This window comes from Siphateles boraxobius, unplaced genomic scaffold (genome assembly GCF_051911475.1).
Source record: "Siphateles boraxobius isolate OS27281-9 unplaced genomic scaffold, OSU_SipBor_1 60, whole genome shotgun sequence".
Lineage (NCBI taxonomy): Eukaryota > Metazoa > Chordata > Actinopteri > Cypriniformes > Leuciscidae > Siphateles > Siphateles boraxobius.
In genome coordinates, this window is record NW_027509187.1 from 254,863 (window position 1) to 517,205 (window position 262,343).

The window sequence follows — 262,343 nt, forward strand, 5'->3', positions numbered from 1 at the left end:
TCTCCTCCTCCGTTTCTGCTGCTTTCAGTCACGTGACGCTTGCTCTGAGTCTGAACGAAAACGCGTTGTGGAAAAGCGTTTGGTTGGTACTTTTTGACCCTCTCTGCTATTATAGTTTTTCAAGATGGCGGAACGACATGGAAGCCTCCGTGAACCTACCCGTCCCATGTACATAAAGATAATAAATTCTTCATTTACGAGGATAAGTCAGATAATTTGCAGAGGTATTTGTACACCATTGAGGACATATTTATGAATAAAAATATTGATTTCAGATAATAAAATACGTAAAAACCTACACAGTGTCCCTTTAATGCACCGTAAAAACAAATTTGTTCAGTTTACTTTATTCAATTGTGCAAACTCGTTGCCTTAATTTAATTAGGCATAACTTGATTGCATCAAGATCTTCTAAATCCATTTAAGTTTTGTGATTTTCTATCTGTGATCTGAGGAAGTGTACTCCCAGAGTGCATTGCGGAATGAATAAATTAATTGCTTTGTTTTTACTATTTTGGGCTTTATTTTACCATGAAAATTTGATTTGCTATCGTTATTGGGGTTATACTGACAAGAGATAGCAAATAAAATTGTAATGGTCTAATTAATTTAATTAATTTAAAAAAAAAAACTTGTTACCATTGTTGGGGTTTGCATGCTGAATGTTGAAGTCTGAGTGTGACTCAAGCAACACTGTAAGATATTGTCACACATATAGAGAGTTTATATCAACCCAATTAAAAGTTTATGCCATAAGTGTTAGCAATAAAATGTTAAAAGAGCATTATTTTACATGAAATATATTTGTTATATATCAATAATACATTCATTCAAAACATGGAAATAATATGTTTAAATATATATATATATAATATTTATTACTTCACTTCCTTTGAAATCAAATAACAGTGATTTCATGTTGCATCACTTGGAAGAGAATTAAGATCCAAGTGTCCAACCAAAGAAAACCTTAATCATAATAATGGTGATACATTTTAAGAATTCAACATGCTTTTATGAAGTCAACTTATGTGACGTTCTCCCAAAATATTTATTTGTATTGACAATAACATTCAAGATGACTGGTGTATAAAAGGCTCTGACATTTCTGGGTGCCTGCTGCCTTAAGACTCTTCTTCTGTTGCTAAGGTAGAGGAAGTGTGTAGCTAGTGTGTTGGCTATAGAGAGCCTAAGTCCCTCCCCTTCCGGTGGACCACCATGGGACCTTATTTCGGAAAAATATTGTATGGTAGTCAATGGCGAGAGACAACAAATATTTGGATCCCGTTTGAATTGTGCCCTGAATTACACATATGATGTTTGTCAATTTAAAAGATACATTTTAAAGTCAAGAAAGTCGCAGTTTGATGTAAAACTGTTGAGGTATAAGACTGTGAAAATACGTAATTACAAAGACTACAAACCCAAAAGGCGCGCATGTGACGTCTTACTTTTCTCTCAATGAATGAAGCTAACTTTACTGAAGCTAACGTCTGTCATTTTTTCTATAGTCTTACGTTATAATCGTAACGTTACGCCGTCATGCCTGTGTGTTTTGTACCAGACTGCACACACACGAGCTTGGTGGCGTACATAGTGCGAGACGAGAGATGTAGTTCATTGAGTGATTTTCACATAAAACTAAATGTTACTCTTCTGTTTTATGACGAACTGTGACTTTCTTGACTTTCATAATTATCTTTTAAATTGACAAACATCATATGTGTAATTCAGGGCAGAGTTCAGACGGGATAAAAAGATAAGTTGTCTCTCGCCATTGACTACCATAAATATTTTTTCCGAAATAAGGTCCCATGAGCTGGAAGCAGAGGGGAGGGACTTAGGCTCTCTATTGTGGGAACGGAAACGTGTTTAAGTTCAGCAGTATAGTCAGAGAATGTCTAATAAGGGGAGAATTGGCACTGTCTGGTTACTTCAGGTTTCTGGACTGGCTGCAGTAACACGTATTTGTCCATGTGGGGGCGCTCGCAGGCGAGTGCAGAATGAATGGGAGTCTATGGGGTTTGGTCTATTATCTATATTGAACTTACGGAATCAACAATAAAATCTACGTTGATTCAACGACAAGCAGGAGAAAGGGATTACATTTAGCCGTCTAGCTCCATAGACTCCCATTCATTCTGCACTCGCCCGCGATCACCTCCAGTGGAATTCGAATGGAACTGCAACCAAGATGATATACAACGGGGCTAATAGGAAGTGCCAAGATTCTCCATATACGGACTCTGGTATAGTTTATCCCACGAACCTGTGTTGAGTAGCCTCTTTAGTTCCTCCTGAATGATCCAGCTTCCAATGTTCCATGTGTTGAGTTAATGACGAAAAGTAAGTGACTGTCACCTTGTTGTGTTTATGTTTCTATATTGTAGAGTTACCATGCATTAACATGTCCCCAGCGTGATGAGTGAGATTTCTAGTGTTAGAACAATGTTCATGCTGTAAAACACTGCAGGAAATAAGTTAACTGGTGTGAGTCTTCTGATGTCTAAGTTACGTAACGTTTATAACATTGAGTTAAGAAGAGTTAATATCGTGCTCAGGAGACCATGTGCGGACACTGTTAGGCTGTAGTAGCCTTGTCTGGCCGGAGGGTGTCGCCATTGCTCTTTCTGTAAACCCCTTTTAATGCAGTCTCATGTAAACTGGTCAGTGAGATAGGTGAAGCTCCTTATATCTTTCCAAAGAGTAATATCCTTATTTATGTAATTGTAGATTATGTTTTAAGGGGCATAGCAATGTTTATTGAGATATTTATGTTTGATGATCCTGATTTGTATTCTGTTTGGATTTATTATTCACGTTGCATAGTAATTTAAGTACTGTAACTGTTTAAATGACAGTACCTAATGGTGATTTATTTGTTTTTATCAGACTATACAGGTCCTTCTCAAAAAATGAGCATATTGTGATAAAGTTCATTATTTTCCATAATGTAATGATAAAAATTAAACTTCATATATTTTAGATTCATTGCACACCAACTGAAATATTTCAGGTATTTTATTGTTTTAATACTGATGATTTTGGCATACAGCTCATGAAAACCCAAAATTCCTATCTATAAAAAATAGCATATCATGAAAAGGGTCTCTAAACGAGCTATTAACATAATCATCTGAATCAACTAATTAACTCTAAACACCTGCAAAAGATTCCTGAGGCTTTTAAAAACTCCCAGCCTGTTTCATTACTCAAAACCGCAATCATGGGTAAGACTGCCGACCTGACTGCTGTCCAGAAGGCCATCATTGACACTCTCAAGCAAGAGGGTAAGACACAGAAAGAAATTTCTGAACAAATAGGCTGTTCCCAGAGTGCTGTATCAAGGCACCTCAGTGGGAAGTCTGTGGGAAGGAAAAAGTGTGGCAAAATACGCTGCACAACGAGAAGAGGTGACCGGACCCTGAGGAAGATTGTGGAGATGGACCGATTCCAGACCTTGGGGGACCTGCGGAAGCAGTGGACTGAGTCTTGAGTAGAAACATCCAGAGCCACCGTGCACAGGCGTGTGCAGGAAATGGGCTACAGGTGCCGCATTCCCCAGGTCAAGCCACCTTTGAACCAGAAACAGCGGCAGAAGCGCCTGACCTGGGCTACAGAGAAGCAGCAGCAAATTTTGCATGTCATTCGGAAATCAAGGTGCCAGAGTCTGGAGGAAGACCTGGGAGAAGGAAATGCCTGAAGTCCAGTGTCAAGTACCCACAGTCAGTGATGGTCTGGGGTGCCATGTCAGCTGCTGGTGTTGGTCCACTGTGTTTTATCAAGGGCAGGGTCAATGCAGCTAGCTATCAGGAGATTTTGGAGCACTTCATGCTTCCATCTGCTGAAAAGCTTTATGGAGATGAAGATTTCATTTTTCAGCACGACCTGGCACCTGCTCACAGTGCCAAAACCACTGGTAAATGGTTTACTGACCATGGTATTACTGTGCTCAATTGGCCTGCCAACTCTCCTGACCTGAACCCCATAGAGAATCTGTGGGATATTGTGAAGAGAAAGTTGAGAGACGCAAGACCCAACACTCTGGATGAGCTTAAGGCCGCTATCGAAGCATCCTGGGCCTCCATAACACCTCAGCAGTGCCACAGGCTGATTGCCTCCATGCCACGCCGCATTGAAGCAGTCGTTTCTGCAAAAGGATTCCCGACCAAGTATTGAGTGCATAACTAAACATAATTATTTGAAGGTTGACTTTTTTTGTAGTAAAAACACTTATTTTATTGGTCAGATGAAATATGCTAATTTTTTGAGATAGGAATTTTGTTTTTTCATGAGCTGTATGCCAAAATCATCCGTATTAAAACAATAAAAGACCTGAAATATTTCAGTTGGTGTGCAATGAATCTAAAATATATGAAAGTTTAATTTTTATCATTACATTATGGAAAATAATGAACTTTATCACAATATGCTAATTTTGACCTGTACAAGACCTGTAATGACAATGCTGGATATTGGAATGTTCTGATGAGTACTGCTGGAGCTCAATACAGTTAAAAGAAGAGAAAAAAAAGAAATTACATCTCCTCGTCTTTATTCCTGTGTCCTGACCGTTACACCATCCTGTTTACTGTCTGAAAACCTTGATGAACTAGGCATACTTGATTACCTCAGTAACAACTGGAAAATGAGCGAATGTAACTTAGAAGAATGATGACTGCAGAAGTGGGAGAAATTAGTGAAAAGTCTAAGAATTGCCGCACCTCAAAAACTATTTACCCCGCCTGTTTTTTTGTTTTTGCTTTTGCTTTCAGTCAAGTAAAGTTTACTTGGGTTTTCTGAGTAACGAAGGCATAGCATGCAAATACAGATTACTAAATTGTTTTAGTAAGTTCAACAAATTATTGGAAATTAAGTAAAGTTAACTAAAAATTCTTTGTAAGAACAACTGTTAGATTTTTCAGTGTGGTAATAGAAAAAAATTTCTGTGGTAATGTAAAGTTACGCTGTTTTAGCATTTTTTAGTAATTGAAACATTGATTTAATTATTTTAAATAATATATCATGACATGTTAAATGTCATGACATGGATTTTGGTAAGTTGTTTGAATTTGTAAGCTGAGACTTTGTTTCATATCAAAAGTAACAAAAGCACAAGTCCTATTTTTCTTCGATTTGTGTTTATTAACTGTTCTAACTTAAAGGGATAGTTCACCCAAAAATGAAAATTCTGTCAGTAATTACTCACCCTCATGTTGTTCAACCCCGTAAGGCCTTCGTTCATCTTCGGAACACAAATTAAGATATTTTTGATTAAATCTGAGAGCTGGATCACTCCTCCATAGGCTTCTAAGGGATTGAAACTTATCGGCCCAGAAAAGTTATTAAAGACATCGTTAAAATAGTCCAAGTGACTACAGTGGCTCAATCTTAAGTTTATCAAGCGACAAGAATACTTTTTGTGCACAAAAATAATGACTATTTCAACTAATCATTTCCTTCTCTGTGGGCCTCGAGTGAGTTCACTAGTGTAACAGCGCAGCACTTCTGTGTTGTACGTCACACGCATCACACACATGACCAGCGTCAGCCAATAGTGAGCCTACGTGTGACGTACAAGAAGCGCTGATCCAGCTCTCAGATTTCATCAAAAATATCTTAATTCGTGTTCCGAAGATGAACGAAGGTCTTACGGGGTTGGAACAACATGAGGGAGAGTAATTACTGACAGAATTTTCATTTTTGGGTGAACTATCCCTTTAATTTTAAGTATGCAAGCAATATATATTTCCCTATAATTTAAACAAAACACACAGAGATATGATAATGTTAATACATTTTTAAAAATATTAGACCTTTAAATCCATATCCTTAGAAGCAGTCGAAGGTCAGGACACCCTACAAAAAATAAGATGGCCTAATATTATCATACAATTACACAGGGACCGCGCAGTTTGACATAATCATAGTTTGGATGAGGATTTCAAAAAAATATATTTTAATTTAGGAAGGAAGCATTTTTTCCCCTTCATAATACACAGTTATTAGCTGAAAGCATTTGTCACAATAAATATATAGAGTATTTAAAATACATTAAGTGAAAATAAAGAAAGAAGCAATCAAATGAATTCTTATTTTACCATAATAGACAGAGAAAGTTATCATCATAAACTTAAGGGTCCTCAATATTATTAGGCGCAAATACAAGTCAAAGCAGAACAATTTGTTCAATGTTCAATGCCAATTGTTCCTAATCCAATGTACAGTGTACAAATCAGATATGACAAACAACATTTTTTGAAATGTATAATCAAAGAATTCAAAGGTAATTGTATGTCTAAACATACAACAAAGTGTAGGCACTAAGGAGTGAAACCATCAAAATGATCAAGGAACCACACAGGCCTGGTGCCCTGGACCCTTGCACTTTTTCTGGGAACAGTATGTCTGTGAAGGGGGACAAGACATGGTTCAGTGCATGGTAAAGTTGCAAAACAAATTAATATGGATTCAATCATACAAAACTTTGACATAATAAACTCAATGCTTAATTTTCTTTTTTTTTTTACTTAGGTTTAATGTTTACTTGAGCTCCCTTCAGACAACACCAGAGGACCCATGGATATGGAAGCACTGTCATGGAAGTCGAGAGACCTGCCCTCTCTCCGCCGTCGTCCAGAGTCACAGTTCTAAAGATTGAAAATGGATGACCATAATGTGATGAGATTTTTACAGTCTACAACAGTATCTTACTGCATAAACACAGACTACTTCACTCTAGATGGAGATATAATGCCAACAGATTTTGGCATTAAGAAGTGCCAGTGTCTTCTGAAGGAAAAGAACAATCTGACACACAATTAGTGAACACTAAACTCACCGTTGAGCAGCGATTGCTTGACAGAAGGCAAAGGTGAACAGCACAGTGCAGGTAAAGCTTAGTGGAGTTTGCATTGAAGATAAACATCCTGAAGGAGAAACGGCTGGATGTCGAGACGCCGTTCTGCAGCAGCTTCACTGTGTCGTCATTTGGATTGGGACACCTGACAATATCAATAATCACAAATTACTTTATTTGAATCATTCAATACAAAAGGGATCTCCTGTAAATCATCACACATTTGCATTCCATGCTGAAAAACTGAAAGACATGTTAGGTAATCCTATAGTGATATGATTATTTATTCAGTAGAAATATTACAATGAGTAAAGGCTAAACGTAAAAGATTTAAAAAAAACAATGCTGTACTCTGAGAGGATGAGATCCCAGCGGAGGCTGTAATCAGGATCATTCACAGGTGTAGCCCAACACGTGTCCATCACCAGGGCAAACTGGCGGCTGTCGACCCCCTCAACACGAACTTCCACATGCATCTCCTGGTCGAGCTCTGCATCCACTCCACCAGTGAAGGGCCGGGTAAACTCACTATCCACATATGTAATCATCCGGACCCGATATCTGCCTTCACCAGCGGGAAGAGTCTTGGGCACAATACTGTCGAAATAATGGATAGATCTGTGTTAAAACTACTTTGTTTATGGGTAAAATTCGGTTTAAAATGTATAGATAATAGTTTGGAGAATATAACCATATATTTACTTTTTAAATATTTTTATTTTTCTGCTTAAATGTGTAGTTTTTTAGGTATTTTATTGATCTAAAATCAATATTTTTATTCATAAACATGTCCTCAATGGTGTACAAATACCTCTGCCAATTATCTGACTTATCTACGTAAACAAAGAATTTATTATCTTTATATACATGTGACCGGTAGGTCCACGGAGGCTTCCACGTAGTTCCGCCATCTTGAAAAACTATAATAGCAGAGAGGGTCAAAAAGTACTAGGCCAACGTGTTTCCACAACGAGTTTTTGTTCAGAGCCAGTGTCGCGTAACTGAAAGGAGCAGAAACGGAGGAGCAGAGCAGTGAGAGGCGCTTGTCACGGCCCCGGCAAGTTTAAAAGGCTGCATTGCACTGTTATTTTTAATGGCATACATATGCCGAAATCCTCGTCGCCAAAAAAGTCCAAAATTGAACGTAAAAGGAAACGTGACCAGAGATTACAAAAAAACAAGAGTCAATGTCGGGATAGCTTTTTCCAGGTGGAAAGAACTAATGCAGGAGAAAGATTTCAAAAGAGACGCTGAAGTTGCCTGCCTTTTTTCATTGCTTGATTGTGTACTTTATTATATAGATAGACAGTAGAACATTTATAGTTAAAAGTTAAACAGGCTCTTTGATGAATAGCAGCTATTGAATAAAGTTGAGAAGGCGCTAAAAACAAGGTTTGTAAGTTTACTTTTTGTTACCTAGAAATTTGATAAGAATATATTTTAATGGAGCATATGATTTTTCTTGCATTGTTTGTCATAGCTTTTTGGTACATAACAGCTACCGTAGATGCAACACACATTTGAAAAAGCGAGGCGCTGGAGAGCACAATTCGTTTGAATGCAAAATACAATTTCACCGCTAAATGGGAGAAATTCCTACACAATGTCCATTTAAAGCAGGGATCACCAACCCTGCTCCTGGAGAGCTACTGTCCTGCAGACTTCAGTTCCAACCCTGTTCCAACACACATGCATGTAATTATCAAGTAACCCTGAACAGCTTGATTAGCTGGTCCAGGTGTGTTTGATTAGGGTTGGAGCTAAAATCTGCAGGACAGTAGCTCTCCAGGAGCAGGGTTGGTGACCCCTGATTTAAAGGATTAGTTCACCTAAAAAGTTTTGGAATATAGTTCAGGAGTCATATGGACCTTTTTTTGTACTTGAGCTTGAAATTCCCCATGACGATTAACAGCATTGAAAGGTATGAGCAGAAAAATGTTGTTCCTTGGAACAAATAACAACAAACAAAATTTCTGTTTTTGGTGAACTACCCCTTTAAAAAAAAAGTGCTGCTTTACTCCTACCTCTCCAGTGGGTTGATTTCCTCATTCATGGAAAGTGTTTGTGATTGAGGATAAACACAGCTGAAAGAAAGCTTCAGGATTTTCTTTCTGCTGATGATTAGACCTTCTGAACTCGGTGTCCCCAGAATAAAGTTATCATAGATGAAGTGGGTGCCGTTAGCCTGTGGACAACAAATAAAACATTTGTATTTTAGCCTAAACTGAATTCAATATTCAATAATATATACATATATATACAGCAACACTCAATAACCCAAAAGGTTTCATCAGTCAAGTAAAATTATGATGGGTTACATTTTAATGGTGGGTAGTAACGAAGTACATTTACTTGATTTTTATATATTTATTTTTTTTGGGAGAAATTGTACTTTTAAGAGTAGATTTAAATGTGGGTAATTTTACTTAAACTCGAGTACATTTCTAATGCCAAAAATTTACTTTTACTTTGTTACGTTGGGTGACGTTCCTCTCGTTACTTTATTTTAATGCAGTGTTGTTAAATGCGTAGTTTATTCCAAGCACTCTGTATAATTTTTATGGACATGAGCGATGCTCAATTCACAAATGAATTGCTCTTATGAGTCGATTCTGTTCAAAGACTTCATCAAACAAGTTGGCAGATCTGTCTAAATCGGTTCGTGAATCAGTCTGAATGATCTGTTCAGTTTCCTGCACGCACGGAATTCGATTGAAGCGCTTTCAATTCACACTCGACTCGGAGTCGTAACAAGGTTTAAAGCCCTGTTCACACTAAAAGTGACAAAGCGACACAATACCATTCATTTCAAATGGGGAGCGGGCGATTTCCGGCGAAACGCGCGACAGCGACCGGATGGGGCGTGTCTGGCGACGCGACAAAGTTGAGATCTGTTTAACTTTATGCAAATGAAGAGCGACTTTCAGGAGCGACAACCAATAGGAGTGGAGCGGCAAGAAAACTGATTCGCTGTCATTGGATGTCATTCTTAAAGGCAACCAGTAGTGGGAACGCCCACTAGCGACCTCATCGCCAGCCACTGGCGACATGAAGCGACAAAGTCGCTTGTAGTGTGAACTAGGGGTTGAACGACTTCAGATTTTTTGAAGTCGACTGTTATGACATCAAAGTCGAGTCGACGTCAACGTCATTCATAAAAACACAAGAGATGGGACTGCTTTGCAACATGCCCCAATTTGCAATTTATTAACAGAAAATTATACAGATGCTGACAGACAGCTCATAATGGCACCGTTTACACCTGCCGTCACTTCATGCGTTTTTACTGATCTGATTTATCAAAACGATTCCATTTACACCCGGGGCCTATACCATGAAGCCGGTTTAGGTGGCTAGCCAGCTATATTTCAGTTTATTTTGCGTCAACCCTGGGTTTTAGGGACTATGAAAGTGGTTTGGCTTTTAGCTGTGTTCATCGCCATAGTAACTTACGCTCAACGGCTAACCTGGTCCGGGGCAGGTTATGTTCCAGGTAAGAGGTTGCAAACTGAACTTGGACCAATCGGCTGTGAGCAAAGTGACACATGTCTGATACGATAAAGTCAATCCACCTGTTTCTACTCCAAATTAAAGGTCATTACATAGCAAATGATTTTTAAAGACACAATCGTCTGGTTTTTAGTGAGGCTTATTTAGAATAATAAATTTGTATGATTTAGATATTATTTATGTAATTATTATACCCTTTATCAATCACACATGTACAATTTTAGTTCATCAATTATTATTACGCAGTTTAAATGAATAAATATACAAAGGTAATATAAATAGGCTTTAGCATCAATAGATGAAGCTATAAAATGACTACATGTGAGCTTAAATGTTCAATTCTCTCTATACCTTTATCAGCTGTATAAAATAACTTCACAACTTTTACTTGCACTGATATACAGTAGTGAGACTTTTTCTTTTAGTTGTCCTCTTTCATAGTCAGCTGTTTTCTTCTTGCTGTGTAAATTTGTTTAAATTCTTACTATTTTAATACTTTTATTTAATAAGCGAATTACGCTGCTTCTCTCACGAGAAATTAATCTCAGTTTCACTCTTTCTCAGCATGTGATTGGCTGTTCGCTACTGATGTCACACTTAAACTCCTAAACTCAGGATCAAATTCTCTGATCTTTTTTGACAGAGAAAGTTGATGATCAGCATCATGGTACCAACAAAGCCTGGTTGAATTGGTTTGGTTTTGTCAACTCTAAACTAATCCTGTAACACTGAGTTTGTTCAACTACCATCATGGTACAGGCACCTGGTCACATTAATATGTTTTGGCAAAACAGATTTAAATCCAATCTTCAAACAACACGCTATATGCAGATTTAACGGAGTTCACATCACCGAAAGCAACAGTAATGAGCTGCATTTTATTGACCATCAGCTAATTTCAAAATCAAGGACCGCAATAAGAGAAAGTGGCAACAGCCCTGGTAAGATCGTTTAGTTTCTTTACTTTTAACGAAGATGATTGTTGGTTAAGCGTCTGCGACTTTCACTCTGATTTACGATAGTTTGCACGTTGGCTTGATGATGCTCAGCTGCCGTGATGCGTGTTGCATAGCTTCGTCATATAATGAATATAACATGACATATACCCTATAACACGCTCTCACAAGTTTTATTTTTAGCATTGTTGGGAGGAGTCCAATTTACATATGTGGTTCCAACAACCAGATGCATACACGTGTCCAGTTTCGTCTGGAATGCGGGCGGCCCAGACCTCCTCTTGAAGTGGTTTGAGTGATCGGATTTAAATCCGTCTTGAATGCGTTTCGGATGGCAGAAAAAAAAGCTATAAATTCACATGTGCGCGTTAGTGATGCGCAGATCCAAGTAATACAGAATAATATTCCAATTGATTGCGAGTGAATTAGGGATACATCATTAATATGTTTAAGTAAATATATGAAAAAAATAATGTTTTAATGATTTTAATAAAGAGACTGAACTCTCATTTCCCGGTAAAACAGTGAGCGTGTGTCATGCTTTTACTTTCATTTTCAACAATATATAGTGTTAAATTAGTCAAGTATTTCCACACACTTGATGTACCAATGCTGCTTTCTTGATGCAATGGCCCTCTGGGCTCTTCATCTGACCATGTTGTTAGTATAAAAATTAGCACAATCATAGTGTCACATGATCAACGCGACTAGTCGACGCCAAGCTTAAAGCGTCACGGCATTGTATTAAGGTAGACTTATCGGTTCAACCCCTAGTGTGAACGGGGCTTTTGAACATCAAGAGCATTGGATGAAGTGGCCATGGACCTTCAGTACAGTCAAGTGAAAGAAAATCCGCTTGTTTGGTCCGCTTTTAGTGTGCACCCAAATGCGATTGCTGCTTTCACAACGGCCCAAACGAACCGCACCAAGGTGGAAAACGAACTCTAGTGCGATTCAACCAAACTAAAGGAGGCAGGTGTGAGAGCATCCTTACTCAAGTAACTATTAATATTATTACTTTTCCTTTGAGTAAATATTTCTATAAGTACTTGTACTTTTACTTGAGGACAGTTTTTGGATACTCTACCCACCTCTGCTTTTGTGGCATGGTGTTGTGCACCTTTCCCTACTGAATCTCTTCCAGTCCACTTTTAGACACGTACTTGTGAACTTCCCTAAACATTTCCCCTTGGGGAAAGCCATTTTAAAGTGCGTTCCACTTCATGAAGTGGACGAGGGAAGTTTATATGGACAGACCCTCGTTGCCTCGATTTTGACAGAGGGAGCGAGTCTACTTCATATGTACACTTCAGGCAGTTCCATATACCACAATGCAACAAGATTTTGACGTCACCGCAGATCTCGTCTAATCACCACCACCACAAACCTTTAGGGAGGTTTGTTTGGGACCTTCCATTGGTTGTTACAGATTGATTATTCATTACCTATACAGACCTACCTACATAGCCTACTTCTCAAAATCGCATATGAATTATCAAACTCTGCTGGTTCTATCAGGCAATACAAATAATTGGATGGATTATATGTAGTTACATTAACATTTATTCATTTAGCAGACGCTTTTATTCAAAGCGACTTACAAATGAGAATAATTGAAGCAGTTGCGGAAGCAGCATAATAGTCAACAATATGCAAGTGATATGACCCCTCTCAGTTTAATCTAAACACAGGTTTTTTTTTTAAACCTACCTTTTAGATAAACCTACCAGAAGATTTGTACCACAGATGTGTTTATCACCATCAAAATGGAATTCCACTCTGCCATTCCGGACCGTTCCTTTGCAGCTGGGATCATTGAGGTGTAAGACATCAGCTGGAAAACCAGCCTCAAAGAGCTGACAGCGAGACACAGATATGGAGCCAGAGCTGCTTTCACAGGTTTCTGAGACATCTGAGTAAAAAAAGAAGAGCGAGACAAAAGATTGTCAGAATTATTAAAAAAGATAAAGGCAAGAAATGACCAAAAAAAAATGTTGAATGATACTAACCAAAAGAATCAGAATGTGGTCTGTGATGGTCTTCGTTACATAAACAGCCATAAACACCATTTTTCTTCCCACACCATTCATCCTCAGAGCAGTTGAGTTCAGAACAGCGATCTCTCAAATCTAAGAGGAAAAACACAGATAGATGAAATACAGCACAAAGACACTGAGTCATGTTAACAGAACCAGAGCTTAACACTCTGGCCATCTGAATGATTATTGCTCTGTATTCCTCAAGGTATTTTTCTCTTGTGACTAAATGGGTCATTTGGCCACCTGGCCATAAGAATTAAATTGCTGGGGGGTTGTCACTTTACCTTTAAGATTTCCATATAAATATCCTCTAAGTTTTCCGCATGTGGAATGTGTAGCAATGAATACTTTTTACGCAATAAGTCCAATATAGACACTGCTGCCTAATTGCCTTGTCGTGGAAAAATTATAATAGACAAAGTCAATCATGTCACTAAACATAAAGTTCTGATTTTATATTATAATCAGTAAAGTTAATCATATTACTAACGTTCTGATTTCGTATTTCTATCAGATATCATGATTTCAATATTTCTCTCATGTGACACATCTATCATGCTTCCTACTTCTCTGTCTGAAGACGACTAAAACTTTCCATTTCTTATTCTAACAATAAAACATAATGAGACTTACTTCCTTTATTTCAGGATGTAGCCATCAGGCGTTCTTTCCACATGATCTAACCATCTAACAAATATTTGACCCAAATATAACCTTGGTCAGGTTGAAGTTTGACAATGAACTAAACGTTCTGTTCCTTGAACATATGCTGATGTCACTAACAAAGGAGGGGGGCTTGCTTTAACAAATGTGACAAAATCATGTGGGTAGAGCGGGACAATGATTTTTTGCTTAGTGATGATGATTCTATTTTTGATGTGTCTGGCATTTCCACTATAAAGCCTGTTGTATTCTTTGATTAATTTTGAGACTTCTCTGAGTACTGCTCGAGAGGACTCCCAGCTGAAATAAAGAGCATCTAAAGGACAATTACTGAAGTCTGTCTGTCATTTAAGCTGCGCAGCATAAGGAGTTGTCAGGTAAAGGAAAAACTCGAAGCTAAGACGTCGATTGGGGACGTAAGAGAGCTTGAGTAGAGTAGTTTAGCAAACTCGAAGCTAAGATGTCGACTGTAGACGCAAGAAAGCTTGAGTAGGGTAGGATTAGAAGAAAAACTCAGCGGTTGTCGATTGTAGACGCAGGGAGCTGGAGTATTACAGAGTGAGCATTTTAGGGAAAGCAGATAGTCAGATTATAGGTTAGCATTAGAAAAGAAAAATTCCACTACAGTTTGGCGAGCCAGCCAGGAGCCCAAGGATTGGTCCCTCCATCGGCGAAGGACGTTCCGGAAAAACGGACGACAAGATATAGGTTCTGAAAAAAAAGGGAACTTGCATCTCTTATTATTTTGATTTCAAAAATCCTGCCAACTTGCAGCAGATTCAACACCGAAGGAGGGACCACATCTTAGACGGGCGAGAAAAGGAAAAGAACCTAAGGTAGGACACACAGACTTCAGTTTTCTGTTTCTTTTTTTTTTGATGCGTAAATTAAAACATTTTTGTGCGTATGAAAATTTTTTTTAAATAAGAATTTGGAACGTGGTGTTTGTTCTGTTCTGATGATTGTAATTGAAAATTTCCAAATTTGAAAGATCTGAAAGAGGGATTTTGGAAGAGTTAAATTGAATTGGGAAATTATTAACCATTAAAAAAAAAAAAAAAAAAAAAAAAAAAAAAAAAAAAAAAAAACTGGCTGCACTGGAGGCACCTAGATTTAAACGCAGTATCCCGTTATCTTATGGGGAGGATGAAAGACAATTAAATTTGCCACAACGATATAATTTCTATTTGACAAGATATACGTATCTACGACGACGTATAGGATTGAGATTAAGTGGCCAGATAGAACAAATATTTAAGGAAGATCCTGCCGTGTTGGGGATTGGATGCACCAGGGCGTGGCAGCAACCCCAACCAGGACTAGAATTATTAATAGGGCAAACATCTCTTTATTTAATCACCAGGCCTAATTTAAGACCTTACATAGACAGAGCAACAGGTGAATTAGGACTAATTCCTATTGCAAAAAAACTAGGGTATCCACAAATCTGGGCTTGGAGATACACATCTAACATATACCCAGTAAACTGAATTTATAAGATTGTTTCCTTGTGTTTGTAAATTGTTTTCTCTTTTTCTATTTCATTTTGTTTTTGCTTTCTGCAATTGAAGAACTGCTTCTAACAAAAAGATGGGGAATTGTTGTGATAAGGGAAAAACTGAAAAAACTGAAATTCAGGGTGCGTTTAAAGAGTTGATCAGGAAGTGGAAATTGGGAGATGAGCAAATCGCTCAAATCAAACTGTGGTCAAAATTAACAAAGGGGCAGTTTGCTGATTGTGGGACTTTGAGTGTGTCAGTTTTAGGAGAGACACGACGTCTCCTTGAAAATTTGCCCCCAAGGAAACGGAAGAGGATTGACTGGACACTTTTCCGAAGATGGGAACGAGAGGCTGAGGCACGCTTTGAAAGCCAAAAAGAAGGTGAGCGAGCTGCAGATTCTCTGATTGCTTTGCAGACAAAAAAGAGGAAGCAGGAATTGGATGAGATTCGGCCGCCGCCCGTGTCAAGGCCCCCTCCCTACAGAGCAGATGCTGCAAAAGCTGAAGAAGGGGAAGTTCGCCACACGTTAAGAGATGGCGACTCTGCAGAACCACTCCGGAAAGAAGAGGAAGTTGAAACGGAGGATGAAAGTTCGGATGAGGATAAGGGTGAAGCAGGGGGCATCTACAGAGAGGTGAGGAAACTTTTAAATGAAGCAATGACACCAGAACTGAAAACACCACTCAAACGAGTGTTTAAAAGTGTCAAAAGAAAGGCAGCTGGGAAACCACCTCTCCCACACCCAATGAAAACCCGGGCAATTTCTGCAACTGGGGAAGGATCCCAAGAAGCTTATAATCTGCCTATGCTCCAGTTTCCAGGTGCAGACGGTCCGGTGTGGCTGGAAAGGCCATGGGATCTGGAGGAACTACGAAATGTGACAGCTGCCCTTCCGAATCCAGAAAAGGGAGTGGAACGTTTTATTGTCGCAGTAACGAATGTTGATGTGACTTATAAACCCACAGGTCGAGATTGGGCTGCCATTTTCAGTGGAAAAATGGGCCTGAAATGGACTGAAATCCGAGGAGTTCCTCCTGCCCCTGCATTCAACCCCGCCCTTCCGCGCTTGGAGGAAGGAGGAACTGAAACTCAAGAATGGAGAGAGCAGTGGACAGCATTGATCGAACGCCTGAGGCTGGCCTTTCCCATTAAACCTGATTGGGCAGCTATCACCAACACAAAGCAATTGAAAGGTGAGACGGTCTCTGCTTATCTTGCACGACTAAAGACTGTTGTTGATGAATGTGCGGGGCTTCCAGAAGGAACGGATAATTCCAGTGTCCTGAAACATCACTTTGTCAACGGCCTCCTTCCAAGCATTCAGGGAGCTGTGCGACTGACCTGCATTGCGTGGGAGGCACAGGGTCTTGAAGTGGTGACGCAACACGCGAAGCATGCTGAACAGAATGACGATAAGAAGAACACAGAGAAAGAAAATAAGTTGCAGACTGCTCAGTACATGTTTTACCAAGCTCAATCCAACAACCAGCCGCCAAGAAATGGCATGATGGGATCGAGGTGCAGGAACTGTGGACAGAGAGGACACTGGGCTAAAGATTGTCCCAACAATCTTTCCCAACGACAACAACGTCACCCCCAACAACGCTATCCTCAGCAACAGCAGCAAAGCTACCAGCAGAGAAAGCAGAACTACAGAGAGCAGAGAGCTTCCTCATACCAGCCCCCCCCCACCAGCGCCTTATAGGACTGCATAGCATGAGGAGAAAGAGACTCAGACAGCCACTCAACTGAGAAAAGAGACAAACTCGAACCAAACACAACTGCTACAACTGACAAAGGACCCAAACTCAAACCCAATGATGACAATTACTATAAAAGGACTTCCAGTTTCTTTTCTTGTCGATACCGGTGCGATTTTTTCAACTATCACGACTAAGACTGCATCCAGGTTTGACAAATTGCAAATTTCTGATCAAACTCGTACTATTTATGGTATTTCAGGCTTACCACAAATTGATAAACTCTCAGAACCATTGACAGTGATAGATGGAAACAGAACATGTACACACTCATTTTTGATTTCTGAATCATGCCCTTTGAATTTGTTAGGTAGAGATTTGATGGCTAAATTAGAAATGACAATTGATGTTTCATGTGAAGGAATAACAGTAACACCAAAGAATGGAAATTTTGCTCAAATGTCGCCAAATTGGTATTATAACTGGGCTATAACTCCTGCATTTGACCCATATTCAGAGTATGAGTTTTTACCAGCAGACTATGAGAAGCCGCCTCATTTCCATTGTACCTCGCGGTTCGTGGGCCCCGAGAGGGACAGTGAGTATGAGGAAAAATGGTTAAATGAGCAGATGGGTGAGGAATTAGCTCTTGAATACCTTCTAATATCACAACAGTTCTCTGCATTTACTGTAAAATTAACAAACTCTCAATCTGCTTTCTTTCAACAGTTGCAAGTCCAACCTCATGTCTCAGTGGGGAAAAAGGGAAGCTCTTGGGCGGAAGTAGGAGAGTGGCTCACAGAGCAGGTGGAGTCAGGAGGTTGGACTTGGAATGGTGAGGGGTACTATCAAAACGACATAGGGGTAAGAGCATATCCAGCAATGCAAACGGTAATAGTTCACAGGTTGTGCAGTGAGGAGAGAAAATTTATTCCTGATAAGATTGATAATGATTTTGATTTATTATCAGGAATTCCAGAAACCCTTTGGGCTAAAGATAAATTTGACATTAGAAAAATGAAAGATGTAATGCCTCTTCTTATCACACCAAAGACACAATATAGGCCATTTAGGCCTCAATACCCTCTCAGCAAAGAAGCTATAGAAGGAATTTCGAAAGTACACGCTGCGTTGGTTGAAAAGGGTGCTATTGTGCCCTGTCAAAATTCACCCATAAATTCACCTATACTTCCTGTGCGGAAGGCATCAGGTGAATGGCGTTTCGTGCAGGATTTAAGACAGGTAAATGAGGCCATTCAACCGCGCTCGCCGATTGTGCCTAATCCATCGACAATTCTATCGGAAATACCAAACAACGCTACCCATTTTACTGTGATAGATTTGGCAAATGCATTTCTCTCAATTCCAGTACATCCAGATAGTCAATATTGGTTGGCGTTTACGTTCAAAAATAAACGCTGGACCTGGACTGTAATGCCGCAGGGCTATACAGAGTCTCCAAGTGTGTTTACAGAAGAACTTTCTAGAAATTTGGAAAGTTTCGTCCCACCAAAGGGGAGTACATTAATTCAATATGTCGATGATTTATTAATCTGTTCTCCAGACAAAGCCTCCTGTGAATGTGATACACGTGCATTGTTGAATTTTTTGTCACAGAATGGACACAAAGTGTCTAAAAATGAGCTGCAGTTAGTCAAAGAGGAAGTGAGATATCTGGGCCACCTAATCTCAGCAAATGGCAGAGCATTAGGCCTAGATCGAATTGAGGCGATCCGAAAAATTCCGAAACCAATTACAAAATCACAAACGATGTCATTTCTAGGAATAACGGGATACTGTAGACCATGGATCCAAGATTATGCTGAAATTTCAAATCCTCTCCTCATTGCAGCACATGAGGTTCAGAAAATGACTGATCCAGTAACCTGGACAGAGGAACGTAAAATAGCATTTGAAAAACTAAAATTGTCACTTGCTACTGCACCTAGCCTAGGGTTAGCTGATTATACAAAAATGTTTGAATTATTTGTATCTGAAAAAAAAGGGTTTATGTCTGCTGTTCTAACACAACCTCATGGCGATCGTCGGCGTCCAGTAGCGTACTATTCGAAACGATTGGACACTGTCGCACAAGGAATGCCACAGTGCCTACGATCCGTAGCCTCTGCAGTCGAAGCAGTATTGGCATGTTCAGATTTGGTGGCTTTCCATCAACTAATAGTGCATGTTCCTCACGCAGTACACGCTCTGTTAGTGCAGTCAAGGACAGCTCACCTCAGTGCTGCCCGATCACTGCACTGGCAGAACGTCCTACTCACAATGTCAAATGTCACATTGAAAAGATGCACTGTGTTAAACCCATCTACATTGCTACCGACTGACGAAGACGGGGAACCCCATGATTGTACTCAGGTGGTAGAAATAATGACAAAACCGCGACTTGATTTACTAGACACACCATTGCCAAATCCTGAATTGGTTTATTATGTGGACGGATCGTGTCTCCGAAATCCACATACAGGATTGCTTTCAACTGCATATGCAGTTTGCACAAAATCTGAGATCATTGAGACCGAGTGTTTACCACAAAATCATTCAGCTCAAGCAGCAGAACTTGTAGCACTCGCACGTGCATGCGAATTGGCTAAGGGTCATTCGGTAACTATATATACTGATTCACGTTATGCATTTGGTGTGTGTCATGACCATGGAGCAGTTTGGAAAAATCGGGGTTTCCTCACTGCTAATGGAAAACCGGTGGCACATTCAAAATTGATTGATAAATTACTCGAGAATTTATTAATGCCAAAAGAAATTGCTATTTGCAAATGCGCAGCACATATGAGGACCAACGATGAAGTATCAAAAGGTAACAATTTCGCTGACTCTGTAGCAAAAAACACAGCGCTGACAGGATGTAAACTGACTGACTTTATAGGTTTTGCATCCCTTTCTACCGACAGTACCCCAGTGCCACCATCATTAACTGAAATTCAAAGGCTGGGTACTAATCAGGAATTAAAGTACTGGTCAGTAAAGGGTGTAAAAAATGACGAAGGTGTCTGGATAGATACCAAAACCGACAAACCATTTTTACCCAAACAATTGTATCCTAATTTTGCAAATTGGGCCCACGGATTAGACCATGCCTCAAAAATGGCTATGAATGATCTGATAAGTACATCCTGGGTGGCTCCAGGATTTACATCAGTGGCAGAAAAATTTTGCCGAAATTGCCATATTTGCGCAGCAAATAATGTGGGAAGACAGAGTAAAAAAGCTATTTACTCTGCCCACCCCACACCTGACCTTCCTTTTCAGCATCTACAGATGGATTTCATTGAGTTGACACCATGTCAAGGGTATAAATACTGTCTTGTGATTGTTGATATGTTTTCAAAGTGGGTTGAGTGTTTCCCAAGCAGGAAAGCTGATGCTACGGCTGTAGCGAAAGCTTTGATAAGAGAGGTAATTCCTAGATGGGGAGTACCTGAGAAATTGTCTAGTGACAATGGAACTCATTTTGTAAATAAAGTCATAACTGAATTGGCAAAAGGGCTTCAAATAAATTTGAGAAAACATTGCTCCTATAGGCCGCAATCGGCAGGAGCAGTTGAGAGGTCAAACCAGACAATAAAGAACAAATTATGTAAAGTTATGGCTGAGACTGAAATGACTTGGGTTCAGGCTCTGCCCATTGTCTTAATGGCCACGAGAGCCCGAAAAGGGACGAGGACAACCCTCAGCCCACATGAAATTCTTACAGGTCGTCCCATGCGAGTAGGAATCGAACCTCCTCCCCAGGAGGGTTTGGCGGGGGTAGACGAGCAAATGAGGAAATATATATTGTCACTAACCAAAACTATCAAAACAATTCATTCCCAGGTCAAAGCTGCTTTGCCGGTTCCAGGTACAGAGACACAGCACTCTTACGAGCCAGGACAGTGGGTCTGGATCAAGGATCACAGACGCAAGGCGTGGTACAACCCGAGGTGGCTGGGTCCGTATGAGATCATTCTAACAACGAATACAGCAATCAAAGTTTCCGAGCGTGACGCTTGGGTTCACGTGTCACACTGCAAGCCCCACCAACCGCCATCCAGAGGAAAGTAGGGGAAGAAAAACAAAAGGACGTGCTGGTAACGTACCTCCTCTACCTACGAGGGAAAGACCTTGCTATTGCTCGCAAAGAGCAATCAAGGTGAACATGGAACGTTTCAGACGTCTGTGGGGCCAACGCGACGACCAGCACACCTGGGAACGAATGTGGTCTGAAAAAGTGTTTAAATGCAGCATATGTGTTATTATATCTGCCAGTGTGGTGATGTTGATTATATTGCTGTTCCTGTTTGAATTTCCTCCAGGATGCGACCAGGGTAGAAAGAAAAGGGAAGTTATGCCTGTTCATCATGACTATTCATCCGACACAGAAAGAAATCACTATGAGTTAAATTTGTTCTGGAAATATGCTAATTATGCAGCTAAAAAACTAGCACCCAACAAAGATTGTTATGTCTGTGCACACTCCTCCTTCTCTGCCGCTTATCCATATCCTCTGTTACCAGAGCCAGTAGAGGGTCATCAATTGAAGTGTATTCTGTCTCAGGTCGCTGGGCCAGGGTCATCATGTGCCCGGAAAATTTTCCGTAGGAAATTCCCTCCTGAGTGTTATAACGTAACTGTCCCACCACCGATTCTCTCACTCTCTATCGAGGGGAAGAAAAGGATCTGGCCTTTGCCAGATCAGAAATTTAAAGAGTGTTACAGGTCAAAAAGGGGAACTCAATTTATGGGGATACTTAAGGGATGTGAGACAATCCATAATGTTAGCTGTGATGATCCCACAGGTATGAGTGATCACCTGGCAGGAGGGGCTTACCTCATCCTGGACCACTACTGGTTGTGCGGTCATACTGCATATCCCAGCTTGCCTGTATCATGGCGTGGTCTCTGTACTTTAGTGCAGCTCAGAGCAAGAATTAGAGTTGGTTATGTAGGGAAGAAAAGAAGGGAAACAAGGGCTTTGAGAAAAACTAGTGATGACACTTGGTGGCGACATGACATTTCTGACATCCCTGAGGAGAGCCGTGTAATTGCCAGAACATCTCAGTTTTGGAAGGCTTTCCTCATCCATAATGCTGTAACTGACTCAATGAACTGGATTAATCGAATCCATTATGAATTATTTCGATTTGCAAACGACACCCAATTGGCTTTAGAACTCTTAAAAAATGAAGTGGGGGCTCTTAGACAAATGACTCTGGAAAACAGAATGGTATTGGACGGAATTCTCGCGGAGGAAGGGGGAGTGTGTGTAAAACTTGGAAAAGAATGTTGTACTTTCATTCCAGCTTATGATGAGGATGGGAGTTCCATCCCAAAAGTGCTGGACGATATGACAAGGGTGCGGGATGATCTGTGGCAGGATGAGCAGGCAAAGAACAAACCAATGGGGTGGGACTTAGATTGGATAGCTGATGCCTTCCGCAATGCTTTTGGTAATATCTTCGGACCCATACTTAAGCTCTTGTTACCAGTAATTGCTGCCTTGCTCATGGCAGTAATTATTATTGGGTGTTTGATCAAATGTATCCGAGCTTGTCTAGGAAGGTTCATCAGAAGCATTGTCTGGGGAGGTATTGGAAGTAGGAGAGATGAGGAAGAAGAAGAAGAAGACTCTCACTATGAGCGGTTGCATCCGGCTGTCCGTGGGCCATTGCCCCCGATCGGCCGGATGCGGTTGAGCCCGATTGAGCAATCAGAAATCCAATACCGTAATTTTGCTATTGCACGGGGTCTGCCAGATGTAGTTGTGGCCAATCAGTCTGATAGAGAATCAGTAAATTGATAATTTTTCAAAATCAATAATGTGATGTACTAACCAGATCAGATTTTTGGTCATAGAAATTTATGACCAGAGGGTGGAAATGTCGTGGAAAAATTATAATAGACAAAGTCAATCATGTCACTAAACATAAAGTTCTGATTTTATATTATAATCAGTAAAGTTAATCATATTACTAACGTTCTGATTTCGTATTTCTATCAGATATCATGATTTCAATATTTCTCTCATGTGACACATCTATCATGCTTCCTACTTCTCTGTCTGAAGACGACTAAAACTTTCCATTTCTTATTCTAACAATAAAACATAATGAGACTTACTTCCTTTATTTCAGGATGTAGCCATCAGGCGTTCTTTCCACATGATCTAACCATCTAACAAATATTTGACCCAAATATAACCTTGGTCAGGTTGAAGTTTGACAATGAACTAAACGTTCTGTTCCTTGAACATATGCTGATGTCACTAACAAAGGAGGGGGGCTTGCTTTAACAAATGTGACAAAATCATGTGGGTAGAGCGGGACAATGATTTTTTGCTTAGTGATGATGATTCTATTTTTGATGTGTCTGGCTTTTCCACTATAAAGCCTGTTGTATTCTTTGATTAATTTTGAGACTTCTCTGAGTACTGCTCGAGAGGACTCCCAGCTGAAATAAAGAGCATCTAAAGGACAATTACTGAAGTCTGTCTGTCATTTAAGCTGCGCAGCATAAGGAGTTGTCAGGTAAAGGAAAAACTCGAAGCTAAGACGTCGATTGGGGACGTAAGAGAGCTTGAGTAGAGTAGTTTAGCAAACTCGAAGCTAAGATGTCGACTGTAGACGCAAGAGAGCTTGAGTAGGGTAGGATTAGAAGAAAAACTCAGCGGTTGTCGATTGTAGACGCAGGGAGCTGGAGTATTACAGAGTGAGCATTTTAGGGAAAGCAGATAGTCAGATTATAGGTTAGCATTAGAAAAGAAAAATTCCACTACAGCCTCTTTCTTTAAAGGTTAGCTCCCAGGTTAGTTCAGCTCCATTTATATTTAGTAAAACTGGTGACAAGATTTAAAAATAATCTGTCTGAAATAGCCAGGAGTCCACAAATCTCACCAAAAGCCATGGTAAGTGAAATTGAGCCAAATTATGAACAACAATACACTATACAATAGTGTGAATCTATAAAAGGCTAACAAACTACACTCTTATTATTTTATTTATTCATTCATTTATATCTGTGTGTGTACTGCATATGCTGTTTAAAGGGATCTTGTAGTTTCACCTGTGGTTGTTTCTGGCGTGACAGTAGTAGTAGTGTTTATGTTGCTTGAATCTGAAATGAATAATAAATATATTACACAAACAACAATTATCTCTTAGATTCACAAAGTGCACATGTAAAAATATTTACCTGCACAGTATGCCAAATAGCAGAAAGATGGTTTCATAAACTCATAGAGATAATAATCTCCTGGACAGGCTTTGACTTTAATGGGATTGGATTGGAAATAGCAGCAGTTATTTTCATAGTGACCGCAGACATCTCGGGTGACCACTCCATCCTCAACTGTTGGATGTGCTCCGTTCAGCCACAGAGGAGCATGAGTGCCACAACTGTACCCATCAACACATGTGTCTGGCATCTGAACGCTCTGACCCTGAATGAAGAGACGGTACCAGCCGTTCCAGCTGAGCTCACAGTCACACATTTCGGAGGGAAATTGATTGTGGGTGGCTCTCCATGAATCATCCAGGATATTGTAGTTGTTGCAGGGGTCAGCAGGGAGAGCTGTTGTCATGGAAATATCACAAATATACATTTTGCTGAATGAATAAATGAATGCTTTGATCATGTTTTTTGTAGTAGTTGTGCTATGAAAACATTGTCTCCAGAATGCTCTTTACTTAAGCACCTGGTTTCATTTGTGTTTTTCAAAGCTGAAGACAATTTGTCTTGAGCTTTCAGAACATCTCCTCTCATTTAGCTGACAAAGCAAGTGTTAAAAACAGGCAAACTTGAGTCACTTTGCAAATGAGCACAAATGGTGCTTTTCCACTACATGGTACGGCTCACTTTTGGGGGGTTTTCCACTGTGCACAGTATCTTTAGTACTTTAATTTAGGACCACCTCATTTGAGGTTCCAAGCAAGCCGTAGATACTAAAATGTGATGTGTAAACACTGCAGATCACTTTGGTCAGAGAGAATCACCACTACCAGCATCATTGGATTTGAGTCATTTGGATTTGGTGCAACTATAACGATCAGTCTATGATCTCACCCACTTTGAAGTGTACTAAACTGCAGTGGAAAAGAAAACCGAGCCAAAATAAAGCGAGCCGAGCCGTACCATGCAGCGGAGAAGCGCCAAAAGATTACAAGCAAATTGACTTCAAGAAGTCAATGCTTCCAAAACACACTTTGCCACTCATTTGCAAAAAAAGTATATTAATTGCTAATTAGGTCATCTTTACATGGTTTTCCGTGTATTTCATGTATTTCGGGGTCTGTCTAAAATAGCCAGGGGGGTTAAAAACAACAATACACTATACAATTTTATGAATGTATAGAAGGCTATCAAATTACACTCTGATTCTTAGATTAACTTTATATCGGTGTGTGTGCATGCTGTTAAAGGGATAGTTAACCCAAAAATTAAGATTCTGTCATCATTTACTCAAGTTGTTCCCAGCCTGTATGAGTATCTTTCTTCTGCTGAACACAAAATAATATATTTTGAAGAATGTTTGTAAACAAACAGTTGTGGGTCACCATTAATTTCCATAGTATGGAAAAAAAAATCAATGGTAATCAAGATATATTTGTAATCCCACAACTGTTTGGTTACAAATATATATGCTATTGTGTTCAGCAGAAAAAAAGAAATTCATACAGGTTTGGAACAACTTGAAATGTGTTTGAGAAACTCTGGTGGTTTAGTTTTCACTATTAACAAAAGTTCAGGTCTTCACTTTGCCTAAAAATGCATTCTTGGTAAGACACAATTTCACTTTTCTAACTTTAGCTTGTGTGAAATGTTGCTGTTTGAGCATAAACAACATCTTCAAAGTTGCAACACTCAAAGTTCAAAGCAAAGGGAGATATTTGCTTTTAAAGAAATCAATTTCTAAGGACTATAGCAAACGCCCGGTAGGGACTAAACGACATTCCTCCAGGGTTGCTGACATCACTAACCCCAATATTTACATAAACTCCTCCTCCGATAATACTAAATAAGGGGGCCGAGGCCATTTTATATTGCTTTGGAGAAGAGTTGTTGTGGTATAGTAGGCTGGAGTGTTGTTATCGCAATGCCGTCGAAACGCTGCTGTTATTTTCATCCGGATTGCAGGTTCACTTTGTTCAGCCTTCCTAGGGTCGGGGGAGTTAGGGATCAATGGTTAAAATTTATTTTTAACTCGGTCCCTTATTGTTACACAAATCTCGCTCTCTGTGCTGCACATGGAGGAAAGCTTCTAAAATCTTTGCGAGTTCAATGCAGGATTTGCACAACGGCTTGGTGGAGCAGTTCCAACTTTAAGAACAGAAGCTGTTGTTTACGCGCCACAACCTGCAAGTATGATTTATTTTCCGTCAATGTGTTTTCCTGTAATAGTTTGTATTGTTAATTGTACGTTGTAGCAAGGAAGTAAACAAATGACAACGCTGTTTGGCTCTGCTGGTTTGTTAAATGCTCATTCATACTTAACGTTATCCGACAAACTTTTTTTAATCTCAACAGCGAACTTGGAATTAGTGTATATTATTCTTTGATTAGAGCTTTTATGTATTGCTTATCTACATGCTTGTTTATCTATAGGCATGCTAACTTTTATCTATAGGCATGCTAACTATCACTTGGAGAACTAGACTTCTCCAACGAGGGGGGGATGCTGGCTGCACACGCAAGGTCTCTCGCTCGATTACCTCTCTGCCGTGCGCGCAGTTTGGAGCACAATATCTGACTCGCATGCACGCTCGCTCTAGATTACGGGATATTTTTACTAATTTTCAGTATAACTAGTCGATCACGAGTGGCTCAACAGGTAGATATATAGATAAACTCATCTTGCAGGCATTTGACCGACCGGGCTGACACTTCAGCGTGAGAAATCGGGGGTGTGGCATGAGAATGTGAGAATTGGGTCAATTGCGTGAGTCTCACGCTGAATGCGTGAGAGTTGGCAGCGTACTGTAGTAAAGACAATGTTTAGTGTTCGTTTTGGGTTAATAGTTCTGGTGACAGATATTTGGCTACAATCGTTCTAAAAATACAAAAGTAACGGTGCCATACAGTCATTAAAAATCACTATAGATCAGCAGTCGTTACTCAAAAAAATCCCTTTGAGGACTGTAGTATAATTTGTTAGAACGATTATATGAAATTCTTGTTTATGAAGCTTATTTTTTGTAATACTATAATAATTAGTACAATTAAATAAGAGCGTATTTCTGAAACGTTCTTGAACAGGTTCTTCTTGATGATCTTCACTAACATTCTCTGGGTCCGATTGGTTTTATTGATGCCATTGTTTACAATCTGAGCCCATTGTGTATTTTTGAGGGACTGGCTTCATTGAACCCGGAAACCATCAGACCGTTTTTACAAGGAGGGACAGAGCAATGTAGAATTTTTTGTCATTTTTGGTCATTCAGACTTAAGAAATATATTTTTTTATGTGTCCACTTACAATCGAAATAAAACATTGTGCTTTTGTAAAATAAAGAAAATAAATAGGGTGTGCTTTCTGTCTCTCCATCTCCGTTAACCTTTTTTCTGGAGCACGTCTCTAAACTTAAACAAAACTCAGTGAATACTATTCACCCAGGCATGAGCAATATATCTTTATAATCATTAAAGTTTGTACTTAGAGAATATTTATTTCAGTTTTGAATTAGATATTTTAAGTTTATGTAATCTATAAAAAAGAGAGAGGTGTCAGCCGATCTCATTATCGTTCTCTCAGCTCATTATTCTGCTAATGTGACACGCCCACAGAGAGCGCGCAGTATTCAAACGCAAATCTAAGGCAAGCCATTCAAACATGCCAACGCCCACCAGCTGGTTTATAAAACACATCATGTTTAATAAAAACTTGTACTTTACCTCGTCTTGCTACCTGTGAGGAACAATACTATCTAATAACCCTGGAAAATGTACCAGAAGTGCTGGTAGTTTCATTTCGAGGAGAAAACGGATCCAGCTGATGTAGTAAGTCATTTATTCTTAGGTGCTTTGTTCTAATCGCGATTTTGAATAGTGTCTGTACACCGCAAAAAGACTGTTTAAATATGAATTGCGTGTCTGTGTGTAGGCTAAATGATGAATGAACAGCACAGATGCGCGCGCGTTGTTTACTAGTTATACAGCGCGTGTCTGTGCCGTTCATTCACTCTCGCACCTACATTAGTAAACGTTATTTTTACATGAACACATCCAAACTATATTGCTATAGCCTACTAAGATGAGTAAAAATAGACTGAAATATGTTGAAATAAAATGTCTGTATAAGCAACAACCTGCAAATTAACATTTATATGCTAATATATCATACACAAAATGTTACAGACTAAATATGAATGTTTAGACAAGATTTTGACTGTCAAAAAAGACTACTGTCACATTAAATAGTTAAGCTTTTGTTCACCAATTTCTGCTCATGTTAAATATACTATAGTATGATGTTTTGTCAAAAATAAAGTAGGTATATTGAAGTATCAACTAAGATGTTATTATAGTGTTTGTTCCAATATTCAAACTAATGAATCCTTACCTTTTTTAATACGTATGATAAACTGTATACTTTTTACAAAGAAAGAATACACTTGAAATATTGTTAAAATTGTAATTGTTGTTGTAATTGTACCTATTTGTAATTGGTTACAATTTCTAATTGTTATATATATATATATATATATATATATATATATATATATATATATATATATATATATATTTAATATATATATTAATATATTAATTATATATATAATTTCTTTTGTCCTCGCATTCTTTGGTACCCAGTGACACACCTGTGTGAAAGGCTAATTAATATGCAGCTCATTATGTATGTGGCACATTATCCGGCTTTTGTCTTCTCAGGTGTGAACACGCCTCCACGCATATTGCCTTTCCAGATAAAAGGTGTCTTATAAAATTTAAATCAATATATTGTTTTGTGTAAATGATTAGGCAGGATGATTTTCAGATCATTTTGAAAGAAAAACTCTAGGCAACAACGCCCATTAGTCAAAAGTCTTGTTGACACATATTTAGTATGTGTTTTGTGGCCTTATTTCAAACACTTTAAGTTTTAGTTTTTTTCAATAACCATGCATAAACAATATTCTCTCAAAAATGCAAACATGTACATACATTTTGCTCACACATTATTGTAGCCATGTTTGTGCTAAATAGAGTGTAATTACACCTTTGCTATTAATATGTTTATAAGCAACTGAAAAAAGCACAAATGTCAGGGCATGTCAAAACATCTCAAGGACCCCAAAAACACCTTGGACCCCAGAGGGATATATTTAAAGGTAAAATATATGACAAATAATGCTATTTTTTTAAAAACGAAGAATGAACACGTTACAGTGCACCCCACAAACACAATCAAGCCTTCGAAAAATTGTGTTTTACCACCCCTTTTAAATTCAGTTTTAATGATCAATAATATCCAGTATAAAAGTATAAGTAGCCTAAAAGGTATAAGAAGCTATACAATGAGAAATAAAGCAAACAATTCAGTCAAACATGAGTCAGCTCTCTAATAGGCTACAAAGTTAAAGTTAAATAGCCTAAATATATAAAGTTATTAAACTTCACTTTGCCCTCAGCCAAAACGATTTGCAATGGAACGACCAAAGATCAACTTATACACAAGACAAATTATATCTCATGTTTAATCACTTGACTAGAGACATCAGAGCCAGCGGCAAACATCAGAAGGACTAGCTGAGGAAAAGCTGTTCCAGTCGGGGTTAATGAGCGTTGAACGCCCGGTGATCGCCTCAATCTCACAACTCCGAAAACAACAGATACATTTTTCAAGTATGCGCTATCTTTATAAATAAGCCACAGATTTGAGCTTTTAACTACTACATTCTCGCCTGAAACACTCTTAAAATTACATTTCTTGACACAATAACAGTAGTATATTGATATTACGCGGGTTTTCTCCATAGACAGTAAAATAAGCAAAAGAAAAAGTAAAAGAAAATTAAAAGAAGCACAACACAGAAGCGTTGCGCTGTTACACTACGTGAACTCACCCGAGGCCCACAGAGAAGGAAATGAATAGTTGAAATAAAGTCGTTATTAGGGCCCAGGCCTTGAAAAGGCGAAGGCCCTATTGTTTCCCTGAGGATTATTATTATTCTTATTATTTTACTACCTTTTGGGCATTTTTGGGGCCCTTAACGTGCTCGAAAACTCTTGAAACTTTGCACACGGGTCGGAACCCGCGGCCATCAGGGCCGGGCTGAAGCTGGTACCCAGGCGTGGCAGGGGGGCTCGACAGCGCCCCCTGGAACGAGGTTTGAACACTTGTCCATTGAGGATGAAAAATTGCCAGGGGATTTTTGATCTCGAACGGTTTGGCCGTGGCGAGGAAACAAATTTATGGCGAATAATGGAAACAGGAAGTGTGTTATAACTTCAGCATACATTAACTGATCTTGATGAAACTTCAGCAGTGTGTTAGTTGTAAGAGGCCGATCACATGGATGTAAGTATTGTGAGTCAAAGTTATAGCGCCACCAACTGGCAGCAGGAAGTGTGTCACTTTCAAAATGCTTTGAAATCACCCTCTTATTTTTACACGATTTGCTTCAAACTTCATCTGTATAATGTAAACACACGCCAGATGTAGACCAGTGAAAGGATTATTTAATATCTAAGATAATGTTGCCATGGCAACGCATCAAACTTTAATATTCTTTGTTGATGCTTTTGAGGCTCTTAGCATGTTTGAAATTGCATGAAACTCGACAGACACATCTCATTTTTTAGCTAGTAGACATGTACAAAGTCTCAGAAACGGGCGTGGTGATGGGCTCAGCAGCGCCACCTTTAGTCAAAAATGGAGTATTAGTTTTACCTACAGTAACAAAACTCGGTATGTATATTGTTCTCCTCAAGCTGGACAACTTTCTAATTTACAGTCATTAGCTCCGACCAACAGGAAGTCAGATATTTTGGTTTGAATGTGATTTTCAGGAGAATTTTCTCCCTCCCTCTCCCTCTGTCTCTGTGTGTGTGTGGAGTTTGGGGAATTTGTCTATTGCTTTTAAAGGTTTTCAAGGTTTCAGGGGCTTTTGGGGCCCTTAACGTGCTCAAACTCTTGAAACTTTGCACACAGGTCAGAGCCTACGGCCATCAGGGCCGGGCTGAAGCTGGTACCCGGGCGTGGCAGGGGGGCTCAACAGTGCCTCCTTGAACGGGGTCTGATAACTTGGTCCATATATCAAAAAGGCTTGCATGAATTAATATGAAACTCAGTACACACATAGATCTCATCGGTCCGAACAACTTTCCCTCGGTCAAGTTTTACGCCAGCCCAACAGGAAGTCGGCTATTATGGGTTGTTTGGGTGATCGTTTAAACAAAATCATGAATAGGGCTATGCTGCACTCTTGTGTCCAAAACTATATTTATATATAAATATATTACATATGTGACTGAGGCTGTTGTTTTATTGGGAGTGTACACATACATATATAAATATATTACATATGTGACTGAGGCTGTTGTTTTACTGGGAGTGTACACATATATATAAGTAAACAGTTTGCAGTCTGAATGATGTCCTGTATGAGAAAAAATGACGGAGTATGTTTCCACTGTCCACACACACACACACAGAGTTCGATCGCGCCCGCGCCTCTCTCTCTCACACACGCACACACACACACACACACAGTTCGATCGCGCCCGCGCCTCTCTCTCAAGCTGGAGTGTGTGTGTGTGACAGTTTATAGAAACACTTGCTGTAATGTAATGGGCAAAAAGGGTTTTAGTCGATTAATAGGATGTGAGGATCTTAAAGTATCTAAGATTAAAAAGACAATGCATCCAGTAGCCTACTAGTAATAGGGATTGAAACAATTCATATAATTTCAATTCATATAATTGTGTTAAAAAGTTCAAATCTGACATGTGTACAAAGGGTAAAAAATTAATAGAGGAATATGTAAACGTTAGATTGATTAATTAATTTTGCAGTGCCTAATTTATGGGTAAAAAGTGTTAATCTGTGATCGCCAAAGTGATCTTAATCTATGCGGCGTGATCTATTGCTTTGTCTTCCACCCAAGTTTCCGGGGAAATCGCAGTCTTTTCCTCATAACACTAAAGTTTTCAGTGAGGAAACCTGACTCTATCACTCTCGTGATTATTTCTCCCCTTTTTCAGGTGCGTTGTTGATTATAAAACTGAGTTGAGTAAATGTAATGATGATTTAACATGTTAAGAGTGTTGAAGGTGTGTTTTAGTAACATTTTGAGTAAGTGAGAGAGTTAAGTTTGCCGAGTTTAAAATGTGCATGTGTGAGCGGAGCCCTCCCTCGGTTACAGATAAAAATAGCTTCGTAATGAGAGCAGCCGCCATTTTATGGCAATTGTGAATTAACAGATACCTATATAATATCAATTTTGCTGTTTTATTTGTATAATGTGTTTCAAGCACGTTATCGATATTTTTGGTAAATGTAGTAATGTTTATTGAGCTAAAACTACTTTGTGCTTGATTGACAGCTGTTATATTGGAAAATGAGTTTGTTCCAGTGAATTACAGAGTATGCTGTTGTGACTTGAATAAAGCTACTATTTTCTGTAGATCTGTAAATCTATTATTGTTGAAATATAACACTAAAGTTTTCAGTGAGGAAACCTGACTATCACTCTCGTGATAATTTCTCCCCTTTTTCAGGTAACATGTGCGCGTGAGAGACAGGCGCGCTGGCGCGATCGAGCTGTGTGTGTGTGTGAGTACCATAGACTGTAAAAAAATATGGACGTAGTGTCCGTGACGTCACCCGTAGGTTTCTGAAGAGTGCTTTTGAAGCCTAAAGTAGGCGGGGCCAACCGTCGCCATCTTGGCATCGCGTCAGCTCTCGTCAGCTCTCGTCACTCCTGGATAAAAGAAAATGGGCAAAGAGGCGGAGCGTGGGTGGAGCTGAGGTACTAATGCTATGCTACTGGCCTCATGCTAAAGTGACAGCTGAATGTAGAAGTAAAGCCAATAGTTAAAGTTCATGTTTTTGCCCTTCAAAATACTATAATAATTAAAAGACGTAACTAAAAGTGAGACTATGTGTATCGGGAAGCATTATTATTCTGCTAGTTAAAAATGTATTATCATGCAGTAACTTACAATATTGCTCTGAGCTTGTGCGTGTGACAGTGATTCATGCGCATACATGTCAGTCAGTGCGGCATCGCACGTCAAGTTCATCAAGAGCTTTATTCAGTTCAGTTGATTTTAAAATCTGATTTTGGCCGCTTCTCAATTTCTCAAATGGGTTAAACCAAAAATATTACCTCAGAAGTTCAAGTAAATTCACTAGAAATCCGCGCTCATTCAAGGGTGTGTATCTATTGCATGGACGGAGAGAAAGCACTGACACCTGCAGGAAGCCTGCATTGTAGCCTGTACAGTATACTCCAAAAAGCAACGAAATTGTCAGACATCCATTAGTGCATGCGAGGAAAACAACTGGAAATACAACGCTGGTTGTTCTCTCCATACTCGACACCGACGGAATCCAACGGCGTGGGCAAAGGTATAATGCGTGTATTAAATTGTATGAAATAATCCCGAAAAAAGCACAAACACTGCAGAGATGGCAAGTACAGCAGCTGAGGGTGACGTTAACAGAGACAAACGTCGGCTAGCAGTTATAGCAGCCTCAATCCACCAGTCACGCAAGTGGCCACGCCCTTAATTATGCAGAACTTTAAGGCTTAATATAATTTAAACGGATGAGGTGTAAAAAAATTCACCCCCCTCACAGTTGTCATGAAGGGCAAAATTAGCTATATAGACCAAAACCACTTTTTGCTCCAGGCTGTAAACATATTTTTTTCTGCTGTAAAGTTGGGGATTTTAACATGGGGATTTTAAAGTTGGGGATTTTAACATGATTCAACTACAGATACAGATTTGACTCACTTTTGCAGCCTGCCTCAAGCGGTCAGTCGATGAATTGCAGTTTAATTCACTTCCGTGTTGGTTTCAAGAGAGAGACGGGGAGGTTGCCGCTTGGTGAGTATGAGAGAGAGAGAGAGAGAGAGAGAGAGAGAGAGAGAGAGAGAGAGAGGGGGGGGGGGGGGGGATGGGGGGTCGATGCGCGGGCGCGATCGAACTGTGTGTTTGTGAGAGAGTGAGTGAGTGAGTGAGTGAGAGAGAGGCGCGGGCGCGATCGAACTGTGTTTGTGAGAGAGAGGCACGGAAATCATTTTATACGGAAATCAATTATTTATAAGTAATAAGTTAGTGTTAATTAAAATTAAGGAACATTTCGTTTTTCTGTTCTGAATATCATTAAAACAGAAAAGGCAGAGACAACATAATGATGAATAATCTTAAGATATTATATCGAATGCTATGTGTTGTGAATACACCCATGTTAAACATTAAAATTTACTTCCATTGCATATCATAGAACGTGTACGCGTAAAATATAATTACATTAATAAATCTGTACAAAGACCTCCAGATAAATACTGGGCTTCTATATTTACACATTTAAGTGCTGAAAAACATATTGAGCTATGACATCCTACGACATTAAAAATTATTCTATATTTAAATGATCTCATATATCTGGCTTTTGTGGTTCACGATCATAGGCCCTGTCCCAAAAGGCACACTACATATGAATACTCGATCTTGTGTACTTATTTCATGTGTTCGATAAATCCATGAGACCGATGGATGAGGTGTCTCATTATTCATTTTAGGTTTCAGAAGGTTGCTCACGCATACTTTGTGGTTGATATGTGCCCTCGATGCACACTTGATGCACCCAAACTGATGCAAGCTCTACAGCACAATTCTTTTCGACAGTCAAAGCAGGGTTACGTTTTTGCATATAAATATATACGTTATGTATAAATATAGCTGCGAGCAGCGATGAAGGGCCAAAGCCGGCGGCACCGCCACCCCGGTGCCTTTAGGTAACTAAAGGAACCGGGGTTGCGGTGCCACCGGCTGGGGCCAGTAATCGCTGCTCGCAGCTATATTTTTTGTTTATTTTTGCGCACAAAAAGTATTCTCGTCGCTTGATAAACTTAAGATTGAGCCACTGTAGTCACTTGGACTATTTTAATGTCTTCGATGTCTTTAATAACTTTTCGAGGCTGACAAGTTTCAATCCCTTAGAAGCCTTTGGGGGAGTGATTCAACTCTCAGATTTAATCAAAAATATCGTAATTCGTGTTCTGAAGATGAATCGAAGGTCTTACGGGGTTGGAACAACATCAGGGTGAAGTAAGATTACTTTTTTAAAAAAAGCCAACCTTACACCCATGAGGCCTTATGCTGCACACATTTAAACTTCAACACACTTGTTTGTCTTTTTTGCCTCAAAGTATAGCAGAGAATACATGTCAAAATATACATGGTAAGAGAAGTAAAAATGTCTTATTAAATGTCTCATACATTCTTTTCAGTATGCCTCATTTGCCTTTTTCTTGCCCATCTTTCTTCATCAGACCTGTAATGAAAAGTAGTACAGGAAAGGTATTTGAAATGCACAGGGTTTGTACACATTTCTTCCAATACATTTAAATCACTTTTCCATGACTTTTAGGCAAATTTACATGTTCAAATGTCAAAAATCACAGTGTATCTTAAAGGAGAACTCCGGACAATTTTTAAGTTAATCTTGATCGTTATACCTTTGTGAGTACTGTCAATATAAAAACAACAACAACAAAAAACGAACCGGATTGGTGCTTGCAATACGGAGCTGCTACATCTAATGCCCAGAGCTCCCACTCAGCTAAAACAGCAGTTATGGGGCATATACATAATGTCTTTGTGCCTCTTAACAGACACAAAAGGCAGTTAAAATGTCTGTCCAACATGAACAGGGCCATTACATGTGAACAAGACGCGTTTAGCAACTTAGCCATTGTTTAAAGGGGTGGTAAAATGGCATTTTCACAAGATGTAAAATAAATCTCTGATGTCCCCAGAGTGTGTGTGTGTGTGAAGTTAGCACAGCCCTTTAAATGCAAATGAGCTGCTGCAGAGGGCAGGGTTTCAAGAACTCTCGTGTGTTAGCAGAGCGATTACCTCACGCAGACACACTAAAGCCTGGTTCACACGGCAGGATAATTAGGACGATTTTAGTCCCGATTTACCCCTTCCGACAATCTTAAGGATGCTCCGATTATCGTAAAATAATCTGATAAAATATTCCTGCCATGTGTGGTGTGTTAAGAGTGCTCTCGTCTGCTCGGAAGGACTTCGGGACCGTTCCGATCTCAAATCGGGGATATCCAACATGTTGGATTATTTTGGCCCGATTTCTCCTCGTGTGTGGTTTCCCCCGGGTACAAATGAGCACGCAGTCTGTGGACTGTGGCGTGTAGACAATCAGAAAACGAGTAGACGAGGCACAGAGGACGCACCGAGAAACAAAATCAAAACAGCCAGCGGCATGGCGCACCAGAAAGCCCGGTGGACGTCTGAGATGGATTTGGTTAAAAACAAACTACAAATTATCGCCACTGCATCCTCTTCGTCCGCCATGATTGTTTACTCTGAAGTCACGTTTGATCTTGAGGGATTTTGCGAGATTTTTCTTCTGACCTGGGAATGCTCGGGAGTCAAATCGGTTCGTGTGTGATGTGTTGATTTTGCCATGTGGCTGCGCACCACACACGGTACGACCAAAACTGTTAGACCCGTGATTTTTTAATCGCCGTGCGTGGGGTCTCTCAGGTTTGGAAAATCGGCCGACAATTTTAAAATCGTCCCGTGTGAACCAGGCTTAAAATGACAGAAACTGTTCTGGCTTTAATGTTAAAAAGGAGTCAGACAAAGATGGAGAGACTCAAGAAGAAGTGACAACATGTAGAATGCAACATGACATCTCTGAATGGTTATTTGATGAATTTATGTTGCTGATGTGGAGTTAACTATCTTCAATTAGGATATTCTGTCATGTTGTGAGATGCACACAGAGTGACTTTCTATTGCATGTGAAAAGGATGCTCAAGTTTGAGCTGACTCACAAATACACTCTTATAAAACCACATTTCTTCTAATCATGGACTTTGTGTTCCCGGGGGCGGGGTTTATGTACATTTTAGGGTTGCTGATGTCACTAAACCCGGGAGGAATGTCGTGTAGTCCCTACCAGCCATTTGTTGTAGTCCTTTTCTTTAAAAGCAAATATGTCCCTTTGCTTTGAACTTTGAGCGTTGTAACTTTGCAGATGTTGTTTATGCTCAAACAGCAACATTTCACACTAGCTAAAATTAGAAAAGTGAAACCATACTTTACCACCCCTTTAAATTCACCTAAATAGTGTTTTACACGGCTAGCTGTAGCCTCGCGCTGAAGTCCCGTGGGAACTCAGTTGTAGCCGGAAAAAGGTAAAATAGAAAGGTAGAAGAAATGGTTTGCGTTTGTGCCGTTCCAAATTGTTGCAACAGAATGCGAAAATACAAGAACTTAAATTTTCATCGTCATCCTTTCCATGACCTCGAGATTCTGCAGTTCTGGCTAGTCGTAGGTCAACCTGATGTGCAAACTCCCATACAAGTACTACGCGCTAAAGCTAACCGCATTTACAGTGAACACTTTGAGAAGGATGACTAAGTTACACAGACACAACACATCGGGGCCAGTTGAAGAAAAAAGCCATTCCGTGGATGAAGACGGGAGCAACCACTGTGCAGGTAATGTAAATTGTATTTATCCTTCCATTTGGGCAAAAACGTCTTGAGGAGAGATATTTACCTTTTTCCGGCTACAACTGAGTTCCCACGGGACTTCAGTGCGAGACTACAGCTAGCCGTCTAAAACACTATTTAGGTGAATTTAAACAACGGCTTTACCGCAGCCCCACCCACAATGTTTCTCATTGGTTAGTGGCAAAGTGATGATGTCGATCGAGGCGGGGCTGCACCCCCACCCCGATCTGCAGGCTGCAGCCAGGTGTACTTGGAGAAGCCCGAGGATGCATCGAGAGGTGACTTGTGCGGGCTTGAGACAGCCAGGTATCCCAGAATGCATCTCGTACCAACCAGCAAGCGTCAATAGCAGAGGAGAAAACCCGCGTAATATCAATATACTACTGTTATTGGGTCAAGAAATGTAATTTTAAGAGTATTTCAGACGAGAATGTAGTTGTTTAAAGCTCAAATCTGTGATTCATTTATAAAGATAGCGCCTATTTGAAAATTGTATTTGACGTTTTCGGAGTTGTGAGATCGATGTGCACCCCCGCCTCGATCTGCAGGTTGCAGCCAGGTGCTTCTCATAAAAGGGGCGGATCAAGCACACATACGGGGATTTGAACTGGACTTGGCTAGATGTGAACTTTGAATTGGAGCAGTTCTTGGGCAGCAACTGATGACGTTTCACAAGTCCCACAAGAACAGATAAGAACGCATATTGAGAAACGGCCCCATAGAAATAAATTGTAAATGCTACGCTCCGTGTATACACATGTCAATATATGTGTATGGACACACATATGCGTGTCCCTGCCAGTGGACACGCACAGTAAGCCACTACAAATAATCCTTATCTGTCAATTTGACTGAATGAGCTGTAAAATTTTCTTCATGTTCTATTTTCAAACATCAGCAGAATAACTTAACACTTGGCATTGTAATGTGATGTGGTAGCCTACAAGAATATTTATGGCAAAAACTCTTTTCAATCACTGCTTTCTTTTTCTCCTGATTATTTTTTACTTTGTATTCTGGTGTAACAGTATGACAATACAATATATCATGCGCATTTGTGGTCTGCTCTCTCCATTTAATTTACGATTTATCCCATGAATAATTCACTGGAATGCACTAAGAATCTCTCGTTTTCCACAAATCCTCACGTCTTTTTTCCATGTTTGTTTTCACATGATGCTTTAAAATGTAATTGTCTCCCTTTTTCACTTCTAATCCCTATTAGCTGTGTTTACTGGAATGTTTCTAAAGCAGGTTAATACATACACGCAGCTTAAGGCGTGTTTGTCGGAGAACTGAGCGCTTATGGAAAGCAACTCAGCTAGTCCACCGCCTGTATCTTAAAGAGCTCTTAATGGACTTAAACTAAATGATTAAGGATGCTAGAGCCTCTTATTTTACTAATCTGATATCTGCATGTAAAAACAATCCTAAAGCTCTCTTTGAAACTATTAACAACATTGTTTCTCCTGCTGCATGTATTGTCCCTGTGTTTTCAAATGTTTACTGCAACCACCTTTTGTTTCATTTTGTGGACAAGGTTAGAGCTGTCAGGGCAGGCATTGTTCCATCAGCAAACCCCCATATAGTTAAACATCACAGACCTTCAAAACTGGACTCCTTCTGCCCCATTACCCTGAATGACATCATTAAATTAGTGGGCACGATGATATCTTCTCAAAGCCCTGTTGATATTTGACCTACATTTTTTGCTTTTAAAATCCATACATCATCTTGGCCCATGTTTGGTTTAAATTTTAAACTTATTTCTTCAGCTGGGCCAGGTCCGTAGCTGTTTTTAAGCATACTGTTGTTCAGCCTGTCTTGAAAAAGAACAATCTTGATGCACCTATATTTGGAAACTATAGGCCGATTTCTAAATTGCCTTTTCTTTCAAAAATTCTAGAAAAGGTTGTTGCGAACCAGCTAGATAATGTTTTGGATTCTCATAACAAGTTTCAGTCTGGTTTTCGTAAAAAAAACGTTAAACAGACTACCCACCTTAGGGTCTCAAATGATATTTTGATGGCTGCTGATGGGGGTAAATATTCTGTGCTGGTTCTATTAGATCTCTGTGCAGCGTTTGATACTGTGGATCACTGCACTCTGATTGATAGACTGAAAACAACTGTGTGCATTACTGCATCAGCTCTGGATTGGTTTTCCTCCTATCTCTCAGACAGGAGTTTCTCTGTGTCCATAGGAACATATACTGTATGTCAAACTCTGTTTCTCGGTCCCCATGGTTCTGTGCTCGGCCCCCTGCGGTTCAGTCTGTATATGCTTCCTCTCAGGGAGATTATTGGTAGTTTTGGAGGGCTGCTAGCCATTTTGGTGCCCTAAGCATAATTCCTCTTCCCTTCTTCACCACTATTGGTCCAAAATAGTCAACACCTGTGTTGGTAAATGGCGGCTGGTCTGGCAGAATCCTCTCCTTGGGCAGATCGGCCATCTTCTGCCCCATCATCTGGCCATTATATCCTTTACAGAAACAACATTCAGTTATGATCTTTCTCACAGCTGAGGTGGCACCTGTGATCCAATACCTCCTGCTTAATGTAGAAAACATGTGGTTATACCCACATTATGGCCAAGCTGTTGATGTAAATCCTTCAGTATGAGGGTAGCCACATGCTGATCTTTAGTGAGGAGTAGTAGATATTTTGTCTTCTGGCAAAGAGCCTCGAGTCAGCCGGCCTCCGACTCTCAAAAGCCCATAATCCAACCATGGGTCCAGCTTATAGATGGTACTCTGTTTGCTTACTATATCCTTCCCAAAAGACAAAGCAGCGATCTCCTCAGGGAATCTTTGCGGTTGGCAGTAGCAGATTATAACCAGCTCAGCTTCCATAAGATCTTCTGCTGACAAGTTTTGTCCTCCTGTTGCACCTTTAAACATCCAACTCTCTTGCACCAAGGCACTCTGCTTGTTGGAATTAGCAATATCTGACTCCATCCTCTTGAGAGTTCTTCTCAACAATAATATCCTCTTCAACCTAAGCAACTGCTACTCAAAGTGTCCTTTAATCTGAAAAGTAAGCCATCAGCCAATCTGTACACTTCAATGAACCTTGAGTATTTACCACATTTAAAATGGCTTCTTTCTTGACTTCGAGTTCGTCAACCCCTACTGCAGTCTGCACAAGATCTTTGGGCCAATCCTTTTCTGGTTTGCAAAGAAACTTGGGGCCTTCTATCAATCTATTTTTCTTCATAAAATCTACAGCCCTCCTTCCTCTCGATGCATCATCAGTTGGATTCTCCTTTGAGCCAACATATCGCCACTGTGATGTCTTTGTGCCTTCCCTGATAATGGAGACTATGTTTGCAACAAAAGTATGAAAACGCTTGTCCTCATTCATTACATACTTGAGCACAGATGTGCTGTCTGTCCAAAAGACAGATTCTTGCAACTGGAGCCTCAGCTCTTTCTTTAACATCATGTCAACATGAACAGCAAGCACAGCTGCAGTTAACTCCAAACGGGGAACAGTGATGACCTTTAAAGGTGTTACTCTGGCCTTGCCCAGGAGGAAGGCAATATGAATGTCATCATTGCTATTCTGGATTCTAAGGTAAGTGACTGTGCCATACCCTTGTTCGCTTGCGTCTGAAAAATTATGAAGCTGAGCATGCATGTAAGACCCACAAGCTTATGGGCTTAACGCATCTCTCAACTTTGAATTCAGACAGTGCATTCAGCTCCTTCAACCACGTTGTCCAGTCACGCAAAATGTCATAGGACACCGTCTCATCCCATCCGTAATTCCTCCGACATAACTCCTGTAGTATGATCTTAGCAAGTAGCACAACTGGTGCCAAAAACCCAAGTGGATCGTATACTGAGCTGGAAACCGACAACATCCTACGTCTTGCGCAGGACTTCTCCTGGACCTCCATTTTGAACTTAAATGAGTCAATTTCTGCCACCACAGCAATCCAAGTGCTCTCTCAACTGGCAGGCTGTCCCTGTCCAGATCCAGCTCTTTCCACTCTTTAGCTCAGTGCTCCTCTGGAATGGTTTGCAGGACAATGCACTTGTTGCTACTCCATTTTGTCAGAGTGAAACCTCCTCACTGACAAAGAAAGGAAAGATTTTTAAATAAACAAACTGCTTCATCTTCAGATGACACACAACAGGCAATCATCTACATAGAAGTTTTCTTTGAGAGTTTGAACAACCTCTTCTCAGAACTCAGATTGATTATCATCTGCTGTTCTTCTCAAGGCAAAGGCAGCACAACTCAGAGAAGAGACAGCTCCAAAGAGATGGACATTTATGTGAAACACTGCCACTTATTTTGTAAAATCCGTTCTGCCACCACAAAAAACAGATGAAGTCCTGGTCCTCTTCTGCCACCTGAATCTGATGAAACATAGATTGTAAGTCACCCATGACTGCTACAAACTCCTGACTAAACCTCAAGAGGACTCCAATCAATGTGCTTGTGAAATTGGGACCTTGTAAAAGGACTTGATTCAAAGACGTTCTATTGAATGCCGCACCACAATCAAAAACCACCCGCAAGTTCCTCTTCTTAGGATGACGTACACCAGGGTGAGGAATGTACCACACCTTGCTGGTCTCACCTTTAAGCTGATGAGTGGGCACTTGCTCTGCATATCCTTTTTTGACCATTTTAGTTACAAATGATACATACTCCTGATAAAACTGATCATCTCTCTTGAATATCCTCTTCAATTCAAGTACCTGCTGTTTTGCCACAGAGAAATTGTTAGGAAGATACACATTTTCTTTTTTAAATGGCAGCTTCAAGGTATAATGATTGTCCTGAAGCTTGGCAGAACTCTTTGCAATCTTTAAATTAGTAGCTTTAGTTAATACAGATTTTCTATCACTCTGCAACCTTTTCTACAAACACTTTAGGATTTAATTTCACAACACGTTTTTTTGTGTCCATTTGACCATCAACACCAGTAAAAACACCATTGTTCAACTGAGGCGCTTCCATAGACCTGTACTCAGTTTAAGCCGGCTCCATAATCCACCGAATATTTAAAGCACGATCGAAGCAACAATGAATCTAGTTCGCAAAATTAGTTATGCTCTTTGACAACCAATGCATTGGATTTATGTCCCCATGTTGTATGCAGACAACGTTAAATGGCCATTCAACAATAAGTAGCGCTACTGAACATACCTCTTCACGTTGGGCAGCATATGAACAAAGCTCCTCTGCTGACGTTTGTAGAGCAGCTCCAGCGTCTTTCCTCACGCTGGTAGATGGTCCCTGACCCAAAAGCAAAGATGCACACATGTAATCCACAGATATGCGTTGTCCTCCTGTCGTGGCTGCAGCTGATCTCAGCTACAAACGAAATCGATGCAAAGTTCCTCCAACAATCCACTCAATCTTGTTCAACAGATGAAGAAACTCCAATGCAAAAAATAGGTTAACTCAGTTCACTTAAAGCAGCTGAGGGATGCTGGACAGTGCTTGTTAATGGACACGCACGCTTGGGTTGTTATTCACTGCAATGTCCACCGACAAGTTAATATGCTTACATTGTAGATTTATTTTACCGTGACTGGTCTTCATTTATAGTAAGCAAGAGTCCAACAAACAGTCAATAAATCCACAGTTCCAAGTTCTTCACCAGTACAGATTTCCTACTGCACAGCGTGGCATAGCATCAATCTTATCTTAGCGGTTAAAAAAAAACTGTGTGCACCTTCCCTCCAGCAACACCTGTCACTTGAAGGAAGGTTCCTATCTATATTCAGAAACCAATTACCCAAAGAGAGACCCCTAATGGACACACACTTACATAACAAGGTTTAAATAAAGACAAAATGGCTCTTACAAATAATTTGTCAAAAACTTTTTTTTTTCTGAAAAAGATGACACCTTGCACATGAAGATAGCACATTGTTTTAGAATTTTACAGTCAATAAAGATCTAAATATGTGAAAAACACCTATTTTAGCTTCAGGTTCTAAAAGGTTAACAATTTAGATTATGGAATAGAACAGCTCCTGAAGCATGTGGATTATAGCAACAAGTACATAGCTACATCACAGAATTTAAAAGATTAATATTACACTTTTACTTAAAGCTCACTTTAAAACAGCATCGAGTATTTATATCATAGTCCGGTCGCGGTTTAAATGGTTTTAAGTAAAAAATAAAATAAAAAGATGTTGAAATATGTTAAATTTAGCATTTTATATGCTTCTAAGGGCTACACCGCTGTACAGCTGTCAATCATCTCGCGTGATTCAACATGACCATTCTGTATGAAACGGTTCTGTGTATACATCCTCATTCTGTCCTCCGTGATAACAAAGCTAAACACATCTCTTCACCTGAAACAATAAGCTAATAAATGCACGATTTTGAGTATATGTGGTTTGTGTGTGATTTTTGTGCGATTTAGGGGTATTTTCATATGCATAAAGAATGTTTACAGTATACATGCTAGGTATACACATATCTGAGGAATACCTGTTATTTTGCTTAACTGTTTCTAGATGTTTGACTCAATCATGGGATCCCTCTTACGTCATACTGTGGGGTTCCCCGGCTAACTAGAGAACATGTACACTCTTCAAAAATGGCGCTTTCATTCTCTTGACAAACTAAAGGAAGTTGAATGAAATTCGTATTTACATATAATGAAAGATACAGATTGTACTGCATGTTAGCTCGCTTATTTTGTTCAGTACTGTTCTCTTTCTAAATGCCATACTAGTAAGAAACTATGCTTCTAACCACGTCTCAAGAGCTTTAATTCCAACCATACAACTTTGCGGTGCTGTTTGCGAATGCTCGTTGGAACTGTGGTTTCAGGAAACACTGAATCGCTGAATTGTGTTGGCAACAGCTGAACTTGCCATCATAGTTTGCTAATGGTGCTTTTAGGAAACGCAGCCCAGATTGTTTCTTACGTTGTAGATTAGCATTAAGCAAAAAATTAAGCAAAAAAAGTCTAATATTTGGATACCAACATTGAAAAATAGAGAGAGAGAGAGAGAGAGAGAGAGAGAGAGAGAGAGAGAGAGAGAGAGAAACTGCAACAAATGCTAGTCATGGAACTTGATTTACAAAGACCGCAAAGAATACATAAAATTAGGCTAACAGACAAATGCTGGTCCTTCCCTAAAGTGAGAACATGTTGCATATGTCATATATATGTAGGTCTATATGTTTTATATATTGTTTGCCTTGACAACACCGTTCATAAGACATGCAACTCTGAAGAGTTTAAGGAAGTGAACATTATATTCATTATTTTTCTGTAGGAGCAACAATTACACTCTTCTCAATTATTCCAGATTCCTCTCCTGCACAATCCACAAGAAGCTCATTATCATTTGAAAAAGCCCATGTGACGCACTTGAATGTGTCCTGACAGTGTGTCCCCTCTGTTAGCGTATATATGTGTATTTGTGTGTACATAAATAAGCAGTGATATTTAAACTAGATGTCTCACTATGCAATTTTTATTATTTTTTTCCCCAGGAATGGCTTCCCCTCGGCTGCAAAACTACTGTACAGAATTGTTGGGACATTTTGTAAAATGCAATAAAATTCACAATCTTCGATTTGTTAATTCTCCTGAACCTTTATTTAACTGTCAAATATACAAAAGATAATATTTCCAAAGCTTCCCCTCTCCAACTTAATTTTATTTTGTAAATATAAACAAGTTTTGATTTTGATGGCTGCAACACACTCCACTAATGTTAGGACACAGGCATATTTACCACTGTGTCACATCACCTTTCCTTTCAATTACACTTTTAATTTGGGAATTGAGGATACTAATTGTTGAAGTGTTGCAAGTGGAATATTTGCCTAATCTTGATTGATATAAGACATCTACTCAACAGTTTGTGGTCGTCACTGTCCGATTCTCCTTTTCTTGATGGGTCACACATTTTCAATAAGAGACAGATCAGGCACATCTCTTCTCTGGTGCAGAGTGTCTAGAAACCACTCAGTTTTAGCAGAATGAGGCCTGGCGTTGTCTTGCTTCCCAGGAAAGATGTCATCTTGATGGCAGTTTATGTCTCTGTATAATCTAAATATACGCCTCCATGTCAGTGGTACCTTCACACAAATACAAGTTACCCAGCATGCCGTTTAGACTGATGCCTCCCAATACAGATGTTTGCTTTTGCACCCGTCACTGATGAAAGTCTGGTTGGTCCCTTTCATCTATGAGACTGAAAACTCAATGTCTGTTTTCCAAAAACAAGCTGAAACATGGACTCATCTGACCGCAGCACACATTTCCACTGTCTTCTAAACCATCTGAGATGAGCTCGGGCTCAGACAACTTGCCAGAATCTCTGCTTAGAACTGATGTAAAGCTTTCTCCTTGTGTAACAGAGATTCAAGTGGCATTTCTTGATGAAGTGTCAGACTGTGTTAAGTGAAAATGGTTTTCTAAAGTACTCTTGAGCACATGTGTCTGTATTTAACAGAGTAGCATGATGGTTTCTCATCTGAGGGCTCGAAGGTCACGCACATTCAACAGAGGTCTCCTGCCTTGTCCAACACAGACTGAGGTTTCTCTGGATTCCCTGAATCTTGTGACAATATTATGTATTGAAGATGGTGAAAACATAAATTCTTTCTAATCTTGCATTGAGAAATGTGATTTTTGAATTGTTTGACAATTCTCTCATGATATTTGGCACAAAGTGGTGAGCCATGACCCATCTTTGCTTGCAAAGACTGAGAAGCTCCTTTTTCACATGATACATGATACCCTCCCTTATTACCAATTCACCTGCTCATTGTGGACTGTTTCAAAAGAGTTGGATAATGTAACCTTTATAATCTTTGCACTTTCATTTTGCCTCTGTCCCAATTTTTAGTTGTGTATTGCAGCCATCAATATCAAAATGTGTTTATATTTACAAAATACAATTATGTTGGTCAGGGAAAACATTGGAAAACTTTTCTTTTTAATCAAATTGTAGTATTGGAATATGTTACAAATGCTAAATAAAATGCAACTGTAACACATGGCATTTTATATTTAATTTCCTGTATACCATAGGTTTTATATGACATACTAAGCCTCCTAAATAAATACATAATCTCCCAGAATAATATATCACATTTTTTTACCAGTCGTAATGTCCTTGGTTGTAGTTTCCGTGGTTTGGATTATGGTTGCCTCTAGTTCAACAGTAATACTCATAACTGGAAAAAAAAGAATAGACTATTACATAAAAAAGAAAACTCTTACACATACAGAGGACACATGTAAATATATTTACCTGCACAGTAGGTGAGATAAAACATATGAAACAAAGTCACAATTGTGAGATATAAAAAGTGTCAGACATTTATTAATTTATTTATTTAATGAATTTGGATGGAAATGACATGAGTGTGTCGCGAGGGCTTTGTTTCGCTATAATGACTGAACGCAAAACAAGCAAGTGTTTGAGATTTTGCAGTTCATAAATGTCACATTTCAAACACATTGTGCCGGGCTTGGGGGTTTTGCCTCAAAACTTTTATGTGTTACAATAGAACTGCAGTGTATATTAAATTAATAAATATATAAATAAAGTTAAAAAATATTTTTTATTTTTAAATAAAAAATTATATATATAAAATAATGATTGTATCTGTTGAAATACTCAATATAAGCATAATTGTTTATTATTGTGAAAATAACTCAGTAATTTTATGACAGATTATAAAACACTCACCATTAATCAGCAGCAGCAGAGACACACACAGTGAGATCAGAAACCTCATTGTGACGAACAGCATCTGAACACACATATACAACACACACATATGAAATAAGTTTCTTATATGATGTTGTATTTTATTCTTTATTTGTTGTACCTATTTGTAAAATAACTATAACATTCACTTCAATACTTAAATAAGAAACAGCCAAACTCATTAGAGCCTAATGGGCTAAAACAGAAGAAACTTTACCTGAGGTCAGATACTGCTCAAACTCAGGGAGATTCTCTCTTCAGTCGTTCAATACAGTGATACTCAACTACAGCGCTCACAATCTTATCAGTCCCTTTAATAACTGTGGGTGGACCTTTACATGGAACTTGATGTAATTTAATTAAAAAATACCTTAAACCAGTTTTTGATCTTTCATTTGACATCAAAAGATTTATTGCTTTAACTAATTGTTTCCTTGTGCACACCTGCATTCAGAAAGACATTCTTTCACTTTTTGTTCGTATAGATGTGAATCCACATGGAATAATGATTCAGTTTGATTAGTTCAGTACTTTAGTAAATGTACAAAAAACCAGTGAGTGATCAAAGTGTCACAGGATTTTTTTTAGCGTTAATTAATTTAATAATGCTAATCAATTATTAGTTTAAATAATTAATGGTCTCATTAAAAGCTTTTAGAGTTCATCCCTAAGACATCTTGGATGAAGGCAGTGCAAAAAACAATGAGAAACAGCCACAAATTCTAATCATGGAACTTGATTTACAAAGACCACATGAAGATACATAAAATAAGGCCAAACAGACAAATGTTGGTCCTTCCCTAAACGAGGACATGTCAATACGTAGGCCTACATGTTTTATATATTGTTCACATTGACACACCCTTCATAAAACCTGCCACTCTGGCCTTTGTACAAAGAATTTAAGCAATAATAATCATCAGAGTTTAAGCAATCAGTAGAGAAGCAATAATTACATTCTTTAGAAATGTTCTGAATTACTCACCTGCACATTGCATAAAGACTTCATCATCCTTCAAATAAGTCTATGTGACCAGTGGTGTAGTCTACATGATACACAGGTATACGCCGCATAAAATGTCAAGGATTTCCGTATGCCCAATAGGAAATGTCAAAGATCTCCGTATACCCACTTTAAAAAGCGTGAGGATTCGTAACAACATCGTTTTGTGAAAGAAATTTAATTCATAAATTCATCCCGCCGTGACGTCTGTGTTTGCGCAGAGACACGAATCGAATCGCGGAATCCAGCAACAAATGTAACTAATGTAGCCTACTGTAAAGCGGAACGTCACGCAATTGGGCCATTTTGAATGAATACATCAAAAGTAATGATACAATGAATCAAATCTCGACAGTGTTCGAACTATACCGTGCCCTTCGGGGGAGACCTATTTTTTTCCAACGGGGATTTGGGTTGATCGTGCACTTGCGCATGCCGAGGATTGAAGCGCCTTTCAGACAGGACGCGAAATGCGCGGCGCTGCGCTTTGAAACCCATTAATTTCAAGGACTTCCAAAGATGCATAACAGCTACAAGTGTATGCACTATGCAAGCACTATACAGGATTCACCCTATTATACTTTATCGACACAAATTGAAGTCAAACAGAAAACAGCCATCCCCAAATAGTCTATAGCTACATGGGGTGTCTTTGACTTGAACCAGGTTAAATTACTCGTCAGGCTACAGAAGAATACCATAATTTATCCGTTCAATTAGGCCTAATGGTGTGTTCACATCGAACGCGAATTTAATTATTTGAGCGAGTAGATTACATACAAAGTCAATGCAAAGACGCGAATAGATTGGGCGACGCGTTTGTCGCGAACGTCTTCCGCGCAATTTGAAAAATTTGAACTCGAGCGAATGTTCAAGCGTCTACCTAGACCCGATAGACGCGTATTTGACGCTCTGTTCGCGTTCGGTGTGAACACACCAAGACATCGAGAGTCACGCAGACCTATAACAACCCAGCCACAACATATAATTGGGAATATTTGCCTTACCTTAACACAGAATGGCTTTCAAGGACTTTGCGCGCAGATCAATGGCATCCACCGTTCATATTCGAATCTTTGAGTTAAAATGTAGCCAACGTAAACATGATTGGAATCTGCACCGCAGCGCCACCACACCTTGATGCTCATGACAAGAATAGCATGTATAGTTATCTTTATTCAAGTGAATTAGGTTTAAATCGCCGTCAAGCATGCATGAATGATATTTTTGCTATTTTAGACATAATACTCCACAATGATCACATTACACAAAACTGAAATTGCACGTCAAAATAAAACATTGTCTAGATTTTTTGAGACCCCCCAAAATTTCACGAATCCCGTTTTCAGGGGAGCCCATGTCTTATTAAAGGGAGCCGAGCTCCCCCTAGCTCCCTCGTAGTTCGCACCCTGAATATCGATATGTACTAAGTGTATATGAATATTAAAGCTCAAAAAGACATTACCACACTCACTCACTTTTTTGTCATTAACACACTCACAGTATGACAAACTAGACGATGAGGCCATGAGGGATGTTCCATTGTGGCGGTTTGTATTTTGGTGAAGAAATTACTTTTTTTTTTAATCTGACGGATATATTCTTCATCTTCCGAGAATTCAACACCGGTAAATACACTATTATCTCAGACTATGGCTCTGTTCGTTCAAGATAGCTTGTGAAATGAAATATTAAAGATGTTAACCAAACCTAAAGTGATGGGAAAATATGAGATGCCAAGAAAGATTAGGCTAACGTTATAATAGTTTTAGTGTTTACTTGCATAACTTTTGTGTTGATATAGGCTATATATTTCCTCCCAGCTCTTTATTTCATTCTCCAAAGTTTCTCTGGGGAAATTTTTCGTAGACATTTTATGACCAAATAAAAATGTCTCGGGCAATCAAAAGTTTTGCAGGTGAACGCTGAATATAGATATAATTTTTTAGGATCATATAGACCAACGCTACATATTTTGCCGTACACTGTAAACCTTTTTACAACTTTCAAAGTCCTAGCACTTTCAAGACACAAGCAGAAACCAGCCAAGTCAACTTTAGTCCTAGCCTGCCACTATTTCAACAGTAAAATCAGTTAACAGCCAAGGTAGCGTGCCTAGTTCAAGTTAAATATGATCCAAGTGACATGGCCTCATCGTCTAGTTTGTCATACTGTGATTGTGTTAATGACAACAAAAAAAAAAAGGCTACTTGGTGATTCCACCCACGAGATATCAAGAAACGTTGCAGATCTAGAGCGAGTTCTGGGGCCCGTTCTTCGTACGTTGCTTGAAACATCCGAGATCAAATGAGACCAAGATAATATCAAGATAATAGATAATATCATCGTGCTAATCATGATTCGGCTAATTGGGTTCTTCTAACACACCTGTTGTTTGATTAGTATCGCTGGATTGAGTTATCTGAGATAATTGCGCGTTCATGCGTTGGTTTAAAAAGGGAATATGTATCGATAGTAGAAACGTTGATCAGCAATGCTGCTATTGGCTGCTTACCGTGGCCAAAGAGCGCGCTCAGTTTTTCTCCGCAGCAGAGCAAGAGTTATTGCTTGAAGGATATGCAGAATTTGAAATCATAATTAAAACGCCAGGGAACACTACAAACTTAATTTGTCTGCTACTTTTTGCCAGCCCTCTCTCCTGGCTTTTGCACACTTTGAGGTGGCCATGTTAGATGTTTTTTTATCACTTATTACAGTATATATTTTTATATTTTAATATTTTCTAAATAATAATAACTTTGTTCATTGTAATGTCAGAGTCACCACCCACTACTAGAACATGGGAACAAGTAAAAGTGAAGTACTAGAATATTCTACATAATGGTAATTTGTACTACTTATACTGATCTCGTTTAAAAAGGCACTGTTAATAAATGTTTGCCTGTTTATAAAAGCAACCAAGAAAAAGGCTGAGAGAAAAAAAGAAAAGAAAAACAAACAGGAGGTGGTCCTCCACATTATACCCAGGCAGAAGACCTGGCCCTTGGGTTGAATGTGAACCGACCCATTATGGAGGGCATCCCTGGGTTCAGCTCTTCCTCAGACCCACAGCCAGAGGCCAGGAGCAGCAACACCTTCACTGCTGGGAAATCAGCTTTAAATGATTCTAGTACACTGTACAATAATTTGTTGCTGCATTAAATTAAGTAGGCCTATAATCCAAATGGCTGTCCAGTCATATCAGCTGTTAAACCTTGAGTAGTAATGAATTGCTTTGACTTGTGAAAGTCTGCATGTGTGAAACTACATGTAGTTAATGTAAAAAAATATGTTGCCATGAGTAATTGATCACATTTCCCCCCAGTGTACTTCATTGTAATGTGTTTTCCTCTTTTGTGCAGTTTTAAACAGTACACCAACACTTTTACCTGTTCCGAAGCAAGTGGTGGCTGAAGCATGTGCAGGAAGACTTTTTCTAACGTTACATCAAAATGAATATTATACAAAAAACTAGACTTCACCACTGTATGTGACACACTTTAATGTGACCTGACAGTATGTCCCCTCTGTATATGTACATATGTACAAACATATGTATTTGTATACACACTGCATATACATTTACACATAGTTAAATAAGCAGTAATATTTAAACTAGGTGTCTCACTATGATTTGGCTCTCTATTCTTACTAGTTATCAATTGTGCAATGCTTTGTATGTCAAGAGTTTTTGGTAAAGAATTGAACAGTAAGGTTTGATTAATTAGTCATTACATTATTATGTAATTTACATACTCCCTTGTCAAATTCAGGATCATGAAAAGCTTGAGAGCATGATCATGTTTAACAAGCTGAATAAATGAAGATTAATTCATGTATTATGAGTTTAAATTCACACAGTAAATCTGGCACTAATATAAAGAACATTTCATCCTCTGAACTACAGTAAAGTATGAGCATCTCATGAGAAGTACTTCCTAAACTGATATTCACGTTTACTCTCATTTTTACACATTCAGAGTTTTTAGGCTCTGGCCAACAGAATGGATTCCAGTCATGAATGATTCTTATCAAGTCAACAAAGTGGATTTTTCCATTAATTGTTCCAAACGCAGTGATCGAAAATCCCACAAACTACTTACTGTACATGACTGTCACCACTGCATTAACATCAACGTCTGTTTTATTTTATTTTGCATTATTACACAATGGCAAATATGATGATTGCAGTTTTCTGCATATTATTACAAATGAGCAAAATAATCATGTTAAAATATGTCATAAGAATGCAGTTGATCATGTGATAAAAAGTAAAAGGGTTAACAATTATGACGAGATAATCTAACTATTGATAAAGACAAACAGAATGAAATATATGAATGTACAGCATGAAACCTGAACATTTTTAGGAGCTGATCGTGTATACTGGCTTTCAGTAAAGCTCAAACCTCATGTATAAAGGTGTTATAGAGACACACTGAAGAGGAACACACAAATTCTCTAATTATTCCTTAAACAAACTCTGATTAGCATCTCATTTAATTAAAATGGAGGCTAATTTGACCCAAATGTTCATCATAAGCTTTAGTGTGTCTAAGGTAAATGGATGTGCAATGAAAAATAAGCTGATGTATATCTGACATATTTAAAAACCTGTAATACTGAATATACCGGCTAAACTACTGTAAGTCGCTCTGTAGTAAAAATCAAACGGTTCCATGTAACTGAAATCTTGAGGCAAACTGTACACATAATTACAAGGTTTTCAATACACACAGCCCCACCTATAAACATTACCATGCAGCTAAAGGTGTAGAAATATGACATTATGCTATTTATTGTTATTATGAACACTATTAGCTTTACATTATAAAATTGACTTGTTTTCCCTAATATTTAGAGGTTGTTTTATAGTGTTCAAGATATGTTTCATTTCAAATACCATAGTTTATTATTAGTATTGTTGTTGTTGCTATAGAAACCATAAAACCATAGTAATGAGGAGCTTGTTTTTTTAGCTGTGTCTTGAACTTACATTTAAACTCAATAACTATGACAACTTTTCATTAGGGAAATTAAAGGAGAATTTAAGAGCTTTATAGCCTGGATGAATTAAGGACAAATCTATGACGTTTTCTTCTGTGTAGATATGTTCAGTTCTAATTAACTTTTATATTATTATATTATTGAACATATATTTACATATTTAACAATTAAGAGCCTTGCATTATAATGTGATATTAATATTGTTAAACACATTTGCCGTACACTCAAAAATATATTATTTGTTTCTGTCTTTTATTTATCCGTTAATCTATTCATTTATTCCAATTTAAAGGACTTAACCCAGCAAAACATTAATGAGGAAACGTATGGAGCCAGAAAGAAGACACGTATGGAGCCAGAAAGAAGACAATCTAATGTTAAACCTATTTAAAGTAAACTAAGTCATATGCACAAAAGTTATTGCTGTTTCTGGAAACCGGTTTGATTTGACCTTATATTTGGTGTTAATGCATTTATGCTTTTAATATGTTGTAGCCTGGAATATTTTCATATTTTATATACTGTAGAGATACAATACATTGTATCTCTGTGTTAAAGATATGGATTTTCTTAATGTTCTTAATGTGGGCCTGACAACAACATGACATACCAGGCCAGAGAGTCTTTCACATGTTCAGCATGTTCACCTCCAACTGGAATAATCAATACCTTTTATAGGTTAAAACAACATATAAAAGCAGTTCATATTTTATCTTAATTCATAAACAATTATTCTTTATCCTACTACATAAACAGTTATTAATATTACGCTCTCAATCGAGGACAGTGTCAGAGGACTGCCTGAACGTGAACTTGCTCTTTAACTTCACTTTCTCTTCACCTTCCTTAACTAAAACACTAGTACAATACAAGAACATTTTTTGGTAATCTGACCACTGACTGAACTTCACCCCATCTTGCTTTCTGGAAAGAACAATTTAACTGTAAAATTCTTCACAGCCTTTAGAATTAAAAGTAAAATGGGAAGACTCTTCTCATGCATATTATTATAACATCACAATAGAAATAAGTAAAAATATAGCTGCAAGCAGCAATTGCGGGGCCAAGCCGCTGAAAGGCCTGTAGCACAATGCGGAGCCAGAAGAGCAAAAACAGCAGAAATTGAATGTACATGTAAATGTACATCAAGCACATCAAGTACAGCAAGTACTGTAAGCACAGAAGCGCAGCAAGCATTTAAGCACCAATAGCAGTGCAGAGCCGCAAGAACAAAATCAGCACAAATTGAATATACATGTAAATGAAGCACAGAGAGCATTTAAGCACCAACAGCAGTGCAGAGCCGGAAGGAATTGAAATGACAACTTCATAGACAATTTTAAAGTCGTCCCACATGGGACTCAAACCCACGACCAGAATGGTTCGAGATGCATGGTTTAGCCGATTGCGCCACTCAGAGGACGTGAATTTCAAAGCAGCAGAGGAGAGGGTTCAGTGTGAGAATGAGTTCACAAAAAAGTTCCATGACATGTTAACCAGATTAGCATGCTAAGCTAATTAATGCTAATTTAGCTTATGACTTGGTACATCCAATCCTGGTAAAATAGATATCCTCGGATTCGACATGGCGCAAGGAATCGATAGACACCAATTTTATGATTTTGTGACAAACTGTTTACAAGTTACAGCCTCTGAACCAATTTTGGGTCGACCTTATTAAGTTTGCGACATCATAACTTTTTTTTTTTCAGAATAACAAAAAAATCGGGAACAGTACTTCTGTGCGGCTCAGTCCAGATCATTTGAGCACATGTTTGGAGAAAATTGGACAAATTTTGAAGGAGGAGTAGCGAAAAAACTGTTTTACATCCGATCCAATATGGCGGCCAGTCACATTGTTGAAAAATAACATATGAGATATCGTTGAAATCGGCATAAGCCAAGGAATATATTGACATAAAGAAATCAAATTTCAAGCAATGTTAGCAAAAGTTATAAGCGTTTTTTCAAAAAACAATGATATCTCTGGAACACTAGGTGGCGCTGGGATCAAACTTCTCAGGTACCTCCGGGCCATGCTAATGGTGATCCATACCAAATTTGGTGAAGAAATTTCAAATAGTTTAAAAGATATTGCAAATTATGACAAAATTCAAAATGGCGGACACGGGGTACATCCCATCATGGCAAAATTGATATCCACTGATTCAGCATGACGAAAGGAATCCATAGATACCACAATTATGATTTTCTGACAAAGCGTTCAAAAGTTATTGGCCAAAATAGCAATTTTACATATCTCATCACCCGTAGGTGGCGCTGTTCCCAACTTTGGCATGGAACCTCAACACATGCTTCCGATGAAGTGTACCAATTTTCGTTTCGTTTGATCACAATTTGGCCGAGATACAGCCTCTTAGCCAATTTTGGGTGGACCTCGTTAAGTTTGCAACACCATAACTTTTGAACAAAGATGAATAAAAAAAATCGGGAACAGTTCTTTTATGCGGCTCAGTCCGAAGATCATTTGAGCACATGTTTGGAGAAAATTGGACAAAATTTGAAGGAGGAGTAGCGAAAAAACTGAATACTGTACATTTCAAAATGGCCACTACTGTAATGGGCGGGGTCTTAATGTAAGGGATTGGTTGTGATCAGCATGATGAGTGGAATCAGGTGGACTAAGTTTCATGTCTCTAGATCAAAGGGTTCAAAAGTTATAACCATTTCAATATTGAATTTTTGAACTGGTGGTGGCGCTATAGAGTTGGTCCTAGAGGGTCAAAAATAGGTCCAATTACTATTCATTAGCATCACTACAAGTGTGCCAAATTTCATCATTTTCCTACTTACGGTTCATAGGGCTGCCATAGACTCCCATTTGCGGAATAATAATAATAATAATAATAAGAAAACTAACAGATACAATAGGTGCCTTGCCCTTCGGGCTTGGCCCCTAATGATTGCAAAGATAGCAGTAAAAATATAGTACTATGATCATTAAACATTCTGATTTTTTTTTTTTTTTCACTTTTACTGAAAGAAAAAATATTACAAAAGGAAAAGACCAACCATAAATTTTTCTTTTCTTTTTTTCTTTCTCATTTACCTTTTGGATCATTAAGTCAATTTTCATACATGCCTTGTAATAATTGCTTGAATAAAATATTAAATAACTTTAAAGAAAATAAATGAGAATTACTCTCTAAAATCAAGAACCACAATGGAAATAATTAAATGCAACTTATTGTGTCATCTTTGACAAAGAATTTGTAACAGTTGTATTGCTACTTTTTATGTCAAATAAACTCAAACGAAGAATATTTTGTCGTATGAATGTCTGAACATGCAATATAATCAAAGGAAAGAACATACCGTCTGCTTTAAAAAGAAGAAGAAGAAGAAAAAACTTTGCATTTTAAACAAAAAGCTGAGAAAATCACGTTTCAAAGACAAAATCTGGATCGGAATCAAAACGTAGATGGAGTAGATCGAGTCCATCAACATACCCAAAGCTTCACAGTCCTATAGCTCGTCCTGTGTCGACATTTCATTCAGTAACATTAGGCAGTTTTGATCTATGTATGAATGTATTAACAATTAATGCAAATTATTAAACAATAAATCTCTTATGCTACATACAATAACAAACCCAAAACCAGTGTGTCCAGCTAAAATGTCATTGAACAATATGCATGTCAAATGTTGTGGTACTAAACTAAAAGTGTGTCAGGACACTCATCAGAGGAACAAGTATCAGCATCAGAGAACCACACAGACAAGAAGCCTCAGATACCTTCACTTGTTCTGGGACCCACTTATCTGTGAACAGGGAATATAATCCAATGCAGTGAAATGTAATGTGGCATTGAATGACAGAAATCATCAGAAACCTTTATTACAAATGATTAAAATGAATGAAATGTTCACCTGTGTTCCCTTCAGACAACACCAGAGGACCCATGGATATGGAAGCACTGTCATGGAAGTCCAGAGACCTGCCCTCTCTCCGCCGGTGTCCAGAGTCACAGTCCTAATAGAGAAAAGAGCAGAATCCGGCTGTGTGAATCCCTGTTCAATATCACTGAACAACAAGATAAAGGAGTGCACAACGTCTCCAGAAGAGGGCAGCCTTGAATATTAAGGGCCAGACTTACTAACAGATAGAGCCAGCACAAAACCTCTTTTGACATTTGTAATGTATTTGTCATTTTGACAATGTTTCTTTAAGTTACGCTCCGGCCTCCGCAGTTGTACCCATGACCCCTCCTACTTTGTATGTGCACAGCAGTATCTATTAAGTAAAAAGTATGAGCATGGCTCGGTACTGAAACTCTCTGTCAGTTGCATTATTTTACATGGTGTCAGAAATCTGTCAAGAACAGATAATAAGCAAAGTATGGCATCATCACAGTTCGATCACCCCAAGATCGACTGGGACGCTCCAGATCTGTATCAAGAATTCGAAAGATTCCGGAGCCACGTCACATTCATCTATGACGGCCCGCTGTCGGAGCAAACAGTGAAACATTGTGCAGGCTGGCGGTGCACGGGGATCGGTGAGCAAGGCAGAGAGATATATAAGATGCTGCAATGGGGCAAAGGTGAGAAAGAAGACCCATATAAAGTGCTGGATAATTTCGCCAGAGAAGAGCCAGATACCGCTTCAAACAATGAAAACAAGGGGTCACTCCAGCAGTCAGTAAGCAGCTGCAATCAGAAACAGAAGATGAGGAGATGCTGAGCATAAATGTCACACTAACAGATGAGCTCATAAATGATGAGTGGACAGCAGACATTGAAATTCTGTCTCAGAAGGTACCATTCAGAAGAATTGATACTGGTGCAAAATGTAACGCATTGACTTTAAGCAATTATCAGGCACTTCTGCACGATGGTGAGCTTAAATACTCTAATCGGTGCTAAAGTCCTACTCTAACCACAAGCTGAAGCCTATAGCTGCGGTTGACCTTCTGACTAAATACAAGAATACTGAGATATCAGCAGAATTCATGATTGTGGACATTTTACAAGAAAATGTGCTCAGTGGTGCAACAGCAGAAGCCTCAGGCTTTGTAATGTGGCTTGATGCACTGCAGCCGACTAAGAAAGAAAATAAAAGGACACATTCCGGTCAGACAACAACAAAACAAAATGTGCCGACTGGGCTAGATAATTATCCAGAGCTGACATGCACTACTGGAACCTTGCAAGGCAAATACCCAATTAAAATTGATCCTGATGCAAAAGGTGTGGTCCATCCTGTCCGCCGTCAGCGCTCAGGATAAAAATAATAGAGACACTCCATGAGATGGTTGAAGATGGGTATAACACAAAAGTCAACCAACCATCAAAGTGGGTAAGTTCGCTGGTAGCAGCTGTCCATAAGGACAAGATAACTATCTGCATTGACCAGAGCAACTTAAGGTCATAAAGAAGGAACATTACCCCATGCGCACCATAGAAGAGATAGTCTCCGCAATGCCTGGTGCTACAATCTTCTCAGTCTTGGATACAAAATCTCGCTTTCTGCTAATAAAGTTAGATGAAACATCATTATTTCTGACAACCTATAACACACACATTGGAAGATTTAGGTGGCTTAGGCCCAGAAATCTTTCAACGTATTATGGATGAAATGCTGGAGGGCATCAGCAGTGCAATAACCACCATGGATGACATTCTCATAGCAGCCCCCTTCAGAAGTACTCAGAGCTTCAAGAACGCACAAAGAAGGAGCTCAGCTGTCTCCGACAAACAATCCATCAAGGCTGGCCAGATCACAGGCGTGATGTGCCCAATGCAGTACAACTATTTTGGGACACTCAAAGCCAACTTGTCGTCGCTGATGGTGTTGTTTACAAAGGCCTGCGTATAGTTGTACCCCCTTCAATGCGAGAACACATGCTGAAGCATATACATCAGTCGCACTTAGGAATAGTAAAGGACAAGCAGAGCTCGCAAGGTCCTATTCTGGCCAGGTAGGAGTTCTGAAATCGAGCAAATGGTGAAGAACTGCGGCAAGTGTACAGACTTTCAGAACCGGCTGCTGCTCAAACTAACAGAAATACCCAATCTTCCATTCGAAGAAGTAGCTTCAGACCTGTTTCAGTTTGAAGGAGACATTAAGTTCTGCTGGTGAATTACTACTCAAAATTCACTGAAGTGGATAAGTTGAAAGACTTACATTGTCGTGCTGTCATAGAAAAGCTCAAGGCTCAATTCAGCAGACATTGCATCCCGACCATCCTTTCAACAGACAATGGTCCACAATATTCAAGGATTTCTGTCAAAGTTATGGAATCATTCACAAAACATCATCCAAACCACACTCAAACGGTGAGGCAGAGCGTACAGTCCAGACTGTTAAGAAACTTTGGTCCAAAGCACCAGACAAACACCTTGCACTGCTTGACTACAGAACAACGGCAATAGAGTCAGTAGGCCTTTCACCAGCTCAGCTGCTGATGGGCAGACGGCCCCGTAACGACCTGCCTGTTGCAAAAGCATTCAAAAATTCCACAACGAGCGCAAAAGGGGCAAGTGGCCCTCGTGCTGCACTGAAGCCTGGAGATGAAGGATGGATGCAACCATACCCTGGCAGTCACAAGTGGTCTCCTGGAGTTGTTGTGAAATCACATTGTGCCCCAAGATCTTATGTTGTGGGCTGTGGAAGTAGAGAGTACTGTCGCAACTAGGGATGGCTACCGAAACCCGGTATTAAACGACCGCTGGATCGATAAGCTTGGACGTTATCGGTTCTGCTGTCGGTACTGGATCAATTAAGAAAGTAGACGTGCTATTTATTATTGCTATAAAGACATTATCTTGCAAATTATATCTCACCAGCCACTTCTATATATAATAATATTCAACCATTTGCCTGTGATACATTTTTGCAAATCGCAGTCCAGGAGAGAGAGAGATCTCACACGGAGCCACAGCGCGCACAACACGAAAGCCCTGCCTAATGAGTGACGATGTAGGACAGAACTAAACATTCAAACGTATGGTTACACTTTAGATCTGTGATATTAAACTAATTTTATTTTAGATTTCGGCTTCCAATGATTGTAAAAAAGAAAATATTTCATTAAAAACTATATCAGAATCAGAATCAGAAAGAGCATTATTGCCAAGTGTGCTTGCACACACAAGGAATTTGTTTTGGTGCTGAGGCTTCCAGTGGACATATAGAAATACAACAAGAAACATAATACTACAAATTATAAGAATAAAGAATAAAAATATAAATATATGAGAATAAAACTATCACAGTTGGGTTTAGTCAGAATAGACATTTCCAGGTTTACAGATTATGAACATATTTACAGTGTTTTGAATATTATAAATAAATAAATCTACATATAAGTATCACCTGAGTTGTAGGATATTGCACTAAACAGTGGGAGTATTGCACTTAAAGGCATATGCCTTGGGAGGAGTGTTAACTGTTCAGGAGGGAAATGGCCTGTGGGAAGAAACTGTTCCTGTGACTAGATGTTCTAGTGGCCAGTGATCTGAGTCGCCTTCTTGACGGTAACAGTTCAAACAGGAGGTGTCCAGGGTGAGTGGAGTCTGTGATGATTTTACCTGCTCTCTTCCTCACTCTGGAAGAGTACAGGTCCTGGAGGGATGGTAGGGGGGCACCAATAATCCTCTCCGCAGTCCGGACTGTCCGTTGTAGTCTCCTGATGTCTGATTTGGTAGCTGAACCAAACCAGACAGTGATGGATGTGCATAAGACAGACTCAATGACGGTTGAGTAGAACTGAATCAGCAGCTCCTGTGGCAAGTTGAACTTCCTCAGCTGGCGAAGGAAGTACAGTCTCTGCTGGGCTTTTTTTACAATGGAGTCAATGTGATTGTCCCACTTCAGGTCCTGAGAGATGGAAGTGCCCAGGAACCTGAATGACTCCACTGCTTCCACAGTGCTGTTCATGATGGTGAGTGGGGGGAGTGCTGGGCTGTTCCTCCTGAAGTCCACGATCATCTCCACTGTTTTGAGCGTGTTCAGCTCAAGGTTGTTATAACTGCACCAGACAGCCAGCTGTTCAACCTCCAGTCTGTAAGCAGACTCGTCACCGTTCCGGATGAGACCGATGAGAGTGGTGTCGTCGGCAAATTTCAGGAGCTTGACAGAGGAGTCTTTAGAAGTGCAGTCATTAGTGTACAGGGAGAAGAGCAGTTGGGAGAGAACGCACCCTTGGGGAGCGCCAGTGCTGGTGGTGAGAGTCCTGGATGTGTGTTTCCCCAGTCTCACACGCTGCTGCCGGTCCGTCAGGAAGCTGGAGATCCACTGACAGATCGAGGATGGTATGGAGAGCTGGGTCAGTTTGGCTGTGAGAAGATCAGGCATGATGGTATTGAAGGCCGAACTGAAGTCCACAAAGAGGATCCTTGTATAAGTCCCAGGTCTGTCGAGATGTTGCAGGATATAATGCAGTCCCATGTTGACTGCATCATCCACAGACCTGTTTGCTCTGTAAGCAAACTGAAAGGGATCCAGCAGGGGTCCAGTGATGTCCTTCAGGTGGGCCAGCACCAGTCTTTCAAACGACTTCATGACCACAGACGTGAGAGCGACAGGTCTGTAGTCATTAAGTCCAGTGATTTTGGGTTTTTTGGGGACAGGAATGATAGTGGAGCGTTTGAAGCAGCAGGGAACTTCACACTGCTCCAATGATCTATTGAAGATCTGTGTGAAGACCGGGGCCAGTTAGTCAGCACAGGCTTTTAAACAAGCAGATGAGATGCCGTCTGGGCCTGAGGCTTTCCTAGTCTTCTGTTTTTTGAAGACTCGGCTCACGTCCTCCACACAGACCTTAAGCTCAGGTTGGATGGCAGGAGGGGGGAGTAATGGGAGTGCAGAAGGTGATGACGAATGTGTGAAGTGCAGGTCAGAGCCGGTGTGTGGTGTAAATGAGGGCTTTTCAAACCTGCAGTAAAATGAATTTAAATCGTCAGCCAGGTGTTGATTGTCCACAGATCGGGGGGATGGTGACTTGTAGTTGGTGATGTTCCTCAGGCCATTCCAGACTGATGATGGGTCGTTGGATGAAAACTGGTTTTTCAGTTTTTCAGAGTAGCTTCTTTTAGCAACTCTGATCTCCTTTGTCAGTCTGTTTCTGGCCTGGTTATACAAGATTTTATCCCCACTTCTGTAGGCATCCTCTTTGGCATGACGAAGGTGTTTGAGTTTCCCAGTAAACCATGGTTTATCATTAGTAAATGATAAGAATGTCCTGGTAGGAATGCATGTATCCTCACAGAAACTTATATATGATGTTACAGTATCTGTGAGCTCATCCAGATCGGTGGTAGCAGCTTCAAAAACAGTCCAATCAGTGCAATCAAAGCAGGCCTGTAGATCCTGCTCTGCTTCATTAGTCCATCTTTTAACAGTCCTTAACACGGGTATAGCTGATTTCAGTTTCTGCCTGTAGGTCGGTATGAGATGAACCAAACAGTGATCAGAGAGCCCTAAAGCTGCCCGTGAGACGGAGTGATACGCATTCCTTATTGTGGTGTAACAGTGGTCCAGTATATTACTGTCTCTGGTGGGACATGTAACGTGCTGTCTGTATTTTGGTAGTTCACGTGAAAGATTTGCTTTGTTAAAATCCCCAATAATTATTATAAGAGAGTCCGGGTGCCTTTGTTCCGTTTCAGATATTTCTTCAGCCAGCTGTTGTAGCGCCGCGCTCACGCACGCGTCTGGAGAGATGTAAACATTCACGAGAATGAAAGAGGAAAACTCCCGTGGCGAGTAGAAAGGTTTGCAATTAATGAAATGGGTCTCTAAGTTAGGAGAGCATATCTTGTTCAGTGTTGTTATATCTGAACACCAATTTTCGTTAATTTAGAAACACAATCCACCACCTCTCGTTTTCCCCGTTAGCTCCGCGATGCGATCCGCTCGGAACAGCTGGAAGCCCGGCAGATGTATTGCGTTGTCCGGTATGGCTTCACTCAGCCAGGTTTCAGTGAAGCACAGAGCAGCAGAGTTAGAAAAATCCTTGTTAATCCTTGTGAGGAGAAGTAGTTCGTCCATTTTGTTAGGAAGGGATCGGAGGTTCGCAAGATGAATGCTGGGGAGTGCAGTGCGCAGGCCGCGCTCGCGGAGTTTAACCAGCGCGCCGGCTCGCTTCCCGCGTTTGCGTCTGACCGCGCGTTTGAACAACACCGCTGCCCCTCCGACGAGAATGTCCAGCAAAACGTCTGAATAATCAAAAACTCTATAGAAGTTTTCTGGTGTGTGTTTCCTAATGTCCAGTAGTTCGTCTTTGGTGAAACTGATAGGAAAAGACAAACGAACAAAAACAACACAATAGCTGGAGAGCTCCACACCGAGGCAGCCATCTGCGGCGCCATCTTGGATATCCACATTCTATCTAGTGCAACTTCCTTTCCCTTCACAGCGGTGCACTGACATTTCTCCCTAAAACCCAAATGTAACGTCAGAATCAGCACAATCAGTGATTGTTGTAAAATGCAGTCTCTACTGTTGCTAAATTGCGGAACGCGTTTGATAATAAAAAGCTATTAAAAGCACCGAAATCGACACTATAGATGCTGTTCCAAAGGCTGCGCGCTCTCCGAAACAGACCGGAACGAGACAAGCAAATTATACTTTGGGCTTCGTGTGTGCTTCTAAACGATCAAATATACACAAAACTGTCAAAATAACCATCTTGAAGATTCACTTAAACAGTTTATTCACTTAAATACAGTTTATGTCTTAAATGGGCGTAAATAGTTGGGATAAAATATGATGTGTAATAATGATTAGATTTGCATTTGGCCTTAAAGGGGAAGCAGTCTAATAAACCTGCTGACGATTGCTCCATTAATGTGAATCAAACAACAAAAGGCTAAGAGAAAATCAGTCACAGCTCTTGAATGCTTACATTTGATTACTTTGTTTCATTTTAGGCCATATTACTTATCTCAACAGTAAATGAAATGAAAGCACTGTACATAATTTGTATCTTTGTTTTATTGTATACTTTTTTTTTACTTTACTTTTGTGTTACTTGTGTGTACTTTGAGTTAGTTTTTGTAAACTCACTATTGAGCAGCGATTGCTTGACAGAAGGCAAAGGTGAACAGCACAGTGCAGGTAAAGCTTAGTGGAGTTTGCAGTGAAGATAAACATCCTGAAGGAGAAACGGCTGGATGTCGAGACGCCGTTCTGCAGCAGATCCACTGTGTCGTCATTTGGATTGGGACACCTGACAATATCAATAATGACAAATTCTTTCACTTTTGTATTAACTGTTTCAAATGATTTCATGCTTTAGTTCTGAAATCCTGAAAGACAAAGCATATAAGGCAATCCTAAAAGTTATATGATTATGTTTTATTCAAATGATACACTGAGTTAAGGCTATAGGCTTAGAAGAATAGAAAGAATCCCTGCTTTACTCTGAGAGGATGAGATCCCAGCGGAGGCTGAAATCAGGATCATTCACAGGTGTAGCCCAACACGTGTCCATCACCAGGGCAAACTGGCGGCTGTCGACCCCCTCAACACGAACTTCCACATGCATCTCCTGGTCGAGCTCTGCATTCACTCTACCAGTGAAGGGCCGGGTAAACTCATCATCCTCATATGGAATCATCCGGACCTGATATCTGCCTTCACCAGCGGGAAGAGTCTTGTGCGCAATACTGTCGAAATAATGAATAGATCTGTGTTAAAACTTACTTGTTTTATGGGTAAAATTCTCCTTTAGGAGTAAATCATATATGTTCTTGGTTTAGAGAATATTAGCATATATTTACTTTATATATACACACACACATACACATTTAATATTCTGTTTTGGTGAAATACTCCTTTAATAACAGTAGTGTTGCTGAACCAGAATTTGTATTTGACTCGCACCTCTCCAGTGGGTTGATTTCCACATTCATGGAAAGTGTTTGTGATTGAGGATAAGCACAGCTGAAAGAAAGTCTCAGGATTTTCTCTCTGCTGATGATTAGACCTTCTGACCTCGGTGTCCCCAGAATAAAGTTATCATGGATAAAGTGGGTGCCGTTAGCCTGTAGACAACAAATATAACATTTTTTAATTTAGCCTAAATTGAATTCAAGGTATTTAAAAAAGGCAGCAGCTTTTGCGTTACAGCAGTATTTTCTTTGCACTTAGTAAAAAAAAAAAAGTAGCCATTTATAATTAGTGCAAATAGTGGCAGATGCTATTTGCACCTTAGTGTATTGTAGTAATAATATTATAAAACAGTCTGCAATAATAATAAATGGATGCTACCTTACTGCCCTTACAAAAATTAACCATGGTTTGGCTACACTAACCATAGTTTAGCCATGGAATTTTTAGTAAAGCTGTGGTTATACAATTGGAAATCGATCTGCCAAAAAAAAAAAAAAAACATGGTTACTATACTTTTACCACAATCAAATTTTAAAAGGGTGGGAGATTCCTCGTCCCTGTCCCTAAAGCCCACACTACACCTTCCTCTTACCCTACCATACTGAACCTGCTGATCAGTAAAGGTCCTTGAATGTCCAGGAAGGGAGCCATGGTATTGAGTGTGGTAATATGAGCTGCATGTGTCACATCAATGTCTCAGCCCGTCCAATCAATGCGAATACACCACATACAATTTCAATTATGGGCCAATCAAAGATCTGTTGAACACTTTATTCCTACTATTAAATACCTGTTGGGTGGATTTAGTTTAAATAGTCTCTGCCTAGCTATGCACTTGGTGTAAATAGAAACTCCATTCAAAAAAGTTATTTTTCGATAACTCAACATTATGAATATCATTAAAAAACTTCAAAGCCCAAAATGTATCAGTCACATGAGATAAAGCTGGGCTACGAATTAACGGTGGAAAATGTGGGCACAAGTTTCAGTGTCTTTTGTGGCATTATGATGTGTATCCTTCCCTCTGAATCTCTTTCAGACTTTGAGAAGTCTATAGGGAGGTTTGTTTGGGCCCTTTATTTTGTTGTTACAGATTCAGTTCCCTTACAGACCTCCCCACATACTTCTCAAAGTCTCAAAGAGATTCCACAAGTGGTCAGATCAAACTCTGTTGGTCCTATCAGACACTACAAATATTTAGATGGTGTATTGAATAAATGATACATAGTTAAACCTACCACAAGATTTGTACCACAGATGTGTTCATCGTTATCAAAATGGAATTCCACTCTGCCATTCCGGACCGTTCCTTTGCACCTGGGATCATTGAGGTGTAAGACATCAGCTGGAAAACCAGCCTCAAAGAGCTGACAGCGAGACACAGATATGGAGCCAGAGCTGCTTTCACAGGTTTCTGAGAAATCTGAGAGGGGATTAAAAGACAAAAGATTGTCATACAGTAATTGTTAAAAAGTAAAAGGTAATGACGAAACAATTATATTTCAATTTTTTTTTTGTTAAATGATACCAACCAAAAGAGTCAGGTTGTGGTATGTGATAGTCTTCGTTACATAAACATCCATAAACACCATTTTTCTTCCCACACCATTCATCCTCAGAGCAGCTGAGTTCAGAACAGCGATCTCTCACATCTAAGAGGAAAAGCACAGATAGATGAAAACAGCACAAAGACACAGAGTCATTTTAACAGGGAAAGAGGTTAACATTCTGGTCCCCTGAATTAATTGGTCTGCAGTCCTAAAGGTAATAAAATATATATTTTCCGAGTGAATTAAATGGGTCATCTCATTTTTAATTTCCCCTTGAGATCCACAGATAGTGCACTTTCCATCCACCTGACCATAAGAAATAAATTGCCCTCCAAGTTTTCCACATGTGAAATGTGTAGCAATGATTACTTTTAACCCGTGATTTGCAGTCAAGTCCAATATCGGTACTACTCGCTACAAAAACTAGCTTAATTGTAGTGTTGATATTTTTTTTAATCATAACCATCTAGTCCGTTAAAAGCTAGCTATGACTGATTTGTTAATTAATCATGTTTTTAAATTGTCATTCTTTTCTAGTAATTTAGTAAAATCAGTTAAACATTAGATCAAAATCAGTTAATGATTGTGAATCGTTCAGACACCTCATTCATCCTCTGAATCATTTGGAACCAGTTTCTCACTCTAAAAACAGTAACACAGAGGAAAAAAAACTAAAATTGAATCCTATGGACCCGACAACCCCACCCTGCTACTTTCTCTAAAGGTTAGCTTTCAGGTTAGTTCAGCTACCTACATTTTTAGTAACACTGGTGACAAAATTACAAAATAATCTGTGCTGAAATGTAATTTTGACTTACCGCACCGCAGACCCGAGCGCCATTCTGGGATCTGTATCTCCAAGATGGCACAAGCGGTCTCATAGGCCTCAACAGCTGAACATAACATGCCATTTGCACGTGTGTAGAGACACAGATCATACACACAAGAGTAGTAGTACGGTGCAGGGTCAACATGAAGATGGCAGTTCTGGAAGGGGCCAGAGGTGTTGGTGATAATACTACAGAGATCAGAATACCTCGGCCTCGATGGACACTCATCAACATTACCAGTCTGGTCTCTGGCACCACAGCTGAAGAATACAAGAAAACTTCAGGTCAATTGTACGCTTATACGATTTCAACAGAGAGAGTTTTCAATTTGGACGCTGAGCACTCAACACAATACTAAAAGTAAACAAAAGTAAAACAGAAAATTAAACATTTGAATTTACAAATTGCCATCGCATTGGTTTATCATTGACCGGATGGTCAATGATAAACCAATGCGATGGCAATTTGTAAATACAAATGTTAAATTTATGCAATATTTCAGTCTGTCAGCAGCAAATAATTCACTCCATTTCACTCTGATTGCATTTGATAGAGGCTTTGATGGTCAATGATTCACATTGCTTTCAAGCCATACATTTTATCAGTTGATGTATTTCCTGGGAATCAAACCATGACCATGCATTGATAGTGCATTGCCCTACTGTTTGAACTGCAACAACTCACAAATCACATGAACCTTTTTCTCTGTCCCTTACTGTTTGAACTGCAACAACTCACAAATCACATGAACCTTTTTCTCCGTCCATCACAACCCAAAAGGTGGATCACAACCCACTAGGTAAACATGACTGTCCTAAAGTCTTGCGGTTCTTACCCTGGAATGCTGGTGTCTGATTTCCAGCTGTGACCAAAGGAAATGTCATCAGAAGCGAGTTCTCCACTGGGCAGCACTTTGTCAGCCACAGGATTACCATTGAAATTTCCACACATTCCACATAGAGATCCATAGAATCTTTCACTCACTCTGACTAAAAGGCTGCTATGTCCATCAAAATGGACAATAAATTCATTGAATGTGTCATGATTCTGCCCTCGTGTCCTTGATTTTCTCTAGTCTTGAGGCAGGATCATGACAGAATCATGTTTTGTGTGCAAGCACATGGTCTTGTGTTTTGAGCCATGTGCTTGTGTTGTCTCGTTATGTTACCCCGCCCCCTTGTTATCCTCGTCTCGTCATTATTGTCTAGTCTGTTTCACCTGTCCTTGTCTAGTCAGCTTCACCTGTCTTTGTCATTAGTGTCTCCCTATTTAATCCCCTTGTGTTTGCTGTCCTGTGTCGGTACATTGTCTAACTTTGCGTGTATTTCCCTGTGAGTATTTAACCTGAAAACCTGTTCAATTAATTGAGAGTTTGCTTCTTGTCAAGTCAGAATCTTGTTTGTCATCGTGTCTTAGTTTAGTCGTTCTCTGCTCCTGTCTTGTTTTGCCCCATCGTGGGTTTTGTTTTCTGTTTTGTCTTCAATAAACCCCTGTTTGTATCATCTGCTGTCTGCGCCTGGGTTCTCCATTCCATCCACATGACAGAATGCATTTAGAATTACAAATCCCAGCTCCTCATGTACCTCTACAAGATCATTGATTTGATAAGCCGGTTTGTCAATAGCATTTCCATCAACCTGGAGGAGAATCAGAAAATGTCAACATAAAAAAAAAGAGAAAAAGTGAAATATGTATTTATATTTGCATCAATTAAACTTACTTTAACTCTCCTGTTCTGCCCAATACTGATGTGCATATGTTGTTCATGCTGAGACAACCAAAAATCCACTGCAGACACAAATGACACCACCATGTTCCCCCGGTGCCTGTTGGTGGCCACTACACGGAACTGCAGATCACTGTCCGTAACATTACCGCAGGTCTGGGCAATCTCATAGGAACATGTTCCCTGGTAAGATTAACACAATACAATTACTCCTGGTTTTACAGACAAGGCTTAAGCCAGTTCCAGACTAATATGCATATTTCAGCTGTTTTTAACTGAAAGCAACTTGCACTGACATATCATAAAATATGTCAGTGCCTTTGTTTTGTCTCAAGATGCACACCAGTTTTTTCTAAGGCATGTTTATAAAAGCTACTTAAAATGTCCTGACTAAGCTAAACCCTAATTGTGGCTTAATCGAAGCCTTGTCTGTGAAACCAGGCCATAGTCTTCATTATTTCTTTCACTTCCCTCACATAAATATCTTGCAGGACAATGCATACATTCATAAATATATGTATATTTTTCGATTCATGAAAGACATTGTAGCGAGCAGGACGAGGCCGGGGGCCGTGAGAGAACGGCGCGAGGCCGGTGGCGCGATTACTAATCAGTGACACCTGCGCGACGCAGCGGTCTCGTTTCTCTCACGGAGGCATAAAAGGAGGAGCGACGACAGTGAAGATTGAGAGAGGAACAGGCCTGAACTTCTGTTGTGTTTTGTTTCATTATATGTGATAGCAGTCGTCCGTGAGGGGCAGCTGTCTTTTACTTTCGTTTTGTATTTGTTTGTTTTATTTATTAAAGTGAGTGTTAAACGTTTCCCGGTTCCCGCCTCCTTCCCATAACAACTAACTGTGTTACAGACAGTTGAAATCCAACCCCGTTTAGATATTCTAACACCAATAACCCTCATTTGAATAAACTTGACTCTTAAGTCATTTGTCCTCTACTGGGACACAAAACAACAGTTGAGGTAGTTGTCTGCAAAAACAGCAGTTAACCAGTTAATACCTGAAAGTGGGCCACAGCCCCATCAAAGGTGATGTAGTGGGGGTCGCCCCAGACTGTGCATGTGGACATTGGACTGAAGCAGTCACGACGTCCATTTCTGACCATACACTCCATGGCCGCTGGGCAGAAAGATGCAGTGCAGCGTAGATCATTTGGAGCAAAACACTGACAGCGTTGGGAACATGTTGAATCCCAGAACTGTTCACCAATCTACAAAAACAACAATGACAATAAACTTTACATTTCCTTAACATAACATCAGTGATAATTTTTACATACAAAAATCATGGTATCACCATGTAGTTTTAAGGATTAAATGTAAATGCAAGTATTAAGATGATACCATCTTTGTACCATGGTTTTAACCTTACCCTTAACCTTACCAAGTGTTTGAGGTGATGTATGGAGCCATAATACACTAAGGCTATACTTCCCCTAATCCACTGCCCTATATAATAAGACTTAACATAAAAACATGATGTTTTAATCCTCACATGATAATAGAATCCATCATACAAGCAACCACATTGCTCCACTGCTACACAGAGTCCTCCACTCCTCACAAATCCCTCATCACAGAAACAACCTTCTGAGCATGTGTGTTCACAACTAGCATCAATGCTGCTGGCGCATGTGTGGCCACAGTCGGTGCCACACACCTCATAATGACTGTTTGAGGAGCAGTCCATGACTGGCAATGTAACAAAAAATATTGATAAGAAGCATAAATGCTATGCATAATATGTACAATATTATGTGCACTCACATAGGATTGGACATAGCGACACAAGACATTGTTATGGTTCCCAGAGATGCACACATCAAACACACAGTTATTAAAGTAAGCTTGTGGATCTACAGAACCATGACAGAAGCTAAAGGGACCCTGATTGTCTTTGATGATCTCACACATGGCTTGGGAATTCACAGTTGTGCTCTCATCTTGGCAATGGTCAGGATCGCTGCCCCCATGGTCATTATTACATGACATGTCGTCCTCAACCATCCATTCTGCACCAAACTGATGGACTGAAGGTGCCAGAGCACCTGAAGGAGTGAGGAAGTCATCCTCCGGATGGCCATTAAAGTTGCCACAGATGCCACACGTAACTCCACTGTAGTCTGCTGGCACAACAATCTTTACCTCCCAGGAACCACCATAACTGACACTGAAACCAAAGTCAGTTGAGACATAGACAAACTGTCCTGTGGAGTAGACAGACACTCGCCCAGAGTCAAGATAAACAGGGAGGTTTCTGATCTCTTCATCAACCTATTTGAAGTAAAAGTTGAGCTTGTTCATTCAACCATTCTTATCAATAATTACATTGATTACAGTGAGTGGGACTTGCTTACCTTAACAGCAGAATAACCGTTCATGTCCTGTGACATCTGCAAAAGATGCCCAAAGACATTGACAAAAACTTCAACAGTTATTGACACAGACCATCCATTCCATGCTTCATTTCTTGCTTCCACTTGGAAGTGTGGTAGTCCACGGGTATCATTACATACTGTGGCCAGCACATATCGGCATGTGCCTTGAAAGTCAAAGTAGGTTCTATCAAAGGAGATATAATGGGGATCTCCAGAAGCATAACAGCTACCGTGTGGACGAGGATGGCAGCCATACTCCCCCTCCACCAAAGGGCAGATTTCTTGGTCACTGCAAGATGATGGTGTGCAATGGACATTTCCAGTGATTCCTTCACAGACACACTGGAACTGGCACTCTTCACCATGCCAGAACTGCTCTCCAGGCTGCCGATAGCTGCAGCACTTTATTTCAACTATTCATTTCCTTCTATGTTGGCCTCGAGTCAGTTAACGTAGTGTGATTGCGTAGAGCTTCGTCACACGTAGGCTCAGTATTGGCCGACGCTGGTCATGTGTGTGATGCGTGTGACATACAACACAGAAGCGCTGCGCTATTACACTACTGAACTCACTCGAGGCCCACAGAGAAGGAAATGAATAGTTGAAATAAAGTCGTTATTTTTGTTTGTTTTTGCGCACAAAAAGTATTCTCGTCGTTTGATAAACTCAAGATTTAGCCACTGTAGTCACTTCGACTATTTTAACAATGTCTTTAATAACTTTTCAGGGAACAAGTTTCAATCCCTTAGAATCCTATGGAGGAGTGATCCAGCTCTCAGATTTAATCAAAAATATCTTAATTTGTGTTCCGAAGATGAACGAAGGTCTTACGGGGTTGGAACAACATAAGGGTGAGTAATTACTGACAGAATTTTCATTTTTGGGTGAACTATCCCTTTAATGTCAAGAATTCACATTTTAAATAGTACAAATTCTTCAAACATGCATATCCTGTGAATGAATAAAAGCTAAAATGGTGCCATAGCATGTGACTATGTTTTAAATGATAAAAGCAATTCTTGGTACGGGATGGTTATTATTTACTGAGGGATGTGCAACCATATTGACCAGAATCTCCAGCCAATCAACATTTTAAATTCAGTGATGCCTATAAATCAATAGTCAATACATTGCTGTCCATCATGCATTAGTGCAGAGTTGTAACTAAACCTTGACTGAGAGACTAGATAATCATCGTCTTGTTTTAAAACTATAATGAGGAGTGCCATCACGCCCATATTGTGGGTCCGGACTCAAAACAGATGTTTCTGCTGGAAAGTGTGCGTTTCATTTCACGCACGCGCATATAGACGCATGTTAACGCGCGACGCGGTTATCTTTTACGAGCTGCAGTTTATAAAAAGACACCGTTGTCCTTTGTTGTTTATTAAACATAATAAATCAACTCACATCAACTTAACTTTAGCCTATACTATTCTTTGCTGACATCAAACTTGGAGAGTAGAGCACAAGTCTACTGGATAACTGTTGCCGCAATTAACTCTCATGGTGCTTTTTTTTCTCTTTTTTCGTGGCCAAAATGATAGTTCTGCTTCATTTTCTCATCGATATTGTAAACATTGATTGATGCGCGTTGACATGAGGGGGAGTCGGGGCCTCGAGTAATTTGCGGGGCCTTGAGTAATTTGAGGGAAGCTGAAGACAATTTATTGTGAGCTTTCAGAACATCTTCTCTTATCTAGCTGACAAAACGAGATAAAAACAGACACATTTGAGTCCCTTTGCAATTGAGCACAAGTATTATAAGCAAATTGACTTCAAGAAATCAGTGCTTTCAGAACAGTCTTTGCTACCTATTTGCAAAAACGGTATTCTGCACAGACTGTTGATTGAAAATTAGAATTTTGTTTGTTCTTTCAACTTTAAAACGTCTTTATTTTAGAACTGACACTGCCCCCATTAAAAACTTTTTTCAACTAATCTTCAAAAATATCTTGATCTAGATCTCTGCTTTTGATTTAATTGAATGGGTTATTACACTTGCATGTATTATTTACTTATTACTTTTACATTTTCAGGTTTTTCCATGTATTTCTCAAACTGGGGTCTGTCTAAAATAACCAGGGGGTCCAAAAATCTCACCAAAAACTATAGTAAGTGACATTAAAGCTACACTGTGTGATTTTTACCCCCATCTAGCGGTGAAAAGGTATATGACCATCCAGCGAATATTAGTTTCTGTTCCTCTCAATTCCGATTTCGTTTTAACTCCTACGGTGGCCAATGTAGTCCAAGATTAACATGGCTTCCAGTTCGACCTGGTCCATGAGTGTTCCTTTGAAAGGCGAAGCTTGAATTAACGGGTATGGCCCTCTTTGGCTAATGTACTTTCAAGATGGAGGGGCAACATGGCGACTGACATTAGAACCCCTTACCCGTATGTATTTTCAATGGCATAGTATACACTCAAGAGAATACTTTATTACTTGAACGAAGTAAATATACATTAATGAGCACATATATTTTTGAAAGAACTAAGTGTTTTTAGCTAAGAATAAACTAAAAAAGTTACACAGTGTAGCTTTAAGGCAAAGAACAACAATATACTATGAAACTGTATGAATGTATAAAAGGATATCAATTGATTTTTTTAATCGATTGACAGCACTTATATAGTGCTATATATATTTCAGCCATAAGTGCTGTCAATCAATTAAAAAAATAACTAGATTAATATCACATTTTTTTTCTGTGATTAATCACGATTAAAACCACTTAAATATTTATACGTCTTTTACATATTTTATAATGTAATAATTCCACAGTTAATCTCCAAATGAATGTAGACAACATAAAGACAGTACATTTTAAATACTTATTTAATGGCATCTTTTTATGAATGGAGGCCAGTATCGATGATACTAACACAGCTACTTATATCTGTATGAAAATTATTTCTCCAATTCTAAACATTATAGCCATTCAACATTACAGTGTAATTGAAAGCTACCAATTTTTTTTACATGTATTAGGCTTAAAAAAATAAATTTAAGTGAACTTAAAACAATCCTCACATAGGCCAATAATAAATGTAATATTTACCTGTGCCATTTCTAACAAATAGGACCTTTACAGAAATTGAATAAAGTTATTAAACAGTCTGCACTGCATAAATTAAATATAGACTAATCCTTATTAAAGCTACAAAAGTTCTTTAGTTAAGAGCAGTGAGTAAGGACCTTAGTTCTTTGATTAACTTTAATGACAGACAGAATTAGTGGCTGCTGTCACTTTAAGATCTGCCGCTGCTGACAGAGGCTGCGTTTACACTTGGCATTAACATGCGATCACCGTGATCCGATCCAGCAGATCGGACCATAAGCCAATCAGGACACGGTGCGTTTACACCTGTCCACAGCCAGTGGCTTCTGAATCTGGATAACAGAGCAGATCTCGCATTCCCGCGAAAAAAAAAAGGATGGTTCCGGTGCAAAGTCGACCTGAAGTAGTGGGTTTTCTTTTAGAAACAGTTTTCAGTCGGAGTACATTTTTTAAATCTTGCAAAATGAGGATGAAGAGGCTGCAAGTACTAATAATATGCCGTAATGGAAACGGTACAGAGAAACATATCCAAGAACGTTCTTTTCAGAAAATGAATAGTTCTGCAACTTTAGGGTGCGAAAGCAAAGATTTCAGTATATTTGCGATGTACTTCGCACTCGACTGTATCACAAAACCACACAGCTACGTGCAGCAATTCCTGGGCTACGTCCAGTCCACTTTTAGACACACACTTGCAAACTTCCCTTTGGGGGAATGTCTGCCGCCATTTTGAAGTGCGTTCCACTTCTTGAAGTGGACGAGGGAAGTTTATATGGACAGACCCTCGTTCCCTCGATTTTGACCGAGGGAGCGAGTCTACTTCATATGTAGCCTACCCTTCAGGCAGTTCCATATACCACAATGCAACACGATCGGGACATCACCGCAGATCTCGTCCAATCACCACCACCACAAACAACTCTATGATATATTAATTATATATATTTTAAATTTAAAACAACCCAAACACACCTATATACATTTGGATGCTGCATTAAACAAGTTCTTAAAGGGAAAAAAATATATTAAATCAACTCCATAGTTGATTCCAAGTGAACAAGGGCTTAGGACGTTCCAGTTAAGCCCATTGCAGTTTCCGCCAGTAGTGGGCACTCGTGCAACGTAAGCAATGACGCACATCCGAGTGAACGAGACGGAGAGAAGTTCACAGAATTGAAGGGCAATTTGGACTGGAACGCAGCCCTGGAGAGAGAGGGGGGGGGGGATAATGACAGTGGGCGGGGTTTTGTATGACGTCCACCTGTGAATGCAGACACGATGGCTGGATTGCGTTTACATTAAACGGAGATCCGATCACAATGCGTCCTCCACTACTTCTGAACCTGGACACGTGGATCAGATAACATTCCCTTCAGAAGCGCGTTTATACTTGTCTTTTCAGTGTGTATGTGGACACATTGGTATGTTAATGCCAAGTGTAAACGCAGCCAGAGACTCGGATCTCACATGTGTCTCATTCTCTCCCAACTCTTTATGTTCATTTAAGACTTTAACTCATTTAAGACTGCTCTAATGAGGATACTCGACAAAACTGGCCTTTTGGCACACTTGTGTGTGTTATTGCTCGTTCAAGCGTGAAAGAGATTTTTTTGCTCTTTTGTCTTGTCGCGCTTTCTCGCTTGAATGGTTTAAAAGCATTTGCATAAAGAAGAGTGTGATCATATAATGTAACGCTAGCCAAAGGATGACAAAAAAGCGAATGCTGCGTTAATTGCGTAAAACATTTTAGCGCGTTAAACTTGAACAAAAATTAGTCTTTAACTATGTGTGTGTGTGTGTGTGTGTGTGTGTGTGTGTGTGTGTGTGTGTGTGTGTGTGTGTGTGTGTGTGTGTGTGTGTGTGTGTGTGTGTGTGTGTGTGTTGTAGTAAAGAGAGAGGATGGGAGAAGGAAGTGTGTGAGGTGGACCTGGTCACCACAGACTCAAATCTTCTCAGCTGTTGTTACTGTCATATGCCGCACTATCTCTTCATGTGGCACATTATGTTTGGGACATTGTATGGGTCACTATATCATAACAAGGTAATACAATGTGTAATCAAGTGATGATTAACAGTAATGTAAATGCTAAATGTCCTAATACCTTTTGATATTACAACAATGCAAAGTAGGCTATATGCTCTTTACCTTGCAGTTTTTCACATATCATGTAATACTCCATTTCTTTGCATAAAACTCTCCAGAAAGTGCCATTTAATGGTTTATTTTTCAAAAAACATTCCCAGGGGCGCATACCTCCGGACCCCCCTAGGGAGAGCACCCCCATATAATAATTCCCAATTTAACCCCTGTGTGTCTGTATGTGTCACGATTAGCCACACACTCCCTGGGTGATCACAGACTACATTTCCCTACATGCACCTCTCTGGACTGATTACACTTTACACCATACACCTGCACTGTGCTGATTACACACACACATATAACTACTTCCACGCACCACACCAGTGCGAAGTCTTGAAATTCCTGGCTGTCATTTCTGAGTGTTTCTCCCTGTGGATTTATTTTTACCTTGACCTTGACCTGTGTATCCCGTGTCTGCCTGTTCTCTGCCCGCCACGACTTGGATTGCTTACTGGAACTTGCTTCTCGCTGCCTACCCTGACCATTGCCTTTTATCTGGTTTGTCTCTGCCCCGTCTCCGTTGCCCTGTTTGCTGTTGTTGATTCCCGCCTGTTTGACTACTCCAATAAAAGCTGCAAATGGATCCCCTTGTGTCTGCTGCATCTTTACAGAAGACATCGCCATACCAAGATCCAGCAGCGATGCCAACCAGGGATACAGCAGTACAAATCCTGCATCTCCGTCAGGAGAACCGGCCGATTGAGAAGTATGTCGAAGAGTTTATTGAACTGGCACATCTCACCTCAATGAGCAAAGAATGTCTTATGATCTTTTTTCGGGGAGGACTATCTGAACCGCTCCGTTCATTCATGCCCTTGCATGATCCCCACTGGTCTTTAGAGCACTATATCGACCTGGCCCTTTTGTTGAGCAGCTCATCATTTGCTGTGGGTTTGGTAGAGGAGGTGCTCCGTGAACCCTCAGCATCCCCTCCTGCCGAGACCGAGATCCTTCACGTCTTCTCTACCAAGTCTGAGAATCTTCAAGTCACGCCAGCCATCGGGTCTGCCACCAGATCGGTCTATGGGCATTCAGGGCTCATATCCAGCTTGGCATATCTACCACTAAGGTCCACACGATGTGCAAAAATCACCATCCTGCCAGAGTCTCTTCCCGCCGAGACCGTCCTGCCAGAGTCTCGTCCCGCTGAGACCGTTCTGCCTGAGTTTCGTTCCGCCGAGCCTATGAAGTCCCTAAAAAGTCAAGGCCACCTTCATCTCTGGAATTGGAGTGTACTTCTCTTTTTAATTTGTGAGGCCTATTTTTCCAAATGAAATCCAAAAATATTTTGTTAATTTCCTTTATAGCTTTATCATTGATAAACAGAGAGAGAGCAGGGTATACGAAGTGAGACGGCCCTTCCACCGTAGATAAAAGAACTCTACCGTACAATGAAATATCTCTCTGAAGCCAGATGTTAGAGACATTTTTAGTTTTTATCATTTTATCAGAAAAGTTTAAATGATGTCTGGTAGCTGGGTTTTTAATGATAGGAATACCTAGATATTTTACACTGTTTTTAACTGTCTGGGATACCTTCCAATTATGTCTCATATCATGAATTGAGATCATTTAAAATTTCGAAATATTGAGTTTTAGACCACCAGAGGCACAAGAAAATTGTTCCAACAATTCCAGAGCATTAGGTAACACTTTTTTATCCTCCAAGAATAGTGTGGTGTCATCGGCTAGCTGCGCAATTTTAATCTCCCTATCAAATATAGAAATTCCTATCAAACTTTCATTATGGTTGACTCCACGATGGATGTCAAACCTTTTGGACGTATCAAAGTTAACGATCACTGAGCTGTTAAGTACTGGTCTAAAATAAAAGGTTAATATTAGATGTGCTGGATTATTCTAATCTAATTAGCATAAACAAAGGCTAATATTTTATAATATAATGTTAACAAAGTAATAGGCTGCCAATTGTCAAATAATAAAGGGTCCTTGCTTGACTTGGATATAAGAGAAATTACTCCCTGTTACATAGTAGAGGTCATTTCTCCATGACTTATACATATGAAATATAGGCAATTTAACAAGCTCCCAAAAATGTACATAGAATTCTACTGAAAGCCCTTCAATACCAGGGGATTTTCCTTTTTTCATTGAATGCAGAGCTTGCTTAATTTCATCTATTGACAAATCAGCGTCACAAATTTGCCTACTCACGACCAATAATTGTAATACAGTGTTTAATTATATCAATACATGTTTCACAGATGTCATAGTTAAATTTAGAGGTATAAAGATCGCTATAAAATTTGGTCACAAATTCTGATATTTCGGTAACACTTTACGGTAAGGGTACATGAATTATCATGAATTCATGCATGAATTAGGCATTAATTCATGCATTAATATCTCATGAATCATCAGGAATCATCACGAGTTCAACGTTTTTCATTCATGACTTCATGGATGAACAACACCTTAATTAAAACATTAACTAAGATGAGTACATCATCATGAATTATGATTTATTACGCATGATCATGATGTTTTCTTTGTTCACAAAAAAAAAAAATTTGTCTTTACTATCCATTGTGGATAAAGCTACAGTTATGGTACCTGAATCATCATGAACTCATGCATAACAAAAAAGCATTAATTCATGCATGCAAGACTACTCTTCGAATGATTCGTTTCAAAGCATGTTCATGTCTTCTTCATAGCCTGCAGGTAAATGGACAGACCACAAAATTGGCCCATCACAGCAAATAGCGCACGAATTCTGTTGACATTCAAATACAGTAGTCATCATTAACTAAGCATAATCTTTCAATGACTTCATCATGTGTGTGGCCCCTCAACTAAAGTGATGACTTGGTCCTTTGAAACGCTGATAAACAATGTGTTTTCCTTGTGATCTGAGTTATCCAGCATGTTCATGTCTTCATAATAGCCTGCAGGTAAATGGACAGACCCCAAAATAGACCAATCACAGCAAATAGCACATAAATTCTGTTGACATTCAAATACACTACTCATTATTAACTAAGCATTATCTTTAAATGACTTCATGTGTGTGGCCCCTCAACTAAAGTGATGACTTGGTCCTTTGAAACACTGATGAACAATGTGCTATTAATGGTGGCATAACTGTGAAATGACATGAATATGAACAAGGAAGTTCAAGCCTTTGCAAACAATGTACTGTGGACACAAATGGAGTTTGATCTGAACTTTACTGCTTTATTCTGAAACAGTGTAAACCAGACAAATCCACAGCAATACCTGGGAAGAGCTGAGAAGGAATTCAGTACATACACCATGAACTTTATTTTAAGTGCCTGTATATCTCTTTACAAAACCATGAAGCTGTTTTTCAAAAAAAGAAAGAAAAAAAAAGGTTTTAGGGTAAGGAGTCACCTTTTAATGTACAGGTGAAACTCAAAATTTGAATATCATGCAAAAGTTAATTTATTTCAATAATTCAATGTAAAATGTGAAACTAATATATTATATAGACTCATGACATGCGAAGTGAGCCTTTATTTGTTATAATTTTGATGATTATGGATTACAGCTTATGAAAACCCCAAATTCAAAATTAGAATATTGTGAAAAGGTTTTCATAGCTGTAAGCCATAATCATCAAAATTATAACAAATAAAGGCTTGAAATATCTCATTTCGCATGTAATGAGTCTATATAATATATTAGTTTCACATTTTAAATTGAATTATTGAAATAAATGAACTTTTGCACGATATTCAAATTTTTTGAGTTTCACCTGTATAAAGCTACAGCTGTGGACTACCCCATATCATGAAATATTTAATTCTGAACAAAACTAAACTAAACAAATACATGGCACAAACACATGGCAGTACAAACAAACTACTTGTAAAACTTGTTTACAACTACTTCTTGTAAATATCCAGTAAGGATCCATCATCCTTTTTCTTTAGGATAGCTGAAGCTGTAGGCTCCTGCTCACAAAATCCCCTGCAAGTTTCAGCAAACCTTTTCAGACTGTCCTTTCTTTTAAAAGTGGACCTCAATGTATGGAACAGATCTGGGTTAGTCGCTGCAAGTTCTGCAATCGGAGCCTGAAACACAATAGTATTCCGATCGACCTCAAGCCTTGTATATGCTTCGGCTTTGCTGATGCGTTCCTTTTTAATCTTTTCCAACACCATGTTGTAGCGGCGGATGGAGTCGTCAGGGGTTTTGACTGTAGAACAAGAGAAAGCGTTAATGGTTGAATCCAATTAAATCGAACCAGCCTAGTAATAGTGCTGTACTACAGTTCACCGTTCACAATTCCAAACCAGTTAGTTGGGAGTGGAACTAGATCTATGGCCATTTGTTTTTTAATTTTTAAAAATAACACATGATGTACTGTGGAATCAACTAGAGTACTTAGTGTTTGAAAAGTGCGTTAAAAGTGCTTATATTATTTTTTTACCTACTGCACAATTAGAGACTGACCACTGATTCAATTTGAGTATGACTTTACTGCATACCTCTTAGTTTTTTGCCCATTTTCTTGGCCTTTTTGGGCTGGATCTTTGACTTCTTCTTGGCTTTCTTGGGCTCTGGGGACTCAGAATCGGGCTCAGAATCCGATGAGGAATCAGAGGATGAGGAATCGGTTACATCTGACACCTGTTTCCTCTTTCCAGGTGCCTGCTCTATTGGTGGGATATTACTGGCCACATCTACCCCCTAGTCACTTCTTACGGCAAGAGCTGAGAAAAGATAATAGGAATTGTTTGACAATTGTGTTATGACAATCAACATTTTTGAAGCTGTAATGTCCTCAAATCAGTTTTACCCTCTTTAAGTCTCTCCCGGAGGAAATCTCGATCCTCTTTCAAGATATCAACCCATTCTTTTAAGGCGGCAATCTCTGTCTTTTGGCCTTCAATGGTTTGCTTAGCCTCCTGCAGAGCTGTTTGCAGAGTGGGGGCTTCTATAATAAATTAAGACCTCATAATTAGATATGGTAATGCAGATTAACACATTTTAAAATATTAACACTTTCCATTTATAGAGTTAAATAGCAAGTGAACAAAGCAGCATAAAAGCACATGAAAAGCAATACTGAGATAAAAAAAAAATCACATACTTCAAAGTTATGTTAAATGTAGTTGACTGTGAAACTTACCAGTTTCTTTGGCCTTTTCATCTACAGAGGCCTGTGGATGGTCCCACAGAGGTGAAAGCACTGTGAAGTTTCAATGACAGATGTTCAATTTAATTTAGCTACAGATGTCAGTATTCGGTTTCACTTTATTTGGATGGTCCCTTTAACACATTCAGTTGACTATAAGTAACGTTGCACCTACATCTCTACTAACTCTCACTAGAGTGTTAGTAGAGTATTAGTAGACTGGTAGGGTTAGGGATAGAATAAGTTCACATGTAGTTGCAAAGTTACTTATAGTCAGTAGAATATCTGTTGGAGGAGCATCACAATAAAGAGTTAGCAGATATTAAGCAGACAGTCTACTAATACTCTAATGAGAGTTAGTTGACATGTAGTTGCAAAGTTACTTATAGTCAACAGAATGTTCAAAAGGGACCATCAAAAGAAAGTGTTACCCAGTATTCTTTTTAGCAAAAAATGTATGCTAATGTCTGAGGGCTTGAGCAAGTTGCTTGACACTCAAGTCAAGTAAAGTCACCTTCATTGGTAACACTTTACTTGAAGGGGTGTGCTTAAGACTGACATGACACCTTCATAATCATGACATGGCAGATGTCATAAATATGAATGAGGTCTTATGCATGTTTATGACAACTGTCATTCGCTCAATTATGACATTTGTAATGCAAACATGACATTGTTTGAGATGTATTTGTTATGACAACTTGACATAAAACAAAACATTATAACCTGTCAGTGTCTTTGTCATGACAACTTGACATTACCAAGACAACATGAATTGTCATAAACATGACATAGCAGATGAATTATCAAACTTAAGAAACTACTTCGCTTTTATGGGTTAACATTTCATTAAACTGTCAGGCTGTTGGTTTTGACATTGGCTGTCATGAGGCCATTATAACTGTGTCATGAATGTTTTCCTTGACCTCAACTACAGTGGTACAAATGTAATTTGTCATTAAAATGTCATAATGGCTTCATGACAGCCAATGTCAAAACCAACCACATGACAGTTTAATGACATGTTAACCCATAAAGCTAAGTGGTTTCTTAAGTTTGATAATTAATCTGCTATGTCATGTTTATGACATATTTATGACATGTTGTGTTGTCTTGGTAATGTAAAAGTTGTCATAACAAAGACATCTCACACAATGTCATATTTGCATTAAAAATGTCATAATTGAGCGAATGACACTTAATGACAGTTGTGACACATGCATAAAACCTCCTTCATATTCATGACATGTGTCATGTCATGATTATGACGGTGTCATGTCAGTCTTATGCACACCCCTTCATTTATATAGCGATTTTTACAATACAGATTGTATCAAAGCAGCAAAACTAAACACACAAAACAGCTCTAACTTTACATTTATGTTTAAATCTCCAACAGATGTATTTAGGACTGAGGCACTGGAAATGTGAAAGGTACAAAATTAGCAACCATTACTATCACCATCACACATCCAACCACCTCTTCTTATCGTATAATGCTGTGTGGTGGGGATAAACTAAAGATGCAACCACCATCACGTAAACATTTTTTTTTAATTCAGTATAAGACAAGCCATGTAACATTGAAAAAAGGCAGTAACATTACACACATCCTTACCAGGTTCTTTGGCTTTTTCTGTTGCAGAGGTCTGTTTAAATGACAGATGAAAAATTAAATTTAGTTACATATGTCTGTATTCTTTTTAGCAAGTGATGTCCGAGGGCTTGGAACGTCAACTGCTTAACACTCAACTAAACACACAAAACAGCTGTATTTTTTCATTTATGTTTAAATCTCCCACATTACTTATGACTGAGGCACTGGAAATTTTGAGAGGTACAAAACTAAAGATACAACCACCATCATGTAAACTTTTTATTTTATTTAGTAGCCAATAAGCAACCCAAATAATACTGAGAAAAGGCAGGAACATTACATAAAACATACATTACAGCCAAATTTGTATTCCTAAAAGCGAAAAAATTGTATGTCACTTCTTTCAATATATAATGATAGGAGGTAATTAACCTTGTACTAATGCAAGTATGACCACAATGGCAATGTAAAAAAGCAAATATACCCTTTTCACTTTTCTTGGTCCGTGAAGATATCTTTTGTTGATTCTGCAAAGGCTGATGCACAAACAGGCCTGTGTAAAATATTATTATTAAATATTAAATATTAGAACAATATATTTAAAGAGGATATGGCTTTCATTTAAACAAGGTGTAGGTGTCTCATCAGGGGTGAAAATTCATCCAATTACAACCATTTCTTTGCACAGAAATTGTTATTTATCATTGACATAGGCCTACCTGAACATGACTGCTTCACTGAAGGTTATTCGTTTTGTTAAATATTTGATGCAAAATTTAGGATGGTAATGAAAATGATCCTACCAAAATTAAAAAATACCAAGACACAGGCTACCTTAATATTGAGAAACCACCTATGACTGTTTAACTTGTAAGCTAAATCAACATCACTTTCAACATCAGATATCGTGAATAAGTAAGTCACACAACTCTAAATGTTAATTTCAACAGTTAATGAGAGTTGTAGCCCCTTTTTGGCAAGAAATACCTTCATATCAGCACTGCTCTAGATTTCTATGCATAGAAGTATTACTGTTGTCACAATTTTTATAATAATACATTGAAAGCCAAAAAGTCGTGGGCCAAAAAACTTAATTAGTAAACCCACCTTTTTCAGCCTTCTTGACACTTGCAGATTTATTCGGCATGTCTTGTGGAGACTGCTGCAAGGACGGGTCTGGGTGGAAAATTAAAGAAGATGAAGAGAACAATATCAAAACAGCACTTTATAACATAAGTGAACACTTTTTTTGTTGTTGGTGAAAGGGAAAAGAGAAAGCGTTGGAGGAACATTTTCTAACAGCTTAGAAGATGCAATTTAAATGTCACTCAATGAATTGGTACTTACAATCTATTGTAAGTAATTACATTGCTGATATATTCTTTTTTATGATCACTCCCAAAATAATAATGTCATCTATAAATTTCAGCTTATTACCATGGTATAGTTAACATGCATAAGAATCTTATCCAGATTTGTAGACTTAATGCCAAGTTCACATTAACTTACATGATTTAAGCCCGATTTGCAAGTCAACGACAAAAGCCCTTGATCAGAGGCAAATCTGCAAATCTGCATGGTACCAAATTAATTATTTCACTATAATTATATTAAATAGGTCTTATTGATAAAATAAAAAAATCATTGATATCGATATCTTTGTTATTGGTATCGTTGTTAAAAAAAAAATCTTATATTTGGCTAACACTGAAACAGTTAACATTATACAGGTGAAACTCGAAAAAAAATTTAATATTGTGCTAAAGTCACCTGTACCAGTAAGTTACCATAGCTAATTGTAGCTTAATCTAAATTATTACTTATAATGTTGTAACAGTCTATGGTCAGGACTAAGTTAACTAGCAAACCTAAAAGGTAGGTATCATCCTAAAAGGTAGGATAATGATAATATAACCATTAGCCTAACCTAAATATTTAAAAGGTTATTCACCATAGACTAATGCTGCCAGGCAGAAAGCTGGCTAATAATGTTCATTAACTGTATAGATGAGCGCAAACACTTTTGCAGCCGATTATTAAACTGACATTAAAGAAAGGCTAACGACAAAGAAGAACATTAATCAATCAGCTAGCTAGTAGTTACTTGCGAGCCAGCTTTCTATGAAGTAACTTAGTGGACATACGTTTCAGAAAAAACAAACTTAATGCATAACGGCACATCAATTGACACATTTGAGGTTGTCAGTCCACATACCAATGCAATTGATCTTTCTTTTGCCTCTTCGCATAGCCACAGAGTACATGTTAATAGTACTGCTAAGGTGATTACTTCGATGTGTGTTTTTGGACTTGGCGCGCCCCTCTTCCTCCTCTTCTCTTCTGACTGGTTCAAGTCGTATGACTGCAGAGGTTGTTCTCGTTCGTAGCCTCATTTCCAAAAGGAGCTCTCTAGGGGCCTGGATTTCCAGTGTATTGTCAAAGCATGATATCTCTGTCAGAGTAAAGCGGGCTCCAAATAGTTTGATGTCATTAAGAAATTGTATAATGTTTTTGTTTGGAAGCATGATGCCAACCACAGACGTAATGTGGGTGGGTGGTGGTAATAAACGCCCCATCCAGATGACGTCAAAGGAACGTTATTTTGTTTTCAACCTTATAACTGCAACTGAGACGAATGAGCCAGTTAAGAGAAATCGCTCACAAATAGATACATTTTAATTACTTCAAATCATACATGGAAGTTAAGTAGCCTTCACGATAATTATTCCCTGGACTCGAGGAACGTGTAGTTCAGTTAACGTATGCGCGTGCACACTCGGACCACGTTTGGGCGTATCCTCAAAATTAGCGCCCAAATCTTTTTTCTTCTTCGTTATTTTAATCAGCGCCCAACTCCACAGTCCCAAAGATGCAAGTGGAAGTTGCATGATTGGTAACTTTAAATTGAGAGAAAATCTAACATAAAACCATGCATTTAGGAAATAAAATATTGTCTTTAACGGAGGGAAAGATAACCAAGAGGAAGACAGTCAAATTAGTTAAATGGTTACAGAAAAAGAAGCTGTTGAAAAATAGAATAAGATGCAGGTTGTGTCAGAACAAGATGAAGTTAAAGAAGAAAGGCAACTCAGCAGACATCTACAGGTGGTAAGTTATGTGCATGGTTAAGTTAATTCATGAATGTTAGTTTTATAAAAATGAGATTATGTCCAGCTGTTTGAAATAATTTGATGGCGTTAATTTATCTAAGTTACGCGAATACCAAAGATTATACAGCAGCTCTCCCTGCTGTAGAATCTATCTTTGCAGGCATAATTTACTCACCCTTAAGTTGTTCCAAACCTGTATGAGTTTTCGGTAACACTTTATTTTGATGGTCCCTTTAGAACATTCTGTTGACTATAAGTAACTTTGCAACTACATGTCAACTAACTCTCATTAGAGTATTAGTAGACTGTCTGCTTAATATCTGCTAACTCTTTATTGTGATGCTCCTCCAACAGATATTCTACTGACTATAAGTAACTTTGCAACTACATGTGAACTTATTCTATCCCTAACCCTACCAGTCTACTAATACTCTACTAACACTCTAGTGAGAGTTAGTAGAGATGTAGGTGCAACTTTACTTATAGACAACAGAATGTGTTAAAGGGACCATCCAAATAAAGTGAAACCGAGTTTTCTTGTTCTGCTGAACACAAAGAAAGATATTTGGAGGAATGTTTGTAACCAAGCAGATGTCATCCCCCATTGACTTCCATAGTATATTTTTTTCCTACTATGGTAGTCAATAAGGGGTGAGATCTGCTTGGTTACAAACATTCCTCCAAATATCTTTCTTTGTGTTCAACAGAACAAGAAAACTCATACAGGTTTGGAACAACTTAAGGGTGAGTAAATTATGACAGACAACTTTGGGGGAACTATCCATTTAATGTTAGCCAAGACATTTAAGCCTTCAACCAACCGCATACCATTTCTTATTGAATTTATATTTGCTAAACACCTATTATTTTTTCAATTTAGGCTATGTAGGCTGCACATAATTTGTTTTTGTTTTTTTGATTTCCTCAAGGGTGTGCCGATATAATAGCCACAGAGGCAAAAGAAGCACCAAGACTGTCAGATCAGGATCAATCTTTGAGAAGTCAAGATGCAGCCTATTTTCATGGATGAAATTTTTTTACAGGTAATCCAAATCATACATTCAGATAAGTAATGCAATTGTACTTACTGTAGTCTCTCTCTCTCTCTCTCTCTCTCTCTCTCTCTCTCTCTCTCTCTCTCTCTCTCTCTCTCTCTCTCTCTCTCTCTCTCTCTCTCTCTCTCTCTCTATCTCCCACTCTATCTCTATCTCCCTCTCCCCCTCTGTCTCCCACTCTATCTCCCTCTCCCCCTCTCTCTCTATACACACACACACACACACACACACACACACACACAATATATATATATATATATATATATATATATATATATATATATATATATATAACACATAGACACACATGGATTTGGAAGGCTTTGGTTCTTTAACCCACAAAACCCTGCAATGTTTGGACCTCGCTAAATAGCATGATCAGTAAAACTGTTAGGCATGCAGTGGATGGTGGCTTTCTGCAGTAGTCCATATATTAAGGCACAGTCAATGATAGACTCAATCATTTTATTTTTTAGTCAATAACATTTCTATGCTGCTCGGCATTTGTTTAATATTCAAGTAAATGTTCTTCTTTGTCAGGTTTTCTCAAGGCTTGCGAATGAGGCAGGTTGATATGAAGGCAGATGGTATTGCTAAAAGTTCAGCAACACTCTCAAAGATGTCATCCCGTGTAAGAAGAGTGTGAAGACATGCAATGAGGCGATATGAAAATAAAACAGGACAACGACTTGGAGATGAAATGGAGTCTGTTGTCATTGATGAGAGCAACTTCCGCCATAAACGAAAGGTATTCTATAAGTATTAAGATGAAACTAGGGCTGTCGCGGTGAAGTAATTTCCCTTGCGGTAATTTTGAGTGGTTCAATAGACATGAATATAAATATGCGGTTTTATCGCCATTTATTTATTTTGATTTATTTATATTTATTTATTGCTAAATAATTGTTGCGATGTGGTCAGCATGCACAAAAAAAAGGAAATTTTCAATGTAACCGAAACTAAACACCGTCTCTGCACTGAAAGGCTGTCACTCAGCGCACAGTTTCATTGTTACGGCAACGGACTGTCTTAGAGTGAGTCATTTAACCGTTCATTCAACGAACACGTACAAAAACGCAGATTCATTAAAAGATAGATGTAAAGGTGCTAATTATTTTTTAACTTTGAGCTCCACTTTTCAAGGCTCAGCTGACCAGCAATGCGTTGCATCAACTTGCATGGGTAACTCTGAAGCGGATGCTTCCCTCAATAGAGATCAATGATTGATTCAATGCGTGACTCGCTGATTTTTTTTCCTCGTGCTGTGGATGCTGACCAGCGCGACTATTCATGGTAACCTTAAACGTTAAACGAAAGATACAACAAATGTTTCGCTTTCCTTGGACACGGCAACCTTTTCACGAATATATGACCTAAAAACAGATGCAGGTAATCATACGCGCTCAGTCCATCTCTCATTCACTGTCTGTTTCATGCAAATCTGCAAAGCCTCTGTACAAATCACCATGATACAGTCTTGTTTTCATTATTAACTTATTTAACATTCAATAAACATGCACAAAGTTCAAAACAAGAAGGATTGCCTTATGAAAAAAGAAAAAAACGCAAATATCGCGGTTCCTGCGGTTACTTGCAGTCCTCTGCGGTTGGCTTGTCATTAGCGCGGTACTACAATATTGCGGTTATCGCGACAGCCCTAGATGAAACTATCTTATTTTGTTGTGTTGCGTTCTGCTACTAGAATGTGTATCAGCCCTAACTTCCTATTTGCCAACTCAAATGCAAATAATATGCTCTACAGGTGAAACTCGAGAATTTCCTGTAAAAGTTCATTTATTTCAGTAATTGAACTGAAAATAATATATTATATAGATTCATTACATGCAAAGTGAGATATTTCCAAGGGGGTAATCCACCAGCCGGAAACTGAAGACTCCCGTGCACCGCCACTGTAGCTGACCATCACCTGCTGTTAGCATTCCATTGACTCCCATTAATTTTTGCGTCACTTTGACAGCGAATAACTTTACATCTGAGGTGTCCAAAGACTCCATTCGTCCATTATTTATTTCTAAAGAAACACAACAATGTATAAAAGGCTCCATTACCTTTTATCTTATGTTATGGCCCCGTAGAAGCAGTTTTTGTAAAAATAGGCTAACGATTGCGTCATAACCACGCGACTCTCCGTCGCACAGTTGAGAAATTACCGTTTAGACAGGCGGAGAAGCTCGCCGACAATCGGGGGGACGTGGAGGCATGAAGTCTAATTAAGTCAAGGGAGAAGCCCATAGAGACTCATAAAGTGGCTCCTGCTGCTAGCTCACGGACAGCTAATGCTCACGCTCTCCGTCTCTGCGAGATTTGGAAGGGAATTATTCAGATTTCTCTCGGCACAGCTACTAGAAGACATTCAGGATGCTGACGTGACATTACGTCGTCCAGCTCAGTGTGAGCCGGCGCAGTTGCTCAGCCATCAGGAAGTGAGTGCTTCTGATTGGCTTCACTTTTCTCTGTTGAAATCTATGGGGTCGCTGTGTCCATATATTTTACTGTCTATGGATATTTCAAGCCTTTATTTGTGTTTCACTTAAAGAAACACATTCTTGATAACCAGCTGTGTCAGCATCAGCATATTTAAAATGTACAAATGTTATTTTTAAAGTAAATGTTTTTGACTTTGTTGTATATATTATAGGCTGTGATGGTCTTTTGATTAGTTCTTTCATCTTGAACATCTGATTGTTTTTAAATGACCATTGTTGGACTAATATTATATGTACTTGCTAAGTACGATTGATAGTTATTTTGTAATGTAATGTTGTAAATATTGTGTGTACCTGCCCGGGGACTGCAGATGAAAATTAGCTTCGGCTAACTCTGGTACAAAACATCTTTTCGTAAGATTAATGTATTTTGTACGTTGTCCCTGGTAAATAAATAAAGTAAAAAAATAAAATAAAATAAAGTTATAATTTTGATGATTATGGCTTACAGCTATGAAAACCTTTTCACAATATTCTAAATTTGAATTTGGGGTTTTCATAAGCTGTAAGCCATAATCATCAAAATTATAACAAATAAAGGCTTGAAATATCTCACTTCGCATGTAATGAGTCTATATAATATATTAGTTTCATGTTAAGAAAATATGTTTTTTTTTACAGTATGCTCGTGGGAGAATATCCAACACCTGGAGACGCAAAAAGTGGGTTTTTGGGATGCTTGGAGTAAAAGAAAGGCATCGAAGACCTATCCTGAGGCTGGTCAAGAAGAGGTCCCGCCACCATCTGATTCCCTTATTGGTGAAGCATGTGCAGCCTGGGACATTAATTCTTAGTGACGAGTGGAGAGCATATAGGGGTGTTCTCAGCAATTTGGGCTACAGGCATTTCACCGTGAATCATTCAAGGTGGTTTGTTGATCCTGTAAGTGGAGCTCACACTCAGCACTTGGAGAGGGCATGGTTAACATACAAATCGACAATTTGGCGATTGAGGGGAAACCGAACTGCCAAGCTTTTGAAAGAGCATCTTGCAGTAATAGAATGGACCTACTGGCTTGGAAACAAGCATAAGAAAGGGTTACTTGGTCGTTTATTTAAGGACATTCGGGACCAGTTTCCCTGTTAGCCAATAATTGTGATTAATGTATAAAACTTTATACATTAAAAGGTGACTCCTAAGAGATATACAGGCACTTAAAATAAAGTTCATGGTGTATGTACTGAATTCCTTCTCAGCTCTTCCCAGGTATTGCTGTGGATTTGTCTGGTTTACACTGTTTCAGAATAAAGCAGTAAAGTTCAGATCAAACTCCATTTGTGTCCACAGTACATTGTTTGCAAAGGCTTGAACTTCCTTGTTCATATTCATGTCATTTCACAGTTATGCCACCATTAATAGCACATTGTTCATCAGTGTTTCAAAGGACCAAGTCATCACTTTAGTTGAGGGGCCACACACATGATGAAGTCATTTAAAGATAATGCTTAGTTAATAATGAGTAGTGTATTTGAATGTCAACAGAATTTATGTGCTATGACCTGTGATTGGTCTATTTTGGGGTCTGTCCATTTACCTGCAGGCTATTATGAAGACATGAACATGCTGGATAACTCAGATCACAATGAAAACACATTGTTTATCAGCGTTTCAAAGGACCAAGTCATCACTTTAGTTGAGGGGCCACACACATGATGAAGTCATTGAAAAATTATGCTTAGTTAATGATGACTACTGTATTTGAATGTCAACAGAATTCGTGCGCTATTTGCTGTGATGGGCCAATTTTGTGGTCTGTCCATTTACCTGCAGGCTATAAAGAAGACATGAACATGCTTTGAAACGAATCATTCGAAGAGTAGTCTTGCATGCATGAATTAATGCTTTTTTGTTATGCATGAGTTCATGATGATTCAGGTACCATAACTGTAGCTTTATCCACAATGGATAGTAAAGACAAATTTTTTTTTTGTGAACAAAGAAAACATCATGATCATGCGTAATAAATCATAATTCATGATGATGTACTCATCTTAGTTAATGTTTTAATTAAGGTGTTGTTCATCCATGAAGTCATGAATGAAAAACGTTGAAGTCGTGATGATTCCTGATGATTCATGAGATATTAATGCATGAATTAATGCCTAATTATTAACCGATATTTCTTTTGGGTCTTTAGAGGTAACTCCATCGATGTTAAGTCCTGAAAAAGCTTTCCTCTGACCGTTTGTTTTTTCCAGGGCAAAAAGGAAATATGTGTTTCCCTAAACACAAAATAAACATGCAAACAAAAGACATTAAACTAAACCTAATCAAAGACTATAGATATAGAAAGACGGTTCACTCCTATTAATGATGAGTGGGAGAAACTACAACAACGAATGGCAGAATACGTCCCGCCTTCTAAGTAAAAAAGCCAATCGCTGATTGGTAAATACAATTCCTGATTGGTCAAAATAAATTGGTTCAAACTCACCCTACTGTGACTTATGCTGCTGAATACAAGATAAAAGTTCAGATCCCAAAGGAATGACCAAACTGTGAACATGGTCAGGGAATGTTTGCTGGGATCAGTACAGTTCACTCTCCATCCAGACGCAGGCCATGATGATACTGTACCTCTGATCTCTGACTTCTTGAAAAGCCACACATCGTCACTTAACTGGGTTGAATACTCGTTGCGTTAGTACATGTGTATTAGATAGTAAGTTCATGATAAATCATGAGCTGAATTTGGTAAGTAGTTAACAGTGAATTAATAATGATTGGGCCCCCTCAAGTAAAGTTTTATCATTATCATTACCTTACTATCAAATACTTAAAAAATGGCACTTTCATTCTCTTGACAAACTGCAGGAAGTTGAATTAAATTTGTATTTACATATAATGAAAGATACAGATTGTACTGCATGTTAGCTCGCTTATTTTGTTCAGTACTGTTCTCTTTCTAAATGTCATACTAGTAAGAAACTATGCTTCTAACCACGTGCCAAGAGCTTTAAATACAACCATACAACCTTGCGATGTTGTTTGCAAATGTTCGTTGGAACTGTGGTTTCAGATCGTTTTGTTTTGTTTTGTTTTGCGTAATTTGCTTTGTGCCGGTGTAATGCATTGGTCAAAAAAAGTTTTGTGCATGTGTGTGCCTCATGAAGCGCATTTAAGACAGAAAGCATCCTGATTGGCCTGTCTCAGTAAGTCAACCAATCAATTGTCAGTGTGGCCCACCCCACTTCTGAACATGTGTGTATATATATATATATATATATATATATATATATACACACACACACATACAGGGCCGGCCCTGGCCAATTTGCAACCCTAGGCAAGATTTTACCTGGTGCCCCATGCATCACAGCCCATTTCACCCTGTCATTGTGTTTTTTATATATATATATATATATATATATATATATATATATATATATATATATACATACATACATATGCACACATTACAGCCTAAACACAAATAGCAAGAGCATTACATCTAGCATTCAAGTCAAGTCCCATTTGTTTTTATAGCGCTTTTTACAACATAGGTTATTTCAGGGCAGATTTAGGCTACAGCTTTACAGTTTTGTTGCGTTTATAATTTTGTTCAGTACAGGCGCTCTGGATAAAACAATTCATGTCATTCATGCACAAACTATTCATTGAGCACTAGCAAAAGTGTTTGTTTTGCAGTTGATGGCAGCAATCTTCCACTAAACTATGGCACGTTTAATGTTTTCACCATGAAAGAAACTGCGAAATGTCTTCTTTAATGTTAATTTCACATAAAACATTGCTACTTTTAATAAACCTGTAGCCTATATAAATATCATTAATAATTTTGGCAAAAAAATGCCATACATCCCCTTCAAAACTGCACAACTGTAGAGTAAAACATTAATTAATAAAAGTGATAGTGAATGCGTCTAAAAAAACTGACGTAATTGTTACAAATCACACTGTCTGGGACCTCTGGAGAACTCAGAACAACTGTTAGCATAAAGTTTAAGGTAAAAATAACTGCCATTAAATTATATATCTTACTACTATCCAGTTAGATAAACGGTTCATTCATTACATTACCTCTGTGTTTATCCCCTTTTATCCTCTTCTCTTCCGTTTGGCATTGTATCTATTGCAGACTATAATGCTAATTTAAAATATGTTATGTAAATTTGGCCATCCGTCACAATCAGGTAACTTTCACCATGTCTAGACCTGACGCGAGCTGCCAGGCCCGTTTCTACGGGGTGCTTGAGTGTGTTAAGTGCCCTCAAACGAAAGAAAAGCTGTTTACATTGGATGCAGCGAGGGGCGAAGCTACACAACAAATTACCAACATTAAACTGATCGCGCGCGCTCTGTTTCTGACGCACTTCAAGCACTCCCTGGGCGGGGGAAGATTGATGCGCCGGACCGGAGTCGGGGGAATTAGTAAAGTTTTTGTGGAGTTTTTTTGCTTTATTTTGTAGTATTTTGAATTGATGTTTTTAAAATAGAATTAGTAAAAAAAAAACTCGTTCACTCATTTTGACGCGCCTATTGAGTGGAGTCCCTAGCTTTGGCCTATTCCGCCTATGCCACGGGCCGGCCCTGTATATATATATATATATATATATATATATATATATATATATATATATATATATATATATATATATATATATGTAGTAATAATCTCATGTGACTCCAAATAAACTTTTTTTCTTTCTTTTGGAGTCTCCTGTGAAAATCAATGTGTAAGAAAGTGCTAAAACATGAGAAGGTTTTAAATCAATAGGAAAACTCTTTTATAATATGAATTATTTCTACTACATTTATTTCAACATTTTTTAATGAAAAAAAGGATGAATTTAAAATTGGATGAAGTAAAAGAATGATTGTACCTGTTGTTTGTCCATCTTATTTCACCTGTTAAAATACACAATAAAAGCATAATTGTTTATTATTGTGAAAAAAATCAGTAATTTTATATGACAGATTATAAAACACACCATTAATTATCATCAGCAGAGACACACACAGTGAGATCAGAAACCTCATTGTGACGAACAGCACCTGCACACACACATGAAATATGTTTCTTATATTTTGTTTTATTTTATTATTTCTTTGTTGTGCACATTTGTAAAATAACTATAACATTCACAGATACTTAAAGGCAAATTTTACAAAATATAGAAAACATCCAAACTTTACAAAATAATTTAGATCCATCCAAAGTTGAGCAAATGGGCTAAAACAGAAGAAACTTTACCTGAGGTCAGATACTGCTCAATCTCAGGGAGATTCTCTCTTCAGTCGTTCAATACAGTGATGCTGAACTACAGCGCTCACAATCTTATCAGTGCCTTTAATAACTGTGGGTGGACCTTTACTGGAAATAGATGTAATTTCTCAAAAATAGCTTAAACCAGTTTTTTCATGTGACACTGATATATTTGTTATTTAGACTGACAGTTTCAACATGTACATCTGCATTCAGAAAGACATTCTTTCACTCTGTGCTCGAATAGATGTGAAGATGGAATGACGACGGGCCAGTTTGATTGTTTAGCACTTTTTCCAAAAGCAAATGTACAAAAATAGTACCTTAAAACACACAGTGAGTGACCCAAAGGTCACTGGAAAGATGCATGTTAATTTAATAATGGTAATTATTATTATTAGTTTAAATAATGGTCTCATTAAAAGCTTTAGAGTTTATCCCTAAGACATCTTGGATGCAGGCAGTGGTCAAGTTGTGCAAACTAACACGATCATAAGAGAAATGCAAAAAATACATATCAAATGTTTTTTGAAAGCAACTAACAACTCAAAGCTAAATCCTAAAGTAAACTGTAATGCCTATTAAAACGGCATGCTAGTTTGCAGATCAGCATTAGACAAATGTGTGTCTAATATTTTTTTATCGACAATGAGAAACAGCAACAAATCTGAATCATGGAAACTAATTTACAAAGGCCACAGAGAATACATAAAATTAGGCTAACAGACAAATGTTGGTCCTTCCCTAAAGCGAGAACCTGTTGCATATGTCATATGTAGGTCTATATGTTTTATATATTGTTCGCCTTGACAATACCGCTCATAAGACATGCAACTCTGAAGAATTTAAGTAAGTGAACATTATTGTCAAGGGTGTGGTGTGGGTAGATGAAGAGGCTGAAGGCAAAATTCCAATTTCAAAAACCTTTACTTACAATATACTAAATACTCGCACGGATACAGACAGGTAGGCAGGCAGGCAGAAGGTTTCCACACACGCTAAACACATCGTTACATAGACAAGAACCGACAATGACAGACTGAACAGAAGCAAACTAAATACAGATACAAATCAAACATAACAAGGTGACACTGATGATGAGGACGATGAGCAAGCTGGTAATTGAGGGAGTGAGTTCAGGTGTGAAGACAAGGAGGATTATGGGAAGTGAAGTGCAGACGAAGACAGACTGGTGCAGACGATGACTGTGACAATTATATTCACGAGTTTACTGTAGGAGCAACAATTACACTCTTCTCAATTATTCCAGATTCCTCTCCTGCACAATGCGACCGACCGACCGTACTAGATCTACAAATGTAGAAGTGTGTAGAACGTGTGCTACAGTGAAAGCTCTCTCATCTACTGTAATGACAAATGTTCTTTGAGTCCCTTACCCCTACTTTTTTCAGCTCTCCCTCACCTTTATTTATAGCGCTTTATACAATACAGATTGTTTCAAAGCAGATTTAAATGGATAAACAGGAAAATAATGATTGCAATAATGATAATGATTCAAACAAAGTTCAAGTCTGTTGTAAAGCAGCTCTATAAAGAAACTAGTGTCAGTGTTCGGTGTCACTCCGAGTGTTAGGATGCATTTTTCAAATCACATAATCATCTGTGGCCGTATCTATATCATCCTGAGATTATGATAAGTGTGTCATCAGTTTTTCTGTAATGTTTATGCATGGATAAATTTGTGTTATTTGAGTTCACATTGTGAATGCCTGAGTTAATTATAATCTGTGTCTTCTGAATGTGAACATGGTTAAACCATGGTGAAAAATTTGGGCATTTTTGTGTAAAGTTTTGCTGAAAACATTGAGAAAATTGGAATGTGTTTGAGAACAGGTGAAATGTGTTTATAGTTTTGAGAAATGTGTTGTTGTCTTAAGAACTGAATGAATTGTTATAGTGAATGTATCAGTTATAGAGTGTTAGCAATCAAATAAAATTAATATGTATTTTAAATTCTCCCTTGTCAAAATGAGAAGTTTAATGCGTTACGTGAACAGCATTTACAGCAAATCCAGGTTAGTATTCAATTGTGCATACTAATACATGTTTTGCCAAGCTGAATAAATGATCATTAGTTGATGTATTATGAAACATGAATGGACAGGCGTGTATTTTTAATATTGTTACATAAATTATTTGTTTATTGTTAATTTATTTTTTGCATTAGGTATAAAGTCAACAAGTTTTAATTCACACACAGTAAATCTGGCACTAACTTGGCACTTATATAAAGAACATTTTATCCTCTGAACTACAGTAAAGTATGAACATCTCATGAAAAGGACTGTGTTTTTCCTTGTTTGTCTAGTCAAACCTGATAGTCAGGTTCACTGTCATTTTTACACATTTCAGAGGTTTTAGGAATCAAACGGAATGGATTCCAGACGATAAATGATTCTTATCAAGTCACCAAAGTGCAGTTGTCAGTGGATTTTTCCATTAATTTTTGCAAATGCAGTTGATTTGGATTCCCCAAATCTACTTACAGTACATGACTGTCACCACTGCATTAACAATATTTTTATTTTATTTTGCATTATCAAACAATGGCAAATATGATGATTGCAGTTTCTGCACATTTTAACAAATGGGCAAAATAATCATGTTAGATGTTAGTTACAGTAGATAATGATTATGTGATTAAAAAGCAAAAGGGTTGAAAATAATAAGATAATCTTGCTTTCTAAAAAGAACAATTCAGCGAGTGCTGCAACGTTCTTCAAAGCACTGAAAGTAAAACAGCAAGACTCTTCTCATGCATATTATCACAGCATCACGATAGAAAATAAGTAAAACAATTGCAAAAATATCAGTAACAAGATAATGTTACGATCATTAATCTTTCTCGTACTTTTACTGAACGAAAATGATTAAAAAAGGAAAAACAGACTTTTGATGCCAACCATAACATTTATTTTTTTATTCATTTTGATCATTCAGACCTTTTTCTTGCCATGTACTAAATGCCTGAATAAAAAAATTACAACACAACTTTTAGGAAAAGAAAATCATATTAGTTAGTTGCAATATCACAAATTTCCACAGAAAAGGAATGACCAAATTATGTTTTTGCATTATTTGAATAAACATGAATCTGATGGTCTTTTTTGTTGCAGCACATTTCCTCAAGTAATACAGAATGAATGTACTATATAGAAATAAACGTAAATGATTAAATAATAATTCCTTTATTAATCCACATGAAATCTCATTAATTAAATAAAGAAATGTTTAGAAACCCACAACCAGTGTAGCATCAGTTCCACATTAATTAAAACTACTCTAGACAAAATGCATGTAAAATGTTGTGATACTAAACTAAAAGTGTGTCAGGAGGACACTCATCAGAGGAACAAGTATCAGCATCAGAGAAACACACAGACTAGAAGCCTCAGATACCTTCACTTGTTCTGGGACCCACTTATCTATGAACAGAGAATATAATGCAATTCAGTGAAATATAATGTATTTACATAGAAACCTTTATTTACGAATTATTAAAATGAATGAACTGTTCACCTGTGTTCCCTTCAGACAACACCAGAGGACCCATGGATATGGAAGCACTGTCATGGAAGTCCAGAGACCTGCCCTCTCTCCGCCGGTGTCCAGAGTCACAGTCCTAATAGAGAAAAGAGCAGAATCCGGCTGTGTGAATCCCTGTTCAATATCACTGAACAACAAGATAAAGGAGTGCACAACGTCTCCAGAAGAGGGCAGCCTTGAACATTAAGGGCCAGATTTACTAACAGATAGAGCCAGCACAAAACCTCTTTTGACATTAAAAAACTACTGTCAGGATTTACTAGTCTCACAATGAAGAATTAGCGATGAAAACGTGTGGACACTGTTATTTTTGCAGCTGGCTGTGTCCGTGTTTGTGTTTGCCCTGTTTAGTAAATTTGACCTAAAATCTTAAAACATACTAACCTTACTAATATTAGTGTTTGATCAACAAGGATGTATAAACCGCAGATTTGAACAGCTTTACATGTACCATTTACTCACCACATTTTACTATAGATAGGCCTACTCCATATACTGTACACACAGACAGAGACACTGGCTAATATAATTGATAAATTAGGTTGATGTTCAACACATACAGTGAAAAAATATTTCACAACTACAGCTGGCCACTAAAGCTACTCTTGAAAATGTAACATTATAATTTCATGAACTATGAGAGGTTTTGTAAACTGACCATTGAGCAGCGATTGCTTGACAGAAGGCAAAGGTGAACAGCACAGTGCAGGTAAAGCTTAGTGGAGTTTGCAGTGAAGATAAACATCCTAAAGGAGAAACGGCTGGATGTCGAGACGCCGTTCTGCAGCAGATCCACTGTGTCGTCATTTGGATTGGGACACCTGACAATATCAATAATGATAAATTCTTTCACCTTTGTATTGACCGTTTCAAATCATCTCATGTTTTAGTTTTGAAATACTGAAAGACAAAGCATGTAAGGCAATCCTAAAAGTAGTATGATTATTGTTTATTCAAATTTTTCATTAAATTAAGGCTATAGGCTTAAAAGAATAGAAAGAATCCCTGCTTTACTCTGAGAGGATGAGATCCCAGCGGAGGCTGTAATCAGGATCATTCACAGGTGTAGCCCAACACGTGTCCATCACCAGGGCAAACTGGCGGCTGTCGACCCCCTCAACACGAACTTCCACATGCATCTCCTGGTCGAGCTCTGCATTCACTCTACCAGTGAAGGGCCGGGTAAACTCATCATCCTCATATGGAATCATCCGGACCTGATATCTGCCTTCACCAGCGGGAAGAGTCTTGTGCACAATACTGTCGAAATAATGGATAGATCTGTGTTAAAACTTACTTGTTTTATGGGTAAAATTCTGCTTTAGGAGTAAACTATATATGTTCTTGGTTTAGAGAATATAAGCATATATTTACTTTATATATATACACACACACATATGCATTTAATATTCTGTTTTGGTGAATTACTCCTTTAATAACAGTAGTGTTCCTGAACCAGAATTTGTATTTGACTCGCACCTCTCCAGTGGGTTGATTTCCACATTCATGGAAAGTGTTTGTGATTGAGGATAAGCACAGCTGAAAGAAAGTCTCAGGATTTTCTCTCTGCTGATGATTAGACCTTCTGACCTCGGTGTCCCCAGAATAAAGTTATCATAGATGAAGTGGGTGCCGTTAGCCTGTAGACAACAAATATAACATTTTATAATTTAGCCTAAATTGAATTCGAGGTATTTAAAAAAGGCAGCAGCTTTTGCGTTACAGCAGTATTTTCTTTGCACTTAGTAAAAAAAAAAAAAAGCTATTTATAATTAGTGCAAATAGTGGCAGATGCTATTTGCACCTTAGTGTATTGTAGTAATAATATTATAAAACAGTCTGCAATAATAATAAATGGATGCTACCTTACTGCCCTTACAAAAATTAACCATGGTTTGGCTACACTAACCATAGTTTAGCTATGGAATTTTTAGTAAAGCTGTGGTTATACAATTGGAAATCGATGTGCCAAAAAAATAAAAAACATGGTTACTATACTTTTACCACAATCAAATTTTAAAAGGGTGGGAGATTCCTCGTCCCTGTCCCTAAAGCCCACACTACACCTTCCCCTAACCCTACCATACTGAACCTGCTGATCAGTAAAGGTCCTCGAATGTCCAGGAAGGGAGCCATGGTCTTGAGTGTGGTAATATGAGCTGCATGTGTCACGTCAATGTCTTAGCTCGTCCAATCAACGCAAAGACACCACATACAATTTCAATTATGGGCCAATCAAAGATCTGTTGAACACTTTATTCCTACTATTAAATACCTGCTGGGTGGATTTAGTGTAAACAATTTTTTGATACCTCAACATTATGCATATCATTAAAAAACTTCAAAGCCCAAAATGTATCAGTCACGTGAGATAAAGCTGGGCTACAAATTAATGGTGGAAAATGTGGGCACAAGTTTCAGTGTCTTTTGTGGCATTATAATGTGTATCCTTCCCCTCTGAATCTCTTTCAGACTTTGAGAAGTCTATAGGGAGGTTTGTTTGGACCCTTTATTTTGTTGTTACAGATTCAGTTCCCTTACAGACCTCCCCACATACTTCTCAAAGTCTCAAAGAGATTCCACAAGTGGTAAAATCAAACTCTGTTGGTCCTATCAGATACTACAAATATTTAGATGTTGTATTGAATAAATGATACATAGTTAAACCTACCACAAGATTTGTACCACAGATGTGTTCATCGTTATCAAAATGGAATTCCACTCTGCCATTCCGGACCGTTCCTTTGCAGCTGGGATCATTGAGGTGTAAGACATCAGCTGGAAAACCAGCCTCAAAGAGCTGACAGCGAGACACAGACATGGAGCCAGAGCTGCTTTCACAGGTTTCTGAGAAATCTGAGAGGGGATTAAAAGACAAAAGAATGTCATAATTGTTAAAAAAAGTAAAAGGTAATGACGAAACTAATGACGAAAAAAATATATTTCATTTTTTTTTTTTTTTGTTAAATGATACCAACCAAAAGAGTCAGGTTGTGGTCTGTGATGGTCTTCGTTACATAAACAGCCATAAACACCATTTTTCTTCCCACACCATTCATCCTCAGAGCAGCTGAGTTCAGAACAGCGATCTCTCACATCTAAGAGGAAAAGCACAGATAGATGAAATACAACACAAAGACACTGTGTCATGGTAACAGGGACAGAGGTTAACATTCTGGCCATCTGAATGAATTGGTCTGCAGTCCTCAAGGTAATAAAATATATATTTTCGAGTGAATTAAATGAGTCATCTCATTTTTAATAATTTCCCCTTGAGATCTACAGATAGTGTTCTACAGATAGTGATCTACAAATAAATTGTCGGACGGGGGGCGGGGGTGGTGGTGATATGTTTGGGATTTCCAAATAAATGCCCTCCAAGTTCTCCACATGTGAAATGTGTAGCAACAATTACTTTTTACCCATGATTTGCAGTCAAGCCCAATATCGGTACTGCTGCCTCAATGTGACATGCAGTGTTGGGCAGAAGCATTGCTAAAAAAATTGCTTAATGGTAGTGTTGATTTTTTTTATAGTCCATTAAGAGCTAGCTATGACTGATTTGTGAATTAATCGTGTTTTTAAATTGTCATTCTTTTCTATTAATTTTGTAAAATCAGTTAAACGTTAGATCAAAATCAGTTCATGATTGTGAATCGTTCAGACAGCTCATTCATCCTCTGTATCATTTGGAACCAGTTTCTCACTCTAAAAACAGTAACACAGATGACAAAACAAAACTAAACTTGAATCCTATGGACCCAACAACCCCACCCTGCTACTTTCTCTAAACGTTAGTGTGACACTCACAAAATAATTTTTGTTGAGATAATTACTTTTTGTTTCCTTTCCTTCTAATGCAATAGCATTTTATTTTATTTTGATTTATATAATTGAATATTAATGAGAGGGTACGGAAAAAGCACACAATGACATGTATTTCCTAAAATGGACACAGTAATCGCAAACACAATGGCAGTAATCGCGAGTAGCGTCACACGGGGACATTTAGCGATGCGCAGAGCAAGATGAGCTCATAATCCAAGGGTGCTTCTCATTTCTTATTTGTGCATCCTCGTTTCCTTTCCTCGCTTCCTTTCCTAGCGCCTCAGCTCCTCCCCCTGTAGGTTGTGAGGGAAGGACGCAAGGAAAGAAAATAAGCGTCATCAGCAGCGTTCAAAGGATCTGCCCTTATGCTGTTGAAGTGTGTTTATTTAAGAAATTCATAATGAATAATAATAAAGCAAGATACCCTGTTGAAATATGTGAGATGTGTGGTTTATAAAAACAGCAAGGGTAAAGTACAAATTCAAATTATTGTCACCGATGTGAAGGGGGAGGAGATTGTATACGTGCGTCACGTTTAGTCAATAAAACACTTCCGCATAGGATACAGCTGTGTATCCTCACTCATGACTCCTCTAAAAGCCTCCTCACTCCTCGATCCTTGACTCCTCACGGTGCAATTAGAGAATTGAGATGTCCTTCAAGATGGCTGTGCTTGATTGGTTTCCGGGTCATAGGATGGAGGACAGAGGAGCGAGGAGACGAGGAGGGATATTGAGAAGCACCCCGAGACAATGGAGAATGAGCAACTGTGTTCCTGCGTCACTGATTTCTCTGTAATATTTAATATATTTCCAGGTCAGTTACACACCTTTTATGTGACTCCAGATGTGTATAAGCTTATATGAATCTATAGTGAAGTGTGCTCCAAAAGCTAAAAACATGTCAAATGTGTAAACAGTTCAGTACGCAGTTGAGAAAATGGTGGTCGATGCCCGCAGATTGTTTTTTATTTATTTTCTATGGCTTCGGGGCATTTGTGGGTTATTTCAGTGTGTGTGGAAAACAGCTATATGTGTTAAAAGGGTAAAAAGTTAATGTGAATGTACAGCATAAGACCAGTTACGGCTGCGATCACGTTTAAGGGCGCATGTGTGTTAATATTACAATAACACAGAGTAAGTTCATAGAACTGAGTGCCAAAGTTATGAGGCAGAGATGTTTATTTTTGAAGTGTGTAAATGTGACAAAACTTAACTGCAAATGAGAATTATCCTGTTGTATAAAGTGAACACTTATAAAATGTACATTTATTACAAAAATACTCTTTTGATAAGAGAACAAAGATGACAGACGTTAAAGAGAAAAGTGCAGATATGATTGATGATAGACAAAAAATGTGATTTAAATGGAAAATGTGTGTTTTTGGTTTCATACAAAGTTTGATAAGCTAATGTTTGTAAAAATATGTGAGTATACATTAATGTGAAAACAGACCTTTCAAGAATATATTGCTTCATGTTATCCAAATGTGGATATAACCTGTGCTTAAATGCAAAGCAGACAAAATAACAGAAAACAACTCATGATTGCAGATACAAAGTTAAATTGAAGTTGAAAATAAAATAATCCGAGTCAATGGAGAATGAGCAACTGTGTTCCTGCGTCACTGATTTCTCTGTAATATTTAATATATTTCCAGAGCACTCCTAGGAGAGGATTATATATATATCCTAGCCGGGTTCCGCTACATTAGCTTTTAATGTTAGTTCAGCTACCTACATTTTTAGTAACACTGGTGACAAAATCACAAAATAATCTGTGCTGAAATGTAATTTCGACTTACCGCACCGCAGACCCGAGCGCCATTCTGGGATCTGTATCTCCAAGATGGCACAAGCTGTCTCATAGGCCTCAACTGCTGAACACAACATGCCATTTGCACGTGTGTAGAGACACAGATCATACACACAAGAGTAGTAGTAAGGTGCAGGGTCAACATGAAGATGGCAGTTCTGGAAGGGGCCAGAGGTGTTGGTGATAATACTACAGAGATCAGAATACCTCTGCCTCGATGGACACTCATCAACATTACCAGTCTGGTCTCTGGCACCACAGCTGAAGAATACAAGAAAACTTCGGGTCAATTAAATGCTTATACTATTTCAACATTTCAAAGCCTCTCTCTCTCTCTCTCTCTCTCTCTCTCTCTCTCTCTCTCTGTCTCTCTCTGTCTCTCTCTCTCTCTCTCTCTCTATCTCTCTCTCTCTCTCTCTCTCTCTCTCTCTCTCTCTCTCTCTCTCTCTCTCTCTCTCTCTCTCTCTCTCTCTCTCTCTCTCTCTCTCTCCCCCCCTTTTGGTTTCTGCCAATCAGGGTTGAGTTATTCGGCACATTTTACTGATGTAACCCTGAGCTGCACTGAGAGTGCAATAGTGTGTGAAACCTTAGAGGCTGGGACACTCACACTTACTCCATTGGTAATTTAGTGTCTCCAATTCACCTAACCCCCATGTCTTTGAATTTGGGTAAAACCCATCCTGACACAAGGAGAGCATGCAAACCATATACAGTACATAAAGGCCTCTTGGCTCAGCCAGGGAATTATCCGGTCAATGATAAACCAATTTGTAAATACAAATATGTTACATTTATGCAATGTTTCAGTCTGTCAGCAGCAAATAATTCACTCTATTTCACTCTGATTGCATTCGATAGAGGCTTTAATGGCAAATGATTCACATTGCTTTCAAGACATACATTTTATCAGTTCATGTATTTCCTGGGAATCAAACTATGGCCATGCATTGATAGTGCCTTGCCCTACTGTTTGAGCTGCAAGAACTCACAAATCACATGAACCCTTTTCTCCATCCATCACAACCCAAAAGGTGGATCACAACCCACCAGGTAAAAATGACTCCTAAAGTCTTGCGGTTCTTACCCTGGAATGCTGGTGTCTGATTTCCAGCTATGACCAAAGGAAATGTCATCAGAAGCGAGTTCTCCACTGGGCAGCACTTTGTCATCCGCAGGATTACCATTGAAATTTCCACACATTCCACATAGAGATCCATAGAATCTTTCACTCACTCTGACTAAAAGGCTGCTATGTCCATCAAAATGGACAATAAATTCATTGAATGCATTTAGAATTACAAATCCCTGCTCCTCATGTACCTCTACAAGATCATTGATTTGATACGCCGGTGCATTAATAGCATTTCCATCAACCTGGAGGAGAATCAGAAAATGTCAACATAAGGTAAGAGAAAGTTAAATACGTATTTATACTGGCATCAATTAAAGTGTAACTTACTTTAACTCTCCTGTTCTGCCCAATACTGATGTGCATATGTTGTTCATGCTGAGACAACCAAACATCCACTGCAGACACAAATGACACCACCATGTTCCCCCGGTGCCTGTTGGTGGCCACTACACGGAACTGCAGATCACTGTCCGTAACATTACCGCAGGTCTGGGCAATCTCATAGGAACATGTTCCCTGGTAAGATTAACACAATACTCTTACTCCCGGTTTTACAGACAATGCTTAAGCTAGTCCCAGATTAAAATGCTTGTTTGAGCTGTTTTAACTGAAAGAAACTTGCACTGACATAGTATAAAATATGTCAGTGCCATTGTTTTGTCTCAAGGTGCACACCAGTTTTTTCTAAGGCATGTTTATAAAAGCTACTTAAATGTCCTGAATATACTAAAGCCTAATTCTGTCTAAATCTAAGCCTTGTCTGTGAAACCAGGCCATAGTCTTCATTATTTCTTTCACTTCCCTCACATAAATATCTTGCAGGACAATGCATACATTCATAAATATATGAATATTCTTCGACTCATGAAAGACATTGTAGCGAGCAGGACGAGGCACGAGGCCGGTGGCGCGATTACTAATGAGTGACACCTGCACAACGCAGCGGTCTCGTATCTCTCACGGAGGACCGGAGGCATAAAAGGAGGAGCGACGACAGTGAAGATCGAGAGAGGAACAGGCCTGGACTTATGTTGTTTCGTTTCATTATATGTGATAGCAGTCATCCGTGAGGGGCTGCTGTCTTTTACTTTTGTTTTGTATTTATTTGTTTTATTTATTAAAGTGGGTGTTAAATGTTTGCCAGTTCCTGCCTCCTTCTTCCCATAACAACAAACTGTGTTATAGACATTTGAAATCCCTCCCTGTTTAGATATTCTAATACCAATAACCCTCATTTGGTTAAACTTGACTCTTAAGTAATTTGTCCTCTACTGGGACACAAAACAACAGTTGAGGTAGTTGTCTGCAAAAACAGCAGTTAACCAGTTAATACCTGAAAGTGGGCCACAGCCCCATCAAAGGTGATGTAGTGGGGGTCGCCCCAGACTGTGCATGTGGACATTGGACTGAAGCAGTCACGACGTCCATTTCTGACCATACACTCCATGGCCGCTGGGCAGAAAGATGCAGTGCAGCGTAGATCATTTGGAGCAAAACACTGACAGCGTTGGGAACATGTTGAATCCCAGAACTGTTCACCAATCTACCAAACCAACAATGACAATTAACTTTACATTTCCTTAACATAACATCAGTGATAATTTTTACATACAAAAATCATGGTATCACCATTTAGTTTTTAGGAGTAAATGTAAATGCAAGTATTATGATGATACCATCTTTGTACCATGGTTTTAACCTTACCGTTAACCTTACCAAGTGTTTGAGGTGATGTATGGAGCCATAATACACTAAGGCTATGCTTCCCCTAATCCACTGCCCTATATAATAAGACTTAACATAAAAACATGATGTTTTAATCCTCACTTGATAGTAGAATCCATCATACAAGCAACCACATTGCTCCACTGGTACACAGAGTCCTCCACTCCTCACAAATCCCTCATCACAGAAACAACCTTCTGAGCATGTGTGTTCACAACTAGCATCAATGCTGCTGGCGCATGTGTGGCCACAGTCGGTGCCACACACCTCATAATGACTGTTTGGGATGTTTGATGAGCAGTCCATGACTGGCAATGTAACAAAAAAAGTATTGATATGAAGCATAAATGCTATTCATAATATGTACAATATTAAATATGTGATATTAAATGAAAACACATTGAATAATGGAAATAAAAAAAACATTTAGTTTAGTTAGAAATGTTTTCTTTAAATATCTCATCTATATCTCCAGTCACTTACCACAGGATGCAAGTTGTCTCCAGGGGTAGACCATGGTATTGACAGATTGACAAGCACTCACATAGGATTGGACAGAGCGACACAAGACATTGTTATGGTTCCCAGAGATGCACACATCAAACACACAGTTATTAAAGTAAGCTTGTGGATCTACAGAACCATGACAGAAGCTAAAGGGACCCTGATTGTCTCTGATGATCTCACACATGGCTTGAGTTGTGCTCTCATCTTGGCACAAAGGACAATGGTCTCCACAGCCATGATTACATGACATGTCATCCTCAACCATCCATTCTGCACCAAACTGATCTACTGAAAGTGCCAGAGCACCTGAAGGAGTGAGGAAGTCATCCTCTGGATGGCCATTAAAGTTGCCACAGATGCCACATGTAACTCCACTGTAGTCTGCTGGCACAACAATCTTTACCTCCCAGGAACCACCATAACTGACACTGAAACCAAAGTCAGTTGAGACATAGACAAACTGTCCTGTGGAGTAGACAGACACTCGACCAGAGTCAAGATAAACAGGGAGGTTTCTGATCTCTTCATCAACCTAATTGAAAAAAAAGTTGAGCTTGTTCATACAACCATTCTTATTAATAATTACATTGATTACAGTGAGTGGAACTTGCTTACCTTAACAGCAGAATAACCGTTCATGTCCTGTGACATGTGCACAAGATGCCCAGAGACATTGACAAAAACTTCAACAGTTATAGACACAGGCCATCCATTCCATGCTTCATTTCTTGCTTCCACTTGGAAGTGCGGTAGTCCACGGGTATAATCACATACTGTGGCCAGCACATATCGGCATGTGCCTTGAAAGTCAAAGTAGGTTCTATCAAAGGAGATATAATGGGGATCTCCAGAAGCATAACAGCTACCGTGTGGACGAGGATGGCAGCCATACTCCCCCTCCACCACACGGCAGATTTCTTGGTCACTGCAAGATGATGGTGTGCAACGGACATTTCCAGTGATTCCGTCACAGACACACTGGAACTGGCACTCTTCACCATGCCAGAACTGCTCTCCAGGCTGCCGATAGCGGCCATGATAGTGGCAGCCACAACCAGTGGGGGGAACACAGCGATCTCCATCCAGCACTAGTCCATCATTGCACTGGCATCCCCCCTGGCATGGCAGAGCGCACTGGAAGGGAAATGAGAGGCTAGGGCAGGACGCAGGACAGGATGTGCCACACAGTTCAAAATGGGTATTTGCTGGACAGTTGGGATCTGAGATAATTAAAACATAACGGGATGGAAAGGCAATGAATGATCAGAATTTTGAAGAGATATATAGTTTTAATTCTGAAAATCTTACCACCTCACAAGATACTAACCACAGTGGGTGATACTCCTCCACTCTCCAACTGCAATGCCATTCTGTTGGCACTGCAGTGTATACCCTCGCAGGGCTTCACATAGAGCCTCCCTGGCACCCTCCGTCTGCTCCAGCAACTGAATGCAGTCTTCAATCCGCTGCCAAGGGTCTAGTGTTCTGCTGCATTCAGCAAACGGTCCATTGTTCATTGTCATGATGTTGCAGAGCTCACTGAACTCGCTTCTGTTTTGATGAAGTCCTGGTTCCCAAATGTCAGCTGTGTCCTCACAGTGGGCTGACAGGGATCCATCACGCCAACTATCTGCAAATAACTGGGAGTCATCCAGCAGGACCCCATCTGGGCTGTAGAATTCATCACCAATGTTTCCATTCAAGTTCCCACACAGACCTCCTAGTGTACCATTGTAAGTGGTTGGAGCTGTGATTCGGACAATGTGCGGCCAGTCAGCTCTAACGATCACTCCAAAGTTTGTCTCCAACACGAAACCCCTCACACTACTGTGATAGATGTGGATCTGACTGGAACCAACACTGATGGGAAGGCCAACCATCTGTCCATCCACCTGAAATGAATATAAAAGTTAATTGATCTAGCGTATGAGTTTGAAATAATTTTGTTAAACTGCTCCAAATAAATGACAAGCTAAGATTTTTTAGCTAACCTGTACATTGCTACCTTCTCCCAATTCAATGGAAACATGAGTTCCTCCTGCCTCAAAATTTAGGAACCTGGAAAAGTCTTGAAGGCCTCTGGGTACTTTCTCCACTGCCAAAACAAAGTATGGCAGTTGGGATGGCCCCATCACTCTTGCAAGGGTCAGTCCACAAGCTCCTGGGTATCTGAAAGTTTGTCCATCAAATGTGTGGTATGAACCCAGGCCTTCAACCGAACAGGTAGCATAACTGATGGGTCGGCAGCCCCTCACACCATTATGGTGTCCACAGACCTCTGCAGGATCACACTGGTGCTGATAGCAGACCATTGACCTGCTCCTGCAAACACATTGTCTCCCACAGTCCTCATCCAACACCACTGACTGTCCCTCAGAGTAATAGAAGCCCTCAAATGTGCAACCACAGTCCATTTCAGGCACACATTGTCCAGCACTGAGGATGTACCCATTATCACAAATACAGCTCTCCTGATTGGGCAAGGGACAGTTTATTGGGGCAGATGGGTTGCTGCAAGTTGCAGGGCAGCTTGTTCCAAGGGACTCAAAATGACTGCGCTCAGGGCATAAGATTTCTGGAAATGGAAAGCAGAAATAATAATATGCATCAAACTCTGGATCTTTTACCTTGCACAAATATTTCAGTTACATTAAGCTGAATGCCAAACTTACTTATAATAAAGATGGCACTTACCACAAAAGCCTGGTTGCCTCCAATGTCCAAGTTGTACACCCTGCTGTTGGCATTGAGCAGAATACACATTGAGAGCCTGGCACAGAATAGGCTGGTACCCTCCTCCTAAGCAAAGATCATAGACACAGTTCTCTATGTAGGTCTGTGGTGAAAACACAGAATGGCAAGATGCAAAAGGCCCCGAAACATCTCCCAGGATTCCACAGTGGTTTGTGTCACTGTAAAGGCTCATTTCACTGCTGGTACAAACCGCACAAGCGAGACCTGTGCACCTGACATTATGACATTCAGGATCTGTGTCACCCTCTGCCTTCCAAGAGTTGGCAAAGTCAACATCTGAGCTCAAGATCTCCCCAGAGACTGAACGGAAGTCATCTTCAGGATGTAGATTATAGTTCCCACACAGACCACATGTGGCATTCTGATAGTCATAAGGTACAGAGATGGTGACATAGCTATATGCATCATAGGTCACTAGGAGGCCAAAATCTGTGCTGATGACCAAGGAAAACCCTGACTGGTAGACTTGGATGGAGCCATTGTGGAGGGTGAATGGTGTTGCTAGAAAGGTCCCATTAACCTTGACAATGTTGACAAAAAAGAAATTAGGAAGATGGGTGGATGGCTGAACTGAAATCAACATTACAGCAATACACTGATAATTACCTTTGCCTCATAATAATGACCTTTGACTAGTTCAATTTCTTCATTATAGACAAATACTCTGACCATCCGAGTCCATGACACACGTGTACTACCCCGATGCTCATTTTTGCCCTCAATGCGATAGTACGGCAAACCATTTTCACATGCCTAAACAATGACAAAAATTCTTCATAAGTAAAGGATTCTACATTTAAAAAAAAACATCTGTTCTACAATAAATGGAAAGCCATAACAGCATTGCTAACCTCAGACAGAACATATGTGCAGGTTCCTTGAAAGTGAAATATCTGATTGTCAAAGGTGTAGTAGTGAGGATCACCGGAGATGGAGCATGTTTGTCTCTGAATGTTCTGACAAGAGTATTGGAAAGCAGCTGGACGACAAGCTTGGGAATAAGTACAGGGCTCAAAGCTGCACTGGATGCCACTTCTGGTACAGGAGCATCTCTGCTGACAGGTGGCATCACTCCAGAAGGAGTCTCCCAGCTGCACTGGAAAACCTATAACAAAGAGTTTATGGATATAAACACCAAAAATATTTCATTTAAATACTGGAAGGCTACCTTATGGCTCACTACTAGCATGATATAACTAGATTTCTATAAGTCATTCATATTTTTCCTGAAAATAGCAAATATTTGATATAGTCATAAAAGCAGTGTTACCGTTAAACTGACAACCACGTGTTCCATGATCTGTTCTGAAGGCCCATCTGCCCGGCACATTGACATTGCTGCTGTATGGTAGGCTTGTGATGTCATTCTGGAGTGATCCAGTAATTGAGAAATGGTGACTTGAGTCGATAGTGTCATAACCAGCCTAATGATAAGGAAGACATTCAGATGTCTGATTAGTTAGTCATAAACAGTTCAATACATTATATTAATCTGTCATCTTGTGCCTACCTGTACATATCGTTGCGTTGGAGCGATTGCACCATAGTTTATTACAACAAATGAGAGATGGCCATTTGAAATCAAAACCACTTGGAAAGATGTTTCCTTAAAAAAGACAAATAATAATAATAAATTTTTTTTTTTTTTTGTGTAGCGAGAAAAAATGTTGTATACTGATTTTTATTTTTAAATGGGCACATGAAGGTTTACATGATACCAAATTGTGCTACTTACTGTTCCTGAATTGGAGTAGTATGCAACTCTATCCCATGTTGCAACAAAGACCCATGAAGCAGAGAAAGTCAAGTCAGAGAAGTATTGGTTTATGTCTTGGGTCGCCTGTGTAAGGACACTGCCAGAGGTGTATTGTTGATATGAGATAACACCATTCCAACGGTTGTCAATATCTGTCCAGAATGGAGCAATGAGGTCTTTCCCTCCATAAGCTGGGAACTGGTATGGAGAGTAGCTGTACCATTCCCCGTCAAAAGTCAAGTGTCCATTGTTGTTAACCTGAAATAGAAGACGTCTGATTATTAATATGTGGAAGATACTTGTAAAATAAGCAAAATTATTTGTAACAATATTTTAAACTGCACTGAATGTTCATTTTCCCATTTACTTTTTCTCCAAGAGTACAATGTTTATAGACGCAGGTATTAGACACTCATAATCCTATATCTTCTCAAATCAGATTGACTTACATAAATTTGGTTGTATGTTTGCCCAAAAAATATAAATGGCTGCTGGAGGTTTATAACTGATGAACTCCCATCATCAATGCGTCCATTTACTGAGTCTCCATGTCCAAATGGATAAAATTGGCTCCTAATATTGATCCTATTGTCTGAGAGAGAGAGAAAAAAACGATATTGAACATGTATTAGTAATTTCATAGACATCATTTCAATTTTATTTACCGTAGTGTCCCCATCATAATATTTGCAATCTCTGCATAATGAAATGCATATGATACAGCATTATGACCTATATTTGCACAGCTTTGATTTCCTGTGGTCTCACTTTAATATGACTGATAATATAATAGCCTATATGGCCTTATAAATTAATTTAAATTATTTACATGCATCACAAACTTATAACATGGATCTGATTTGCTCATGCCAAACAATAATCCTTCAGATTGTAACGTAATACATTATATTACCAGTCGTAGTTTCCATGGTTGTAGTTTCAGTTGTTGTAGTTTCATCTGTCATTGTCGTTGGCATGACAGTAGTAGTAGAAGTGTTTATGTTACTTGAATCTGAAATAAATTATAAATTTTAGATATTTTTTTTTTTATCTATTACATAAACGAAGGGCACATGTAAATATATTTACCTGCACAGTACACCAAACTGCAGGCAGTTGGGCTCACAAATTCATAGACATAATAATCTCCTGGACAGGCTTTGACTTTAATGGGATTGGATTGGAAATAGCAGCAGTTATTGCTCCAGTGACCGCAGACATCTCGAGTGACCACTCCATCCTCAACTGTTGGATGACTTCCGTTCAGCCACAGAGGAGCATGAGTGCCACAACTATACTCATCAACACATGTGTCTGGCATCTGAACGCTCTGACCCTGAATGAAGAGACGGTACCAGCCGGTCCAGCTGACCCAAGCGTCACACATTATTTGAGAGGAATGTTGATTGTTGGTGGCTCTCCATGAATCATCCAGGATATTGTAGTTGTGACAGGGGTCAACAGGTGGAGCTGTTGTTATGGAAATATTACAAATATACATTCTGCTCAAATAATAAATGAATGTTGTTTATGTATCATTTTTGTAGCCATGAAATAGTTATCTCCAGGTAACTCTTTACTTAAGTTCCCTGTTTTATTTGAAGTTCAAAGCTGAAGACAATTTGTCTTGAAATTTCAGAACGTCTCCTCTCATTTAGCTGACAAAACAAGTGTTAAAACAGTCAAAATTGAGTCGTTTTGCAATTGAGCACAAGGATTACAAGCAACTTGACCTCAAGAAGGCAATGCTTTCAAAACACACTTTGACACTTATTTGCAAATATATATATATATATATATATATATATATTTTTTTTTTTTTTCAAGTAGTGATCTACACATAGACTGATTGAAAATCAGATTTTGATTGTTCTTTCAGATTTAAAACATCTTTAAGAACTGACACTCCCTCCCCAGTCAAAAACAAAATATAAATTGAAACTAATCTGCAAAAATATCTTGTTCCTAGATCTCTGCTTTTGATTTAATGTCATGGCTTATTACACTTGGATGTATAATTTGCTAATTAGTTATTTTGCATGCGTTTCATGTATTTCTGAAACTGGGGTATGTCTAAGATAGCCAGGGGGTCTAAAAATCACCCAAAACCATAGTAAGTAATATTGAGACAAAGAACGACATTACACTATACAATTGAATGAATGTATAAAAGGCCATCACATTAAACTCTGATTATTTTATATTTCTGTGTACATGCAGTAATTCCCTGTCTCTGATGGCTGGAGTATGTGAATATGGGTTATAAACTGAGTTTGAGAAACACTGGTCGTTTAGTTTTCACTATTAACAAAGTTTCAATACTTAACTTCACTAAAATTGCATTCTATGTTTACATTTTAATATATAGAGTCTGAAATGCATACTCATTTGTGAGTTGTATTGTTTCTTCCTAATGTGTTTTTTGCAGAAATAATTTTGAATTTGCTTAATGCGATAAACAGGAACATTTCAAGAGATCATGTTTAATAAAAACACATCCAAAAAAGATGCTCAAGAGAGTTAAAGGAAGCAAGACAATACTTTACCAGTGGTTGTGATTGGGTGAGTAATGGATTCTATGGACGGGATTGTCTCTGTTGTTGTAGACGCTGATGAGATGGACTGACTTGAGGCTTCTAGAATTAGGAACATTTTAAATCAACATCAATCATTTTTAAACAAAATCCAGAAACGAAAATTATTGAAGATCATATGAGTAAGTGCTCACCAACACAGTAAGCTCCACAATGTATTGGCTTGACAAACTCATAAACATAGTAATTTCCTGGACAGGCTTTGACTCTTATAGGGTGGGAATTGTAAGTACAGCAGCCGTTCCATGAGGAGACACAGACCTGACGGGTGACCACTCCATCCTCCAGCTGTGGGTGAGGGTCGTTGAGCCACAGTGGTTCATAAGTGCCACACATGCCTTGATTTACACATGATTCTGGCATCTGAGTATTTTGACCATTGTAGAACATCCTGTACCAGCCATTCCACTCCACATTATAATCACACATGCCATAGTAGTAATAGTTATTATAGTAATAGTTGTCAGTGGATCTCCAAGGCTCATCCAGACTGGTATAGCTGTAGCAGGGGTCGTCAATTGGGGTGGAGAAAGGCACTATTAAAGAAAAAATAGAAAGAGAGCATTAAATATTGCAGATTAAATATATTCAAATTAATAATATGAACATAAATCAATATAATACATGACAAGCATGTCATATATAAAGATGAATGAATATACCTGCACAATATACAGGAGCTGGGATTGAAAGAGTCGGTCTGGTAAATTGGTAGACATAATAATTTCCAGGACAAGCTTTGACTTGGATTGGGTCGGATCTGTAGCGACTGCACTGATAATCCCGGGAGCCGTAAACTTCACGAGTAACAACTCCATCTTCTAGCCGAGGATGAGAGCCATTAAGCCACAGAGAACTAAAACTTCCACATGACATATAATTAAAACACCACTCAGGCATCTGAGCACTTGATCCATTAATGAAGAGTCGATACCAGCCATCCCATTCTACACGAGTGTCATCTTGTCCAGAAATGTATCCATACATAGACCAGTAATTGAGTGTGCTTCTCCAGTAGTTGTCAAGTGCGTTGTAGTTATTACAAGGGTCATAATCTGTTAGAGAGAGATGATGAGACCAAAACATTTTATTGCAACTTCACAAGTGCAAATTTGAACCAGTCAAACACTGTAATAATCATGAGATTTATAAACCATTCATACACAATGCGACAATGTAATAATGAAAATGATTATGCATAAAATGTTCCATTTAAACTGTAATTCACATCTTTAATTGGTAAAAAAAAAAAAAGAATAACATAACACTCATATATTCTTCTTTCATATATTATTTACAACTCACTCAATGTGATGCTGGATCCAGTGAATATATCTGGACTTATAGTGGAAACTGCCTGTGAAATAGTGTCGACATCTAAAAAGAAGGGAATTCATGTCATGACAGAAATCATTTTAAAAAGGTTTGTAATACTTAAATAAATGAGGAAACCACAGTACCTGTACAGTATCCTGTACACCACCATTCTTGTTTCACAAGTTCATAGACATAGTAATTGCCTGGACACGCTTTCACTCGGATGGGTTTTGTCTTGTAATCACAGCAGCCTCCCCAATAATAACCACCACAGACGTCCCTGATCACCACTCCATCCTCTATCTGAGGGTGAGGATCATTGAGCCACAGACTGATGTATGTGTTACAGCTGTATGAACTAACACACGTCTCTGACATCCGGATGTCCATTCCATAGTATAAAAGCCGGTACCAGCCATTCCAGGAGAAACGTTCATCACAAATGTAATCTCCACTTTCATTGTTGGCTCTCCAGGGACGATCCAGAGACTCATAGTTGTAGCAGGGATCACTGCTGATGCTTTGGAAAGCAACTGTCACGGAGTTTGTAAAAGTATTATTAAATATATTTCCTATACTGTATATACAAGAGTATTATATCCTAAAACCTATTATACTTTCAGGCTCAAAATGGGGCAATACTGTAGCAACATTGCCAAAAATTTGCTAAAAGCTATGCAAATAAGACTTTTCTGACAAAGACTTGACTGCAATAAGAGGACTGTGGAGTTATATTACGATGTGTTCATAAAGAGTATACATATTAATTATTAAGCAAATGTCATAAAGTGTGATTTAGCAATTTTGCAACAAAGAATTCTAGGTGCTATTGATCTGTAACATAACCTTCTATCCAGAATGGGTAAAAGAACTGCAAACCACTAATTCTAACTAGTTACAACATGCTGACTTTTATAAAACAAAAGATGAATATTAAATTAGCTAACAGATAGAGCTCATTATAGTGAAATAAATAATCATAACAAATATCCCAAAGAAAAGGGTTAATATTGTACCTGCACAGTACATAGGCTGGGGGGATGATGTGACGGGTTTGACCAATTCATAGACGTAATAATCTCCTGGACAGGCTTTGACTCGGATGGATGAGGAACTGTAGGCGCCACACTGATTGGAATACCACCACCCCCACCATGAATTAGATCCCAGGACTTCACGGGTCACCACTCCATCCTCAAGTGTTGGATGAGAACCGCTGAGATACAGTCCAGTGTGACCGCCACATCCCGTATAACTCACACACCACTCAGACATCTGGGCACTTTCTCCATTCAAATACAGACGATACCAGCCACTCCATTCTACAAGTGTGTCATCATATCCATAGTACTGATATGGGCTTTGCCGTATATCTCTCCAATATTCATCAAGAGTGTTATAATCATAGCATGGATCAGTTGTAGGTTCTGAGAGAATAAAGAAAAAATACTCATTCACTGAGGTGACAAACACAAGAGTTCAGGTAAACATCTGTGTCTGTATGAGGAGATGTGAAATGAGGATGAATTAAAGGGGTCATATTATGGTTCTAAAAATAACATTATTTTGTGTATTTGGTTTAATGCAATGTGTTTACATGGTTTTAGGCGGCAACAATAATAATAATAATACAGAGAGAATAAAAGTTCCGCCTTCTTTCTTTGCGTATACAAATTGGGTGGTGTTATGAAACTCTGCCCACACACACTGCAACGTAGATTTGTGGAGGCGTGTTTGAACCTTAGACTGTAAAAAAATATGGACATAGTGTCCATGACGTCACCCGCAGGTTTCTAAAGAGTGTTTTTGAAGCCTAAAGTGGGCAGAGTCGGCCGTCGCCATCTTGGCAGCGCATCACCGCGCGTCAATCCTGGATAAACGAAAATGGGCAAAAAGGCGGGTTTTGGGTGGAGATGAGGAGCCTGGATGCTGAAACTACGCCCGCCTAGTACAACGTGATCGAGTTTGCTCAGGCTAAGGAGCTAATGTGTAACTGGCCTCACGCTAAAGTGACAGCTTACTTGAAGTAGTAGGTCTAAAGCCAATAGTTAAAGTTCATGTTTTTGCCCTTCGAAATACTATAATAGTTAAAAGACATAACTAAATGTGAGACTATGTGTATTGTGATGCATTATTATTCTGCTAGATAAAAATGTATTATCCTCCAGTAACTTACAATATTTGCTCTGAGCGTGTGTGTGACAGTGATTCATGCGCATACATGTCAGTCAGCGCGGCACCGCACGTCAAGTTCGTAGAGAGCTTTATTCAGTCCATTCAAAGTTCTGATAGATATTACCTAAGAGGTTCAAGTAAATGCACTAGAAATCCACGCTCATTTAAGGGACAGAGAGAAAGCACTGACACCTGCAGGACCCACAGAACGATTGTGGCCTCTATCTTAGACGTTTTTAAATCTGAACTCCAAAAAGCAATGAAATTGTCAGACATCCATGAGTGCATGTTCACAGAGGAAAACAACTGAAGAACAGCGCTGGTTGTTCTCTCGATACTCGACAACAACGGAATCAAACGGCGTGGGCGAAGGTATAAGGCGTGTATTAATTTTTATGAAATAATCCCGAAAGTATAAACACGGCAGAGATGGCAAGTTCAGCAGCTGGAATCAGCTAAGGTGACGTGATGGCTAACAGAGAGCAGACAAACGGCTAGTAACAGCAGCGCAATCCACCTGTCACTCAAGTCGCCACGCCCTTGATTATGCAGCATTTTAAGGCTTAATATAATTTAAACGGATGAGTTATAAAAAAAATTCACCCCGCTCACAGTTGTCATGAAGGGCAAAATTAGCTGTATAGACCAAAACAACTTTAGACACCAGGCTGTAAACATATTTTTTTCTGCTTTACAGTTGGGCTTTTTAACATGGGGGAGATACAGATTTGACTCTTGCTTCCAGCCTCAAGCAGGCAGTCGATGAATTGCAGTTTAATTCACTTCCGTGTTGGTTTCAAGAGAGAGACAAGGGAGGTTTCCGCTTGGTTTGAACGTATTGTTTTAGGAAGGCTTGGTTGAGCCTTAACTTTTACAAAGAAAATATCTTTAAGTTTGACACATTGAGCTGTGTAACTCTGCAGATATTATACATGCACAAACAGCTACAAAACACACTAAAGAAAAAGGAAAACAAGAAATCGCATCATATTACCCCTTTAAATAAACTGACTTAACCTACAAGTGTATCCTTTAAATCCCTCTCTCAGTAAAGTAAAAAGAGCTGATCCTTGATCACAATTGAATTTTTTTCTTCTAGGAACAGTATTTGTATTTGTTTTCACCAAATAGAAATGACAAAGTTATACTATGTTTTGGAACTTTGATTATAAATGTTAGATTCAAATATTTAAGTACGATTATTTTCCCATTGAAATAAAACATAAAAAGGAAACAACATTAAAGATCATCCTCAGATATTTTAAGAGTGTCATGCTGTACTGTATAAATAATTCAAAATAAACAAATGAATAAACAACAGTACAAATGTAAAGGACAAACAAGGGTTTGTAAAATAATATATTTCCTGCTTTTTCCCATCCAGACCACAATCTACTCTACATTCAGTGCATTCCCTAGATAAGACCAAATATATATTTTCTTTATTTTCAATTTATTTGTAATTGTTATATTTCTATCCCGCTGTAACCCATAGATCCTTCTAAAAAAATTCTATAATCAACTGCAATCAAATATTGCCCTTACCTTTAGATTAAAGAAGAAAGACGATACGCATTGCAAACAGTATTATGGTTGAAAATGAAATAAAATGTTGAAATGAAGATGTGTTGAATTTGCAAGGCAAGCTCAAATTACTTAAAGCCTAGTTAGAGCTTGGCCTGCAAATGTAAGGGTCATTATTAGAAATGTACTGTATGTGGGTAGCTATACTGACATGACATGTTGAGACCCCGTGTGTTTTCAAAGGGAACTTTGAAGATTGTTTGCCCCGGACATAGAAAAGGTGTGAAGCTAGAGAAAGGTCAAAGAGGCTGCGATAGAAGAACTGTATAAAGCTTTTATATATGTGCTGCATAAAATTAGTGTGAAAAAGAAAATTTTAATATGTGCTTTTGCAAGCTTATGTTAATAAGGGACTAGGATAAGTCCAGAGTTTTACCTTATAAGGGAATTTTAGCGGTACTATAAAGACAGCTGATAGTTAGAGGGCGGCCCAGAGGGTTAATATAAAAAGCATGAGAGAGTTATTTTCGGGGCCGCATATCGGGTGAAGACTTTTACGTGTTCCTGTTATTTTTGCCTTTGGAATATTTATCTTTGTATTATTCTGAATCTTTTTATATAAAACGAAATCATGTGGTGATTCGTAAAACTTTTTAAACAAGACTATGAGTAATTTTTTCCTATAAATATTTCATGAATATTTCGATAACTGTAATAAAAAATATGGTCTACATTTTTTTCTATATCGTCACAAATATCATTATCGCAAATATTGTGATATAATTTTGAGGCTATATTGCCCACCCCTAGTCGCAGTACACACAACCAAGTCAAGTCAGTGGTTCCCTTCAAGCAAGTAAAATCGAGTCATGCTAAGGGTCAAGTCAAATTCAAGTTACAATACACTGTAAACCCGTTAAAATTTTGCAAAACTTTAAACTTAATAACTTTAAACTTAAATAACTTAAATTTAAGGCATTCAGTTGCTTAACATTTTTTAAGTTAGGAAATTCAAAGTTTAAGTAAGCAGAACTGGCATATTTTATTTTGTACTTATACATTTTAATTGTTCTAACCTGAAATGTTTGAGTACACTAATTCATACTTAAAACTTTCATATAATCTCAATGTGCACACTTTTATTAGTAAAAACTTAGCTAACTTTAACAAGCTAGTTTGTTTTTACAAATATTTGCGATATTAAGTCTAAAATGTCACATCACAATATTCACTCTTTGTTTACTGAATCGTTGTATAAAATCATTACCAAATTTGCAATCGCGCCTAAATTCTGGAAGTATTTTTTAATATCATGTGTTATAAATATAAAAATAACTCATACTAGGGCCATTTTTTCCACCACATCTTGAATTTTGGGTGCATATTAATTCTGCTGCCATTTTGCCCCCCTACCCCCTGATAACATCTGTCCCTGTTTCAAGAGAAACATAAAACACGACAAAACATCATTAACAGTTTCCTATGTTGTTTTTCGTCATTGGCTTTAAGAGCGACACATTTGGCTTTAAAGCATGATGTGAAAGAAACTGTGGCAAATGTCTGTGTGAATTTATGCACGTTATACAAAGCATATGCCATCATTAATTAACATTTGAATTAATTGATAGCCTTTAGCTACATTTGAAAACATAATTTTGTATAAAGAGGCATGCTGTTTTGACCACTATTCTCTCTAGATTTAACATGAGTCAAATGAACAACAAACAGGTTACACAGGCCATAGCTTAGGCTACTTTTAGACGTGGTGAATGAAGTTTGAGGTTGTGACGGTCGTGTCCGATATCCCTTGCCAGTTATTTTGCGTAGGTACAGCAAATCTTCTTGTATGAATATGGTCAATTTCTAAACTTATATCCAAAAAGAAACGATGCTTGGAGATGTTTTTGTATTTAGTGCGCTCATCGCATTGTATGTTTTTTCTGGCCTTGTGCAGCGTCACGCAAATCCAGTAGGGGTTCAATCTTCAGCTGATGCATTTAATTTGGAGCTTTTGATTTGATTATGTTCTTATGATTGATGTTTTGGGGGAAGTTATCCCAATTAAAGCAGTCAAATGGCCGTGATCACGACTGGTTGCTTACTAATGCTTTGCTGGATGCTCAGCCAAATCCGCCGCAGTTGAACTGCGAGTATAACACGTTGTCCGTCACTCTCGCTACAAGGAAATACATTGTATTCTTTTTATGAGTATAGCGTCCAGCAAAGCATCAGTAAGCAATCGTGATCACGGCCATTTGACTGCTTTAATTGGGATAACTGGCCCCAAAACATCAATCATACAAAAGAACATAATCATATCAACAGATGCATATTAAATGAGCTAGAGAGAGAGGAACACAAAACACAAAAACTGCAAAAATAAATGGTTTCTGAAACTTGCCAGGGCAGACTGCCAATTTGAGCAAAGAATTAGTCTAAATGTGATGTTTTCCAATCTAATTTTTACCCAACCTGAAACGGAAACAGAAGTAAAACATTGCTTATTCAAGGATGTGCATTTATTGCATGGATTTAGCAAAAACATAATGTAGGTGTTATGTCTAAAGTGCATGTGCACCGTTCCGTTGAATGATAAATAAAAATATAATTTAATGCTGTTAAGCTGAATTTAAGAAACTGTTTGCAGAAACATCCATAACATTAAAGGGGAACTTGGCAACTATTTCAACTTAATAAAACCGTTTAGAAATCATTTGGTTGGTTAAATAACCTGTTCTGGTGAGAATGGTGACTTTCCCCGCTCCCCCCAGCGTTCCCAAGCGGAAAACCAACCTTGCAACATGAGGACTAACCTCCCGGTAAGTTGGAAATCGGAAGTCTTGTGAGAAGCGAGAACGAGCGAGAAACACGAGCTGCTTTACGGCAATTCGGCATTAACACACACACCATATGATACTGTGTATGATGTATTACCCACCTCGGTAGACATAGCTCCACATGATAAAGTTGTCCGGCTCCGATAATAACAACTGCACATGAGCAGCGGTTGAAAGGGGAAGTAGGGCACCACAAGTGAGATTTTTTACGACAGTGTTGTGAAATATTCCCCCCACAGCTGTAGGGGGAGCTCGTTGAGACCATACGCGGCAATAAAAGTGAAAATCAGCGAAGCAATGGCTAGAGTTGCCTAATTCCCCTTTAACAACAGCACTGATATAAAAACGTGTTGTCAGTCAGATGCGAATGAAAGTTATATTCATTAATATAGCAACATACTCCAGGGCACGTTCTTTCAGAATCATGGCAGGTAAAGATTTTTAGTACATTTTTTGTAGTGTTATGGGGTCCTTCGTGCATTCGCCTAAAGAACAGCTTAATTTAGCCAAATAGTCATTTCAGGGATATTGTTATGAGGATGCAGGAGATGAACCCAAATGCAGACAGAGTGCGATGAACACAAGGTTTATTGTAGTGATGTGTCCTCCCGTATCGAGGCTTCGAAGCGTGTGTCGAGTAATCCGGGATGATTTCTGTGAAGCGCGTATCGAGGCTTGTGTCGGTGACGTATGCGGTGACGTTTGAAGCCTCGCGAGCCGCCTGTACCACGTGACTGCTTCAGGAAGTGGTTCGCGGTTTGGCGGTCTATTTGAAATTATAAGGGCCAGCAAACTGCAATGGATTCCCCCTCACATTTTGTGGACTTCCGACTTTGCGAGTTTGTTAGCGATCTATTCAAGCTTCTTTTTTTTGCGATGGAACCATGCGATGTCATTATAATCACACTGCGCGTTTTACATTTATTGTCCACTTGATGGCAAAATAGAGCAAATGAAGCACCATGAAGCTTCAGTTCATGAGTGAACCAATTGAATGGAACGCTTCAATGCTTTATGAAGCTTCATCTCGCCATCACTAGTTTATTGGTAACAAACAAGAAAACAAAACCCACGAGGGGGCAAAATACAGACAGGGCAGGGAAACTTAGACTGACAAAGCTAGACTATGACTAAACGAAAACAAACAATACTACTAATAAAATGTTCACAACGACACGATCTTCCACAAAGTACTCACAGGTAAGATAAGCACGGAGAATGATACACACATTGTTTGACACAATGAACCGACACATGACAGCAAACACAAGGGGATTAAATAGGGAAACACTAATGACGAGGACAGGTGAAACTGACTAGACAATAATGACAAGACGAGGATAACAAGGGGGCGGGGTTACGTAACGAGACAACACAAGCACATGGCCCAAACAAAAGGCCATGTGCTTGTACACAAAACATGGGTCTGTCATGATTCTGCCACAAGACCAGAGAAATCAAAAGACATGATGGCAGAATCATGACAGATATACTGCGAGCTACAGGTTTTTTCTGTGCCTTATAATGAAGGCTTTATGAAACTGTACAGCCTTTCCAGTTTTTTTTTAAAGAAATACTCCTTCCTACACCAACTACGAACACATTTTCTATCATGTATGCCTAAGAAAAAGGATTGAGCCAGCAGGATAGGTCTCTGCTGGCTGCAGCCAGGTCCATGTGAAAGGTATTGGAAAAAAAACGATTTATTATTACAGTATAACTGCCCATTTTCCCTAAGTTGAAGTGAGACATTGCCTAAAGTGTTGTTATTGTTGCCTAAATACTAAATTATCCAACAAAATGGGCCTAGAGAGAGCAATTGACTGTTTTAGCGCACTTATGATTTCAAATTTTAACTGTAAAAACGTACACCCTTCTCTCTATAGTTGTTTGAATAAAAGAAAAAAAAGCCAATTAAGCAGAGTGTAGCCTATATTTGAAATTACAGGTTCTGGGCCAGATTTACTAACAACTTGCGCCAGCGCAAACCCTCTTTTTGTCACAGTCCTCGTCTGCACCAGTCTATCTTCGTCTTCACTACACTTCCCAGTATCCTCCTTGTCTCCACACCTGAACTCACTCCCTCATTATCCACCTGTTCCTCGTCAGCATCATCTGTGTCACCTGTCCTCACATCGTTAGTGTTCATTTGTACTTGTATTTAGTTGCCTTCTGTTCAGTTAGTCCTTGTCGGTTGTTAGTCGTATTTGGTGTCGTTAAGTGTGAGTGATCCTGCCCGTCTTCCTACCTGTCTGAACCTATGAGTGTTACTTTGAAGTAAACTGTCTAAATTGGAGCTGTTGCCTTTGAGTCCTTCTTCAACCCGCACTGCACCCTGACACTTTTGGCCTTAAAAACTACTGTCAGGATTTACTAAAGACAGTGGAAATTAGCTCTGAAAAGGAGTGGGCACAGTTATTTTTGCAGCTGACCTTTTAAACCCATATTCAGTGTGCAAATGGAAAGGTAAAAAGTCTTTGCATTGACTTGGACTTTAAGTTTACTCAAACCTCTTTTTAGTTGTGATATAGTGTCTCCATTACATTTACACTGGTTTTAGGAAGCCAAGCAATTAGAATAGGCTATAATAATAATAATTGTAATAATTAAATTATATATTATTATCATCCCTCAGTCAGTAATACTGTATATATAGTAAAACAAATGCTCTGTAAAATAAATGCAAGTGAAAACTGAATATTTTATTGTAAGTATTTATTACAATACAGTAGGAAAATTAGATTTTCCTTAAACTATATACGTCTCAACTAGGGTTTTATCTATATATCTGTCTGTCTGTCTGTCTGTCTGTCTGTTTATTATTATTATTATTATATTATTATAAAAAAAACAAGATTGTATCATATTTTCCTCTTGCTGAACCCTATTACTAAGATCAGAAAATATCAGGTTCCCTTTCAAGGGAACTCGAGCTGCGTCAAACGCTGTGGGAACGCCCCTGCGTTGTGCGTCATGAAGCACGTATGGAATCAGCCCAATGGAGAGATGGAACGTCATAGGCGGGTGACGTCATCGACCAGGAAACTATAAAGCACCCCATAAACACAAGCGCAACAGCTTTCTGTGCCTTCAGTCGCGCTATATGTGAATCTGTCCCTGTGTGAATATTGCCTGTCTTTACATACACTGCACCACACAAACAATTTATATATATATATATATATATATATATATATATATATATATATATATATATATATATTGATATATATATATTGATATATATATATTGATATATATATATATTAAGAGAGATATTGTCATCATGTAATAATAGACGAGAAGCAAATGCAAGTAAACAGTAGATTTAATAAGGATGATGATGATGATGATGCAGTACAGGCAGATGTAGAACGGGCGACACAGGGACTTCGGTGGTCAGGATCCGGTGGTGAAGAGACGATGGTGCGGTGACGGTGAAACAGCAGACGAAATCCAAAGACGAAGACGGAGAACAGGAACTGGAACACAAGGCAGGAACTGGACACTGGAACACCAACACGAACGACATCAAACAACGATCTGACAAGGATGATAGAACAGCGGTAAGTATAAATAGAGTGGTGAGATTGACTGCAGCTGGTGAAGTGAATGAGGATCAGCTGAAGTGGATCAGGTGATGTCATACATTCACGCCCACTACCCACGTGCATTCAAACCACAACATAAACACGAGACGAGAAGGAACAGAGAATGTGTCTACCGTGACAGTACCCCTCCTCCTAAGAACGCCTCCTGGCGTTCCCAGACTCCTTACCCTGTCGATTGTAATCATCGATGAGGGAGTGATCCAGTATGTCTCTAGCAGGCACCCAACTTCTCTCCTCCGGACCGTAACCCTCCCAGTCCACCAAGTACTGGAATCCGCGTCCTCTCCGCCTGGAGTTCAGTATACGATTAACCGAATACGTGGTCTCCCCATCTACGAGTCGCGGTGGGGGAGGAACCGGGACAGGCGGATTAATATGAGAATGAAACACGGGTTTAATTTTAGATACATGGAAGGCGGGATGGATCCTCCTGTACGCGGGAGGCAATTTGAGGCGGACTGCCACCGGGCTAATGATCTTGGTGACAGCAAACGGGCCAATAAATTTGGGAGCAAGTTTGTTAGATACGGAGCGAAGAGGAATGTTCTTGGTTGAAAGCCACACCTTTTGACCAACGACGTATACGGGAGGCTTCGACCTGTGGCGATCGGCCTTAGCCTTAGTGCGCGCCCCCACCTGGAGTAGAGTCTCACGGGCTCTAGTCCAGGTACGGTGACACCTCTGAACAAAGGCGTGAGCGGAGGGGACCGCGACCTCGGATTCCAGACTGGGAAAAATTGGTGGCTGGTAACCTACACTACACTCAAACGGAGATAGGCCCGTAGCCGACACTGGCAACGTGTTGTGGGCGTACTCCACCATGGAGAGTTGTTGACTCCAAGAGGAAGGATTCTTGGAAACCAAACATCGCAACACTCTCTCCAAATCCTGGTTGGCTCTCTCGGTTTGACCATTGCTCTGGGGATGAAACCCTGAGGACAAACTAACCGTCGCCCCCAGTAATCTGCAAAACTCTCGCCAAAATTTGGACACGAACTGGGGTCCCCTGTCGGACACCACGTCAATCGGAAGGCCATGTAAACGAAAAACGTGATCTACGACTGTAACCGCTGTCTCCTTAGCTGAGGGTAATTTGGGTAAGGGGACAAAATGGGCTGCCTTCGAGAATCGGTCCACTACAGTCAAAACGACTGTGTTCCCCTGAGAGGGCGGGAGGGCGGTAATAAAATCTAGTGCGATGTGGGACCAGGGTCTCGAAGGAACCGACAGCGGTTGGAGTAACCCATCTGGAGGTCGATTGGAAGTCTTACCAGTGGCACAAACCGAGCAAGCCAAAACAAAATCGTGAATATCGCGAGCCATAAGTGGCCACCAGAACCGTTGCTTGACCAAAAAGCTAGTACGATTAACTCCTGGATGGCAAGCCACGTTGGAGTTATGACCCCACTGAATAACGTCGGACCGTAATCCCTCCGGCACAAACAATCGGTTCGGTGGGCAACCGGGCGGAGGCGTTACCCCTTCTAAGGCCTTCTTGACCTTCGATTCGACCTCCCATGTGAGTGTGGAAACGAATAGAGTTTCGGGCAAAATACACTCGGGAGTAGACGGGCGTTCGGAAAAATCAAATATACGGGATAGTGAATCGGGTTTGACGTTCTTGGAACCCGGGCGGTATGAAAGAGTAAAATCGAAGCGACCGAAAAATAATGCCCATCGAGCCTGCCTGGAGTTCAATCTTTTGGCGGTTCTGATGTACTCTAGGTTCTTGTGATCAGTCCAGACAATAAAAGGTACCCCCGACCCTTCTAACCAGTGGCGCCATTCCTCCAACGCTAACTTAACTGCCAACAACTCTCTGTTACCAATGTCGTAATTGCGTTCGGCTGGAGATAAACGATGAGACAAAAACGCGCAGGGATGCATCCTGTCGTCTGTGGAAGAGCGTTGGGACAACACTGCGCCTACTCCCACCTCTGATGCGTCGACCTCCACCACGAACTGACGTGAAGAATCAGGGGCGACAAGGATGGGGGCTGAAACAAAGCGGCCCTTTAGTTTGGAGAACACAGCTTCGGCTGTGTCTGACCACCTGAACGTAGTTCTGGGGGAGGTCAAGGCAGTCAGAGGTGCGACTAGTTGGCTAAAATTGCGAATAAAACGCCGGTAGAAATTGGCGAATCCCAGAAACCTCTGCAGGGCCTTGCGGGAATCTGGGCTTGGCCAATCTACCACAGCCTTGATCTTCTCAGGGTCCATCCGCACTCCCTCAGACGAGACGATGTACCCTAAAAACGGGACCGACTGTGCATGGAAATCGCATTTCTCCGCCTTGACAAAAAGCCCATTCTCTAGCAACCTCTGAAGCACTCGTCTGACGTGTTGCACGTGTTCCTGGAGAGAAGAAGAAAAAATCAATATGTCATCCAGGTAGACATATATGAACTGATCGATCATATCTCGCAACACGTCGTTGACCAGTGCCTGGAAAACTGCTGGGGAGTTGGACAGCCCGAAAGGCATGACCAAATATTCAAAGTGCCCCCTGGGGGTGTTAAACGCAGTTTTCCATTCATCCCCCTCCCTGATGCGAACCAAATGATAAGCGTTACGTAAATCCAGTTTTGTGAAGATGGACGCTCCCTGCAACCTCTCGAAGGCTGAAGACATCAACGGCAAAGGATAAGTATTCTTTACCGTGATGTTATTCAGCCCTCGGTAATCAATACAAGGTCGCAGAGAACCGTCCTTCTTCCCCACAAAAAAGAACCCCGCCCCCGCTGGAGAAGAGGAAGGGCGAATGAACTTGGTTGCTAGAGAATCAGAAATATATTTCTCCATAGCCTCCCTTTCTGGAATAGAAAGTGAATATAACTTGCCTTTAGGCGGAGACTTACCTGGCAGTAAATCTATAGCACAGTCATAGGGACGATGCGGAGGGAGAGAAGCAGCACGAGACTTACTGAACACCTCCTTCAGGTCCAGGTACTCCGCGGGCACGTTAGACAGATCCCCTGCTTCCTCCTGAAACACAGAAACAGGCACAGACGAACAGGCAGACACGAGACAAGACTTATGACATTCCTTGCTCCACTCCAGTACTGATCTATGGTGCCAGTCCACTCGGGGGTTGTGACGGATGAGCCAGGGGTGTCCGAGGACGACGGGTGCAAGGGGTGAGTCCATGATGAAGAATGAAATAGTCTCAGAATGGTTGCCGGAAGTGGTGAGGGTGATGTCTTCAGTGCAAAGGGAAATGGTGGGGAGTTCTTGTCCATTGAGTGCGTGAACGGCAATTCTGTGAGTGAGGGGTCTGAGGGGAATCTGAATCTTCTGTGCAAAAGTGTGGTCCATAAAATTACCTTCAGCCCCAGAGTCCAGAAGTGCATGGCAGTCGTGCTGTTGGACTGACCACCTTAGTCTTACCGGAAGGAGTGTGGAGGTAGATGTAATCGATGATGAGGTCTTCCTAGCGGAGATCCCACCCGATAGTAGCCTCAGTTTTACTATCGGGCTTGGCCTTTTACCGGACAGTTGTATGCGTAATGTCCCGCTCCTCCACAATACAGGCAAAGGCCCTGGGATCTCCGCCTCTCCCTCTCCTCCCGGGAAAGCCGAGCTCGACCCACCTGCATGGGCTCGGGATCGTAGACGGGGCTGACCACGTCCCTGCCGCTGGATCGTGGAGGGTCGGTCCCTGCGAAGGTACGGGTGGACGGGGCTCGGCGCTCGACCCTAGACAGCCGAGCGTCCACCCGCAGAGCCAAGTCGACCAACCCGTTGAGAGTGGTGGGTAGATCCAGGGCGTAGATCTCCCTCTGGACGTGGTCAGCCAACCCATGCAGGAACATATCCCACTGCGCCTCCTCGTTCCAGCCGCACTCCGCCGCCAGGGTCCGAAATTCAATAGAGTAGTCCGAAACCGACCTTTCTCCCTGCTGTAGTTCCGCCAGTCTTCGGGCTGCCTCTCTCCCAGAGACAGCCCTGTCGAAAACTTTCCTCATTTCGGCGGCGAGGGTCTGGAACGAGGCGCAGCATGGGTGTTGGTTCTCCCACACCGCCGTTCCCCAAAGCGCAGCCTTCCCCGTCAGCAGAGTGAGAACGAACGCCACCTTCGCTTGTTCCGTGTTGAACGTGCGGGGCTGTAAAGCGAAATGCATCGTACAGCGGGTCAAAAATGCTCTGCAAAAGGTAGTCTCACCGGCATAATGCTCTGGCACTGGAAGACGGGGCTCTGGCTGGGAGGGTCCTTCTGGTGGTATGGGAGGAACGGTCGGTGTGGGCGGCGCAGTGGGACCCTGTAGGCGTTGGATCTGCTGGGTGAGCTCGGACACCTGTGTCACCAAGGCCTGTACTGCGCGTCCCGTGTCGCCGATCTCTCGCTGCTGCGAATCCATCCTCCTGATGCTATGGTGAATGAATTCCTCCATCGATCTCTGTGATGCACTCGCTGCTTCTCTTTCCTGGTCAGATCGTTCTGTCATCATGTAATAATAGACGAGAAGCAAATGCAAGTAAACAGTAGATTTAATAAGGATGATGATGATGATGATGCAGTACAGGCAGATGTAGAACGGGCGACACAGGGACTTCGGTGGTCAGGATCCGGTGGTGAAGAGACGATGGTGCGGTGACGGTGAAACAGCAGACGAAATCCAAAGACGAAGACGGAGAACAGGAACTGGAACACAAGGCAGGAACTGGACACTGGAACACCAACACGAACGACATCAAACAACGATCTGACAAGGATGATAGAACAGCGGTAAGTATAAATAGAGTGGTGAGATTGACTGCAGCTGGTGAAGTGAATGAGGATCAGCTGAAGTGGATCAGGTGATGTCATACATTCACGCCCACTACCCACGTGCATTCAAACCACAACATAAACACGAGACGAGAAGGAACAGAGAATGTGTCTACCGTGACAGATATGGCGAACGAACAGCAGTTTAGGAAGTGTGTCCCTCCCTGCTCGCGTTATTTTACGAGTGGGGATACACACGTTCTTTGTGTTGTTTGTTTGGGAGTGCAGCATGCCCAGTCAGCTCTCGAGGGAGCTGATTGTGAGCATTGCGAGCGTCTGCCATTAAGGACGCTCCGCTCCCGCCGGGCGCTCTTCGAGGAGAGCGGTTCGGTGCGCGCTCCCCGCGGTTCGGGTCCCACTCTTGCCCACTCTGCCTTATCTCTCCCTTCACCTGTGAGATCCAGTGCCTCAGTCCCGTGTTCGGAAGCACGCGCTGCGGTTTCTTCCGCTCGGGCTGAGGCACCAGTTATAAATGAGGGAGATGTGGAGGATTCGCCACCTTACACTCCCGAAAGTGATGAGCTAGTGGAGTTATTAACAACAGCTGTAGAAAAACTCAGCATTGTATGGCCAGTGACTAGACAGGAGTCTGTTTCTAAATCGAAATTAGATGAGAGATTTTTGCCGTCACGAGTGCAACCTCCACGCCGGTGCTTGCCGTTTTTTCACGATCTCCACACTGAGGTGTCGAAATCGTGGAAAAAAACGGTGTCATATAGAGTGTTTAGTCCCCAGACTTCAACATATTCTAATATTGTAGGGGCAAAATCATATGGTTATTCGGCTATGCCTCGCGCGGAAGAGACGCTTGCGAGTTTTTTCTCCCTCGAGGCTTCGTCATCTGTTAAGGCACCGGCATTACCCACCAACCCTCTTAGAAATATTTCGGTTTTTGTGGGTAAAACGTATTCGGCGGCGGGTCAGGCTGCTTCATGTCTGCATACTATTTCTATTATGCAGGCATACCAGGCTGACCTGCTGAGGGACGTGAGTGAGAGTGAGGAGGTCAGTGCTGACGTGGTTCGCGAACTGCGTCAGGCTGCTGATTTATCCCTGCGCGCAACCAGAGAGTTGGCCAAGCTAGTGGGTCGATCTATGGCAGCTCTGGTGGCCGCAGAAAGACATCTGTGGTTAAATCAGACAAATATAAAAGAAAAAGAAAAAGCTTTCCTTTTAGACACTCCTCTCTCCCCCCTGGGTTTATTTGACAATGCTGTAAATTCTGTCATCGATAAATTCCAGGAGAAGGAAAAGCAAACAACAGCTTTTAAGGAATTTTTCCCTTTAAAAATTCATGTCCCTGGGGCTGCTGGGCGGGAGCAGCCCCGGCCGTCTGTGAGCTCATCATATAGGGCGCTGAAGCAGAGTGTCGCGTCTCGTGCTCCCCCTGCTGGACAGTGGGCTCAGCCGCGGCACTCTCAGCCGAAATCTCCCAGTAATAGAACTGATCTGAGGACAGTTATATTAGCTAAGAAGGCTTCGGCTAAGAAGAAGTCCTGGCGCCACGGCGCGCAGGACACTGAGGGTGGTCCCCACCGAGGCGGAAAGGTGTTCACGTCTTTCTACGGTAACCATTCTTCCTCGGTGCCCTCAGGGGCCCGTTCTGCCAACCCGCGCCTTCATGCCGGGGTGCAGATGGTCTCCCGAGGGACGCTCGCTCCCTCTGTGGAGGGTTCTCGAGAGACTGGTACCCTTAGTAGAATTTCTGGCAGAGTGGAAAAGCCTTCCAAAAATATCTCATTGGGTCCTGCAGACAATAGAAAGGGATTATGCTATCCAATTCAGGTGTCGTCCACCAAGATTCAGAGGGGTTCTGCCTACAGTGGTGGGCCCCGAGCAGGCTCTGGTTATGGAACAAGAGGTGAAAGCACTCCTTCAAAAGGAGGCTATAGAACGGGTTCCTCCTCCCAGTGTGGAGTCAGGCTATTACAGCCGATATTTCATCGTTCCAAAGAAGGATGGGGGGTTGCGTCCAATTTTAGACCTGCGCCTATTGAATTGCTCGGTAGGGAAGCCAAAATTCAAGATGCTCACTATCAAGCAGATCGTGTCACAAATCAGATCCGAGGACTGGTCTGTCACGATAGATCTAAGGGACGCGTACTTCCACATTTCCATCCTTCCACAACACAGGAAGTTCCTGAGGTTCGCCTTCGGGGGCGAGGTGTACCAGCACAGGGTTCTTCCGTTTGGCCTAGCTTTATCTCCCCGTTCTTTCACGAAATGCATGGACGCAGCACTAGTGCCCCTGAGGCTTCAGGGTGTTCGTGTCCTCAATTACATCAACGATTGGTTGATTTTAGCTCAGGCAGAGCAGATGGCGGTTTGACATTGAGATGTCGTTCTCGGCCATATCAGGAAGTTGGGGTTGAGGCTGAACGCAAAGAAAAGTGTATTATCTCCTCAGAAGACCACTTTTCTGGGTGTCGTTTTGGTTTCGGTTTCGATGCAGGCGTGACTTGCTCCGACCCGCATCGTTTCGATTCTCTCAGCTGTGAAACAAGTAAAGCTAGGCCAGCTACTTATTGTAAAACAGTTTTAGAGACTGTCGGGTCTGATGGCAGCAGCGTCCGACGTTATACCTTGCGGCCTGTTGTACATGAGATCGCTACAGTGGTGGCTCAGGACCAAGGGATTCTCCCCGAGGGGAAATCCGCTCCGCACGGTCAAAGTCACGCGGCGCTGCCTTCGTGCTCTGGTCATGTGGAAAGAAACTTGGTTCCTATTCAAAGGGCCTGTGTTGGGGGCTCCTTGTCGTCGCGTAACGCTAACGACGGAAGCTTCCCTCACAGGGTGGGGGGCGGTCACGAGTGGTCGTCCAGCCCAAGGGCTGTCGCAGGACCATCTATCATGGCTTATAAATTGTCTAGAGATGTTGGCGGTGTTCCAGGCTCTGAAAAACTTCCTAGCAGACCTGAGAGGTCATCATGTGTTAGTTCAGTCAGACAACACGTCAGTGGTCTCTTATATAAATCATCAGGGGGGCCTGCGGTTTCGCCGGCTTTACAAGTTGGCCCGTCAGATCCTCCTGTGGTCCCAAGGGAGGTTACTATTTCTGAGAGCAATGTATCTTCCTGGGTATTTGAATGTGGTAGCAGACTCCCTGTCGAGACAGGGGCCGAGGCCGGGGGATTGGAGACTCCATCCCGAGGTGGTGGAGCTCCTTTAGTTGAGTTTCGGTCGCGCCGAGGTGGACCTATTCGCTTCCAAGGAGACCACGCATTGTCATCTGTGGTTTTCCATCAGCCATCCAGCCCCTCTGGGGTTGGACGCTATGGTGCAGCCGTGGCCGAGGTCACGTCTGTTCGCCTTTCCCCCGATTGCTCTGCTACCCGGAGTTCTGGAGAGGGTTCGCCGGGACGGGGTCAGCCTACTATTAGTAGCCCCGTTCTGGCCGGCCCGAGTATGGTTTGCGGACCTGATTTCTCTCCTGGACGGCTCTCCCTTGGAGCTCCCGGTCAGGAGGGATCTACTCTCTCAGGCAGGCAGCATGATATTTCACCCCCGCCCAGTATTGTGGGCTTGGCCTCTGAGGGGGCCCAGCTCATGAACTCTGGTCTCTCAACCGAGGTTGTTGAGACCATTCTTCACTCCAGAGCTCCATCCACGAGGAAGTTTTATGCCTTGAAGTGGAAACTCTTCACTTCTTGGTGTGGAGAGGACCTGCAGGACCCAGTTAACTGCCCAGTGGGTGCAGTGCTGGAATTCCTGCAGGAGCGCTTCTCCACAGGGCTATCCCCCTCCACACTAAAGGTGTATGTGGCGGCACTGGCTGCTTACCACGTCCCTTTCAGTGTAGTTTCTCTTTGCAGACACCCGCTTATAACTCGTTTCCTTCGTGGCACACTGAGGCTGAGGCCAGCAGTTCGTACGAGGTTGCCGGCCTGGGATCTGGCCATCGTATTAGAAGGTCTTTCCCTAGCTCCTCTTGAACCTATCGAAGAAGTTCCTGAGAAGTTTCTCACGTTTAAGACTATCTTTCTTCTTGCTATCTCCTCACTAAAGAGAATCGGAGATTTGCAGGCCCTGTCGGTTTCACCCTCGTGCCTGGAATTTTCGCCTGGCATGGTTAAGGCTTTTCTGCATCCTAGACCAGGTTACGTTCCCAAGGTCCCTATTAATGTTGTTAGACCTACAGTTCTGCAGCCCTTTTGTCCTCCTCCATTTCTGTCGTCTGACCAGGAGAAACTTAATTTACTCTAGCCTGTTAGGGCGTTAGACGCCTACGTCCACAGAACTGCCCTGTGGAGGAAGTCAGAACAACTATTTGTGTGCTTTGGGCCACCCAAGAAGGGGTGTCCCGCGTCTAAACAGAGAATGAGCAAGTGGGTGGTCGAGGCTATCTCACTTGCCTATGAGTCGGCTGGTCAGCCTTCACCTTTGGCTGTACGAGCCCACTCTACCAGGAGTATGGCGGCTTCTAAAGCCTTACTGTCAGGAGTTTCCCTCAGTGACATTTGTGATGCGGCTGGATGGTCTTCACCGCATACTTTCATTAAGTTCTACGACCTAGACTTAAGTTCTACCCTCGGGCACAGGTGCTCTCGTCCTCTGTGCGCTAGTTCTCACATGGCGGTCACTTGGTCCTATGGCGACGTGGGTATTAGCGTTCCCACAGCGTTTGACGCAGCTCGAGTTCCCTTGAAAGGGAACGTCTCGGTTACGTATGTAACCCTAGTTCCCTGATAGGGAACGAGACGCTGCGTCATTCCACCATACTCCCGGCATTCCCGCTAGCGCTTCCTTCAGACCTATCAGAAGCTGTTGCGCTTGTGTTTATGGGGTGCTTTATAGTTTCCTGGTCGATGACGTCACCCGCCTATGACGTTCCATCTCTCCATTGGGCTGATTGCATACGTGCTTCATGATGCACAACGCAGGGGCGTTCCCACAGCGTTTGACGCAGCGTCTCGTTCCCTATCAGGGAACTAGGGTTACATACATAACCGAGACGTTTTCATTTCTTATTTGTTTTTTGTTTTTTTTTATTTGTTTCTCTCTTCTGTTCATATTTGAGTTTCTTTGTTGTTCTTCTAATCTGTTAATTGTTTCTTCCGTCTTGCGTCTCGTTCCCTTCTCAGGGAACTAGGGTTACAATTGTAACCTGAGACATTCCCTATGAGGGAACTCGCACTGCATCAATGACGCTTTGGGAATGACAATACCAAACAGCCATACTTACAATTGCCTGTATGAGAAACTGTTGGCAATTAAGTCATAAGAACCTGAGACCCTGGGGTAGCGTCCAGGCTACAAAACCTCACAAAAGTGAGCTGGGAAGACCAGCCCGCCGCAACACACACCTCTTGTAGGGAAACCCCTGAAATTAAGGCTTTAGAGGCCGCCATACTCCTAGTAGAATGAGCTCTGACCACCAAAGGAGACGGCTGGCCAGAGGACTCATAAGCAAGAGAAATAGCCTTGAATCTGCACTTGCTGATTGTCTGCTTAGAAGCTGGAAGACCTTTCTTAGGTGATCCAAAACAGGCGAACAGCTGATCTGATTTTCTCCACGGGGCACCTCTGTGGACATAAATGTCCAGAGCTCGCACTGGACAGAGGAGATTCAGCTTTTCCTGGTCCGGAGTCGTAAAAGGAGGAGGACAGAAAGCTTGCAACACAATAGGCCTCGGCATATTGGTCGGCACTTTAGGGACGTAGCCCTGTCTAGGATATAGAAATGTCTTGATAATCTCGGGGGCAAACTCAAGGCAGGTGGGAGAAAACAAAAGGGCTTGTAGGTCTCCGACTCTCTTAAGGGATGAAATAGCTAGAAGAAAGATGATTTTAAAGATCAGAAACTTTTCTGAAATCGATTCGAGGGGCTCAAAGGGAGCTGCAGATATGCCCTCTATGACTATAGCCAGACGGAACCCGTGTTCAAGTTGCAGGCCTTAGCCTCAGAGTACCACAAAGGAAACGGATAATCAAGGGGTCTCCACCCAACAATGCATTACCCGCAGGGGCGTATTAAGCAGCTATGGCCGCCAGATAAACCTTTAGGGTTGATGGAGATAACCCTGATGAAAAGCGATTTTGTAAGAACTCAAGCACTGAGCCAACTCGACAGTTAACCGGATCCTTCTGACACTGATGACACCAAGAAGTGAAAACTCTCCACTTCAGGGCATAAAGTTTCCTCGTAGATGGAGCTCTGGAGTGTAAGATTTGTAAGGCCAGCATCTATGAGTTGGACCCCCTCAGAGCCCAAACCCACAGGTTACAAATCTCTGGGTGGGGATGAAGGATTGTGCCCCCCGCCTGAGACAGAAGGTCTCTCCTGATCGGAATCTCCAAGGGAGGGCCGTCGAGGAGATGAGGTCCGAAAACCAAATTCGGCTCGGCCAGCGTGGTGCTACTAGCAGTAGGCTTATTCCATTCAGTAGGACTCTCCAGAACTCCAAGGGTAGGGTGACAAAATGATATTGGCCTCTCGCAATATTGGCAAGTCAATGGAGACGATTGGATTCAGCCAAGCGAAATGGGGTCTTGCCGGTCTTGCGCACCCAACGCGTCATTTTTGCCGCGCGCACCTTCGCGCTCGTGTGGACGCGTCGAGTTTAAACAAGGCTTTACTCCGTGTCAGCGCATGCTCTGATCGGTAAAGGGACACAAACCTCTCCCGAATCATTTATAGAATCAGTTACAGAGTTCTAATGACGGCGTTCAAATACATAACATTAGACTAACGTTAGCCAGCTTATAGTATCATGATTCAGTACACTAGTTAGTATTTATTTGAGATACAATATGTTTTTTTATTAATCGAGCAGCAGAAAAATTAGTCATTAGATTAGTCAACTAATCGATAAAATAATCACCCAACTAATCGTTTAGTTAATAATCGTTTACCCCAGCCCTACTAAATACTCTATTCCCCAGTCTCTATTCATTGCCGAAGTATTTTTTTTGCCGTGACAAATCAATCACTCCTTTACGACTGGCTGCCTGCACATTCATTCATTGAGCTCGCGGCTGCTGCAACTTGCGCTCTCTTCACGACTCAACATCCACGGACAATTTTTTATGTTTTAGCCGGCAATAACTACTCAAGATTTGGTTACACTTAATTTCGATAGTCCACTTTAGACATTCTACTAACTATAAGTAAATTTGGAGCTACATGTCAACTAACTGTCATTAGAGTATTAGTAGACTGTCTGCTTAATATTTGCTAACAGTTTATTTTGGTGGTCCTCCAACAGATATTCTACTGACTATAAGTAACTTGGCAACTACAAGTCAACTTATTATCCTAACCCGAACCCCTAACCATAACCTAACAGTATACTGACAGTCTACTAATACTCTAATGACAGTTAGTTGACATGTAGCTGCAAAGTTACTTATAGTTAGTAGAATGTCTAAAGTGGACTATCGAAATAAAGTGTAACCCTAGATTTTTGCTTTAGCATAATTTTCGGGACAATCAGGGCCGGATTCGGGATTCGGGACAACAGCTTAGATTTCGGGACTGTTCCGAATTTTTCAGGACTTCTGGTCACCCTACCAGGGGGGCAGAGCAACTAGGGAAAATCCATACAGACGCAGCCTTGGCCACGTCTGTACCATAGTGGACAGTGCGTCTTATTCTGAGACGCAAACAGTTCCACTTCCACTCGGCCATAAACTTCCCATATGTACTTCACCACCTTGGGGTGGAGTCTCCAATCCCCTAGCCTCAGCCCCTGCTTCGACAGGATGTCTGCTCCTATATTCTGGCACCCTGGGATATACACTGCCCTCAGGGAGAGTATCTTCCCTAGGGACCACAGGAGGATCTGGTGCACCAGTTTGCATAGTGGACACAACCGCAGACCCCCCCCTGATAAGTTATGTCCAATATAATATATAGTTTATATATTATATTATATATTTGTTATTTAGCCTATAGGCTACTGTTCATAAATGTTTATTTAGTCTATACTTTTCATAGATTCATATATGCCTACTGTTCCATGTTATCTCTTTAAAAATCATCAGTTGTTCAATCTTCAATTAATTTCATTTATCGTCCGGTTGACCTAATTTTCTTCATAATAACAGGCTATTCAACTAGCAAACACTCAATATGACACAAAGAAGAAATGTAAGAAAATTTATTATAAATGGATTTGTCTGTCTTCTTCAAAATAGCCTATTAGAAAGATTACGCAAAATGCGCATAGGCTGATCGCCTATTGTTTATTGGGCGACAGAACAAAAATGTTGTTATGAGCCGTTAAATAAAAAATAAAATAAAAAATATTTTTTTAACAATATGTACATAAGTTACTTGTCAGGTATTGTTCATAAAAACAAGCATTAGATCAATAGTTACTGTTTAAACTGTTATGTTTCATCTGTCCCACCCCTGTGTTTCAATCGTCCCGCTCATGCGGGACGATTGAAACAAAGCACAACTACCGTTCAAAGTAAATATTTACATAAATAATTCTATATTTGCACCGAATAACACATGACACTAAGAGAACACATATGTGAGTTGTTGATCACAAAACAATTTTTTTTTTCCTGTAACCTTATCTTAGAAACGTCTCGGTTACGTATGTAACCCTCATTCCCTGAGTACAGGGAACGGAGACGTGTCGTTGGGGGAGTTCCCTGACAAATTGGGATCACGCTAGGGAGCCAATTGTCTTCAAGAGAATTAAAAACGAGCCAATAGACATTGGCATGCAAGATTTGCATTCCGCGATCCGCCTACCAGCGCGGGTATAAAAGGCGGAAGTAAACATTGCGCAATGCTTTTCACTGTGGAGCCGAACAGTGTACAGTCCTCCGCGAAGGTACAGCAACATGGCGAAGGGACGAGACGTCTCCGTTCCCTGTATCAGGGAATGAGGGTTACATACGTAACCGAGACGTTCCCTTTCGTCCTGGGAACTCTGACGTGTCGTTGGGGGAGTTCCCTGACAAATTGGGATCCCTAATAAAACACCATGGTGCTGGCCCCTTCCAGCACCCGGCTAAGCTACCCTGCAGCAGTTTCTTAAAATAAGTTGAGGAGCTAGCACGGAAATCACACTGCTGTTCCGCAAGACCCGCACAGTGGATATTGGATAACACTGGGAAAGCGTTCCCCCCAGAGAGGGGGAAGGCTGCGGAAGCCTGACTGAGGAAGGCCAGCAAAAAACATATTGTAGGGTATGGACCAATCAGACACATACTATTTATTCATTATATACAAAGGTTTATGAAACTCCTCGCACAGCCCAAATGAACAAACACAAGTGAAAGAAACAGTGTCATGTTACAGGGCATGATAAGGAGATTTTACGACCTCCGAGGAATGTGGCCACATACTCAAGAGAGAGACTATGAAACAGAAACCCTCTTTAAAACAGACTTTGCTGCGTTAATCATAGACTAACTGATCTATAAATGAACATGCATAAAACTGTGAAAGAAACAGTGTAAATGGTTTACTGTCTCGTGTACTATTAGGTATATATTATGGTATGTATCCTGGTATACAACCAACTAACGATCAATGTAACCTCACCTGTATAATGCCTCCTACCTAAATAATCCTCATTTAATGACTCACACTTTGATGTACATCACCTTCTTCTAGAATGCAGTGTGGATGTGTTATAGCTATTTTAGCATTAATGAAGGTATAATCATATTATGGGACAAAGATCCGTAAATCAACTAAGAGCCACTTTCCCTCTCAGACATGTCCCCTTTCTGATTGGTCGAGTTCAACCCTTAGGGGAGGATCTTCTCCAGGCCTTATTAGAGACAGTCCACATGTGACCTCCCTCTCTTAGTTCTTTCATCCAGCCGCAACACTGTTCTGGTGATTCTGGGGAACCCCCTCCCCCTCCACGGGGGCCCCAGGGCCCAGCAGGCCTCGATCCAACCAGATATGGGCTCAGGCAGGAGAGAGATGACTCTCTCACAAAGAACCAAGGACAATCTCAAGAGTTTTGGAACAAAGACTCAAACCAACAACGACTCCAATCACCCATCCTTCCGACTTCCTCACTTCTCCTGGGTGCTCGGCGTGGCCTCAACAGAGTCCCAGGCCTTGCCCAAACCAGCCATGCGGTCCTGGAGAAAGAGAACGCTCAACCAACTTCCACTTGACACTGCCGGAACCATCAACGACTTCAATTTTCAACAACTTCAAGAATTGTTCCCATTACAAATGCAAGTATTCATTTCAATGAAATGTGAAAATGAAATTCTGATGGTTCTTCTCATAGACCCTCTTCCGGTTTCCAATTTCATCCTATCACTAACCTATTTATGTATTCATGTGTGTATGTTGTTTAGTTTATTTATATTCATATAAATATCTATATTTAGTTAATAAAACTTGTACATAATATGTATTTGGTTCTGTTTTGCTTGCAATACAAGTCACTTTACGATCACGGTTTTTGCTACTGGCTCAAAGTACAAGTACAGGCGAAGAAATAATTATTCTTCGGTGGCCATGGAAGATACCCTTTTCTTAGAATAAATTAATAATCAAAAGAGTTCGTTGGAACTGATTAATTGATTGTAATATTAATTCAGCCACATCAAGTTAATCCAATTAACTGACCCAAATATTTATAATTAATAATAACAAGATATTATTGATTATTAATATTTCCAAAAAGCTGAGTTCCTTACAATATGTAATAACCCAGTGGGACAGTGAACCATATGGCAGTCCCTGAGGTGGTCCCAATCTTTTTAGGAAAATGGGCGCGTACTCAACAGGGACGACGAACGAGTCCGTCAAGGGGAAGACAAGGCTAAACTGCACGTGGCATGATGGGTCACAGTAGAGACCACTGGAGCACCCAGTCTACTAACAACTCCTTACTAGCGGTAGCAGACCTGGTGCCGGGCGGTCCGCCACGCCCAGCACCGAGGGGTGAAGGAGGAACTCACAAGCTCACCGACATAGGGCGCCAATGGAGCAAAGAACGCACGTATCCACTGCGAGACGGAGTGGCGTAGCAAGCCGACACAACCTATTCCCTCGACCCACTGGCCGTAGCCAGAACTCGGGAGGAAACCGGTTCCACATGAAGGCTATAGAACCTAGCGGACGTGTTCGGTGTCGCCCAGCCCGCAGCTCTACAAATGTCTGTAAGCGAGGCGCCTTGAGCCAAGGTCCAGGAAGCGGCAACACCTCAAGTGGAGTGAGTGCGCAACCTGGGAGGACAAGGCTCACCCAGAGACTTTTATGCTCGGGGGATAGCATCCACTAACCAGTGGGCTAAGCTCTTGTTGGAGACGGCCTTCCCCTTCTGCTGGCCTCCATAACAAACAAAGAGCTGATCTGAGGTTCTAAAGCTTTGCGTTCTGTCAATGTAAACCCGCAGGGCGTGGGTGGGACAGAGAAAAGCTAGGGCTGGGTCTGCCTCCTCCTGGGGCAGCGCTTGCAGGTTCACTACCTGGTCCACGAAGGGAGTAGTAGGAACCTTGGGCACATATCCGAGCCGGGGTCTCAACACAATGTGAGAAAGGCCCGGCCCGAACTCTAGGCACGATTCGTCGAACTAAAAAGCCTGCAGATCCCCTATCCTCTTAAAGGAGGCCAATGCTAACAGGAGCGCTGTCTTAATGGACAGGATATTAAGCTCTACTGTCAGCAAAGGCTCAAAGGGGGGACTTTGAAGAGCTCTAAGTACTAGAGCTAGGTCACAATAGGGTACAGAGTGCAAAACTCGAGGTGGATTGAACCTCCTGGCACCCTTAAGGAATATGATTAACAAGTCAAGTCAAGTAAAGTCATCCTCATTTATATAGCGCTTTTAACAATGTAGATTGTTTCAAAGCAGCTTTACAGAGATAAACATATAATTTAAGGTAACAGAGTTTGGTTTGGTTTTATAGTGGCTCTTGAAAAATGTTTTTTCCAGCTAAAGTTAGTTTTGATTGATTCACTTCCGTCTAAATGATCATTTGTTATTAAATTAGGGGCCGCTAAGACGACACCGTTCTCTCTAAACAGACTTTAAACGTGAACCTGTGATAGACGCTGATGGCGTCTATCACACGCAGGTCATGCTTCCCCAGGGACTTACCTTCTACTGCATCGTGATGCACGGCTATTGCGGCGACATACACTTTGAGGGTGGAGGGAGACAGCCTTGACTCCAACCCATCTTGCAGGAAAGAAAGCACGACTCCGAACTGGCAAGTTCGGGGATCCTCCTGACGGTAGGAACACCAATCGACGAACAGGTTCCACTTCAACGCATAGAGGTGCCTCGTAGAGGGGTCTGCCACACAGTTGCGCTCCCCTGGAAAGTGAACGGCACGAAGCGACCTCAGATGCTCCTGACTCCAAAGGAGGAGGTGAGAGGCGAGTCGCGACATACAACGGGAGCGTAGACCACCTTGATGGTTGATGTACGCAACGGTCGCAGTGCTGTCCGTACGGACCAGTACGTGCTTGTGTTTGAGAACCCCTTTGAGGCGACGCAAGGCTAAGCGTACTGCTTGCAACTCTAGGCAGTTGATGTGCCAATGCAGTTGAGGCCCAGTCCACAGACCTGAAACTGCATGCCCGTTGTACGTGGCCCCCCACCCGGTGGCAGAGGCATCTGTGAAAACCACAGCATGCCTGGAAACCTGGACTAAGGGCACTCCGGCCCATAGAAACACAGGATCCGACCACGGGGAAAAGGTTTGGCGACAGTGCGGGGTCACTTTGACCCGGAACGTGCCGCTGTGCCACGCCCACCTCGGGACACGATCGTGAAGCCAGCGCTGAAGCGGTCTTATATGTAACAGGCCGAGCGGCATTACTGCGGCTGCGGCTGCCATATGCCCCAGGAGCCTCTGAAATTGTTTCAGTGGAACCGCTGTCCTGCCTCGAAAAGACCTGAGGCAGGTGAGCACTGACTGGACGTGTTCCTCCGTGAGGAGTGCAGTCCGTGCGACCGAGTCCAGCTCCATACCGAGATAAGAGATCCTCTGCAAGGGGCAAAGTTTGCACTTGTCCCAGCTGACCTGAAGCCCCAACCGGCTGAGGAGCCGAAACACCAAGTCCCTGTGATCGCACAACAAATCTCGCAAGTGAGCTAAAATGAGCCAGTCTTCGAGATAGTTGAGAATGCGAACGCCTTGTTCTCTCATGTGAACAATGGCCGCCTCCGCGACTTTCGTGAAGACACGAGGCGACAGGGCCAGCCCGAAGGGTAGGACTTTGTACTGATACGCTCGACCCTCGAAAGCAAACCGTAGAAACGGTCTGTGTCGAGGAAGAAACGAGATGTGAAAGTACGCGTCCTTCAGGTCGATCACTGCAAACCAATCCGGGGGACGGATGCATTCGAAAATGCGCTTCTGTGTAAGCATTTTGAACGGGTTTGTGCAGGGCCCGATTCAAAACTCCCAGGTCCAGGATTGGCCGTAACCCACCGCCTTTCCTGGGTACAATGAAGTAGGGGCTGTAAAACCCAGACCTCATCTCAGCAGGAGGGACCGGCTCGATCGCGTCCTTCGCCAGCAGGACATCGATCTCTTTCCACAAGACAGGGGCATCCACCGACCGCACACGAGTTAAGTGGACGCCCCTGAACTTGGGAGGCCGGCGTGCAAACTGAATTGCATAGCCGAACCGCAGCTGGGGCTGCGTCACTGCTATCCGCAAACTGGGAAGAGGGGTACGGTGGTGTAACGGCTCAGGGGTGGCACACGCTGCCGTCCTGGCCCTCTTGGATGGGGGAGACTGTGTGCCAACCAGTCTCGGCCGTGGATGACCTGGAGGAGGAAGAGGAAACTGCTCTTTTTTTGAAAATGTGGGTACCGCTGACCGAGTAGTCAGAGGCGGAACAAAAACAAAATTCAACATAGGATTTTCCACCGGGGGAAGGAGGTGTGCAGAGGCACCCACACTGGGAGCAGCATCTAAGTACCCCTCCAGGTCGCCCGTCTCAGGAACGCTTTCCGCTCTTCTTCTTCCGGGAAGGGGCCGGAGGCGTCTGAGCGGGCTTGGCCGCCCTCTAACGACCAGACCTCCGTCCACCAGGGGTAGACTGCTGCCCGCAGCAGTCCGCCTCCTGTGCAGGACGTGCCGTATCGCCTCCGACTGCTTCTGGGCGGTGGAGAACTTTTGGGCAAAGCTCTCCACCACGTCGCCGAAGAGGCCCCCTTGGGATATGGGGAAGTTGAGAAGTTTGTTCTTCTCCGCTTCCCGCATATCCGCAAGGGTGAGCCATAGGTGGCGCTCCTGGACCACCAAAGTGGACATCGCTCGACCCAGGGAACGTGCGGTGACTTTTGTCGCCTGGAGGGCGAGGTCCGTCGCCAAACGCAGCTCCTGCAGCAATCCTTGATCGAGACCACCCTCCTGCATGTCATGGAGTGCCTTGGCCTGGTGGACCTGCAGTAGCGCCATGGCATGCAGGGCAGAAGTGGCATCTCCACACGCCATGTAGGCATCCCTGGTCAGACCAGAGGGAAACCAACAGGCGCGGGAGGGGAGTGAAGGGTCAATCCGCCAGGAGGAAGCAGTCTTAGGACACAATTGCATCGCAACCGACCGCTCCACTGGGGGGATTCCCTCGTACCCGTGCGCCGCTCCGCCGTCAAGAGTGGTGAGGAAGGAGGAGCGAGGTTGCCTACATCTGGTCGCGAGGGGGGCCAGCCAAGACTTCCTTAGCTCTTCATGCACTTCAGGGAAGAATGGTACTGGAGCAGTAGATGTTGCCACGGGGCAACAGCACGGCCCGCTCCGAGACACCAATCATCCAGGCTGCCCTTTCGAGCATAGCGGCCATTTCCGGATCCAGCTCAGCCGCAGCCCCCATACCCGAAGGGGGTAGACCCGCTGAGTCATCACCAGAAGATGACCGCTCTTCCTCCGATGCCGCGATCGACATCTGATCCTCTGGCGGTGCCCTAAAGGAGACAAACGGAACCGCACTAGGCTGTCCCGGAAGCCCCTCCGGGACACCCGATGGCAACAAGCTACTAGAGGCATGAGAAGCCCGTGAGGATCTTTCACCAGACGGGACATTCTGCACGGGAACCCTCATCCGCTCACCAACAGGAATCACCGAAGTAGCCGTCTGCCGAACTGAACTGGCAGACGAACTAAATCGGGGATTTTCTGAAGGGACTCCCCCATATTTCAGGGTTCGCAGTCTCGAACGCAGCGTCGCCAGAGTCATGTTCCCGCAATGAGAACATGACTCATTCACAAACGCTGCCTCAGCGTGCTTTAAGCCCAAACACGAGAGGCAGTGTTTATGTTTATGGCATTGCGCAATATTTACTTCCGCCTTTTATATCCACGCTGGTAGGCGGGTCGCGGAATGCAAATCTTGCATGCCAATGTCTATTGGCTCGTTTTTAATTCTCTCGAAGACAATTGGCTCCCTAGCGTGATCCCAATTCGTCAGGGAACTCCCCCGACGACACGTCGGAGTTCCCAGGACGAAAGGGAACCCACATTTATCTGAAAAGTGTTTCAACTGCCCCCCCCGAACCCCCCACCCCCCTTATATATATATAATTGTAGTATTGGAATATATTACAAATGCAACATAAAATGCAACTGTAACACATGGCAATTTGTATTTAATTTCCTATATACCATAGATTTTATATGACATATTAAGCCTCCTAAATAAATGCATAATCTTCCAGAATAATATATCATATTTTATTACCAGTCGTAATGTCCGTGGTTGTAGTTTCCGTGGTTTGGATAGTGGTTGCCTCTAGTTCAACAGTAGTACTCATAACTGGAAAAAAAAAGAATAGACTATTACATAAAAAACAACTCTTACACATACAGAGGACACATGTAAATATATTTACCTGCACAGTAGGTGAGATAAAACATATGAAACAAAGTCACAATTGTGAGATACAAAGATTGTCAGACATTTATTTATTTGTTTGTTTGTTTATTTATTTATTTAATGCATTTGGATGGAAATGACATGAGTGTGTTACAAGGGCTTTGTTTCGCTATAATGACTGGACGCAAAACAAGCAAGTGTTTGAGATTTTGCAGTTCATAAATGTCACACATTTCAAACACATTGTGCCGGGCTTGGGGGTTTTGTCTCAAAACTTTTATGTGTTACAATATAACTGCAGTGTATATAAAATAAATAAATACACAAATAAAGTAAAAAATTTGTTTTATTTATAATAAATAAATAAATATGTGTGTGTGTTTTTATATATATATATATATATATATATATATACACACATTTATGTATTATATATATACACACATTTATTTATTATATATATACACACATTTATTATATATATATATATATATATATATATATATTTATTATATATTTATAAAACATTTTAAATATATACATTTATATATAACAAAAAATTAGTAATAGTCTCATGTGACTCCAAATAAACGCTTTTTCTTTTCTCCTGTGAAAATCAATGTGTAAGAAAGTGCTAAAACATGAGAAAGGTTTTAAATCAATAAGAAAACTCTTTTATCATATCAATTATTTCTACTACAGTTATTTCAACATTTTTTTATGAAAAACAAAGGATGAATTGAAGATTGGATGAAGTGAAAGAATGATTGTACCTGTTGTTTGTCCATTGGTTATTTCACCTGTTAAAATACACAATATAAATTGTTTATTAATGTGAAAAAAAATCTGTAATTTTATACGACAGATTATAAAACACTCACCATTAATAAGCAGCAGCAGAGACACACACAGTGAGATCAGAAACCTCATTGTGACGAACAGCACCTGCACACACATATACAACGCACACACAGACACACACACATGAGATATGTTTCTTATATGATGTTGTATTTTATTCTTTCTCTGTTGTACACATTTGTAAAATAACTATAACATTCACTTCAATACTTAAGTAAGCCAAACTCATTAGAGCCCAATGGGATAAAACAGAAGAAACTTTACCTGAGGTCAGATGCTGCACAAACTCAGGGAGATTCTCTCTTCAGTCGTTCAATACAGTGATGCTGAACTACAGCGCTCACAATCTTATCAGTGCCTTTAATAACTGTGGGTGGACCTTTACTGGAACTAGATGTAATTTATCAACAATAGCTTAAACCAGTTTTTTCATGTGACATTTATATATTTGTTATTTTAACTGATAGTTTCCGTGTGTCCATCTGCATTCAGACAAACATTCTCTCACTCTGTGCTCAAATAGATGTGAAGATGGAATGACGACGGGCCAGTTTGATTGTTTAGCACTTTTTCCAAAAGCAAATGTACAAAAATAGTACCTTAAAACACACAGTGAGTGACCCAAAGGTCACTGGAAATATGCATGTTAATTTAATAATGGTAATTATTATTATTAGTTTAAATAATGGTCTCATTAAAAGCTTTAGAGTTTATCCCTAAGACATCTTGGATGCAGGCAGTGGTCAAGTTGTGCAAACTAACACAATCATAAGAGAAATGCAAAAAATACATATCAAATGTTTTTTGAAAGCAACTAACAACTCAAAGCTAAACCCTAAAGTAAACTGTAATGCCTATTAAAACAGCTGGGAAACGGCATGCTAGTTTGCAGATCAGCATTAGACAAATGTGTGTCTAATATATGTGTATCGACAATGAGAAACAGCAACAAATCTGAATCATGGAAAGTAATGGACAAAGACCGCAGGGAATACATAAAATTAGGCTAACAGACAAATGTTGGTCCTTCCCTAAAGCGAGAACCTGTTGCATATGTCATATGTAGGTCTATATGTTTTATATATTGTTCGCCTTGACAATACCGCTCATAAGACATGCAACTCTGAAGAGTTCAAGGAAGTGAACATTATATTCACGAGTTTACTGTAAGAGCAACAATTACACTCTTCTCAATTATTCCAGATTCCTCTCCTGCACAATGCGACCGACCGACCGTACTAGTTCTACAAATGTAGAAGTGTGTAGAACGTGCTACAGAGAAAGCTCTCTCATCTTCTGTAGTGACAAATGTTCTTTGAGTCCCTTACCCCTACTTTTTTCAGCTCTCTCTCACCTTTATGTATAGCACTTTATACAATACAGACTGTTTCAAAGCAGATTTAAATGGATAAACAGGAAAATAATGATTGCAATAATGATAATGATTCAAACAAAGTTCAAGTCTGTTGTAAAGCAGCTCTATAAAGAAACTAGTGTCAGTGTTCGGTGTCACTCCGAGTGTTAGGATGCATTTTTCAAATCACATAATCATCTGTGGCCGTATCTATATCATCCTGAGATTATGATAAGTGTGTCATCAGTTTTTCTGTAATGTTTATGCATGGATAAATTTGTGTTATTTGAGTTCACATTGTGAATGCTTGAGTTAATTATAATCTGTACTTGTGTTTTCTGAATGTGAACATGGTTAAACCATGGTGAAAAATTTGGGCATTTTTGTGTAAAGTTTTGCTGAAAACATTGAGAAAATTGGAATGTGTTTGAGAACAGGTGAAATGTGTTTATAGTTTTGAGAAATGTGTTGTTGTCTTAAGAACTGAATGAATTGTTATAGTGAATGTATCAGTTATAGAGTGTTAGCAATCAAATTAAATTAATATGTATTTTACATTCTCCCTTGTCAAAATGAGAAGTTTAATGCGTTACGTGAACAGCATTTACAGCAAATCCAGGTTAGTATTCAATTGTGCATACTAATACATGTTTTGCCAAGCTGAATAAATGATCATTAGTTGATGTATTATGAAGCATGAATTAATGCACAGTACTGTATTTTAAATATTATTAAATCAATTATGTGTTTATTGTTAATTTATTTTTGCATTATGTATAAAGTTAACAAGTTTTAATTCACACACAGTAAATCTGGCACTAACTTGGCACTTATATAAAGAACATTTTATCCTCTGAACTACAGTAAAGTATGAACATCTCATGAGAAGGACTGTGTATTTCCTTGTTTGTCTAGTCAAACCTGATAGTCAGGTTCACTGTCATTTTTACACATTTCAGAGGTTTTAGGAATCAAACGGAATGGATTCCAGACGATAAATGATTCTTATCAAGTCACCAAAGTGCAGTTGTCAGTGGATTTTTCCATTAATTTTTGCAAATGCAGTTGATTTGGATTCCCCAAATCTACTTACAGTACATGACTGTCACCACTATTTTTATTTTATTTTGTATTATTACACAATGGCAAATATGATTGCAGTTTCTGCACATTTTTACAAATGGGCAAAATATTCATGTTAAAACCAATCACAAAGAATACAGTAGATAATGATTATGTGTTTAAAAAGCTAAAGGGTTGAAAATAACAAGATAATCTAACCATTGATAAAGACAATCAGACACTCCTCTATGAATGTATAGCACGAAACCTGAACATTGTTAGCTGATCGTATCTATTGGCTCTCAGTGAAGCTCAAACATCATGTACAAAAGAGACACACTGAAGAGGATGAATATGGTTGAATTATTCCCTAAACAAACTCTGATTAGCAACTAATTGAATTGAAATGGAGACAACTTTGACCCAAATGTTCATCATAAGCTTTTGTGTGTCCAAGGTAAATGGATGTCAAGTCAAGTCACATTTATTTATATAGCGCTTTACATTTACATTTACATTTACATTTAGTCATTTAGCAGGTGCTTTTATCCAAAGCGACTTATATTTGAGGATTAAACCAAGCGAGTCATCGTGGAGAGGCAAAAACAACGCAAGAAGTGCTCAGAATACAAAGTTCAAGACAAGACGAGCAGCAGCATTCTGGATCAATTGTAAGGGTTTAGTTGCACATGATGGAAGTCCAGCTAGAAGAGCATTGCAATAATCAACCCTAGAAATAACCAGGGGCAGGACGAGAAGTTGTGTTGCATGCTCAGTTAGGAAAGGCCTGATCTTCCTGATGTTGTGCATTGCAAACCTGCATGATCGAGCTGTCTTTGTAATGTGGTCTGTGAAGGTTAGCTGGTCATCAAAGATTACTCCAAGATTTCTGACCGACCTTGATGGGGTGATTGAGGAAGAATCTAGCTTGATAGTGAAGTCGTGCTGTAGAGACAGACTGGCAAGGAGAACGAGAAGCTCAGTTTTTGCCAGGTTGAGCTGCAGGTGATGTTCCTTCATCCATGCCGAGATGTCCGCCAGACAGCTTGAGATTCGTGCAGCTACTGTGGGATTATCTGGTTGAAATGAACGGTAGAGCTGGGTGTCATCAGCATAGCAATGGTAAGAGAAACCATGTGCCTGTATGATGGGTCCCATTGATGTGGTGTGAATGGAGAAAAGGAGGGGTCCAAGCACTGAACCCTGGGGAACCCCTGTGGTCAGTTGATGTGCTTTGGATACCTTACCTCTCTATGTGACCCTGAAGGACCTACCTGTGAGATAGGACTCAAACCAGTGGGGGGAAGTTCCTTTGATGCCCAGAGATGATAGGGTGGCCAGAAGGATCTGATGATTCACAGTGTCGAAGGCAGCAGACAGGTCTAGGAGAATGAGAACTGATGATTTGGACCGGCTTCTGTGACCAACAGCAATACGGTCTTGGTTGAATGCCCTTTCTTGAAGCCAGATTGGTTGACATCCAGCTGGTTGTTCAGAGACAGGAAAGATGATACTTGGTTGAAACGAACTCGTTCAAGTGTTTTCGCAATGAATGGTAGGAGAGAGACAGGTCTGTAACTCTCTAAAAGTGATGTGTTTAATGTTGGGTCTTTAAGCAGTGGAGTTACCCGAGCCTGCTTGAATGCTGTAGGAAAAATGCCAGTATGGAGGGATGAGTTGATGATGTGTGTGAGTGCTGGTAGAAGTGTGGGAGAGATGGCTTGTAGAAGGGGTGAGGGGTTGGGGTCTAGAGGGCAGGTGGTAGGATGACTGTAGAGGGGAAGTTTAGATACTTCTTCCTCGGTTAGTGGAGAAAGCAAGATGGGGTGAAGTTCAGTGTTCAGATTACCAAAAAATGTTCTTGTATTGTTCAAGGTTTCAGTCATAGAATGTAAAGAGAAAGTGTAATTGAAGAGCATGTAGGACAGAGAGCAAGTTCAGATTCAAACAGTCGTCTGACACGGTCCTCAATTGATCCTTTCATGTGAAAGCACATTAATAACTTTAATAACTGTTGACAATCTGTATTGTATATTGCTTTATACAATACAGATTGTGTCAAAGCAGCTTTACAGAGATAACAAATTGCAACAAAGTTTGTTTCCAAAAGAAAGAAGTGTCACAGTCCAACTTAAGTAAGTTCAGTGATGTTTAATTTTGTTGTAAAAGTTATTAATTTATTTCATTTGTATATATAGCCGCTCTGGAGAAAACCGTGATGTCATCGCCCAGCTCAGTTCAGTTCTCATATAATGGTGTCAATGCAGACAGATCAATAATATTGTTGAATATTAAATTAAATGTTACATTTAAAGATAAATATTTGAGCTATTAGATAAGTTTGATAAAGTAGAAAGTAATATAAAGTATGAACTGCTTCTATGTGTAACGATGTGGATGTGAAATGAAAAATAAACAAATGTATATCTGACACATTTAAAAACCTGCTATACTGAATATACCGGCTAAACTACAACATGACATACCAGGACAAAGAGTCTTTCACATGTTCAGCATGTTAACCCTTAAGAGACCAACTGGAATAATCAGAATAAGCAGTTCATACTTTATATTACTTTCTACATTATCAAACTTATCTAATAGCTCAAATATTTATCTTAACATGATTTACAGGAATTTGCAATCTGAATCACACAATATGGTCATTGTCCACTGACATACAGTATTGCTGATTGTTTATGATCAAATGTAGAAATCTTCTAAGTATTTGATTTGTAATATTTTGTCAAATCTAAACGTTTAGTAATAGAAACACTTCCACACAACATTCAACAATATGGTATTAATAATAATAATATTAACTATATTAACTACATGTAAAAACAGTTTTATCTGAATGTTGCATAAATGCAGCAGTGGATGTTAGTGGTCAACAGTTATTAAAGTTATTAATGTGCTTTCACATGAAAGGATCAACCGAGGACCGTGTCAGACGACTGTTTGAATCTGAACTTGCTCTCTGTCCTACATGCTCTTCAATTTCACTTTCTCTTTACATTCTATGACTGAAACCTGGAACAATACAAGAACATTTTTTGGTAATCTGAACACTGACTGAACTTCACCCCATCTTGCTTTCTAAAAAGAACAATTCAGCGAGTGCTGCAACATTCTTCAAAGCACTGAAAGTAAAACAGCAAGACTCTTCTCATGCATATTATCATAGCATCACGATAGAAAATAAGTAAAACAATTGCAAATATAGCAGTAAAAAGATAATGTTATGATCATTAATCTTTATCATACTATTACTTAACGAAAATTATTACAAAATGAAAAAATAGACTTTGAGGCCAACCATCAAATATATTTATTTTTTTCCTCGTTTGGATCATTCAGACCTTTTTCTCGCCTTAAACAAAATGCCTGAATAAAAAAATTACAACACAATTTTTAGGAAAAGAAAGTCATATTAGTTACAATATCACAAATTTCCACAGAAAAGGAATGACCAAATTATGTTTTTGCATTATTTGAATAAACATGAATCTGATGGTCTTTTTTGTTGCAGCACATTTCCTCAAGTAATACAGAATGAATGTACTATATAGAAATAAACGTAAATGATTAAATAATAATTCCTTTATTAATCCACATGAAATATCATTAATTAAATAAAGAAATGTTTAGAAACCCACAACCAGTGTAGCATCAGTTCCACATTAATTAAAACTACTCTAGACAAAATGCATGTAAAATGTTGTGATACTAAACTAAAAGTGTGTCAGGACACTCATCAGAGGAACAAGTATCAGCATCAGAGAAACACACAGACTAGAAGCCTCAGATACCTTCACTTGTTCTGGGACCCACTTATCTATGAACAGAGAATATATTGCAATTCAGTGAAATATAATGTATTTACATAGAAACCTTTATTTAAGAATTATTAAAATGAATGAACTGTTCACCTGTGTTCCCTTCAGACAACACCAGAGGACCCATGGATATGGAAGCACTGTCATGGAAGTCCAGAGACCTGCCCTCTCTCCGCCGGTGTCCAGAGTCACAGTCCTAATAGAGAAAAGAGCAGAATCCAGCTGTGTGAATCCCTGTTCAATATCACTGAACAACAAGATAAAGGAGTGCACAACGTCTCCAGAAGAGGGCAGCCTTGAACATTAAAGGCCAGATTTACTAACAGATAGAGCCAGCACAAAACCTCTTTTGTCATTTGGAATGTATTGTCATTTTGACAATGTTTCTTTAAGTGACGCTCCGGCCTCCTCAGTTGTACCTATGTCCCCTCTTAATTTGTATGTGCACGGCAGTACCTATTAAAGGATTAGTTCACTTTTTGAACAACTTTTGCTGATAATTTACTCACCCCCATGTCATCCAAAATGTCAATGTCTTTCTTTCTTCAGTCGAAAAGAAATTAAGCTTTGTGATGAAAACATTCTAGGATTTTTCTCCATGTAATGGACTTCATGGGGTACCAAACGGTCCAAGGTCCAAATGACAGTATCAGTGCAGCTTCAAATGGCTTTAAACGACACCAGACGATGCATAAGGGTCTTATCTTACGAAGAACAGAACAGAACAAGGCGAGCATTTGTGCTTATAAAACTTAAACTTTTTTATTTATTTTTGAAATGACCGATCGTTTCGCAAGATAAGACCCTTATGCATCGTCTGGTGTCGTTTAAAGCCATCTGAAGCTGCACTGAACCTGTCATTTGGACCTTGGACCGTTTGGTAGAAGTCCATTACATGCAGAAAAATCCTAGAATTTTCTCATCACAAACCTTAATTTCTTTTCAACTGAAGAAAGAAAGACATGGACTTCTTGGATGACATGGGGGTGAGTAAATTATCAGCAAAAGTTTTTTAAAAAGTGAAATAATCCATTAATAGGTACTGCCGTGCACATACAAATTAAGAGGGGACATAGGTACTGCTCATACTATCACAAACCAAACCACTGGGTGACAGTATGTCGCAAAAGATAACTAAACACAGTCAGTGAGCAGCTGCAACCAGAAACAGAAGATGAGGAGATGCCGAGCATAAATGTCACACTAACAGATGAGATACCAGACAGTGAAATTTTGTCTCAGAAGGTATCATTCAGAACTTTAAGCAATTATCAGGCACTTCTGCACGATGGTGAGCTTAAAAGCTCTAACAGGTGCTAAAGTCCTACTCTAACCACAAGCTGAAGCCTATAACTGCGGTTGACCTTCTGACTAAATACAAAAATACTGAGATATTAGCAGAAACGAGATTGTGGACATTTCACAAGAAAATGTGCTTAGTGGTGCAACAGCAGAAGCCTCAGGCTTAGTAATGTGGTTTGATGCACTGCACCTGACTAAGAAAGAAAATAAAAGGAGACATTCCGGTCAGACAACAACAAAACTAAATGTGCCGACTGGGCTAGATAATTATCCAGAGCTGACACGCACTACTGGAACCTTGCAAGGCAAATACCCAATTAAAATTGACCCTGATGCAAAAGGTGTGGTCCATCCTGTCCGCTGTCCGCCGGCTGTGCTGATAAAAATAATAGAGACACTCCATGAGATGGTTGGAGATGGGTATATCACAAAAGTCAACCAACCGACAAAGTGAGTTAGTTCACTGGTGGCAGCTGTCCGTAAGGACAAGATTAGGATCTGCATTGACCCGAGCGACTTAAGGTCATAAAGAGGGAACATTACCCCATTAAAGAGTACCATGGCAAAATTCAGCATCTTCACAAGAGCACAGCAGCTGCCATCGAGTCCCGTCTCAGGCTTAACAATGATCAATGGACAGAGATATCAGAGCCAGAGAGTGTCGAGGAGCCAAAGTCCGTGGATCATCCTAGTTCATCCCAAACATCACCTACAGAACTCGCGAATGCTAAGCAGACTTCAACAACTGGGTAGTGCACTATTACACGAGGCAGAGTTGTGAAGCCTCCTGACAGGCTCTGCTTGTAGTCGGTAAAGGTGTGGTAAAGACGTCTTGTGGAAGTGATGTGCTAGTAACCTCTTCTTCCTAGTTACACATGTTGATGTTCAACAGTTCATTGTTGTAATAGATTGTGTCATTGACTAAGTTGCATATGTGCTAATGTTTCTTTATTATTATTTGGATGTGCAAGTTTAATGCAAATTCCAGAGTTAAATTAAACAGTAGTGTAATATGCAATATCTGCATATGTATGTAAAGTAGGGGTGTAACGATACACAAAACTGACGGTTCGGTTCTTCCCACGGTTTTGATGGCTCGGTTCGGTGGAGTGGGGTTTAGAAAGCAAATATTGCTTTTTTTGTTTTTCTTAAACAGTGGTTTAATGAAAAAATTGTGTCTTTAAATTTTATTCAATTACAATTAAACGTTTTGCAAGGATTAAAATAAAAAGACCTGCTAATGCTGTAAACTATATAGAGCCAGCACATTACTGTCATGATCCTGGTTCTCTTCTCATGTTTTATTGGTCTCTGTCTCCCTCTTCTGGTCATTCTCTGTATCGGTTCCCTCTTGTTCGCTCTCACTCTTCATTTACCTCTTATCTCCCCCAGCTGAATTTCATCCTCTCATTATCACACCTGTTCTCTATCCTCTATCATTAGCTACTCTCTATTTCTAGTCTCTCGTGTTTCACTCTAGTTTGTCGGATTATAGAGATTGCTAATGTGACGTCATCGTGACGTATTACCAGTGGAGAACACAAAGCATTTTGGGAATCCGCGGCACAAACAGAAGGTGCCAGACTCGATTGCATGGAGGGAAGAACGCAGTGTTCAAGATGCCGTCTACCTGCTGTGTTATAAACTGCAATAGTCCTTGCACAGTTTTGAAAACGAACGTTAAGGGTTGTTTTAAGGACATGTTTGTGTATGCTCGTAGACAGCCACTCTGAAGCGGTCAGAGGCGATTCTAAAAGATTCAAAAAGTCGAGACAGGACCCATCGTCAAAATTCTACCCACCACTCTAACTTAGTTCATCCAAAACAAACTAGAAAATAGACTCAAAGTGCTAAATACCTGAATTATCCTTTAAGAACGGATCAATATATTAGTTTACCCTAATTTTAATTAACCCTAACTTTATTCTCATCTGAATGGTAAATAATTGATTTTCGTATACAATTATACTACCATTAAAAACACATTTGATTTTATTTTATAATCAATGTAGAATATGTAACTGCTCTGAAGACAAGAAATGAAAACCAATGTGATATGATTAATGTCCAAAAGATGTAACCCACAGACTGTTTTGAAATGGGGTTGGATAAATATGTTGCTTTTAAAACTGTGTGTGTTTGGTTGGGTGACAGTTGTAGGTTACAGTTTGACAAGAGTTTAGAGTGTGACAAAAGCACAATGTTGTGTTTTATTGCGAGTGTAAGTTACACAAATATAAGTAAACACTTTGCAGTTTGAATGATAACCTCTATGAACAAAATGACGGAGTATGTTTTTAGGTTTCCAAATTCCACTGTTCGATCGCGCCCACGTCTCTCTCTCTCTCACACACTCACACACACACACACACACACAGATCGCGTCTCTCTCTCTCTCTCTCTCTCTCTCTCTCTCTCTCTCTCTCTCTCTCTCTCTCTCTCTCTCTCTCACACACACACACACAGTTCGATCGCGTCTCTCTCTCTCTCTCTCACACACACACACACACAGTTCGATCGCGTCTCTCTCTCTCTCTCACACACACACAGTTCGATCGCGTCTCTCTCTCTCTCTCTCTCTCTCTCTCTCTCTCTCACACACACACACACACACAGTTCGATCGCGTCTCTCTCTCTCTCTCTCTCTCTCTCACTCTCTCTCTCACACACACACATCACACACACAGTTCGATCGCGCCTCTCTTGACATGAATTCTGACTGCATGCAGATAGATGAGAGAGAGCGAGGAGTGTGGTGCTTAAAACATTAGCATACTTTTGAACGGACGACAGTTTTCTGGTATGGTCCGACAATGTTTTCTTTAGCCCGCTGCATTTTGTAGGATTATATTCTGTTTTTCACACTATTTTTATTTTTTTCATGCCAGAACACTAGCTTGCTATGCCAGCCCATGTAAACGGGCCAAACATACCCATAATTCTTTGCGTTCTGATGACGTTGCCGCCCAGTTGGTCACATGTCTTAGCGATCTCTATTGTTGACTGTCATGTTCGTTACCGCTATTGAACTGTTGTTATCTGTTTTGTCCCGTCTAGTCCAGTTGTCTGTTATCCATGTGCAACTTACCCAGATCAGTGGTTACCTGTGTTGAGTCCTGAAGAGGTGTGAGGGATCTGCGCTTCTCCAGTTCTACTCTGCTCACCCTTCAACAGTCCTTGAGACCTGCTGCGTGCACTCCTCTGTTCCTTCAAGAATATTTTGAGACTATTTCTGTTGATCGGCCGTTGCGGCTCTGCCTTGTTTCCATTAAAGACTGTTAACCTGCTTTTCGTCTCCTGAAGTTTCCTCACGCAGCAGTCCTCGTGACAATTACTATAACATCAAAGGTTAACAACAGAGCTTAGACTTTTAGCCTAAATTCAGATGCTATTTATTTTTTAGATATAATAATCAACACCCAACACATTGTACGAAAACATGTAAACTGAACAAAAGGCAGCTTTTGCATTAACTTATGTTTTTACTTTAATTCGTAATTGAAATATAATAGTTTACACAGTTGCTGTCATTTTCATGAAAGATATTTTCTATATACATTAAATAATCAAGATATCGTTAACAGGTTAAGTACTGTAACATATAGCCTCATATATAGGCTAATATAGTGCATTTATTTAATGCAAGAGTTCATTTGGATGACGGCCTGCTGATGTAAATTTAATGCTATGTGACAAACTAAGCTGTTTTATTGATGTCTTTCCGCTGCTGAAACACTGATTGAGCGATTACACGAGTTATGCCTTTCAGTAAGTATACTGTATCTTTCAACATACCTTCAGGTGTCCATTCATGTTTATTCTGTAACTGAGGAAGAGATGATCGCGTTTACTCGCGCTGCCGCTTGAAATGAGTAGCTAGAACAGTGATGTCACGCCACATCAATGAGCGCTAAAACGGCATTTATTGTTTGAAATTCGTGATCAAATAGACATAATTTAAAAGATTACACCTTGCTTGTTATCAAAAGTAACAAAACACGGAGCTCGCTATTATATTGTTAATGGTGGTTAGGCTGCAAAACTGAATTCGATGTGTACACATAAGACATGAGGTCCAGTGAGCCAGGGCTGGCCGGGGTAGCACCATAGACAGTAAAAGAAATGGACACAGCGACCCCCTTGATTTCAACGGAGAAAACTGAACCCCATTAGAAGCACTCACTCCTTGATGGCTGAGCGACTGCGCAGGCTCAAACTGAGCTTGACAACAGTCTGACAGTTGTAAATCTTCTAGTAGCTGTGCCAAGACAAATCTGAATCACCTAATTCCTCAAACACATTGTTGAAATATTTTGTCCCGGTGCTTTTATGGACTCTCTATCTATGGGCTTCTTCCTTTACTTTATGCCTCCATGTCCCCCCGATTGCCTCATAGACAGTAAAAGATTGCCTGCGAGCTTCTCCTCCTGTCTATACGGTAATTTCTCTACAGTGCGACAGAGAGTTGCGTGGTTATTGCGCAATCGTTAGCCAATTTTTACAAAAACGGCTTCTACGGGGCCATAACGTAAGATACAAAGTAATGGAGCCTTTTATGCATTGTCCTGTTTCTTTAGAAATAAATAATGGACAAATTAAGTCTTTGGACGCCTCAGATATAAAGTTATTCGCTGTCAAAGTGACGCCAAAATGAATGGGAGTCAATGGAATGCTAACAGCAGGTGAAGTTCTGCTACAATGGCGGCGCCCGCGAGGCTTCAGTTTCCGGCTGATGGATTACCCCCTTGATTTAAACCCTGCTTGTTCAGTCACACATTGTGAAGTTCTGTTTGCCCCGCTGCATTTCTAAGCGTATTTCTATCATTGTATCTTCTGCCTGTGTTTTGACCCTGCCTTGGATTACTGTTTATGACTCTTCTCTGGCTGCTTATGATCTCTGTTTACCTGGACTCTTACTTCTGTTTTCTGCCTGTCCTGACCGCTGTCCTGCAGAGTTTAGCTACCTTAATCAAACACACCTGAACCACAAACAAGCTCTTCAGGATCACTTGGGGCAAAAAGTATATATAAAAATATTAATAATAATAATAATAATAATAATAATAATCACAGGCCAGGTGAGCTTAAGCAGATTGGAAATAAACGTAGTAGGACAATGGGTCCGCAGGAGCAGAGTTGAAGCTACAGAATAAGTGGAAGACTGAATCCATGCAGGACTGCTCTCTCAAGAATGCTCTGAAATAGCGACACTAAAAGCAAATAATAATCGCTTCAGTTCAGAGTTCAAACGTATATAATTAGTCACTATCATTGTAGTAATCATTACAGGGATATTTAATTTATCATGAATAATAATTATGTTGGGGTGGGTTTCCCCAATAAAACAAACCGTTATTTAAAAAAGAAAATGCAGGGGCAGTTGAGTTTATGTGTAATGTGCTCGAGTAAAAAAACATTATAGTTTATGATTTGAACTTGGCTCCCTTACTTTAAACAAATTCCACCACTAGACTATCATGTCTTGGTGCACCTTAAATGACCATTAGGACCCTGATTTTACGTTTAATAGACATTAAGCATGATTTAATATTGGGAAATTATTCTGTCAGTTCACAGACAGATTATAAAACACTCACCATTAATCATCATCAGTAGTGACACACACAGTGAGATCAGAGATTCAGTTATATATATATATATATATATATATATATTTTTTTTATTTTTTTTTTATGTAGGTTTGTAAAAACAACTTAAATTATAGTTAACAGATATTTATAAAAGATAATTTAGCAAAATGATTTAGATTGGTCAAAAATCTAGTCACTTGAGCCAAACAGGACAAAATGAAGAGACGTAACTTTACCTGAGATCAGATGCTGATGCAGAGCGAACTCAGGGAGATTCTCAATACAGTGATGCTCTCACAATCGTATCAGTGCCTTTAATAACTGTGGGTGGAAGTTTACTGGAAACGTGAGCAATCTCTAAACAATACCTTCAAGAAGCGTTTCATTTCTTATTTTGTTAGAGATTGTATCGCTACTTGCCATTTAATTGTTTGACTTCATTGTGCAGCTCTATTGTGTACTGGCTGCTCTGATATTACAGTGAAAACAATAGTTAATGTATATGTTGACCTAAAATCAGATCATGTTCCTCTTCATCTGGATCAGTAAGATTCCCAGCAACAATATATAAATATATAATAAAATCATGACATGAGAAGGATGGAATACTTTGGAAATTTCTAAATGAAGGCGCAACCATCGGACAATGAAATGCTTTGTTAATAATTGTCAGCAGAGTTGAAAAACAGGTTGAGAAGAAAAGACTGCTAAACACTAAGAATGAAGTGTGAAACCACCAGGAACCCTTTAGTCTCCAGTGTCACCATTTTCCAGAACTACAACCTATAGGAGTCTCCAGAAGTACAAGATGTCAGTTTCTCAGAGAAGGAGAACTGAGTAATTATTATACAAAACTGAATAAAAGGCATTTTTAGTCCTCATCAACAATTACATATCGACTATAAATGATGATATATAATCTTAATAGTAATTACGATTGATGTGGTTTGGAATTGGTAAAATGTGCTTTGAGTTTGAATATCGACTTGGGTTCACTGTACGATTTTGGCCACAATTTAACCGTCTGAGACTAATTTTGAGAATCCTAAAAGATTCCTCTGATCTGAAGTCTTTAATGTCAGACTGTACATCAGTACTAGCGATCAATGATAACTGAGATCCCACAGTGATATGGCTTAGAGCGGGGATCATGTTCATACAGTCTGACAAGCTACAGTCATAAAGGACTATAATAAATTGTACAGTGTGCATTTGACTTTAATTATGCAAGCACTGAATATGACAAATTAATTGGTTTATCACAGTACCATCACATCCTTGCTCAAGTTGTTATAGTGATTGAATATAATTCTAAACCATTATTTAACAGGCCAAAAGGTCTCACATCAGTAGTTTAACCCTTTAGGAAGCACTAGTAGAATAATCACAACATGTTTAAAACAATTACACCTGAAAGGAACATTTACATTCAACGTATAAATCTCACAGTGAACATCACTAGTAGAATAATCACAACATGTTTAAAACAATTACACCTGAAAGGAACATTTACATTCAACGTATAAATCTCACAGTGAACATCACTAGTAGAATAATCAAGACATGTTTAAAACAATTACACCTGAAAGGAACATTTACATTCAACGTATAAATCTCACAGTGAACATCACACGACATGATCATAGCAGAGTTTATTGATATATTTAGCAATCTTCCAAATATGTAATTGAAAAAAATGTCACCAACAAAAATGTATATAACATGTAGCAATGAATCTTAGTGGTAACAAGTTATTACTGTTCTGCCCTTACACAAGAGTCCATTCAATAAATCACAGAAAATTTGACGCAGCTTAAAGGAACTTTCAGAAGTGTAAGTGGACAACTCTGACATGAACAAACTGATGTTTCATTCTCTTTCAAAAGTCAATGCAGCAGAACTGCAGGCCTCTGAACATGCATTTCCAGGTACTTTATAGGCTTTAGTAAGATAATATTAAAAAAGAGTGTCTAAGGACTGCTTGTACATGAACTTATTGAATGCAGCCTTACTACTTCAGTTTTTCTTCACTTTGTTTAATTAAACTAAAACTAGAACAAAACGAAGAATTTGGGTAACAGTATTTGAGCATTGACTGAACCTCATTGTATCTTACCATATCAGAAAGAACAATTCAGTGCGGTAACATTCTTCAAAGCATTTTTAACCAAGTTAAAGAACTGAAAGGAATAGTAGAACAGGAATGTTTTTATAGAACCTTTTATTGTTTTTGCAAACACAAATTTGTTATTATAGCATGTCCTTTAAAGTATGAATATATATAAAAATAGTCCTTTTATGACTAACGTAGTGTATAACAATTGTGAATGATTAATTAAATAATTAATAATTAAATAATTGTTGGTTCTTGTAAGTAAACAAACAAAGGCTACACACCATCAATGACAAAGAAACAATTAGAAACCAGTGTGGCATCACTGCCACATTCATTAAAATGGCATTAGACAATATGTATGTAAATTCTGTGGTACTAAACTAAAAGTGTGTCAGGACACTCATCAGAGGAACAAGTATCAGCATCAGAGAACCACACAGACAAGAAGCCTCAGATACCTTCACTTGTTCTGGGACCCACTTATCTGTGAACAGGGAATATAATGCAATGGAGTGAAATATAATGTATTGATGACCGAAATCATCAGAAACCTTTATTACAAATGATTAAAATGAATGAAACGTTCACCTGTGTTCCCTTCAGACAACACCAGAGGACCCATGGATATGGAAGCACTGTCATGGAAGTCCAGAGACCTGCCCTCTCTCCGCCGGTGTCCAGAGTCACAGTCCTAATAGAGAAAAAAAATCCCTGTTAAACATCATTGATATTTAATTCACAGTTATAACCGTTTTTTCTTTGTGAAAGGAGTGCATCCTCGAGTGTACAGCCAAAACAAGTATTTTAGCAGCCTTTTAGATTAATTTAAAGCTTTACTATGAAACTTTTTTTGTTCTAAATATACTACATTTTTAATAATTACAGAGCACAATGTGTATCCATCTACCAAACAGTGTTTCCGACTTACCCTGAATCACTACAGTAAACCCATAATAATTATTTATATTTTGGAGCTGTCGGGATGCATTTCACATGAAACTGCATACTCTATCATTCTTCTATGCGCTTTTACTTCATATCTGTAAATAAAGGACAGAAGGTCAGGCTACTATTATGCCGTGGAAGGTTTCGTAGTAGCTTGAAGCCACAACAGATAAACCTCGAACTGAAGTGTTTGCAAGCAAAAAGGGAAAGCAATAGAAATACCGTAATAAAAAGGCCCGTAATAAAAACACAAATCAGCATCGGCTTGGCTTTTCAGAAATACATTTACATTGCTTTGCATCACATTTGCTGTGCATTTAGTTCAGATCACCTAACCCGTCCCCACCACTAACCCTAAATCTACTGCAACTAAACTCCACTCTAGCAAATGCCTAACCCCAACTCTCCATTAGAGGCCCCCATTTACACCAAGCGGAATCAAAGAACGAATTAGTGTGACGTCATTTCGAACAAAATCGTGCCAAAACAAAGTTGTTTTTTGAGCCGTTTCAGGAGTTTGAAACATTGCCAAAGCAAACTTTCAGGTGAAGTCCTCTCCGGCTGGTAGACATCTTCGTAATACCATTGGTCCGTGGCAATTACATAATAGGTAGATGTGTGCTCTGTGGCTCCACCTTCTTTGACGTGGAAATCTTCTCCAATTCATCACTATGATCAGAACTTTCTTATCTGCAGTTCTCACCGCTGTTCTTTTGTTGTGCGTTTATTTTGTTATTGAGACGAAAGCACGCAGCACATACACCGATGAGCAAAAGCATTATGACCACCTGAAAAATATGCTGTTGCAGAGCCGACCCACCGAGTCATGGACTCTACAAAACCCCTGAATGTGTCTGGTATCTGGCACCAAGACGTTAGCAGCAGATCCTTTAAGTCCTATAGGTTTCGAGGTGGAGCCAGAACATGTTGGTCCAGCACATCTCACAGACGCTCAATTGGACTGAGATCTGGGGAATTTGGAGGCCAGGGCAACATCTCTGCACCATGTTCTTCAATCCATTCCTGAACAATGTGTGCAGTGTGGCATGGTGCATTATCCTGCTGATAGAGGCCACTTCAACCAGGAAACACCATTGTCAAATTTAAGTCCACATTAATGGCCGGACCCAGGGTTACCCCGCAGAACATTGCCCAGAGCATCTCACTCCCTGCACCGGCTTGTCGTCGTCCCACAGTGCATCCCATCACTTCACATACACAACCATCCATGTGATTGTAGGGACAGAGACAGATCAGACACACAATTATGTGTTATATTTAACAAATAACCCACTATACCCGCACCCATGAAGCAAACCATGAGGTAGAGTTCAAAGGCACAGCCCCGAAAAGCAACTAACACCACAAATACAGAGCCAGGCATTGGTTACCATGGCTCAAAGGCACATCAGCAAGATAACTTTTAAAAATCAGAGGAATTTAGAGAGTTTTCCCTGTCACTTCATTCTATAGGCAAGACAAGATACATAATGCCCATTAAAAAAGACTTCTCTCCATTAATTCATTGACAAATCTTTCTATGAATGAACATGAATATCCCCAGGACATTTTGTGTATTATTACTGTTTTGTATGTTGTCTTTTGTATTATATACCGTTTTATGCATGCCTTATGATATGATGTAACCTTATTGGTATCATGTTTCATATCAAAATGATCCTCGTTGAATTGATTGCACAATGCAGTACATCACCTCCTCATAGCGTTCATGCATGTGATATTAATCAGAGTATAAAGGAACACAAAACCACCAGCCCACTCTGACTTTCAAACAAAGGAACTTTTCCCACTTGAAATTATACCCTTTTCTTTGGTCAAGTGAAACTGGAGAGGTGCGACCTCTGCAAAACATAAAAGCCACTATGTCCTGACGCTTCTTTGAGTTGTTTCTGTTGAAAAGAGTATAGAAATTATGTCCGACCGTGACGCCACAGGACTTCCCCTTGCCGGCGGGGCCTCAAAATTACAATAAGTCATATTGTAACTTTCCACCTGGGAAAGAGGACTCTACGACAACTAATTTGCTTTATGTTGTAAAAGAAAACGGGACTCATTGGACCAAGCGACCTTCTTCCACTGCTTCAAGGTCCAGTTCTGACGCTCACATGCCCATTGTAGGTGGACAGGAGTCATCATAGGCACTCTCACTGGTCTACGGCTACACAGCCCCATACACAGTGTTGTGACAGATTCCTCCCATAACCATCGTTCAAAATTTGTGTTTTGAATGATCTTGCTAATTACGAGAAATGATTGTTTGCTTAGCATCTAATCTACCAAGACCTTAATATTTGAACTTGTTAGCAGAAGATCAATGATATTTCCTGTGACTGTTCATAATGTAATCAGAGTATATAGGGACACAAAACTGCCAGCACAGTCTATTTCTATATTCATTTAGATATTCATCTAAACACCATTCACAGCAGTGTGGGTGGCGTAGAGATGTTCGTTAACAGTATATCGCTGTAAAGGTATTTCCAACAAAAAATAACTTTGCCGTGAGTATATCGGGGCCTTAACCATAACCACCAGAAGTAACTTTTTATGCTTCAAATACTATAGCACATAGTGTAACTTTAACTATCATTTTTATATATTTGCTACTTAACATCAATGTGGTGATGTTAAAGTAACAGCAATAGATCCGTTACAATACATTTTACAAAAATATAATTCACTAATAGTATGAGAGGTTTTGTTATCTTACCATTGAGCAACGATTGCTTGACAGAAGGCAAAGGTGAACAGCACAGTGCAGGTAAAGCTTAGTGGAGTTTGCAGTGAAGATAAACATCCTGAAGGAGAAACGGCTGGATGTCGAGACGCCGTTCTGCAGCAGATCCACTGTGTCGTCATTTGGATTGGGACACCTGAGAATATCGATAATGATAAATTCCTTTTTGAAACAGTCAATACAAAGGGATCTACTGTAAATCATCACACATTTGCATTCCATGTACAAAAAATGGAATCTTGTGATTTAATTCTGGAATACTGAAAGACAAAGTATCTACGACAATCCTAAAACTCATTTGATTATTATTTTGTCAGTAAATAATGTTACATTGAGTTAAGGCTAAGCTTAAAAGAATAGAAAGAATCCCAGCTTTACTCTGAAAGGATGAGATCCCAGCGGAGGCTGTAATCAGGATCATTCACAGGTGTAGCCCAACACGTGTCCATCACCAGGGCAAACTGGCGGCTGTCGACCCCCTCAACACGAACTTCCACATGAATCTCCTGGTCGAGCTCTGCATTCACTCTACCAGTGAAGGGCCGGGTAAACTCACTATCCACATATGGAATCATCCTGACCCGATATCTGCCTTCACCAGCGGGAAGGATCTTGCGCACCATGCTGTTGAAATATTCAAGATCCTTTTAAAAAAAAATTGGCTCAACTCAATGTATATTTTTTAAAATGTAGATTAATACATTTATATTACATTAAATCATATTATATATTTTTACACATTTTTATACTGTGCATTAGCTTTTCCTGCTTAAAAGATTCCTACCTCTCCAGTGGGTTTATCTCCAAATTCATGGAAAGTTTTTGTGATTGAGGATAAGCACAGCTGAAAGAAAGCTTAAGGATTTTCTCTCTGCTAATGATTAGACCTTCTGTCCTCGGTGTCCCCAGAATAAAGTTATCATAGATGAAGTGGGTGCTGTTAGCCTGTGGACAACAAATATACAATTTTATAATTTAGCCTAAATTGAATTCAAGGTTGCAATTTTTGAAATTGCAACAGCAGACACCAAGTCAAAATTTCCCTCAGTCAAGAGAAATATTGGTGGGTTACATCTTAATGGTGGACAGGGTGGGCAAATGTTCCAAACTTTTTCATAGCATGGTGTGTGCATCCTTCCCCACTTAATATCTCTTTTGGGAGGTCTGTTTGGGCCTTTCTCTTGGTTTGTTACAGATTCTTCAGTACCCTTACAAGCCTCCATACAGACATCTCAAAGTCTCATAGAGATTCCCAAAGTGGTCAAACTCTGTTGGTTCCATCAGGCAATACAAATAATTGGATGGTATATTTGAATAAAACATACATAGTTAAACCTACCACAAGATTTGTACCACAGATGTGTTCATCATTATCAAAATGGAATTCCACTCTGCCATTCCGGACCGTTCCTTTGCAGCTGGGATCATTGAGGTGTAAGACATCAGCTGGAAAACCAGCCTCAAAGAGCTGACAGCGAGACACAGACATGGAGCCAGAGCTGCTTTCACAGGTTTCTGAGACATCTGAGAGAAAAAGCAAAACAAATTAATGACTGAATATTGTATTAATATTTTAAATTTAGTTGTGGAATGATACCAACCAAAAGAGTCGGAATGTGATGGTGTGTGATGGTCCTTTTTACATAAACAGCCGTAAACCCCATTTTTCATCCCACAGCTTTCGTTCTCAGAACAGCTGAGTTCAGAACAAGGATTTCCATCAACTAGAAGTGGAAGCACAGAGAGATAAAATACAAATCTTCTTATTTTTCTTTTCTGCAATTAACCTCTGTTGTAGCTTGCTTCCTAAACAAGCGTTCAAATAAACCTGGAATTGTACACTATAAATTGTGTTGGCTCTGTGACAAGCTGCTTATGTTACACTATTTGAAGTCACTATGGAAAACAGCATCAGCTAAATGCACCTCACTAACATAAAGAAAACTTCCACTTTTACTATAACTAAGCGTTGTGTGTACAAAATCTTACACCCTGACTGATTACTGCTCTTGATCTCAAGTATCTTTTTTTTCTAGTGAATTAAATGGATCTTTTTAACATTTATAATAATTTCCCTCTTGAGGTCCACTGATAATAATAGTCTTTCAACAAACTTTGAAGAGTTTTTCAACAAACTTTGCAACCACCTGAACGTTATAATTAAATGGGGTTTATTTGTATTGGGAGGGGGACTTTGTACTATACATTTACAGAATATGACATTTTACAAAATATGACCTTTTATGAATACACTAGATGAACTCTGTGGGCACATGATGAAGCCACACACATAAAATATGTAAGGGATAATCCACGGCTAGCCATGCATTAAAGGATTTTAATGCACGACGTAGAGGCAACCACCCTCCGCTTCGCGTCGGGTGGTTCTTCGCCTCTACGTCGAACTGATTTAAAGATGGCATTGCTTGACTTGAAGTCTTTATCACTTATAATGTTGTATTTTGTAATGTGACGGTTTATACCTGCTCTGAGACGCATCAAACTTGCAACACTGTATTCGCGTCCAGCGGTAGACTGAACAGAGGCATAAAACTCCCGCAATGTCTCATTTAAAAGAGAAGCAGAGTAGGTCTCGAAATCACAATTTTTCTGTCTTAGGCGCAGAAAGTCTCTGAAAGTGTTAACTGCCCATTTAGTTGTCTTTTTCGTATTGACCTCATCTTTGTCGTCTTCGATCTTATCTAACGTTAGCTCTGTCGGTGTTAATTCTTTGTGCCACTTTTAGACATTCAACGTCTTCTCCAAGTCTTCTATTTCGTCTTGTGCCTGGGCCCATTTCTCAAAATTGCCATATTCACCATACAAATTAAACGATTAACGATATGCAAAAATCATCCATTTAGCCTACCCAAATAAACGCTTGCAAGTGTAACTGTGTTACTATGGTTACCAATGATTATAGTAGTGCATTCATTTCGAAACTGTAATCAAACTGACTGGAACTACCTGTGCATTAAACGGTTTTACTGCACACCTTCCAGCCAATCAGAATCGAGTATTTAAACAGCCCGTGGTATTATTGTTCAATAACATGTTTAAACAGATGCATTATATGCATTCAAAACATTGCATTGAGTTATATGAAACTTATCAGAAAAATTGGCAATTAAAACAAAACCTTATTGTTTTTATCTATTTCTAGAAAGATAAAACTCTTACCTTTAGAGAGGTTGTGTCCACCGTCCACCCTGAAGGCCCAACGGCCTGTAACATTGACATTACTGGACCTCTTGAGGTTTGGAATAAAGCTCCCGTTGACTGATCCAGGAATCACAAAGTAGTGTGTGCAGTTTACAGTGTCATAACCAGCCTGTATAATACACGTAACAAATGCAAATTATATATTTAAACAGTATACATACATACATACACTAATATAGTATTGAATAGTAACATTTTTTTCTGATACAGAAAAGTTTCTTTTACCTCCACCTGATGTCCTGTTACAGAAATGTCACCATAATTCATCAGAATAAATGAAAAAGTACTGCCTGAAATTAAAACCACTTGAAACGATGTTTCCTGCAAAGATTGGAAAAAAGCATAATCACTCTTAGTGTTCATTGTTCATTATATTTATACAAAATGTTCATATTATTCAATGTTAGTATCAGTTATATTATTGCTCTTATTTGTATGAACATTGCTGTGTGTTCTCATTGTTATAATTGTTTTATTTGAATGGAATTTCATTTAGTAAAAACAGACACATTTCAGAAGCATAATCAAACTTACTGTGCTAGACATGGATAAGTGAGGGACATTATCCCACGTTGCAACAAAGACCCAAGAAGCGTTGAAGGTCAGATTTGGGAAATGATTGTTTATATCCTGAGTGGCGCGTGTGACAACACTTCCATTAGTGTACTGATTATATGAAACCGCACCTCCCGCACTGTTGTCAAGGTCGGTCCAGAGACCAGCAATTATATCTTGGCTTTCATTAGAGGGAAAGGAGTAGGGATAATATTGTGATGAAGACTGGTTGAATGTGAGGTGTCCATTATTATTCACCTGAGACATGAAAAATAGTCAAAATCACAGCCACGGTTTAGCTGATAAAGCAATCACTCACGTTAAGACTTAGAATCAAGATGAAATCCAATTCTTACATAAATCTGCTGGTATGTTCGGCCAAAGAACAGAAAAGGCCTAAACAGCTGAATTTTAGAGGAGCTTCCATCATCAGCAGCAGCATTTCTTGCGTCTCCTGATGAGCCGAAAGGATAGAATATTTCTGGTGCTGCTGTGAGAATGAAAAAAAAAAACATAAGATTTGACATTTACATTTTAAAGTGATTTGTGAGGCTCATTTTGAGTTTATGTCATGTGAGAGGAATCTGGCTGCTATTAGTAGTGGGACATGATGACCTCTGGTTGTGGACTGGAGTAACTGTGGACTAATATTGGCAACCTTGGTAAATGTTGTTTATCTTTTTTTTTATTAAACATTTTTCACAACAATCTATCCTTTAACTTAAAGCTGCAGTCCGTAACTTTTTGGGGTTAAAAATGATCCAAAATACATTTTTGAACAAGTACATAACCAGCCAGTGTTCAAAACTCTCTGCTTGCCTTAGCTTAAATTCAAAACGGTAAGCTTGTAATAATGATTTTAATTCCAGCATGTCTTTGCGTCATTACGTCACATCTGTACACATAGAGAAGGAGTCTCGGCCAGTCGGCTATGTTGCGTGTGAGGATGATGGAGGTGGAGATTTATAGCCTTTTCTCACAGCACTTCATATAATTAAACGTATCAATTTGATGGCGGATCCAGAAAGGTTCAAACGACAATCACCAGTGACAACTGAAGATTCACCCGCTGTAAAATGCAAAAGACTTCGGACATCGGAGTGGCTACAGAAAAAAAGAGACTGCAACCGGACACATGCGAAAACAAGGATAATATCGGAATGGCATTAAATGTAGTCACGCAATGCTGATTTTGTTAACATTAATAATTTGAGAACAAATTGTAATTTGCACGGTTTGACGTGATATGATAAGCGATCATTAGCACTAATAAGTGCGATTTACTACAATGCTTTTTTTCCCTTAGTTGGTCAGAACAAAAGTGGATGTTACTTGTTCAGACGACATTTTCCGGTGAAAATTCTAATGTTGGTCATACATTCTCCTCAAAACATTAGATTCATCCGCGCTGTGCCGTGCCGAGGCACAACCCACGTAAAGTTGATTATTCCGCTAATAACTGCAATTGCAAATTTCGAACAGAGATGGCGACAAAGAGGAAAAACTACAGACTGCAGCTTTAAGTGAAATTCTAGAAAAACCTTAAATAAACATTTCTCCAAAACGTATGCCACAATTATTATCACCCCTAGAAATTCTTAAAAGTAAAGTCTAACAAATCATATTTTTAAATTAAGTTTACTTAACTTGTGATTAAGAAGACTTAAGTCGTAAGTCATAACTTCCGGCTCTAATTATGATGTGACACGTAAACCAAATTCCTCATCCATAACAATAGGAAAGACTGAGAACTCAGCAATAATGTGAAACAAAAGGTTGTTGAGAAGAGGAGGAAGTTGATATTACAATTTTTTTTTGAAAATGGCCATTTCCACAATCAAGGAAATAACTATTCTGTGGGCTGTTTTACTTCTGCATAATCTGATTTATATTTAGAAGATATTAGTTTAGCAATTCATTTTTCTACACTCTTGTGTAATAGGTCAAACAAAAAGAATCTAAGATTTCATGAGAGATTATAAAGGAAGCAAGACAATACTTTACCAGTGGTTGTGATGGGTGGAGTAATGGTTTCCATGGATGGGATTGTCTCTGTTGTTGTAGACGCTGATGGGATGGACTGGCTTGTGGATTCTGGTATTAGGAATTTTATGTTAACAGCAATGATTTTCAAACAAAATTCAGAAAAGTTAATGGCTGAAGATCATGAGTAAGTGCTCACCAACACAGTAAGCACAGCAAAATGGTGGCTTGACAATCTCATAAACATGGTAATTTCCTGGACAGGCTTTGACTCTTATAGGGTGGGATGTGTAAGTACAGCAGCCGCTCCCTGAGGAGACACAGATCTGACGGGTGACCACTCCATCCTCCAGCTGTGGGTGAGGGCCGTTGAGCCACAGTGGGTAACTAGTGCCACACATGCCTTGATTTACACATGATTCTGGCATCTGGACACTCTGATCATTGTAGAACATCCTGTACCAGCCATTCCACTCCACATTATAATCACACTTGCCATAGTTGTAAGAGTTATCTGTGGATCTCCAAGGCTGATCCAGACTGGTATAGTTGTAGCAGGGGTCAATACTTGGAGTGGTGAAAGATACTATTATGAAAACGTAGAAAGTGTGCATTATAATAACATAAAAACCATCAATTCAATTCATGACAAAAACAAAGATGACTGAATATACCTGCACAATAAACAGGAGCTGGGATTGAAAGAGTCGGTCTGGTAAATTTGTAGACATAATAATTTCCAGGACAAGCTTTGACTTGGATTGGATCGGATCTGTAGCGACTGCACTGATCATAATGAGAGCCGTAAACTTCACAAGTAACAACTCCATCTTCTAGCAGAGGATGAGAGCCATTAAGCCACAGAGAACTATAACCTCCACATGACAGGTAAGACATACACCACTCAGGCATCTGAGCACTTGATCCATTAATGAAGAGTCGATACCAGCCATCCCATTCTACACGAGTGTCATCATGTCCAGATATTAATCCATTCATGTACCAGTAATTGAGTGTGCTTCTCCAGTAGTTGTCGAGAATGTTGTAGTTATTACACGGGTCATAATCTGTTAGTGGGAGATAATGAGACCAAAACATATTATATTTCTATGTTGAACTTCACAAGTGCAAATCTAAACCAGTCAAACTACAAATAATCATGAGATTCATAAACCATTTATACATAACATGACTGTGTAATAGTGATGATTCAAGTTAGTGTATAAAAATTGCCGTTTAAACTTCAAATTTTGCTGTTGAGATAATCATATATTCACTCATATATATTATATACAACTTACTCAATGTGATGCTGGATCCAGTGAATATATCTGGACTCACAGTGGAAACTGCCTGTGAAATAGTGTTGACATCTAAAAAGAAGGAAATTCATGTCATGAGAGAAATCATTTTAAAAGGTTTGAAAGACTTTAAAAAAAATACAAAATCACAGTACCTGTACAGTATCCGGAACACCATAATTGGGGATTCACAAGTTCATAGACATAGTAATTGCCTGGACACGCTTTCACTCGGATGGGTTTTGTCTTGTAATCACAGCAGCCTCCCCAATAATAACCACCACAGACGTCCCTGATCACCACTCCATCCTCTATCTGAGGGTGAGGATCATTGAGCCACAGACTGATGTATGTATTACAGGTGTATGAACTAACACACGTCTCTGACATCCGGATGTCCATTCCATAGTATAAAAGCCGGTACCAGCCATTCCAGGAAAAAGAGTCTTCACAAATGTAATCTCGACTTTCATTGTTGGCTCTCCAGGGACGATCCAGAGACTCATAGTTGTAGCAGGGATCACTGCTGAGGTTTTGGAAAGCAACTGTCATGGACAAAAGAGATCTTTGTATTATACACTTTGTGCCAACCTCTTTCTGTGAAATGTCAGACATTACATGGCCAATGTTCCCTCCGGCTTTGTTTTGTTCTTGCTGAGCAAACCAAGCTTTCTCTATTGGAATGCAAAAACCCGCCATATATATGTGATAAGCGATCGTTAGATTTAATCAGCGCGATTTACTACAATGCTTTTTTCCCCTTAGTTGGTCAGAACAAAGGTGAATGTTACTTGTTCAGACGACATTTTCCGGTGAAAATTCGGTAACACTTTATTTTGATGGTCCCTTTTGAACATTCTGTTAACTATAAGTAACTTTGCAACTACATGTCAACTAACTCTCATTAGAGTATTAGTTTACAGTCTGCTTAATATCTGTTAACTCTTTATTTTGATGGTCCTCCAACAGACACTCTACTGACTATAAGTAACTTTGCAACTACATGTCAACTTATTCTAACCCTAACCCTAATACTCTACGGATACTAGAGCCCGAAGCCACCGCCAGGCGCTGCCATTTGCGCCATTTAGAATTTCACTCGCCACCAGCCAATAATTTCGTAAGCCTAATTGAGCCGCCATCTGATAAAGTTTGGCTGAGCCGGCTAGAATTATTTGCATCAAATAATAATTCTATCACATAGAGACATACACACACGAAATATATAAACAATACACGAGATCTACAGTATTTTCCCAGTGGATTCATAACAGCACAGTCGTGTGCTCGTTGCTACGATACACAAACTCACAGTGAATTGACGACCAATTAAAATCGCTCGTTTTCCGTACAGAAAAAGCGATGCATTTTTTTCTCGCACTGAGGTGAAATGGCGGAAAGAAGCAAGCAAGGTAATTTTGATCTCACTTCTCACATACTTTCCTAATTCCTACTTACTTTGTTTTTTAACTTAGGCCTACCCAGACTTTTGTTAAATCTTCAGGGCACGGTTGCACAAACACCTGAATCAAAGATTGATGTTATGAACCAAATATTCTGGAACGGAGAGATTTATAGCACTGAACGTGATATTACTGCAGTAACAAAACACCGTTTCCACATTGCTAATTCACGACGCATGCTTCAGTGTACATTGAAGTGAAATGTGCAAAACTTTGTCCAAAATAATACTGATAACAGTGTGTGTTTGTATTAAGGTGAGACACGGCAGGCAAAAACATCGGGGGTTTTTACTGGTAAATTTTGAGATTTTTGGATATTTGCCTTCAATAACATGTCTTCTTTCAGACTTGTGGTGAAAAAAAGTCTGAAATATACATTTAGGTCTTTATTTTTCTACACTTCGTCTGTTTGCGTCTGTAGATTTCTCATAAATTCAACAAAAGTATGCCTTCTTAATCAACATACTTCTCCGCGATCTCTGCCGTCACCCTCTCATCACATGCACCGTTAGGAAGCTCTCTTCATCTTAATATAACACTTAGAAATATAGTGTAAGCCATGCATTGCTTGGAAATATTGAGTTCTAGTAAATCAGTATAACATAGACATCTGTAGACATGAAGTGGCAGCTTCAGCCATTTGCAGCTATGAAAAGTTTGGCAGCTGCAGCAGCCATTTAGGTTTTGGCTGAGCCGGCTAGCCAGCCAATAACTTCATCAGCCAGCCATTATTCTCAAAACAAATGGCTTCGGGCTCTAACTGATACTCTAATGAGAGTTAGTAGACATGTAGGTGCAATGTTACTTATAGACAACAGAATGTGTTAAAGGGGCCATCAAAATAAAGTGAAACCGAAAATTCTTATGTTGGTCATACTTCCAAAAAGTAGAATCAGTGATTGCGAATGCCAGTATCCACAACGGTGCTGACTGACAGCCGCACATTCTCCTCAAAACATTAGATTCATCCGCGCTGTGCCGTGCCGACGCATAACGCACGGAAAGTTGATGATTCCGCGAATAACTGCAATTTCAGATTTCAAACAGAGATGGCGACAAAGAGGAAAAACTACGGACTGCAGCTTTAAGTAAAATTCTAGAAAAACATTAAATAAACATTTCACCAAACCGTGTGCCACAATTATTTTCACCCCTAGAAATTCTTAACAGTAAAGTCTAACAAATCATATTGTAAGTTAAGTTTACTTAACTTGTGATTAAGAACGCTTAAGTCGTAAGTTATAATTTCCGGCTCTAATTATGATGTTACACGTAAACCACATTCCTCATCCTTAACTATAGGAAAGACTGAGAACTCAGCAATAATGTGCAACAGAAGGTTGTTGAGAAGAGGAGGAAGTTGATATTAGAATGTTTTTTTTTTTGAAAATGGCAATTTTCAACAATCAAGGAGATAATTATTCTGTGAGCTGTTTTACTTCTGCATAATGTGATTTATATTTGGAAGATATTAGTTTAGCAATTCATTTTTCTAAACTCTTGTGTAATAGGTCAAAAAAAATCTAAGATGCTCATGAGAGTTTATAAAGGAAGCAACACAATACCATACCAGTGGTAGTGATCGGTGGAGTAATGGATTCCACAGTCTCTGTTGTTGTAGACGCTGATGGGATGGACTGGCTAGTGGATTCTGGTATAAGGAACAATTTTATGTCAACAGCAATGATTTTCAAACAAGCCAGAAAAGTTAATGGTTGAAGATAATGAGTAAGATCTCACCTATACAGTAAGCTCCACAAAATTGTGGCTTGACAAACTCATAAACATAGTAATTTCCTGGACAGGCTTTGACTCTTATAGGGTGGGATGTGTAAGTACAGCAGCCGCTCCCTGAGGAGACACAGATCTGACGGGTGACCACTCCATCCTCCAGCTGTGGGTGAGGGCCGTTGAGCCACAGCGGGTTATAAGTGCCACACATGTACAGATTTACACATGATTCTGGCATCTGGGCACTCTGATCATTGTAGAACATCCTGTACCAGCCATTCCACTCCACATTATAATCACACTTGCCATAGTTGTAATAGTTGTCTGTGGATCTCCAAGGCTGATCCAGACTGGTATAGTTGTAGCAGGGGTCACCACTTGGAGTGGTGAAAGATACTATTATGAAAACGCAGAAAGTCTGCATTATAATAACATAAAAACCATCAATTAAATGTATGATAATGACAAAAACAAAGATGACTGAATATACCTGCACAATAAACAGGAGCTGGGATTGAAAGAGTTGGTCTGGTAAATTTGTAGACATAATAATTTCCAGGACAAGCTTTGACTTGGATTTGGTCGGATCTGTTGCGACTGCACTGATCATAGTGAGAGCTGTAAACTTCACGAGTAACAACTCCATCTTCTAGCAGAGGATGAGAGCCATTAAGCCACAGAGAACTAAAACCTCCACATGACATGTAAGACATACACCACTCAGGCATCTGAGCACTTGATCCATTAATGAAGAGTCGATACCAGCCATCCCATTCTACACGAGTGTCATCATGTCCAGATATGTATCCATAATTATACACGTAATTGAGTGTGCTTCTCCAGTAGTTGTCGATAATGTTGTAGTTATTACACGGGTCATAATCTGTTAGTGAGAGATAATGAGACCAAAACAAATTATATTTCAATGTTGAACTTCACAAGTGCAAATCTAAACCAGTCAAACTACAAATAATCATGAGATTCATAAACCATTAATACATAACATGACTGTGTTATATTGATGATTCAAGTTAGTGTATAAAAATTGCCATTTAAACTTTAATGCAGAATTTTCATTGGAAAAAACAAGAGCAAGTTTTGCTGTTGAGATAATCATATAAATTATATACAACTTACTCAAGGTTATGCTGGATCCAGTGAATATATCTGGACTTACAGTGGAAACTGCCTGTGAAATAGTGTTGACATCTAAAAAGAAGGAAATTCATGTCATGAGAGAAATCATTTTAAAAGGTTTGAAAGACTTTTAAAAAAATGTAAAAAATAAATAAATAAAAAATCACAGTACCTGTGCAGTATCCTGAACACCATTGTGGATTCACAAGTTCATAGACATATTAATTGCCTGGACACGCTTTCACTCGGATGGGTTTTGACTTGTAATCACAGCAACCTCCCAAATAAATCCCTCCACAGACGTCCCTGATCACCACTCCATCCTCTATCTGAGGGTGAGGATCATTGAGCCACAGACTGATGTATGTGTTACAGGTGTATGAACTAACACACGTCTCTGACATCCGGATGTCCATTCCATAGTAGAAAAGCCGATACCAGCCATTCCAGGAGAAACGTTCATCACAAAAGTAATCTCCACTTTCATTATTGGCTCTCCAGGGACGATCCAGAGACTCATAGTTGTAGCAGGGATCACTGCTGATGTTTTGGAAAGCAACTGTCATGGACAAAAGAGATCTTTGTATTATACACTTTGTATTATCTACCTGCATATACACCAGGGGCCTCATGTATAAAACTTAATGGAGATTTCATCCTAAAAGTGTGTGCACGCACAAAAGATTTTGTATACGCACAAAAGTTTTCAGTTTTCTAAAACTCACACCGAATCCTTCCAAAATTCCCTTTAGAAATGCCAGTAAGTGGAAGATTGTGTATGTGCATTCCCACCCTGTCGCCTCCTCAAATTATCCATATATAGATCTTACGACACCTAGCCTTACTATGCACAACCTTATCCGGATATCATTTTATGGTGTTAGAATTGTTGCATTGTTCCCAATAAATAGATTGTGAAAATCTTTACATTTATTTGTGAATCTCAAATTGAAACGAAAAAATACAAATGAGATTTTGCAAATAAATTTAAAAAAAAATGTGTTTAGTCACAAACACAACTCTGCCTGGCATTCATTTGTGTATCGCTTCTTGTGCATTTGTGGATCACAGCACACATTTTTGGACTTTGAAACACTTTTAGTTTCAAGACGTGCAGACAAATCCACAAATAAGTGGAGTCCACTCACCGTCTACTTAAGCTAATCAGATAACAGCCATATTGCGTTGACCAATCTTAGCAAGCTCTCACTCCAAACCAATCACGATTTGCTTTACAATTAGGGCATTATAGGGCCCATAAAATTGGTACAGTAAAAGAGGGTTAAAATTTGGATTTCGTTACACCATTTGACTGTATCAAGCCAAACCACAGTATTACATTTTATGAGCCTTTGAAAATGCGAAAGAAACAGCACACATCTCTGTTATGGGAACACCACGTTATGGAAGCGTCACGTTATTCAAGGTAGAACAGAAAAGCATCCATAAGCAGCTAACTAATTAATAACTAGATTAAACATAGAGATACACTTGCAAGTTTGTGTAATAGGTGAAATTACTGTCACACAACAGCTAACAGCGTTTCCCAGTTTTTCAGTCAAGCAGTTTTAATGACGCATATGAGCAGCTTCGTGGATCTAACGATCTATAGAGCATTATAAATAGTATTTTAAACATTAAATAAATGTTAACATTTAGGCTTTCTACAGAAGGACCCCTCAAGTTTGCAAGTTCTAGACTTCTCAAGTATGACAGGCTCATTTACTATATGAACGATTCCTACTACACTTGTTTCATTTCTACATTTGACTACACTTTACAATAATGTTAATTTATTAAACATTAGTTAATGTATTGACTGACATGAACTAACCATGAGCAATACATTTGTTACTGTTCTTGTAAATCTCTGTTAACGTTAGTTAATAAAAATAAACCTGTTCATTGTTTGTTCATGCTAGTTCACAGTGCATTATCTAATGTTAACAAGACTTTAATAAAGTATAAGAAAATTTTTAAATTATAATTAACAAAGATTAACAAATGCTATATAAGTGCAGTTCATTATTTGTTAATGTTAACTAATGTAGTTAACTAATGTTAACTAATGAACCTTATTGTAAGTGTTACCCTACATTTTTATGGAAAGCAAAAGATAGAAAGAGGAATTGAAGGTTATAAAGTGAAAAAATTACTGTACTTGTTAGTCCATTGGTTATTTCACCTGTTAAAACAAAATTCAAGCATAAAGATTTAAATTTAGGAGTATCTTATCAGTTCACATATTTGAAAGTGTCAATCCAATGAGACATATTTGGTCAGTTATAGTTTTTAAGATAGATTGTAAGATGTGTAAAACTCTCACCATTAACCAGCAGGATCAGTGACGCACACAGTGAAATTAGAAACCTCATTGTGACGAACAGATCTGTAAAGACAACATCTCAAGATTATACACATACATCTGCAAAAGACATAACAACAAATTTGTTTCTAAATATGTTCATTTCAACTTGTAAGCCATTAAAATCCAAACAAGTAATATAAATATAATACACATGAAATAACTTTACCTGAGATCAGAGCAAACTCAGGGAGATTCTCTCTTCAGTCGTTCAATACAGTGATGCTGAACTGCAGCGCTCACAATCTCATCACTGCCTTTAATAACTGTGGGTGGATCTTTACTGGAACTCTTGACAATACCTTAAAGCAGTGTTTCATTTCTTTTCATTTCTTTTCATTTTGTGAGAGATTGTATCAATGCTTGCCATTTAATCGGGTCACTTCATAGTGCCGCTCTGTTGTGTAATGGCTGCTCTGATATTACAATGGCAACAATAGTTCATCTAAATTGACCTAAAATCAATTTAATCTAGATAAGCAAGATTCCCAACTATAAATATACTGTATGTACACACACACACACACACACACACACACACACACACACACACACACACACACACACACACACACACACACACACACACACACATATACATACACACATACATACACACATACATACGTAGTTTAACTCTTAACTTTAGGAAGCACAAGTAGAATCACTACTATATGTTGAAAACAATTAGATAATTTAACACATTTAAAAGGAACATTTACATTAAATGTATTAATCTCCCAGCGAACATCACACAACTTGACCACTGTCCACTTAGCAATCTTCCAAATACATTCTTTAATTAAAAAAGTAAGCAACACAAAGGTAGCCCCTATAAACTTGCAATACTGATATACAAGCAAAAGTCTTAGTGATAAAAAGTTGCTCTCATGCAAAGATCCATTCAGTAAATTATACATTTTCAGTCTCACTGTTGTAATGTCAGTCTGTGTTGCCCTGTCGTTTCATGTTAGTAGTTCCCCGTTAACTCTATTAGTCTACCCAGATGTCTCAGATTAACCAGACACACTTGTTATCCTGTTTAGATCGTTTGCCCCTGTATTTAAGCCCTGTGTTTTAGTCCAGTCTTTGTGAGTTCTTGTGTGTTTTGTTTTGAAGCCGTAGAGTTTATGTTAGTTGTTTTGTGAGTCTTCGCCTAGTTTCCAGTTTATTTAATAAAGTGAGTGTGCTGCATTTGGATCCTGCTTCCTCCTTACTTCAACCACCTTCCTAACACTCACACTGGAAAGACTCTTTCAAAAATCACTGCAGACCTCTGAACATGCATTTCGATACTTTACAGGGACTTTAATAAGATGTAGGACTATATAAGAAGAGTGTAAGACTTGGACATTAACTTGTCAATAGTCTGACACTGAATATAGCCTTTCAGTCTTTCTTCACCTTATTTAATTAAAAAACTAGAACAAATACAACTTTGGTTATTTGAGCAATGACTGAACCTTACAGCATCTTAACTTTTTCAAGAGAATAATTCAAACAGCGCGGTAACATTATTCAAAGCCTTTAGAATTGAAAATACAGTAGTCAAAATTTGAAGTGGATCAAAAAAGTTCAAAGTTCTCCTAAGACAAGAACAGATATTGTTTAAAATATATGTAGAATATAATAACTTTGATGAAAGGTTTTGATCCACTTCACATGTTGACTACTGTAGAATCACACTTACACATATTATGGAACCATTGTGGAAAATCATCAAAACAATTGCAATTATTACAAATACTTCTCTTTCTAAATATTCCTGCATGTAACTGATCACGTATGTGATCACGAATGTAACTGCATAAAGGCATGATCATGAAGCCATTTACTTACTCATCAAAATGAATTACCTTTTGGGTTACTCTCTGCATTATGTCCTCATCATATGATTTGATATACTAGATAAAATATGAATCTATAATTTTTAAAGATGGTGCTGCACTTATAATATAAAAGTAAGGAGGTGGGTGCCATTTTGTTTGAGGGAAAATGCTTTCTCCTGTTTTCCCGTGTTCTAATGTCAGGGATCCAGGGAAGCTCAATTGTTGTTCATTTAATAATTGTTTTGAAGCATGTAAAAGCAAGTTATGCCTAAAGTTAAGTTAGGAGTCCTTTTGTTTTTTTGTTTTGGCCCTGCTCCCTCCTGGGGCTCAAACCATGACGGCAGTTAAACAAAATTAGGGTTACGGGATTAGTTTTTAGTTGACAAAACCAAACCAAAGCAATCAGCCTTTATTGGTACCATGACAACGACCATCAACTTTCTCTGTCAACTCAAGCTTTAATCCTGAGTTCGTGGAGTGTGTACACATTAAAGTGTGACATCAGTAGCGAACAAACAGTCACAAGCCTTGAAACATGCGATTCACTTTTCACGAGAGAGTCAGTGCGATTCAATTTTCTCTTCTCCAAAAGATTGAGACATTGAAGAATATGAATTATTTACTGTAAATGCATTTACAAAGCAAGAATAAAATATCTTGCTATATCAGTTTAACATGTAAGCTCACATGTAGTAATTTTTAAAGCTCCATGTATTACAATGGCGGCTGATGGTCTTTCAAAGAGGGGAAGCTCATTTTCGGCCTACATCATAAAAAATGTTCATTTATTTATTTATATATATACACTGTATGTATGAATGAATGAATGAATGAATGAGCAAACAATCTAAAAATATATATGTAGCAGATTGGGGATTTTCCTCCATAACTCCCCCTGGTGGAGAACGGGAATAATTTCCCCATGGATTCAGCTGTGTTCAATACCGGCTGGTTAATCATTATCATGATTGCACTTTTAATAAGAGCAAGGTGATTTTGTTTTATTTCTTTTGGGAAGACAAAACTGCAGTAGGCTCCATCAGGTTGGGCAGGTGTGTTTTGAAGTTTCTTTTTTCTTCACTCGTGTTTCTTGTTGTGTAGCCGTCAAGGAAGAGGACCTGCAGTTAGTGCCTCACTCGTGTTTCTCGTTGTGTAGCCGTCATGGCAGAGGACCTGCAGTTAGTGCCTCACTCGTGTTTCTCGTTGTGTAGCCGTCATGGCAATGGACCTGCAGTTAGTGCCTCATTCGTGTTTATCGTTGTGTAGCCGTCATGGCAGAGGACCTGCAGTTAGTGCCTCACTCGTGTTTCTTTTTGTGTAGCCGTCAAGGAAGAGGACCTGCAGTTAGTGCCTCACTCGTGTTTCTCGTTGTGTAGCCATCAAGGAAGAGGACCTGCAGTTAGTGCCTCATTCGTGTTTCTCGTTGTGTAGCCGTCAAGGAAGAGGACCTGCAGTTAGTGCCTCACTCGTGTTTCTCGTTGTGTAGCCGTCAAGGAAGAGGACCTGCAGTTAGTGCCTCACTCGTGTTTCTCGTTGTGTAGCCGTCATGGCACAGGACCTGCAGCAAGTGCCTCACTCGTGTTTCTCGTTATGTAGCCGTCAAGGCAGAGGACCTCCAGCAAGTGCCTCACTCGTGTTTCTTGTGTAGCCGTCAAGGAAGAGGACCTGCAGCAAGTACCTCACTCGTGTTTCTCGTTGTGTAGCCGTCATGGCAGAGGACCTGCAGTTAGTGCCTCACTCGTGTTTCTCGTAGTGTAGCCATCATGGCAGAGGACCTGCAACAAGTGCCTCACTCGTGTTTCTCGTTGTGCAGCCGTTATGGCAGAGCACGTTTCGCAAGTCTCACTCGTGTTTTTCGTTGCGTAGCCGTCATAGCAGAGGACCTGCAGCAAGTGTCTCACTCATGTTCCTCGTTGCGTAGCCGTCATGGCAGAGGACTCTCAACAATTGTTGGAGCTGGTAGCCCGGTTTGGAGGCAGATACTGCATGCCTGCGTCAAGCACCAGCCGTAAGGCCTACAAGTATTAATGCTCCAGCCCTCAGTATTCTCTCTCTGTTTCCCGACCACTGAGTTTGTGGTGTACGTCTCTAGGGAAAAAGGTGTTAGAAAAGGGGTGATTATGCCAGAATGTAATGGGGTAGGAGAGAAGCGCCGTCACCCAGGAATTCATAGCCCAACACAACTTTATTTTTTAGACCCTGGAGCTGAGAGTCATGGGCTTAGTGGTCCGTCGTCGGGACGACGGTGCAAATGGGTGGGGTGGATTGTAGCAGATTGGGGATTTTCCTCCATTACTCCCCCTGGTGGAGAACGGGAATAATTTCCCGATGGATTCAGCTGTGTCCAATACGGGCTGGTTAATCATTATCATGATTGCACTTTTAATAAAAGCAAGGTACAGAGGTAGCTGAGCTTGTGTTCAGCCATTCCTAATTGTCCATTTTATGCCCTTCCCGGATGGAGTCGTGTAGTTTGGGTTACTTGTTTCTCCAATCTCTGGTATGTGGATGAGTGTAAAGTGGCATGTGATTTATTTTTGTGTAATATTTGTGTGTAACCTAAAGCCTGTTCTGCAGTTGTTGCAGTGCAGTGAGAGCATGTTGCAGCATTCAGTGGTTTTAGATACGTTGTTCTGACGCAGTGAGTATGATATCTTTTTGGGGATTCTCTTCTGCTTCAAATGTGCTTAAACTTCACTGCTGTGTGTGTGTAGGTTGGGGTCGTGTCTAACAGCGTGCTTCCAGCTCGGAGCTCTGTAATCAGCAGGACACACGGACCCAGACTACGCTGCTGTTTTGTCTTTATTGTAAATGTATTGCTGCTTTTGTCTTCTGTATTAATATGTTGTGTGTTGTGAGTATTTTTTAGGGAACCTGCAATTTAAGTGCTGTGGTTTTCTCTCTGAGACATTTGTGAAAGGCTATCTGGCCCACCCGCTTTTGGGGTGTAGTGTTCAACACACTGGAGTGTGGATTTGGTTCATTGCCTTTGTAGTGAGGGTCACTGCGTGTGGGTGCAGTCTAATGAGTGATTACTTACAAGGTGGGTCAGGGATCCCTTTTCCTGTTAGTGTCTTTGATTTAACCCAGTATTTATTTATTTAGTTTTATTTATTTTAAAATACCTTTTTCTGTATTAACGTCTGTGGGTAATTAAGAGGTAAATGACGGAAAGGTATTTATTAGTGAATGTGTTGTTTCTCAATGTGAAAAAAGATTTTTGTAATAAATTGCTTTTAATTGTCAGAACTGTCTCAGTCCTCCTTGGTAAGAACGAAACTGTTGTCTTGCATATCCTTGGGTGAAATTCCTGAGGTGGCGTAGTTGGCTACCATGTAAACCGTATTAGCGTTTTATTAATGTGAACTTACAGGTTGCTTATCTTAGTTGGCATCTCTCACCTTGCTCCTTAGCCCCCCCCCCCCCCCCCCCCCCCCTCGCCACATATATATTAAACTCGACGGAGGAAATGTGGGAATTAGGTTCAACTGAAACAAGGTGGACTGAAACAAATAATTGTGTGAAATGTATGATGTAACTTGGCTAACAATTTGCCAAGCAAATCCCAAGAAATAGGTTGTAGTAGTTTGTCTTTCGACTACACTTGTAAAATCCGCGATGAGACTGAGCTCGAACAGCTTTGCTGTCAATCAAAAGTAGATGCAGTCTTTGGACAGACCCTCCAATCATCACGCAGAAGCCCAGCGTCCAGCCCGGACATAATCGCAGCATTTATCCAATGACCGTCTAGTTTCAAAGCACTGAAAAAAAGGAGGCATAAAGTCAAGGGAGAAGCCCATAGATAGAGTCCTTAAAAGCAACAGGACAAAATATTTCAACGTTTTTGAGGAATTAGGTGATTCAGATTTGTCTTGGCAAAGCTACTAGAATATTTACAACTGTCAGACTGTCGACAAGCTCAGTTTGAGCCTGTGCAGTCGCTCAGCCATCAGGAAGTGAGTGCTTTCAGAGAATGTCTAATATGGGGAGAACGTTCACAAGTCTTTTAAAATGTCAATGACGTCATACACATCGTTCCACCAGAGAACTGCTTTACAGTAATCCTTCAGTCACTTTGGTGCCTTCGCGATCTGCACTTTCTTTTCTCTCGAGGCATCGACAACACAGCTGACACAGTTAAATACACGTGCTAGAAGAGTTTTTGTTTTGTTGTTTTTAAACACCACGCCAAAAATACACACACACATTCTGGTCCTGCTTCGGATGCCACGATGCCATCAAGCGGTATCTCTGGTCGTAATCAGTCCTTCACTGACCAATCAGCGTTCATTAGCAGAATGCTAGCGTGTAATGGGCAACAACAACTCAACCTGTAAGAAATCGAAAGGACACAAGTACTCGTTCATTCAACTTTCGACCTATAACCCATGTTGAACCTGCAAAATCTACAATCAAATCTGAGATTTCTCAACGGCAATCGGGTGAAAGAGACAAATTTAGCCGCTAGCTCCATAGACTCCCATTCATTTTGCACTCAGGGCGATCGCCCTCAGTGGAACTCTGGTGTAACTACAACCCAAATTCGGTACAATAGGACTTAATAGGGAGTGGCCAGGCTTTCCTTAGACGGGCTTTTGGTGCTTTAATCGTGCTTCAGTTTTCTCCGTTGAAATGAATGGGGTCGCTGTGTCCATTTCTTTTACTGCTTATGGGAAATGGGAAATGCACTGTGACGCTCCGGGAATGAATGAGAAGGAAATCGAGTCAGCCGACCTGCTGATTTTGAACCAACTCGTCTTCGAGATGAACATTTTCTAATGCATTTTTAGTCAGTAGAATGTTAACACAATAGTACATATTTGACCATTAATTTTACATTATAGGGGAAGCCGAGCTTCCCTTGCAGTCTTAAAAAAATCCCCACTGAAATTATAAAGCATTTTTATATTACATATGTCACCGGGGTGACAAAGTTAGGCGGAACCTTAATCGCGGTCGGGTGTCGGACGGGAAGGATTTCCGGTGTGGGACCCGGAAGACACCAACCCGGAAGCACCGGGGAGAGACGGAGAATTATTAGTGAAAGATTCGAAACAGGTGCGGGAGAGCGCGAACATGATGGCGATTGGGACACGTTGTCATTCGGGAAGGATAAAAGGGTATCTCATCTTCAACTCAGGGTGGAGAAGAGAGGGAAAAGGAAAGCTGCGGGGGTTCGGGCGAATCTGGATGTGGAGAGGAAAACCGTGGTGGATGAGAAGATAATTGCTGTTGATGTTTGGATTGTGATATGAGAAATCTTTTGGGGGATGGGAGAAGATAAGTGCTGTTGATCTTTGGATTGTGATATGAGGAGTCTTTTGGAGGATGTGATGAGACTTCAGGAGGTGTGAAACTGTCTTTCTGGAGAAGGTTTGAAAACTCCACGCTTCATCGGGAGAAGTCAAGGAGGTTGTAGCGATGCACAGTGGACCAGATCCCCTGTCTACGCCTAATCTGTGAGTGACGAGACTTTGCAGTGTTGTACATTAATATATTCACGTGTGTGGATTTGTGTGGGTTATAGTGAAACCCGAGTCGAAGTGTAATGCAGAGACATCGGGGAGGCGGTCCGGACTGTGGAAACATTGTTTGCATCTTGTTGAATTGAGGCTAATGAAGGAAACCATCTAGTGGTGAACTTCCCATCTTCTCTTTATTGTCTACGTGAGTTTGTGAAGTATTCGTTCGCTGTTGAATTCTCATCCTCTCTCCGTTTGTCTGAGCCCTGTGAGTAGAGCCAGCTTTGCTGTTGAAGCCTCATCTTCTCTCTCTGTCTGCCTGAGCCCTGTGAATAGAGCCAGCCTCGCTGTTGAATCCACATCTTCTTCCTGTCTGCTGGAGTCCTGTGAAGAGAGCCTACTTCGCTGTTGAATCCTCATCCTCTCTCCGTTTGTCTGAGCCCTGTGAGTAGAGCCAGCTTTGCTGTTGAAGCCTCATCTTCTCTCTCTGTCTGCTTGAGCCCTGGGAATAGAGCCAGCCTCGCTGTTGAATCCTCATCCTCTCTCCGTCTGTCTGAGCCCTGTGGAGAAAGTCGGCGACACTGTGGAATTCTCATCTTCTCTCTGCCTACCTGAGCCCTTTGAAGAACGCCAGCGACACTATTGAATCATCATCTTCTCTTGGTCTGCCTGCGTCCTGTGGAGAAAGTCAGCGACACTGCTAAATCCTTGTCTCTCTGGTTGTTTGAGCCCGGTGAAGAGAGCCAGCTTCGCTGTTGATTTCTTACCTCTCGCTGCCTACTTGAGCCCTGTGAAGGACGCCAGTGACACTACTGAACCTTCTTATTCTCTCTGTCTGTCTGAGCCCTGTGGAGAAAGTCGGTGACACTGTCGAGTTCTCATCTTCTCTCTGTCTATCGGAGCCCTGTGAAGAAAACCAGCGACACTGTTGAATTCCCATCTTCTCTCTCTGTCTGCCTGTGCCCTGTGAAGCAAGCCAGTGACATTGTTGAATCCTCACCTCCTCTTGGCCTGCCGGGGACTGTTTTAACATATTTTATTCATTAAAGATTTTGTGCTTTAACTTCTAAATTGCTGGTTGCCTATGTGTCCTCTGTGGTGTTGGCTCCTCGCGGTGGTACGTGAGTCGGGGGTTGAAGCGGCCGGTGGAGCCTAAAACCCAGGGTCGCCACAAACTAAACTGAAACACCTGATACTCACCTTAACCAGCTTGGTGTAGGCACCTGAAATTTACATTTATTGTTTATTTTTGATTAAATAAAGAACATTGTAAGTTCATCATCTGGTAGTGTGTTACTGGTGTTGGACACAAGAAGTTCCTCTGCTCTCTCTCCAAATTTTGTTACCACTGACCCGATTTCCCATAATCCAAAGAGAGCTACTACGTGACACTATTCAGAAATATTCTAGCCGTTTCTTCTTTTTCCTTTTTTCAATCATCTAATTGAAATGGTAAAAGCTAAACACTATTTCCCTTTCAAGGGAACTCGAGCTGCGTCCAACGCTGTGGGAACGCCCCTGCGTTGTGCGTCATGAAGCACGTATGGAATCAGCCCAATGGAGAGATGGAACGTCATAGGCGGGTGACGTCATCGACCAGGAAACTATAAAGCACCCCATAAACACAAGCGCAACAGCTTTCTGCGCCTTCAGTCGCGCTATATGTGAATCTGTCCCTGTGTGAATATTGTCTGTCTTTACATACTCTGCACCACACAAACAATTTATATATATATATATATATATATATATATATATATGAGAGATATGGCGAACGAACAGCAGTTTAGGAAGTGTGTCCCTCCCTGCTTGCGTTATTTTACAAGTGGGGATACACACGTTCTTTGTGTTGTTTGTTTGGGAGTGCAGCATGCCCAGTCAGCTCTCGAGGGAGCTGATTGTGAGCATTGCGAGCGTCTGCCATTAAGGACGCTCCGCTCCCGCCGGGCGCTCTTCGAGGAGAGCGGTTCGGTGCACGCTCCCTGCGGTTCGGGTCCCGCTCTTGCCGAGGCAGAGCGACGACGCGTATCGTGGGGATCGCAGATGGATCTCTCAGCGGGGTTAGAGACGGGCTCTGCCTTATCTCTCCCTTCACCTGTGAGATCCAGTGCCTCAGTCCCGTGTTCGGAAGCACGCGCTGCGGTTTCTTCCGCTCGGGCTGAGGCACCAGTTATAAATGAGGGAGATGTGGAGGATTCGCCACCTTACACTCCTGAAAGTGATGAGCTAGTGGAGGTATTAACAAGAGCTGTAGAAAAACTCAGCATTGTATGGCCAGTGACTAGACAGGAGTCTGTTTCTAAATCGAAATTAGATGAGAGATTTTTGCCGTAACGAGTGCAACCTCCACGCCGGTGCTTGCCGTTTTTTCCCGATCTCCTCACTGAGGTGTCGAAATCGTGGAAAAAAACGGTGTCATATAGAGTGTTTAGTCCCCAGACTTCAACATATTCTAATATTGTGGGGGCAAAATCATATGGTTATTCGGCTATGCCTCGCGTGGAAGAGTGGAAGAGTCGCGTGCCTTGCGAGTTTTCTCTCCCTCGAGGCTGCGTCATCTGTTAAGGCACCGGCATTACCCACCAAGCCTCTTAGAAATATTTCGGTTTTTATGGGTAAAGCGTATTCGGCGGCGGGTCAGGCTGCGTCATGTCTGCATACTATGTCTATTATGCAGGCATACCAGGCTGACCTGCTGAGGGACGTGAGTGAGAGTGAGGAGGTCAGTGCTGACGTGGTTCGCGAACTGCGTCAGGCTGCTGTTTTATCCCTGCGCGCAACCAGAGAGTCGGCCAAGCTAGTGGGTCGATCTATGGCAGCTGTGGTGGCCGCAGAAAGACATCTGTGGTTAAATCAGACAAATATAAAAGAAAAAGAAAAAGCTTTCCTTTTAGACACTCCTCTCTCCCCCCTGGGTTTATTTGGCGATGCTGTAAATTCTGTCATCGATAAATTCCAAGAGAAGGAAAAGCAAACAACAGCTTTTAAGAAATTTCTCCCTTTAAAAATTCATGTCCCTGGGGCTGCTGGGCGGGAGCAGCCCCGGCCGTCTGCGAGCTCATCATGTAGGGCGCTGAAGCAGAGTGCGCGTCTCGTGCTTCCCCTTCTGGACAGTGGGCTCAGCCGCGGCACTCTCAGCCGAAATCTCTCAGTAATAGAACTGATCTGAGGACAGTTATATTAGCTAAGAAGGCTTCGGCTAAGAAGAAGTCCTGGCGCCACGGCGCGCAGGACACTGAGGGTGGTCCCCACCGAGGCGGAAAGGTGTTCACCTCTTTCTACGGTGCCCATTCTTCCTCGGTGCCCTCAGGGGCCCTTTCTGCCAACCCCGCCTTCATGCCGGGGCGCAGATGGTCCCAGCGAGCGATTTCCAGAGGGACGCTTGCTCCCTCTGAGGAGGGTTTCAGAGCGGTTAGACCAGTTGTTCCCTCCCGGTGTGCCGTTACAGGGCGCTGCGTTTGCTGCTCAAGTTACACCAGAGGCCAGTCTCGAGAGACTGGTACCCTTAGTAGAATTTCGGGCAGAGTGGAAAAGCCTTCCAAAAATATCTCATTGGGTCCTGCAGACAATAGAAAGGGATTATGCTATCCAATTCAGGTGTCCACCAAGATTCAGAGGGGTTCTGCCTACAGTGGTGGGCCCCGAGCAGGCTCTGGTTATGGAACAAGAGGTGAAAGGAGGCTATAGAACGGGTTCCTCCTCCAAGTGAGGAGTCAGGCTATTAGAGCCGATATTTCATCGTTCCAAAATAGGATGGGGGGTTGCGTCCAATTTTAGACCTGCCCCTATTGAATCGGTCGGTAGGGAAGCCAAAATTCAAGATGCTCACTATCAAGCAGATCGTGTCACAAATCAGATGCGAGGACTGGTCTGTCACGATAGATCTAAGGGACGCGTACTTCCACATTTCCATCCTTCCACAACACAGGAAGTTCCTGAGGTTCGCCTTCGGGGCCGAGGTGTACCAGCACAGAGTTCTTCCGTTTGGCCTAGCTTTATCTCCCCGCACTTTCACGAAATGCATGGACGCAGCACTAGTTCCCCTGTGGCTTCAGGGTGTTCGTGTCCTCAATTACATCAACGATTGGTTGATTTTAGCTCAGACAGAGCAGATGGCGGTTCGACATTGAGATGTCGTTCTCGTTCATATCAGGAAGTTGGGGTTGAGGCTGAACGCAAAGAAAAGTGTATTATCTCCTCAGAAGACCACTTTTCTGGGTGTCGTTTGGGTTTCGGTTTCGATGCAGGCGCGACTCGTTCCGACCTGCATCGTTTCGATTCTCTCAGCTGTGAAACAAGTAAAGCTAGGCCAGCTACTTACTGTAAAACAGTTTTAGAGACTGTCGGGTCTGATGGCAGCAGCGTCCGACGTTATACCTTGCGGCCTGTTGTACATGAGATTGCTACAGTGGTGGCTCAGGACACGGTCAAAGTCATGCGGCGCTGCCTTCGTGCTCTGGTTATGTGGAAACAAACTTGGTTCCTATTCAAAGGGCCTGTGTTGGGGGCTCTTTGTCGTCGCGTAACGCTAACGACGGATGCTTCCCTCACAGGGTGGGGGGCTGTCACGAGTGGTCGTCCAGCCCAAGGGCTGTCGCAGGACCATCATCTATCACGGCTTATAAATTGTCTAGAGAGGTTGGCGGTGTTCCAGGCTCTGAAACACTTCCTAGCAGACCTGAGAGGTCATCATGCATTAGTTCAGTCAGACAACACGTCGGTGGTCTCTTATATAAATCATCAGGGGGGCCTGCGGTTTCGCCGGCTTTACAAGTTGGCCCGTCAGATCCTCCTGCGGTCCCAAGGGAGGTTACTATTTCTGAGAGCAATGTATCTTCCTGGGTATTTGAATGTGTTAGCAGACTTCCTGTCGAGACAGGGGCCGAGGCAACGGGGGATTGGAGACTCCATCCCGAGGTGGTGGAGCTCCTTTGGTTGAGTTTCAGTCGCGCCGAGGTGGACCTATTCGCTTCCAAGGAGACCACGCATTGTCATCTGTGGTTTTCCATCAGCAATCCAGCCCCTCTGGGGTTGGACGCTATGGTGCAGCCGTGGCTGAGGTCACGTCTGTTCGCCTTTCCCCCGATTGCTCTGCTACCTGGAATTCTGGAGAGGGTTCGCCGGGACGGGGTAAGCCTACTATTAGTAGCCCCGTTCTGGCCGGCCCGAGTATGGTTTGCGGACCTGATTTCTCTCCTGGACGGCTCTCCCTTGGAGCTCCCGGTCAGGAGGGATCTACTCTCTCAGGCGGGCAGCATGATATTTCACCCCCGCCCAGTATTGTGGGCTTGGCCTCTGAGGGGGCCCAGCTCATGAACTCTGCTCTCTCAACCGAGGTTGTGTAGACCATTCTTCACTCCAGAGCTCCATCCACGAGGAAGCTTTATGCCTTGAAGTGGAAACTCTTCACTTATTGGTGTAGAGAGCACCGGCAGGACCCAGTTAACTGCCCATTGGGTGCAGTGCTGGAATTCCTGCAGGAGCGCTTCTCCACAGGGCTATCCCCCTCCACACTAAAGGTGTATGTGGCGGCACTGGCTGCTTACCACGTCCCTTTCAGTGGAGTTTCTCTTGGGAGACACCCGCTTATAACTCGTTTCCTTCGTGGCACACTGAGGCTGAGGCCAGCAGTTCGTACGAGGGTGCCGGCCTGGGATCTGGCCATCGTATTAGAAGGTCTCACCCTAGCTCCCTTTGAACCTATCGAAGAAGTTCCTGAGAAGTTTCTCACGTTTAAGACTATCTTTCTTCTTGCTATCACCTCACTGAAGAGAATCAGAGATTTGCAGGCTCTGTCGGTTTCACCCTCGTGCCTGGAATTTTCGCCTGGCATGGTTAAGGCTTTTCTGCATCCTAGACCAGGTTACATTCCCAAGGTCCCTACTAATGTTGTTAGACCTACAGTTCTGCAGGCCTTTTGTCCTCCTCCATTTCTGTCGTCTGACCAGGAGAAACTTAATTTACTCTGCCCTGTTAGGGCGTTAGACGCCTACGTCCACAGAACTGCCCTGTGGAGGAAGTCAGAACAACTATTTGTGTGCTTTGGGCCACCCAAGAAGGGGTGTCTCGCGTCTAAACAGAGAATGAGCAAGTGGGTGGTCGAAGCTATCTCACTTGCCTATTAGTCGGCTGGTCAGCCTTCACCTTTGGCTGTACGAGCCCACTCTACCAGGAGTATGGCGGCTTCTAAAGCCTTACTGTCAGGAGTTTCCCTCAGTGACGTTTGTGATGCGGCTGGGTGGTCTTCACCGCATACTTTCATTAAGTTCTACGACCTAGACTTAAGTTCTACCCCTGGGGCACAGTTACTCTCGTCCTCTGTGCGCTAGTTCTCACATGGCGGTCACTTGGTCCTATGGCGACGTGGGTATTAGCATTCCCACAGCTTTTGACGCAGCTCAGTTCCCTTGAAAGGGAACGTCTCGGTTACGTATGTAACCCTAGTTCCCTAATAGGGAACGAGACGCTGCGTCATTCCACCATACTCCCGGCATTCCCGCTAGCGCTTCCTTCAGGCCTATCAGAAGCTGTTGCGCTTGTGTTTATGGGGTACTTTATAGTTTCCTGGTCGATGACGTCACCCGCCTATGACGTTCCAACTCTCCATTGGGCTGATTCCATACGTGCTTCATGTCGCACAACATAGGGGCGTTCCCACAGCGTTTGACGCAGCGTCTCGTTCCCTATCAGGGAACTAGGGTTACATACGTAACCGAGACGTTCTTGGGAATATTGTTTCAACTGGAAGTTAATTTAAGTTTATTTATTTTCCTTTTTTTAAATCAAACCACTGTTACTCTAAAACTTTCCATCCTGTTTGATCATTACACCAATCAGTTTGCTATTTTCAACAATGAAAGGGAGGTTATTGATGCATTCATGTATTCATCTTGTTCATGAACCAGATCATCTTTTTATTACTGATAGCCTGTTATAGAAATAATTCCTTGAGCTGCAACAAACGTTTACATTTTTTTAAACAATAGAACTGAAAGGAAGCGGAAAAACAGAATATTTTTTATCCTTTTAATGCTTTTGAATAAACATGAATCTGATTTGTCTTTATTACTGTAGTAAAAGATGTAGTATATAACCATTAATGTAAATGATTAAATAATTAATTTTCGTTTTTAATTCTAGACAAAGAATTCTATGACATCAATGCCACATTCATTAAAATGGCATTAGACAAAATGCATGTAAAAAGTTGTGGTACTAAACTAAAAGTGTGTCAGGACACTCATCAGAGGAACAAGTATCAGCATCAGAGAACCACACAGACAAGAAGCCTCAGATACCTTCACTTGTTCTGGGACCCACTTATCTGTGAACAGGGAATATAATGCAATGGAGTGAAATATAATGCATTCATGACAGAAATCATCAGAAACCTTTATTACAAATGATTAAAATAAATGAAATGTTCACCTATGTTCCCTTCAGACAACACCAGAGGACCCATGGATATGGAAGCACTGTCATGGAAGTCCAGAGACCTGCCCTCTCTCTGCCGGTGTCCAGAGTCACAGTCCTAATAGAGAAAAGAGCAAAATCCAGCTGTGTGAATCTCTGATCAATATCACTGAACAAACATGAAGAAAGGAATTTGATCCATTTATTATCAATTGCACTTAAAACATTATCATGAGAGGTTTTGTAAACTGACCATTGAGCAGCGATTGCTTGACAGAAGGCAAAGGTGAACAGCACAGTGCAGGTAAAGCTTAGTGGAGTTTGCAGTGTAGATATTCATCCCAAAGGAGAAACGGCTGGATGTCGAGAAGCCGTTCTGCAGCAGATTCACTGTGCTGTCATTTGGATTGGGACACCTGAGAATATCCATAATGACAATGGATAAATTAAATTATTTTCTTTGTTTCTATTGAACAAAATGGAATCCTAAGCTTTTGTCTTTAAGAGAGATAAATTATCTCTGGCAATCCTAAAAAAATCCCTGCTTTACTCTGAAAGGATGAAATCCCAACGGAGGCTGTAATCAGGATCATTCACAGGTGTAGCCCAACACGTGTCCATCACCAGGGCAAACTGGCGGCTGTCGACCCCCTCAACACGAACTTCCACATAGATTTCCTGGTCGAGCTCTGCATCCACTCCACCAGTGAAGGGCCGGGTAAACTCATCATCCTCATATGGAATCATCCGGACTCGATATCTGCCTTCACCAGCGGGAAGGATCTTGGGCACAATACTGATGAAATTGGTTAAATAGGTTAAAGATTAGAGAGAAAACTAAGGCACCATGGTACAACAGTGCATGTTATCAAGAGAGAAACTCGTAACTTAGAGCGTAAATGGAAACAAACTAATTTAGAGGTCTTTAGAATCGCGTGGAAAGACAGTATGTCACGTTATAAAAAGGCTCTAAAAGCAGCCAGGGCTGAGCATCTCCGCAAACTAATAGAAAATAACCAAAATAATCCAAGGTTTTTATTTAACACCGTGGCTAAACTAACAAATAAACAGACATCACCAGAGCAAGATATTCCGTTACAGTATAGTAGTAATGATTTATGAATTTCTTCACTGAGAAAATAGAAAGCATCAGAAACACAATTGTAAATGTACAATCTATTATGGTGTCTTATGATTCAGCCTTAATTATCGCCCCTCAAGAACAACTACACCGCTTTACAACTATAGGACAGGAAGAGCTAAATAAACGTATCATTGCATCTAAACCAACAACATGTTTATTAGATCCAATACCCACTAAACTACTGAAAGAAGGGTTACCTGTAGTGGAAGAGCCTCTTCTCAATATTATTAACTCGTCTTTATTTTTAGGTCATGTTCCAAGAATATTCAAGCTGGCAGTAATAAATCCTCTCATCAAGATACCACAATTAGATCCAAATAACCTAGCAAATTACAGACCTATTTCAAATCTTCCATTTATGTCTAAAATACTAGAAAAAGTTGTGTCCGCTCAATTGTGCTCTTTCTTGCAAGAAAATTATATCTATGAAAAATTTCAGTCAGGATTCAGACCGCATCATAGCACAGAAACTGCGCTAGTTAAAATTACAAATGATTCACTTTTTGCTTCTGACCAAGGCTGTATCTCAATCTCTATCTCGATCTTAGCGCTGCGTTCGACACTATAGATCATAAAATGCTCTTGGATCGACTACAAACTACACTGGTGTTCAGGAACAGGCATTAAGCTGGTTTAGATCGTACTTATCAGACCGTTACCATTTTGTCTGTTTAAATGGGTAAAAATCGAAGATAACGACAGTAGACTATACCATTTTTTTCAAACCGATACGAGTACGAGTATTTACATTTGTGTACTTGCAGAGACCGAGTACCGATACCGATATTTCTACTGCAAAAGTAACTATAGGCTCCCAGAAAAGAAGACAGAATACTATTTTAGAACACGGGTTAGAAGACTGTTTTTATTTTCTTCGCTGCTTGTTTTAACAAGTCTAAAAATAAATAATAATGAGTAAAATAATAAATGTATTAACACACAAACCAATTAACATAAAAGTTCATTTAACATAACAGCAAGCAGTTACTGCGTGCATGGTCCGGAATGACTGAATGCGTGCAAAGTGCGCTCCCTTAATAGCCTAATTCCTAAAAATCTGACAGTTCATAGCGATCTAACACATCTCTGTTATTAGCAATGAAGTTGACTGCACAATGAATCTTTCATAATATCCACACACTGTTATAATTAGAGGATTTGCCAGCATACAGAATTCAGCACTGAACAAAATAGTTTTGAGCGCTGACGGGTGTCTATCTTAAATGCTTCTGATTGGCCATTGCGTTCAAAAAATCAACACATATGACTGTGATTGGCTACATCGCTCAGCGCTGCAAACATGTTATGAATAAAAACTCTGGCCTGTAAATCGTTTCTATTTTGTTTTAGTTGTTATTTTTGCTTTTCTGCAACAGATGAATAAAAATCTATTAGTTTTAATATGTTTTATTCATAGATATTTCTAGTTTGCGGGAGTCCCGCGAATCGTTTTATTCTCCTGCAGCCCGCACACACAGAGTGAGTGCATTAGCGCCCGCGCTCGCACTCAGCCATCAGATCTAGTGCCGTGCCGCACTCTTTTGCGTTGGGAGTGCACCTCAGTTCACCTTGACAAAGCACTCGCGGCGGCCAGTTTCATTTCGCAAAATGTACGTGGTATCGGCAAATTTTTATGAGTATGAGTATGATTATATGAGGACAGTATCGACCCGATCCACGATGCCAGTATCGGTATCGGGCCATCCCTAGCCGCAAGGATCGGTGTTAGGCCCTCTGCTATTCTCAATATATATGCTGCCACTTGGTAATATTATAAGAAAACATGGAATTAATTTCCACTGTTATGCTGATGACACTCAATTATATATTTCATCACGACCAGATGAAAACACTAACTTATCTAAATAGACAGAGTGTCTTAAAGATATAAAATGCTGGATGACGTGTAATTTCCTGCTATTAAATTCAGATAAAACAGAGGTATTACTTATTGGTAAAAAAACACTACCCACAAAACCTCGTACAATACAACTTTAATTTAGAAGGATGTCCTTTTACTTTATCCACTACAGTAAAAGACCTGGGTGTTATATTAGACCACAACTTCGAAAATCATATTTCATATGTTACAAGAACAGCTTTTTTCCACCTTAGAAACATTGCTAAGCTACTTAACATGCAATATGTTTCTGATGCAGAAAAGTTAGTTCATGCATTCATTACCTCTAGACTAGATTACTGTAATGCTTTATTAGCTGGTTGTCCTGCATCCTCAATAAACAAGCTACAGTTAGTGCAAAATGCAGCTGCTAGAGTTCTTACTAGGTCGAGAAAATATGATCATATGACTCCAATTTTATCATCTCTACACTGGTTACCTATTAAGTTCCGTATCAATTACAAAGTATTACTACTGACCTATAAAGCCCTAAATGGTTTAGCTCCTGTGTATTTAATGGACCTTCTATCGACCTACAATCCATCGTGTTCTTTAAGATCACTAAATTCAAGGCTTCTGGTCATTCCTAGGATATCTAAGTCCACTAAAGGAGGAAGGGCGTTCTCGCATTTAGCTCCTAAACTCTGGAATAGCCTTCCTGATATTGTTCGAGGCTCAGACTCGCTGTCCCAGTTTAAAACTAGATTAAAGAACGCATCTCTTTAGTCAAGCATTCACATAATGTCACAGTGTCTGGTTGTGTTTCCCTGGGTTATCACTAGAGGTCCTCGTTCTCACGGTGTCATTCACATTAGACTACAATTCCCTGCATTCTGTTCTGTCACTTATCTGATTATTGCACTCAGCTGTTTCCCATCACCTTGTTAGTTCTGTGTATATATATTCCCTGTCTGTGTTAGTGTTTGTTACGGATTCCTTGTATTATGTCCCCACACTTCTGTTCTCGTTTGTGTTTCCTGGTCCGTGTTGTTCTTGTCTTTTGGATTGCTACATGGTATTTGACCCCTGCCTGGACTGATTGTGAGTTGGATTTCCCTTCAATAAATATACTATTGGATCTCTCTCTTCTGTGTGTGTTTCGTGACAGAAGGACTCCGTCACACCCAGATCCAGCGGTATGTTTTGTAACATCTCTTCCCCAGCCACCGAGTGGGAGAGAAGGGAGTTTTTTAAGGGGACCCGATTGGTTAAGTTTCGCTGGTCCCGTGGAGGTCACAGTGGAGGAGGTAGTCGGGAGATGATCCCTTTTCCGGTGGTCCCGGTTCCGGTGGTCCTGAGTCCGGTGGTCCGGAGAAGGAGGAGGAGACACGTTCCGTCTGCCCAGTCAGAGATTGTTCACGTCACGTCTGCCCAGTCAGACACTGTTCACTTCGCGTCTGCCCAGTCAGAGAATGGTCACGTCCCGTCTGCTCAGTCAGAGACTGTTCACGTCCCGTCTGCCCAGTCAGAGACTGTTCACGTTCCGTCTGCCCAGTCAGAGACTGTTCACGTTCTGTCTGCCCAGTCAGAGACTGTAAACGTTCTGTCTGCCCAGTCAGAGACTGTTCACGTCCCGTCTGCCCAGTCAGAGATTGTTCACGTTCCGTCTGCCCAGTCAGAGAATGGTCACGTCCCGTCTGCCCAGTCAAGGACTGTTCATGTTCCGTCTGCCCAGTCAGAGACTGTTCACGTTCCGTCTGCCTTCATGGACCTGGACTATCTGGAGCGTCTGGCTCGGATCCTGGACATGCCCGTGTCTGCTGTTCCAGAGCCGGAGCCAGTGTCTGTTCCAGAGCCGGAGCCAGTGTCTGTTCCAGAGCCGGAGCCAGTGTCTGCTGTTCCAGAGCCGGAGGCAGAGCCATTGCCCTTTCATGAGCTGGAGGCAGAGCCATTGCCCGTTCCAGAGCTGGAGGTAGAGCCAAGGCCTGTTCCAGAGCCAGAGGCAGAGCCAATGCCTGTTCCATAGCTGGAGGCAGAGCCAATGCCTGATCCAGAGCTGGAGGCAGAGCCAGTGCCTGTTCCAGAGCTGGAGCCAATGTCTGTTCCAGAGCCAGTGCCTGTTCAAGCGCCAGAGCCAGTGTTTGTTTCTGTGTTTGTGTCTGTTCTTGTGACTGTTACGTTTCTTGTGTCTGTTCCTGAGCCGGTGTCTGTTCCTGAGCCGGTGTCTGTTCCTGAGCCGGCGTCTGTTCCAAAGCTAATGCCTGTTCCTGAGCCAGTGCCAGTGTCTGTTCCTGAGCCGGAGCCAGTGTCTGTTCCTGAGCTGGAGCCAGTGTCTGTTCCTGAGCTGGAGCCAGTGTCTGTTCCTGAGCCGGAGCCAGTGTCTGTTCCTGAGCCGGAGCCAGTGTCTGTTCCTGAGCCGGAGCCAGTGTCTGTTCCTGAGCCGGAGCCAGTGTCTGTTCCTGAGCCGGAGCCAGTGTCTGTTCCTGAGCCGGAGCCAGTGTCTGTGCCGGAGCCAGTGTCTGTGCCTGAGCCGGAGCCAGTGTCTGTGCCTGAGCCGGAGGCAGTGTCTGTTCCTGAGCCGGAGCCAGTGTCTGTTCCTGAGCCGGTGTCTGCTGTACCTGAGCCGGTGTCTGCTGTACCTGAGCCGGTGTCTGCTGTACCTGAGCCGGTGTCTGCTGTACCTGAGCCGGTGTCTGCTGTACCTGAGCCGGTGTCTGCTGTACCTGAGCCGGTGTCTGCTGTACCTGAGCAGGTGTCTGCTGTACCTGAGCCGGTGTCTGCTGTACCTGAGCCGGTGTCTGCTGTACCTGAGCCGGTGTCTGCTGTTCCTGAGCCGGTGTGTGCTGTTCGTGAGCCGGTGTGTGCTGTACCTGAGCCGGTGTGTGCTGTACCTGAGCCGGTGTCTGCTGTTCCTGAGCCGGTGTCTGCTGTTCCTGAGCCGGTGTCTGCTGTTCCTGAGCCGGTGTCTGCTATTCCTGAGCCGGTGTCTGCTGTTCCTGCTTCTGAATCACGGGCGCCTGAGTGCCGGGCGCCTGAGTCACCGCCCTGGCCACCCGAGTGGTCTTCACCGCCCTGGCCGCCCGAGGGATCTTCGCCGCCCTGGCCGCCCGAAGGGTCTTCACCCCCCTGGCCGCCCGAAGGGTCTTCACCGCCCTGGCCGCCCGAAGGGTCTTCGTCTGCTTCGCCCTGGCCGCCCGATGGGTCGTCTGCTTCGCCCTGGCCGCCCGATGGGTCGTCTGCTTCGCCCTGGCCGTCCGATTGGTCGTCTGCTTCGCCCTGGCCGCCTGATGGACTGTCTGCTTCGCCCTGGTCGCCGGCTGAGCCATCACCCCCTGTTCTTGTTCCCCTTCATGGTCCTGGCCCTCCCATCCCTCCCTTGGACTTCCCACTTTCCACCTTCCTCTTGGACTCTTGTGTTGTCTTGTGTACTGTCATGGAGCGTCTGGTAGCTGCTCCGTAGAGGGGAGGTTCTGTCACAGTGTCTGGTAGTGTTTCCCTGGGTTATCAGTAGAGGTCCTCGTTCTCACGGTGTCATTCACATTAGACTACAATTAACTGCATTCTGTTCTGTCACTTATCTGATTATTGCACTCAACTGTTTCCCATCACCTTGTTAGTTCTGTGTGTATATATTCCCTGTCTGTGTTAGTGTTTGTTACGGAGTCCTTGTATTATGTCCCCACACTTCCGTTCTCGTTTGTGTTTCTTGGTCTGTGTTGTTCTTGTCTTTTGGATTGCTACATGGTATTTGACCCCTGCCTGGACTGATTGTGAGTTGGATTACCCTATCATTAAAAACTACTGCTTTTGGATCTTCTGTTCCCTGTGTGTGTTTCCGTGACACATAATGCTTATCTTTCATACTACTGTTGAATCAGATCAAATGCATTAATATTATGAACAGCAGCTATGCTCGACTCTACGCCTGTGAAGAGACGACTCGACGCCTGTGAAGAGACGACTCGACGCCTGTGAAGAGACGACTCGACGCCTGTGAAGAGACGACTCGACGCCTGTGAAGAGACGACTCGACGCCTGTGAAGAGACGACTCGACGCCTGTGAAGAGACGACTCGACGCCTGTGAAGAGACGACTCGACGCCTGTGAAGAGACGACTCGACGCCTGTGAAGAGACGACTCAACGCCGGCGATATGTTATGCCCAAAATTAATACATGATTAACTAACTGTATTTTTCTATGTACATTTCTGAAATGCACTTTCTGTAAAGCTGCTTTGAAACTATATGTATTGTGATAAGTGCTATACAAATAAATTTGAATTGAATTGAATTGAAATAATGGATAGATCTGTGTTAAAACTACTTTGTTTATGAGTAAAATTCTGTTTAAAAAATATATTCTTGGTTTAGAGAATATAATCATATATTTACTTTTTAAATTATTTTTCTGCTTAAAGGATTCGTTCACCTAAAAAGTTTTGGAATATAGTTCAGGAGTCGTATGGACCTTTTTTTGTACTTGAGCTTGAAATTCCCCATGAGGATTAACAGCATTGAAAGGTAAAAATGTTGTTCCTTGGAACAAATAATAACAAACAAACTTTATGTTTTTGGTGAACTACCCCTTTAAAAAAGGTGCTGCTTTAGTCCTACCTCTCCAGTGGGTTGATTTCCTCATTCATAGAAAGTGTTTGTGATTGAGGATAAGCACAGCTGAAAGAAAGTCTCAGGATTTTCTCTCTGCTGATGATTAGACCTTCTGACCTCGGTGTCCCCAGAATAAAGTTATCATAGATGAAGTGGGTGCCGTTAGCCTGTGAACAACAAATATACCATTTGTATTTTAGCCTAAACTGAATTCAAAGTATATATATATATATATATATATATATATATATATATATATATATATATATACATATATATAGGTGGAGAAGTTCCAGTCTCTTTTGTGTCATGGTGTTGTGCACTCTTCCCTTTTGAATCTCTTTCAGACACTGAGAAGTTTTTAGGGAGGTCTGTTTGGGACCTTCCATTGGCTGTTACAGATTGATTATTCAATACCTTATGGTGCGTTCACACCAAACGCGAATAGAGCGTCTGGCGGGAGTGATTTCAATGTTAAGTCAATGTAAAGACGCGTCCTGGGGCACGAATGAGGTGTTCAGCGCGGTGCGGTAGATGCGAATTCGTCTCATTCGTCTCACTCGTGTTCCTGAATCACTAAATTCAAGGCTTCTGGTCATTCCTAGGATATCTAAGTCCACTAAAGGAGGAAGGGCGTTCTCGCATTTAGCTCCTAAACTCTGGAATAGCCTTCCTGATATTGTTCGAGGCTCAGACTCGCTGTCCCAGTTTAAAACTAGATTAAAGAACGCATCTCTTTAGTCAAGCATTCACATAATGTCACAGTGTCTGGTTGTGTTTCCCTGGGTTATCACTAGAGGTCCTCGTTCTCACGGTGTCATTCACATTAGACTACAATTCCCTGCATTCTGTTCTGTCACTTATCTGATTATTGCACTCAGCTGTTTCCCATCACCTTGTTAGTTCTGTGTATATATATTCCCTGTCTGTGTTAGTGTTTGTTACGGATTCCTTGTATTATGTCCCCACACTTCTGTTCTCGTTTGTGTTTCCTGGTCCGTGTTGTTCTTGTCTTTTGGATTGCTACATGGTATTTGACCCCTGCCTGGACTGATTGTGAGTTGGATTTCCCTTCAATAAATATACTATTGGATCTCTCTCTTCTGTGTGTGTTTCGTGACAGAAGGACTCCGTCACACCCAGATCCAGCGGTATGTTTTGTAACATCTCTTCCCCAGCCACCGAGTGGGAGAGAAGGGAGTTTTTTAAGGGGACCCGATTGGTTAAGTTTCGCTGGTCCCGTGGAGGTCACAGTGGAGGAGGTAGTCGGGAGATGATCCCTTTTCCGGTGGTCCCGGTTCCGGTGGTCCTGAGTCCGGTGGTCCGGAGAAGGAGGAGGAGACACGTTCCGTCTGCCCAGTCAGAGATTGTTCACGTCACGTCTGCCCAGTCAGACACTGTTCACTTCGCGTCTGCCCAGTCAGAGAATGGTCACGTCCCGTCTGCTCAGTCAGAGACTGTTCACGTCCCGTCTGCCCAGTCAGAGACTGTTCACGTTCCGTCTGCCCAGTCAGAGACTGTTCACGTTCTGTCTGCCCAGTCAGAGACTGTAAACGTTCTGTCTGCCCAGTCAGAGACTGTTCACGTCCCGTCTGCCCAGTCAGAGATTGTTCACGTTCCGTCTGCCCAGTCAGAGAATGGTCACGTCCCGTCTGCCCAGTCAAGGACTGTTCATGTTCCGTCTGCCCAGTCAGAGACTGTTCACGTTCCGTCTGCCTTCATGGACCTGGACTATCTGGAGCGTCTGGCTCGGATCCTGGACATGCCCGTGTCTGCTGTTCCAGAGCCGGAGCCAGTGTCTGTTCCAGAGCCGGAGCCAGTGTCTGTTCCAGAGCCGGAGCCAGTGTCTGCTGTTCCAGAGCCGGAGGCAGAGCCATTGCCCTTTCATGAGCTGGAGGCAGAGCCATTGCCCGTTCCAGAGCTGGAGGTAGAGCCAAGGCCTGTTCCAGAGCCAGAGGCAGAGCCAATGCCTGTTCCATAGCTGGAGGCAGAGCCAATGCCTGATCCAGAGCTGGAGGCAGAGCCAGTGCCTGTTCCAGAGCTGGAGCCAATGTCTGTTCCAGAGCCAGTGCCTGTTCAAGCGCCAGAGCCAGTGTTTGTTTCTGTGTTTGTGTCTGTTCTTGTGACTGTTACGTTTCTTGTGTCTGTTCCTGAGCCGGTGTCTGTTCCTGAGCCGGTGTCTGTTCCTGAGCCGGCGTCTGTTCCAAAGCTAATGCCTGTTCCTGAGCCAGTGCCAGTGTCTGTTCCTGAGCCGGAGCCAGTGTCTGTTCCTGAGCTGGAGCCAGTGTCTGTTCCTGAGCTGGAGCCAGTGTCTGTTCCTGAGCCGGAGCCAGTGTCTGTTCCTGAGCCGGAGCCAGTGTCTGTTCCTGAGCCGGAGCCAGTGTCTGTTCCTGAGCCGGAGCCAGTGTCTGTTCCTGAGCCGGAGCCAGTGTCTGTTCCTGAGCCGGAGCCAGTGTCTGTGCCGGAGCCAGTGTCTGTGCCTGAGCCGGAGCCAGTGTCTGTGCCTGAGCCGGAGGCAGTGTCTGTTCCTGAGCCGGAGCCAGTGTCTGTTCCTGAGCCGGTGTCTGCTGTACCTGAGCCGGTGTCTGCTGTACCTGAGCAGGTGTCTGCTGTACCTGAGCCGGTGTCTGCTGTACCTGAGCCGGTGTCTGCTGTACCTGAGCCGGTGTCTGCTGTACCTGAGCAGGTGTCTGCTGTACCTGAGCCGGTGTCTGCTGTACCTGAGCCGGTGTCTGCTGTACCTGAGCCGGTGTCTGCTGTTCCTGAGCCGGTGTGTGCTGTTCCTGAGCCGGTGTGTGCTGTACCTGAGCCGGTGTGTGCTGTACCTGAGCCGGTGTCTGCTGTTCCTGAGCCGGTGTCTGCTGTTCCTGAGCCGGTGTCTGCTGTTCCTGAGCCGGTGTCTGCTATTCCTGAGCCGGTGTCTGCTGTTCCTGCTTCTGAATCACGGGCGCCTGAGTGCCGGGCGCCTGAGTCACCGCCCTGGCCACCCGAGTGGTCTTCACCGCCCTGGCCGCCCGAGGGATCTTCGCCGCCCTGGCCGCCCGAAGGGTCTTCACCCCCCTGGCCGCCCGAAGGGTCTTCACCGCCCTGGCCGCCCGAAGGGTCTTCGTCTGCTTCGCCCTGGCCGCCCGATGGGTCGTCTGCTTCGCCCTGGCCGCCCGATGGGTCGTCTGCTTCGCCCTGGCCGTCCGATTGGTCGTCTGCTTCGCCCTGGCCGCCTGATGGACTGTCTGCTTCGCCCTGGTCGCCGGCTGAGCCATCACCCCCTGTTCTTGTTCCCCTTCATGGTCCTGGCCCTCCCATCCCTCCCTTGGACTTCCCACTTTCCACCTTCCTCTTGGACTCTTGTGTTGTCTTGTGTACTGTCATGGAGCGTCTGGTAGCTGCTCCGTAGAGGGGAGGTTCTGTCACAGTGTCTGGTAGTGTTTCCCTGGGTTATCAGTAGAGGTCCTCGTTCTCACGGTGTCATTCACATTAGACTACAATTAACTGCATTCTGTTCTGTCACTTATCTGATTATTGCACTCAACTGTTTCCCATCACCTTGTTAGTTCTGTGTGTATATATTCCCTGTCTGTGTTAGTGTTTGTTACGGAGTCCTTGTATTATGTCCCCACACTTCCGTTCTCGTTTGTGTTTCTTGGTCTGTGTTGTTCTTGTCTTTTGGATTGCTACATGGTATTTGACCCCTGCCTGGACTGATTGTGAGTTGGATTACCCTATCATTAAAAACTACTGCTTTTGGATCTTCTGTTCCCTGTGTGTGTTTCCGTGACACATAATGCTTATCTTTCATACTACTGTTGAATCAGATCAAATGCATTAATATTATGAACAGCAGCTATGCTCGACTCTACGCCTGTGAAGAGACGACTCGACGCCTGTGAAGAGACGACTCGACGCCTGTGAAGAGACGACTCGACGCCTGTGAAGAGACGACTCGACGCCTGTGAAGAGACGACTCGACGCCTGTGAAGAGACGACTCGACGCCTGTGAAGAGACGACTCGACGCCTGTGAAGAGACGACTCGACGCCTGTGAAGAGACGACTCGACGCCTGTGAAGAGACGACTCGACGCCTGTGAAGAGACGACTCGACGCCTGTGAAGAGACGACTCGACGCCTGTGAAGAGACGACTCGACGCCTGTGAAGAGACGACTCAACGCCGGCGATATGTTATGCCCAAAATTAATACATGATTAACTAACTGTATTTTTCTATGTACATTTCTGAAATGCACTTTCTGTAAAGCTGCTTTGAAACTATATGTATTGTGATAAGTGCTATACAAATAAATTTGAATTGAATTGAATTGAAATAATGGATAGATCTGTGTTAAAACTACTTTGTTTATGAGTAAAATTCTGTTTAAAAAATATATTCTTGGTTTAGAGAATATAATCATATATTTACTTTTTAAATTATTTTTCTGCTTAAAGGATTCGTTCACCTAAAAAGTTTTGGAATATAGTTCAGGAGTCGTATGGACCTTTTTTTGTACTTGAGCTTGAAATTCCCCATGAGGATTAACAGCATTGAAAGGTAAAAATGTTGTTCCTTGGAACAAATAATAACAAACAAACTTTATGTTTTTGGTGAACTACCCCTTTAAAAAAGGTGCTGCTTTAGTCCTACCTCTCCAGTGGGTTGATTTCCTCATTCATAGAAAGTGTTTGTGATTGAGGATAAGCACAGCTGAAAGAAAGTCTCAGGATTTTCTCTCTGCTGATGATTAGACCTTCTGACCTCGGTGTCCCCAGAATAAAGTTATCATAGATGAAGTGGGTGCCGTTAGCCTGTGAACAACAAATATACCATTTGTATTTTAGCCTAAACTGAATTCAAAGTATTAAAATATATATATATATATATATATATATATATATATATATATATATATATATACATATATATAGGTGGAGAAGTTCCAGTCTCTTTTGTGTCATGGTGTTGTGCACTCTTCCCTTTTGAATCTCTTTCAGACACTGAGAAGTTTTTAGGGAGGTCTGTTTGGGACCTTCCATTGGCTGTTACAGATTGATTATTCAATACCTTATGGTGCGTTCACACCAAACGCGAATAGAGCGTCTGGCGGGAGTGATTTCAATGTTAAGTCAATGTAAAGACGCGTCCTGGGGCACGAATGAGGTGTTCAGCGCGGTGCGGTAGATGCGAATTCGTCTCATTCGTGCGAATGACGCGAATTGAGCGTCTGAGCGCGAATGATTTTATTTGGTGCATTCACATGTTTGACACGAATTCGCATCTGATGCCCAAGTTGGAAAATCTGAACTTTGGCGTCTGTTCGCACCTCGTTAACCAATCAGGAGCCTGCATGCTGCTGACACATGGTGATGTAAATATTTTATCACATAAAAACTTTATTTCGAAATAGGCTACTGTATGAGACATATTAGTTTTGTATTGAATGCTATTTATTCCATATCTAATCTAGATTATATGAAACATTATTATTCTAATGTAAAGACAACCAACATACTTTATTCCAAAAACACAATTCGTGCCTGGACGTGCCTAGTGTTGTGTGTGAGTTGTGTGTGTGTTGTGGAAAAAAAATCACAGGACAGGTTAATCACTTTTGTAGGCTGGCTCCATTTATCATCAAAACAAAAATAAATGACAGATTAGGTGGGTGAGGGTCCTCGCTCCGATGCGGGACAACAGGTCATCAAACTGGGCGCGGGACAGGCGGAAGTAACGCTGAAAGCGGTCGTCATCCAGGCACAGCTCCTGGTGCAAATGGTGAAACTTTCCAAACTGGGTTCGCCTCCAGAGGGCTTGGTGGACCCCAGTACGGTGACGATGATCCCTACACCGCTGTTCTGCTCTCCAGAGCAAATACAGAGCGGTGACTCTCGATGAATGCTCGATCAACATCAGCAATCTTTCAAACAGACAACCGCCTAGTTATGGAAGGCCAACAGGGCACCTGTTAAAACACGTGAATTTTAACACGTATTTCACGCCTATTTTTTTATTTATTCACGTGTTTTTGGCCCTCTTGGCCTTCCATACCTAGCACTTGCCCCACCCACAAGAAGCAGATTTCGCCTCAGTCAATTTTTTGCTTTTTACACGCGTCAATTTCGCTTTGGATTCAATCCATTCAATTTCGCGAATGGATTCAAAATGTTCAAGCGTCCAACTAGACGCGATAGACGCGAATTTGACGCTCTATTCGCGTTTAGTGTGAACGCAGCATTACAGACCTCTCAACATACTTCTCACGGTCTCATAGTGATCAAACTCTGCTGGTTCTATCAGGCAATACAAATAATTGGATGGATTATTTGAATAGAGTATACATAGTTAAACCTACCACAAGATTTGTACCACAGATGTGTTCATCATTATCAAAATGGAATTCCACTCTGCCATTCCGGACCGTTCCTTTGCAGCTGGGATCATTGAGGTGTAAGACATCAGCTGGAAAACCAGCCTCAAAGAGCTGACAGCGAGACACAGATATGAAGCCAGAGCTGCTTTCACAGGTTTCTGAGAAATCTGAGTACAAAAAAAGAGAGAGCGATAAAAGATTGTCAGAATTATTAAAAAAGATAAAGACAACTAATGACCGAAAAAAAAATGTTGAATGATACCAACCAAAAGAGTCAGGTTGTGGTCTGTGATGGTCCTTTTTACATAAACAGCCATAAACACCATTTTTATTCCCACACCATTCATCCTCAGAGCAGTTGAGTTCAGAACAGCGATCTCTCAAATCTAAGAGGAAAAACACAGATAGATGAAATACAGCACAAAGACACTGAGTCATGTTAACAGAACCAGAGCTTAACACTCTGGCCCTCTGAATGATTATTGCTCTGTATTTCTCAAGGTGTTTTTCTCTTGTGAATGAAATGGGTCATTTCATTTTTAATCATTTTCCCATTGAGATCCAAAAACATAGTGATAGTCAGGGTTTTTTTTTCACATTCATTTTCAATCCACCTGGCCATAAGAATTAAATTGCTGGGGGGGGGGGTTGTTACTTTACCTTTAAGATTTCCATATAAATATCCTCTCTACGCTAATTTTCCGCATGTGGAATGTGTAGCAACGAATACTTTTTATGCAATATAAGTCCAATATAGACACTGCTGCCTAATTGCCTCTTTCTTTAAAGGTTAGCTCCCAGGTTAGTTCAGCTCCATATATATTTAGTAAAACTGGTGACAACATCAAAAAATAATCTGTCTTAAATAGCCAGGGGTCCACAAATCTCACCAAAAGCCATGGTAAGTGATATTGAGCCAAATTATGAACAACAACACACTATACAATTGTGTGAATGTATAAAAGGCTATCAAATTACACTCTGATTATTTTATTTATTTATTCATTTATTTATTTATATCTGTGTGTGTACATGCTGTTAAAGGGATGGTTCACCCAAAAATGAAAATTATGTGATCATTTACTCAAACTCAAGTTCCCAAAAATGGAAATGGAAATCAATGTCAAGTCAAGTCGTCATCTTCGTTTATATAGCACTTTTAACAATGTAGATTGTTACAAAGCTGCTTTACAGTGATAATAGGAAATCAAAGTAACAGAGATTGTTTTGGCTTTATGACAGCTCTAGAATAAAGTTATTTTCCAGCTAAAGTTAGTTTTAATTTATTCACTTCCGTCGCAACGATCATTAGTTATTAACTTAGGGGCCGCTAACACGACACCGTTACGACACCCTAACACGACAAACTCTCTACGCAATACTTCTCTACGCAAACTTTAAAAACACGAACCCGCGAGAACGCTGATGGTGTGCACATGCGTATTAAGAGTTCATTCTATAGGTATGCGCATTTGAATTATATGTGCGCAGGCATGTAGTCCTTCCCTACAAAACCAACCCTCAACTACTTGTCTGGCCTTAAAATTTATAATACAGAATTTTATCGCTTCAGCGTAACCAGGTGAACCGGAATTATCCCGACAACGATTATCGGGTGACCAACAACTGATTCGTTACAAACATTCTGCAAAATTTATTCTTTTGTGTTCAGCAAAAGAAAGAAATTCATAGATATTTGGAACAACTTGAGGATGAGTAAATCATGAGATGACAGAATTTTCATTTTTGGTTTAACTATCCCTTTAAGTAATTTCCTCTCTGATTGTCGAGATATGTGAACAGTTTGGGGTTATGAAATGCTGGTGGATTAGTTTTCTCTATAAATAACACTTCAGTACTTCAAATTGCCTAAAAATGCATTCTATGCATAATATAGCTCATAATATAATTGCCTATATGGCTTTATTAATTATTTAACACATAACATGGATCTGATTTGCTCATGCCAAATTGGCTAATTGGGATATTTATCGTTGAATATTTTGTCAAAAGCCCCGAATATTTTAGGTTTTTTAAAATAACTTCAACTTTGTTTCATTTCCTCTCAGTCTTTCTGACTGGAGCGGCAAAAAATGAAACAAAAGCTCTATTACCATGCGTGGTAGCGGACGGTAATGTATCGCGCATCACTCAGCTTGTTTGCCAACTGCCAATAAAAACTAACGAAGAAGAATATAAATCTTCTTCTTTGCCGTATCTATCAGGGGCTGGCCCCTGGCGGGCTGTATGTTGTATGTTTCACCGGCGTCGTAGCGAGCTTACTGGCTAACCGGCTGAAGTTATGGACATTACGAAGTTTTTTATACGGAACACTAACAGTAAAAAGTTAGATATTTAATATAGGCTATTCTACATTCATTACATAAAAAGAAAAATATTTCAAGCCTTTTATTGTTTTAATGATGATAAGGGCTTACAGCTCATGGAAATCAAAACTCCAGTACGCCTATCTCAAAATGTATTAGAATTTTTGTTAGAAGTTTTGTTCTGGTGGTGCAGCACAATGACCTTTTCCACAATATTCAAAAATTTTGAGATGCGCCTGTAATAATGTAATAAACTTATTAGTATTTACATAATAAAAGGAATTGTTATGGTGAACAGTAATAATGAATAAATGGTAGCAGCAGAATATTGCTAATTAAATGGATATCACTGTCCACAATGTTATTTGTAAACTTTTTGGACAATGCATCATTATTTTACTGTCACATATTACTGTTACGGAAGCAGACAGACAACAAGGTAGGTAGTGATGATAATGTTTAATTCAAACAGCAGAGTTTCAGGATACTTCAACGTGCAGAAATGGGTGAGTAACAGAGTTCAGATATGGATAATACTTGAGTGCAGTCCGTGGATGGATAATGGATATTTCCTTTGCAGGAACGTCGGATGGAGATATCCTGAGAGGAGAAGAGGCTAACAGGCTGACGGCACACACTCACGCACCCCTTGACTGGACTGAAAGGCTTACGGCTCGTACACCACGGCAGAGATGATCTGGACAGACTGGGATCGGCACAGAGAACTGGTAAGTAAACACTGGGTAGATAGGTTAGTGATACTCGTAGAGAGAAGCACTATAAGTCCGCTTCGTATGAACGAGCCCGGACAATGAAGGTGTGTGGTGTGTGCTTATGAAGCAGAGTGGCTAATGGGGTGCAGGTGTCTCTTGTTAAAACTCAGGTGACTGTGATCGTTGGGTGATTGTGGTGGAAGAACCTGGCCAATCCGTGACATTACCCCCCTCCCCAGGGCCCGCTCCTGAGGGCCGAGGTCTCCGGCGCCGTGGTGGTCTTCCTCGTCCACGAGGTCCAGGGTATTGAGGATGGCTGGAATGGAACTCTTCCATGATTGTGGGATCTAAAATGTCGACTCTTGGGATCCATGATCTCTCTTCTGGTCCGTATCCTTCCCAATCGACGAGATATTCCAATCGACCACCACGACGTCGGGACTGCAGGATTTCTCGAACGGAGTAGATGGATTCTTCTTCCAGCATCAAGGGGGGAGGAGGTTCCTCTTTGTGGCCAGGTTCTGTAGAGGGAATCAGAGGTTCGTGAAAGGGCTTGAGCAAAGAAATGTGAAATGTGGGGTGAATTCTGTATTGCGGTGGTAGCTGGAGTTTGAAGGTGACGGGATTGACCTGTTCCAGGATGGTAAAACGGCCAACAAACCTGGGACTAAGTTTTTTGGAGGGCAGACGCATATCACGAGTGGAGAGCCAGAGCTTATCTCCCGGAACATAGACTGGGCCCGAAATCCTCCTCCGGTCAGCGACTGTCTTAGATCTGCGTACTACCCTTTGCAGATGATGGTGAGCTTCGTCCCAAACTCTCTCACTCTCCCGGAACCAGTAATCCACTGCGGGAACCTCAGATGGTTCACCATCCCAGGGAAATAGGGGAGGTTGGAATCCAAGAACACACTGGAATGGTGTGAGGCCGGTCGTGGGTTGCCGCAGTGAATTTTGGGCATACTCTGCCCAGCCCAGAAACTGGTTCCAGGAGTTCTGGTGGCCATTACAGAAGGTCCTGAGAAACCGTCCCACTTCCTGGATCTTTCTCTCCGTCTGGCCGTTGGTCTGGGGGTGGTAGCCAGAGGAGAGACTGACTGTCACACCTAGGAGTTTGAAAAACGACTTCCATACCCGGGATATGAATTGGGGTCCCCTATCCGATACTTCCGTCTTCTGGGATCCCATAATAGCGAAAAACATGATTGAAGAGAAGTTCGGCAGTCTCCAGGGCAGTGGGAAGACCTCTTAGGGGCAATAGCCTGCAGAACTTAGAGAATCAATCTACTATGACGAAGATGCAGGTGTTTCCATCCGATGAAGGCAAGTCAGTCATGAAGTCCACTCCTAGGTGTGACCAGGGACGGTTAGGAGTTGGCAAGGGTAGGAGCTTTCCTGCAGGTAGATGTCTGGGACTTTTGGACATTGCACACTCCTTACAACCTCGTACATACCTCTTCACATCCCCTGCCAAACCTGGCCACCAGAAGCGTTCGGATAGCAGCGAGATAGTGTTGTTGGCCCCTGGATGCCCAGTGCCCAGAGAGGTGTGAATGGTATGAATGAGATCCACCCGTTGTGACCTAGGGATGAACTGACGATTAGGTGGACAGCCCGGCGGAGGTCGTGGGTTAGGAGTGGCGACGGCTGGAGGAGTAGACCATTCGATAGGACTGATGATGATATCTTTGGGTATAATGTTGGTGGTTATCTCGGGAGTTTCTGTAGAATCATGTAATCTAGACAAAGCATCGGCACGGACATTCTTAGGACCAGGATGGTAAGTAATGGAGAAGTGGAATCTTGAGAAGAATAACGACCATCTGGCTTGACGGGGACAAAGTCGTTTCGCATCCCGGAGGTTTTTATGGTCAGTGATAACTTGAAATGGAAGTGTGGCACCTTCCAGCCAATGTCGCCACTCCTCCAGGGCGAGTTTGATGGCCAGGAGTTCACGGTTGCCGATGTCGTAATTTCTTTCTGCCGGGTTAAGCTTCCGGAAGAAGTAGGCACATGGATGGAGGAATTTAGGTGTCCCGTGAAGTTGAGAAAGGACGGCTCCAACTCCGGAAGTCGAGGCGTCTACCTCCACGACGAAAGGAAGTTCAGGATCTGGATGCGTCAGGAGAGGTGCCTGTGTGAAGGCAGATTTGAGGGATTGGAAGGCTCCGGCCGCTTCAGGAGTCCAGAGGAGACTTTTCGGTTTACCTTTGAGCAAGTTGGTGAGTGGAGTGGTGATGAGGCTGTAACCTCGTATGAAACGTCTGTAAAAGTTGGAGAATCCAAGAAATCTCTGAAGTTCCTTGATCGTGGTGGGTTCTGGCCAGGTAGTTACTGCAGTGACCTTCTTCTCATCCATTCGAACCCCCTGACGGTCAATGAGGTATCCTAAGAACTGTACTGAGGGGAGATGGAAAGAACACTTTTCTGCCTTCAGGAAGAGGTGGTGATCTCTGAGTGTGTGGAGGACCTCCGCAACGTGGTGACGATGTTCAACTTCACTCCGTGAGTAGATGAGGATGTCATCTATATAGACGACCACGAAGCGATGCAGAAACTCCCGGAAGACCTCATGTATGAAGTTTTGAAACACGGAAGGGGCGTTGACCAGACCATACGGCATAACCAGATATTCATAGTGACCAGTGGGGGTCACAAAAGCGGTCTTCCATTCATCCCCTTCTCGTATTCTCACCAAGTTGTAAGCGCTGCGGAGGTCCAACTTCGTGAAGATGGTAGCAGAGCGAAGTTGTTCGAGGGCCGCAGGGACGAGAGGAAGGGGATATTTGAATTTGACTGTACCTTGGTTTAGAGTCCAAATAATCAATGCATGGCCGCAGCCCTCCATCCTTTTTGGCAACAAAAAAGAAGCTGGATGCTGCAGGAGATGTGGAATGCCGAATGTATCCTTGATTGAGAGCTTCCTGTATATACTCCTCCATGGCCTTGGTCTCTGGCAGTGACAACGGGTAAATCTTACCTCTGGGCAAAGGAGTATTGGGAATCAGATCAATGGCGCAGTCCCATGGCCGATGTGGTGGTAACTGGGAAGCTCTCTTGGGGCAGAAGATGTCTTGAAAAGAAGAGTAGATATCAGGAATTTCCGTGGACTGTTTCTCGAGAGGACTTTCAACTGATGTGACATAGACTGGAACAGGATTCGGTATCGGACGTGGAAGAACCGGAAAACATCTTGGTAAGCACTCTTTGCCCCACTTTATCACTTCCCCGGAGCCCCAAGAGATGATGGGATCGTGTTTCACCAGCCACGGACGCCCAAGGATGATGTCCACATTGGCTCCCTCCAGAACCAGCAGCTGAATATCCTCTTTGTGTAGTGCTCCAATTTGGAGCATAACGGGTTCACATTTCTGGTGAATACGTGGACGTGCAGTGATGAACTTGGTTATGGGTTGGATCTGGTAAACATTTGACGAGGCTTCGGTACGGAGCTGGAGCTGGCGACAGAGGGTTCCCGAGATGAAATTCCCTGCTGACCCGGAGTCGATGAGAGCGTGGGCTGAAGCAGAGGATGTCTGGGTGGTTAACTGGACACAAGTAGTGAGAGGATGCATTTTTTCTTCATCAATATGAAACACACTCACCGATGTTCGTATGGGACAAATTGGACAGTTTAACCGAACATGCCCACTGGCTCCACAATACAGGCATAGACCCCGGTTCAGTCTCCTCTGTCGCTCAGCAGCGGTGAGTTTACCAGAGTCGATAATCATGGGTTCTGGTTCTGGAGGGCTGGCGGTTTCAGATGGGCGGAAGAGTGCAGTAACATTAGAATGGGACTGATAAGATTGTAGACGGACTGAGCATCTGATGGATTGTTGAATGAACTTTTCGAGCCCCATATGATCATCCAAAGTGGCCAGTTGTAGACGGAGTTGGGGTGTGAGACCAAGCCGGTAGGTGGTCAGTAAGGACCGCTCGTTCCATCCACTGGCTGCAGCAAGAGAGCGGAAGCGAAGGGCATATTCACGAGTCGACATCTTTCCTTGAGATAAATGATAAAGTTGCTCACCGGCTGATATCTCTCCATCAGGTTGGCCGAACACCTCCTTGAAGTGAGAAACGAAAGCTTGTATAGAACTAATGGCTGGACCAGCTTGCCTCCAAATCGTTTCTGCCCATTGGAAAGCTGGACCGGTGAGTAACGATGTGATGAATGCTATTTTTGACTGGTCGGTAGGATATAAAGTGGGTTGCATGGTAAATATGAGAGAGCATTGAAGCAAAAATCCGTTGCACTTCTCCGCCCCGCCAGAGTAGGGCGCTGGTGGGGCCATGGGACTGGAAGCTGCGGTTGCCAAAGAAGTGCTCGGTGGTGGTGGCGCTGGCGGTGCCGGTGGTGCGGGAGGCGCGATGGTAGGAGAAGATATTAAAATCCTCTTCAACGAATCCACCAGCTCTTGAAAGGGATCTGGAACACTCATGCTGTTACTGTCTTTAGGTCCGGGCTAACTGTTACGGAAGCAGACGGACAACAAGGTAGGTAGTGATGATAATGTTTAATTCAAACAGCAGAGTTTCAGGATACTTCAACGTGCAGAAATGGGTGAGTAACAGAGTTCAGATATGGATAATACTTGAGTGCAGTCCGTGGATGGATAATGGATATTTCCTTTGCAGGAACGTCGGATGGAGATATCCTGAGAGGAGCAGAGGCTAACAGGCTGACGGCACACACTCACGCACCCCTTGACTGGACTGAAAGGCTTACGGCTCGTACACCACGGCAGAGATGATCTGGACAGACTGGGATCGGCACAGAGAACTGGTAAGTAAACACTGGGTAGATAGGTTAGTGATACTCGTAGAGAGAAGCACTATAAGTCCGCTTCGTTAGAACGAGCCCGGACAATGAGAGGTGTGTGGTGTGTGCTTATGAAGCAGAGGGGCTAATGGGGTGCAGGTGTCTCTTGTTAAAACTCAGGTGACTGTGATCATTGGGTGATTGTGGTGGAAGAACCTGGCCAATCCATGACAATTACACAATATCATCTATATTTAATGCAGCAATTGTGAACAATAAGTATACATATTTGATAAGACACAGGACTTTGGAACTTTTATTCCACACATGAGACTTAAATTATTATCAGCGAGTTATGGTGGCGTTTTGGCCCCAGTCTAAAGGGGCTGTTATAAGTTTTACACGCCACCAGATACCACTGTGTTTTACCTATGTAGGCTAACTTAAAAATAGTCAGATAATGGTTGCCTCTTTTTAGTTGCCAGGGGTGAAAGTGAGTCATCCTTCACATTTTGGTGTTTTGGATTCACTACAGCTGGAGAACAATTAAATACAAAATAGGTTGTAGGCTCTACTGGGTGATTTTTTTTTTTTTTTTACTGAGTTACTATCATAATTTTTCCAGATAGTGTATAGATTTTTAGGCATTGTATTATCTCAAACAGCCTGAAAAATAGTGCATTTAGCTGACGTAAATGGAAAAAAATCTCCCTGGGGGAGTATGCCCCTGGACCCCCCTAGGTTTGGGCTAAGCCCCGAATGTTTACATCGTCTGGCTCCACCCCTGGATCCCACCCCGTTTTGAAGTGTACTAAACTGCAGTGGAAAAGCAAAACCGAGCCAAAATAAAGCGAGCCGAGCCGTACCATGCAGTGGAGAAGCGCCAAAAGATTACAAGCAAATTGACTTCAAGAAGTCAATGCTTTCAAAACACACTTTGCCACTTATTTGCAAAAAAAGTATATTAATTGCTAATTAGGTAATTTTCATTTGGTTTTCCATGTATTTCGGGGTCTGTCAAAAATAGCCATGGGGTTTAAGAACAACAATACACTATAAAATTGTATGAATGTATAGGAGGCTATCAAATTACACTCTGAATCTTTTATTTACTAGCACTAAATGACAGGTTTTTTTGGAAATCAAGATATGGAAATATTTTTGGAAATCAAGATATATTTGTAACCCCACAACTGTTTGGTTACAAATATATATTCTATTGTGTTCATCAGAAAAAAGCAATTCATACAGGTTTGGAACAACTTGAGGGTTTGTGGCTTGAGGCTGCGCCGGACTCCAGACAGGGGGCTTAAAATCCGGACTGTCCGGCCAAAATCCGGACGTATGGCAACCCTAGCTGCCATGCTAGTGCAAACTGTCAACAAACATTAGTCCTCATCCCATAATGCTGACTACGGCAGCTGGTTTAGTCCAAAAATGCGCAGTTCTTTGGCAGTTGGGTCTGTTCGAGGTCAGATCACGTTCTCTCCACAAACGAACCGCTCCAGAGTTTGTTTGAAAGCGTACCGAGTACACTTGTTTGGTCTGCTTTTGGTGCGCACCCGAGTGCGAGAGAGAGAGAGATAGATAGAGGCGCGTTTCAGATAGCGTTCAGATATTCTTTCGGTTTTGTCATAGTTGAGAAAGAAACCATGATGTTTGTCATTTTTTACGGTCCGTGTATTCGGTCTTAAAGTGACAGCAGACACCCAATATTCCTAGTGTTGTCTGTGACATTAATGTTAATAAAACAACAAAATACAGTTTTAACAAAGATTAAACTATATTTAATTTCTACAGTGAACAAATAGTGTTATTTTACATTCAGGCTTAATTATTAAGCTCTGTACCAGAATAGCCTACTGTTAGATTTTGTAACTTTGTTATTTAGTATCCATCTCTGATTGTAATTTGTGTATTTGTTCTTATTTTATTACTGACTGTTCACTTATAATGTTTGAACTTTATCAGTTAAGAGCATGTTTTCTCCGCCGCGACTGTCTTCACGTCTTTGTCTTCGCAAATTCCTAATGATGCTCATAAGTTTCTTCATATTGTGTTAGTATCTGATAACACCAAATCAGCAAAAGAATAAACACTGCACTACGAAAGATCTCCATAAATGGCCTGTTTTTGCACTTCCTGCTTTTCCCTGCTTGAGAATTTCTGTCTGTAGGAGCCAAATGTAATTTGTTCCACCACTAGATGGCGGTGTGCATCAGTGGTGCAGGTAAAAGCCACAGCTGTTCCATCACATGGTATTTAAACCCTCAAATAGTTGGGTTGAATCAGAAGGGAACAGGTGGCGGGAATATATGGTTCTTATCATAGAACCAATGCAATGTAAAAACTCGGTAACATCTCATTAAATGGACAAAAACAACTGTTCAAACTGTTCAATCGCTGTGTGCAGTGTTTTATGTGTGAAGAACACCTTACCACATGTCCTGGGCTTAAGGAAATCCACTGTCCAATGAATGGGTGACCTTAGCGCACATGTGGTTTTGTTTACCAATTTTGGGTCACTTGCAAAAAGGGCAGTGTGAAAGAGAATCACACCAAACAAACAAAAAATCAACATTGTATTTGGTCCGAACCAAAGCAAGTGAACTATCGGACTTTCCTGGTGTGAATACACCCTTAGACTGCCATTAGTAAAGACGACCTCCTCATCGTCGTCACTCTCGTCAGCAAATCTCTTTCTTTTTCTCCAAAGTGAAATGTCATACTGATAGTCATGTGTAGCACTGACAGATCGTGTTGATTCTTCCAGATCTGCAAACTGGTCTGGTAACGTGCCAACATAGGACAGCAGAGACTGTAAAAGCCGCACAGCAGTTGCTAAATCTATGTCACTTGTTTGAAGTTTGTCACTGGTTGCTTTAAATCTTCCCAATATTATGTCCCACAAAATGGTTATCATTGCACTCTCAAGTGTATCAAGTTTAGCAACCAGCGCAGAGGCCTTGCGTTTGGTTTGGTTCTTTTCGTCACAGTCCAGGGCTATTTTGGCCAATGCATCTCTAATTTTGGCAAAACATCTCTAATTGCTCTAAAAGCATGTTGTCGGCTTTGGGGTGACAGGAGTTTGCAGGCATGGCAATAAACAGAGCCAGTAGACCGTGAATAAAGCACCCACTCCCTCGGTACGACTTCTTTGTTTTGAAGACGGCAATTCAGTAGGTCATTTGTGAGGGAGCGGGTTCGACACCCAAGCCCAGACTCTCTCACTGATGCTGGGTACCTGGTAGCCCGGTTATGTAAGGCAGCGGGCCCTCTGTGGATCGGTTCCTCCCTCAGGGTCTCTGTCAGGGGTCCTCATAGTGCCGGATCTGACGGGAGCGTGAAGGCGCTGCCGGTGCTGGGGCTGCTGGCTGTCTCAGCTCCTTCAGTTGGACTTTTGTGTTCGTTGTGATGATGTAGAGGCTGTACATGCTCGTCGTCCTCTTGCTCTTGGCTGTTTCTTCCATGTCTCACTGCTAACTTCTTCCACACTGGTGGTCGCCTGACTGCTAGCACTAACGTTAAAGTTAGCTGTTTCCATGGCCACAGGTGAAGGAGGGATTTCAGAGTTATCATCGCCTTTTCTCAGAGAGCACTGATTTGAAGTAAAAAAAATTGGCTATTTTTGGAATATTTTTCAAATTGTTGACTAATTTCAATTCCTTTTCTCTTTTTAATTTTCTTTTAGCCTAACTGCTTCTTCATCTTCCCAGAAATTTCAAATTTCAGAGTGTTTGAGTCGACGTGACAGCTCGCCCTCGCTCGCTGTGCGCAGGAAGCTACAGACACTATTTCTGACGTGATTTATCAAATTTTGATTGAACGGGTTGCAAAACTCTGCATATAATTAGGAAAGTGAGGACTGCGTTTATAAGGTGATCTAACATAATATTTGATGTGGCCAGGGCCCCTTAGATGTCCTGTACACCTAGGCAAGTGACCAGTTGCCCTAATGGTTAATCCGGCCCTGTTTCATGTATGTTGTAGTTATTACACTACATTAGTTATCGTAATCTGTTAGTGAGAGATGATGAGACCAAAACAAACAAGTTATATTTCAACAAGGAGCTTCACAAGAGCAAATCTGAACCAGGCAAACACTGTAATAATCATGAGATTCATAAAACATACATAATGCGACTGTCTAATAGTAAAGATGTTTATGCATAAAAATTCTCATTTAAACTGTAATGCAAATCTTTCATTGAATATTTTTTGTATAATTTTGAATAACACTCATATATATTATTTACAACTTACTCAAGGTGATGCTGGATCCAGTGAATATATCTGGACTCACAGTGGAAACTGCCTGTGAAATAGTGTTGACATCTAAAAAGAAGGAAATTCATGTCATGCCGAAATCATTTACAAAAAGGTTTGAAAGACTTAAATTAATGAGAAAATCACAGTACCTGTACAGTATCCTGAACACTCTAATTGGGGATTCACAAGTTCATAGACATAGTAATTGCCTGGACACGCTTTCACTCGGATGGGTTTTGACTTGTAATTACAGCAGCCTCCCCAATAAGACCCTCCACAGACGTCCCTGATCACCACTCCATCCTCTATCTGAGGGTGAGGATCATTGAGCCACAGATTGACTTTTGTATTACAGCTGAATGAACTAATACAGGTCTCTGGCATCCGAATGTCCATTCCATAGTAGAAAAGCCGGTACCAGCCATTCCAGGAGAAACTTTCATCACAGATGTCATTTCCACTTTCATTGTTGGCTCTCCAGGGACGATCCAGAGACTCATAGTTGTAGCAGGGATCACTGCTGATGCTTTGGAAAGCAACTGTCATGGAGTTTGCAAAAGTATTATATATATATATATATATATATATATTCTAACTATATTATAGCAATTATATTCTAACAAGTAGTGTACTTTCAAAGTGAGACAAGTCTGCAGTAGCTGACAGCAACCCTGCAGAACAAGGCAGAGCAACAGGGGCTCCATATAAAAAAAGATATGAAAATAAGCTTTATTCTGAGACAGAAACTTTACTGCAGATAGGCACAAGAGGACTGTAGAGTAATATTATGATTCGTTAATATACAGTATATATTATTATTGAACAAATTGCATAACGTGTAATTTGAGGAATTTATGTAACAAAGAGATCTAGGTGCTATTGATCTGTAACATAACCTTCTATACAGAATGGATAATGAACTGCACACCACTGATAACTAGTTAAAACATGATTATTTTCATAAAACAAAAAATGTATGCTAAATTACCTAATATATAGAGCATTTACTCATTATAGTGAAATAAAAAATCACAACAAAAATCCCAGAGACAAGGGTTAATATTACCTGCACAGTACATAGGCTGGGGGGATGATATGATGGGTTTGACCAATTCATAGACGTAATAATCTCCTGGACAGGCTTTGACTCGGATGGATGAGGAACTGTAGGCGCCACACTGATCGAAATACCCCGACCCTGGATTAGTTCCCACGACTTCACGGGTCACCACTCCATCCTCAAGTGTTGGATGAGAACCGTTGAGATACAGTGCAGTGTGACCGCCACATCCCACATAATTCACACACCACTCAGACATCTGGGCACTTTCTCCATTCAAATACAGACGATACCAGCCACTCCATTCTACAAGTGTGTCATCATATCCAGAGTACTGATATGAGCTTTCCCGTATATCTCTCCAATATTCATCAAGAGTGTTATAATCATAGCATGGATCAGTTGTAGTTTCTGAGAGAATAAAGAAAAAAGACTCAATCACTGCGGTGACAAACACAAGAGTTCAGGTAAACATCTAACATCTGTGTCTGTATGAAAGAGAAGATATTGGGATGGTAAACTGAAAATGGATTATTAGATAAAAGTGTATCCTTTATACACCTCTCTCACTAATTGAATAAAGAGCAGCCACCTTAATCTTAATTGAGTGTTAAACAATGTTTACAACAATGTTGTAAGGAACCTGGGTCAGGCTTTGGGGATATGTATTCAAAATTAGTAATTTCACAATTAATAATCATTCATACGGGTTTGACCCAGATAATCATACATGTTAAATCTCCCAAAAAAGGGATAATACGTTGCCAATCTGTATGAACGAGTCAGAATTCAACATTCCTATACAAATTTTCCAGAATATATAGGTTCCCAGGATAACTTCTAAGGGAATTAATTTGTCATTGAATGAATCTGTTTGTCCAGCAAACTGACCATGTGATCTTCATCAACTCCTATTGAGAAGTTACCCTTAAGGGACTCGCAGGAAAAGACGATCTTTCCAGCCGTGAAAGATAGCTTTCCTGTTTTGCAACAATACTATTTAAAGTATTCTACAATTTTAAAGCTTGTAGCTTTGGATCGTATACATTAAAGGGACTTGTATATGAGCGAAAAGACAGAATCAATAAATTAATATAATGAATTTAATAAAGGCAAAATTACGTATACCCGTTATAACAAACAATAAATGTATTACAAACACAATAATGGCAACGACACAATGAAAGAGAATGCATTAATAAAGAGAGGGAGAGAGAGAGAGAGAGAGAGAGAGAGAGAGAGAGAGAGAGAGAGAGAGAGAGAGAGATAGAGAGAGACAGAGATCCGTAAGGATCACAGTTTTGCAAAATACACCTGGACAAAACCTCTGAGAGGCCACAAGAAATCAACATCACCATAAACGGGGGTAAACAAATCTTAATGCCATGAAAGCTTAGTAAACGAAATACTTGCACAAATATATAGCTCTTTTGTGTGGCTGATATGAAGAAGGCCCTTGTGTCTCGGTCCTGGGAGCGTCACGTGTTCACTCGTACTTCCAGAGCGAGCTAAGCGCGGCGATTTTGAATGTCCGTTTGAGGTGAAGTTGCCGGTTGATAATTCAGGCTAAGTTCATTTCACTCGTCGGTGGAAATGAACAAAGGAGAATTCGAAAATGGAAAATAAAAACTTAAAGAAACAAACAAACAAAGGAAAAGATCCCCGGAGGGGGATCAGGAGTTACATGATGCGAGGAAGAGGAGAGAGATAGAGAGAGACTGATCTTGATCAGTCATTTAAAGGGTGAAGATGTCACACCCTCTGGGGGTATGTGAGCCAATCCCAAGTCGTTGGAGGGAGATTTTATGACTCTTTGTGTTCAGACAGCACATTTGAATCTGTAATTTCATTGGGTGTTTAAGAGAAAGAATCTTCAAGATTCTTATAATACCCATGTGTCACAAAGTTAACAAAATGTAATGTAAATTAACAAATGGGGAACGAAGATTGGAATTTATAGAGACCAAATATGGTTCACATATTTGTATGCAAAGTCTAAAACATTAACCCATTAGAGTTTATAAGAAAACAAAAGCCAAAACAACATCCGAAGGAAAATCATGAGATGTGAAAATTAGATACATGTTTATACATTCCTCAAGTGGTTTTATATATATATATATATATATATATATATAGACAGACCCTTGCTGGGAGAGTGAGTTTGCCGGACTATTCACTAGACAAAACCAACAATCTGTGTGTGTGTGATAAGTCCAGACGCTACAACTACTATACACTCACAGATCCCTCCATAGGACCTGGGAAATCGGACGAACATAACAACATATCAAATACATATCAGTAAAGTCTACTAAATGAGGAAATTAGTGAAAGTCCTTGGAAATGTGTGTTTGTATATGTTGTGTCCATTAGCGCATCTGGCATTTCTGCATGGTACGGTACAGTACGGCTCGCTTCGTCTCGCTTTAAATGGTACCACCTCTGTTGAGGTTCCAAGCGTACTGTACTGATACTAAAACGTGACGTGGAAGCACTGTAGATCACTGACTGGTCAGACAGACAGAATCGTCACTACCAGCATCATTGTATTTGCGAGACATCAAACCCGCTAGATTTAAATAGCCAGTAACAGCCACCGCTGTAGCACCTGTTTTAAAACTACTTGCTTGACTTGCTTGAAGAAAAAAAACTTCCAAAAAAGAAATGGCTGAATCGTGGTCAGTGGACGAGAAGCGCAGACGTTCCTCTTGTTGGTTGCCGAGGAGCGGATAAACTATAACGATCAGTCTATAATCCCACACACTTTGAAGTGGTACTAACTGCAGTGGAAAAGCAACCGAGCTAAAGCAAACTGAGCCGTGCCGCGCCGCGCTGAGTCGTACCACGCAGTGGAAAAGCGAAGCGAGCCGAACCGTGCCGCGCCGAGCCAAGCCAAACCGTACTGAGCCGTACCGAGCCGTACCATGCAGTGGAAAAGCGCCATTAGACTTGGAAGAGTCATAGGCTGGGGCTTAAGAACCCTTCGTGAACATGTGTTTATTGTGTTCAGAAATAATGAATTCATGATATTGCGCTAATACCCTACAATGTTAAACTTAGTGTAGGAACTTCGATGACAATATTTAAATACAATTATTTTCCCATTGTAACAAAATATACAAAAGTGGAAAAACATTCAAGTTCATCCTCAGATAATTAAAGATTGTGATGATGTTCTGTATGAAAAATTTAAAATTAAACAAATTAATAAATAACAGTCAAATGTAAAGGAAAAACAAGGGTTTGTACAATCATATATGTCACACTTTCTTCCATCCAGATCGCAAACTACTGTACATTTAATACAATTATATTTTTTTTATTTCCAAAATATTTGTGATGTATGAAATTCCCTAATAAATTTCTCATTGACCACCATATTGTCAGGGTTGTGTAGTGCCAGGAAGCACAAAGAGACGAGGAATCACGGGATACAGGAATATTTAATTAAGCAGCATAAACACAACGTATCAAAGACAAGAACTGACAAGGAGTGAAGGAGAACACAGGGTTTATATGAAACAGAGAACAGATTAGGGAAACGATACACAGCTGGGGCAAATAAACTCATAATGATTAATTAACAGGTGGAGTAACGGAACACTAACGAGGAGCAGGAAAACTAGGACACAGGACTGAACCAAAACCACTAAACAGGGAGAAACACAGGACCCCTCTGGGGTCTAATGTGTTTTTGGGGTCCTTGAGATGTTTTGACATGCCCTGACATTTGTGCTTTTTTCAGTTGCTTATAAACATATTTATGGCAAAGGTGTAATTACACTCTGTTATGCACAAACAGGGCTACCATAATGTGTGAGCAACATGTAAGTACATGTTTGTATTTTTGAGAGAATATTGTTTATGCATGGTTATTGATAAAACTAAAAATTAAAGTTTCTGAAATAAGGCCACAAAACACATACTAAATATGTGTCCACAATACTTTGACTAATGGATGTTGTGGCCTAGAGTTTTTGCTTCAAAATGATCTGAAAATCACCCAGCCTAATCATTCACATAAAACAATACATTGATTTAAATTTTGTAAAACACTTTTTGTTTGGAAAGGCAATATGCGTGTGGGCGTGAACGGCCCGACCCCTTATCATGAATAATTCACACCTGAGAAAACTGTCTCGCATAATGATGAGCCTTTCATTCAGGTGTGTCATACAAGAAAGAAGGAAAAAGTAAATAAATATATAGTAATATATATAGGGGTGTCACGATTCTCCAAATCCTCGATTCGATTACATTTTCGATTCTAAGGTCACGGTTAGATTCGATTCTCAATTTTTTTTTTTAAGCACAGATTGCTGTTGCTCCTAAAAAGCTGACATCAGTTCATCGCAATCTCACACATCTCTGTTATTATCAGTGAAGCTGACTGTACAATGAATCTTTCATAATATATAGCCTACACTTTGCTTGTTATAATTAGAGGATTTGCCAGCGTACAGAATTCAGCACTGAACAAAAAGTCCGTTTTGAGCGGTGAGGAGAGTCTATCTTAAATGCTTCTGATTGGTCAGAAATCAACACATATGTCTGTGATTGGCTAAATCGCTCAACGCTGCAAACATGTTATAAATAGAAACTCTGGCCTGTTTTGTTTTAGTTGTTCTTGTCGCTTTTTTGCAACAGATGAAAAAAATGTATTAGTTTTTATATGTTTTATTCATAGATATTTCTAGTTTGCGGGAGTCCCGCGAATCTTTTTATTCTCCCGCACACACAGAGTGAGTGCATTACCGCCCGCGCTCGCACTCGGCCATCAAATCTAGTCCCGCGCCGCACTCTATTGCGTTGGGAGTGCACGTCTATAGATCAAGAGCCCGGCCCAAGGATAGTGACGGGAAATATCGGCCAAGTTCGGGCTCGGGCATAGAATCCAAGTTAGAGGACTCACAGCCTTTCAACGCGTGTGTTTTTTTCCCACGCCGTGATGAGTCGTTCATGAACGATACGTTCATTGCCTCTGTCACGCGACAAATGAACAAAAGACTCGGAAAGTCAAGTATTAATGTTCCCTGTAAATTACTTTTGACTGCATTATAATGATTTCTTAATTCCGAATATGATCAAGATTGCGTTGGATGTGTTCGTGGAATTTGCCTGTTAAAAGTATAATTTAAAGCCCCTGAAATGACTAGAAAAAAGATTAGTTAATTTTGATGAACGAGATTGAACAATAGAGTCAGTAAAACGATCCGAACTTTCCATCACGGGCGCGACATGGGGGCGTGGCAGTATCGACGACTCCATTTTTTATTTCGATTTTTGAGTTTGTGAATTAATTTCGATCAATTTCGATTTAAAATCGAAATCCGGACACCCTTAGTAATATAAAAGTAATATATATATATATATATATATATATATATATATATATATATATATAAATCCTTCTCATAGGATATATATATATATATATATATATAGCGCCTGAAGAAGCGCCTGACCTGGGCTACTGAGAAGCAGCTCTGGACTGTTGCTCAGTGGTCCAAAGTACTTTTTTCGGATGAAAGCAAATTTTGCATGTCATTCGGAAATCAAGATGCCAGAGTCTGGAGGAAGACTGGGGAGAAGGAAATGCCAAAATGCCTGAAGTCCAGTGCTGCTTCTCTGTAGCCCAGGTCAGGCGCTTCTGCCGCTGTTTCTGGTTCAAAAGTGGCTTGACCTGGGGAATGCGGCACCTGTAGCCCATTTCCTGCACACGCCTGTGCACGGTGGCTCTGGATGTTTCTACTCCAGACTCAGTCCACTGCTCCCGCAGGTCCCCCAAGGTCTGGAATCGGTCCTTCTCCACAATCTTCCTCAGGGTCCGGTCACCTCTTCTCGTTGTGCAGCGGTTTTTGCCACACTTTTTCCTTCCCACAGACTTCCCACTGAGGTGCCTTGATACAGCACTCTGGGAACAGCCTATTTGTTCAGAAATTTATTTCTGTGTCTTACCCTCTTGCTTGAGGGTGTCAATGATGGCCTTCTGGACAGCAGTCAGGTCGGCAGTCTTACCAATGATTGCGGTTTTGAGTAATGAAACAGGCTGGGAGTTTTTAAAAGCCTAAGGAATCTTTTGCAGGTGTTTAGAGTTAATTAGTTGATTCAGATGATTATGTTAATAGCTCGTTTAGAGACCCTTTTCATGATATGCAAATTTTTTGAGATAGGAATTTTGGGTTTTCATGAGCTGTATGCCAAAATCATCAGTATTAAAACAATAAAAGACTTGAAACATTTCAGTTGGTGTGCAATGAATCTAAAATATATGAAAGTTTAATTTTTATCATTACATTATGGAAAATAATGAACTTTATCACAATATGCTAATTTTTTTAGAAGGACCTGTATATATATATATATATATATATATATACATATATATACACTGCCGTTCAACAGTTTGGGGTCGGTACGATTTTTATTATCGTTTTTTTTTATTTATCGTAAATCAATACTTTTATTCATTAAGGAGGAATTAAATTGATCAAAAGTGACAGTAAAGACATTTATAATGTTATAAAAGATTATATTTTAAATAAATGCTGTTGTTTTTAACTTTCTGTTCATCAAATAATCCTAAAACAAATGGTACACAACTGTTTTCAACATTGATCATAATCATAAATGTTTCTTGAGCATCAAATCATCATATTAGAATGATTTCTGAAGGATCATGTGACACTGAAGACTGGAGTAATGATGCTGAAAATTCAGCTTTGATGACAAGAACAAATAATATATTAAAATATATTAAAAACGAAAACAGTTATTTTAAATTGTAATAATATTTCACTTTATAACTGTTTTGTGATGTATTTTTAATGAAATAAATACAGCATTGGTGAGCATAAGTGACTTATTTTAAAAACATTAAAAATCCTACCGACCCCAAACTTTTGAACGGCAGTATATATATATATATATATATATATATATATATATATATAGCCTATATATAATCCATATAAGTCAAAAGCACATTTTTAGTACATAGTCATGCCTGGAAACATATCCTTTTCAAATAGACTATATGGGCCACTCTACAGAATTTGTTCAAATTTAGAGTTGGAAACATCTTAAAAAGAGTATCGTCTTTTCCCATAAATTTATAAAGTATTATTTTTTAAAGGGGTGATGAACTGAGAAATCAAATTTTCCTTGAGCTTTTGACATCTAAGAGGTCACCATATTATAAGAATATCCTGTAAGTTTCAGAACTGAAAACGTCCTTGTTAGTCCAATAAATGCTTTTATTGACACCAGGCTCAGCAAACGACTCGTTTTTCAAACTGGGGAACTATGACGTCAAAGAGGATAAAACACCACCCCCGCAGAAGAAGATCAACGCCTACTTCAACACGGCCGGTTTAGCCCCGCCCACCGATTCGCACATTACAGGCATAGCTAAATAATATAGGCCTACCTCGTGATGACAAACCGGATCGAGCTACCGAGCAGTAAACATGCCGTTTACTAAATATTGTGCAGTGCCTGGTTGTGGAAGAAGACAGTCGCTGCATAAGCTTCCTCTGGATTCCAATAGGAATGCATGGTTAAAATTTATTTTTAATGAGGTTCCAGCTGATGTGGGTAAAACATTGTCCGTTTGTTCGCTTCATTTCGCCGAGAACTGTTTTGTAAACAAGACACAGGTCGAGACAGGATTTGCAGACCGATTAAGATTGAAAAACGGTGCTGTGCCTTCTATATTGGATCCGACAGGAATGGTGCAACACACTTATGTAAGTAAAATTTCTATAAAAACATTAAAGATAGCCTACATTAGAAGTAGCATAAACAATTAACAATAACTTACCACGCTGTCACAGGCTGAAGTATCCGTTGTATTTGAGGTGTTGTTGGTTCATTGTCCTGCGATTCGGGATCGGACTCTGGGTCGAACATGTATGGGCGAATCATTCCGGTTGCCATTTTACAACATTGGAAGTTTTCAAAACAATTTCCCCCACGTGCACTGACGAGTGAGCTGAAACTCATTATTATGCAAAACTGTTATCCACTCACAGCAGTGGGCGTTTATTTCCAAGTCTTCAATGCGAGACTCCCATAAAAACCGAGCGTTTTTGAGCTAGGCTCAAAACTAGGGTAGAAAATAGCCTATTACTTATCCATTTTGATGTTTTTGAATGTAAAAACCAAACGAACGTCATAAGTTGACCTCGGACAACAATATAAATTTTTTTTTTAAAGCCAGTTCATGACCCCTTTAAAATACCCTTACATTGGAACAAATACTATAATAACATCTTAGTTGATGAGTTTATTTTTGACCGAACATACTATATATTTAGATATGAGCAGAAACTGGCTAACAAAAGCTTATTTGATGTCTATTTTAGAATTAAAACGCTATAATCTATCCAAAAACTATGAAATGTTGTCTTTCATATTTCATCTGTAACATAAACAACAGTGCCCATATGTGCCATTAATTCATTCACACACAGAAACGTGATTAAAAATTTAAACAGTCTTTTTGCGTTTACAGACACTATTCCATATCGCGATTAGAACAAAAAGCACAAAGCACAAGAATAAAAATCTTACTCACAATTCTCGGCTAGATCCGTCGCTCCTCGAAATGAAAACAAACCAGCACATGTTCTGAGTTAAATGTCCCTGGATTATTCCTCACACAGCCTCGCAAGATGAAATAGTACATTAATCTGATGATTACATTTGTTGTGTTATCGCGTTTATGAGGGGCGTTGACACGTTTGCATGTGTTGCTTCAGATCATCTGCGTTTGAATACCGCGCGCTCTCCGTGGGCGTGTCACATTAGCAGAATAATGAGCTGAGAGAACGATAATGAGATCGGCTGACACCTCTATCTTTTTTTATAGATTACATAAACAGAGAATATTTATTTTAGTTTTGAATTAGATAATTTAAAAGTACAAACTTAAATGATTATAAAGATATATTGCTCATGCCTGGGTGAATAGTATTCGCTGAGCTTTGTTTAAGTTTAGAGACGTGCTCCAGAAAAAAAGTTAACGGAGACAGAGAGGCAGAAAGCACACCCTGTTTATTTTCTTTATTTTACAAAAGCACACTGTTTAATTTCGATTGTAAGTGGACACATAAAAAAGTACATATTCAACAGTTTATTTTTTTTTATATTTCTTAAGTCTGTATGACCAAAAAAGACAGAGTATTTTAAGTCTATTTTGCTGCTATGTGAAAAAATCGAGCAAAACGAGCGGCCGCGTTTCTCGACCCCAGAGGGTTAAAGGGATAGTTCACCCAAAAATGATATTATTTACTCACTTTCCATGTATCAATTTCTTTCTTCTGATGAACACAAAATAGGATACTTTGAAAAATGTGCACACGGGTAACCAAACAGTTGCAGGTCCCCATTGACTTCCATGTAGGAAAAAAATACTATGGAAATCAATGGGGTGGTCAACTGTTTGGTCAAACACATTCGTCAAAATATCTTTTTTAGTGTTGAGCAGAAGAAAGAAATTGATTCTTGGAGAGAGTACATAATGACAGAATTTTCATGGGTGAACTACCCCTTTAATGTTAATCCATTTATTATTGTTATCTTGTTACAGGTCCATGATTCTGATCTATTCATTTAATTACTTATTTAAGTATTTAATTTAATATTGTCCGTTTTGTAATTAAATTATGTTTTTTTATATATAAGAAAATGCTGTTTATTTTTATTACCAAAAGCAGGTTTGCTGGTTTATTTAGTATTTTGAGTATACCACTTAGTACTGTAAGACTTTGAATATTAAAGTGCAAAATAAGACCTGGCCACTCTTGTGGGTTTGCTCCTGTTACAATTTGAAACCGTATAAGGGTAAAAACATGCCAGGCACACACTGATATTAGTAACACAGCTACAACTAATAAAATTGATAATGGGTATGTTTTGTTGTCTGCGAATAATCAAGCATTGACAATAGTCAATCATATTGGCGGCACCATGGGCCCCCAAATAAAATTCTGCTTAGGGCCCCATAAAGGCTTGGGCCGCCCCTGATTGCGACTACATGAAAAGAGTGTTTAATGTTATAAAAAACTGATTTGTGAGCTTTAGTAGAACTAAAGGTGCATGTGAGAATAAACACATTTGTGACGCGTGTGTGTGTGTGTGTGCTTGTGTGTGTGTGTGTGCTTGTGTGTGTGCTCGTGTGTGTGTGTGTGTGTGTGTGTGTGTGTGTGTGTGTGTGTGTGTGTGTGTGTGTGTGTGTGTGTGTGTGTGTGTGTGTGTGTGTGTGTGTGTGTGTGTGTGTGTGTGTGTGTGTGTGTGTGTGTGTGTGTGCCAGAGCCAGCGCCATCCTGCCGCCAGATCAAGTCTCCCTCTTTACATACCCCAATTTTCATATCAATTCAAAAATATACCGGGATAACTTGGCTTCTCTTGAGACTCTCCTGCTTCAGGATGGTCATAGTTAATGGTGTGCTAAAGCCCGTCGGCAGGTTGACGTGATAGGTTACAAGGTAATTTGTCTTTTTTTCACTGCAATTTTAAGAGAAAATACTCTGCAATGGTGTTGACTTATGAATGTACACATGGTTTGTCTTAGTGAAGTTCACAACGTAATTTCGGGAGGAGTGAACCCATCTAATTTTTCAATTAACCGCCGGAGCATAAAAGCAGCCGCTCACATTGCTCTGGTATCAGCTGTTTTGGCATCCCTCCACCTCCCCAAATCCACCAACATAATTTAGGCATCTTGCTACCATACTTAGCTACTCATCATCCAATGATTAGTAGTCCCACTGATGGGGAGTATATCAAAGCTTGAGTTGAAGCTGCTTCCTTGAGCCCCTCCATTGCGAACAGCAAGCCAAATATGCGTAACCTTATTTGCTTAAAGATTATATGGGCAAAGGAATTCGTGGAAAGCATATTAAAAACTCCACAAAGACATATAGGGGAGCGCAGGGCACAACCTAACGCGGGGTTAAATGTAACACAGACCTTTTACATAGGCTAGTTAGTCAGGATCAAGTTGATTGTGTTTCCGCTCTTTTTCTCTCCCTGCCAGAAGATGGTCTCCCGTGAATTTTTGGAAAATTTTGATAAGATTTCATGAAAATACTGGACAAAGAGTGTTTTGACACCATGCAAGTAAAATTTTTCATCATATTTTTTTTTTTCTGGTTTCTGGGTTGGGTGTGTACGACACCAAATCTAACTTTATGTTACCTTAATCACTGTCTTGTTGGCTAAAATATAGCACCATTTTGAAACATATTAGCAACTTCTGGCAACTGTTAGCTAGGCTTTTAAAATATGTTTTACACAATAGGGTTAGTTGTAGCACAGTGTTACAACTAACATTAAATGAAAACAGGGAGCCACCCAACTTTAATACTCAAATACTCAAACTCAGGTTTGAGTATTTATTTATATATTTAACTTTGTTGGACTTTCACAAACAATGTTGGAATATATTTATTTTACTATGCATTGATCACTTGTTTATTTATTTAAAATCAGCCTGTTTTTCAGGCAATAAACCCTTTTAAATGTGATTTTAAGCTTGTTTTTATTATTATTACTGTAATTATTATTATTATTAATAATAATAATAATTTTGCATGCAGTTGCCACACACAAATATAATTAAATTTGCAATTACAATATGTGATGTTTTTATTTATTTATTGCAAAACTGTGCAGCCCTTTCCCATATCTCTATCCATGATATTGATCCATAATAGAAGGATGATTGGATGAGGGATGGATGTATGGATATCTATATATACAGATGCACAAACAATATCAAACTACAGGTCCTTCTCAAAAAAATAGCATATTGTGATAAAGTTCATTATTTTCCCTAATGTAATGATAAAAATTAAACTTTCATATATTTTAGATTCATTGCACACCAACTGAAATATTTCAGGTCTTTTATTGTTTTAATACTGATGATTTTGGCATACAGCTCATGAAAACGTCTCAGGTTACGTATGTAACCCTGGTTCCCTGAGAGGGAACGAGACGCTGCGTTGAGACGCAGTGGGAACGCTCTGCGTGATTGCGTAGTGAAGCACGTGTATAATCAGTCCAATGGAAAGAGCTAGACGTCATAGGCGGGTGACGTCATAGACCAGGAAACTATAAAGCACACCTGAAAACAGACCGCGACAGCTTCTGAAAAACCCTGAAGCAAGTCGATCAGTGCATGCAGGAAGAATGGCAGGAAAACGCAGCGTCTCGTTCCCTCTCAGGGAACGTCCTGGTTGCGTATGCAACCCACCGTTCCCTGAAGGAGGGAACGGAGGACGTAGTCAACGTCGACTGAATTGGGATCTCGCTAGAGAGCCTATCCTCTTCGAGTACTATTGAACGAGCCAATGTAATTGGCGTGCGTGATTCGCATCACACACTCCGCCCCTGCGGTGCGGGTATAAATACGGAAGTGGATGCACGCACTAGTTGCTTTTCGCTGAGGAGCCGAGAGTAACCCGGGGTCAGCGATGGTCCAGCGGTAGTGGCAAGGGGACTACGTCCTCCGTTCCCTCCTTCAGGGAACGGTGGGTTGCATACGCAACCAGGACGTTCCCTTTCAGTCGATAACGTCAGACGTAGTCGACGTCGACTGAATTGGGATCACCCTTTGAACACGCCACTAACGCTGCCACCTTACAGTGCCTAAACCAAAGCCTCCTGATGCCCCAGCAAATTTAAGGCGGGGAAGGACAGGGCTTAGGCCAGGGAAGTCACTGCTGTTCCTACAGGACCACTGGGAAAGCGTTCCCCGTACATTGGAAGGAAGGGACGCTGCGGAAGCCACATCCAACCCAGAGGGAGGTAACGTGGAGAATACACATATGAACTGGGCGGAAACCGGGCAGTCTAACATATGGAATGTCACTGGGGTGGCTCCAGCCTAAGACGGGGGAGACACACCGGACAGTGACGACAGTGACCGAGGGAAGACACGGGCTCGCCGCAGGGAGCCGTATCGTGGAAGAAAACACATATGGGGTCGCCGTAGGGACCGCAACATATGGACCCAGCCTAACACAGGTTCCACACTGCTTACGAGTGGTAGGCCTAACACCTGACGTTCCGCACGTCCGACGTCGGAGGGGTGTGGAGGAACTCAACAGGGTTAAATTTTAAGGGAACTCAACTGGAGTAGAAAGGCGCACGTATCCAGTCCATAGGAGGGGAATGGCGCAGCAAGCCGACACTTGAACCGGGCTCACGGTGAAACTGGCTTTATGAGAAGGGAGCCCACGGGAAGCAGCGGTTCAACTAGGTGTCGTCCAGCCCCCAACTCTAGAATCTGTTTAGCAAAGCATATCGTCAACGCCCAGGCGGAGCACTTTACACTCATCATAGAGGAGCTCAACACCTAAGTGGACATGTTGCATCTCGGATTTTTACCGAAATGAAGGCAAGCACTAAGTGCAACTTTGCATGGAAACAGCCTTCCCTCTCTGCTGAATTCCAACAGATATTTGTAGAGCTGGTCTGAGGTCTATGGCTTGCGTTCTGTACACGTCCAAGCGAACGGACAGAGAAGTCAGGGCTGGATCTGCCTCCTCCAGGGCAGCGCTTGCAGGCTCACCACCTGCTCCTATTACGGGAGAGGAAGGAACCTTGGGCACAATCCGAGCCGGGGTCTCAGCTTGTGAGAGTTAGCCGGCCCAGACTCCAGGCACAATACGTTGACCGAAAGCGAGCAAGTCCCTACCCTCTAGTAGAGACCACGCGAGCAGGAGAACTGATACAACAGAATTTTTAACTCACTGCCTGCAGTGGCTCAGGGGCGGTCTCTGCAGTGCAGTCGCACCAGGGACAAGGCCCAAGAGGATAAAGAGGGACGCAAGGATTTACAAGACCTTACTCCTCAGGAATCTGACGATCAGAACGTGCTTCTGCACACTTCTGCAACACGATGAGCGTCGTTTAAACACAGAGGCAACATCATTTTGAGGGTGAAGGAAAACAGCCTACTCCAACCCATTTTGCAGGAAAGAGAGCACTGAAGTGACCGAAAGCTTTCAGGATCTCCTCTGGAGAGAAGACGCACTCAACGACTAGGTTCCACTTCTAAAGGCGTAAGCACGCTACCCATTTCTAGGGGGTGCTCGCAGAAGTGATGGTAACTATCACATGTCCCTGTGATACCCACCTGAACCTCCGCGTTCAGATGTAAGACCGCCCGGAATCTCCGGGGGAAGAATGCGGGTGCCATCGTGCCCCGTCCCTGAAAGAGTTTTCAGGGGAAGTCAGGAAGGCTGTCGATGGGAACCAGGTCTAGTTGGGCCAATAAGGGGCAACTATGAAGACCTGTTCCTCTCCTGACTTAGCACGTAGGTGCAAGCGACGGGCGCAAAAAGACAGGAGCGTTGCTCAACACAACATGTGAAGATCACTGGGCTTCAGGAGCATTTTCTGCTCAGCACTTGAGTGTGACAAGTTCACTGAGCTTCAGGAGCATTCCTGCTCAACACCTGAGTGTGATAAACTCGCTGAGCTTCAGGAACATTTCTGCTCAACACTTGATTGTGATAAACTCACTGAGCTTCAGGAGCATTTCTGCTCAACACTTGAGTGCGAAGAACTTCACTGAGCACCAGGAGCATTTCTGCTCAGCACCGCGTGTGATGAATTCACTGAGCTACAGGAGCTTTTCTGCTCAACACCTGAGTGTGACGAACTCACTGAGATACAGGAGCATGAGTCGCAGTCGCTTTTAGAAGGCTCACTGGGGTTAAACAAATTTCTGCGGGCCCCTGGGGCAGCTGAGACCCAGTGTTTGTCCAAGGGTAGTCCGCTCGGTTTACACAAACACTGGCGGGAAGATGAAACCGGGGGGGCAACTGAGCGGCCCCGGAGTGGTCATGACCCAGCTGGACCTAGGGGATGGAGTCTCCACTTGCCCTGGCTATAACTGTCGTGAGGCTCGATGGCGGCACGATTGAGTAAAGCGGGAAGAGTGGAACAAAGCGTCCTCAGAAGCTTCTGACTCCAAGGAGGAGGTGACGGATGAGTTTGACCTGCAAGGGAAGCTTGCGCAAAGGTCGCAATGTCCAACAACTCGAGGCACGAATGCCAGTGTAGTCGAGGGTCGCCCAGGCCCCCGTTAAAACACGCCCTTTGTACATGGCCCCTCTGTTGAAGAGGGTTTGGTAGCAGACCGGGATGAACTATAGTCACACAGGGTGAGCTGCTCTGCCATGGTCACCTCGGGACTCGATCATGAAGCTAGCGCTGAAGCGGTCACACATGGAGGAAGCCAATGGCTGCAACTACCATATACCCCAGGAGCCTCTGGAAGTTCTTCCAGTGGGACCCTTTCTCACTTCAAACACCAGCTGAACACATTCTCATTGGAGAAACGTGTTAGACCGAGTCCATCTCCAAAACTGAAAAAGAGATACTAAGCCCGTGGGCGAGATTACTCTCTTCCAGTTGACCTGAAGACCCAACGGGCTCTGGAGCACTCGAAGGGAAGGACACTGTACTGATACTCCACCCTTACACGCAACCCACAGGATGGCCTGCGGTGCGGAAGGTAGAGATCTGTTTTTAAGCACATGTCTTTCAGGTCGGAGGTGCAGACCAATCTTGGGCCAAGATGGTCACGACCCACCACCTAGTAGCACGAAGAACGAGTTTGCAACTGGGCTTCGTACCGGCTGGAGGAGCGGCTATATCAAATCCTTCGCCAGCAGGATAAGATAAGCACGCACAAGTCAGGAGCACTGCTCAACACTCGGTGTGATGAATATCACTGAATTTTCAGGAGCACATCTGCTCAACACCTAATATGATGACTATCACTGACTTGAGCGGGGTAGCCGAGCCCGAGGTGGGGCAGCAAAGTAGAGAGAGTGGTGTTAGTGTGCTGTGCAACACTTACCTGTCTCCACAAGCGGCAGGGGGCGCGTGAGAAGGCGGATGACCGGGTCCTCGAACGCACCAAGCTGCCTGCTGGCGACCAAGGGGGAGCTGAGGGGTGTAAGGCTATACAGGGTCACACCCGCCAGACTGGCCCTCTTGGGACCCAGGAACAGATGAAATTGCTCTCTCTTTGAAGTGTGGGTACCGCTTGCTCCGCTTTTTCTTTTTTTTACTTTTTTTTTTAGGGAGCCAGCGGCGGAACAGACACACACACAAACAAAGGCTCCACCCGTCCCTCACCCGGGGGGAGGGAGTGATCGTGCCACTCCAAGAGCATCTCATCCATTCCTGGGCGGCCCGCTCCGGAATGCTTTCGCTTTCGCTTGCCACCTGGCTTGGCAGCGCCTGGAGCGGGCTGGGCGTCTCTACTGCGGCCGGCTGCATGCTGAGGCCTGGGTGGAGGCTGCTGCGGAGGGCCAGCAGGAGCGGCGGCCGGGGAACGCCCACGGCGACGAGCAGGCGGAGGAGCTGCCACCGGCGGCGGGTGGAGGCAGCAGCTGGCCACCGGGGCAGGATGTGCCGGATGACCTCCGTCTGCGCTTGAACGGCAGAGAACTGTTGGATGCAGTTCTCCACCGCGTCGCCGACCAGCCCAACCTGGGAAATTGGGGAGACCAGGAACCGAAACCTTGTCCGCATCCGCCATACCAACCAGGCTGAGCCAACGAAGGCGCTACTGGACCACCAAGGTGGACATCGCCAGACCGATCACGCACGCCACGACACTCATGCCCCGGAGGGTGAGGTCAGATGCAGTGCGGTGCTCACCTATGAGTGCACGGTCTGGATTACCCTCGTGCATGCCATGGGTGCCCTAGGCTGCAGCAACGCCATGGCACGCAAGAGGAAGCGGCTTGCCCACAGGCTTTGTAAGCTCTGCCCGTTGGAACGGACGAAAACTCACAGGCCTTAGGGGGGAGACGAGGATCCCCCCAAAAGGCAGCGGCCGCCGGACACAGGTGCACCTGTGTCGACAGACCGCTCCAATGGAGGGACACCTCGCAACCCTTCACCGTTCCTCCATCAAGGGTAATGAGGGGGAAAAGCTATTCAGGCAGTTTCTAGCAGAGAAAGATGCTTTTCACCACCTGATAAGCTCTCCATGCATTTCGGGAAGAGAACCAGCGCGGCACGCCCCAAGATACCAAACTCCAGATTCCAACCGAGACTGAACGGGACACGGTGGAGGTTCCACTCGAGCCCGGCAGCCTCAGCGGCCCGTTTCAGCATAGCTGATAATTCTGGATCCGGCTCGGGCAACATTGAACTCCCGGAGGGAGACAATGCAGCCGAGTCATCATCTCTAGAAGTCAGCTCACCCTCCGATGCTGCAATCGGCGTCCTGTCCTCCAGGGGAGCCCCGAGTGAAACCGCTGGCCCACCCATTACAGATGGACCAGCAGACAACACAGGAGGCTCCAGTGGTTGCAGTGGAAGGGAGGAGTGAGGAGCCCACAGGGAATGGTTACCGGGCGGAACATCCAACACTATCCTCAGGTCACCCATCCAACACAGCACCCGAGGGTGGGGCATGGTAATGGGGACTCGCTCTCCGCGAACGAAGGCGATTCTCGCCCTCAACACTGCGACAGTCATGTTCCCACAGTGAAAACATGAGCTGTCCACAAAAGCTGTCTCAGCGTGCTGTAAGCCCAAACACATGACACAACAGTTGTGACCATCAGAGAGAGACAGGGAACGACTGCACCCAGAAACGCACGGGCGGAATGACATCTTGAAAAAGACGCAAACGCACCCGTGTTGCTCTTTCAGAAAATAGGACCGTCACCAGTGCCGGAGCACACAGGGGAATGACCGCGGCAACACTGAACAGAGAACTGAAACATTGAAGCACTCACTTTTCCGCCCTCTAACCAGCCATCGACACACACAAAATTTTTGTTGCTGTTAAAACAGCAGTTGAGAGCTCAAAGCTCGCGATTACCGCTGCACTCGCGCTGTAGAACACCAGCACTGGGAGAGTCTTCCTGAAGAACACCGACACACTCGCTCGTTGTAGACAACAGCACTCTCCAAGACATCAAACGATCGGCTCCGAAGCGAAAGGCAACTAGTGCGTGCATCCACTTCCGTATTTATACCCGCGCCGCGGGGGCGGAGTGTGAGATGCGAATCACGCACGCCAATTACATTGGCTCGTTCAATAGTACTCGAAGAGGATAGGCTCTCTAGCGAGATCCCAATTCAGTCGACGTCGACTACGTCTGACGTTATCGACTTAAGGGAACCAGGGTTACATACGTAACCTGAGACGTTCCCTTTCAAGGGAACTGGAGCTGTGTTGAGACGCGGTGGGAACCCCATACCCACTACGCCATAAAGACAAATACCCGTTCTGTGTGAAGTCCGTGCGCACACTAAGAAGCCAGCAACCTAGCCCCAGGAGTGGAGAGGTGTAAGTCATAAAATCTGACAATGTATGTGGTGAGGACCAGCCTGCCGCATTACAAATGTCTTGAAGGGGAACACCCGAAATTAAAGCCAGAGGCAGCCATAATCCTGTAGAATGGGCCTGAACAGCCATAGGTGAAGGCTGTCCGGCCGCTTCATAAGCAAGTGAGATAGCCTCAACTACCCACTTGCTCATCATCTGTTTAGATGGCGGGCAACCTATCTTAGGTGACCCGAAGCAGACAAATAATTGTTCTGATATACGCCACTGAGCAGCTGTGGACATACGCATCCAAAGCCCGGACAGGGCGTAACAGATTAAGTTTTTCCTGATCTGGGGTATTAAAGATGGAGGACAAAAGGCCTGCTGCACAAATGACCCGCACATTTAGTAGGGACCTAAAAATACAACCCGACCTGGGGTGAAGAAATACTATCACCATAGCAGGTGCAAATCCAAGTACGTGTAGGCCTCAGCCTCATGAACCATTGAGAAGACGAAATTAAGGATCTCTCCTCAGAGATAACCCAGTAAAGAAACATTCATACAGAAATCAAGTACTGTACCAACAGGGCAGAAACAAGATTCAGAAGGCATTCTCTGCACCAGGCAGAGAACAGCATATTTAGTCTTCTCGTGGAGGAAGCTATAGACTGGAGTATGGTCTCCACGACATCGGTCGAGAGACCTGAATCTATGAGCTGGGCAGCCTCAGAGGCTGAGCCCACAGTATCCACAACTCCAGAGCTCCCAGGAGCAAAGATATCGGGAAAAGCGTATAGGTGTAGCGACAACCACACCTATTACATCACATCCAGTCCAAGCGGAGCTGGATACGTGAGGGAGAACTGCAAGGGCAATGCATTGTACAAGTGATGCGAAAGGTCGACTTGTAGTTTGACCGAAGTTCTCCCTAAGAAGCTCCACCACCTCGGGGTGAAGTCTCCATTCCCCGGGCCACAGCCCCTGCCTCAACAGGATATCTGCTCTGATATACGAGGCAATCAGTGTGTTGTCTGGACCCTTCGCCGAGCAACCACTCATGATTGCCCCCGACTTGTGAGGGAAGCATCCGTCGATAGCATTATGCGTCGACAAGAAGCCCCCAACACTGGGCCTGGGCTAGGAACCAAGGTTCTTCCACATGACCGAGGCACGAAGGCATAGCCGCGTGACCTTGATCATGCGAAAACGGATTTCCCCTAGGAGAAAACCCCTTGGTCCTGAGCCACCACAGCAGGGGTCTCATGTACAGAAGGCCAAAAGTAACTACGTTGGAAGCAACTGCCATGAGCCCCAGAAAAAGACCTTTCACCGAGCGGCCACTAATGACCGCCCCCCATCCTGTGAGGGAAGCATCCGTCGATAGCGTGACGCGTCGACAAGAAGCCCCCAGCACTGGGCACTGGGCGAGGAACCAAGGTTTCTTCCACATGACCGAGGCACGAAGGCATAGCCGCGTGACCTTGATCATGTGAAAACGGATTACCCCTCGGAGAAAACCCCTTGGTCCCGAGCCACGACTGCAGGGGTCACATGTACAGAAGGCCAAAAGTATCTACGTTGGACGCAACTACCATGAGCCCCAACAGTCTCAGAGACTGTTTTGCAGTGAGTGACTGACCTAGTTTTACATTCTTTACGGCTGTGAGAATCGCAGAAATACGTGCAGGAGACAGACGTGCTTGCATTGTTGTCGAATCCCATAATACACCTAGAAAAGTGGTCCTCTTAGCTGGGAAGAGTACACTCTTTGTGGTGTTGAGCCGCAACCCCAACCCCCTTATGTGGGACAGAACGACATCTCGATGTTGAACTGCCAAAAGCTCGGACTGAGCTAAAATCAACCAATCGTTGATATAATTTAATACGCGAATGCCCTGGAATCTCAGAGGAGCTGCATCCACGCATATTGTAAAAGGTGCGGGGTGATAACCTAGGCCGAAAGGAAGAACCCGATACTGGTATGCTTCGCCCCTGAAAGCAAACCTCAGGAATCTCCTGTGATGAGGATGGATAGATAAGTAAGCGTCCTTTAAGTCTATTGTGACAAACCAGTCCTCGGACTGAGTCTGTGACACAATCATATTTAGCGTAAGCATTTTTTGCTTACTTTGAACTTAAGATTCTGAAACCTGCTGTTTAATTGACTCAGGTCTAGAGTAGGACGCAACCCCTCATCCTCTTTTGGAACAATTAAGTAATGGCAGTAAAACCCTGACTGTCTGTCGGGAGGAGGAACCCCTTCTACAGCTCCTTTGCAGAAGTGTCAGTACTTCCTGCTCCATAACCAAAGCCTGCTCGGGGTCCACCACAGTGGGGAGGACCCCTAGAAATCTGGGCGGACAAGAACCAAATTCTGAACCCTTTACTATAGTGTGCAGGACCCACCGAGAAATATGTGGCAGTAGTTTCCACGCTGCCAGAAATTCTACTAAGGGAACCAGTCTCTCAAGACTGGCCTCTGGATTTGGTTGAACAGTCACTACGGTGCCCTGAAGCGGCGAACCGGCAGGGAACAACCGAACTGACCGTTCTACGACCCTCTTCGGAGGATCGTATGGGGACGCTGACACCTCTGTGCCCTGAACGGCGAACCGGTAGGGAACAACCGAACTGGCAGCGCTGCGAACCCTCCTCAGAGAGTCGCACCCCAGAGGAGAATCGATTTCTCAAAACCGTCCCTGCCCCGGAGGAGCCCTCAGAAGCCTGATAGCCTCGTTTTTTTACGACAGGACTTCCTGTCTAAGCTTTATTAGAGATGACGACAGTCCTCAGATCTTGCCTACCTCTAAATAACTTAGTTCCTACGACCCTCCTCGGAGGATCGTATGGGGACGCTGACACCTCGGTGCCCTGAACGGCGAACCGGCAGGGAAAAACCGAACTGCCAGCACTGCGACCCTCCTCAGAGAGTCGCACCCCAGAGGGCGCCGAGGAGAAACGATTTCTCAAAACCATCCCTACCCCGGAGGGGACCACCCTTTAGAAGCCTGATAGCCTCGGCGTCAGGGCTTCCTATTTGTCCAAGCTTTTTTAGAGATAAAATAGTCCTCTGATCTTGCATATCTCTAACTGGCTAGACTGCTACCGCCACCCAAGTCCCCCTTAATTGTGGAGGACCCAAATGGAGATGCTCGTTTTGCACTCTGTGCTGCGAGGAGCTTAGTAGACCCGAGACTGCAGTCTCAGGAACATTAGATTGGTGAGGAAGAAACCCTTGGAACGCTGCTGAATGGTTTATTTCTTAGTTTTTTTAAAAGCGGAGCGTCCAGAAGAACAGACATAATTTTATCTTATTTTTCTTTATTTTTAAATCAGAAAAACGTATATATATATATATATATATATTATATATATATATATATATAAATATATATATATATATATTAGGGGTGGAGCCGAACCCGAATACGGTATTCGGAAAGGCACAAATAACGTGTTTTTTACGAATACTTATTTCGAACAAATACTTTAGAAAATATTTGTATTCGGGAACAAGAAAAACTTTATATCAAAAAGCTGCGTTTCCTCACGAGACCGCAGTGCGCGAGTGAGTGAGTGACGTTCAGGAAGAGGTGACTGACACAGGCTGCTCCACACAGCAACAGAGAGGGCTCGGCTGAGCGAAAAAACACTTAACTGCATTACTATTTTTGTTGAATAGATTTTTGTACCTTAACTGGGTTCCGGAGGCAGTTTATAACTTTCGGGAAGTGGAGTTTGATCGGGAGATTATTTCATTACGCTGCATTATTGACGTCTGCAGCCGGGTGGTCTCATGTTCGCTCTGTTTACGTAGCTCTGTTAGCTCCGTAATTATTTGTTTTTATTACATGGCTTGGTTGAATTCTAATGTAGAATGCGGTCTGTTATTTCCATGGTTATTTCTTAATAACAGACCACTGCTAAGTATAACACACCGTAGCCACGAAAAACAGAGCGTTGCCATGGATTCTACACGTAGAGACGGAACGGACTATTTTTTTAGCGGAAGCAATACAATCGTTTTTAAATCAATAAACTCCTTTTTAAATCAATATTTTGAGTCAAATTATTGATTTATTTGGTAGGTAGCCATGTAGTAAGCGGGATAATGTATAGCGAGGTGGTTGTTATAGCGAATACAAACCCTTCAGGCTGATTCAAGACCCCTCCGCTTCGCGTCAGGCTCATAATCAACCGCCTCGCTATACATTATCCCTTACTTATTCTGTCTGTTCAGCGTCCTCCAACAAGGACGGGGGGTGGTGGGATTCATAATGTTCACAATGGTATTTTATTAGTTGTTGGTTTAACCATGGATGAGGTAATGGCTGTTATGTTATTTTCTTTTCAATGACGTTCCTTGGTACATGTTCATTGCTGGATTTATATAATTAAAGAATACTTACACTATAACGTAAATTAGAAGTGTAACGCAAAAAAAACAGATTTTTACGCCTATTTTGGATTTTACTCGAATACAAATACAAATACAAATACTTTTCCCCCCTCAACAAATACAAATACAGATACAAATACCGGCTGCTTTGCACACCCCTAATATATATATATATATATATATATATCACTCCGTGGTCACCAGCAGGAAAACAACCGAACTGGCCGTGCTGCGACCCTCCTCAGAGAGTCGCCCGTCCAGAGGATGCAGAGGAGAAACGATTTCTCAAAACCGTCCCTCCCCAGTATAGTTTATCTGTTTTTGCACGACGCAATTTTCGAATAGCGTCAGTGCTGACAGCCTCACATTCATCCATGTCTTTATAATTCATCCACCAGTGCTGCCTAATAAAATTTTTCTTTATTTATTTAAGATGGCTGGTGGGTAACGTCGGGGTTAAAAATGATGACGCCGACTCGGGAGAGAGAAAGCTAGCAAGCGTCTCTTTAACCCGAGGAACTGTCATACCATAATACTTAATACCCATAGCATTACTATAGTTAGACGTTTGGGCATTAAACACAAAACAGAAACCGGCTTATTCCACGATCTCGACACCAAAGTGTGGTGTGGAGATAGGGAAAACGGCAGTCCCCGACAAGGAGGCTGAGATACAGAGTTTTTCTGTTTTTAGATATATTTCATCTAATAAACTCTCTTTTTCACTCTCATAATGTTCAGCTGGCCAGAAAATATTTAACTAGCAACAGCACTAGATAAAACTCCTTTTAAAGCTCCTCTTTATTCAACAGAGTTATGAGCTGACTTATTTATTCATTTATTGAAACCTCAAACATCTGTCTTTTTCTTAATATCTTTATTTGTTTTGTTCTCCTTTTAAACAAAACACTAACGATACCAATTCCTCGGAACTGGAATCGCCAGCACTGGATCTGACAGGTGAAAGCTGAGATAGGGCGGGGCCCGTCCCAACCCCCGCTGTCAGATCCGTTTGCGAACCCCAAAATGCGAGTCTCCGCCGTGCATCGGCAACAGCGGGACCCCCGTGGGGAGCGTGAACCCAACTGTCCTCCTCGAAGAACGCCCGGCGGGAGCGGAGCGTCCTCACGGACAGCTTCTCGCAATGCTCACAGTCAGCCCACTCGAGAACTGACTGTGGCATGCTCCACTCCCAAATAGTACCAGAAAGCTGTTGTGTGTGTCCCAACCCGTGATATAACGTGGGCAGGGAACAACACAAAGCTGCTTGCTCTCTTTTGCCATAATATATATATATATATTGCAACTTGACAGACAACAATAAATATGACAAGGACAGAATACACAGATCGCTTGCTGAAGGCGCAGAAGCTGTTGCGGTCTGTTTTCAGGTGTGCTTTATAGCGTCCTGGTCTATGACGTCACCCGCCTATGACGTCTAGCTCTTCCATTGGACTGATTATACACGTGCTTCACGACGCAATCACGCAGAGCGCTCCCACCGCGTCTCAACGCAGCTCGAGTTCCCTTGAAAGGGAACCCAAAATTCCTATCTCAAAAAATTAGCATATGTGACCCGTCACAGAAACCAGGGACACAAGTCGGCAGCACAACTTTCGAGCAAAATGAGAAAGAAGAGTTTTTTTTCAAAATTGGTGATTTTCAATTTTTTGGAGAATCTGTTAATTGAAATCACGAAGAAGCCTCTCCATGTTTGAGATAGCAGTATTGGTATATTTAAAAGCTTACATTTTGAGGTTGAAATCGGCTTGTTTTCGGAGATTCTAGCATGCAGTAGGGGCGTGGCGTGTCATTGTCTGTGTGTATTTCCATACTGAATAACCCGGCGCTTTTGCCCCCGCCCTCCAAGTCAACCACATGGCTACTTATTATGCTGTGCTCTGGCCGGCTCTCTCTGATATCAAAATTCAATGAAGATGGATGCCGCAAAGATTGTCGCAGACGAGATGAACCGTCTGGCAGTTACACCGAAAATGTTTTCGCCGCACTTCGTGGGCTCGGGAAACTGAACCGAAGGTATGGGCGCAGCGCGCGCGCCCTCAGTGCTTCAATACAGCGGCTCGGCTCGCTGACAGCGGTGGCTGGCTGTTTCATATGTGACGGAGAATCGAAATAGAGGATGCAGTTAAGACCTTTGCTGCGATGAAGGCCTGCCGTGCGTGTTTCTGAAATGTAAGTTAAGCTTCATTTGCTCTTTAGTCGTTATTTAAGATGCTGAACCTGGTGATGATATAATGTGCTTGTGGACATTTCATTTGTGTGTGTATACGCACATAAGAAAGTGGTGTAAAGAGATTTGCAACAGTAATTTGAGGAGGTGAAATGTGATTATTTGGAAAATTGCAGAAATGACTGCTTAAAGAAAAATGCCAGCAGGCATTTGCCTCCTACATAAACCTTAATATTGTTGACATTTTGGGCACACGAGCGTTGCGCACTATTTGCGCTATATGTAGGCCTATGGCTTATTGGTCTTTGTTTGTTGTTGCTGGTTTTGCGTTATATGTATATGGCATATTGGTCTTTGTGTGTTGTTGCTGGTTTTGCGTTATACTGTATGTATATGGCATATTGGCCTTTGTGTGTTGTTGCTGGTTTTGCGTTATATGCAGGCTATATGGCATATTGGTCTTTGTGTGTTGTTGCTGGTTTTGCGTTATATGTATATGGCATATTGGTCTTTATGTGTTGTTGCTGGTTTCGCATTATATGCAGGCTATATGGCATTATTGGTCTTTGTGTGTTGTTGCTGGTACGTTGCAAATAGAGGGGCAGCACAATTGTTTTTCGCCTAGTGCGGCAGAAGTGCACTCATTCGAAGTGTAAAAAAAGCTGTAAAGCACATGGAGGAGCTTTACAGGGGGTATGGCTTATCTAAATGAGATGTAAATGAGCCCTATTGTCACCCCCAGCAGCAGAGACAGGTGAGAACTGCACAATCTTTAGAGCTCGTTTTCTCCTCTTTGAGCTTTTTTAAGTGCCTACTTTAAAATGGCCACAACTTCTCCAAATATTATCAGATTTCCACATGTTACACATCGTTGGAAAGCTTGGATATTACACTCTCAGAATCTATGAATAACTCAAAATGCCCCAGAACCGACTTGTGTCCCTAGTTTCCGTGACTGGTCACATATTTCATCCGACCAATAAAATAAGTGTTTTTAATACAAAAAAAGTCAACCTTCAAATAATTATGTTCAGTTATGCACTCAATACTTGGTCGGGAATCCTTTTGCAGAAATGACTGCTTCAATGCGGCATGGCATGAAGGCAATCAGCCTGTGGCACTGCTGAGGTGTTATGGAGGCCCAGGATGCTTCGATAGCGGCCTTAAGCTCATCCAGAGTGTTGGGTCTTGCGTCTCTCAACTTTCTCTTCACAATATCCCACAGATTCTCTATGGGTTTCAGGTCAGGAGAGTTGGCAGGCCAATTGAGCACAGTAATACCATGGTCAGTAAACCATTTACCAGTGGTTTTGGCACTGTGAGCAGGTGCCAGGTCGTGTTGAAAAATGAAATCTTCATCTCCATAAAGCTTTTCAGCAGATGGAAGCATGAAGTGCTCCAAAATCTCCTGATAGCTAGCTGCATTGACCCTGCCCTTGATAAAACACAGTGGACCAACCCCAGCAGCTGACATGGTACCCCAGACCATCACTGACTGTGGGTACTTGACACTGGACTTCAGGCATTTCCTTCTCCCAGGTCTTCCTCCAGACTCTGGCACCTTGATTTCCGAATGACATGCAAAATTTGCTTTGGACCACTGAGCAACAGTCCAGTGCTGCTTCTCTGTAGCCCAGGTCAGGCGCTTCTGCCGCTGTTTCTGGTTCAAAAGTGGCTTGACCTGGGGAATGCGGCACCTGTAACCCATTTCCTGCACACGCCTGTGCATGGTGGCTCTGGATGTTTCTACTCCAGACTCAGTCCACTGCTTCCGCAGGTCCCCCAAGGTCTGGAATCGGTCCATCTCCACAATCTTCCTCAGGGTCCGGTCACCTCTTCTCGTTGTGCAGCAGTTTTTGCCACACTTTTTCCTTCCCACAGACTTCCCACTGAGGTGCCTTGATACAGCACTCTGGGAACAGCCTATTTGATCAGAAATGTATTTCTGTGTCTTACCCTCTTGCTTGAGGGTGTCAATGATGGCCTTCTGGACAGCAGTCAGGTCGGCAGTCTTACCAATGATTGCGGTTTTGAGTAATGAAACAGGCTGGGAGTTTTTAAAAGCCTCAGGAATCTTTTGCAGGTGTTTAGAGTTAATTAGTTGATTCAGCTGATTATGTTAATAGCTCGCTTAGAGACCCTTTCCATGATATGCTAATTTTTTGAGATAGGAATTTTGGGTTTTCATGAGCTGTATGCCAAAATCATCAGTATTAAAACAATAAAAGACCTGAAATATATCAGTTGGTGTGCAATGAATCTAAAATATATGAAAGTTAAATTTTTATCATTACATTACGGAAAATAATGAACTTTATCGCAATATGCTAATTTTTTTAGAAGGACCTGTATACAGATAAAATAGTACTGAATTATGTGTTACACACAAGTGTTACAACTAACCCTCTGTCTGTTACAATTAACCCCGCATATGGGGTAAGTTGTAACATTTGCACTTCTGTCACTTTCAGTGCAACTGTACGAAAATGGTAGGTCCTAGAAAAAACTTTAAGTGCTCATTTGTAGCAGAGATGTGTATGTTGCTTGTGTAAAAAAAAGATAAATCTAAATTAATTATTTTTTTAATAATTGAGCCAAAACCAAAATGTGTTAGATTGTGACCCGCCTAAACAACATAAAAAAGTTAATTTTCACCACAAGGTGTCTTTAATGCTTTAGAGTAGATGGAAATATGCAGAATGCCTTGCTATCCACAAATGATAAGTTGTTATTTTGAGCAACGACCAAATGTAAATTTTTTGACAATGCTCTTGCCTAATTAATTTGCAAACACAAAACAAGTGGCGGGTTGAGAACAAGTCTACCAGTCTGTGCTGGCCCGTGCGGTTGTGTGGCCCTAGGCGAGATCATGGAAATGTATAACAGTCAACGTATTTAAACCTGTTAAAGGGCAAGACAATTTGGGTTGTTTTTAGGACAGAACACATGCTGTGCTAATTTTACCCAGTAAATTTTTTATTTTTTGTTTATTTATTTAACCCCTGATATTTTTTGTTGTTTAATTATTTTTTTTAATTAATACTCGCTTATTATTAGATAAGCAAATATATAGGCTATAGAGTGCAAGTGAGTTTAAAAAAAATTCTAGCCTATACATGCATGAAACAAAATAAATAAAATAAAATACAAATAATATATGAAAAAAAATTCATGACTACAGACTGCTTAGATTTTTACTTTAAATTTCAGTAGTCAGAACATATATTTACCACTTCTCCCTATATATCGCGATCGGCATTATGCAAAATAGTGTGTTGTGCTACTGTGTATTATGAAGAGCCAAACAAACCAAAAATTCTTCTTCTACTCTCACACTCATACATTCTCCTTTCACATACATACATTTCTACTCCCACACTCATACATTTCTACTCTCACACACACACACACACACACACACACACACACACACACACACACACACACACACACACACACACACACACACACTTACATTCTCCTTTCTACTTACATTGTTGCTCTCATGTTCCCATATTTTATAACGCACACATTCTTAAAATTTACTCTATCATATATTTTTAACGCAGATTCACAGCCTACATTTTGTACTCATATATATTTTTACGCACACATTTATACTTTTTACTCTCAAGCAAATGTATTCAAAGTATACATTAAATATTATAACTAATAAATGTATGTAAGAAGAAAATGCATGTATGTCTTAAAAAATATGTGTATGTAAGAGAATAATGCATGTATGTGTGAGAGAGAGTATAGTGGAAACAGAAGTCAGGTCTGGCGCGATCGGGGTCACCGGGACATGTCCTGATCAGCATGGCTGAGGTAGATGAGGCAGCCGCAGGTGCACTTCAGCAAGCTATTGGAGTTTAAGAAATATTTTATCATCTCCTGAAACGGTTACATCTTTGGCCTCGTCCCTTGAGCGACCAAGGACAGGCTCATCCACACGTAATACTCAGAGACTGTTTTGCAGTGAGTGACTGACCTAGTTTTACATTCTTTACGGCTGTGAGAATCGCAGAAATACGTGCAGGAGACAGACGTGCTTGCATTGTTGTCGAATCCCATAATACACCTAGAAAAGTGGTCCTCTTAGCTGGGAGGAGTACACTCTTTGTGGTGTTGAGCCGCAACCCCAACCCCCTTATGTGGGACAGAACGACATCTCGATGTTGAACTGCCAAAAGCTCGGACTGAGCTAAAATCAACCAATCGTCGACATAATTTAATACGCGAATGCCCTGGAATCTCAGAGGAGCTGCATCCACGCATATTGTAAAAGGTGCGGGGTGATAACCTAGGCCGAAAGGAAGAACCCGATACTGGTATGCTTCGCCCCTGAAAGCAAACCTCAGGAATCTCCTGTGATGAGGATGGATAGATAAGTAAGCGTCCTTTAAGTCTATTGTGACAAACCAGTCCTCGGACTGAGTCTGTGACACAATCATATTTAGCGTAAGCATTTTTTGCTTACTTTGAACTTAAGATTCTGAAACCTGCTGTTTAATTGACTCAGGTCTAGAATAGGACGCAACCCCTCATCCTCTTTTGGAACAATTAAGTAATGGCAGTAAAACCCTGACTGTCTGTCGGGAGGAGGAACCCCTTCTACAGCTCCTTTGCAGAAGTGTCAGTACTTCCTGCTCCATAACCAAAGCCTGCTCGGGGTCCACCACAGTGGGGAGGACCCCTAGAAATCTGGGCGGACAAGAACCAAATTCTGAACCCTTTACTATAGTGTGCAGGACCCCGCGAGAAATATGTGGCAGTAGTTTCCACGCTGCCAGAAATTCTACTAAGGGAACCAGTCTCTCAAGACTGGCCTCTGGATTTGGTTGAACAGTCACTACGGTGCCCTGAAGCGGCGAACCGGCAGGGAACAACCGAACTGACCGTTCTACGACCCTCTTCGGAGGATCGTATGGGGACGCTGACACCTCTGTGCCCTGAACGGCGAACCGGTAGGGAACAACCGAACTGGCAGCGCTGCGAACCCTCCTCAGAGAGTCGCACCCCAGAGGAGAAACGATTTCTCAAAACCGTCCCTGCCCCGTAGGAGCCCTCAGAAGCCTGATAGCCTCGTTTTTTTACGACAGGACTTCCTGTCTAAGCTTTATTAGAGATGACGACAGTCCTCAGATCTTGCCTACCTCTAAATAACTTAGTTCCTACGACCCTCCTCGGAGGATCGTATGGGGACGCTGACACCTCGGTGCCCTGAACGGCGAACCGGCAGGGAAAAACCGAACTGCCAGCACTGCGACCCTCCTCAGAGAGTCGCACCCCAGAGGGCGCCGAGGAGAAACGATTTCTCAAAACCATCCCTACCCCGGGAGGGGACCACCCTTTAGAAGCCTGATAGCCTCGGCGTCAGGGCTTCCTATTTGTCCAAGCTTTTTTAGAGATAAAATAGTCCTCAGATCTTGCATATCTCTAACTGGCTAGACTGCTACCGCCACCCAAGTCCCCCTTAATTGTGGAGGACCCAAATGGAGATGCTCGTTTTGCACTCTGTGCTGCGAGGAGCTTAGTAGACCCGAGACTGCAGTCTCAGGAACATTAGATTGGTGAGGAAGAAACCCTTGGAACGCTGCTGAATGGTTTATTTCTTAGTTTTTTTTAAAGCGGAGCGTCCAGAAGAACACACATAATTTTATCTTATTTTTCTTTATTTTTAAATCAGAAAAACGTATATATATATATATATATATATATATATATATATATATATATATATATATTATATATATATATATATATATATATATATATATATATATATATATATTATATATATTATATATATATATATATATATATCACTCCGTGGTCACCAGCAGGAAAACAACCGAACTGGCCGTGCTGCGACCCTCCTCAGAGAGTCGCCCGTCCAGAGGACGCAGAGGAGAAACGATTTCTCGAAACCGTCCCTCCCCAGTATAGTTTATCTGTTTTTGTACGACGCAATTTTCGAATAGCGTCAGTGCTGACAGCCTCACATTCATCCATGTCTTTATAATTCATCCACCAGTGCTGCCTAATAAAATTTTTCTTTATTTATTTAAGATGGCTGGTGGGTAACGTCGGGGTAAAAAATGATGACGCCGACTCGGGAGAGAGAAAGCTAGCAAGCGTCTCTTTAACCCGAGGAACTGTCATACCATAATACTTAATACCCATAGCATTACTATAGTTAGACGTTTGGGCATTAAACACAAAACAGAAACCGGCTTATTCCACGATCTCGACACCAAAGTCTGGTGTGGAGATAGGGAAAACGGCAGTCCCCGACGAGGAGGCTGAGATACAGAGTTTTTCTGTTTTTAGATATATTTCATCTAATAAACTCTCTTTTTCACTCTCATAATGTTCAGCTGGCCAGAAAATATTTAACTAGCAACAGCACTAGATAAAACTCCTTTTAAAGCTCCTCTTTATTCAACAGAGTTATGAGCTGACTTATTTATTCATTTATTGAAACCTCAAACATCTGTCTTTTTCTTAATATCTTTATTTGTTTTGTTCTCCTTTTAAACAAAACACTAACGATACCAATTCCTCGGAACTGGAATCGCCAGCACTGGATCTGACAGGTGAAAGCTGAGATAGGGCGGGGTCCGTCCCAACCCCCGCTGTCAGATCCGTTTGCGAACCCCAAAATGCGAGTCTCCGCCGTGCATCGGCAACAGCGGGACCCCCGTGGGGAGCGTGAACCGAACTGTCCTCCTCGAAGAACGCCCGGCGGGAGCGGAGCGTCCTCATGGACAGCTTCTCGCAATGCTCACAGTCAGCCCACTCGAGAACTGACTGTGGCATGCTCCACTCCCAAATAGTACCAGAAAGCTGTTGTGTGTGTCCCAACCCGTGATATAACGTGGGCAGGGAACAACACAAAGCTGCTTGCTCTCTTTTGCCATAATATATATATATATATTGCAACTTGACAGACAACAATAAATATGACAAGGACAGAATACACAGATCGCTTGCTGAAGGCGCAGAAGCTGTCGCGGTCTGTTTTCAGGTGTGCTTTATAGCTTCCTGGTCTATGACGTCACCCGCCTATGACGTCTAGCTCTTCCATTGGACTGATTATACACGTGCTTCACGACGCAATCACGCAGAGCGCTCCCACCGCGTCTCAACGCAGCTCGAGTTCCCTTGAAAGGGAACCCAAAATTCCTATCTCAAAAAATTAGCATATTTCATCCGACCAATAAAATAAGTGTTTTTAATACAAAAAAAGTCAACCTTCAAATAATTATGTTCAGTTATGCACTCAATACTTGGTCGGGAATCCTTTTGCAGAAATGACTGCTTCAATGCGGCGTGGCATGAAGGCAATCAGCCTGTGGCACTGCTGAGGTGTTATGGAGGCCCAGGATGCTTCGATAGCGGCCTTAAGCTCATCCAGAGTGTTGGGTCTTGCGTCTCTCAACTTTCTCTTCACAATATCCCACAGATTCTCTATGGGTTTCAGGTCAGGAGAGTTGGCAGGCCAATTGAGCACAGTAATACCATGGTCAGTAAACCATTTACCAGTGGTTTTGGCACTGTGAGCAGGTGCCAGGTCGTGTTGAAAAATGAAATCTTCATCTCCATAAAGCTTTTCAGCAGATGGAAGCATGAAGTGCTCCAAAATCTCCTGATAGCTAGCTGCATTGACCCTGCCCTTGATAAAACACAGTGGACCAACCCCAGCAGCTGACATGGTACCCCAGACCATCACTGACTGTGGGTACTTGACACTGGACTTCAGGCATTTCCTTCTCCCAGGTCTTCCTCCAGACTCTGGCACCTTGATTTCCGAATGACATGCAACATTTGCTTTGGACCACTGAACAACAGTCCAGTGCTGCTTCTCTGTAGCCCAGGTCAGGCGCTTCTGCCGCTGTTTCTGGTTCAAAAGTGGCTTGACCTGGGGAATGCGGCACCTGTAGCCCATTTCCTGCACACGCCTGTGCACGGTGGCTCTGGATGTTTCTACTCCAGACTCAGTCCACTGCTTCCGCAGGTCCCCCAAGGTCTGGAATCGGTCCATCTCCACAATCTTCCTCAGGGTCCGGTCACCTCTTCTCGTTGTGCAGCAGTTTTTGCCACACTTTTTCCTTCCCACAGACTTCCCACTGAGGTGCCTTGATACAGCACTCTGAGAACAGCCTATTTGATCAGAAATTTATTTCTGTGTCTTACCCTCTTGCTTGAGGGTGTCAATGATGGCCTTCTGGACAGCAGTCAGGTCGGCAGTCTTACCAATGATTGCGGTTTTGAGTAATGAAACAGGCTGGGAGTTTTTAAAAGCCTCAGGAATCTTTTGCAGGTGTTTAGAGTTAATTAGTTGATTCAGCTGATTATGTTAATAGCTCGCTTAGAGACCCTTTCCATGATATGCTAATTTTTTGAGATAGGAATTTTGGGTTTTCATGAGCTGTATGCCAAAATCATCAGTATTAAAACAATAAAAGACCTGAAATATATCAGTTGGTGTGCAATGAATCTAAAATATATGAAAGTTAAATTTTTATCATTACATTACGGAAAATAATGAACTTTATCACAATATGCTAATTTTTTTAGAAGGACCTGTATACAGATAAAATAGTACTGAATTATGTGTTACACACAAGTGTTACAACTAACCCTCTGTCTGTTACAATTAACCCCGCATATGGGGTAAGTTGTAACATTTGCACTTCTGTCACTTTCAGTGCAACTGTACGAAAATGGTAGGTCCTAGAAAAAACTTTAAGTGCTCATTTGTAGCAGAGATGTGTATGTTGCTTGTGTAAAAAAAGATAAATCTAAATTAATTATTTTTTTAACAATTGAGCCAAAACCAAAATGTGTTAGATTGTGACCCGCCTAAACAACATAAAAAAGTTAATTTTCACCACAAGGTGTCTTTAATGCTTTAGAGTAGATGGAAATATGCAGAATGCCTTGCTATCCACAAATGATAAGTTGTTATTTTGAGCAACGACCAAATGTAAATTTTTTGACAATGCTCTTGCCTAATTAATTTGCAAACACAAAACAAGTGGCGGGTTGAGAACAAGTCTACCAGGCTGTTCTGGCCCGTGCGGTTGTGTGGCCCTAGGCGAGATCATGGAAATGTATAACAGTCAACATATTTAAACCTGTTAAAGGGCAAGACAATTTGGGTTGTTTTTAGGACAGAACACATGCTGTGCTAATTTTACCCAGTAAATTTTTTATTTTTTGTTTATTTATTTAACCCCTGATATTTTTTGTTGTTTAATTATTTTATTTAATTAATACTCGCTTATTATTAGATAAGCAAATATATAGGCTATAGAGTGCAAGTGAGTTTAAAAAACATTCTAGCCTATACATGCATGAAACAAAATAAATAAAATAAAATACAAATAATATATGAAAAAAAATTCATGACTACAGACTGCTTAGATTTTTACTTTAAATTTCAGTAGTCAGAACATATATTTACCACTTCTCCCTATATATCGCGATCGGCATTATGCAAAATAGTGTGTTGTGCTACTGTGTATTATGAAGAGCCAAACAAACCAAAAATTCTTCTTCTACTCTCACACTCATACATTCTCCTTTCACATACATACATTTCTACTCCCACACTCATACATTTCTACTCTCTCACACACACACACACACACACACACACACACACACACACACACACACACACACTTACATTCTCCTTTCTACTTACATTGTTGCTCTCATGTTCCCATATTTTATAACGCACACATTCTTAAAATTTACTCTATCATATATTTTTAACGCAGATTCACAGCCTACATTTTGTACTCATATATATTTTTACGCACACATTTATACTTTTTACTCTCAAGCAAATGTATTCAAAGTATACATTAACCCTCTGAGACCTAAGGGTATTTTTACAATAAATTTTTCGTCTGGTGTTATTCACTAAACAAGCTTGTAAAACATCAACACTTTTGTGCACAGACAATTGACACACATCTTTGTTTTCAGGACAAATTGAACTTTCAGCTTATTTGTGTTTCATTGATGTCACCTGAATGTAAAATAAGTTATGGGACCACAAAGACAAATGAAAAAATAAATCGGAAATTGAATCACTCAAATATTTATTGAAATCACACACAAATAAATAAAAGCTAAGCAATTTTCCTCTGGAAAACAGTTTGTTCAAGTCTTTGGAGTCCTGGAGCACAGGAATGAACATTATAACTTGAACAGAACAAAAAATATTTACATTTTTCCAAAGGAAGTCCAGGCGTTTTGGGCCTCATGAAAATCACTGATGCCAAGCCTCAAAACAGTTCCTATCAGGAATCACACAGAGGGCCACATCACAGGCTTTGCATTTCCAGGGGGTGGCCTGTTTCACCTGCCTTGTCTGTTTGCAGTTCACACATTGCCTTCTACCATAGGTGGCCTTCTTGCTTGCTTCAGTTTGTTCCGATGTTTGGACGGGTACATGGTTACTTTGTTGCTGGGTGGGAGGAACAGCAACTGTAACACCACAGAGTTGGGCTGTCAGCTCCTCCAGAAAAGCCCTGTGGGTCATGGGCTGTTGCTGCTTCTCTGCACAAACTTCCTTGTGAAGTAAAAAACTGCAGCAGCCGTCCATGACCTATTCCTGGCAGCTGCTGGGATGCTGCAGCAGAAGTGGAAGGGCCCTCCTCAGTGGAAGAATGGGAGCTTTCCTGTCTGGCTTGGGTGGGTGGGCTGGTGTCTTCATCATTATCACAACTGTAAAACAAATAAATAAAGCAAAATATTAGATCATACAAATTAGATCAATTACTGTTTTTGTATTTGATTTTTCACATAAGATTACAATGGCTGAGATTGCTACTGTACCCCCAACCCACCACAGCTATAATATGACCATTCGCTTTCCAGCCAAAAGGTGTGACCAACCCCCCACTATTCTCTCCACAGGTAAAAGGTGTGACCAACCCCCCACTACAACATCCTTTGTTTGTATCTCTAGGTAAACTCAGACAAACAATGGCTGAGAGACAAAGTGTAATCCACAACTCTGTAACAAACATAAACAAATGAAATACTACTTTTACAGAACTTATTTTTACATATTTAGAAAATTTATATTTTATCATATTAGTTTCTTCTTTTTTTATACTTTTTACAGTAAATAAACTCAGACATACAATGGTTGAGAGACAAAGTGTAATCTACAACTCTTACTACTCTGTAACACACACAGAAAAACGAAATACTACTTTTACATAACTTATTTTTCCATATTTAGAAAATGTATATTTTATCATATTAGTTTTTGTTTATTTTTATACTTTTACAGTAAATAAATAAATGTAACTTACTCTTCAGCAGGGTCTAGACGATTCTGGTAATCAAGTTCCTCATCAGTCAAAAAGCGCTCTTCTCCAGAAAATCCATCATCCTCCATGGCATCAAAAAAGGCCAGTGCTTGATTTACATCCATGTTTCTCAATCTCTGAGGATCCATTATTCTCCGTGTTTCTCTGTGTATTATTCAAAACTCGCGTCTCTCTGTGCGTCTCTCTCTCTCTCTCCTCGAAACCACTGTGCCGTGCGTCTCTCTCTTTCCAAAATATCACCCTTGGTTCATGCGTAATGACGCACACCAACGTGGACGACGGATCAGCCTGTCATTGGTCAACAACCTCACGCAAAGCATCGCGAGATGTCCAAAATGGCAGCTTGCATCAAGCTAGCAGCAAATATGACGGAAAATTTATAAATTATGGACTTCAGAGATCAAAACTGGGATATACACATATGGATTTATTACTGAAACACTCTGAAAGGACGCACAAGTTCCAGGCTGGATAGAAAACCTTCTGAAAAGGCTAGAAAGACACCAAATACACCCCCGTGACGGCTAGCGTGTTAGCTTTCTGCTGCAAAAAACGGTAAGGAAATCGATCAATTTTTCATCAAATAATATCAATATTTATCGGAGGAGTCGTGTGGCGTCGTCGACGATGCCGTCGGTTTCAGAGGGTTAAATATTATAACTAATAAATGTATGTAAGAAGAAAATGCATGTATGTCTTAAAAAATATGTGTATGTAAGAGAATAATGCATGTATGTGTGAGAGAGAGTATAGTGGAAACAGAAGTCAGGTCTGGCGCGATCGGGGTCACCGGGACAGGTCCTGATCAGCATTGCTGAGGTAGATGAGGCAGCCGCAGGTGCACTTCAGCAAGCTATTTGAGTTTTAGAAATATTTTATCATCTCCTGAAACGGTTACATCTTTGGCCTCGTCCCTTGAGCGACCAAGGACAGGCTCATCCACACGTAATACTACATACAGCACAGTGGAAAGTGAGACGACAGGTCAAGCTGCAACTCAAGGCCAAACTGGAGGATTGCGGCAATCTTTGCGATATCAGACTCAAAAGCACTTTGGCAACTGGAGCCCCAGGTCAAGGAAAAGGTAAGAACCATAGACAAAATAAATACACAGACGCCCTATTGGCCGCTGGATCGTACGTCAATGGCGCCGCCATATTGCGGAGGGCAACTTTCCCATAACTCTCACAACGGGAATTGAGAAAAATACCTGCTTCGTGTGCTTCTTGGGGCTTTACAAATCACCGCACAATTGAAAACAGGTCTCAGGGAATTACCTTTCACAAGCAAGACTGAACATTTGTTTCTGGTTGTATTTGGTCATTATATAAATAGTAATAGTAACGTTAGTTGGCCACCGGCCAGTCAGACTAAAATAGCTAAGGATATCGCTAGTTAAAGGGATAGTTATAATAATAATAATAACCTTTATTTTATAAAGCGCCTTTAAAAGCAGCTTCTCAAAGTGCTGTACACACAATAGACAATAGTTAAAAGCAAACACATCAACAGGTAAATGCAAGTTTAAAAAAGTATGTCTTGTTGACCTTCAAAAATGGCAAAAGTCTGGGCTTCCCTAAGTCCAAGAGGCAGAGAATTCCAAAGGACTGGTGCATAGAAGGAAAAAGCCCTGTCACCCATAGACTAAGCAAGTTTTAGGAACCACCAGCATACTCGATTGAGAGAAGCGCCATCTGCGATTCGGAGTGTAGGGGTGTAACAGTTCAGCTAGATCATTTGGAGCCAGACCGTGCAAAGACTTATATGTAAGCATCATAAACTTAAAATCGACTCGGAACCTAACTGGGAGCCAATGCAAGGATTCCAAAACCGGAGTGATATGGTTGCATATACTGGACCCAGTTAAGATCCTAGCAGCAGAATTTTGTACACGTTGAAGCTTTTGTAGTGTAGATTTAGAAACACCGGCTAAAAGAGCGTAACAATAGTCAATCCGAGAGACGACGAAGGAATTTATCAGCTTTTCAGCTACGGGAAAAGTTAACATTGGCCGCAATCTGTTTCTAAGATGGAAAAAAGATGATTTAACAGTACTCTGAATGAAAGAATTAAATGAAAGATTAACATCAAAAATAACTCCAAGGTTCCTCATTTTACTCTGGATACCCAAAACAGAGCCATCAAAAGTCAAAGACAGAGAACCAACTTTGGAAGTTTAATGACGAGAACCAATGAGCATAACTTCAACTTCAAAAACAATGAGTTTTTATTCCAGTAATACAGCCAGAAAGAAAATCAACGTTGGAGCGCTCATCTGGTTTTGAGTGTATGTAAATTTGCGTATCGTCGGTGTAAGGCGGGTGCCGAAAAGTCTGGGCCACCCCTGGTGGAAACAAAAGACTCCTGAGAATTAACATTTGAACCCTCCCTTGCATAATGATATAACAGCAGCATCCGAGACGCAGCACACAGTGCAACTCACACCTCACATCTCACTTGAACAATCTCCCCCTTCTCCTGCTCACCTGAAACTCACTGAAAACCCATAAAATGTTAAATGTGTACAAATAAGAAATGCTGTCCCCATAACTATTGAATTAAGTTCAAGTGTATGCAATTCAAGGGGACTAAAAGAAAAGTATCTCTGATTGTGTTTTGGGTGAATCCAACCGTCTGAGATATTAGTCAAAACCTCTGTTTAGTGACGAAACTGACGAGATTGTGATTGTGAGACCCGCAGAAGATGTGAGGACCTCTAAGCGGCATAGTTTCCTACTCTGAATGGGTAAAACCTAATTAAAGAGTTTCAAAAGAATAATCAAACATTCGCTCATTTTTAATGATACCAAGATATCATTAAAACCCTTTTCATCTATGGAGACAGATGAAATAACGAGTCAATACATATGAGAAAAATGTGTTCCATTTAATCTTGTTGTGTTGCGTAAAAGGAAAGACAGTAACCCGCAGAGACCTTCACCTGTATTATTGGAAACCCTCATTGGACCAATAAACAGGCTTACAAAGTGGTGACCACGCCTCCGTGATCTCGAAACCAGACGAGCAACGTCTTTCTGGCACAACATTCAAATTGAACTCTGCCTGGAACATGAGGTTTGAGCTCCTTCTCATCCATCTCCAGCTGCTGTGGTCGACTGCAGCGATCCCATGGAGGCCGGATGAAAGGAAATTGTC

At 41.1% G+C, this 262,343-nt stretch overlaps 6 protein-coding genes, 1 long non-coding RNA gene and 1 pseudogene across 10 annotated transcripts; 2 read left to right on the forward strand and 6 right to left on the reverse strand.

The window, feature by feature from the left end:
- Window positions 1-5,942: 5,942 nt before the first annotated feature.
- Window positions 5,943-47,958, reverse strand: LOC143718252 (pancreatic secretory granule membrane major glycoprotein GP2-like). 2 transcript variants are annotated; one of them, XM_077209266.1, is made up of 12 exons: window positions 47,888-47,958; window positions 47,650-47,713; window positions 47,057-47,131; window positions 24,430-24,807; window positions 24,301-24,351; window positions 13,335-13,454; window positions 13,053-13,237; window positions 8,884-9,044; window positions 7,211-7,456; window positions 6,842-7,004; window positions 6,548-6,650; window positions 5,943-6,408 (listed from the first exon to the last, which is right to left on the reverse strand). In XM_077209266.1, exons 2-12 carry the CDS (start codon window positions 47,711-47,713, stop codon window positions 6,299-6,301), a joined length of 1,656 nt encoding a protein of 551 aa, XP_077065381.1. In that variant the 5' UTR covers window positions 47,888-47,958; the 3' UTR covers window positions 5,943-6,298. The 2 variants fall into 2 exon arrangements, with proteins under 2 accessions (XP_077065381.1, XP_077065382.1); XM_077209267.1 differs by having other exon boundaries at window positions 6,531-6,650.
- Window positions 47,959-57,333: 9,375 nt separating this feature from the next.
- Window positions 57,334-68,951, reverse strand: LOC143718253 (alpha-tectorin-like). Its single transcript, XM_077209268.1, has 9 exons — window positions 68,756-68,951; window positions 67,909-68,180; window positions 67,073-67,192; window positions 66,779-66,963; window positions 65,532-65,692; window positions 65,069-65,314; window positions 64,713-64,875; window positions 57,572-57,674; window positions 57,334-57,463 (listed from the first exon to the last, which is right to left on the reverse strand). Exons 1-9 carry the CDS (start codon window positions 68,869-68,871, stop codon window positions 57,360-57,362), a joined length of 1,470 nt encoding a protein of 489 aa, XP_077065383.1. The 5' UTR covers window positions 68,872-68,951; the 3' UTR covers window positions 57,334-57,359.
- Window positions 68,952-69,419: 468 nt separating this feature from the next.
- LOC143718235 (alpha-tectorin-like) lies at window positions 69,420-71,349 on the reverse strand. Its single transcript, XM_077209238.1, has 4 exons — window positions 71,155-71,349; window positions 70,661-70,870; window positions 69,641-69,829; window positions 69,420-69,557 (listed from the first exon to the last, which is right to left on the reverse strand). Exons 1-4 carry the CDS (start codon window positions 71,347-71,349, stop codon window positions 69,420-69,422), a joined length of 732 nt encoding a protein of 243 aa, XP_077065353.1.
- Window positions 71,350-98,772: 27,423 nt separating this feature from the next.
- LOC143718244 (alpha-tectorin-like) lies at window positions 98,773-174,909 on the reverse strand. Of its 3 annotated transcripts, XM_077209249.1 has the most exons (35): window positions 174,583-174,909; window positions 174,428-174,499; window positions 173,801-174,193; window positions 173,326-173,712; window positions 173,148-173,237; window positions 117,000-117,389; window positions 116,845-116,916; window positions 116,202-116,594; window positions 115,674-116,075; window positions 115,492-115,581; window positions 114,035-114,415; window positions 113,859-113,957; window positions 113,395-113,537; window positions 112,925-113,203; window positions 112,700-112,795; window positions 112,460-112,613; window positions 112,041-112,294; window positions 111,796-111,942; window positions 111,130-111,709; window positions 110,427-111,010; window positions 109,763-110,327; window positions 109,051-109,655; window positions 108,412-108,967; window positions 108,031-108,236; window positions 107,537-107,746; window positions 106,531-106,719; window positions 106,156-106,445; window positions 105,061-105,332; window positions 102,407-102,526; window positions 102,100-102,284; window positions 100,908-101,068; window positions 100,443-100,688; window positions 100,087-100,249; window positions 99,402-99,504; window positions 98,773-99,307 (listed from the first exon to the last, which is right to left on the reverse strand). In XM_077209249.1, the coding sequence occupies exons 1-35, from the start codon at window positions 174,827-174,829 to the stop codon at window positions 99,201-99,203; spliced, it is 9,231 nt and encodes a 3,076-aa protein (XP_077065364.1). In that variant the 5' UTR covers window positions 174,830-174,909; the 3' UTR covers window positions 98,773-99,200. The 3 variants fall into 3 exon arrangements, with proteins under 3 accessions (XP_077065364.1, XP_077065366.1, XP_077065365.1); XM_077209251.1 differs by lacking the exons at window positions 173,148-173,237; window positions 173,326-173,712; window positions 173,801-174,193; window positions 174,428-174,499; window positions 174,583-174,909 and adding exons at window positions 117,873-118,283; window positions 148,312-148,338; window positions 148,420-148,483; window positions 148,664-148,758; XM_077209250.1 differs by lacking the exons at window positions 173,148-173,237; window positions 173,326-173,712 and having other exon boundaries at window positions 174,583-174,907.
- LOC143718260 (uromodulin-like) lies at window positions 163,754-203,578 on the reverse strand. The gene is made up of 6 exons (XM_077209280.1): window positions 203,537-203,578; window positions 168,151-168,240; window positions 167,745-167,990; window positions 167,340-167,502; window positions 164,252-164,354; window positions 163,754-164,147 (listed from the first exon to the last, which is right to left on the reverse strand). Exons 2-6 carry the CDS (start codon window positions 168,177-168,179, stop codon window positions 164,044-164,046), a joined length of 645 nt encoding a protein of 214 aa, XP_077065395.1. The 5' UTR covers window positions 168,180-168,240; window positions 203,537-203,578; the 3' UTR covers window positions 163,754-164,043.
- LOC143718232 (uncharacterized) lies at window positions 185,354-186,028 on the forward strand. Its single transcript, XR_013196293.1, has 3 exons — window positions 185,354-185,452; window positions 185,530-185,593; window positions 185,667-186,028. It is a non-coding gene; the product is annotated as an uncharacterized LOC143718232 (long non-coding RNA).
- On the reverse strand, window positions 195,305-223,317 carry LOC143718249 (pancreatic secretory granule membrane major glycoprotein GP2-like). Its single transcript, XM_077209262.1, has 10 exons — window positions 222,919-223,317; window positions 222,002-222,391; window positions 221,847-221,918; window positions 210,045-210,164; window positions 209,761-209,945; window positions 208,056-208,216; window positions 196,378-196,623; window positions 196,081-196,243; window positions 195,843-195,945; window positions 195,305-195,738 (listed from the first exon to the last, which is right to left on the reverse strand). Exons 1-10 carry the CDS (start codon window positions 223,169-223,171, stop codon window positions 195,635-195,637), a joined length of 1,797 nt encoding a protein of 598 aa, XP_077065377.1. The 5' UTR covers window positions 223,172-223,317; the 3' UTR covers window positions 195,305-195,634.
- A 38,940-nt stretch (window positions 223,318-262,257) lies between these two features.
- The window catches only part of LOC143718233 (uncharacterized), a 2,220-nt pseudogene continuing 2,134 nt past the window's right edge, over window positions 262,258-262,343 (forward strand).

What these genes read in the sequence shown, in the direction of transcription:
- LOC143718252 (XM_077209266.1), bottom strand. Translation starts at nt 47,713, where the DNA reads ATGCTGTTCGTCACAATGAGGTTTCTGATCTCACTGTGTGTGTCTCTG. An exon ending in TCTGCTGCTGCTGATTAATG is followed by an intron (nt 47,132 to 47,649) that starts GTGAGTGTTTTA and finishes TTTTTTTTCCAG; the next exon opens with TTATGAGTATTACTGTTGAA. An exon ending in ACCACATTCTGATTCTTTTG is followed by an intron (nt 13,238 to 13,334) that starts GTTAGTATCATT and finishes TTTTTTACTCAG; the next exon opens with ATGTCTCAGAAACCTGTGAA.
- LOC143718253 (XM_077209268.1), bottom strand. Translation starts at nt 68,871, where the DNA reads ATGTGTGGAAATTTCAATGGTAATCCTGTGGCTGACAAAGTGCTGCCC. An exon ending in ACCACAACCTGACTCTTTTG is followed by an intron (nt 66,964 to 67,072) that starts GTTGGTATCATT and finishes ATCCCCTCTCAG; the next exon opens with ATTTCTCAGAAACCTGTGAA. An exon ending in TGGGATCTCATCCTCTCAGA is followed by an intron (nt 64,876 to 65,068) that starts GTAAAGCAGGGA and finishes TGATATTGTCAG; the next exon opens with GTGTCCCAATCCAAATGACG.
- LOC143718235 (XM_077209238.1), bottom strand. Translation starts at nt 71,349, where the DNA reads ATGGACTGCTCCTCAAACAGTCATTATGAGGTGTGTGGCACCGACTGT. An exon ending in GGGCTGTGGCCCACTTTCAG is followed by an intron (nt 69,830 to 70,660) that starts GTATTAACTGGT and finishes TAATCTTACCAG; the next exon opens with GGAACATGTTCCTATGAGAT. An exon ending in GGCAGAACAGGAGAGTTAAA is followed by an intron (nt 69,558 to 69,640) that starts GTAAGTTTAATT and finishes ATTCTCCTCCAG; the next exon opens with GTTGATGGAAATGCTATTGA.
- LOC143718260 (XM_077209280.1), bottom strand. Translation starts at nt 168,179, where the DNA reads ATGAATTTGGAGATAAACCCACTGGAGAG. An exon ending in TGGGATCTCATCCTTTCAGA is followed by an intron (nt 167,503 to 167,744) that starts GTAAAGCTGGGA and finishes CGATATTCTCAG; the next exon opens with GTGTCCCAATCCAAATGACG. An exon ending in GTTGTCTGAAGGGAACACAG is followed by an intron (nt 164,148 to 164,251) that starts GTGAACGTTTCA and finishes CCCTGTTCACAG; the next exon opens with ATAAGTGGGTCCCAGAACAA.
- LOC143718244 (XM_077209249.1), bottom strand. Translation starts at nt 174,829, where the DNA reads ATGGACATCCGGATGTCAGAGACGTGTGTTAGTTCATACACCTGTAAT. An exon ending in GCACATATGTTCTGTCTGAG is followed by an intron (nt 111,943 to 112,040) that starts GTTAGCAATGCT and finishes GTCATTGTTTAG; the next exon opens with GCATGTGAAAATGGTTTGCC. An exon ending in GAGGCAACCAGGCTTTTGTG is followed by an intron (nt 111,011 to 111,129) that starts GTAAGTGCCATC and finishes TTCCATTTCCAG; the next exon opens with AAATCTTATGCCCTGAGCGC.
- LOC143718249 (XM_077209262.1), bottom strand. Translation starts at nt 223,171, where the DNA reads ATGTCTGAGTGGTGTGTGAATTATGTGGGATGTGGCGGTCACACTGCA. An exon ending in GTGTTCAGGATACTGTACAG is followed by an intron (nt 221,919 to 222,001) that starts GTACTGTGATTT and finishes CCTTCTTTTTAG; the next exon opens with ATGTCAACACTATTTCACAG. An exon ending in GAAATCAACCCACTGGAGAG is followed by an intron (nt 196,624 to 208,055) that starts GTAGGACTAAAG and finishes CAATTTCATCAG; the next exon opens with TATTGTGCCCAAGATCCTTC.